The following is a 288358-nucleotide window of genomic DNA, read 5'->3' as shown; positions in this document are numbered from 1 at the left end:
AGAGGTGAGTCACACCCACTGCCAGCTGCCGCACATTAGTTCTGGAGGGGAGAGCGAGGGATGGAGAGCCCTGAGGTGAGGGAAGGAGGGAGGAGATGACCCCCCTTCCCCGCTGATCCCACAGCTCTCCTTCCACTGCGCTGCTCCCCTCCACACATGCCAGGGTGGACGGCGTTCACTCTCTGAAAAAAGCAAGTGGACGTCGTCCACCCGCGTTTACGCAGGACTCGATCCCTGATTAAAAGTGATAAAATATTATTTAATTTACCCATATTCTACTACTTCATTTATATAGTTTAATATCTTTAATACTTACCAATATTTTACAGTAACCTAACCTCTCCCTACTCTCACACAGAACTCTCCTCTGGTGGTATCTAACTATAAGACCCCCCTGGTGGTAATCTCCTGTTTTATTGGTGTAATATAAATTAGTATATGATTGTTTTTCACATATAATAAAAAATATATATAATTGAGAAATTATTATGTAAAATAACCTTTTTTTTACATATAAGTTTAAGTTTGTTGCAAAACAATAATTTGTAACATAGGTGAGAATCACAGAAGCTGCTTGTTGTGGTGCAAAAAGTTGAAATGTAAACCATTTTTTTTCTGAGAAAGCTTAGGGAATAGTCTTACAAACAATTATATAGTTTTAGAAATGATTATTTGTTAAATAATGTGTTTTTGTTATCAATACATTTGGTATGGAAATGAACGTTAAAGATAACAAGCAATATACTGTAATTGTTTTATATTTTTAAGCGCCGTTATTGTCAGATTTGATGTTGCTGCCTGTTGCTATTTGCCCATAGCTGAAGTAATCAACTGCAGGCATAATTTTTATTCCACAAGAGTATTAAACAGTCTGGACTTAATTAACTAAAGCATCTTCAGTTCTCTCAGATGATCTTCAGGGCTGTCAAAAAGTACACCTTAAAGAGGAACTCCAGTGAAAATAATGTAATAAAAAAGTGTTTGCCCATTGTGAAATCTTTTAAATCCCTGATTTACATTTTGACATTTATTACATGGTGACATTTTTACTGTTGGCAGGTGATGTAGCTGCTGCATGCTTTTTTGGCAGCTGTAAACAGCTATTTCCCACAATGCAACAAGGTTCACAGACATGAAACTGCCAGGAGTACCACAGTCCTCAGAGTTTCTTGTGGGAGGGGTTTCACCACAATATCAGTCATACAGCGCCCCTGATGGTCTGTTTGTGAAAAGGAAAAGGAATAGATTTCTCGTGTAAAAGGGGGTATTAGCTACTGATTGGGATAAAATTAAATTCTTGGTCGGAGTTTCTCTTTAGGTTCAGAGTTTTCATTGTCTTAACCAATGTGGACTGCCTATATTTTCATTTCCTGTAAGCAGTATTTAAAAATAGTTGTAACTGAACAAAAATTATGAAATCTGGACTTCGGTGCTTTTATTAACTGAGCAAAAAAGAATAATCCCACTCCAGCACAAACACTGAACTCACTATGTGTAAGCAGTCAGTTGCAGAGCTTGTTTTCAAGATTCAAGCACTTAATAGTTATTGTTTAACCCAACGAAATTACTTTTCATGACAGCCCTCTGGTGCATATAGGAGATATAATGATAGTAACAAAGGTAGAAATGGAAGAATTATACAAGTATGTATGTTAAAGACCATGCATCCTGAAAAATAAATGTAGGGCCCGGGGTTCCTCGAGATTAAAAAAAATGTTTGCAGGGGTTCCTTGAGATCCAAAAGTTATTTACAGGGTTCCTCCAAGGTAAAAAGGTTGAGAAAGGCTGCTCTATAATGATCATTATAGGTATGTGATTGTGTTTTTTTGGTGGTCTAAAGTCCAGAATAACTGGTCTTTTTTGTATTTAACCTCACTGGCGGTAAGTCCGACCTGAGCACGGGCTGTAATTTCCATGTGCGCAGTGGTAAGCCCGTGCTCAGGTCGGGCTGTCAAAAATCCGCCCCGTGCTCTGCTGAACTGGCTTCTCTCCCCGAATCTTTTTTCCATTTTTTCGGCCGCCGAGATCCCCAAGTCTCCGCTATTCTTCCAGGGACCCGGCGGGCAGTAAGTGCGCGGCGGTGGCAGGGACGTCGTGACGTCACGCAGCAGGTGCGGGGCTAATTTTTAAAGTGGACCTGAAGATGTTCAGGTCCAAAACACGTGTAAAGGAAAAGAGTGAAATCGCCCTGTGTATCTGTATATATATATATATATATATATATATATATATATATATATATATATATATATATATATATACACATGTACATACATGCATGTATACACATGCATATCCATGCATGTATGTACATGCATATCCATGCGCTCCTCCTCCAGCGTTAAGTACAAGCCTGCATATGATGAAGAGGCAACGGGCGGGGGAATCACACACCTCTTCCGCGTTCCATTGTGCGCTCCACTGACGTCACTTCCTGCAAGGCCGTCCACTTACAATGCAGTGGGCGGCGTTGCCGGAAGTGATGCAGTGGAGCACGCGATGGAACGCGGAAGAGGTGAGTGATTCCCCCGCCCGTTGCCTCTTCATCATTTGCAGGCTTGTACTTAACGCTGGAGGAGGAGCGCAGATCGGGGGACCCAGGCGAGGGAGGGGGGTGCCGACCCCCCTCCCCGCCGCTAGGCCCAATACCCCTTTTCTGCCCGCTACCCCTCCAGCCGGCGGGCGGCCCCCAGCGTCTATTTACAGGCGGGTGCCGCCCCCCCAGATCTGCCACCTGAGGCAAATGTCTCACCCCGCCTCATGAGCGGGCCGGCCCTGCCTACATGTGTGTGTATATATATATATATATATATATATACATATATATATATATATATATATATATACACACACACATGTAGGTACATGTATGTACATGCTCAGACATGCATGCATGTATATGCATGTATGTACATGCATGAACGTACATGTACATACATATATACATGTCCATACATACATGTACATAAATATACATACATACATACAGTGGTGTGAAAAACTATTTGTCTCCTTCCTGATTTCTTATTCTTTTGCATGTTTGTCACACTTAAATGTTTCTGCTCATCAAAAACCGTTAACTATTAGTCAAAGATAACATAATTGAACACAAAATGCAGTTTTAAATGATGTTTTTGTATATGTTTTTGTATTATTTAGTGAGAAAAAAACCTCAAAACCTACATGGCCCTGTGTGAAAAAGAAATTGCCCCCTGAACCTAATAACTGGTTGGGCCACCCTTAGCAGCAATAACTGCAATCAAGCATCTGCGATAACTTGCAACGAGTCTTTTACAGCGCTCTGGAGGAATTTTGGCACACTCATCTTTGCAGAATTGTTGTAATTCAGCTTTATTTGAGGGTTTTCTAGCATGAACCGCCTTTTTAAGGTCATGCCACAACATCTCAATAAGATTCAGGTCAGGACTTTGACTAGGCCTCTCCAAAGTCTTCATTTTGTTTTTCTTCAGCCATTCAGAGGTGAATTTGCTGGTGTGTTTTGGGTCATTGTCCTGCTGCAGCACCCAAGATTGCTTCAGCTTGAGTTGACGAACAGATGGCCGGACATTCTCCTTCAGGATTTTTTGGCAGACAGTAGAATTCATGGTTCCATCTATCACAGCATGCCTTCCAGGTCCTGAAGTAGCAAAACAACCCCAGACCATCACACTACCACCACCATATTTTACTGTTGGTATGATGTTCTTCTGCTGAAATGCTGTGTTACTTCTACGCCAGATGTAACGGGACACGCACCTTCCAAAAAGTTCAACTTTTGTCTCGTCGGTCCACAAGGTATTTTCCCAAAAGTCTTGGCAATCATTGAGATGTTTTTTTAGCAAAATTGAGACAAGCCTTAATGTTCTTTTTGCTTAAAAGTGGTTTGCGCCTTGAATATCTTCCATGCAGGCCGTTTTTGCCCAGTCTCTTTCTTATGGTGGAGTCGTGAACACTGACCTTAATTGAGGCAAGTGAGGCCTGCAGTTCTTTAGATGTTGTCCTGGGGTCTTTTGTGGCCTCTCAGATGAGTTTTCTCTGCGCTCTTGGGGTAATTTTGGTCGGCCGGCCGGCCGGCCACTCCTGGGAAGGATCATCACTGTTCCATGTTTTTGCCATTTGTGGATAATGGCTCTCACTGTGGTTTGCTGGAGTCCCAAAGCTTTAGAAATGGCTTTATAACCTTTACCAGACTGATAGATCTCAATTACAGTACTTTTGTTCTCATTTGTTCCTGAATTTCTTTGGATCTTGGCATGATGTCTAGCTTTTGAGGTGTTTTTGGTCTACTTCTCCGTGTCAGATAGCTCCTATTTAAGTGATTTCTTGATTGAAACAGGTGTGGCAGTAATCAGGCCTGGGGGTGACTACAGAAATTGAACTCAGGTGTAATAAACCACCTTTAAGTTATTTTTAACAAGGGGGGGCAATCACTTTTTCACACAGGGCCATGTAGATTTGGAGTTTTTTTTTCTCACTAAATAATAAAAACCATCATTTAAAACTGCATTTTGTGTTCAATTAGGTTATCTTTAACTAATAGTTAACGGTTTTTGATGAACAGAAACATTTAAGTGTGACAAACATGCAAAAGAATAAGAAATCAGGAAGGGGGCAAATAGTTTTTCACACCACTGTATATACATACATGTACATACATGCATGTTCATACATGTATGTACGTACATGTATGTACGTTCATGTATGTATGTACATGTATGGCAGTGCACGTATGTGCGTGTATGTATGTATGTTTGTACGTGTATGTATGTATGTATGTACATGTATGTACATGTTTGTATGTACATGTATATATAGAGAGAGTTTAGCCTCATTTGTCTCTAATCACAAGTTGTAATTTGATCTCTCCCCTGTGTCACCTGGAAATTATGAGTCAAAAGCGGTACATTTGTTTTCTAGAATTTTCGGCCTCCAATTCTTAAGTCATAACGCACCAAAATATGACAGAATGGTCATGCCATGGCGGCAGAGATTGCAGAAAAGCTTATTTGAAAGCACAGGATGGTAAATATAGTCATTTGGTTCCCAACTGCTTCTGAGCTAAGTGCTTCTGCCATAATGTTACCAATTTTTGCCCTGATTTTGACTACTTTCTGCCTGCCGCCGGCACCGACCTCTGCCCTGATTTTGACTACTCACTTATTTGTACAGTTTAAACAATTTTAAGTGTCTTCATAAATTTAAGTAACTCACAAATTTTGTGTTCTAGTCTTTTATTTATATGCAGAATGTCTACCAGGCTTTTATTCTGTCATATTTTGGAGCGTTATGACTTAAGAATTGGAGGCCGAAAATTCTAGAAAAAAATGTACCGCTTTTGACTCAGACAGAAATGCACCGCCAGGGAGGTTAATAACAGGTTGTTAATGTTTCACCATGCAGTCAGGTTCCTAAGAGCTTTTTAATTGTATGATATAAGCCCAATGACAGTCGTATCATCCTTACCACAGAATATGTTGAGTTACTTATGGATAGGGTGGCAGTCCTGGGTGAACAGGCACGCCACTGCTCAGGGTAATGGTGGAGGTGGAGGATGTGCGTTTTCCTAACCTGACAGCTTTAGGCTCCCTGCACACTGCAAATCAGTTTTGCGATTCCGATTCCGTTTCCGATTCCAATTTGCAATTCCGATTTTCCCTGAATACAATAAACAGAAAAACGGAGGAAAAAACACAGCATGCAGTAACGATTAAAAATCGAAATCGGAATCGGATGTAAAAAACGATTAATTAGCAGAATCGGAATCGAAATCGCATGCAGTGTGCAGGGAGCCTGAGGGTGATTTGTAAGAAAGTCCAATAACCAGCTACAAATGGAAAAATGATTTGAGTAGCTGATCTACAATCTACAGCTGATCTACAATACTAATGCACAAATGTAGGTAGGCACAGGCACACTGCAGCCAGATGACAGTTAAATTGCATAGTTAGTAAGCAGCAACTGTTAATTCAAAAGCCAATCTGCCAGGAATCCTTTAAACTAACCGAAAGCTGTAAACATGCACGGACTTGGAAGCACCTGTGGGTGTTGGCTTGGTGTGGGTGGCGCAATTGTGAGCTGCGGCTTAGTGTGTGACGTTGCTTAGTGAGCCGGTTGTGGTGTGTGTTTGTGGCTTCGCTCATGCATATGTAAGTGCGCACTGAGGCACCTGTGGGTTGTGGCTTAGAGTGGGCAGTGCAGTTGTGGGCAGTGGCTTAGTGTACCAGCGGCTTAGTGTGGACTGCAAAGTTGAGGGCAGTGGCTTAGTGTGGGGGTTGGGTTATCCATTTGACAATCAGGGGTTTCCTGGTTTTACACTATCTGGTCCAGATCCCATACACTGGCAAATCCCTACAGACTGTCATCACTATAGGCTGCAACCTTCTAAGAAATACTCAGTCTGTCACCTTTCTATCTGAACAGCAGGATGGTGAAATCCAGGCAACAGCACCGAGCCTGAGATAGGCTCCCTCAGTTCATCACAGCTAATTTTTTGTGTGCTTTTTTACAATTTTTGTATAAAAGAGCTTTTATGACATTGAGTGTGCTAACTGTATATGGAATTAGGTGATCCATCCACAAGTAGGACCGGCACCACTCAAGTAGTATTTATAAGCTCTTTTTATTCAAGCAAACATGGCTAAGCAATGACAGACGCTGTTTCGGGCAAAGCCCTTTCTCAAATTGCAACAGCCTCAATTTGAGAAAGGGCTTTGCCCGAAACAGCGTCTGTCATTGCTTAGCCATGGTTGCTTGAATAAAAAGAGCTTATAAATACTACTTGAGTGGTGCCGGTCCTACTTGTGGATGGATTACTGAGGGTCTCTAATGGCACTGAGACCTTGACCAAGGCACACTCCAACGTCTTCTATTCTGTGGTGCTTCTCCTGCAATTTCGTTTACTATGAAATTAGTTGATAACATTTTTCCTAACAAAAGAAATGTCAAGAACATCCGTTCATTCATTAGTATGTCCTTGCAGCAGCCTTGCCTACTAAATAGCAAAGCGCTGGCTGGGAATCCCTGAACTCCCAAAAAGCCATCGCAGGCTGCACAGCAACTTTACTGACATCTAGTGAATATAGCCCAAGGTGAGATAAATCAGCAGTTACGACAGAAAAGACAGACAAGGAGAAACAAATCATGAAATAAAAAAGAGAGAGATAGTTTATGAGGTTTTATGAATATATGCTTGTTATGGGCTGCCATAAGCCTCCTCCATAGGAGGGGGTCATTGCTAGATGGCCCCTGACACATTCTATACAAAGCCTTACATGCTTAGCCTGCTATTTACCTTACTTTTCAATGTGTTGTGTGAGCAGTTCCTTACAAAAAACATAGTAGATTTTATATTTTTTACAGTCTGATAACAAAAGATTGATACTCAGATGAGCTCTTTAGCTTTGAAGCTAGTTGCACACATGGTCTGATGCGATCTTCTAGTGGTAAGATGCCCCTACCGCACCACATTGCACAGCACCATTGTAAGCAGATTGGTCCCTGTGGAGAACTGCGTCGATAGGGAAATCCATACAGGAAGTACACATCATTTCTCACAATATGGGCATGCGAGCTGCACGGCTACCCAGGCCCGGATTTACATCACAGGAGCCTATAGGCACAGATGTCCTTGCACCTGTCAGCACAGCCCCCAACTGTCCCTCTTTCAGAGGGGCAGTCCCTCTTTGGAAGCCCTGTCCCACTTTCCTCCTCATTTGTCCCTCTTTCAGGACTTTGTCCCTCTTTCTATGTATATATATGTATTTCTCTACTAAAATATGTGTCCTTTAAATTGATATATTACTAATTTTAAAATGTAAATATGAAGGAAAATGAACCAGGATAGAAAGGACCAGTGTGGTTTGAATTATAAAAAACCATATGTTTCTTATGAAATATTTATGGTATGCATGACTAGGGGCGCGACTAGGGCATGATGGGGACGTGGTCGCGGGTGCGGTAGGGGCGTGGCTTAAGTGTCCCTCTTTCTCATCTCAAAAAGTTGAGAGGTATGCTGTCGGGTTTGGCAGATATCAACTGCTTACTTTTTCACTGGAGTGGTCATCAGCTAATTCTGCATTGCATCAGGCACCTAATAGGCACACTGTCCACATAAGCACTATACTGTTGTTACATTAGGAGCAAGCTACCACTAATGCTGTGCCTGGTCAGCCAAATTCTAATAATGATCAATTCCCTTAATTCTAGCGATAGCACAAAGGCTTTGCTTGTTCACAACAATTATGATTATGCAAAAAAAATATATATAGATGTATACAGTATATAACAGATATTTGCTGAATAGTCTAAATATGGTATGCTGACATGGTCTCGAGGACCAAGGCAGCTGACCAAGTCTTAATGAAATGAGTGATTTGTCCAATGTTATTCTACTTTCTAAAAGCTGAGCAGTCAGCCAAATGGTCACTGACTTATTTTAGTATAGGACAGACAAACACTAACACGCATGGAAAAAAGAATGGCGTTTGATGGGTGACAGTAAATAATCCTGCTGAACACAGTAGCTGCGCTGTTCAGAAGCATGAGAAGCGAGGAGTGTGTGAGTCATGAGGCAACCATTAGATACTAACTCCTGTGTACCTCTCACAAGCACAGCTACTCAAGTGATCATATGCATGAATAGTATATTGTAAAATGACTTGGTATCATAATGCTATTGTAGGAATGAAATAAAGCATAGCTATAGGTGTTTTGAGCTGTATTCGCTATTTATGTACAGTGGCAAAGCAATTAGGGATGGTCGGAAATGTCGATTTCTGATTCTGCAGAAATTCCAATTTCCGCCAATGCCGATTACCGTTTTCACGGATTTCCGATCGGTTTCCAATTTCCGAGTTCAGATTTCCGAGTAGTGTTTTTTTGGTCATTTTTTGCATTCTCTGATTAGCCAAATATTTGTTGTTTCTGCATTCTCTGATTGGTCCATTGATTTTGAGTTCTGTGATTGGACTAAAATTACCGAATTGCAGCAATGCAGTATTTCTGCAGAAATCTGATTTCCCAGTTCCATTTTCCGATTTTCGAGTTCCGATCTAAAATTCAGATTTCAGATCAGAAATTCTGAGATTTCAATTACGCAAAATCCGAATGAGCAATAGGGGATGCAGAGGTTGTGACCCCACTGGGGTCCATGGTGCCCTCCCTCAACAGGAGTGCTAGCTCTTTATTGGTACTGTGCTGGTAATGATCACTTCTATAGATGCTGATGATTATTGTTCCCCAGCACCTACTTGACCTTCTAATACTGTGGTGGGCCTTGGCAGGTTTTGGTACACTATATTAATAGCTATGTATTTGGGGGCCTAATGTAAAACGTGCACGGGCCCAAAGTTTCTTAGCTCCGCCATCCAAGTTTATTGGGTGCTCTATATAGTCAGATTTTTTTCTCTTTTCCATTAACTCAGATCATTGAATCTACCACAGTAAATGATATGCAAATATTACAAAGGTGTATATGTATCATAACAAAATGCAACATGACAAAAATGACTCCATGTTTTAATGATACCCCCAACATAAACATAATATACTATTAACCCTCTATATCCTAGAATCCACCTCAATATAAATGTTTTAATGACTTAAAATTCCTCTCATTTTACCCCAATCCTACATAAAATAAATAAATAAAAATAAAACTCCTAAAGCTCAAAAACTTAATGAAGAATTCCAGCACCACCTTACACAGCACTGGAGTGTCCATGATCCTGAGCGAAATCCATCTAGCGTCAAAATTAACAGGACCAAAATGACATTGACTGTTGCATCATATCAACACCTGGTGTTTCAGAGAGGTGAGATGGCATCTGTCTTATCAAGGCCGCAGGGCTGGTCTAGTTACAATGATCCTCCTCCATGATCCAGTGCATGTTATTATGTAATAGCATGCCTCCAGGTCACTGAGAGGAAGTGACCAGCAGGGATGTGGATGGGAATGCACTTAGTAACGGCGGAGCAAGCCAGCAGGGAAAGGTGAGTCACTCCACTGATGAAATCTCTGCTGGGACCCCAGGGACAAAAATAAAGTTGGGGAGATCTGGGGGGGGGGGGGGGGCAGTGCTTGGGAGCCCTGGGCATGGGGCTTTTTATTTGACAAAATATATTCGAACACCACCATCAGTGTGTGATTGGGGTTACATTTAAAGGAAGTGCAGTATATCTAAAATGAAATAAATTTATCTTAGGGTTCCACTTTAAATGCTGGTGGTCTCATATATGTATATCCTGTAGACTAGAGGACTTGATTCTAATTTTGCCTCAATGTTAGCTGTATGATGTATGTGTTACAATACATGACTTGTGGAGAAAGAATGTCTTCTATATCATACTGCTCATTAATTAGGCCAGCAGAATAGACAGGCTTACAGTGGGAGGAATTTAGGGAGAGACTTTTGACATCTGTGTGATAAATGATTGTCATTTCTGGCTGGTTATTATTCCACATCATTCTAATAATCTAGTCTGCACAGCGAAGGTGACATTGAACTTACCTGGCTGTGCTACAGATGTGGTAGAAACTAATTGGTATAAAGGGTTAAAGGCATTGGGTTTGGTTATTTTCAGCTCAAATAATTTTGGTCTTCAGGATTTTATTACTAATAAATTATAATTGAATTCTGAAAATTGCAAGAGAAAGTTCAATCATGGGCATCATTTCAGTAATGGCGGCGTAAATATCAGAAGACTTAGTGTTAGAATGTTTGGTAAGGAATAACATATACAGTGGCTGGATTAACAAGGAGGTTAATGAAACTGTCGGCGATTCACTGATGGTAGTCTTTTTTCCCCCTCCTTTCAGAAAACAGTGTATTTTCCGGGGATATTTTTATTTCAAAGGACACTATGTCATTCAAATAATTTAAAGTTAACCTTAAGTGACAGGAGACTTGATGAGATATGTATGTACAGTGGCAAGCATACAGATATACTAGGTTATGTTCCCTTTCTTCTTTCTCTGTCTGAAAAAGTTAGTATTCAGCTTTGCAACTGCCAGTTTCTCTTCAGTCTGGGCCCAGTTGGATTACATGGTATATATATCAAAACAGCGCTACAATGTTAGTGTACCAAAACTAAAAAGTCACAAAACTTCAAATAGAAACTTCCAATAAAAAGTTCAAAATAGAAAGTTCAGATAAAAAGTCTCTGTGTATGCGCTTCTCTATGGGATATAGCAAACCCTTCTGCAAGATTTCTGTGTAGGTAGCGCTCCGCATAGATAGATGAATACAGGACGGTTTGTCCCCTTTAGGACCGCACTCACCCGTTCAAATGGACCACTGCTAGATTGGTCAATCGCATATTGCAGATATTCCTCGTTGGCATCCGTCCGTGGAGTCCTTGTTGCACTGCACGTTATCCGTGTAGGATGATGCCTCCAATGTGGGTAGATGACTCCAATGTCTTCAGTACTCCTCATAGAGGGTAGATACCTCCAATGTACCTCATAGAGGAAATGAATAGACCATAGCGTAACTCCGTAAAAAGTGTAACAATTTATTCCTTAAAAAAATTACTCACAAACATCGGCTTGGTACAGGCATTTAGAGTTAATAACGGGCTCTCCCCCGTGCCTCCCGGGTAAGGCCTACAGAGGTTTTCCGTCCCACTCGATTTTCGCCGTCCGTTCCGCGTTAGAGTATAGTTCCGGGTTGTCCCGTGGCTCCACCCGACGCGTTTCGTCACACGCGTGTATTCATCTATCTATGTGGAGCGCTACCTACACAGAAATCTTCCAGTTGGATTATAGGGTCCCTCACTGATAGGAATTACAGACATAAAACACTTTCCTGGCAGAGAATTTTGAGAGCAGGGGATAGATTACAAAGGTCAACAGTTCATATATTTTAGCTTTCTAAAACACAGGACAGACTTGAGCTGAGACAAAACAATAAATCTACTTTTTCACGTTTTTAATCATAACATGAAACTTTGGGACATCTAAAAGTCATTTTGAGAGTAACAGGACAGATACAATTGTTTATTTCATCAGTTTATTTTCACTTAAGATTCACTTTAAAGTCAGTACCAAGATATTTTGGCACAGGATCCTGAGTTCTCCCGGAAGCATCAGGCTGGTTTCGCTGGAAACCAGCAGTAGCGGTGCGATCGATGATTGCATCGCACCGGAACACTAAAAATAGCCTTCGGGGATTTCCCCGGTAATATGCAGTAATACCTCTTCTGGCTGACAGCCAAACAAGAAATGAGGCTCTTCAGCGCTCACTTCCTGTGGCCAAAAAAATAAATGTACGGAAGTGCAATGAAAAAATATGCACACCGCACCACTGTGGCGAAAACCATTTAAAAAAAATCTGTATCGCCATAGACTTATTTGACTTGTGGTCTTCCGCACACATCGGTGCCCAAGCTGGCTGCCAATGCGCAGATGCTCTAGCGTCGTGAATGTCACTTCCAGTGCATCGCATTGCATCGGCATAGTATAAAACACCCCACAGACTTTTCTATTTGAGCATTGCCGTGCAGTAGCGCAACGCAATGAAAATGCCCCAGTGTGAAAGGGGCCTCGAGAATTACATTGGTAATAGTTTGGGTGTAAATCAGAGGTGATTCTCCATAGTAGAGATTTGACAATGGACTTCATTAGATTAGATTCGATTAAAATACATTATATTACTTTTTAAGTTGAGGGTTTACCACCAACCACTATTCAGGCTCCCTCAGATCTACGTAAAAATCTTCTTGAAGACTGATCAAAACAAAACCACCACCATATTACTGGATAATACACTCAATACCTTTCTGCACCTCCTTGCACTCAATTGACAAAAGTAATAATATTTCCTAATTGAGTTGCAAGAGATATCGCAATCAAAAATCATAGTAGAAGGGCAGTAAATGCCACAATTCTCTTAAGCTTAGAATTAATGGTGCATGTAACCAGGCCAGTTACCATTTGAATTCGGAATTTACGATGTCTCTTCATCACCAGAGTCTGCTTTATGTCATGTTGAGGATTCTATTGATCTTATCCATTTAGATAGGATGCTTGGGAAAGCCTCCTTAGTAACAGTTAAGGCATCTAATTACATTTATGTTTGCTAAAGAATGTTTCTCCTCTGTATGTCAGTGTATATAAGCTGTGTTTTTCAGTTCTGGTCAGGAACCAGTCCGACGAAGGCTTTTTTTTAAGTCGAAAGCTCACTGTTTATCCATCTCTAAGTTAGCCAATAAATGGTATCATCCTGATTCAAAACTTCTTGATAGTAGAAGGGCAACACACTTCGTCTAGGAATGGGACAGTGCAAGATGCAGGGTCACTAGACCCAGACAGTCCTATAGTAGAAAGAGTTATCTGAATCATACCCCTTAAAATGCTAGCTTTCCTGAAATTCCAAAGGAAGGCAGCTGACATGTTATGAACCTCTCTGGTCCTTAGTCACAGCTGTGACAACTGATGGCTCTCTTTCTGTAATATAAAGAACTAATCAGTTAATTAGCCCCTGTTTTTTTATTCAAGCTATTTCATTCTACTCAGTATTTTTAACAAACTGAAACGAATTAGTTAAAATTGTCGCATAGTGTATGCCCATCTTTAGAAGCTATGCAACCGGGGTCTTTTCTGTGGGATAAGATGCCATGGGACCTTAAAGAGAAACCGTAACCAAGAATTGAACTTTATCCCAATCAGTAGCTGATACCCCCTTTTCCATGAGAAATATTTTCCTTTTCTTAAACGGATCATCAGGGGGCTCTGTATGGCAAATATTATGGTGAAACCCCTCCCACAGTGTGATGTCAGGACCATGGTCCTGACAGTTTCCGGTTTGTGAACCTCATTGCATTGTGGGAAATAGCTGTTTACAGCTGTTTCCAAAGGCCTTAAAAGCAAGAAGCAGCTACTTACGCTGACATCACCTGCCAGCAGTAAAAATGTCACCATGTGATAAATGTCAGAATGTAAATCAGAGAGAGGAAAGATTTTACAATGGGCAAACACTGACTAAAATATTTATACTTTAATATTGTAAAAATGAAGAACTTTTTATTAAATTATTTTCACCGGAGTTCCTCTTTAATTACTCATGGTTTGTGCGCTTATTTATGAGCAGTGACCTACATGGGCATGCTTACCATCTCAGTGACTTATATTTTATGTCTCCTTGGAAGAGTGGGGACTCCTCATCAAGTGCATGTTTTTCCCCAGTTTTATGGAATGGGTTTTGTGGATTGGTTGAAACTCCAGTTTTGATGCTTTTTATTAGTTAGTGGGGTATATACTGACTAAGCCATGCCTCCAGAATTGTATACCCTGTAAGTTAGGGATTCGGGAGCAGTTTTCTGAAACTTACAGGACAAAATACTTTTAAAAAAATTAATTTATTTCTCAAATTTTGACATGCATAATATTAACCAGGGCACACTTTTTATTAAGCCCCTGATGATGAAGCCCCTGATGAGTCACTGTTGTGAGGAAACTATGAGGAAGTGAATCCAGCGTGGACTGGCAGGGTGAGCTTGCGCCTGGAAGTCTATGAGGCAAGGAGACCATCCAGTTGGTCACGCGGCCACCGTATGGGGTAGAGCCCATTGAAACTCTGAGCATTTTTTATACTACAAAAGCATGTGAGGATTGCTTAGGTAAACTGCCCAAATGTGTTGTGTGACGGATCTGGCTGGGGGTCAAAACCTAAGGGTGAGAAAGATGACTAATGAAACAGATTTCTTTATGAACAACTCTGGAAGAAAACAGTTAAATAGGAACTGTATCTAACAGTTTAACTTCATTCCAATCAGTAGCTGATCCCCCTTTCCCATGAGAAATCTTTACCTTTTCTCGAACCACAAGTGTGCTGGCTGGCCATGCTGTCACTTCCCCCTTACTTCCCTCGCTCATCAGGCAGCTACAATTGCCCCTTAGTAGCCAGACTTACCCTCATTATTAAGTAGCATGAGGTGCCCTCAAGTATTAGGTAGCTAAAGGTGCCCCGACTGAAGGGAGATCTGGTCAGTGGAATGCTGAGACTCTGATGAGTAACCTCCCATTTACTCTCCACTCGGAATTCAGCATAAGTAAGGCACTAGGGGAGGGGAGTGAGCCGCTTTTCCATCACCAGGCGCCTGTATGCATGTGCCTACAAAGCCTTATTGTAAATCCGACCCTGTGTCGAATAGATCATGGGGGGGGGGCTGTATTGTGGTGAAATTCCTCCCACAGTGTGATGTCAGGATATGGGACAGCATAACCTTTTAGCCTGCCATATAGTGGTGGTGGTGGTGGTGGTGGTGGGGGGGGGGGGGGGGATGGGGCATAGATAATGGCAGTGGTATTGTGTGTGTGTTCTTTTTTTCTTGTCTGTCACCAATAAAGATGATTGTGGATCAGACAATATAAACAAAATGCATGGTGAATATCAATCATTTCTTGATCTCTCTTCTATTTTTTAACTTCTCACTTCACTTTGAAATGTACGGTATTTATTTATTTATTTATTTATTTATTTATTTATTTTCTCGCTAAAGTTCATCTTTAAGTTGAACAAAAACAATTTCTTTCAGGCTAGGCCAAACCATTCTATTTTCTTTAAAAACACCCTCGAAAGCATGAGTGTGTGTTTATGTGTGTGTCTAGTTTTGTCTGTGACTAATTCAGATTGTAGAAGTTGAAGACAGGGTTTGAAGCATATCAACATTTGTCTGGCTAAACAGTTCTAAAGGACAAAATAAAAACAACATAGGGAAAAAAAATTGAAGTCATTCACATTCTGCTCCGGTGGGCAGATACAACATTGCTAGCTTGAATTTACTTTCTAACCTTGCTGATTTCAACTTAGATGTGTTTGTTAGTAGGGAAATGATGTCCAGTTCTTCACTTTGTGCTGTTTTATTAATCTTGTGCTTTATGCAGATGGTAACCAAAAAACCCAAGCAATTGATTTTGTGTGCATTTTTATGTTTTCTACCTACATAGAGCACACGTTCAAGATAACAGCAAAAAGTCCAGTCACAAGTGCAGGATGTCATTTCTTTTTCAACACGTATTAGGTTTTGTTTATCCTCACACCATGTCAGGTTGAGTTAAATCATCTAGGCACTGTTTATGACATACTATAGCTCTATATGTTCTGGCATTGCTGCTACTCTTTTCTTTCTTTTTTTAGGACTGATGTCTGAAAAAAATGCAGTGTTTCCTCAGAAAGCCCTAGATTAAATCGCAATTGAAGGATTTATATACACTTTAGTTTTAGATAATGTTATAAGGTGTTAGAGCCTCTGAATTTTATTGCAGCACTGTGTGCCTATTTGGGAACATTTTTATTCCTTCTACTTCAGAAAGGAAGTGGGGGCATCTGACCTAGAGAGACTGCAAGGAATAATAATACAAAAAAATGTTGCAAAGAAGGAGACCTATAATATTTTTTTTATACTTTTATAATACTTTTTATTGCTCTGTCTCATTTCCTCATCCAGGCCTATCATTTTTATGTTAAATACACAAAGCTCTTGGGAGGTTTCTACCACATTAAAAACTAAAAACATTCCTGTAATTGCGCTTTAAAGAGACTCTGTAACAACATTTTCAGCCTTATTTATTCTATCCTATAAGTTCCTATACCTGTTCTAATGTGGTCTGTCTTACTGCAGCCTTTCCTAGTTGCACAGTGGCTGTATTATCACTGTTATATAATCTAATCTTCTTTCCTCTGACGGCTTTGACGGGCTCAGGCACTCAGGCGGGAATGTGCTGCTCTGCTTGTGATAGGATAGACGCTATACACACCCTCTCCATGCCCCCCTGCAGGCTCTGTGTGAGTCACAGACTTAGCTCCTCTAAGCCTATCACAAGCTGGTTAGCAGTTATGTCTTTTGTTTGTAAACACTGCCTAAAACTGGCAATTACAAGCCAGGATTGCAGCAGGGAGTGGCAAAAACAACAAGAGGGGCACAGGAGAACACAATGAATAGAATGGTATGCTTTTTATTGTAAGATTCTCTTTAAATTGTGATTATCTTAGAATTGTGGATAGCTGACTTGCTACACTGGATTCTTTGTTTTGTTACTTGTCTTAAGGGAAGCTTGTGTGGACTAAGGTTGTGTTTTTATGTTTTTTAGATTCCATTGTGAGAAGATATGTCATGACACTTTCATGTACTTGGTCATTATTTTTTCTATTTTTATAATTGCTACTGAAAATACACATTGTTTGAGTATAGTTTTCTAGTTTAGTTATACTTTTCACTACGTGAGACCTTGGAAATATCATACCGAATTTCTGGGTCTGAAGAGTCGTCAGTAATGAATATACATCATCGGGGGAAAGTTGGTTGAAGGTCCAGGGGAAGAAATATTCTATCAGCCTCACTTTGTTTCCAGGTTGGCTTATAACATGACACTATCCCCTTTTTCTCTTTTAAGACCTAAAATATCTAAATAAGTAAGTTGATGCTGAAAACAATTGTCTTTAAATAATAAGTTAAGATTCTGGATATTTTATGATTTGATCAACTAAGCGATTTGTCTGTGAATGGTTGGTAGCGGTCATCTGATAATGTCTGTCTCCTGTTTCCTGTTTCAGTCTAGACAGAAAGGACAACTAAAGGCCTGTACACACGCTGGACAGATATTGCCTGCCTGGGATTGGGACCCAATCGCTTGGGCGACACTGCTGTAGAGATGCGTCATTAGCCTGCAAGCTATGACCTTTTCTGTTGCAATCTGGGGGTCGAAGGGCTTACAGAGCAGTGCAAAAGTGGGCAAGGAGAACAAAGCTATTGGCAGTCACTTGGCTAGATTGATCTGCCAGGTGGATCCAGATGCGTAGCTTTGGGGGGGAAGGGCAAGGGGTACAGATGCCTCCAGGCGCTGGGAATAGAGGGCGCTCAGCCACTGCCGCTATCTGCCGTGGAAAATCTTACATTACACTACAGATACTGTGAATGGACGTACAGCCCGGAGTCAGCTTAGCTACTCAGCTACAAGCTTCTTCCTCTCCCAACCCCTCCCCTCTGTTGTGCTTCCTAATGATTGGGTGAGGGGTGGAAGAAGGAAGGAAGACGAGCAGCAGCAGCAGCATTTGAAGCAAGAACGAGCCAGTGTAGGGACAGGACAAGTATGAATGAGACTGGAACTGGTGCTCTGATTTAATATCACAAAGGGCTGTCAGTGCCCCCCTCCTCTCCTCTGTGCAGCCACAAGCCTGCTGTGCGTAACAGGATCAGCAGACCTATTCCGGGACAAAAGTATTCACAGACAAAGACAACTTTTTCCCAAAGTTATCCCAAAGCCTTGACCTTGCGTCCTCTGACAGGCATTATCAGGGCAATAAATTGATTATCTCCCAGCTGTTTAATTATGCTTGATCTGCAGTGTAAAGATTGTGTTCCTGCTATGTATGTATATATATATATATATATATATATATCCTGCTGCCTGCATGCTTAAAGAGAATCTGTATTGTTAAAATCGCACAAAAGTACACATACCAGTGCGTTAGGGGACATCTCATATTACCCTCTGTCACAATTTCGCTACTCCCTGACGCATTAAAAGTGGTTAAAACAGTTTTTAAAAGTTTGTTTATAAACAAACAAAATGGCCACCAAAACAGGAAGTAGGTTGATGTACAGTATGTCCACACATAGAAAATACATCCATACACAAGCAGCCTGTATACAGCCTTCCTTTTTAATCTCAAGAGATCATTTGTGTGTTTCTTTCCCCCTGCAGCTATCTTCCACTGAAGTGTCAGGCTGTTTCTTCCTGCAGAGTGCAGACAGCTCTCCCCATATGTAATTCCTCAGTATGTGAACGCCCAGCCAGCTCAGAGGACGATTTATCCAGCTTGTAAAAGATAATAGAGCAGAGAGAAGTAAATAACACACAGGCAGTGTGCAGAGAGGGGCCTGGAGGGGGGAGATGCATCACAGAACCACAACACTGAAGAACTTGGCAGCCTTTCAGACACAGGCCGACAAGTCTGACAGGGGAAAGATACATTGATTTATTACAGAGACTGTGATAGTGGAAAGTGCTGCAGTAAGCCAGAACACATTAGAATAGCTTTTGGAACTTGTAGGATGATAAAAAACAGGATGCAATTTTTGTTACGGAGTCTCTTTAAAGTGTACCTGAGTTGGGGCCCCTTTAATAATGTATATATACCTGGGGCTTCCTCCAGCCCCTCCGGCCTGATTGCTCCCTCATCATCCTCAGTCGTCTTCTCCTTTGCCCACAACTGGCCCTGAAAAATCCTCCAGTTGGCACATCCACAGTCCGGCCAGGCGCTCTCCCCTGTCTTGCTCCCGTTGCCAGGAGTATACTGCGCAGGTACAGAACGATCCAGGAGATGGGAGCATGCACGCAGCCAAGACCGCGCATGTGCAGTTGGCCCCAGACCAGAGGACTTTCCGGAGCCAATTGCGGAAGAACGAGGAGTCGGTAAAGGAGGGTGTGTAAGCATTCAGGCCGGAGGGGGCTGGAGGAAGCCCCAGGTATGTATGTTTTGTCTATATGCGCCTATCTCAGGTTCCCTTTAAGGTAAATACTCCCCCCACAGAGGAAGATGGATCCAGCGATGTCAACACAAGCATTCAGCAATCCATCTTCCAGCCGGTGGGTATGCACAATGTTACAAGACAAGTGCAACCTGGAAGTCAAGCAATCACGGTACTTTGCCCGGAGTTGTTGAGGGTCTTAAATATCTGATCTGCCGTGAAGGTCATTATATATACAATGTATGACCAATACTGATATACAGTAGTAAACTCTGTCGTCAGGTCCCGACCATGCACCTGTATGACCAATCCTGGTCTAGTAATCTTAGTCCCTGGGTCCCGAAAAGTGTTTGTATAAATATACAATGTATGCCCAATTCTGATATAGTAAACTACTTGTCCCTGTCCCTTGAAGTTCAGTATAAAGGGATTGTACCATATATGGAAGCCTGCTGTTTTACAGATGGGCTATGTACAAATTTGGCTCCACCCATGACCATGCCCACACTCTGCATTACCACTCCTTCTTTGCGCAACACACGGCCACCTGTTGGGGGGGGGCGCTAAGCCGGTATTTGTCGCGGAGCGCTGAAAACCCTAGCTACACCTCTGGGTGGATCACTGACCAGGACGCAGGTGGGAATCGGGGGCTGCTATACACACTCTGGATTATCAGCAGAGGCAATTGTTATGAGCCTCCTAAACTCAGCTTAATCTAGCATGTATACGGACCTTAAAGGAGTCGTCAGCCAAATCATGCTGCCCAATGATATACTTAACCGCCCCGGGTAAGTATATCATTGATTGACAGTGACGCTCATGCAGGTGCAGTAGAGGACAACCTCGAGGTCAGCCTCTGCACTGGCCCGGACACCGGGCCCCGCAGCCGTGAGCAGACATGTCGGCTGCAAGGGGTTAGAGGAAGGGGCTTCCTCTAACCCCTTGCAGCCGACATGTCTGCTCACAGCTGCTGGCCCGGGGTCCGGGGCGGTGCAGAGGCTGACCTCGAGGTTGTCCTCTACTGCACCTGCATGAGCGTCACTGTCAATCAAGTCCACGTTGTCCGCAGTGTACTGTGCAGGTGCAGAATTACTGTGCCTGCACAGTACACTGCAGACAACGTGGACTTTATTGACAGTGGTGCTCATGCAGGTGCAGTAGAAGAGACCTCGAGGTCGGCCTCTGCACCGGCAGGGACCCCAGGCCGGCGGCTGTGAGCGAAGATGTGGCAAGGGACATGTCGGTTGCAAGCGTCTGGAGGAAGCTCTGGGGAAGCATGATTTGGCTGACAATTGCTTAAAGATGTTACCTTGACCAGCTACGGTATTTGGAAACTTACAAATCAGTCACCTGATCAAAATGAGCATACACGTCCACATGATTTCTTGTCAAGGAGAAATTATGTAAAATAAAATGATCAGGTACAGTAATGATGAACTTTCTAAAAAAACTAAAAATGAAATGTGATTTTTTGATTTGGTTATTGTACTGAATACAGCACAAATGAGAGTACTAAATGCAGCACAAACGATTGCTCTCTGTGCTTCAGAAAAACCTTCACATGTGGCTATTAACTTAACAATTAAGAAAGATCAGAACAAAATTATTCCAAACACGATTTTAGTTTACACAATGGCTAGCAGCAGCTCATGGAGTCCTTTCTCAGCATTGCTGTTATTATGAATTCTTTACGTTCACCTCTCATACATCTTCTGGAATGTTTCCAATTCTTCCATAGCTGTTCAGTGACACATTTTGCTTAGTAGATCACGCTGCCTCTGTTAGCATGGCCAAATGAAGCAAATAGTCAGATTCTTTATATGTCAATGCATATTATTCATATTTAGGTTTTTATACAGAGTAATATGTGTCAGATGTTAAATATTTCATTTTTTTCGCTGGTATATACAAGTACAATTTAATGTGAAAGTAAAGAGCTACATATTTGCACTGTTCATTATATTTAGACTCAGTGAACTTCTCTTCATTATATATTTAAACATTTGCTACTGACACTGCAAAAAAATTCTCACATATACTTGCAGTTTCTTGTAATCTGCCTTTAAGCCAATGCGAAAACAACAGAAACATTGACTATGCTGTGTCTGTAATTTCTTTTTTCCTTTATTTTTGGAAGGAACTTTCGGGTTGACTGCCTGTATTCTGAGCTATGTGCAGAACTCATTTAGACTTAAATTGTACTTGAATTCATTAGTGAAGGCTTACTAACTGTTTGGCTGTTGGCTGATTTATCAAATCAGCCTGCTATCAGCCCAATGGGAAATATCTTCTAAAGGAATCAAAGAAGGTCCTAACAATGTGGCCCCACACCATCACCATGCCCCACAGCCTCTGCATTAGTGTTTTAGGGTTGGATTATCCACAAGACAACCCAACTCTGGCAGCAGCCTTGTGCCATGTTGAAACATCTGTCAATAAGAGGCCTCATGTTGCTAGAGTGCAGAACAGGCGAGTTATCTCACCACAGACTCCACAGATACTCACCATTCTACATGCATAATACTAGAGGATACATGTAGCTATTTAATGCTGTTAGGCAAGTCTGGCTACTTAATACTGGGGGCTACCTCTGATTTCCTAATACAGGTAGGCACATCCAGTTACCTAATACTGGGGGCACCTCTGACTACTTAACCTCTGGCTAACTAGTACTGAAGAGGCACATCTGGCTACTGAATACTGGGGGGAAACCTCTGGCTATGTAATACTAGGGGGAAAATCTTGCTATATAATACTTAAGGGCACATCTAGCTACATAATACTGAGAGGGCATATCTGGTTACCTAATATATGGGAGCACCTCTGGCTACCTAAGATCATTTGGGGGGCATCTCTAGCTACCTTATACTATTTGTGGGGCACATCTGAATACTGGGGGAAGGGGCACTTCTGACTACCTAATACTGAGGGGGGGGGGGGGGGGTACCTCTGGCTACCGATTACTAGTAGTGCTCATCTGGCTGGTATCTAGGGGTACATGACTACTTAATTGTTGTATCTGGAGGCACATGGCTACTTAATTATTGTATCTAGGGACATTCTGAGCAGTGGAGCTATTCTTTATAATAAAAGTTTAGTGATATGTGGCATTATGAGATAAACATATGTACATGTAGCACCAGCACTACTAAGAAATTTGTTTTTATTACATTAAGTAATACAAAAATAAAGTTGCTATGTATGCAAATGAGCTTGTCAAACAGCTTGTGGAATTCAGAAGGTTCAAAGGGTCATCACTTTAGCTCAGCAAAGCAGATTTGTCAGGGCTGCTATTTCGAATCATGTCTTTAAATGAAGCCCTTTAAACTGAACATAAAAATATGAGATTCGGTTCTAGGCTATATTTTTCTGTAGTAAAACACATACCATTAATTTTCTCATAAGTTTATCTTCACATCACATTTGCTTTAAAACCCATCCTATATCTCTCTATATATAACAGAATTTTACAATGGTTTTTAGTTATTGATTCTTAATATTTGACCATCTTTGTGTTTAGTTTCAGTGTCATGGTAGTGATCACTTTCAATTGCATAATGGTCCACTGTCACAATTCAGTCCTGTAATCCTATATAAGCAAACATTTTATTTTCTTCATAGTCTCGATTAAAGAGGGAAGGAGATCATTCACTCAAAAATCACTCATTTGGGAGACTTTCATATTCTAAGTAAACTATTAGGAGATTAAATCGGATGAGAATAATCCTCCAACCCAAAAGCTCCTGCAGAAGAACAAAAGAGACATGTTGTCTTTAAAAATGTTTTTCAAACTTCACGACTATAAGTTGCCAATATGTCCAGTGAATAGGGTTGCTCATTCGAAATTGAAATTTCTAATCGAAAATGGGTTTACCACAGCAGCAATCAGTGATTGGAAATATTTTGCGGAATTACCATATTACCCAGGCCCGGATTTACATCACAGGAGCCTATAGGCACAGATGTCCTGGCACCTGAGACTTTGCCCTCCATGAACTTACAAACCCCCGCTGAACTGCACCGCAAGTGTGCTGGCTATCCCAGCTGCCACTTCTCCCTTACTTTCCTTGCCCCTTAGTATTAGGTAGCCAGAGGTACCCTCAGTATTAAGTAGCTAGCGGTGCCCCCGACTGAAGGGAGATCTCGTCAGTGGAATGCCGATAGCTGGGTGAGTAACCTCTCATTTACACTTTGCTTGAGACTCTGCATAGGGAAGGAGGGAGGGAGGCGCTTGGGGAGGGGGGTGAGCCACCTTTTCATCAACAGGCGCCTGTAGGCACACGCCTACACTGCCTTATGGTAAATCCAGCCCTGATATTACCTCAACTTGGACATTTTAGCCCAGTCACAATGATTAACGGGACCCTGAGCAGTGCTCTGAAAAAGAACTGATTTGGACATACCTGGGGCTCCCTCCAGCTCCCCGTAGTAATCCGGCGTCTTCGGCTAAAGTCATGCATGCGCGCCATCACGCCGGTCTCCATAAGAGTTCTGCGCAAGTGTGGTTCAGTCTTTAGAGAACCGTGTATGCGCAGGACTTTTACACAGACAGGCATGATGACGCGCCTAAGTCGCCGGATTACCGGAGCCACCAGCAGGACCGTGGAAAGAAAGAAGAGGATGACAGGGGACCTTGCAGCCTACGGGGGCTGGAGGAAGCCCCAGGTAAGTCCAAATGTATTTTTCAGGGCACTGCTCAGTTTCCCTTTAAAAGCATTGGACTAATCACAGGCTGCAGCATTTTTCCATGAAAATCGGAATACCATGAAAATTTTAGACCAATCACAAGACTCGGTAAATCTCTGTAGTATGTGAGTCTTGTGATTGGACTTAAATTTACGTGGTATTTCAGTTTCCACAGTAGACTACTGCATTCTCTTATTAGTCCATTACTACCAAATATTTCCAAATTTCAAGTGTTGTGATTGGTAGAGATGGCCTGAACCGTTCGCCGAGCGAACATCTCTGGGCCTTCTACTACTTCCGGGTAGCTATGACCCAGAGTAGTATGCCTGCGCTGCCCGGCAGAGCGCATCCTTGATTGCGCTCCTGTTGCCGGGCACTCTCTGTGCATGAGCGTGACGTCGTTCATGACATGCGCAAGTGCCCGGCAACAGGAGCGCGATCTAGGACGTGCTCTGCCGGGCAGCGCAGACATACTACTCCGGGTCATAGCTACCCGGAAGTAGTAGAAGTCCCAGTGATGCAGAGATGTTCGCCGGCGAACGGTTCGGGAACCGTTCGCGACATCTCTGGTGATTGGCCCAAAATTTGAAATTTTATGCCAATCACAGGACTCAGAAATACTCAGTCGTGTTGGACCAATCAGAGAATGCCGAGGTTTATACTGGAAGATGGAAAAATTCTGCAGGTTGGGATTGGTCCAATGCTTCCATCTTGGAAGTATTTGGCAAATCAGAGAATTTGGTAGTGTATCAAAATGTCCGCATAATAGTTTGTTAAATATAACAGATTCCGCAAAACAACCTTTCTTTTTTTAATGACTTAATTTTATTTAAACATTTTTAAAAAAAAAAACCCTTTCTTTGGAAATCTGTAATCGATATCAGAAATTCGCATTTCCGCGGACATCGGTAACCTGCATCTTCAGTAATAGGAAGTACTAGTTTACAGAAGAAACATGGAACTGTGTGACTACAAGAATCTGAGACCATATGGCAGCATAGTAAAAGGAGGGAATATATAAGGGCTGGTTCACATGCATATGTTGTGCTAACATACATGTTCAGCCCAATGTAAACATATCTCCAATACAATGGCAGGCTTACTATTGATTAGAAAAATATGCAGAGATGCATGATTGTAACATAAAGCACAGAATCACCATAGGCTTATCTGAAAGGGCAAAAGCATTCCCATTGCATGTCCGTTGTGTTACAGTGCAATTGTGCCAGGCGCGGAGTGAATCTTCCCAACTGAAATCAGCATTCGAAAAAAGTTGCATTTTGTGTCTAAGTTTTCTTAACTTTTTCTCCTCACCGGAGCTGCTGATGTAGCAGCAACTGTCGGTAATGGGATGTAATACTTCTCTTTGAACAGAGTTGCAGTGGAATGTCAAGCTAACACTGAGCAATGTACTTTACCTTCATAATAAATACCTGAAATGTTCAGACTCAGACGTTAGCAAGCCTTTCAGGAGATGAGCATGTTAAGGACAATCAATCAGGCAGATGCTTGTGTCAATCTGGATGTAGTTGGGATGAACTTTAAATGTGATTTTGGTGACAGAGCCACTATGAAGAAACCATTACACTGTGTTCTATATTACTAATGAAAGACTCCTCTACCCATCTGTCAGCTCATACCTGGGAAAGGGAATGTGTTTCTGCATTTCACAACTTTGTGGGGATAAATTATCCTAGCAGAATGTTTGTTTTAAAATCTGACTATAGTTTTACATATGAACAAGAAGCAAAAAGGTTATTTATTTGAATGCATCACCAGTTTGTGAAAGTATAGTGTTTGGATAAAGTTAGTGTTTTCCTGAAGTTAGGTTCTATATTTTGAAACCATATAAAACACAAAGGCCCATATGCAATTATCTTTTCCTACTGAGTTTTCTCCTAGGAGATAATTTTTCAACTTCTTTTTAAAATAGCATTTCAACACTTTTCAATTGAAAAAGTACTAATAAGTAGATGAAAAAGTACAATCAAAATTATTTTAAGTATTTTCTCCCTTGCTAGTGTCTGTATACTCGTGCGCGCCACCCTGCTCCAGCTAGCGTACTGGGCGCGGAGCAGGGTGATCTGGCTGCCCGCGCATCCTATGGCGCAAGACTCACGGCCACTACCTGGCACACGCTGCGGCAGGGACAGGAGGGCCTGGGCGGGGCTTGGTGGCAATTGACAGTTGAAGAGGCAGAGCTCAGGTAAACAGCTCTGCCTCTTCTTGGCAGCATTTTATGCGACCAAAAGGGTCATGATAAGAATGAAAGTCAATTCTGGGGAAAGGAACACTTGCGGGAATGCGGCAGAACACATTAAAAACCAATGTGAAACACATCTGAAGCATAAAATGAAGAAAAAAAATCACTTCAGATTCTCTTTAACCCTCCTGGCGGTTTGCAAAAAAATCGCCAGGGGGCAGCAAATCTTTTTTTTTAAATTTTTTTTTTTTTTCATGTAGCGAGACAAAGTCTCGCTACATGATAGCCGCTGCTCAGCGGCATCCCCCCAGCCCCTCCGATCGCCGCCGGCGATCGGAGATCCGGAGATCCCGTTGAAAGAACGGGATCTCCTGGAGGGCTTCCCCCGTCGCCATGGCGACGGGCGGGATGACGTCACCGACGTCATCGACGTCGTGACGTCAGAGGGGACTCCGATCTGCCCCATAGCGCTGCCTGGCACTGATTGGCCAGGCAGCGCACGGGGTCTGGGGGGGGGGGGGCGGCCGCGGCGAGAGGAATTGCGGCGGATCGGCGGGTAGCGGCGGCGATCGGGCACTGCACGCAGCTAGCAAAGTGCTAGCTGCGTGCAGCAAAAAAAAAATTATGCAAATCGGCCCAGCGGGGCCTGAGCGGTGCCTTCCGGCGGCATAGCCCGAACTCAGTTCGGGCTTACCGCCAGGAAGGTTAAAAGGCATTGTATTGACAAATGTGAAAATATCACCTACGAAAAAAATCAGGAGAAAAAGTTAATTGCATATGGCCCCAATAATTTTTCATCTTCTATTTAGAATAACTTTTCTGCTCTTTGCAATTAAAAAAAAGTACCAAAAAGTAGGTGGAAAAGTAATATCAAAAATATTTTAACAATTTTCTTGCTTGCTGGTAATTTAAAAGGCATTTTATTGGCAAAAGTGAAAATATCACTTAGGAGAAAACGTAGGAGAAAAAAGATAATTGCATATAGGCCACAAGGCCCATATGCAATTCACATTTTCTCCTAGTTTTTCTCCTAGGAGATATTTTTTCATTTTCTTTTTAAAATAACTTTTCAGCATTTTGCATTTGAAAAAGTACCAAAAAGTAGGTGAAAAAGTACTATCAAAATTATTTTGAGTATTTTATTGCTTGCTGGTGGTTTAAAAGGTACCAGTCCATATTATATTAAGTTGTGAAAAGATCACCTTGGAGAAAACTCAGGAGAATAAGTGAATTGCATATGGGCCAAAGAGATTTAACTAGAGTGGTACCACACTGAGAATGTTGGGGTTTTGTAATAAAAACTCCAGAAATAGGTACATGTTTATGGTCATCCTGTGTAATACAGAGAGCAGGCAAGTGTATATCGACCACTTATCTTAACCTCCCTAGTGTTATGATTATTTCCTGATTTGGGGTCTAAAAGCCATACAATTTTCACATGTTTTTAGAACCTAAAAACAAGAAGAAGGAAAAAAAACATACCACAGTGAGATCTGCAGCAACTCCTGCATATAACTCACCCAGGCACTGGATTACTGCTCTGAGCTGCGGATTTCCATCCCAAGCCTGACTCGGGATTACCGCTAAAGAGGTTAAGTAACATGCACAAGTTGAATTACTGTTATTTATGACCTGATCACTCAGATAACAGTGTTAGGCTGAGTTATGTACAGATGCAGAAGCAGCCTGGAGGCAGGCTATAAATCAGGAGCATGACAATAACTGCCGCAACCCTTGCCGTCCTAAAGGAAGGCTGATGAGGGCGCTCCTGTACATAATGTAGAGCAGCAATGGAGTGCCATCCATTACCTCCTTCTGGTGGCGGGACAGGTCCTCTTCATTCCTCTTCAGTGTACAAGTGCTGTACAGCCAATCACCATGCGTGTCCAGTCAGGGACTGGAGCTGCATGATGATTGGCTGCACAGTACTGCACTGGAGAGGAGTGAAGAGGACCTGTCCTGCTGCTGGAAGGAGGTAATGTAAAGCACTCCACTGACGCTGCCGATACTGAGGGTTGGGGTACTATATCGGGGAATGTGCTATAAAGAAGCACTAATTTGGAGGTCAGACTGATAAGGGGCACAATAATAAAAAGCATTAGAATAGGTTTGCAGTATTACAGGTGGCACCATAATAAGGTGTAGCGTAATAAAGAGAATAGTTGTGGCGTCTATAGCAAGAGAACACTATTGTGCGCTAGTATAATAGGAAACACTGTAAGGAAGAAAAATGGAATGAGGGCTGCTACAATGGACAACCACGCCCACTTAAAAGACCATGCGTCCTGCGAAGTAATTTCCCACTCCCCCATTAATGCAGAGGTCCTTGAGCTCCAAAAATTATTTGAAGAGTTCCCCCAGGGTAGAATGGCTGTGCTGGACTATCACTTATTCTTCGTCTTCAAAGGCTGCCAAGGCAGAGTTTCATGCAGCGTGTGTATGTAGCCTAGCGTGCCCTTCCCCCCTTGTGAGTCAATCTTCATGTATGTTCTGCTGTATTGTATGCTACACAGGAGCAATTCTTGATGCTGGTTGACAAAATGCAAATAATAAATATTCACATATTTAGCACCTGCATTTTTCTTTGCATTAAAATGTATGGTTTTAAGATATGAAGAGAATAAACATATTTAACTCTGTGCATTCAATCCAAGTTGTTTAAAGAGTAACTGTTAGCCCCAAAAATGAAATTTAAATCTCTATTGCAATGTTTTATTTACATTTTAAGGGAGCCAAAAAGGCAATGCAGAAGTTAAAAATCAATCTAATTTTTTTACTATGTAGCCTTTTCCCCAGGGCGCAAAGCCGCATAACAGATACTGCTGAGCATGCAGAGCATGCCCATGTCTGCCCGACCCCCCCCTCTCCCCCCCAGGACCAGGTGCCGATATATTATCACCCCAAACAGCTGACCGCTCTGACATGGAGAGAGAGCGGGAGCACTTCCAGCGCCGCCACCACAGAGCAGCCGCCGCCAAGTCACATGTGAGAGAATCACGAGCAGGAGAGAGATGCACGGCGGCGGCTGCTCTGCGGTGGCGGCGCTGGAAGTGCTCCCGCTCTCTCTCCGTGTCAGAGCGGTCAGCTGTTTGGGGTGAGAATATATCGGCACCTGGTCCTGGGGGGGGAGAGGGGGGTCAGGCAGACATGGCCATGCTCTGCATGCTCAGCAGTATCTGTTATGCGGCTTTGCGTCCTGGGGAAAAGGCTACATAGTAAAAAAATTAGATTGATTTTTAACTTCTGCATTGCCTTTTTGGCTCCCTTAAAAAGTAAATAAAACATTGCAATAGAGATTTAAATTTCATTTTTGGGGCTAACAGTTACTCTTTAAAGGAAATTGTCACTTTTGTTAGAAAAACTAACCTCGATTCATTCCCTTCAGCACTTTTATATTGGTTAACTGAAATGTTATTTAACCTTAGACTGCCAGCAATTTTGTTTTTTAACAGCTACATGCCAGTGCCAGCTGTGTTTGAATTTTGTTGATTAATTGTCTTGCCCCAAACTACATTAAAGCGGTTTAAAACTCTGACAAAATTTTCAACAAAAATGTGTTTTCCTACTTTTTATAACCCATACAATTATCATATTTGCTTTTGTGGACAAGTACTATTATTCATTTAGGCATTATAACTTTCCAAAGTTCAGTTAATTTATTTTTAAAGCTGCTAGTGCATTTTATTTATAACTGTTGTAATTCTGTTGTGAATGCAGCAACCAGTGATTTCTGACCTGTTTCATCCCAGGACTCATCAGCTGAAGTCCTGCACAGCCAGAGAATGTTTACATAAATGTATCAAGTAAAGAATGTGTACACAAGATAAGCTTAACAGCAGTTCCGATGCGGGTTCTCCCTGCAGAAGAAAGAGTCAGCCCTGTGATGTAGCCCTTTGAATGCTGTTTTACTAAAAAGAAAACATTGTGTTAGTATATTATATGCTGTAAATAATCTTTTAGAGCAAAAAAGAAATGCTAAGTTATATTCCGCTTTAACCAAGGTTCACAGTAGGGATTGTCTATGAGGTGCAAAAAAAATGAGATGATTGAAACTTATGCTAATCATTATGATGCAGAATTTTGCTATTTATTATGAAAATCTAAACTGTAAATGTACTAATCAAATCTTGCGGTGAAAGCATTGAATGTATTTGCAGTAACAATTGCATAATTCTGCATCAATTGCAATATTTGCATATTTTAAGTCTAGCAGAATATTGCCACTGAGCCAAACCTTTGTACTACATGTCTTTAAACACCTTGGCAATGAAATATGGGGAAATAAAAACACCTACAGGCATCCGTTGTAGAAGGAATTTTGGACTAAAACGTAGTCCGTGGCGTATAGAAGCAGAAACGCCTACAGACATCAGCAGTGTAAGGGTTACGTTTTATTGCTTTGTTGTTATGTGCTTATAAAAGTAAGTAACTGTACTGTGTTTATAACAGAAACTTTGAGGTAGGATTGTTAAAGTGTGATGCCCATCAATGGAACAGCAACATTTTAGAAAATGATTAACAAAGGGTTCATGACATAAGTAACTAATAACTTCTGCTGCAAGGTGTGAGTACTAGATAATCTTATGAAAACAGAATGGTCCAATCAGAACAGCTGCCAAGGTTGCAAAGAACAATGCTGTTAAAGAAGCACCCAGGGAGGGGGCTAAATAAATGAGGTGGCTTAGCTCAATAAGGACAATCTCATAGCTTACTCTCATGCATTGAAGCGCTCCATGCATACTGGCTCTACATACTCTGGCACTTTTATTGGCCTCAGGAAGCGGGCTTAGACCCGTAAAATGCGTTGCCTGTGCAAAAATAAAATTCTCTTATTGAGGTAAGCCACCTCATTTATTGTTTTTACTTTTGTTTTTAACTCAGTTATATAAACCCCTGGGCACTTCTTTCCCCACATTGTGCTTAGTCACCCCCCCCCCACACACACACACACACACCTGCTGTGGGAGGGGTTCAAAAATGGCCCACAACTGAAGCCATTATTGTCTTTTAACCACTTTACCTCCCTTGCTACGCTTATCTACTCCCCACAAAACTTTACTTGAAGCTCAGGGGAGTAGATAGGCGTACTTGTGGTAAACAGTGTGCTGTATGCCCAATAAGCTATCTGATTATGTATATAGGGTATCATTTTAACCGTGACAAGTGAGAGAATAGATTTTGTGTGGTTTGACAACTGAGGGCTAAGTCATGTGATTTTTTTTTACCGGAAAACTGAATGAAAAGCAATAAAACTGTTATTTTCATGTACTCTATACCCCTAAATAAATACTTGTAAAAAAACAAAACAAAAGTGACAGCATTGAAAAGAGAATACATAGTTACCCTAGGGACTTAGCTTTTAAAATATGTATGCCATGAGAGTGTATTACTGTTAATGATGAAGATAAGGGCTCTTAATTACTGATAGAGTACAATGAGAAAACAAAAAACACAAACCAGAAACTAATATATTATCGCCATACATTGTACTAGGAACATTATTTAAATGTTGAGATAACCAGGACAAATTAGCAAATACAATGTGTGGGTTTTACCTATGGTAACATTGTTTATTTGAAAACTATAGTGCATGGAAATGGAGAAATAGTGTATTTTTTCTTTTTTTTTTTTTTTCATTTTTCCCTTTAAAATGCACAGATAATAGCATAATTACTAAAAGCAAATATCACCCTCACAAAGCATAATTTGTGGCAAAAAAAACAAGATATAGATCATTTACATCTGATGAGTAGCAATAAAGTTATTGGTGAATGAATGGGAGGAGCGCTGAAATGTGAAAATTGCTCTGGTTTTTAAGCAAAAAACCCTGTGGTGCTGAAGTGGTTAAAGTAGAAGCGACCGCCACTAGTCCCAGTCTGGGACACCCCAAGATGGGTTCATTATCTCCACCTGCTAGCCCTTTTATCATCATACTGTTTTCAGTGTTACTGACATACTACACCATTTGGGCTCCAGATTTTTGTTTTTTCTCTTCTTTCCAGGGTGTCCTGACACCCCATCCACTGCATGAAGCTTGCAAAGAAATGCAATTTAAGTTTGCTGTCAGATCTGGAAATTCCTAGCTGGCTGCAGATTGAAGTGGAGAGATCATTTAATAGCATTAAAAAATGAATTGTGCAGTACCAGTATTTGTGTATTAAAAATGTGTCATAATGAAAGTGGAATTTCCCTTTCAATTTACTGTATTTGGCTATATTAAAAAAATCTGTTTCTACTCTTAATACTGTTTTTAGGCATAGGCAAATAAGCAGATATCTGTGGCGCCACCTGGTGCAGGAGGTGCCACAGACACTTTCCTTTATGAAATGAAAATACACCGGTGCAAGTTACCTGATGGAAGATGATGGATAGTAAATATCTATGATGTATGTATAGTGCAAAAAGCTCACAGTAGTATTTTGTTAACATGTGAAATTGTACCCTCTGATTAACGTGTTAATACCTACCTGTACATATGTAACCTCTGATTAGCACAGCAGTCACCTGAGCATGCAGTAAATGTGTGACTTTAGCCCCTAACTGTCTTCTAGGTGTTTTGTGTTATTTTTTTGTTTTCACCTTTGGATTTCCTGTGTTATGTGTTTTCTAAAGCAAGGTTTGTTGTAGCATTCCTTATAACCCCATGTTGTAGCATTCCTTATAACCCCATGTTGTAGCATTCCTTATAATTCCCACAATCATACAGTTTTACTTATCATTGTTTGCTGAACAAAAACTGATTAATCATTTTCATATTTCAGTGCAGACCAGAAAAATATTGGATAGTTTGAGGAAGTTCTAAACAAGAACAAAAAAGTAATATTTCTAACCTTAATATTAGTATGTTGTCATGGTAACTTGAAGGAGAGTGGTGATAGTGGGCATCCAAAATAAGGCTTCAAAGAAGGCTACAAACAGCCAAGAATAAACTTGTCAAAACTACCCCAAGGGGTGGGGGGATAAATGCCAACTGGGGTAATCTTGTTTAGACATATACAGTAATTGGCAACATTAAAGTACACCTAAACAATATTAAAAACTGTGGATTTTAACACTTGGGGCTTCGTCCATTTATCAGACCGCAGTATTGCACTTTTAAATACAGTGCAATACTATGGGAGAAACTACCCCAAAACGACCCCGAGGGGTGGGGGAATCAATGCCATCTTCGGTAATCTTATTTAGACAGATACAGTAATTGCCAACATTAAAGTACACCTAAACAATATTAAAAACTGTGGATTTTAACACTTGGGGTTTCGTCCATTTATCAGACCGCAGTATTGCACTTTTCAATACAGTGCAATACTATGGGCCATTGATCTGCCACCTTTCCTGATCGCAAATGATTGACATCTTCCATCCGGTATGATTGACCAGTTGATTTTTGGCCAACACTGATTGAATCATCGATCAGACCAGCACGCTGGGGCATCAAGTTCTAGCAGATTCAGTCAGAGTATACAAATCTGCTGGGAACCATATGGAAAAATCGATATGTGTGTAGCCACATTTAGGCTAGGCTCACACTCAGGACAGATGCACAACTGTTGTGTTACAGAGTGTGTGCCCCGTCACAGCATCTGGTGAATGTATTCACACTACTCACCATTGTGCATCTGGCTCTCGTCCGGCCTGCCACTGTTGCCGTCATAACTGCTGGGCTTGGGGGAAAGCACTAGAGATGTCGCGAACCTCCGATTTTCGGTTCGCGAACTTCCGCAGAAGGTTCGGTTCGCGGAAAAATTCGCGAACCGCAATAGACTTCAATGGGGAGGCGAACTTTGAAAAATAGAAAAAATTATGCTGGCCACAAAAGTGATGGAAAAGATGTTTCAAGGGGTCTAACACCTGGAGGGGGGCATGGCGGAGTGGGATACATGCCAAAAGTCCCGGTGAAAAATCTCTGGATGTGACGCAAAGCAGCGTTTTAAGGGCAGAAATCACATTGAATGCTAAATTGCAGGCCTAACGTGCTTTCAAACATCTTGCATGTGTATACATCAAACAGGGAGTATAATTAGAGTACTGCTTCACACTGACACACCAAACTCACTGTGTAACGCACCACAAACAGCTGTTTGTGTAGTGACGGCCATGCTGGTCTACTGCGCAACATGGCGTGATTGCTCTTCCTCACTCAGTGATGTCAGGTAATGTGTGACTTCCTTCTCAACTTTCCATGGCATTGTTAAAAAGCTTACGTTTTGTTTTTAATTTACATTTTCTACTTGCTGTGTACTTGTTCAGTACCGCTACAATGAGAATCCTGTGGAGGCGGGCAAGTCTGCCATTGTAACCCCGGGTAATGGCCGGGGAATGAGAGGTTTGAATCCGGTGTGGAGCCTGAGCAACGGCTACCACTACACATCCAAGGAGGGCAGCGGGCAGGCATGCACGCCCGCCCGCCCCGAGGTAGTGACCAAAAATAACAATACAGGAGGAGGACTTTCGAGGCCCTGCTGTGTATTTGAAATGAATGTACTTTAAATCCTTTAACGAGAACCAGTTATGGCGGGCAAAGATGACACCACATTCCTTTCACGAGAATCATATGGAGGCGGGCAAGTCTGTCATTTGTGACCCCGGGTAATGGCCGGGGAATGAGGGATGGAATCCAGTGTGGAGCCTGAGAAACGGCTACCACTACACATCCAAGGAGGGCAGCAGGTAGGCATGCACGCCCGCCCCGAGGTAGTGACCAAAAATAACAATACAGGAGGCGGACTTTCGAGGCCCTGCTGTGTATTTGAAATGAATGTACTTTAAATCCTTTAACGAGAACCAGTTATGGCGGGCAAAGATGACACCACATTCCTTTCACGAGAATCATATGGAGGCGGGCAAGTCTGTCATTTGTGACCCCGGGTAATGGCCGGGGAATGAGGGATGGAATCCGGTGTGGAGCCTGAGAAACGGCTACCACTACACATCCAAGGAGGGCAGCAGGTAGGCATGCACGCCCGCCCGCCCCGAGGTAGTGACCAAAAATAACAATACAGGAGGCGGACTTTCGAGGCCCTGCTGTGTATTTGAAATGAATTAACTTTAAATCCTTTAACGGGAATCCGTTATGGAGGGCAAGTCTGCCATTGTCACCGCGGGGAATGAAGGTTGGATTGCGGCCCGAAGTGGGAGCCTGCTGAGACCCATGCTGTAGCTGCCCTGACCGTGCTTTGCAGACCAGGCATCTGTGGTCAGATGGACCCTTGAGCCAGCGGAAGACAAACCAAGTCGAAAGCATTTGCCAAGAATGTTTTACGGAGGGCAAGTTTTTTTGCCCTTTTTTTAAATTTTTTTAAAATGATAGATGGTTGTATTTTTAAATTGTTTGAAAGTTTAGATGGTTGTATTTTTAAATTGTTTGAAAGCTTAGATGGTTGTATTTTTAAATTGTTTTGGAAGTTTAGATGGTTGTATTTTTAAATTGTTTAAAAGTGTATCCATTCTTCCTCCCCCCAGCCACGAACAATACCATGGGAACGTGGAGCAGCAGAAGCCCCCTGTGACGGCTGCCACGGTTGTTCTCCGCTGCTTGTCTTTTGAGGGGTGCTTCTTTTCCTCAGGTGTTCTTGACATAGCTGTTTGTGCCTTCTCTCCAGGTGCCTTCGTAAGGCACTTGTCCCTACGTGAGAGTCCACGGCTCAATTTTTGCTGGCAGAGACAACAGATGGCTTTGCTCCGATCTGAGACACACACGTGAAAAAATTTCCAAACCGCTGAGCCCCCCTGGGGTGATGGCGCTACGGTGGCATCAGCAGCAGCTGACGTTGAAGGGCATGTGTGCTCCCTGGCCATAGCTGGCGGTACATGGCACCGGACACTGCCCCCAGCTGTTTCTGAGGAGGAGCTCCCTCTGCTTCTATCATGGAGTCGTCTCCTCCTACTCCTCTCTGACTCCTCCTCTGAACTGTCCCCCTGGTCATCTCCTCTACCGGGAACATATGTGGTATCCGTATAATCGTCATCATAATCCTCCTGGCCAGCTGCGCTTTCCTCAGACACCTCCTCAAGTGCACCAACTTCAGGTGGTCCACCATCATCCCCATCCACACACGTTACGTCCATACTATCGCCACCTAACTCAGACGTATGAGGTGGTGTACCTGCGCCTTCTTGTTGTTGTTGCAGTAGTGGCTGGGAATCAGTGATTTCACCACCACCACCAAATAACTCCTGCGAAGTGTCAAATGCAGCGGATGTGGTGCTTGTTGTAGCGCTGGTGGCTGCGAGAGATGAGGTGTTCTGTGTTAAATACTCAATCACCTCCTCACGATTTTGGGAAGTGATGGCACGTGCCTTTTTCTGAGCACTGTATTTTGGGGCAGGTCCGCATGAAATCACAGCAACACCACCTCGCACAGCCACAGACCTGCCGGTGCCTGGTGGCCTTCCTCTGGGTCTGCCTCTACCTCTTCCTCTACCTGGTTTGTCCATTTTGTCTATCTCGGGGGTATGCTAGCTATATGCAGTGAGGTGGGTTCTCACTCAACACAACAGGTAGTTAGATGCAGTGAGGTGGCCAGGTGGGTTCACACTCAACACAACAGGTAGTTAGATGCAGTGAGCTGGGTTCACTCAACAGTAAAGGTACTTAAGATGCAGTGAGGTGGGTTCTCACTCAACACAAAAGGTAGTTAGATGCAGTGAGGTGGCCAGGTGGGTTCACACTCAACACAACAGGTAGTTAGATGCAGTGAGCTGGGTTCACTCAACAGTAAAGGTATTAAAGATGCAGTGAGGTGGGTTCTCACTCAACACAACAGGTAGTTAGATGCAGTGAGGTGGCCAGGTGGATTCACACTCAACACAACAGGTAGTTAGATGCAGTGAGCTGGGTTCACTCGACAGTAAAGGTACTTAAGATGCAGTGAGGTGGGTTCTCACTCAACACAACAGGTAGTTAGATGCAGTGAGGTGGCCAGGTGGGTTCACACTCAACACAACAGGTAGTTAGATGCAGTGAGCTGGGTTCACTCAACAGTAAAGGTACTTAAGATGCAGTGAGGTGGGTTCTCACTCAACACAACAGGTAGTTAGATGCAGTGAGGTGGCCAGGTGGGTTCACACTCAACACAACAGGTAGTTAGATGCAGTGAGCTGGGTTCACTCAACAGTAAAGGTACTTAAGATGCAGTGAGGTGGGTTCTCACTGAACACAACAGGTAGTTAGATGCAGTGAGGTGGCCAGGTGGGTTCACACTCAACACAACAGGTAGTTAGATGCAGTGAGCTGGGTTCACTCGACAGTAAAGGTACTTAAGATGCAGTGAGGTGGGTTCTCACTCAACACAACAGGTAGTTAGATGCAGTGAGGTGGCCAGGTGGGTTCACACTCAACACAACAGGTAGTTAGATGCAGTGAGCTGGGTTCACTCAACACAACGCTAGGTATATGCAGTGATGATGTGGGTTAAGTAAACACAACAGGTACTGGGTAGTTAGATGCAGTGAGCTGGGTTCACTGAACAGTATACAGTAAAGGTACTTAAGATGCAGTGAGGTGGGTTCTCACTCAACACAACAGGTAGTTAGACTTAGATGCAATGAGCTGGGTTCACTCAACACAACGCTAGGTATATGCAGTGATGAGGTGGGTTAAGTAAACACAACAGGTACTGGGTAGTTAGATGCAGTGAGCTGGGTTCACTCAACACAAAGCACATATGCAGTGATGAGGTGGGTTAAGTAAACACAACAGGTACTGGGGTATATGCAGTACTGGGTAGTACAATGTGCAGCTCCCTGTCACACACACAGGCAGTCAGTCACTGAATGTGCTGGGCTGCTGGCAGTGGCACACACACTATCAATTAGCAAGGCTGTGCATGCAACAAAAGTGTCAGAAAAAAAAAAATGTACAGGTTGAGCTCTGAAAAGAGCTGTTGCTGGGTGCTTTAAAAGCAATAATAATCAGTCAGGAACAAGCAAAGCAGCCTAGAACCTAACTAATCTGTCCCTAAGAGAAAAAGTCTGCAGCAGCTGTCCCTTTCCTCTCTCTAGCAGGCACACGAGTGACTGTAATGGCCGCCGGACCCTGCCTTATATAAGGGGGGGTGGGGCTCCAGGGCTTACTGTAGCCTGAATGGCTACAATGTGCCTGCTGACTGTGATGCAGAGGGTCAAAGTTGACCCTCATAGTGCATTATGGGGCGAATCGAACTTCCGGAAAAGTTCGCCTGTCGCAGGCGAACGCGAACCCCCAATGTTCGCCTGGAACCGTTCGCCGGCGAACCGTTCGGTACACCTCTAAGAAGCACCAGTGAGCTCAGAGCCCCAGCAAAAACATAGGGCTATCAGTGGCTAGATCAAGGGGAATCCTCTCTCGCACCAGTGAGGATTCTCATTGGTATACCAATCAGTAAACCAATGAAAATCCTCCCTGGTACTAGCTAGAATTCCAATTGGTCTTTTGCAGTACAATGATAGCCCTATAGTTCTGCTGGGACTCTGATACTGGCGCTTGTCCATGAGTCCAGCAGTAGTCACCATGTATGGAGGACCCAAATGGTGACCAAAGGCACAGGAGACAGGTGAGCAGTTCCGGAACAGAAGGAAAAAACAGCCTAGTGGGAATAGACACTATTCATTCCCATGGGCTTGCACTAATTCTGTGAGCAACTGCAGCGTATGCAGGCTCTGGAAAAAATGAGTCGGTTGGGAACATGCATTCCGCTTCTTGTAATTGGCAAATGTAAACGGATCCTATGTTTAACGTTTAACATAGAATCTGTTTACACATCCACTTCCACCCCGCTAGATCGGAATGTTTTTTAGCCCATCGTGAATAAATTCTTACAGTAGGTAGTAAAAACCTGCAAGATCCCTCATGGGGAATTTTCAATACCTCCTGTATTCTTCACAAAAGTGCCACCTGGAAAGAATCTCTACAAATATGTCGTCGGCCATCCTGCATATTCATTCGCACACTATTTTGACAGTTAGACTGAGCAAGTACCGTTCAGTAAGTACTTTTGAAAATGAAGAAAGCCCTAAGAATCCCCCATAAGGAGATGGAATCTTTCATATCTGTTACAGCAACACAGGTAAAAATTAAATATATGGTGCATTTTATTCTGAAACAAATGTATTTTCTATAAATGAGCATACCCATGTGGTCTTTTAATTATTTTATGAAGAAAAAAAAAAGAGGATAGAGTGTGTGCTCCTTCCACTTCTCCTCAGTTCCTTATAATAAGAATAGAAATGACGTGTAGTAATGAGTTTCAAAGTCCTATAAAATATAACTTCGAACATTTTAGATAAATTTTGCCATTCAAGCCATATTAGGCAAAATTGGATTCTGACACACAAAAGAAATCGGCTTTTAAAATTGTCTATTTTTCTTTATCAAATTCTAAGCTCCTATGTTAACCACTTGAGGACCACAGTCTTTCTACCCCTTAAGGACCGGCCACTTTTTTTCCATTCAGACCACTGCAGCTTTCACGGTTTATTGCTCGCTCATACAACCTACCACCTAAATGAATTTTGGCTCCTTTTCTTGTCACTAATAAAGCTTTCTTTTGGTGCTATTTGATTGCTCCTGCGATTTTTACTTTTTATTATATTCATCAAAAAAGACATGAATTTTGGCAAAAAAAATGATTTTTTTAACTTTCTGTGCTGACAATTTTCAAATAAAGTAAAATTTCTGTATACATGCAGCGCGAAAAATGTGGACAAACATGTTTTTGATAAAAAAAAAACCATTCAGTGTATATTTATTGGTTTGGGTAAAAGTTATAGCGTTTACAAACTATGGTGCAAAAAGTGAATTTTGCCATTTTCAAGCATCTATGACTTTTCTGACCCCCTGTCATGTTTCATGAGGGGCTAGAATTCCAGGATAGTATAAATACCCCCCAAATGACCCCATTTTGGAAAGAAGACATCCCAAAGTATTCACTGAGAGGCATAGTGAGTTCATAGAAGATATTATTTTTTGTCACAAGTAAGCGGAAAATGACACTTTGTGACAAAAAAAAAGAAAAAAAAAAAGAATCCATTTCTTCTAACTTGCGACAAAAAAAAATGAAATCTGCCACGGACTCACTCTGTAAATGGACAATTGTGTGTAAAAAAATCAAAAGATTGTCATTTACAGAGGTATTTCTCCCACCCAGCATGGGTATGTGTAAAAATACACCCCAAAACACATTGTACTACTTCTCCCGAGTATGGCAATACCACATGTGTGGCACTTTTTTGCACCCTAACTGCGCTAAAGGGCCCAAAGTCCAATGAGTACCTTTAGGATTTCACAGGTCATTTTGCGGAATTTGATTTCCAGACTACTCCTCACGGTTTAGGGCCCCTAAAATGCCAGTTCAGTATAGGAACCCCACAAATGACCCCATTTTAGAAAGAAGACACCCCAAGGTATTCCGTTAGGAGTATGGTGAGTTCATAGAAGATTTTATTTTTTGTCAAAAGTTAGTGGAAAATGACACTTTGTGAAAAAAACAATAAAAATCAATTTTCCGCTAACTTTTGACAAAAAATAAAATCTTCTATGAACTCACCATACTCCTAACGGAATACCTTTGGGTGTCTTCTTTCTAGAATGGGGTCATTTGTGGGGTTACTATACTGCCCTGGCATTTTAGGGGCCCTAAACCGTGAGGAGTAGTCTTGAAACCAAATGTCGCAAAATGACCTGTGAAATCCTAAAGGTACTCATTGGACTTTGGGCCCCTTAGCGTACTTAGGGTGTAAAAAAGTGCCACACATGTGGTACCGCCGTACTCAGGAGAAGTAGTATAATGTGTTTTGGGGTGTATTTTTACACATACCCATGCTAAGTGGGAGAAATATCTCTGTAAATGACAATTGTTTGATTTGTTTTACACACAATTGACCATTTACATAGAAATTTCTCCCACCCAGCATGGGTATGTGTAAAAATACACCCCAAAACACATTATACTACTTTTCCTGAGTACGGCGGTACCACATGTGTGACACTTTTTTGCAGCCTAGGTGCGCTAAGGGGCCCAACGTCCTATTCACGGGTCATTTTGAGGCATTTGTTTTCTAGACTACTCCTCGCGGTTTAGGGCCCCTAAAATGCCAGGGCAGTATAGGAACCCCACAAGTGACCCCATTTTAGAAAGAAGACACCCAAAGGTATTCCGTTAGGTGTATGGCGAGTTCATAGAAGATTTTATTTTTTGTCACAAGTTAGTGAAAAATGACACTTTGTGAAAAAAACCCAATAAAAATCAATTTCCACTAACTTTTGACAAAAAATAAAATTTGATAGGGGTCTAATCTGATAGGTAGCAGTGACAGGGGGTGATTGATGGGTAATTAGTGGGTGTTTAGGGTAGAGAACAGATGTGAACACTGCACTTGGGAGGTGATCGGACGTCGGATCTGCGGGCGATCTATTGGTGTGGGTGGGTGATCAGATTGCCCGCAAGGGGCAGGTTAGGGGCTGATTGATGGGTGGCAGTGACAGCGGGTGATTGATGGGTGGCAGTGACAGGGGGTGATTGATGGGTGATTGACAGGTGATTGACAGGTGATCAGTGGGTTATTACAGGGAAGGACAGATGTAAATAATGCCCTGGCGAATTGATAAGGGGGGGTCTGAGGGCAATCTGAGCGTGTAGGCGGGTGATTGGGTGCCCGCAAGGGGCAGATTAGGGTCTGATCTGATGGGTAACAGTGACAGGTGGTGATAGGGGGTGATTGATGGGTAATTAGTGGGTGTTTAGAGGAGAGAATAGATGGAAACACTGCGCTTGGGTGGTGATCTGATGTCGGATCTGCGGGCGATCTATTGGTGTGGGTGGGTGATCAGTTTGCCCGCAAGGGGCAGGTTAGGGGCTGATTGATGGGTGGCAGTGACAGGGGTGATTGATGGGTGGCAGTGACAGGGGGTGATTGACAGGTGATTGACAGGTGATCAGTGGGTTATTACAGGGAAGGACAGATGTAAATAATGCCCTGGCGAATTGATAAGGGGGGGTCTGAGGGCAATCTGAGCGCGTAGGCGGGTGATTGGGTGCCCGCAAGGGGCAGATTAGGGTCTGATCTGATGGGTAACAGTGACAGGTGGTGATAGGGGGTGATTGATGGGTAATTAGTGGGTGTTTAGAGGAGAGAATAGATGGAAACACTGCGCTTGGGTGGTGATCTGATGTCGGATCTGCGGGCGATCTATTGGTGTGGGTGGGTGATCAGTTTGCCCGCAAGGGCGGGTTAGGGGCTGATTGTTGGGTGGCAGTGACAGGGGGTGATTGATGGGTGATTGGCAGGTGATTGACAGGTGATCAGTGGGTTATTACAGGGAAGGACAGATGTAATTAATGCACTGGTGAATTGATAAGGGGGGGGGGGTCTGAGGGCAATCTGAGCGTGTGGGCGGGTGATTGGGTGCCCGCAAGGGGCAGCTTAGGGTCTGATCTGATAGGTAACAGTGACAGGTGGTGATAGGGGGTGATTGATGGGTGATTGATGGGTAATTAGTGGGTGTTTAGAGAAGATAACAGATGTAAACAATACATTTGGGAGGTAATCTGACGGCGGGTTTGCGGGCGATCTAATGGTGTGGGTGGGTGATCAGATTGCCCGCAAGGGGCAGGTTAGGGGCTGATTGATGGGTGGCAGTGACAGGGGGTGACAGGGGGTGATTGATGGGTGATAGGTGATTGGCAGGTGATTGACAGGTGATCAGTGGGTTATTACAGGGAAGGACAGATGTAATTAATGCACTGGCGAATTGATAAGGGGGGGTCAGAGGGCAATCTGAGCGTGTTGGCGGGTGATTGGGTGCCCGCAAGGGGCAGATTAGGGTCTGATCTGATAGGTAAAAGTGACAGGTGGTGATAGGGGGTGATTGATGGGTGATTGATGGGTAATTAGTGGGTGTTTAGAGGAGAGAATAGATGTAAACAATGGATTTGGGAGGTGATCTGATGTCGGATCTGCGGGCGATCTATTGGTGTGGGTGGGTGATCAGATTGCCCGCAAGGGGCAGGTTAGGGGCTGATTGTTGGGTGGCAGTGACAGGGGGTGATTGATGGGTGATTGATGGGTGATTGACGGGTGATTGACGGGTGATTGACAGGTTATCAGGGAAGATAGATGCATACAGTACACAGGGGGGGGGGGGGGGGGGTCTGGGGAGAATCTGAGGGGTGGGGGGGTGATCAGGAGGGGGCAGGGGGCAGGGGGGGGGGATAAAAAAAAAATAGCGTTGACAGATAGTGACAGGGAGTGATTGATGGGTTATTAGGGGGGTGATTGGGTGCAAACAGGGGTCTGGGGAGTGGGCAGGGGGGGGGTCTGAGGGGTGCTGTGGGCGATCAGTGGGCGGGGGGGGCAGATCAGTGTGTTTGGGTGCAGACTAGGGTGGCTGCAGCCTGCCCTGGTGGTCCCTCGGACACTGGGATCACCAGGGCAGGAGGCAGCCTGTATAATACACTTTGTATACATTACAAAGTGTATTATACACTTTGTAGCGGCGATCGCGGGGTTAACATCCCGCCGGCGCTTCCGTATGGCCGGCGGGATGTTACGGCGGGTGGGCGGAGCCAGTTGCCGGGGGAAGCGCGCGTCATCAATGACGCGATCGCTCCCCCGGCATGCCTAAAGGACGCGCCGCCTGAAGGCGTATTGCGGTCCTTTAGGCGTCCACTTTGCCGCCGCCCATGGGCTGTGGGCGGTCGGCAAGTGGTTAATACATACATTGCATGGAGGTGAGGGGCATGTTACCACTAAAAGACATTCTTGTTAGAGGATCAAGGCAAGCTTACATTTTGGGTGGATTTTTTTTATTATTTTTATTTTAGCTCATAAGCAAACCCAGCTTCAGTCTACAAGAAATTTCTTTCCCGAGATAACCACTTTTTTCAGAATAAGTAAGGGAACTAATGTATCCTATACCACCTTCACCTCAGGGGAGGTGGATATCTGGGAATCTCCTTATTATTTAGATTGCTTTCAGATTTCAAGTTAAAGCGGAATGAAACCCAGCATTTATTTTTTACTCTAAAAGATTATTTACAGCATATTATATACTACCACCATTTTTTTTTACTAGAACAGCATTCAAAGGGTTAAACACAGGACTTACAAGCTCCCTGCCGGGAAATCTGGATGCATCCGACCTGGAGATAATGTTATCTTGTGTTTACATTCCTCACTTTGTACAATTAAGTAAACACTTCTCTGACACTGCAGACTCTACCAAATACAATCATACACTCAGAAAGCATTTCTGATTATGTTACAAAATGAATAAACCAGTTATGAATAAAATGCAAAGTCAGCACTCAGAGCAAAAAAAGTGTACTTTGGTAACTTGTAATTTCTAAATGAATAATAATACTTATGCACAAAAGCAAATATGATAACCATATGGCATATAAAAAGTAGAAAAAACATGTTTTTATTGAATATTATGTCAGGGTTTTATACCACTTTAAGTCACGCCCTGGGGCCTACTGTCACATGTGTCAGGATACTTACTCACATTTGACAAGGACAAATTGCAAAAGGCAGAGAGCGCAAGGGACACTTTATTTTCTTCCTTTTGCAGATTGTCTGCCAATGTTATGCACTATGTGAGCTGGTATTGCTCAGGGTGTGGAGTCCCATGCTCACTGTATTCTGAATTCCCTGGGGAATATCAGCCTGTGTGAGGAACAAGTGGCTAAAAGTACATTTGTTTTGAAATCTCAAATCAAACTTTAATCCAGAAAAAGCAAAGTAAAATATACAGCACTGCTTTCTGTGGGTCCTAATTCCTTTAGGACCCACTTGGCTATCACAGCTTCCCACCAAAGTGGTACTAGTAGTACATCACCATCGGCACTGCATGCACTTTTTGACTGTTCTCAGGATTGAGAACGGTGAAAACATGATAGCCAAGCGGTGATAGCCAAGTGGGTCCTAAAGGAATTAGGACCCACAGAAAGCAGTGCTGTATATTTTACTTTGCCTTTCTGGATTAAAGTTTGACTTGAGATTTCAAAACATTGAGGAAGTCTCTGGTTTCCTTCTTATGTTCCCCTGCTTGGAGTGTCCAGTATAATGCAGATAGAGGACTCCTGAGAAGCAGGGTGAACCTGAATGGAATTACAGTGCAGCTTGTGGAATTGTGGATCTGTGGAGACTATTGGGATAGAGTCTGTTTGTCTGCAGCTAAGGAATTCCAGTGATTTTGAGAGGCGTCTGTGCTCGCTGTATACTAACAATTTGTTAAATGTGTTCAGTCATTTTACCAGATGACTAAGGAAAAATAGATACAAAAAAAAAATTCCTAAAAAAACGTTACATTTCATTTTCACGTTTGTTACTGCATTCTCTCTTCACTGATGTTATAGCGGCAATGGATTCTATTCACTAATGTCCAGTAAAATGTACATGTACACACAGCACATGTACATTTTTACCGAGCATGATGCTAACTATGTAAGCAACATAAACACTGTATAGTGCACATTAACCACTTCACCACTGAGGGGTTTTACCCCTAGAGCACCAGAGCAATTTTCACCTTTGCGCAAAAGTGGGGCTTGCACTCTTTTGCAGGTAGACATTAGTCTGTTTTTAAGTAGCGCTGCTCATTTCCTTGCTATGTACTAATGTAATTCGTTTTTGGTCAGCTGCTCCCACTTAACAGCCATGCTTTTGGTGTATATGCAGAGCTTCTGTTTGGGTTCAAGGTGCGTTTGTAGCTCCTGGGGGGGCTCAGCGCATCTCTGATAGAGGCCATTCGGAGGCGGCCTGATGTCGCGCTGATCCACCTTTTACGCAATTTTCAATTTTTGATTTTATTTGATTAGCCGCACCCAGGCTATGCATATACATAGGTTAGGATTTAGTTAGTGTTAGGCCCCTCCCATGGAGGATTGACTTCTTCGCAGTGGGAGGGACGAGTACTTAATAGGTTGCATGCAAGCTGTTAATGGAAACCAACATCCTCCTCTAGTGGTAGACAGGTCATGTGTATGCTCGGTGTGTATTCGACCCCACAAGTGGGGCTTGCACTCTTTTGCAGGTAGGCACTAGTCTGTTTTTAAGTAGCGCTGCTCATTTCCTTGCTATGTACTAATGTAATTTTCACCTTTGGTCGCGCCTTCCATTCATTCATCTATAACTTTATCATTACTTATCACAATGAACTGAACTATATCTTGTTTTTTTTTGCCACCAATTAGGCTTTCTTTAGGTGGGACATTATGCCAAGAATTATTTTATTCTAAATGTGTTTTAAAGGGAAAATAGGAAAATGCGTAGAAAGTAATTTCTTCTCTGGCCAGTTTGTCATTGCCGATGTGCACAAGACAGCTCCTAAGGGTACATAGACACATCTAATTTTGATTGGCCATGTAGTATGAGAGTTTACCTACACAACCTGTTCATAGTTTTCAAAAACTGGTGGTCCTCATACAACATGTAGGTGGTAAAATTGGTCAGTGATTGGCCAACAAAAATTGTATGTGTGTACCAGGCTTAACAACTGACCTCTGTAGGACCTCTGGAGACACTGTTTGTATTTATCAAGTAATAACAAATCTAAAAAGCATTTGATACTGATGGAAACGGCATCTCAGAAGCAACTTGCACATATTTATGCTGCTAGTTTCCATTAGGTTTGTGTGAATGTACCGTGCCATATACTGTACGCATTTAAGACTGATAGCAAAAGTATTCTAATAATTGTTCTGAAAAATATCAGGAGCATCTTAGAAGCATCTCTCACATATGCGTGACAATCAATGCTTTTTCCTGCTTCTATCATCCTTCAGCACAAGCACCCTTCTGCACTTAGCCACTAAGGCTTTGCAGACTGATAATGAAAATCATAGAAGAAGAGCAGAAAGGCATGTGTACATGGACCATACAGAGTGTTTCTAGTTCCAGCTGCTTTCATTGTTACCTGAACACCAGGCAGGGAGTTTTTCCTATTATATTTAAGTTTGTAGTACTGTATTAGTGCAGGTGAGCATTCATTTGTGCAGTTATGTCCAGATGTCTTATTCAGCTGCTCTCCAGCATTCCCAGAAAAGATCAACTACACTAAAGTGCTGCTAAAAGTTTAACCAATCCTTCCATCTAATACATTAGTAAATAACTCTCCTTCAGTGACAAATTGAAATATATCAATTGACAAATATTGACAAATATCAGTGACAAATTGAAATTTCAGATTCAGTGTTGCAGATATTGATAATGAAAAGAGCATAGAAGTTGAAGAAAGAGCAAAAAAGGTATATGTACCGGGCACGCTCAAGCTGGCTGCTGCTTGCTTAACCCCCTTGGCGGTATGAAAAATACCGCCAGGGGGCAGCGCAGCATTTTTTTTTTTTTTTATTTTTTTTAAAATCATGTAGCGAGCCCAGGGCTCGCTACATGATAGCCGCTGCTCAGTGGCATCCCCCCAGCCCCGCCGATCAGGAAATCCCGTTCAAAGAACGGGATTTCCTGGAGGGCTTCCCCCGTCGCCATGGCGACGGGGCGGGATGACGTCAGCGACGTCGGGACGTCATTGGGAGACCCGATCCACCCCTTGTCGCTGCCTGGCACTGATTGGCCAGGCAGCGCAGGGGTCTGGGGGGGGGGGCCGCGCGCCGCACCGGATAGCGGCGATTGGGCGCGCGGCGGCTGCGATCGGGGTGCTGGCGCAGCTAGCAAAGTGCTAGCTGCGTCCAGCAAAAAAAAAATTATGAAAATCGGCCCAGCAGGGCCTGAGCGGCACCCTCCGGCGGCTTACCCCGTGTCACACACGGGGTTACCGCTAAGGAGGTTAAAGAGGAGCTGTCAGCCACACTATCTCAGAAAAAAAACACATATACAAGTGATAAATACTTGCTCTACTTAGTTAACATATGTATTGTACTATTCACGTTTTTATTTTAGTGATTTTTTTACAGTAAAAAAAGAGAAAAAAACCTTCTTAGCATTTCCGATTTTAAGTGTGGCTATTTTGAAGCCAATCCTGATGTCATTTCCTCCCTTACTCTTCTCTGCCTAATTTGCCCGCCCTTCACTATAGAAAGTGCATTGTCTCAGCATGAGAAATATTGGTCAATCAGAGAAGAGGCGTGGGAGGGGAAAACAGGAAATAAAGAGGTTTCAGCTAATCAGGCTGCATTAGTTAAGTCTGAAGGGAATTAGAGAAGCAAAAAAGGACAACCCAGCATGCCCTGCAAACTTCCTTTTTGTGTACCAAATTTGTGTGTACCAAATAAGAGCCAAATAAACTGGGGAATGATTATTTATCATCAAGAAAAGTAATAGTGATTTTATCTTTTGGATTGCCTGGTTAGCATACTTATTACTTGTTTACCAAATAAAAATAAAGAATTGATTTTTTATTTTATTTTTTACACTGCTAAGAGCTGCTAAGCACACCTCTTCAGTCAAGCTTATAATGTGTCATAGCCAGATGTTAAGGTTCACTGTCACATCTGCTAGCCCCTTCATGCCCTCACCTAGTTTCTCCACCCCATTACCTTCTAGACCAGGCATGGGCAAACTTGGCCCTGCAGCTGTTAAGGAACGACAAGTCCCACAATGCATTGCAGGAGTCTGACAGCCAGAAATCATGACTCATGAAGGCAAATGCATTGTGGGACTTGTAGTTCCGTAACAGCTGAAGGGCTGAGTTTGCCCATGCCTGTTCTAGACCGTAGGCTTGCAAGGGCATGGTCCTACATCTAGTGTTTCCGGTTTCTGTTGTATTTTATGAAATAAGTACACTGTATACTAGTGAAGGTGATGTTTCAAACTACACATGACCTCTTTTTGTAATGTGTACTTGCGTTCATTTATGCTCTGAATTGTACAGTGTGTAGAACTACTTATATATCTATGCTCCCCCCTATTGTCTGTTGTATATTCTATACAGCACTATGTTAGATGCTGGGGTTATATGAATAAAACATGATAATAAAATAACTGCACAATTGCAAATGCATACAGAGCCTCTTATATTATAGTCATATAAAGGTTGGCTCACAAAACGTTTCTTATGGTGAATTATCTCACCTGAGGCCTGATCCAATTTACCAATTCTCCTAGGAGATAATAATACATCTTTTGTTTAAAATAACTTTTCAGTACTGTGCAATTGAAAAAAATACCAAAAAGTAGGTGAAAAAGTACTGTCAAAATTATTCTGAGTATTTTCTTGCTTGCTGGTGGCTTACAAGCCATATTATTTATAATGTTAAAATATCACCTAAGTGAAAACGTAAGAGAACAAGTGAACTGGATAAGGCCCCTGGGCCCTTATTCAATTCAGTTTTTCTCCTGAGATTTCTCCTAGGAAATACTTTTTCGTCTTCTATTTAAATCAACTTTTCAGCACTCTGCAATTGAAGAAATAATAACAAGTAGGTTAAAAAATATGTTCGAAATTATTGAGTATTTTCTTACTTGCTGCCAGCTTAAAGTGTACCCGACAGGCGACATGATGAAATAAATATGTATGTACTGTGCAAAACATATTAATAACCAGGCTTTTTTTAGGGTTTGTTTTTTTTTATGTATACTTTGCTGCCCGAAAGAGTCACAGTAATTTTCAGGCATGCAAGTGACAGCCCCTGTCTTGTCTGTATCTTTTCAGGAATATAGTAAACATCACTGATAAGCAAATTAAAAACTTGTGAGGGCAGGGGAGAGATAGAAAAGGTCAATGGTTCATGTATTTTAACTCTGGGACATTTAATAGGCTGCCATTGAGCAAATAAATTAAAACATTCAATCTACTTAGTAAATGTTGGAAGTATAAAATAAACACAAGGAATTTCTTAAAAAATGTCATTTTTAGGAGTAGGAGGATAAATACAACTGTTTATCTCATTCAATGTATTTTCACCTGGGGGTTTACTTTAATAGGCATTTTATTGATAAGGTGTAAAAATATTACCTATGAGAAAACTTAGGAGAAAAAGTGAATTAATTAAGGGCCCTTATCTGTTTGCACCCACACCTTTTTTGTACAACTCAATATACAAGGTATAAGTCAAGAATAAACAGTATTGAATTTATGCCACTCAGGAAGGATACTGATCTTTTATAGTTAAAGTAACAAATTATTCATAGGATAAGTTTTGTGAATAAATCCTTATAGAATCATAGAATTCATACACTATTCTATCACTGGCCAGCTCTGCACTGGACTCTAACTGAACAGAACAAGTACATTACAAAAACTAAAATAGACATTTCCATATTTAATTAAAGCATACACATTTTTTATGATCAGTTGTCTGACTACATTTAGTAGACTTTAATCCTCATGGCAAAAGATTCCCGTTCAAGCTGCAACAAGACAGGACCAGAAGGTACATACTGTAACTGCCGTATTAATGCATTGTATGCAGATGATAGGTATCTCAACACGTGTCATACAGTGGCGTAACTAAAGAGCTTGGGGCCCCCGGTGTGAGTTTCACAGGGGTCTCCAAGCACTATATTGGTATGGGGCCCCAAACCTACCAAGGACAGCTGCAGTGTCACAGAGGTGTATTTAGAGTAAAGAAGCAGTTTGTTAAAGATTACCACTATGCAATGCACATATAGGCCTCGATTCATAAAGCATTCCCGCATTCGGAAATGCTGAAAACGGCTCACTTTACCGACACACAGCAAAATCTGTATTCATAAAGGCTTTTTCCGCATGAAAAGCCGACATTCGCGAGCAAAGTGATGAATCACCGCCTTGCGCGGTGATTATCATAGCAAAAGTAACAAGTAGTCAATTCATAAAGATTAGAGGTAGCGGTATGCGGACGGGTATTACCGCTACCTCTGATGTGGTGAGAAGCGTGCGGAATACATTGCAGTGAATGGGACAGACCTCCCAAGCAGCTGCAGAGAGAACACCGCACGGAGGGATTCCGCCTGCTTCTCCTGTTTCCGCATGTCTCCCGACAGCCTTACGCCTGCCTACAGCGGAATATCTCCGCACGCCTGTCACAACTAGCAAAATTTTTATGAATTACCACCCTGAAGGCGGAAATACCGACAGCGGTGTTTCCCCGCTCAACGTTACCTTCCCGACAGCACTTTTATGAATCGAGGCCATAGAGTTGTTCACTACCAGCATAGCACCAATAAAAAGCTATTAGGTTGGATGAAGGTGGGTCCCAAGTTGGCCCCTCTGGTCCAGGGGCCTTAGTGTGGTCGCTACCTCTGCATCCGCTATTGCTATGCCACTGATGTCCTATCTGGTGCGGTTACCTGTATTGTAAGATCCTCCAACACCAAAGCACATGTAGATTATTCCTAATAATGACTCAACACGACCTGAAATTTTGGATATTTTGCACAAAATGCAATGAGGGGTAACTGGGTAGTTCCTTTTAATAGCAATGTTTTATTAAATAAACCAACATTTTATAAGCAGTGATGCCTGAAAAATTCAAAATATATTGAGTTACCTCAGTTCCAAAAATTACAAAGGAAAAAAATATGTAATTTCAGTTCTTATTAGCATATTCAATATATACTGAATGAAAATCATAAACTTCTTAAATGGTCAGGACCCCTGGCCAAAACTAATATTTCAGCATTCAGCAAGGCTGAAGATTCAGCACAAAGGCAAAAGGTTGAATTATCCACAGGTTAAGGCATGTCTTACCATTTTTACCATTAGGCCCACTAGCGCTATGAAGAAGGCCCACCAACAGAGGGCTGCATTCCCTTCCTCTCTCCTTCTCCCTCCCACCATTCTTCTAAAAAGATGTGCAATGCACTTATAAGAAGTGACTTACCCAATCATTCCAGCAATGATTGCCATGGCAACAACATCATGTGACACACCGTCATTACATAACAGCGTGTCACATGACGCTGCCTTTGCCATGTCGATCGTCGGTGGAAAGAGTGGTTGGGTGTGTTACAAGCAAATTGCCTCTGGAAGTCTGGAAGGAGAGAGAGGGTGAGAGAGTAGCAGCAAGCCACATTCTTGAGGAATGTAGGCCGATCATAAAAACGTTTGCCCACCCCTGCTCTAAACAGGAGTAAAATTACATTTTAAACAGCATAGTGTACGGATGCACATAGCACAATTTGCATTTTGTACGCAACGATCACTTTGCTTCTATAATGCATGTTATGCTTTTTGTGCAACATATGTTATAGAAATAATGAGCATATTGTATACAAACACAAGCTGTTCTATGTATGCAATGCACGCTACGCTACATGTGTAAACAGGGCTAGGATTGCCATGTGCTGTCTGTGCACTCTTTAGTGAATGTAGCGCATTATCAAAGAAAACCCTTTTTTCTTTTAAAGTAAACCTGAGAAACTTAAAGGAATACTATTGATCTATGCATTTATTTTTAAATGCTGTATGTTGTAGCACACATTAGGGCAAGTACTAGGAGCAATTTGATTCCTCACACAGCTGTTCCTCTCAGCTGTAAAATCCTCCATCAGTTTTAGATACAAAATGTATCTAATACTGACGGCTCCCAGAGGGCTAGACCATGTCTCTGCACAGGGGAGTTGCTATCAACTCCTCAGTTTATAGTTTAATTATAACCTTGCTGAAAGAATCTTATTGATACGGTGGTAAGGGGTTAAAGATTCTAGCAATGTGTGTTTATTATCTTTGCTTCTCTTGACTGATATCGATACTAATAATGCTAATTGTAAACAGTGGCCTGCCCCTCTCAGCAGCTTGTAAAGTGGATGCAGCCTGGAGTGAATCATCACAAGCAGGCAGCCAGGCAACCAGTCTGAGTGTAAACACAGACTAGTGTTATAGCTCGTTATATTCCAGCAATATTCCAGCTCATTTAGTTACCTGTTACCACCTCAGTTCAGCCTATTTCTCCTCATGCCTCCTGCATGCTGTGAGTGACACAGTGAAATATATTTGTGAGCTGTGTGAGAAATGAATTTTTAAGCAGGGATAGAGGGAGAGAGACCTGGGTGAATAAATAAAGTGCCCCTAGCACTAGTGGCAATGTGTACACTAATATAGAGTATTAAAAAAAAAAGTTGTTTCAATCGATAGTATTCCTTTAACTGATATATAGGGATGGTCGAAATACCAATTTCCGATTCCGCGGTAAATCCGCATTCCGTCATGTACCAATTACCGATTCCGCTTTCCGCTACCAAGTTCCGCATTCCAATGCGGAATTTCCGCCGGAAATCGCGGAAATTCCGCCCGACTTTAACATTGATTTTCTCAAAAACTATAAGGTCTTTTTGAAAACTTGTTTTTGCATCTTGTTCAGAAGATTCAGTTTAATAAACCCTGAACTTTTGGTGTTTCTAGGACTTACGGGGGCTTTGCTATTAACCGCTAAAGTCGGCGGATTTTTACTGTAATGTAAAATGCAGAAAATAGGCAGATGCAGATTTTCTGCATTTTACATAACAGTAAAAATCCGCCGACTTTAGCGGTTAATAGCAAAGCCCCCTTAAGTCCTAGAAACACCAAATTTTCAGGGTTTATTAAACTGAATCTTCTGAACAAGATGCAAAAAAAGTTTTCAAAAAGACCTTAGAGTTTTTGAGAAAATCGATGTTAAAGTCGGGCGGAATTTCCGCGATTTCCGGCGGAAATTTTTGCGATTTCCGGCGGAAATCCACCTACAGCACTTGCATTACCGATTTCCGCATTCCGATGCAGAAATGCAATTTCCGATCGGAATTTCGGAAATTGTATTTCTGCGGAATCCGAATGAGCATCCCTACTGATATACTAAAGATTTGCACTTACCGTATAGGTCTAATCCGAAACAGCACTTTCCTTAAAGTCAATGGGAACCTTTAAAATACTTACCTAGAGAGAGGGAAGGCTCTGTGTCCCCTCTTCTCTCCAAGGGCTCTGCATTCCCTTTTCTCTCCAAGGGCTTATTCCAGCGCAGGATCCCCCGTAGCAGTATTAGACTAAATTAGTCAAAAACTGCTCTCTCCACCGCCGAAGGGAGGCTTCAGAAGAGCGTCCTCTTTTGTGCACTTGTACGTGCACAGTATGGAGCCTCCTGTCTTTGGAAGTCCCCCCTGGGGGATTTAAATGGGGGTACCAGGGCTGCACAGAGGGCACCGGAAGAGGAAAGGCTCATTAGGACCCAGAGCCTTCCCTCTCCTTAAAGGGACACTTAAAGGGAACCAGAAATGAACGTTTCACACAAAATAAACATATCAGTCGATAGCTTGTAAAGAATAAATGCTCTACCTGATTATTTTGCCGCTCTGGTGTGCCTTTTTTAGTGTTTTTTATCCATTATTGCTCCAGGAAAAATCAAATATGGCCGCCGGCTCATATCCCTTCTGCTTCCGGGTTATGAGTTGTTCTGGATGTGCTGTCTATATGAGACTAGGCTGCTATTTAGGTTATATGAGAAAGGCTGCTGCAGCCTTTCATCTCTGTGCTTTCATTTTGGTATGATGTGCAGCTGCCTGTAGGAAGTGTCTCTCATAGGAATAAAACTGCAGTCATCATCAGTATCTATGCAGAGAGCACACAGAGCACACAGGGATCATATTGCAGCCTCACTCCTCTGTTCAGAGCTTCTCTCTCAGCAGGAGCAGCCCCTCCCATGTCATCACAGCTCTCAGTATGCAAAGCAGGAAATCTGAGCCAGGAGGTGGCAGGCTTGGGCTTGAAAAGACTCCACAGAAGAGTGACTCAGCTATAATGATTCCAGGTCAAACCTAGACTGAGCCAGTCGGGGATTCTTATCACAGCTGCTAATAGACTAATTAAGCAGATAAGAATGAAACTAAAAGCAGGGTAGGTGTTTACTGTCATGTTCCCACTGATCATTTTAATAAAATACATGAGGGTGCTTCGTCTCTGGTTCTCTTTAAGCCTGAAAAAGAAATGAGTTTTACTCACCTGGGGCTCCTACCAGCAGCCCCCTGCAGCAGTCCTGTGCCCTCTCGCAGCCACTCACTAATCCTCTGGTCCCCCGCTGCCAGCTAGTTTCGTTTTTGCCAACAGGCCCGAAGGGACTGGCCACGCGTAGCTTTCTCCGCATTCCCGACTGTAATTAGCGGTATTGCGGGCCGCAACGCGTACAAAAATTACCTACGCATAGATATCGGGCCTGTCGGCAAAAACAAAACTAGCTGGCAGTGGGGGACCAGAGGATTAGTGAGTGGCTGCGAGAGGGCACAGGACTGCTGCAGGGGGCTGGTAGAAGCCCCAGGTGAGGAAAACTCATTTTTTTCTGGCTTAGGTGTCCCTTTAAGTAAGTATCTGGTTTCTTCTTCTTCTTTTTTTTAACTCACATTAGCTTTAAATCTTATTCTTATTTTGGTTAAAAATGCAATGTTTAAGAATTGAATTGTCTTTAGCTTAGTTTATTCAGCTCTCATACAGAATAAAGATCACCTGCTGAACTTCTGCTCACTGTCTGTCATCAGACCATTTGCCTGAGCCATACCGAAGTTTTTTTTATCTCTATGCCTAGTTTTGGTTTATCTGACACCTTAAGAAACTTTTTTTTATGTTAACTATGACAATCTGTGACTGCTATGTTTAATTAAATATTTATTTTTCTCAGGAAAGAATTGTTGAGAAGACCTAATCAGAAAACCGCCAACAACTGTGTTGGCTCCGGCGATCAGCAAAGCGCTGCTGTAAAAGTAATCCTATGGGAATACTCACACTGCAGCGATCATTGCGTGCTTGCGATTTTCACTGATAGTTAAGGAGCTGCATGCAGCAATTAAACTGCGATTGTGTATGGCCGTAATTGTAAAAATGTACGTGAAATGTTGCGTAATCATTATAAGCTGATTATGGTCAGCACTAGTCACACTTGAGTCTGCAAAAAATGGCAGTGTTTTTCCACTGACAAATCTGCATTCTGGGCCAATAGCCAGCTGAGAGCAGCTGACTGTCAGCAATAGGAAATTACATACCATGTGCAAAAAAAGCAGCCCAGGGGTTCTTTTTGCGCTGTGATTGCACATTGGGAAGCATTATGTGCAATTTTGCATTGCGGAAAATGCATGCGATTTTAAGCAAGTGTGGCCCCTGCCTCAAGCAACTTTTTCTTGTATGACCAGGCAAGGTTATTCATATTATGTTCGCATTGCATCGCATACAGTGAAGCACACAGTCAATGAAAAGTATGCTTCACCTGTATGTTTTGTTAATGCGCACGTTTAGTGGTAACATATTGCATGCAGAGCATTATTATGCCGCCCCCCATTATACTTCGATGCTCCTGCCACACTGTGGCTGGATGGTGTAATGGTTAAGGGCTCTGCCTCTGACGCAGGAGACCAGGGTTTGAATTTCGGCTCTGCCTGTTCAGTAAGCCAGCACCTATTCAGTAGGAGACCTTAGGCAAGTCTCCCTAACACTACTACTGCCTATAGAGCGCGTCCTAGTGGCCGCAGCTCTGGCGCTTTGAGTCCGCCAGGAGAAAAACGCGATATAAATGTTTTTTGTCTTGTCTTGTCTTGTCTTGGTGCATTGCAGTGCAGTAAGCCACTTTACAAAGCGGCTGTTACAACACACCTCAACGCATCACTGTAAATGTGGCCTTGGGGAACATTAATTGTGCATCAGTGGCAATGATAGTTCTCCAAACTTCATTTCTTTGCCCAGCTTTCAAAAAAAATTACAATGGGTGACTTAGCCCACTTGAATCCACCTACTAATGAAATATTGGTTTTGGCTTTAGTGACCATTTAAGTTCCAAAGCTAAACAGAGAGGTATTGTTTTTAAGACCACTGTCATATGTATCAGACATAGTACTTCTGTATTTTACGTATAGACAAAGTGCATGGAAACAGGCACATAGTGAAAAACGTTGATAAAAATAACATTGATTAATGGACGAAAAATGAATACAAAATGGCTGTCAAATTGTTACACACATATGTCAGCCTGATTGTTATTGGTGACAACTGGCGATGGCTTGCTTTTAGCTCCTTCAGTTCCACCTTTCGATGTGTCAAGGAAGAGAAGTCTTGGAGTCAATAAAGTCATGAGTATTCTTTTGTACTCCTTGCGAAAATTTTGATTGAGAAGACCATAGATGACAGCATTGAGACAACTGTTAAAGTAGGCCATAAAGTAGCTTAATACAAAGAGCCATTTTGGAATCTTTGGTGCCACCTGGAAAGGGTTAATGGCAACTGCCAGGCCGATAAAGTTTAAAGGACCCCAGCAAACCGCAAAAAGGACAAACACAACAAACATGGTCAAAAAGTTCCTTAGATCTGTTGGTGTGAGCTTCTGTTTGGAGTCTTGTCTTACTCTGTGCTTGACTTGAATCACCAAAACCCATATCCTCAAATAGCAGTATGTCACCACTGCCAAAGGAACAATAAAATGCACCACAACCACTGTTATTGTATACGAAGTGCTGACTGTTTGGGCAAAAGTACATGAGAAAATCCGGGGGTCGTACTGTAGAGATCCAACAAAAAAGTTTGGCATAATTGCAATAACAGTTAGCACCCAAGTCAAACAGAGGTAACAGAATGTGCTTTTCTGGTTATAAAGCTTATCGTATCGCAAGCTATGGCAGATGTAACAGTATCTGTTGATGGCTATGGCTGTAATGTTGAAGACAGAACCAATAACACTTAGTCCCATTAGAAAGCCACTAATTTGGCAATGAATATTCCCAAGCGTCCATCCATTGTGAAATATGGCTATGAGGATAACTGGATATGGGTACACAGCCACCACAAGATCCGCAACTGATAAACTGACCACGAAGATATTGCCTGAAAAGAAAATAGTAAACAGAGAGAGTTAAGAGGGAATACATTTTCAAACAGATGAAAAATGAAGACAATGTATATTGTGTCAGTCCACTAAGAAGTTATATTTCAACTAGAAGTTGTATGACTGTCATCCTATATGTTTTAAGTATTCCACTGACAGGACCTTCCTCTGTATTACCTTTCCACTACCATCTACTGTATATACTATGCTGTCTCACATCTTTGGCTGCAAACATAAGACTCAGACAAGACACAGAACATTTGCATTGCACTTTTCTCCTGGCAGACTCAAAGTTCAAGAGCTGCAGCCACTAGGATGCACTCTATAGGCAGTAGCAGTGTTAGGCAGTCTTGCCCAAGGTCTCCTACTGAATAGGTGCTGGCTTACTGAGCAGGAAGAGCCAAGATTCAAACCCTGGTCTCCTGTGTCCGAGCCCTTAACCTAACCAATACACTATCCAGCCACTTAGAGGATGAGAGCTCCCACTGCAGAAATATAAAATAAAAGAGCACAAAGTAGGACTTCTTGTAACAGCCCTTCCCGATCACCATGACTGCGATTAACTATACTATATATAGCCAATTCCAAACACCTGAATGCTCCCCTTTTCCACTGTTCAGCACCGAACAAGCGGGCAGGGTCAGGAGGAGTTCACTGGCTGCACTCCACATGACTCTGATACTGCCTCCTATTAGTTGGAAGGAGGAAGCATAGGAGTCACTTGAATCGCAACTTCACTCGCAAGCCAGTGAACTCCTCCTGAACCTGTCCACTTGTTTGGTACTGAACAACGACAAATGGGAGTATTCCGGTGCTAAATTCAAACACCATCATTAATTAATTACTAAACCACCAAGTCGTGCAGCAAGTTCCTGTCTAATGCAACCTTATGACGCTTACTCAAAATGAAATATCAATTTTGGATGTATTGTCCCTTTAATTCAACATTGCATAGCTCTTAGATCTTGAATGAGAATAGTGACACGTAGATCCCATTACCCTTTCTAATATTTACATTGGCTCATCTAACTGCTTCTGCATCTAACTGCTTCTGCAATCTACACCAGTAGGCTGTGCAGATAAGGAGAGATGGAGAACTCAATTTTATTGAACTGTTAAATCAATTATGAGAAAACATGCTACTTACGTTCTATTTTTGAAGTTATCATCTGCTGAAGTTAATGCACTGTCCATAAAATCACACATTTACAGGTATAGACTACACAATTATCTCTCTAAAAAGTCAATTCCATCTTCAGCAGCAGTTTTCCAGCAGCATAACCAGGGCCGCATTTAGAGCAAGGCCAACCTAGGCCATGGCCTAGGGCACCACAGGAGCAAGGGCACCAAAGCAGCAGGCTAAACTGGTGCAAGCTTGCAAATGCTGCAATGCAGGGAGATCAGGCGAGTGCCTGACTGCAGTACTCTGCTGCCAGCGGCCTGTGCAGCGGCCACCTTTCTTTCTGTGCACGTTTGTATTGTGGCCAGCGGCTTTGGACTTGGGCAGCATTGGAGACTGAAAGGAAAAGGAAGAGGAAGCTTCTGCGCTGGAAACAAGCAGAGAAATGAATGACATTGATTGCTGCTGTGAAGGCAAGCTGACTACCTATACGGAAGGGGGTGGGAAAAGGAGGGATTAAGGGAGTCAACTGGCTACCTATACTGGAGGAAAGGGGGGGAGGGTCATCTAGTTACCTATAACAAAGGGGGGAGGCTGGTGACAGTTGCCTTGGGCTGTAAAGACTAGAGTACAAATCCGGCTCTGTGCAAAACCCTGGACTCCTGAAGTAGATCTAGACTGGGCCTGTACAAAGTTTGTTCTTGTTAATATTTTAAAATGAAATGAAGGAAAAACTAAAAAGAATACACAATCTAGTCTGTATGTGCGCATGACATACTTAGCAGAAGATAATTTTGGATATAACACTAGGTTGCCTAGATTCATATAGACACCCTCACGCAAATTTAGGCTACAGAAATAGAACCTCAGAAGTTTATCAGCATAATATGAGACTACCTGCAGGGAAAACTGCACACATAGTATTTTAGCAGTTCCACTGATCAGAACATCTGTGTCTTTGTGAGGCCAGGAGTGCTTGGATACCCCTTTTTAAAATCCGAATTGCTTCGGATCCGGAAACCCAGATATCCGGATCCAGATCGGATACCCGAATCTGAACTTTTTGGTATCCAAACCCAATATCCTGCATATCCGGTCAGATTCGGATATAGGGATAGAAAACCAGAAGTGACCTGAAAATGCTTCCAAAAATTTCTTCAAATGTCAAAAACCCCTTTCAGAGGTCTCTCTCTCTCTCTCTCTCTCTCTCTCTCTCTCTCTCTCTCTCTCTCTCTCTCTCTCTCTCTCTCTCTCTCTCTCTCTCTCTCTCTCTCTCTCTCTCTCTCTTCTCTCTTTTCTCTCTCTCTCTCTCTCTCTCTCTCTCTCTGATTTTTGCCATTCAAAGTGGTTTTGGCTTCTGCTCGGACATCTGAAGAAACTATCCGCTCGGATTTCGGATTTCAGATGGGAAATCCGAGTTTGCTCGGATAGTCTATTCGGATTTTAAAAAATATCCGACTTGCTATTCAAAATTCGGATAGTGGAAAAAGTTTGGATTATCTGGGTAGCTCGGATATCCGAAATCTTGCTGAGCACCACTGTGTGAGGCCAATTAGAAATGCGAGCCATGTTAGTTGAGACACAGAGCTTTCCTATTAGTAACTGAAGCCTTTACATTTAGATTAATATGAAGGCTTGAAAAGTCAAATAGAATGGATTTCCTTCTGACACTGTAATTCTTCCTGACATTGTTAGCAACAATGGTAACTTTTGCAAGGTATAGTCTAGGAACAGAAAATTGATTTTTCTCAAGCAGTTCTTACTAGAGTAAGGCCCCTTTTACTCTTAATCAGTTGCACTCAGTTATAACTGAAAGAAAACAGATTTTCAAAGTAATGTCCATGTTTTCCTATGGCACAGTTCCCACTATACATGTTTTAACTGACATCTTTTTCACAATGCACTGCTATGGAGAAGACGCATACCAACGCATACTAACGCACACTTACGCACGCATACCAATGCATTAAGTGTAAAAGGGCCCTCAGGGCTCGTTTCCACTTAGTGCCCTTCTGTCCACTTCTGTCCCCTTTTTTTAGCACATCAATGTTACAGATTGATACATGTTGCTGAAAAGGGCACAGATGGAAACGAGGCCTTGTTTAAACTTAATCAGTTGGTATGTGTTTTTCTTTTTTCATAGCAGTGCAGGTTTCCATGAGTTTCACCCCCTCTCTGCCGGATCTAGTCAGTTCCCCAGCACCACACTGTGCCATGTAATAGCGTATTATGCCTCTGATAGACCGGTCACCTCCTAGCACTAATGACCCCACTGGCCTCCCACCACTTAGTGTGGAGAGATCACCAATGCACCCCCCCCCCCCCCCCCTGCAAAGCAAATAGAAAAGTAAGTAGTGAGAGGGACATGGGTGATCTCTATAATGAATTCACCCTTGCTTTGCCTCCTTTAGCTATATTTTAATAGCAGGATTTTTAGGATCATTTGACACAAAAGGTAATTTAACACACAGGACATTTTGAACTTCCTGTGATCTTAAAGTGTACCAAAGCTGAACGATAAAAAAAAGATTTATACACACCTGGGGCTTCCTCCAGCCCCATCCGCTCGGATCGCACCCACGCTGCCGTCCTCTGCTGTCTGCAGCTCCGGGAACCCGGTCCCATCACTGCCGTCACTCTGCTTCAGTCTATGCACGAGAAGTGTGCCCTCTACGTATCTCTCTCCAGCAGCTGGGAGCGATCCAAGCAGATGGGGCTGGAGAAAGTCCCAGGTATGTATGTATAAATCTTTTTTTATCGTACGGCCCTTTAAGCTTTAAAAATGAACCATTTTTCTTCTATCTGGATGTTAAAGACTCATATACAGTATATTTTAGGAATAAAATAATAAGTTTCTCAGATAACCTCAGCCTCAGCTGAATTATAATTAAAGATTTTAATGACTTTTTCAAATTATCAGAGAACCTTAAATTACATTTTTACATCAGTTTTAAATGAAACTTTTTGTGGGATAATTTAAGCTGTACTCATCAGAAACAGAGAAGGAATAACTTGAAATGGGGCCCTAGACAAGATGCCAAATTTGGGCCCTGCTTCTGGTCATCTGACTTCTTTGGTAAGGTAAGATGAGGAAGGTTAGTCAGAAAAGGCGCCAGCCAGGCCCCTGGGCACCCATCAGGCCCCAGAAACCTGCCTTGGTTGCCTTGTGGGTAATCTGATCAGAAATCACCACTATATGACTCAAGGGCCATATTCACTAAATATCCGTAAAGTTGCCATGTGTAAGAAGTAAACAGCAATTTTACCAATAGTTAGTGAACATGACTTACTGTGCAAATTACAGCAAGAGCTGTTCTTCTTTTTACAACGTAACAATCGGACTATCAATTGAGGAGAGTCATCAACAATGAGACAGCAGAGACAGAAGAGCAAAATGTGTGGAGGCGTGAGTTATAAAGCCGCATCTACATGCGTAGATGAGGCTGCGATCCGGTGGCTCGATTAGCCACCGGATCGCCTCTTCCGCGTGCCCGCCGCATGCCCGCCGCGTGCGCCGCATACGATTCCCCGCTTGTCCCCGCCGGTGCCGCTTATCTTCCGCTCGATTCCCTGCCATTGTCCCCTCGCGGGGAGCGAGCAGGGAATCGGCGGAAGCAAGATCCGTCCTGTTGGATCTTATCAATTGAGCCGCATCAGCGGCTCGATTGATAAGGAGCCTCGCGGCCGCATCTACGTGTGTAGATGCGGCTTAAGAGTTATAAGATTCCACTTACGAGATCTTACCTGTGACAAGTATTTCCCACTCTGGCACAAGATTGCACTTTTTGACCATTATTGAGTATTTCAATAAAGACTAAAGGAAAATTCCAGTCATTATAGGAGGAGCAAGACAAGTGGTAGCCTCCCTGGCATTCCATTTCCCCAGGATCTCTGTACAAAAAGTAGTTCAATTAATTTCAAATAATTTGAAAGCATTTTTTGTAAACTTTTTTTTTATATATATATTGAATTCAATACAGGTTATTGTATTGAATTCACATAAAAAAAAAAAAAGTTTGCCGTCAGATGTTGATGATGCTACATGGCCCTCAATCGCCGGGGGAATATGTAATTGCAGAGGGAGAAGCAAATCCGCTGAGGGGCATGGAAGACACTGGGAATCTATCAGAGGTGCGCGGTGTGGGGTCAGTACACCAATGGTGAGCATAGGTTACCCCAGTATAGGTTAGCCAACGTATTAGTGCAACAGTATAGGTAGCCAGGTATAGGTGCCAGGGCTGTGGAGTCAGAGCAGTTTTGGGTATCTGGAGTTGGAATTTCAGGCGAAGTCGGTGGTTTCATAAACTGAGGAGTCAGAGTCTGATGATTTTTGTACCGACTTAACTGCCCTGATAGATAGCCAATATAAATGTCCCTAGCATATTTGGCCAGCTATAGGTGTAACAGTATAGGTTAGGCAGGTATAAGTGTCCCAAGTATGGTTAGCAGCTATAAATGCTACAGTACGAGTTAGCCAGGTATAATTTTCCCCAGTATTAGTCAGCTGTAGCTATAGGGACTCTCTTACCCCCTCCTGTTGTACTCCTAATTACCCCCACTCTTCATCCATCCGTCCCTCCTGATCCCCAGTGTAACACTCTGGATCTGATCATTATGGGTCTAATTATGTCATCAGCCGCGTCCCCGGTACTGTATACAGTAGCCCGGAGCTGCACGCAGAGAAGAATACTCGATCATCGCTGCAAAAACATCCCCTGCTCTATTCACAGCGCTGCCAGTGACACTGCCGGCAATGGGGGGTGGGGGTAATCGGTGGAGGGAGGGGGATTTACAATCTTACGCTGGGGATCAGGATGGAGGGAGGGATGCACAGTGGAGGGAGGGGGGATCAGCAGCTACAAATCTCCTTGGCCGCATTGATGAGCCTGGATCATTCATACCACTTTCAGCAATTTTTAGCTGGACGAACCAGGCTCGTCCTTACTGCTAGTGTATAGATAGTATTCGTCTCAGCAATCTTGGATCAGTGACATAAGCTGCCTGTACATCAAAAATGTTATCTTAAAGGAAAAATCCATTTTCATTTAAAAAAAGAAAAAGATCAGTGCTTACCCATGGATACTTACCTATTGATTCTATCGAGCAGGGACATCACACTCAAATATGAAGTGGGCCAAAATTAAACACTGGGACCAAAGCCATGGGTGACCAAGTCTCATTGATGTGCATGAGAAGAAAAGGCTATAATCTCAAATCTGATCATATGAAGAAACTTCTCTTGCACAAACTAGGTAAAAACTTGATGCTGACCCTTGAGAAAAAGATGTCAGAGCACACAGTGCACTATAGCTTGCTGCAAATGGGTCTGTGTTGCCACATACCAGTCAAAACATCTAAGCTAATATCTGTTCAGTGTCAAAAAGGACCTACAATAAGTATGTGAATGTCAGAACGGGACCACGGAGCAAGAGCACAGAGAACAAGGTGGTCTAAGCTTAAGAATTACATTTTCCTTTAGATCATGTGGATGGTCAGGCAAGTGTGTTTCATTTACCTGAGAAAGAGATGGCAGCTGGAAACACTTTGGGAAGAATTCAGGCCAATAGAGAGAATCTGAAGTTTCTTCCAGCAATGTTTTCTTGAAGACCCATGGGTGGCGTGCAGAAGAATAGTTAGGAGACAAAGCATTGGAGATGGTAACAGGGTCCACTTAAAACACCACTACAGAGCTACTCTGCCGCTGCCTGTACTAATGGACTAAAATATAGGGCACTAGGGAAGGGAGGTAGGGGGGGATAAAGGGAGGGAGGAAAAAAATAAGTCAGGCCCTCTTCCCACATCCTTTCCTTAAAGTGGACCCAAATTAAAAATACAAGATTTCAGAAATAAAATCTATTTTCTAAATTATAATAATAAATAGCAGCTTTTTTTCAGCTGCATGATGACAAATATAAAATATTTTACATTTATTGGAGGAACCCCTCCCTTCCTTTCATATTGCCGGGACAGAATCCGTCAAACTGGTGAAGTAGATGGTGTCCAGCAAAGGAGGAATTGCTAATGGCTGCCACCTGTATAACCCTAGTTATGGAAAGAGAAAGGTGAAAAGCATGCACTGAAATTCGCATAGGCTTGAAGGAGTGTTTATTTATCTTTGTATGTGTCAGAGTGGTGGAACTAAATATTTTGAATAAAAAAAATGTTTGGTTTGGGTCCGCTTTAACCACAACCAGAAGTTACAACCTTGGTCGGTTCTGCCCAGCCTGGGTGTCACCTCTACTTGCCCTGCACTCTCTGCATGCACCTTGTGATGCCATTGACAGGGCTGGTATATCACCAAAAATATAGACCACATAGTGTGTCCTATGTAGCAGGGCTGTTTCTGGCACTTTTTGGACACCAGGCCAAGCACTTGTTGCCTTCCACCACCCCAAACTTGTGAACAGCAGATTGTAGTCTACATTACTTAGTTTTGCAGGCACTAATATGTATGTACAGATCTTTAAATGTCTGAATATTGCTTTGGAGACTAGAACTCCGGAAAAGTGGCAACAATCAATGTAATCCAAATATAAACCAATCACAGCTTAATTATCAAACTAACAGCACCTGCCATATCATTGTTATGCTATTCAGGCCTTCTTTATTATGCTAATTAGTTATGCCCATTTGGGAATTAAAATGACCATGTATCCCATCCTTACTGGAACTACCAGGTGCCTTTAAGAATTACTCTCCATTTGTCTCTCCAAGAACAGCTCTGTGATGCCCCAGTCCTGCAGGTGTCACTCCAAGCATCTGCCTGGTTAGCCTGTGCCTAGAAACATCACTGTTATGCAGACGATGCTATCCACAGCATCTAACAGCCCATATACCCTGTATAGATAGTGCATTTTAACCCCAGGCTATTTATTCATCAGGCACCTTGCATCCCTTGGGATATGGTCATTATGTAACCAAACATCTGCACTGCGCAGACTTTGCAGTGTCACACATTTTCTTGATTATGTGTCTGATGAAGCAGCCTTGACTTGTGAAATATGCATCTGGCAATATTCAACATGCTGCCATAAACTGATGGTGTTAAGAGGTCTGCATGATTTATAATGTTCCTGATGAAATAAAATCTTAGATTTCTAAATTATAATATATCATATGGTGTTTATAAATATTGCTTTGTTTTTGTTTGATTTTTCTATATAATAAGTGCTATACAGGTGAAACTCGAAAAATTAAAATATTGTGCAAAAGTTCTTTTATTTCAGTAATTCTAATTAAAAGCTGAAATTAATATATGATATAGACTCATTACATGCAAAACAATATATTTCAAGTGTTTATTTGCTATAATTTTAATATTAATGGCTTACAGCTTATGAGAACCTCAAAATATCACTTTAGACCATTAGAATATTGTGAAAACGTTCAATATTCTAGGCTCAAAGTGTCAGCCCCAATCAGCTAATTAATCAAAACACCTGCCAAAGATTCTTATTTCATATATTGGTTTCACCTTTTAAGCTGAATTAGGGCTAGAACACACCAAAATCGCAATCGCTAGCGCTTAGCGATTTGCGCTAGTGATTTTGTGAAGTGATTTTTAGAGCGATTTTTGAATGAAAGAGCGTCTGCTCATTTATTCAAGCTGAAGCGCTCCAAAAATGTTACATACGTTTGCAATTTAAAAAAAAAATAACGTTGCTGTGGGAACACCTTTATAGGGTTACAGTAGTCAAGCGCTTTTCAAAGTGCTGGCGATCTGAAAAGTGCTCAAGGTGTGAACTAGCACTTACTGAGATAAATTAACTTTTGATCGATATTTTTGAGCTTCACTTGTATACTGATTTTAAATAGATGGTATCGATGTAACAAAAAAGGACATGGGGATCCGAGGGGAGTTGTGGCCACTAAGGAGCCTGCTTAGTAACCTATTTGGTTGTGTGCATGTGCTATGTGTGTACTCCACTTATTATAATCTGCTTCCCTGCCATGAACCATTTTTAAAGGTTTAGGGCCTGTTCACACTATATGCGTTCCTAGCCGTTTTCAGGGAACGCATACTGGTACCAAAAACGCATAGAAACGGCTCCTAATGCTTTTGAATGGGCTAGTTCACATGTATGCGTATGAGACGCATACGTTTCTCATCCGCATTGCTGCACGCAGTTCTGTGCGATACGCATAGAAACGGACGCAATGAAAGTCTATGGACGCGTATCAAAAACGCGTACTATTGTGTTTTTAGCGTCCGTTTTCCTCTGCGGTTCCCATAATTCTTTTTTTTTCCCCTGGGTCACGTGTTTGTGCAAAACGCAATAGAAAACGCATTCAAACGCAAGAAAAGCGCATGCGTTTTTCAACTTGCGTTTCTTTGAATTTATACGCGTTCTACAAACGCAGCAAGTATGAACAGGCCCTAAGGGCCTGTTCATTTATACGCGTTCTACAAACGCAGCAAGTATGAACAGGCCCTAAGGGCCTGTTCATTTATACGCGTTCTACAAACGCAGCAAGTATGAACAGGCCCTAAGGGCCTGTTCATTTGAACACGTATAAATTCAAAGAAACGCAAGTTGAAAAACGAATGCACTTTTCTTGCGTTTGAATGCGTTTTCTATTGCGTTTTGCACAAACACGTGACCCAGGGGAAAAAAAAGAATTATGGGAACCGCAGAGGAAAACGGACGCTAAAAACGCAATAGTACGCGTTTTTAATACGCGTCCATAGACTTTCATTGCATCCGTTTCTATGCGTATCGCACAGAACTGCGTGCAGCAATGCGGATGAGAAACGTATGCGTCTCATACGCATACATGTGAACTAGCCCATTCAAAAGCATTAGGAGCCGTTTCTATGCTTTTTTGGTACCAGTATGCGTTCCCTGAAAACGGCTAGGAACGCATATAGTGTGAACAGGCCCTTATAGTAAAAGTGAAGTTCTTTATCTTATCATATTTGTGTTCCTTCAAATCCCTTAATCTGGGAGTTAGCATTATCTCTTATTTTCCCATTGGGCTCCCAGGAGGTACTTACACAATATTAGGCACATGGATTTAATGTTTTGGCTGATCAGTTTATGGAGATGATCTGAATTGCTGGAGCATGGCCAGGCAGAATCCAGCTCCTTCTTAAAGGGAACCAAAACTGAGAGGGATATGGATGTTTCCTTTTAAACAATACCAGTTGCCTGGCAGTCCTGCTGATCTCTTTGGCCACAGTAGTGGCTGAATCACAGACCTGAAACAAGCATGCAGCTAATCCAGTCTGACTTTAGTCAGAGCATTTGCTCTCTATGCTTGTTCGGGGCTGTGGCTGAAAGCATTAGAGACACAGGATCAGCAGGAGAGCCAGGCAACTGGTATTATTTTAATAGGAAAAATCTATATCCTTCTCAGTTTAGGTTCCCTTTAAGGTCTGAATCTGACCAAGGATTCACTTTAATTTGTCTGAAAAAAACACTGGGAAGAAGCAGTTGGCAGATAGAAGACGTCCAGCTCCTGAAGAGGCCGGTGGGGGGCCCAGGGGGCATTGGGAGGGGGCGCTGTAATGGAGGGGGGAGCCGCAGCCGCGGGGAGAGCAGCCCGACCTCTCCCTCCCTTCCTCTCCCCGGGCGCCCTCCTTGCTTCCCCCCTCGGTGGGCAGAGTGAGCGCACAGGGCAGTGCTGTACTAAACTACTCACTATTCAACTGGTTCCAGCTAAACAGGAAGCAGCGTGTGTATCAGTGTGTATGCAGAGAAGGGAAGATCAGCGGCAAGTGCAGCGACTGGAACCAGGGAGGTGAGTAGCTGTGTATGGCGCTGCCCTGCACGCTCACTCTGCCCACCGAGGGGGGAAGCAAGGAGGGCGCCCAGGGAGAGGAAGGGAGGGAGAGGTCGGGCTGCCCTCCCCGCGGCTGCAGCTCCCCCCTCCATCATGGGGGTGGGGGTCACCTACCTATCTTGGGAGGCACCTACCTAATCTAACTTATACTGGGGGGGCAGCTACCTAACCTATCCTGGGGGGCACCTACCTAATCTAACCTTTACTGGGGGGGGGAGCTACCTAATCTAAACAATACTGGGGGGCAGCTACCTAATCTAACCTATACTGGGGGACACCTTTCTATCTAACCTATACTGGGGACACCTACCTAATCTAACCTATACTGGGGGGCAGCTAACTAATCTAACCTATACTGGGGGCAGCTACCTAATCTAACCTATACTGGGGGGCAGCTACCAACCTAACCTATACTGGGGGGCAGCTACCTAATCTAACCTATACTGGGGGGCACCTACCTAATCTAACCTATACTGGGGGACACCTTCCTATCTAACCTATACTGGGGGCACCTACCTAATCTAACCTATACTGGGGGGCAGCTACCTAATCTAACCTATACTTTGGGGGGGCAGCTACCTAATCTGACCTATACTGGGGGGCAGCTACCTATTTAACCTATACTGGGGGCACTTACTTATCTAACCTGTATTGGGGGCACCTACCTACCTAGCTACATAGCAAGGAAATGAACAGCGCTACTTAAAAACAGGCAAGTGCCTACCTGCAAAAGAGTGCAAGCCCCACTTGTGGGATATAATACAGACCGAGCATACACATGACCTGTCTACCACTGAAGGAGGATGTTAGTTTCCATTAACAGCTTGCATGCAACCTATTAAGTACTCGTCCCTCCCACTGCGAAGAAGTCGATCCTCCATGGGAGGGGCCTAACACTAACTAAATCCTAACCTATGTATATGCATAGCCTGGGTGCGGCTAATCAAATAAAATCGAAAATTGAAAATTGCGCAAAAGGTGGATCAGCGCAACACCAGGCCGCCTCCGAATGGCCTCCAATCAGAGGTGCGCTGAGGACCCCCAGAAACTACAAACGCACCTTGAACCCAAACAGAAGCTCTGCATATACACCAAAAGCATGGCTGTTACCTACCTAGCTAGCCTGTACAGGTGGCAACTATACTGGCTACCTATATTAAAGGCACCTACCTAACTAACCTATACTGGGGCACCTACCTATCTAACCTATGCTGGGGGCAACTATTCTGGCTACCTATATTAGAGGCACCCACCTAGCCAACCTATACTTGGGGCACCTACCTATCTAACTTATACCGGGGGTGTCTGCCTATCTAACCTATACTGGGGTCAACTATACTGGCTACCTATGCTGGAGGCACCTACCTGGCTAACCTATACCGGGGGCAACTATACTGGCTTACCTATGGCTGGCTACCTATACTGGGGGGAACTATACTGCCAATCTCATTGCATTTGTGGGGAAATGTGCTGCCAATAAGATTGCATTTGGGGGGAAATCTGCTGCCAATAAGTTTGCATTTGTGGGGATATCTGCTGCCAATAAGATTGCATTTGTGGGGAAATGTGCTTCCAATCTCATAGTATTTGTGGGGAAATCTGCTGCCAATCTCATTCCATTTGTGGGGAAATATGCTGCCAATCTCATTGCATTTGTAGAGAAATATGCTGCCAATCTGATTCCATTTGTGGGGAAATCTGTTGCCAATCTCTTTGCATTTTGTGGGGAAATCTTCTGCGAATCTGATTGCATTTTGTGGTTGGCCGGCCATCCACCATGTGTTTTTTTTTTATCGGTTGTCTATAGCGGCAGTGTGTGCTGATCTCTGCTACCTCCGGTATGTTCACTATAATTTTTTGCTTTCTGCCTGTAGGGATAGTAAACTAGCTGCAGTGTGTGCTGATCTCTGCTACCCACATTATGTACAGTATAAGCTGTTACTGTGTACCTGTACTGATCGTAAACTAGCTGCAGTGTGTGCTGAACTTTGCTACCTCAATTATGTACAGTATAAGCTGTTACTCTGTGCCTTTACTGATTGTAAACTAGCTGCAGTGTGTGCTGATTTGTTACCTCCAGTATGTACAGTATAAGCTGTTACTCTGTGCCTGTACTGATAGTAAACTAGCTGCAGTGTGTGCTGATCTGTTATCTCCAGTATGTACAGTATAATGTGTTGCTCTGTGCCTGTACTGAATGTAAACCAGCTGTATTGTATGTACAGTATTGGCTGTAAAGCCTGGTACACACATACAATTTTGAATAGCCAATTTTACTACTACCAGGTATTATGAGAGCTCAGCTCTGTTCATAGTATTCCAAGTCTCTTGGCCCTCATACTACATGCAGTGGTAAAATTGGTCAGTGATTGACCAATCAAAATTGAATGTGTGTATGCATCTGTATTCTATGCTTATACTGATAGTAATCTATCTAAAGGCTAGGGCGCTCCATCCAAAATGTTGCTGGGCAGGCCCATTATTATTGGGTTACACCGCTGTTAAGTTCATGTAACTTGGTCCCACCCATGGCCAGGCCCACTCCCTGCATGGCCACACCCATTTTTGCCACGGCACATTGCGCGCGCCGCAAGTTCTTCCCACCCAGTGCCCATTGGTGCCATGGATCTTTTAGGATCCTAGCAACGCCCCTGTTTACTATAAAGGGATTCTACTGTAATTCCTTCAGACTGGCATCTTACTACTAATTGCCCTATTTCCTCTCGGTGATGCGTATGTTTGCAAATTGAATGTGGCACACATGCTGCTGCAAAGCTGAATTGATATAGCCATGCCATGCACAGCTATCGAATATGTGTGTGCGTCGGGTGTTGCGGGGGAGGGGGTTGTTCCCGGGTGGGGAGGCCCACATCCTGATTCCGCATCGGGGCCCAGAGGTTTGTAGCTACGCCACTGTCCTGCGCTGTATATATATATTTAAGCAATGCAGTTACAATGAGGCCAGGGCCCATATGCAATTCACTATTTTTCCTGAGTTTTCACCTAGGTGATATTTATTCTTACCTTGTCATTAAATGCCATTTACACCACCAGCAAGTAAGAAAATACTCAGAATAATTTGATAGTACTTTTTCACCAACTTTTGGATACTTTTTCAATTGTAAAATGCTGAAAAGATATTTTAAAGAGAATAATTATCTCCTGGGAGATAGGAACACACTAGGCAGAATCACATATACGTTTTCCATAGCACATAGTGGAAAACGCAAATGCTGATATGCGATTCTTTCTGCCTAGTGTGTTCCTACCCTCAGGAGAAAAAGGTAATTGTATATGGGCCCAGGTTTTTTCAAGGTACTTAGCTAAAGAAGAACTTCAGGAGAAATGCATGAAAGTATATGCTGTGCCCATATGGGTGTAGAGTGACACAGCAATATGGATTTATCTTTGTTTATCTGTTGTCTCTCTCAGTCTACAGCTTGGATTGCTGAAAAAATCATTAACCAGCTGAGCGGTCTGGACGAGCTCAGCTCGTCCAACACCGCCAGCGGCTGCCGCTCAGGCCCTGCTGGGCCGATTTTAATGAAATAAAAAGCAGCACACGCAGCCGGCACTTTGCCAGCCGCGTGTGCTGCCTGATCGCCGCCGCTCTGCGGCGATTCGCCGCGAGCAGCGGCGAAAGAGGGCCCCCCTAGCCGCCTGAGCCCTGCGCAGCCGGAACAAAAAGTTCCGGCCAGCGCTAAGGGCTGGATCGGAGGCGGCTGACGTCAGGACGTCGGCTGACGTCGATGACGTCACTCCGCTCGTCGCTATGGCGACGATATAAGCAAAACAAGGAAGGCCGCTCATTGCGGCCTTCCTTGTTTATTATGGGCGCCGGAGGCGATCGGAAGAACGCCTCCGGAGCGCCCTCTAGTGGGCTTTCATGCAGCCAACTTTCAGTTGGCTGCATGAAATAGTTTTTTTTTTATTTAAAAAAAACCCTCCCGCAGCCACCCTGGCGATTTAATCAGAACGCCAGGGTGGTTAAGGGCCTCTTTCCACTGTCTCACATGCGATTGTAATGCAAATTTGTAGAAATGCTTGCGATTTTATGTGCATTTTGAAAGCAAATGTTTGCATCTGATCTCCATAGAAACACGACATCACTGTGACCACACAGTGAACAGAAAGAAGCATGTTTGATGCTAACATGGATGCCGTTTTTCACATCAACAATTTGCATGCGGTACCATTGATTACATGCAAATTGCATGTCGAATAATACGTAGTGCAAAATCCTGCAGCAAGTGGTTTGTTTCTTTATTTTTGTTTTGGAACGGATTACAAACAATGTGAATTTGCACTCAGTGGAAATGGGCCCTAAGACCGATAGTCCTGTATTGCTAAGTATTCTGTAGCTAGTAACTTAAAGGAATACTATCGATTGAAACAACTTTATTTTTTAATACTCTATATTAGTGTACACATTACCACTAGTGGTAGGGGAACTTTATTTATTCACCCAGGTCTCTCTCCCTCTATCCCTGCTTAAAAATTCATTTCTCACACAGCTCACAAATATATTTCACTGTGTCACTCACAGCATGCAGGAGACATGAGGAGAAATAGGCTGATCTGAGGGGGTAACAGGTAACTAAATGAGCTGTAATATTGCTGGAATATAACTAGCTATAACACTAGTCTGTGTTTACACTCACACTGGTTGCCTGGCTGCATGCTTGTGATGATTCACTCCAGGCTACATCCACTTTACAAGCTGCTGAGAGGGGCAGACCACTGTTTACAATTAGCATTATTAGTATCTTTATCAGTCAAGAGAAGCAAAGATAATAAACACACATTGCTAGAATCTTTAACCCCTTACCACCATATCAATAAGATTCTTTCAGCAAGGTGATAATTAAACTATAAACTGGGGAGTTAATAGCAACTCCCCTGTGCAGAGACATGGCCTTGCCCTCTGGAAGCTTCAGTATTAGGGCCCTTTTACACTTAATCAGTTGCTCTCAGTTATAACTGAAAGAAAACTAATTTTCAAAGTAAAGCCCATATTTTCCTATGGCTTCCTTTACACTTAACACGTTTTAACTGAAATCTTCCTTCCAATGCACTGCTATAGAAGAAACGCGTACTAACGCACACTAACGCGTACTAACGCACACTAATGCACACCAACTGATTAACTGTTTAACTTAGATACATTTTGTATCTAAAACTGATGGATGATTTTACAGCTGAGAGGAACAGCTGTGTGAGGAATCAAATTGCTCCTAGTACTTGCCCTAATGTGTGCTACAACGTACAGCATTTAAAAATAAATGCATACATCGATAGTATTCCTTTAATTCTGATACTTCTGTTTGTCATGCAATGGCCAACAAAAAATTATCATCAGTCATTTGGATTCAGTGTAACATTGGTTTGACATTCTCATCCACTTGATCAGCTTTCAGGAAATTGATTAAATAATATATCACATAGTTGATTGCTTGCAGATCCCTTTGTGTGCATGGCCACAATGACCCAATCTTGCATGAAAAGCTTTCTTTTTACTCAGAATTTTTCTAGCAGACTGAGTTTTGCCTAGATATCAGCTCCATTGCCCTGTACCACTACACAACCAATCATATTTCAGAAGAAGTCTAGTTGAATATTAATGAAAACTCTGCCACTGCTGCCAACCTTGTGCCACTTAATTCATTACCATCTCCAAATGAAATATTTGTTTCATTTGTTTGTGTAGATGCTGCACTCATTTTGCACTCAACTTGTTGTTCTGCCTACTGAGGACCACATTTTAGAACCTGTTTCCACTACATGCAGATTGGATGCAGAATGGATGCAGAAAAATTGACACCAATGAATGCCTATGGGCCTGTTTCCACTAAACGCAATTTTTCTGATGCAGATTTTCCCATAGGCATTCATTGGAGTCAGTTTTTCTGCATCCATTCTGCATCTAATCTGCATGTAGTGGAAACAGACCCTTAGGCCTCGTTTACATCTGCTGCTCTGAAAAACGTGTGAAAGCGCGTGGTAAAAAACTCATGCGCTTGTGCGCGCTTTAGTGCGCGTTTCTGTGCGTTGCGCTGCGCTTCTTTAAAGCACGTTTTGCTTGTTCTACCAGCAGCAGTTGTCAATAAAACTTTGTTTTTGTATGTAAATGTATTTTTTTCTCCAATTAGGGGTAAAAAACGCATGCGCTTCTATGCGTTTGTACGCGCTTCTATGCGCTAAAAAAGCGCACCCATTCACTTGCATTGATGTGCGCTTTCCAGCTCAACGCACAGAAATGCATGCATCCCTACGTTTCTGTAACGCTGCTCAGCGCAGCGCATAGATGTGAACCAGCTACATTTAGTTACATGGGAAAGTAAATACCTTGCTGATCGCACAGGGCAGTGCGCTGTAAAAAACGGCCCTGATGTGAACGAGGCCTTATAGTTACCTGTTCTGGACATGCTTCTTCTCTTTCCCCACCCGCAGCGATACACTCCCGACATCCTTTTCTGACTTTTGATCACATATTACTATGTGTGATCAGGGTTCAGATGATAGTGTCAGCGGTGCAACTTCACCCGGAGGTGAAAGAGGGGTAATGGGATGCGTTTGGCACACTTCCCCAGCGGCAGGAAAAATTTGACCCTGCAGCCAAATACAGAAAATATTACAGACATAGGTCTGTGATTTTGATGTTAAAACCAGAATAACTAATATAAAATTGAGTATCTTGAATAATTTGTCCCATTCTTATATAAGTGTTTGTGGTGCCTCTTTAATTTTTCTCAGGAAAGATTCTGTGTAAAATGCAGCTGAACATAGGAAACCACTATACTGTAGAGATTATTACTGGTTTTACCTCAGTGCAATATTCCACTAACCTTCAGCATGTAAAGAATATAGATTTCATCTCAGCTCTCATTCTGAGTCAGTGTTGAAGACACCTTTCTTATAAAACTAAGTGAATGGACAAGTGAAAATGATAAAAAGCTAATAACAGAACAGATAGCTGGCAGAATGGATAAACAATATTCATATTAGTACACATTTATACAGTATCCATGTTATTAAAAGAAAATTCACAAATCCAGGTCTTTTGCCAGTTACAACCACATTTGACAAAAAATGTTTTGACTGAGGCTCTGAACTGACAAATTAAAGCAGGTCTTAATACTGGATAATAGAACTTGATAACCGAAAGAGAGACAAAGCTCTGGAAACCGTTAGGTACTCTTAAAAGACTGCTATCATGACTTACGAACACCTGACTTACAAACGAACTGCCGATGCAAACGGCCCAAATATGGAAACGTAAATAAATAAAAAAGAACTTGTAGTGTCTGAGAAAATCAATTTTAAAGAATTAAAAGAAACAGTTTTTTTTTAACTCAATAAAATGACATTTTGCTGCTTTATTTTACTATATATAGCAAGTTCCGAGTTCTGCATTCACATTTTATACATAAAGCAAACTTGTGATGCAGTGTGAAAGTTTGTGTGGATTACGTGAAATCATCAGTAGCATCAGTAGCATGTCAACTCTTCCTCAATACTGTGGGGGAGATTTATCAACACATTACCGAAAAATTTTTCTTCTTAACCTGTTGTAACCAGCAGGGAGAACAGTTCTGCATGATAATAAGAACCTTCTTAAATCCTAGGTAATAGTGGCAAGGCGATTTAGCATGAATTTCTAGAGCTGCACTACAATTAAGAGAAGTGCAAATCCATCCTTAAACTGGCGAAGATTAGGAAGTGCTTGAAAGCAGTTCTACAGATGTATAACTTCTGGCTAGACATGATTGCAGAGTGCAGGCTAGACATGATTTGTAATGTGCTCCTCCCACCTGCTGAATTCCTCCTCAGAGCCTGCTGCTATCAATACAGCAGGTGTGTTGGTTACCTCAGCAACAGCAATTCCCCTCACACACTGCACTACCTGAGAGACCTTCCTAACTCCTCCTATTATACAACAGTTTTAGAAGGAATCTGCACTATCTAATGATTTCTTAAGATGCCTGAGACAGTTCTGCACGGATTTCTAAAAACCTAACAATATTTTGTCTCAGACACTCTTGATGAATCTGGCCCTGTGAATTTACACTGTTCATCCGCGATCTGAGAGGTAGTTTTAAGCACTAAAATCTCACTCAACTTTCTAAGGTAAAAAAAAAATGGAACACACCTTAGTGCAAATAATATTTGCACATGTCTTTACCACACTTTGTTTTCACTACCATAAATAATTTATTCTCAAGATCTGGTTTTATGCATAACACAAAATTAGCCCAAAACATATACTGTAGACCAAAATAATAATCAAAAATTGAACAATGAATAAATCAGGCATGTGGGAGCAATCCAGAGAAATTACAGCAGAAGGAACTTGCTCTGTCCAGTCTAAACTAATAGAGAATAAAAAGCAAATGGAAACCATACAAGAACATAAGTAAACAAAATATAAGGGTTAGTATGAGGGCACATAGAACTACAATGTATTCCCGAGGTAACTAATAGGCATAAGGAAATGGACCTTATGTCCAAAAGTTAGAAACAACATGTAGATCAAGAAAGACTCAGTACTGCAAACCACCAAACATGGCATGGCTGCCATAAAATCCAGTGTTTATCTAGATATTAGTATTAGGCAGCTAGATGTGTCTCCCAAATAATATTAGTTAGTCAGATGTGTTTTCAATAGGAATCCTCCAATCATCCAGATTTTCCCCTTAATAGTACTAGGTACCGTATTTTTCGCCGTATAAGACGCACTTTTTCTCCCCAAAAAATAGGGGGAAAAAGTCCCTGCGTCTTATAGGGCAAAGGCAGGGAATTCCCGACTTAGAAACGCCCGCCGATAGGGACCGCGACCCGCCGCCACGTCGGGAATTCCCTGCCTGTGTGGCTGCACCCGATGTATGCCTCTGCCCGCTCCCCATGCCTGTAATGAGGCCGGCGTGTGTAATATGTTTCCTCCCGCTGTGTGCCCGATCTCTGCGTGCCCCCGCTAGTGTATAATATGCCCGCTCCCCCGCCTGCCTTATCTCCCTCCCCCATGTGGTTGCTGGCCCCCCCGTGTGTTAATCTGCAGCGGCTTACCTCTCCGCCATGCCCGCGAGGATTGGAGACCTTCTTCACAGCCGCGCATCTCGCTCTAGTGATCGGCATGTGGTGATTGCGTCATTGTCACATGCCGATCACTAGAGCGAGATGCGCGGCTGTGAAGAAGGTCTCCAATCCTCGCAGGCATGGCGGAGAGGTAAGCCGCTGCAGATTAACACACGGGGGGGCCAGCAACCACATGGGGGAGGGAGATAAGGCAAGCGGGGGAGCAGGCATATTATACACTAGCGGGGGCACGCAGAGATCGGGCACACAGCGGGAGGAAACATATTACACACGCCGGCCTCATTACAGGCATGGGGAGCGGGCAGAGGCATATATCGGGTGCAGCCACAATTTACACACACACACACGGGGGACACAGGCACATGGGGCAGGCATGAGGGACACAGGGGACACATGGGGGACAAAGGCACATGGGGCAGGCATGAGGGACACATGAGGCATGCATAGGTGACACATGGGGACACAGGCACATGGGGCAGGCATGAGGGACACAGAGGACACATGGAGGACACAAGCACATGGGGCAGGCATGAGGGACACACAGAGGACACATGGGACATGCATGGTTGCCGCAGAGGACACATGGGACAGGTATGGGGGACACAGAGAACACATAGGGCAAGCATATAGGGCAGGCATGGGTGACACAGGGAACATGGAGCATGTATATGAGGGACACACAGATGACACATGGGGTATGCATGGGTGACACAGAGAACACATGGGGCATGCATGGGTGACACATGGGGCAGGTATGGGGGACACAGAGGACACATAGGGCAGGCATGGGGGACACATGGGGCATGTATGAGGGACACAGAGGACACATGGGGCAGGTATTGGGGACACAGAGGACACATGGGGAGACAATGGGACACAGGAGGACAACATTTGAGGGTTAACATGTACAAGACTCTCCTGGAATATGGACGCACCAGGTTTAGTATATATAATTTTTTTCTCTGGTTTTTGCCCTCTAAACCTGGGTGCGTCTTATATGCCGGAGCGTCTTATACGGCGCGAAATACGGGTAGTTAGAGGTAGCCCCCCCAGCCAGTATAAGCCAGGTGTAAACCCCCATGCAAAGTCCCCTCAGATGCAGAGTAGTGCAAAAGGATGAAACAGAGAACTCCCATTTCCACGCTCCACCAAAGAGATACCTCCTCCATGCATCTTTGTCTCCATGACTACAGTGCCCTCGTTACATAATTTGCTTCCAGGTTATGTGAAAAAATTACACTGGAATCATAGAAATGATGACTGAGGAGGAAGGTCGATTGTCGGAAGAGCCTGGAGAGGTGAGTTACCTATCTCCTCCACTTGCTCAACTGCATGGTTGAAGAGGGGAGTCACATCAGACACCGCTTGTTTCCCCCATTCCTTTAGTTTGTAAGCTCACAAGGACAGAGATCTCTCACCCTTCTGGTCTCAGAATGTATTATTCATTTCATAGCTTGCACTCTGTTATACATTTTATTCATCACGTTACATCTGTCATTGTAATCACCAGTTCCGTATTTTGTACCAGCGTCCATATTTGAGGTATACCATTGTCTGTATCATTATGTACCCCTTGTTTGTTTTCCTACTTTGTACAGTGCCACAATATATATATATATATATATGTTGGTGCTTTATAAATCAATATTAATAATAATCAGGCTACCTATACTGGGGAATGCTACCTTTACTAGTGGGCTACCTTTTCTGGGTAAGCTATTTTTGACTACCTATACTGGGAACCCTTCTGTCTACCTTGACTGACGGGATTACCGAATACTGGGGTGGTACCTCTCGCAATCTATACTGGAGGTCATTTCTGTATTTCTATACTGGGGACCAGTGGTGTACCTACCATAAGGCTGCAGGTGCTCACAGCCCCAGGTGCAGCCATGGCTAGGGGTGCCGCTGTGGTGCTCAGTCACTGCGTTCTTCAACCTGGGACCTTTTTTCATAGTTTGGGCAACATTCAGGAATATAGCAGCAGGCAGTGCATGTAACTGTACTACTTCCTGCAGCAGGTGTAGCTCTACTTCCCCTTCTTGTCCCAAGGGCAATGTGTTTCCTTGCTCTCTACACACAGCCTGCAGTGAGTGAATGTGCAGAGCAGCAGGGTGAGTGGAGAGAATGATTGCTGTGCTGCAGCTGGGACATTAGCAGGGAGAGGTGGCAGGAGGTGTTTAGTGCTTCAGAACTTACCTGTCATTAGTAGCCATGAGCACTGGCTGCTGTAACACCAGAGTGCAGTAGACTATTGATTATTTATCCTGCTCAGAGTAATTAATCAATAATGCCGGGCAGTCTGCTGTTGCAGAAGCCAGTGATACATGTGCTGACAGCCGACTTCTGTAGTGAGCAGAGAAGCAAGCTCCAGGCAAATTAGATTAGCTTGATTGCAGGTAATCTTATATCGTTTTTCAGCTCCTCCTGCCACCCTGTTGTCTTCCCCCATGACTCTTTCCTCTTTTTCAATATCAGTGGCTCCTTTTAACAGCATGCTCCTGCCAAACGCACTGGTGAGGTCTGCAGTCCTTCCTGATGAGAGTCCTTCCTGCCATTTCTCCTCTCCCACCAGGCTCTCTGTCTTGTGCCTCTACCTCTTTACTTCCCCCCCCCCCCTCCTCATATGCATCCCCCTCTTTCGTATGTCTCCATTTTCTGACTGTCCTCAGAGAAGCACACATTCTAATCGTACCATAGTCATAGTCAAATGTCCTACCATATTATTGTTGTGCATTTATATAGCACTGACATCTTCTGCAGTTCTGTATAGAGTACAGAGTTTCATAACGGTTAGCTCCGTCCACATTCTGACGACTCCTTTTCCCCAAAAATCCCCCCAAATTTGCAGCAGCACGCTCGTCGCCCCAACCCGTCAACCCTTCCATCAAAAAAATTGGGGGGGTTGTCTGTAAATAATCAGATAATCAGCACCTAATACTGCCCCTCTGGCTACCTAAACTAGGGGAAGGGGGGTGGTCTGTACTGCAGGCTACCTTATACTGGGGGCCTCTCTAACTGCCCATACTGGGAGCTACCTGTAACTGATGGGTACCTCAGACTACAGATTAGGGGGGCTACCAAATTCTGGGTAACACCCATGGCTACCTAAAACTGGTGTATATGGGTTCAGACCTTACTGAGCACCCCCTTAAATGACAAGAAAATACGTATACTGAGCGTAGTGACTCAGCTCACTCTTCTATTTTTACTGAACAACATATCTTGAGTCACAATTCTGAAGCATTGTTTGGGCTTCAACTATAAGTAATTCATTACATCATTGTAGCAAAAGACTATTATCATACAGTCTAAAGCGCGTACTGTATGTTCAAATTGGAATCACCGTAAAAGGTATGAAAATTCTAAACCTAAAGCAAACCTGAACTGAAAAATAACAGTCAAAATAAACATACAGGTACATACGTCATACTCATCATTTTCATTCTCCGCTCCTGTGTTCAGTTTGTCCACTGTGATCAATGGAATTCTCCGTCCTGCATTTTAAAAATGGCGATGAACCCTTAACAGCTTCCGAGTCAGCACTCCGTTAGCCAGTGATATTGCTTGAGCCATAGGGAAACATCGATGTTTCCTTGTACATCAGTTGTCCTTTCAGTTATAACTGACAGCAACAGTTATAGGGATAAAGGGCCCTTAGGGCCTGTTCACACTATATGCGTTCCTAGCCGTTTTCAGGGAACGCGTACTGGAACAAAAAACGCATAGAAACGGCTCCTAATGCTTTTGAATGGGCTAGTTCACATGTATGCGTATGAGACGCATACGTTTCTCATCCGCATTGCTGCACGCAGTTCTGTGCGATACGCATAGAAACGGACGCAATGAAAGTCTATGGACGCGTATCAAAAACGCGTACTATTGCGTTTTTAGCGTCCGTTTTCCTCTGCGGTTCCCATAATTCTTTTTTTTCCCCTAGGTCACGTGTTTGTGCAAAACGCAATAGAAAACGCATTCAAACGCAAGAAAAACGCATGCGTTTTTCAACTTGCGTTTCTTTGAATTTATACGCGTTCTACAAACGCAGCAAGTATGAACAGGCCCTAAGGGTGCTTTTACACTAAATCAGTTGCTGTAAGTTGAAACTGATGTACAATTCAGTGTTCATGTTTCCCTGTGGCCTCTTTTATACTATACGCTTAAAAACTGAAGCTTTATCACAATGCACTACTATGGAGGGAAAAAAAATGCATTAAAATGCATAGCATTCAAACGCATAGTGTAAAAGGACCCTAATGCTACGTACACACATGCGACAACGATCGTTCGTTAAGAACGATGAACGAACTTTTAATTGATGAAAGAACGACCTAAGTAAAGGTAGTTTTAAAATGTGTGTAACGATCTGATCGTTAGAACGAACGTTACATCACAGAAAGCAACTATTGCGCCTGCGCATAAAAATGAGAAGTTTCATGGAGAAATAGTGAAATGCGCATGTCAAGCCTAGTACGAACGATCGTTTCCAACGATGTACTACTTTTGCAAACGATCGTCGTTGGGAAAAATCCGCCGAGACAGAACTTTCTTTTGTAGCGATTTGGCTCGTTCGTCGTTTGCCTTAATAGTCGGTGGTTCGTTTTTTGTAACGATCGTCGTTGGTAAAGATCGGGGAACGATCGTTACAAACGACTATAGTCGCATGTGTGTACGCACCTTAAGGCTTTCCGCTTCTGGAGAGACAAGTCTGACTAGATCTAGTCAGAATTGGAAGGAATTGTTGTTAGAAGAAAATGGTGAGCTTCTGTGAGGAACTGACAGAGAGGCAAGTATGTAATATTTATTTGCTGGTACATCATGTATTTATTATAAATAATTTTACTCGGTACAGGTTAACTTCAAGCAAATTTAACTTCAAACAAAAGATGATTTTTACACTGATAACATGACTTTAGGACAAAAGCCAGTAATATAACTATGTGGGCAATAGATAGTAGGGAAACAAGTTTCATTGTATGTTATGCCACATGGTATTCTCTACTAAAGTGCAATCTAAATATAGCAAATATATACCAATATATAGCAAAAATATAACCATATGCATATCCACCTACAATATGTGTGTTCATTCTGTAAAACTATGTCACATTTAGCATTTTGATAGAAGACATTTTCCTGACAGTTGATGTTCCCTATAAAGCATTTATTTAGTTAATACATAATCAAAGAAGTCTGGAATTTTACATCAGGAAACAATTATGATAAGTACATCACATAGAAGACTAAAACAACATGTCAGGATAGGTGTTGCTTCAAAGCCAATTTCAAGACTAAACTTCCAAAATCAGAATGGGTCATGAAATACTGTTGATGGAGCCAGTTAAATTATTAGAACTAAAACACTGTACTCAGAACTCAGACAGTAAGTTTTCCATTAAGCCTGATCCTGATTATTCCATAAATGGTAGCAACATTTGGGATCAGTTATACACATTGTTGAATGTTGTACTTGTCTTCTTTATTTTCATGTTAATGTCACTTTTTGATATAGAGTTTGACTAATGTTTTACATGATATGTAGTTTAATGGTACTTTAGTTAAGGAAAAAAAAACAAATTGAAGGTTGCCAGGGATCTGGACATTGTTCTCTTGTACCCAAAGCAAAGAAAATTCTTTGCCTTGGTTCTTATTCAATTCACTTTTTCTCCTGAGTTTTCTTCTATGCAATATTTTTACACCTACTAATAAAAGACCTTTAATGCCTCATGGTGCCCATACACGGTAAAAGATTCGCTTTTCTTGTTTATTCAACCAAAACGATCAAATCGAATGAAAGTCAAAATGAAACTTTTTTCGATCAAGAGAAACAAACTATTATCCCGTTTTTTCAATGAAAATTTTAATCGGACACGTTGGAAAATCTTTGTATTTGATATACCGGAATAATCAAACAAAATTATCTAATTGGAAAAAAATGAAAAAAATTGTACCATGTATGGGCACCATCAAGCAAGCAAAAAATACTTTTTAATGAATTTAATTTTGACAGTACTTTTTCACTTATTTTTGGGTAATTTTTTATTGCAGAGTGCTAAGAAGTTATTTTAAAAATAGGATGAGAAATGATCTCCTATGAGAAAACATAGGAGAAAAACTGAATTGAATAAGGGACTTTCGGCCTGATGCACTAAACTCCAGTGAGGTAGCCATGCGCAGGGAGTGCACTGCAATTTTACCTTGCGCATTACCGGTTAATGCATTACCATAGCAATGCACGCAATAACGCAGTAACGATGTGTCGCTGGTGACTTAATGGGCGGTACTCTCCCTGTACTAGTAACAGTAAAATTGCTTCCCTGTGCATGGCAACTTTACCCGAGTTTAGTGCTTCAGGCCCCTTGTCTGTTGGAACAGAAAGTTTTCTCTAATACATTGGTTATCCTGTGTCCTTCAATGTGGCCATGGCCAGTAAATTGTAGTAGTCACTTCGTTATATATATATATATATATATATATATATATATATATATATATATATATATATATATATATATATATATATATATATATATATATATCAGGCTTCTATAATCCGGCAGTGTTTATTCAGTCCCCTGTAACATAGCAGTGGTTAGTCACTGCTCTTCTCTCATTTAGCATCCTGTAATGTGATATTGTTATTAAAGCGGGCAAAAACTCTGACATAATATTCAATAAAACATGTTTTTCTACTTTCTGTTACTCATACAGTTATCATATTTGCTTTTGTACACAAGTATTATTTCCCATTTTTCAAATTACAAGTTCCCAAAGTACAGTTCATCCGCTTTGAAAACTGCCATTGCATTTTATTGCACAGCTGCTGTATTTATATATTTTAATAAACCCAGTATGCGTTCTCTGTTGTTTTTGCCTTCTGCTATTTGTGCAATCTGATACACTGCAGATCAATGTTTACAAATAGTAGCCGTATAGCAGCTAAGCTAACATAAATAAGATAATGTTATCACTTGAGTTCTTATCTAACTTCTCTAACTCTTGCAACAAGCTTCCCCCGAAGAAGCTGTGTTTAACTGTTTGAATGCTGTTCTGCTACCAATTTTTCCTGTCAGTAAGTTTAAGGCTGTAAATAATCTTTTAGAGCAAAGAACAAATGCAGCGTTTCATTCTACTTTAAAAAGACTGTAATGAAAAAAAGTTCCCCTGGGGGTACTCACTCCAGTAGGGGGAAGCCTCTGGATCCTATCGAGGCTTCCCCCATCTTCCTGTGCCCCACAGTGGTCTTGCTGCAGCCCACTGAATGCACAGCCGACAATCTGTCAAGCTGTGCAATACTTACCTTTCCTTGTTCCAGCGGGGGCACTGTTGCGGCCTTCCACTCAGAAATAGGCGGAAATAGCCAATCTCAGTTGGGTCCACTCTATTGCGCAGGCGCAAGTCTCCTGTGCCTGCACAGTAGAGCGGACTCGACTGGGGTCGGCTATTTCCAAGCAGAGAGCCGCTACTGCGCCTGCACTGGAGCCAGGAAAGTAAATATTTACATGCCCGCTGTTAAGTGGGCTGCACGAAGACCACCGTGGGACACAGGAGGACAGGGGAAGCCTCTATAGGATCCGGAGGCTTCCCCCTCCTGAGGTGAGTACCCCTAAGGGGAATTTTTTAACTTTACAGATCCTCTTTAAGCATCCTGTAACAAGACAGTGGACATTTATTCTCCTGTAATGTAGAACTTTATGATACAAACAGATGTTGGCCCCTTGGCGCATCCAGATTTGCCTTTACTGAAAGACTGAATTTCATTGACTGCGTTGATTTGAGTTTTATTGGCAATTCATGGCAAACACCACCTTACTGTAAAAAGCACATGGCGTGTGCTTCTGCAGTCCTCATCTGTGATTCGTAGAGTTTAAAACTCCCTGGAATGTTTAAAGCAGCTGTATTAATTTAGAAGAATAAGACTTTCTGCTATATTTGTGTCTGCTTATATAAGTCAGTTTTCCTTTGGTATCAAGGGGAATGCAGCAGAGGCTATTGTGTTTCTCATTTGTGCCATCATTTACTGAACATCAAAAGCGTTTAGGTTTTTAAAGTGTTCTATTTTATCCCTTTGTATTAAAGCTAGACATGAGCAAAATTTCCCCAAAGGCAAAATTCATATTATTTGTAAAACCTGAGACCAGAAGATCAGATGTTGTAGGTTAAATACTCCCAGTATTGCTCACACTCCTTCCCTGCCTGCTCCAGCGCCACATCATAGCAGGTTTTATTTACTAAAGCCGTGTGATCTTTGGCCATAAGAACAGGTGATTACTTACATTCACAAAAAATAAGTTCCTGAGAGTCTTCATGTGTGGCAGTGCAATTACACATTACCAATTCACTAAGCAATATCCAGCCATCTCTATGGCTTGATATGATATGCCATGTGGGAAACTGCAGCATGTGGCATGTAAGGGGACTAATCACTTGTATGTTTGTGTAAAAGAAGCTTATCCTAGTGGTGCTATGGCCATAAAAAAAGTTTGGTCAGTATAGAATTCTGCCCAATACCCTACAATTGTAGTCAGATCAGCATGGTAAGCCCCGCCCCTCAACTTCCCCAGACAAGTGGGGCCTATGAATCAAAACTGATAAGGCACTGGGCCCTGATGGCATCCATCCGCTGGTGCTAAGAGAATTAAGTTCAGTTACTGATAAACCCCTTTTTCTTATATTTTCAAGTGGGATAGTTCCAATGGACTGGCATACAGTCTACATTTCCTTTTATTTAAGAAAGGCAAAGAATCAGATCCGGGAAATGATATATCTGTACACTTAACATCAGTGGTATGCAACTATTTGTGGGTTTCCTAATAGATGCTTTACAAGATTTTATAGCAGAGAATAATCTAATTTCTCAGCATCAAAAGCAATTTACTAAGGACAGGTCTTGTTTGACTAACATGATCAGCTTTTATGAGGTGGTGGATGCTAGTGTGGATATTGGGAATGCTGTAGATGATACACTTGGACGTTGCACTGGCTTTCAATACTGTTCTTCACAACAGTTTGGTGCAAAGGTTGAGTATGCAAGGATTGGGAAATAATCGGTGTACATGGATAAGGAACTGGCTAATGGACAGAAAGCAAAGAGGTGCAAAAAGTGGATCAAAAATGGACACCTGTTAGCAATGGGGTCCCACAGGGGTTGGTACTGGGTCCAGTACTCTTCAATTTATTTATGAATGACCTTGCAAATGTAGAAAGCAGTGTTGCTATTTTTACAGATAACACAAGGTTGAGCAGAATTTTCAACACACAGGGAGATAGTGACATATTGTTTCAGAAGGATCTGGATAGGATGGCTATTTAGGCAAGTTAATGGCAGATAAAATTAAATGTTGAAATATATAAAGTCATACATCTTCATCGTACCAATGGTCTACCAACATACAAAATAAACAGGATACAAATGGGGATATCAAAGTTGGAGAGACACTTAGGAGTACTGGTTGACAACAAGTTAAATAATCATATTTAATGCCAAGCACTGCAGCTAAAGCAAATAAAACGATGTGATGCATTAAAAGCGAAATAAAAACTCAGGATGCTAGCATAATACTGCCCCTGTTTAGCTCTATTGTAAGGCTGCATCTGGAACACAGAATATAGTTCCAGGCACTACTTTACAGATAGAACATTGCAGAGGCAAGCCACAAAATTGATCACAGGGATGGAAGATCTCACTTCCAGGAAATGTTAGATAAACTGGATGTATTTAGTCTGAAGAAAAGATGCCTTAGAGGAGATCTAGTTAACATGCATCAATACATCAAATAGCAATTTAAAAGCTTGGCAGATGAGTTTTTGTCTCTAGATTTGTGCAGAGGACAAGGTTACATATCCTATGTATGGAGGAAAAAAGTTTTTGCCGCCTATTCAGGAAGGGATTCTATATCTGAGTTCTTTGCATTGAAAAACATTCAGTGATGATCAAGGGATTTTATTTGATTGCCATCTGGAGGTGGGAGGTATTTTTTTCCCTTTTAGGGCTAAACCTTGTTAGACTTGTTTTGCCTTCTTCTGGATCAACAGGGATATGTGAGGGTACAGGCTAGTGTTGTGGCATATTTTCTGGTTGAACTCGATGGATGAATGTCTTTTTTTAACCCAACTAACTATGTTGCTGTGTAACCCTTCTCCTATTTCAAACAAGTAATGCAATGTGCAGCAGCATACCTCCGGTCTGCGTGGCTTCCAATGCAGGTCATATGACATGCATTCAAGGGCCATAGGAACGGATGCTGCCTCACGCATAGGCCATGTGAAGAGGAAAAGGGGCTACGTAGCCCTGAAGTAGGTAAAGCATTGCGGCACTAACCTGTAAACTCTGGGATGTGGAATGGGGATAGGAATGGGAAAGAGGCACAGGCCCATTAACCTCTCCGTGGTCGTGAGCGCTATTGGTATGCCTTTGGACTTATTAGTATATTACACCATTTTACATCACTCGTTTATTTCGGAATATTTATTCAAGAGGGTAAATAAGACTGCAGTTGCTTTTATTAAATGGTAAGGATCTAACAACCAGCACAGAAATGTAATGAAAAGCGAAACAGGTAATTTCAGCCCACCCTGGGGGCCGCTATAGACATATTGTTATTATATCTATGGGTGCGCAGCAATGTAATTCAGGTGCCAAAGATCGCCTGACCCCAAATTACTTCTACTTCCAATTTGGTATGACTCGGAGGGGGAATAGTCGTTAACGCCACCTGGAAATAGGAGGTTTCTTCCTTTCACTCAACTAATACTGTAGGTAGATAGATATGATATATAGATAGATAGATAGATAGATAGATAGATAGATAGATAGATAGAACATTTGCCATACATGCACAATGATGTTCATATACAGTATAGAGATGGCCCGAACGGTTTGCCGGCGAACGGTTCCCGGCTAACTTCCGGGATTCGCGATCGCGGAGAGCCGCAAACTTTACCGGAAGTTCGATTCACCCCCATAGTGCATCATGAGGGTCAACTCTGTTTTTCCAGATGCTCTGGGGAAATAGATTAAACATCATGCGTAGAAGCATCACCTACAGAGCCAGGCGGGAGGGTGGCATAGACATGGTCAACCCAATTGTTTTCTTTACTCTGATTTTTATTAAACACAATCTTGGTAATATGTTTGCAGAGAACCCACCTGACTGGGTAGGCATCTTTCGAACCTGGTTTGGGACTTACCTCAAGAGTTGGGAAAGTGGTGGTTCAGTGAAGAGACTGGCATCACATCGTGACTATATTCCGACCTATGTTGTTATGTGCTTGAGAAAATTAAGGCAGTGGGGATTGACTGTGGAGGATATCAAATCGGTCGAGAGGCGTGTCCTTACGATCCGGGTGGTAGACTCATACTTTCATGAGCCACTGTACCTGAGAGATTGCCCAAGCGTAAAATTGGAGGAGGGTTTGCGACTTCTTAATTCACCGCGGATTCCAAATAAATTGTGGGATATTGCTTGGCTCTCTTTTCATGGCAAGCTTTACGTTAGAAGTAATGTTAAGTGCTTGAAGGTGGAAGCACGTGGATGTCCTCGTGAGGAGTGTGGTGGTGTTGAGGAATCCATGGACCACTTTCTACTTCATTGTCCTTTTAACGTTGAAGTGTATAAACAGGTGGGAGGAAGCCTAGGTATTCCCTTTCTGGAGCGTCTAAGTTACGCAGAGTGGGCGTATGGAGCATTCAGACACCACCAGGGTTTTGATTTATGCACCTTATACTTAGTCAGCTTAGTTGTTAGGCAGCACACATGGTTGGCACGGTGTCAGGTACCACTTAGGCATAAAACCATTCCTGTTCAGGTGGTGGTAGGCAATATTCTGGGTGAGGTATCTAGGATCCGGGACTTGGAGAGGCGTAGTTTGGGCAGAGGTGCCTGGGTCCTTGCGTGGCAGAACATCAGGCCTCCTTAGCCTATCTCCGTCTCTTATGGGTGAGCTTTCTGTTTCTTATCACCCTTTTCAGTTTTTTGGGGTTTTTTTTCATACCTTTTTTGATGATTGGCCGCAGACATAATTAGTGGAGTTATCCCTCCAACTAACTTATGGGTGTCCTTGTTTGTCCTGTGTTGATTTTGATATTTTTGTCTTTGTTTACCCCTCCTGCATAAATGGCAGAATGAGTGGTTGTTGTTTCTGGTGATTGTCACTTGTTGGGTGTAGGGTGATGGATTCATGTTTCCTGTTGTCCTGTCTGGTTTTGAATGTAGATTGAATGAGTATTCTTCTGCTCAGGGAGTTTGTGATGTGGATATTTCATCAGCTTGTGTAAATAGTATTGTTGCTAATGCATTATGTATAAGATATACAATGTATATATCGATTAAGTATGTTTTGCTTTTGTGATCCTTGATCACGAATATCATTATTATTTATTGTATTGTATATTTTGTATATATTTTTTCAATAAAAATCAACTTTGACCCTCTACATCACAGTCAGCAGGCACATTGTAGCCAATCAGGCTACACTCCCTCCTGGAGGCCCTCCCCCCTTATAAAAGGCAGGCAGCATCAGGCTTTTCACTTACTCGTGTGCCTGCAGTAATTAGAGAAGTGAAAGCTGCTGCAGACTCTCATAGGGAAAGGTGGACGCATTCTGGAAGCATTGTCACTGAGAAGAGAAGTCGCCTAAGTCACAAAAGTGTTCAGTACCTCACCTTTGTCAAAATTAATGAGGCATGGATCCCGGAGGGTTACTGCCTGCCCGAAGACTAAGTCAGTCCCCACACACAGCATCTCTACCTGCACGCCGTGTGACTGCCTGCCCCAAGACTAAGTCACTCCCCACACAGCACCTCTGCCCGCAGGCCGCTTGACTGCCTTCTCCACCACCACCAACAGGGTCCAGGACTCCAGGTGAATTCCTGAATTTTTCAAAGCCGCTGCTAGCAGCGGCTGCTATAATAATTTTTCTGGTTCGTGTACATGATTGCCTAAATTTTCTGGCTGCACCGCAGCTGCAACAACAAAACAAAAGGCATGTACATGTGCCAATTCCCCTTCGTGATCATTACCTTGCCGCGGTGAAGGGGCTTGCGTATCACAATGAAGCAATGACCGACGGCTATATGAGTGTCTCGGGGGGACACCCAAGATAAGGTCATTGCTTCATTGTGGACAGACCAAAAATTGATAAAATTGATCAGCTGGACAGTCACTGTTGTTCTATCATTGAGCTTCCACAGCCCGGCGACCATATGGGCTGGAAAACCGCCACGACCTGCACTCTGGCCATGGTGCGCACCAGTCCAGCACAGCCGTCACTACACAAACAGCTGTTTGCGGTGCATTACACAGTGAGTTTGGTGTGTCAGTGTGAAGCAGTACACCAATTAAACTCCCTGAATGATGTATACACATGCAAGATGTTTTAAAGCACTTTAGGCCTGCAATTTAGCATTCAATGTGATTTCTGCCCTTAAAACGCTTTGCGTCAAATCCAGATTTTCCCCGGGACTTTTGGCATCTATCCCACTCCGCCATGCCACCTCCAGGTGTTAGGCTCCTTGAAACATCTTTTCCATCACTTTTGTGGCCAGCATAAATGTTTCTAGTTTTCAAAGTTCGCCTCCCCATTGAAGTCTATTGCGGTTCACGAAAGTTCGCGCAAATCGAACGTGTGGCGAAGGTTCACGAACCCGGTTCGCAAACCTAAAATCGGAGGTTTGGGCCATCTCTAATACAGTACTGCATAGCAAAGCACTACATAATTTGTGCAATTTGCTATTGTCTTTCCAGCTGACATTGCTATATAAATAGCTTGGAGTTCCCCACTGAGTTTAATTAATCCTTATCCAAATCATCTGATTAGTTGATGAGAAGTGTATGAAAATAACCACGTTTGACTTTATAATAGCCACTTTCAATCAGAAAGTCGCAGGTCACAAGTTATAAGCTTTGCACAGCAGTTATTTTCATACCGTGATATTATCTAATTATCTATATAACAGGGTTGCTCCGATTTCAACTTTGGTAAGTTATAAAGAGCGTGTTTGGAGTTAAAGGATATATTTCTTGTGGTATTGCTCATGTTAGGATTTGTCTGTTTTTCATCTTTATTCTTTCGTTTTTTCTTCGTTTTCTTCTCCTGTGGCTGCTCAGGGTAATGATGCCATTCTGCATTAATGCGGCCGTCCGTCTGTCACAAATAACTGAATCTGTCACCGTTCTCAGCGGCTTTATTTCAGTTCTGTACGTAGCTTTACTTTGGGGTGATGAAAACACAGAACATGTTCTCCAGCAAAGAAGGTGTTAGACAAACATGATCTGACTTTCAATATATGATTACACTGCATTAACTTTTTGAACTTCTGGCAGTTTTAAACATAACTGATTGCAGCATGTCTCAGCGTGCTGCTAACTGGCACAGAACTGCACATCAAACACACCCACAGAAATGTATATGCAGCTTAGTAAGAAAACAAATCCCCGGATAGTCTAATTTTGCAATAAACAACGGAGATCACATCAAAGTCACTGCAAATTGTTGCCCTCCCCCCCCCCCATGTACTACTATGCTCGCTTACACAAACTTGCTCACCCTGCCATCCAAACCATGCCTCTCACGGCTCGTTTCCATGTAACGCACAGCTGTGCAGTTCTGTGTTGCGGGTCATTACCGCGGGCGGAGCTTGCGATCCCATTTATTATACTGAATGGGATCACGGGCGCAATCACCCCGAAATGCAAGCAACCATGCGCTGTGATTCAAAAGTGAATCGCAGAGCATGAATGGAAACTGCAGACAGTGCAGTCTATGCACTGTCTGCTGTCCTTGTGATTGTGTTTCCATAAGCGCGGCTGAAAGCACGCTATATGGAAACGAGCCCATACATGCTAAAATAACCTCCTCCATTTACTCGAAAAAAAGAGTTTGAGTTTTAGGTCACTACACTACATGCCCCTCCTGTGTTCTGATTTGGGTAGGTTAGAATCTCACCCAGACATTCCCTCTTAGTGGAAAATAAGAAACTAGAATTTTTCACAGGGGTGTCTTTAGTGTTAGGGTTAGATGTCGGCAGGGGGGACGTTGGTGTAAGGTATTGTGGGGGGCTTAGGGTTAGGTCTCAAAAGGAGGGTCTTAAGGTTAGGCATCACCAGTGGGGTCCTAGGGTTAGGCAACAATGGGGGGATCGGTTAGGGTTAGGCATCAAGAGGAAGGGCTCGTGTGAGAGTATGATTAGGTTAGGTTATAGTGAAAAAAATATTGGTAAAAATAACAATATTTTACTATCGGAATTAACTAGTAGAATATTGGTAATCTGGTAATAGAGTCTTTCTCTGGTGCCCAAATTACTGTGGCACCCCTTTTAAATGTACGCGTTTCCAGAAGTTATTCTTATTCTGCAAAGCTAGTGGGAGGGCTGCAGCATATTAAACTAATTTATGCCTGAAGAGAGGCCACAAATTAAATGTTTAAGAAGGGTTACAAAAAAATAGAAAAGAATACAGCTTATAGCAATAAGGCTAAGGAGAGACCTGCAGTTGCTCAAATTAAAATTGCCTCCTGGTATGGAAGGTTAATTTGCCCCATGTAGAATAGAAAATGATCAGGTTCTGGGGGTAGGGTATAGCTTCAGTCATTAGTGGTCCAGCTTCCTAATTCAGACGTTCAAACCAATTCTGGAACTCCACATAACTGTTCTCTGTCAAAAAAAAAACAATGCAATAGCATGAGCTTATTACTTTTGTGCTTTATTCATCTTTTTTAAAAGATTTCTGTAAAAGCAAAGCTATAGTCTGGGGGAGGGGTGGGTCTGCTCCTCTCCGTGTCCTGCACTTTCCGTGTCCTCACGCCACCCCCTTCCTTAAACTTTACATCCTTTGAAACATATGTTATCCGCCTCTACCAGCCCCTTCCAGCAGTCATCGCAGTCCTTTACCGCCCCCCATCCACCTCCATTAAACAATTCCTGGACAACCTGGCCTCTTGGCTCCCACACATCCTCTCCTGACCTCCCCACAATCATACTTGGGGACTTCAACATCCCCATGGACAGTCCTTACTCCCCTGAAGCCTCTCAACTGCTCTCCCTCACTACTTCCCTTGGCCTCTCCCAACACACCAATTCCCCCACCCACCGCACTGGCCACACTCTCGACCTGATTCTCTCAAAATCCGCCACCCTCCCCAACCTGGACATCACACCCTTCCCCCTCTCCGACCATCACCTTCTCACTTTCTCCATCTCCCCATCATGCTCCCCCAACCCTCCACCACCCTTAGGTCGTTGGCAGAGAGATTTGCACAACCTAGACCCAACTGCACTAGCCAACCCCCTCCACTCCCTCACATCCACCCTCCCAAACGTTACCTGCCCAAACCAAGCCGTGGCCAAATACAACCAGGCCCTTTCAGCAGCCCTAGACATTGCTGCACCCCCCACATTCCGCCCCAGCCGTCCCATCAACCCCCAGCCCTGGCACAATGCACACACTCGCAACCTCCAAAAACAGACACGCACCTATGAACGCAAATGGAGGAAATCCCGCAGCAACTCCGACTTCTTGGCATACAAGGCCAACCTGCAGCTGTTCTATACCGCATTAACTGATGCTAAACAAAAATACTTTGCTGCCTTGATCGGATCCCAAGCCTCCAACCCTCGGCGCCTCTTCACCACCTTCAACTCCCTCCTTAACCCCACCGCTCCTCCCCCCACCTCCGCCCTCTCAGCCACTGATCTGTCCACCCACTTCACCGACAAAATAGCCAGCATCCGACGGGAAATCTCATGCCTCCACTCCACCACCTCTTCCTCCCCCACCAATACCTACTCCCCACCCCACCCACCACTCACTGCCTTTTCTCCTACCACAGAGGACCAAGTCAGCCGTCTCCTAGCCACTTCTCCTGCCACCTCCAGCCCCCTAGACCCTGTGCCATCCAAATGCCTCCATCCTCACTTCCCTGTTCTGGCTCCTGTCCTCACCACTCTGTTTAACCTCTCCCTCTCCACGGGTACCTTCCCCTCTGACTTCAAACAGGCCACTGTATTTCCCCTACTTAAAAAACCCTCACTAGACCCCTCACTTCCATCCAGCTACCGTCCCATCTCCTTACTCCCTTTTGCATCTAAACTCCTGGAGCGTTTAGTCCACCAACGCATGACTCATTACCTTGACTCCAACTCCCTGTTTGGCCCCCCTACAATCAGGATTTCGGCCAGGCCACTCCACCGAGACTGCCCTCACCAAGGTCGTCAATGACCTCACGCTTGCCAAGGCCGAAGGAAAATACACTATCCTTCTCCTCCTACACCTCTCATCAGCATTCGACACTGTTGATCACTCCCTGCTACTCCAGTCCCTGCAATCTGTGGGTATCCAAGACCGTGCCCTAGCATGGTTTTCCTCCTACCTCTCAAATCGCTCCTTCAAGACCTCCTTCAATAGTTCCTCCTCAACCTCCTTCCCACTTTCAGTTGGGGTCCCCCAAGGCTCTGTTCTTGGTCCCCTGCTGTTCTCCATTTACACCGCCTCCATCTGAAAACTCATCTCCTCTCTGGGTTTAACTATCACCTATATGCAGATGACACCCAGATTTACCTCCATACCACTGACCTCTCCACCACCACCATGAAGAAGGTGTCCTCTGGTCTCTCAGCTATTTCATCGTGGATGTCTGCCAGGTTCCTAAAATTAAACCTGGATAAGACTGAACTCCTAATCTTCCCGCCCCGTGCTGCTTCACCCCCCACTGACCTCTATGTCACTGTCAATGGCACAATCATTCATCCAACCACACAAGCCCGCTGCCTGGGTGTCACTCTAGACTCGGCCCTCTCCTTCACCTCCCACATCCAAACCGTAGCTAGAGCCTGCTATTTCCACTTACGCAACATCTCCAAGATCCGGCCTTTCCTGGCCCCAGACACTACCAAACTCCTTGTCCATGCCCTCATCATCTCCCGCCTGGACTACTGCAACTCCCTCTTGTCAGGCCTTCCTCAAAACCGCATCGCCCCCCTAAAATCCATCATGAACGCAGCAGCCAGACTCATCTACTCCTCCCACCGCTCTGTCTCCACAACTCCCCTACGCAAATCCCTTCATTGGCTTCCAATTCACTTCAGAATCAGCTTCAAGATCCTATGTTTGGCATACAAATCCATACACAAGTCCTGCCCAACCTACATCTCTGACCTGGTCAGCAGATATACACCCGGCCGCCCACTTTGCTCCTCCAACGACCTCCTCTTAACCACCCCACGCATCTCGCACTCCCATGCCAGACTGCAGGACTTCACTAGAGCTGCCCCTATCCTGTGGAACTCTCTCCCACTGCCCATCAGGCTCGCTCCCACCTTCAAAAAAGCACTCAAAACTCACTTCTTCAAGGAGGCCTACATCAACTCAACACTACCCTAATCCTTTCTGCCAATAACTTCTTGATGCACCCCCTCCTTTTGTGTCACCAGCCCCTCCCTCTAGATTGTAAGCCTTTGGCAGGGCCCTCTTCCCTTGTGTATTATACTTGACTGTGTGCACTTTACCCAGAATTTGGAACTGGTAATTTTTTACCACTATCATTCCAGTTTATGATCTGGCATTGTACTATTATCTGCATTGTGTTGTGTATCTTATTGCTATTACCTGTATTGTTGTATCTATGGTCTGTTACCTGTATTGTTCTGTCAACCCTGTTATCATTGTCTGTAATCCTACTTATTGTACAGCGCTGCGTAATATGTTGGCGCTATATAAATCTAATAAATAAAAATAATAATAATGGTCGATTAAAGAAAGCGATCAAGCAGGGCAGTTCTAGCAATTCCAGTTGTTACGTTTTAGGTGTTTGAATTTAAAAGGGCGCTAAACTCAGAACTTCCTCACTTCTGTTAAAGGTAAGCCATTGCATAATAACCTTGATGGGGTTCTTCATTATAATTTATGGAGATCCTGAAAAAAACTCTCTGCACTTACATTTAACAATGCTTGGATGCAGTCATATGTCTCAGGCCTCTTTTAGGCCCCTTGCACACTACATGCGATTCCGATTTATTTATGCGATGAAAAACGTAGCAGCATGCAGTACTCTTTTTCAATCAGTAGCAAAAATTGTATCGTATAAAAAATTGGAATTACATGTAGTATGCAAGAGGCCTTACACTGTGGCATTGCAGTAAGCTATTTAACCACAAGAGACCACTAAGTCAATGATGCACTCTGCCACAGGCTTATATGAGGATCAGGGCCGGCCCGCTCATGAGGCGGGGTGAAACTTTTGCCTCAGGCGGCAAAGTTCTAGGGGCGGCATCCGCCCGTCCGTGGGTGTGGGGGGGAGGGCGGCTGCCGAGCCGGAGGGGTAGCTGGCAGGACGGGGGTATTGGGCCTAGCGGTGGGGAGGGGGGGTCGGACCCTCCCCTCCCTCGCCTGGGTCCCCCAATCTGCGCTCCCCTCCAGCTTTAAATGAAGCATAGGCCGCCGACAGTAAGAGGCAACGGGTGGGGATCACTCACCTCTTCCTCGTTCCAGCGTGCGCTCCACTGACGTCACTTCCTGCAACGCCGCCCACTGTATTGTACGTGGCCGACGTTGCAGGAAGTGACGTCAGTGGAGCGCACGTTGGAACGAGGAAGGTGAGTGATCCCCCGCCCGTGCCTCTTACTGTCTGTCGGCTGCTTACGCTACATTTAAAGCTGGAGGGGAGCGCAGATCGGGGGACCCAGGCGAGGGAGGAGGGGGTCCGACCCCACTCCCCACCGCTAGGCCCAATACCCCCGTCCTGCCAGCTACCCCTCCAGCTCAGCGCCCCCCCCCCCCCCCCCCTTCAAAATTTGCCTCAGGCGGCAAAAAGTCTAGGGCCGGCCCTGGCTCAAGGGCTTCCACAGTTATAACAGTTAGATGTGTGAAGATAATACCTTGATCCAGTCAGGGAGATAGTTTGTGCCCTTGTAGCTTCTCTCCGAGGCAAGACTTTTTGGCGCCTGCTGTGCCCCACATAGCGCCGAAGCTTGGTGCGCCTGTAGCAGTAATGCTATAGTCCGCTTCCTGTGCACAGGTCAGTTGCCAGACCCCAAATTAATTCTCCCTCCAAGTTGAAAGGATTCAGAGGGGGAATAGTACTGTAATTAACGGTGCCCGCAATCTGTGCGGCGGCAGGGTGAGTTGTCATTTGGCTCACCCTGCACCAAAAAGCCCTGCGCCAACATGCCATAAACACCTTTTTTACTCTGTGCATTGAGGAGCAGTGAGGTTGAATAGATCAACACAATTTTTCAAACTAGATAATTATGGAACTTATGGAACTTGGCATGTGCCATGGCTTACCAATGCTGTTATTATTATCTGTTTACTCCTTTTGGTAACAATACATTTTTACAATCCCAATGAGTGCAAATTTGCTGGAGGGTTTTCCAAGAGATTCACAGATTTTTATGGATTGGAGTCAGGAAATCTATATCTGCCCAAAGATCACTCCCTGATTTATGAACCGAGAATAAAGAAAGCATGCCATTTTATAAGAGGCATTAAACTGAAGTCGTTGAATGTGTCCTGTTTTAACACAAAGTCCAGTTTCCTATTTGAAGTCATAATAATCATTCAAGGCTGAGCCGGATTATCCACCAGGCAACAGAGGCAGTTGCTTTGATCTAGTGAAAGGTCAGGGGCCCCCGGCAGCCCCAATAAAGATTTATTGCCCCTATTGATGTAGCTCTTTATGGTCCGTTAAAAACAAAGTCTTCAGGAATGCTGTCTGTAACAGATAATAAGACACATACAGACAGTGTTTCCTCCTAGATCCTACCGCCCTCCTTAGTTTAGCTGTCAGACACAGGCTGGGGTCTGGAATGACTAATGTTATTTGTGTGATCTCTTTCCAGTGTTCTCCACTAGCACTGTGTGCTATGGGATGGCAAATGGCATATGCAATTCTGCCTAGTGTGTTCCTACCCTTAGTTTTATCACCGGAGTTATACCTGAGCGTAGCCACAGCCATGCTTAGACGTGAAACTTGTTAGTTTGACACGCTGTGTGGCATTACCTGGCAGCAAAAAAATTGCAATTTGCAGAGTATGAGCAGAGAGGAGCAAAGTATCTATTACAGGGGGAAGGGGGGCAATCTCCCCCCAGACGCCTTTCATTCAGTGATTTAAGGCTGGTCCAGTGTCTGGTGTATTCAGGTTTGTTGTTGTAAGGCAATGTGAAACACTAGGCTAGCTGATAAAAGTGCAATTAGAGGGCAGTCAAGCTGGTAAATATACACAGCATGGTGCAGAGTTTGCCTGGAGGGTCTGTAGGCAAAAATCTGTCTGGTCTCTCTCCATAGTTATAATGACTGCATGTGCTGATAAGGTGTTAAACAAGTTGAAAAGTTTTTCAGTCCCTAGACTCACTCCATGAGGGCTGCTTTCTGACTTGTGTGAGAGACTGGCAGGGGCAGGAGTCCTATTACAGGTAAGTAGCCTCTGTGTGATGTGGGACTGCAATACAGCTCTGCTCCATCTCAGGCTATTCTCAGTCTCTCTCCACTCCTCCTCTCTCTGGACTAGTGCAAGCCAAAATCGCAATAGCAATCGCTAGCAATTTGCAAGTGCGTTTGTGTGAATCGATTTTCAGAGCGATTTTTGAATGAATTGCTCCAAAAAATGCTACATGCAGCATGATTGCGATTTTGAAAAATCACAACGCTGCTGTGGGAACACCCTCATAGGGTAACATTAGCCAAGCGCTTTTCAAATCGCTCTTGGTGTGAACCAGCCCTCCCTCATTCACCTTTGTTTCCCTCTTCCTCTAGTGCTGGGTGTTTGTGTCTTCTTGTGTCATACAGGAAAGCTAAATAAAAGTACAATCCTGGTGAGGCAAATGCCTTCTTCCCCCTCTTTCAGCTTTTCTCTCACTGTTTCTCCCCTTCTCTGCATAAGGGCTCAGACACACTATAAGCGCTTTTCTGAGCGATTTTACCGTGATTTTAATGTAAGTCAATTTGAGCATTTTTTTAAAAAGCTCTCAGAAAACTCTGATGGCTAAAAGCGCTTTGAAAATCTCTTATAGTATGTCTGAGCCCTTAGTATTAGTACACTGAAGGTGAGTTGGGCGTCGGGAGCGCCAAATGACGGCTCTTCCTGCTGCCACTAAACTCCCCGGCGACTAGTGTTGGGCGAACACCTGGATGTTCGGGCCGAACAGGCCGAACATGGGCCAGATGTTCGGCATGTTCGGCCCGAACCCCGAACTCAATGGAAGTCAATGGGACCCCCGAACATGCCCATTTTGGGGGCCCTATGGGGTCGCAGGCATAAGGGGGGAGCATGCCCCGATCGCGGGGGGGGGGGGGGGGTCGGAAATTCCCCCCACCCCCTCCGCTAGCGCTCCCCCCTCTGCCCGCTTCCCCATAAAAAAAGTTTAATGCAAGTTAAATAGTACCGGTGGCTGGCAGTGGAGTGAGGAGGAGGAGTCCGAGTAGGAGAGTGACGCGTTGAGGCCGGGCAGCGGGCGGTTCAGCGGTAGTACCCTTGTGGTACTTCCGCCCTTTCCCTGACCTCACGTCCTCTGCATACGAGGGTACGCGTCACGCGTACCCTCGTATGCGTCATCACATAGAGGACGTGAGGTCAGAGAAAGGGCGGAAGTACCACAAGGGTACTACCGCTGAACCGCCCGCTGCCCGGCCTTAACGCGTCACTCTCCTACTCGGAATAGTCCTCCTCACTCCACTGCCAGCCACCGGTACTATTTAACTTGCATTAAACTTTTTTTATGGGGAAGCGGGCAGAGGGGGGAGCGCTAGCGGAGGGGGTGGGGGGAATTTCCGCCCCCCCCCCCCCCGCGATCGGGGCATGCTCCCCCCTTATGCCTGCGACCCCATAGGGGGGCCGTATTCGGCTGGCCATTGAGCAGTTCGGGCGAACCCGAACAGTTTGGCCGAACACCTTTAGGTGTTCGGCCGAACTCGAACATCACCCGAACAGGGTGATGTTCTGCAGAACCCGAACAGTGGCGAACACTGTTCGCCCAACACTACCGGCGACGTTAAATACTATTCCCCCTTCAAATCGTTGCAACTCTGAGGGAGGTGTAATTTGGGGTACGGCGATCACCGGAGCCAGAATTTCCTTTACACGCCCCACGCAGCATATTATTGCTGCTATGGGGCTCCTGGTTTTGGTAACCGGTGCTGAGCGCTGTGTACCAAAACCATCTGCTTTGCCTTCTCTCTCCTCTCTCCAATCTTGTTATTAGAAACCATAATCTAAAGCGGGCCATACATGCAGCAATTGTTACAGGCAGATTATTTCACTATGATCGAATCATAATGGCTTTTCCACCTGTCAGTACTGAGTATGGATGTGGCCTATAGGGTTTCATACTATAGTGAAGTGGGTTGTGTGCAGGCAGAGATGCACTGCCACTGACCACCAACATGGCATGGATGTTGGGGGGGAGTGTGGATTGAAGTGAAAACGGTGATGGAAGGAGGGGTACTGAAACTTCAGAACTTAGCATTAGCAAGGCAAGGATCATAGCACCAGGAGGGAGGTCAGTAAAGATGTGTGGCCTGACAGAGGGAGATGGGGGTCTAGTAAAGGGGGATGGGATATCCAAGATGGAAGAGGGGCATATTTGAGGGGTTGGTAGAGAGGGTGGCAAAGGGGAGGACATAAGTGTGGGGGGGGGGAGTTGGGAAGGAATGAGCCTTGGGGAATTAAAGTGGCCATACATCTGTTGACATCCGACTACCTATACTGGGGGGTCATCTGGCTACCTATAGTATAGTAGGGGGACATCCAACTACCTATCCTGCAGGGACATCCGGTCACCTATACTGAGGGGGGGGGGGGGGGGGCAGAGGGCCTCCTTTCAACAGGATGGCTGAGGAGGGGGCCCCAATTGTATTGCTCTGCTTGGGGCCTTGTGTGGTCCTAATCCGGCTCTGATTCAAGGTACCCAAACAATAAATGACAAAATTCCTCCTGACAATTTTTTTCGTTACAAATCCCTTCTCTATCCTTTCATACTTGCTATAGTTCTTTTTTACATAACCATGCAGGAACTCATAACATAGAAGAGCTATAATTGGATCCGACCATATTTATTTTCCACTGCTTTACTAGGGTTCAATAAAAAGTCCATTATTTAAACATCAGTTTAGATATCCAATGTGACAGAATGATAAAATGATATGTCCTCTAATAATGCCAGTTTTGCTATTAACATTTTCTCAGCATGACTTCTAAGATATATTTATACCCATGGCTATTTAGTAAACTATGTTGCTTTGTGTGTTGGCTATGATCATGTGCTTTCATCTGTTTTCTTGCTGTTTACACTTTTTTATTAGTTTATTTTTGTGTGTGTTCAGCAGACCTCAGAGATGTGAAGCACTGCACTGCAGTCATGAATACTCTGAAAAAGGGAAAAGTAACAATTTCACCACAACCACTGTAATCATTAAGGCAGGGAGCACACTTGTCTTAGCATTAGGATATGTGTTTTGGGGACTTTGGCACTCTGCTATGGCGCTGTGGTTGTTTCCGTGTGTGAATTTCCGCATTCCTCTGTGATTTTTTTTTTAAGGTTGCAGCAAAATACATTTTGCCAATCATGGGTTTTTTTTAATAAATTTTCATTTTTTGGTAAATGTGAATGCTGCCATGATCTTTAGAAATCTGTCCAAACTTCATTTGAAGATATGAAGACTTATTCCTTTCCTCCTACGCACCTGATTCTGCCACTTGTTGTTTTTAACTACTTCCCAATCAGAGACGTAACTTTCTTCAACACACAAAATTCTGCAGGCTGGGCCCCCCACCGTAGTTGAGGTAGAAGTCATGCACTCACTTTCATGCAGCCATCACCTTCAGCAGACGAGCCACACCACAGTTGTCATTTCAGTATCAGTTTAATGCAGGTCAGGGGCTGACTGATCGCACTTGAACCAATCTGTTCTGAAGTGTCTTTATGAAGTGCCATTGCCATAAGCCCAGCCTGTCTATCACAGCACCCACCAGCTTGATACTTTACAGCTCCACATGTGCCTGCTTTGTGACCTCTGCTATGTTTGATATGGACAGTGCCTGGCATACGTCTGTCTAAATGGATACTTTATTTGTATTAACGCTTTCAGGAGCACATGAGAGTGTGGCTTTTTTAGCTTCTGAAGTTTAGCTCATGCAGCCGTCAATAGACTACCAGTGGTGTAACAAAAGAGCTTTGGGCCCCAGTGCGAGTTTAACATGGTGCCCCAACCACTGTATTGATATGGAGCCCCAAAACCTACCAAGGACACATGCAGTGTCCCAGAGGTGTAATCAGATTAAGGAAACAGTTTGTCAAAGCAAACCTGAAGTGAAAATAAACTTATAATAATGAATTGTATGTGTAGTAAAGCTAAGAAATAAAACATCAGTAGCAAAAGAAGCGTCTCATATTCCTTCAAAAAAACTGTTATCTATGCAAAAGAGCTTCTCTTAGCTCTTCGACCTACTGGGTCAAAGACAGTCCTTTTTCTGAAGCACTTAAACAGCCAAGAAACTGTGAGAGACAGCTTGAGATAAGGTTTTACTGCAAGAGAGTTCAAATGGTCATTATTCCTGCTTTGTTTTATAGTATAAAAGACAGAGTGTGTTTTTAAAACTGCAACTGTGACAGAATGATGCAATGTTATTAAAAAAAAAAGCTATATAAAAAATATGAGACTGCCTGTGGCTACAAAGCCTAAAAACACATTACATAAGCAGTCACAGCCCAATAAAACATCCAGGGTATTATAAATATATATTTGTGACTACCGTAGTTTTTTTTAACAGGAAGTCCCACTTTTGTTATGAAACGGCCATACACAAGTATTTTTTAGAGTTTACCATTATTAAAATTATATTTTAATTTCAAACTTCATCACCAGCACTGAATGTTGGTTGGCTAGAGCAGTAAGCTCAAATTGCAGCCCCCTGCTGCTGTGGCAACTGTATCCCCATTCCATTACGGATTGTCCGCAAACTCCTACCTTGCTGCACAGTAATTAGCTGCACACAGCAGGAGCCAATGTTACTCATTTTGAACTAGTTACTTAAATAGCAGGTGTTCCACAGTGTTTCCAAGAACTTGAAAAAAGTAAGAAAACTGAAACAAGGTTTGTCATTAATTACTGCAATATGTAGAAATGGACTGAATGAATTGTAACTTTCTGAACAAAAAACAGTAGAAACCTTTAAAGGAAATTAGTAAAAGCTTGATGCTTGGCTAATCTTATATTCATTCACAGCAGCTGATTAGGCTTAGAAACAAGATAGCGTCCATGCCAGGATCTGACAGGTACAGGCGGGCGTGTTGAAGGTAAACCTTTTGACTGGGAAAGCGTGGAATTGCAGCTTGCAGAAAACAAGATTGCCAGCTCGTTAACGCTCCACTAAACAAAAATGTACACATGTGATTTATTCATCTAGAACATAGTGAATGGAGCGATAAGGATAGGGTATGTGTGAACTCAAGCAAGCCACACATTCATCATATGTGCATGGAAACTGAATGTGACGCAGCCAGTTTCTCAATAAGGGCTGCGGAATTATCTTACAGCAGAAAAGAGCTCACTGAACAATCCCTCCAACATCCCAGACGCCACTGTTACAGGAAAGAAAGGAAAAAAAAGAGTGGTATATTGGTATGAGCTTTTCTTCTGCTAGCAGGTTATGTAGCCTTAACAGAGAAAATGGAACACACTCATTTCCTGTATCCTTGGAAGGCAGAGAGATAATGCAGGATACAGATTGTAATCAGGAAAAGATGATCTAAAATAGCTGCAAGGAGAACTGAGATTTTTTAAATGCAGTTTTTACTGTTTACTGGCAGGTGGGTCTGTTGAGTAAATGCTATATGTATAACAAATACCCACTGTCATTTCAAATTCAGAATAGGAAAATTACATGATATTTAAAGCACCTATACAAATCTGAGTTATCACCATGAGATAAACTTGGGTAAATATAGCACTAATCTTACTTGAACTTGCCTATGTCAACTGTTACTTTTTCTGCATTCAACAAGTTAACTCTGAAGTCTCAAAAAAAAGTCTTATTATTTAACAAACATGTTTAATATGTTAGCCCTAACTAAACCGCCGCATTCCTGACGCTGTACACTATCTAAATCCCCCCAAACCTTCCGGGGGGCAATCCGGGCAGCGCTTCTGTGAGAGGCAGAGCTATGAGCTCTAGGAGTTTAATGGGGATTACAATTTTTACCATATACAAGTCAAAAAAGTCACGTCATTAATCCCGTTATTAATTCATTACTGTGTACACCATTTGGTTCACAGTTTCATGATGAATGATCTGTGTTCTGAGGTGACAGTAGCTGCTGTGTTTTGATGTGTCTTATAGCTTATGGTCGCTTGTCACATAAAAATTAGGTAGGTACAAACACAATCCATCATTCAAAAGAAAGTTTTGGGAAAGTTTCAGCAAAACTACATGAGTCGATAGCTTACAAAATGCCAACCTTTAAATAGCACTGGTTGTAAGTAGAGATGGCTCGAACCTCCGATTTTAGGTTTATGAACCTTGAACGCGAACTTCCAAAAAAGTTTGCATTCCCACTAACTTCGCGAACCGCCATAGACTTCATTGGGTAGGTGAACTTTCAAAACTTCAAACATTAATTCTGGCCAGAAAAGTGGTGGAAAAGATGTTTCAAGGGGTCTACCACCTGGAGGGGGGCATGGCTGAGTGGGATACATGCCAAAAGTCCAAGGGAAAAATCTGGATTTGATGCACAGCAGCGTTTTAAGGGCAGAAATCACATCACAATGCTAAATTGGAGGCATAAAGTGCTTTAAAACATCTTGCGTGTGTATACATCAATCAGGTAGTGTAATTAGTGTACTGCTTCACACTAAGACCAAACTCACTGTGTAACACACCACAAACAGCTGTTTGTGTAGTGACAGCCGTGCTGGACTGGTGCGCACCATGGCGATAGCGGTTTTCCTGCCCATATGGTCGCCGGGCTGAGGTAGCTCAATGACAGAACAGTGACTGTCCAGCTGATCGACTTTGGTCAGTCCACAATGAAGCAATGGCCTTATTATCTTGGGTGTGCCCCCAACACACTCATATAGCCGGCCATTGCTTCATTGCGATATGAAAGCCCCTTCACCGCGGCAAGGTAAAGGCAGCCGCAGTGCAGCCAGAAAAATTAGGCAGGCATGTACACGCACCAGAAGAAATTAGTATTGTTTATGTCAGTGGCCGTTGCTAGCAGCGGCCTTAAAAATCCAGGAATCCACCTGGAGTCCTGAACCCTGTTGGTGGTGGCGGAGAAGGCAGTCAAGCGGCCTGCAGGCAGAGATGCTGTGTGGAGACTGACTTAGTTTTGGGGCAGGCAGTCACATGGCGTGCAGGCAGAGATGCTGTGTGTGGGGACTGACTTAGTCTTTGGGCAGGCCTGACCGTGCTTTGCAGACCACGTGGTTAGATGGACCCTTGACCCATCGCTGTGTGCCAGAGATGACACCACTTGCATTTCAACATCATGGTACAGTTTGGGTATTGCATTTTTTGAGAAATAATTGCGGCCTGGTATCTTCCACTGTGGTTGTGTGGCTTCGCTTTTGTGTGCTGCTTTTCCTCAGGTGGTCATCCCATTGCAGTTTGTGTTTGTGCTTATGTCATCATGTGCCTTCATAAGGATGTTGTCCCTACGCGGGTCTTGGTCTTTCCACGGCTCCATTTTCGGTGGCAGAACGTACAGATAACATTGCTCTCATCTGAGGCAGACACACAAAAACATTTCCACACCGTTGAACCCTGGGATGATGGCGCTTTGGTGGTGGCATCTGACTGAGTGTTAAGTGGGGTGCCAGAATCAGAGCAGGAGGAGAAAGATATGTCACTGTTCCATGCGGAAGCTGAGGAAGATGAGGTGTTCTGTGTTAAATAGTCAACTACGTCCTGACAAACTTGGGGGTTGATGGCACGTGCCTTCTGAACACTGTACTTTGGTCGAGGGCCAGACGACATCACAACAGCACGACCTCGTCTTTGGCTCTGCCTCTGCCTGTTTTGACCATATTGGGAGGGATGAAGTGAAAGGTATGCACTGACTTGACTAATACAATGTGCAGTCACACAGGTACCATGAACAGGTATGCAGTGACTGGTATGAAAAAATGCGTGCTGTCACGCAGGTTCAGTGAACAGGTATGCAGTAACTGCTATCAATATAATGAGCAGCTGTCACACACACAGGTGCAGTGAACAGGTATGCACGGACTGGTATATAAAATAGCATGCAGTCACACAGGTGCAGTGAACAGGTATGCAGTGACTGGTATTACAAATGTGCAGCTGTCACACACACAGGTACACTGAACAGGTATGCAGTGACTGGTATATAACACATGCGTGCTGTCACGCAGGTGCAGTGAACATGAACAGGTATGCATGGACTGGTATTACAAATGTGCAGCTGTCACACACACAGACAGGTAGACTGAACAGGTATGCAGTGACTGGTAAATAACACTGCATGCTGTCACGCAGGTGCAGTGAACATAAACAAGTATGCAGGAACTGGTATTACAAATGTGCAGCTGTCACACACAGGTGCAGTGAAAAGGTAGGCACTGAATGTGCTGGGCCTCGCACAGTATAGCAATTAGCAAGGGACAGCTGCAACTGACAGGGCTGTATATGCAAGTGTCAGTGGGCCACACACAAAAAAAAAACACATCACAAGAACATTAGCTCTCAAAAGAGCTGTTTTGGGGTGCTTTTTAGCAATAAATATCAGCAAGGTGCAAGCTAACAAGCCTAACAACATCCTAACTAAGCTTTCCCTAATCTCTGCAACAATGCTCTCCCTCCTCTCCTTAATTCAGCAGCAGACTGAGCAGGGAAATGGCCGACGCAGCTGCCTTTTATAAAGGGGGGAAGGGCTCCAGGAAGGAGTGTAGCCTGATTGGCTACCATGTGTCTGCTGACTGTGATGTAGAGGGTCAAAGTTTAGCCCAATGATGTAGTATAGGGGTCGGGTCGAACTCACATAAAGTTTGCGTTCGATCACGAATGCGAACCACCGATGTTTGCACGAATAAGTTTGCATGCGAACAGTTCGGGCCATCTCTAGTTGTAAGCTTTCCACAATGGTGACATTTATGGCATTTTTCTGATGTCCTGACTCTTCTGGAGCTATGCAAACAAAGAATGGTGCTGTAACCATTAATGCAAAAAATGGGCTGTAGAAAAAACATAGGCACACCTTGAGAATAATGGATTGCTGTGCATGGAGTCTGTTATCAAATGACATGTATGTGACCTCATTTTAATCATAATGAGTTGTAGAATACATTTTGATGCTTCCTATAACTTGGACCCCTGTCACATAAACATTATTTAGGGACAAACTCAATCCATCATTGAAAAAAATGTAATTTTCAAAATGATGATCAAACTTGCGAAAGTTTCAGCAAAACTACATGAGTTGGTATCTTAAAAAATACCCACTTTTGAATAGGCCTGGTTGTTAGCATTCAATAAGGGTGAAATATATGGCCTTTTTCTGATGTCCTGACTCTTCTGGGGATATGCAAACAAATAATGGCGCTGTACAAGTAGTGCAAAAAAATGGCCTGCAAAAAAGTAATAGGCGCAACTTGAGAATGATGAATTGCCGTGCATCAAATTTATTATCAAATGATGTACAGTATATGTAACCTCATTTTAATCATAATGAGTTGTTGAATACAGTTTGGCATGTATTATAGCTTGGACGCCTGTCACATAAGGAAGGAAGGGACAAACTCAATTCATCATGAAAAAATGTGTGGCATTTTCTGCTGTCTAGACTCTTCTGGGGCTATGCACACCAAGTCTAGTGCTAAAACACTTTGTGGAAAAAATTGACATACAAAGCCACATACACACTTCAGAGTTAGCAGCCTGCTAGATGCCCAACTAGCTAAAAATAAGATATACATGGTATTATTTTAACTGTGGTACTGTAACGATCAGTGTCAGCACGCAGAGAGAATCTGATTATTGGTGATCTGCAGCATCACCAAGAATACAGATATATACCTGATTATTGATGATCTGCAGAATCACCGATAATACAGATATATTGCTAACCTCTGGACACCTGGATAGTGTGAGTGTTTGGTGTAACGGTAGTACTTTGAGTATAGCACAGGAAATTAGAGACAGTATGGCAATACTGCTCTAGAGATAAGGAAACCTTCCAGTAGCCTGAGACTCCCCAAGGGGCGGAGTCAGGCTGGAAGAAGGAAGGTTCAGAGAGTGAGTGACAATGAAGACCAATGTCACTGAGTGATCTGGAGACTATCTCTTAATAGTAGAGATAGCTCTCGTGGTCGGGCAAGCCAGGTCGGCAACACACGGTCAGATAAGGTACATAGACAGAAGGCTGATTCGGTATCCAAGGCAAGCAGGGTTTGGAAACCGGAGTATCAGATGTGCGAGGTACCGAATCAGAGATCAGAGGAGTAGTAAGGAAAGCAATAAGTCATAACAGATATCAAGCAATGCCTAGTCTGGGTGTGAGGTCCTTGGTCTCTACACCCTGGAACTAGTCTGATGTATAACAAAATGATAGCACAAGTTCCCTAGTCTGGGTGTGAGGTCCATGGTCTCTACACCCTGGAACTAGTCTGATGTATAACAGATTGATAACACAGGTTCCCTAGTCTGGGTGTGAGGTCCGTGGTCTCTACACCCTGGAACTGGTCTAAGCATAAACAGATTGATAACACAGGTTCCCTAGTCTGGGTGTGAGGTCCGTGGTCTCTACACCCTGAAACTGGTCTAAGCATAAACAGAATACAATACAAGTAATCTGGCTCAGTGTGAATTCCCAGGTCCACCTGGTTCAAACACACTGCAGGATCTGACTAAGGTCTGAGTGCTTCCACGTAGTGTTCGCAACGGCAGACCACTTGTGACTGGCCAGCAGCAACTATATATAGTGTAGCGCTCTTTGGCGCCACCTCTAAGTGATGGACCAATAGAAACTTGCTCTGGCGTCAGCTGAACAGCCTGGTCAGCTGGTCCCCTCTTGGCTGTCATAAAAATTCTGCCTCTCAGCGCACGCATGCGTATTCCTAAACCTGTGTGAACTAACAGACTCAGCCACACCAGAGGCACGCTGCGGCGTGCAAACCGCCGCGCTGGACGCGGAACCAGCCGCCTCGCTGTCAGTACATGCGGTGGCTTTTTCGTGTTCTGCCATGTTACCAGATGCATGCCTCCGTGTGCAAACCGCCGCGTTGGACGCGGAATCAGCCGCCTTGCTGTCAGAACGCGCGGCGGCTTTTCCGCGTTCTCACAGATACCTTGCAGAATATATTTAGGGTGTCTTAGGGTTGAGGCCTATGTCTTGTGAAATCTTTTTAGTGACAAACTGAATCAAAAAGCAATAAACATTTTATTTTTGTATAGTCTGTACCAAAATAAAAAAAACGTGTAAAATTTAAAATAGTATACAAAAATTGTTACCTTAGGAACTCCATGAGGGAATATACTTTTATTTTGCTTGCAATTATTGCTTGGGTAGAAGAGAAAACAAAATACAACATAGAAAAAAGAAAACACCTTTATTTCTAAATAATTTATTATCCCCATACATTTCACTAGGAACATAATTTAAATGTTGGGACAACCAGGACAAAACGGCAAATAAAATGTGTAGCATTGTTTATTTTGAAATGATAGTGGATGGAAATGGAGATTTTTTTCTCTTTTTGCCCTTTAAATGCATATAGAATAACATAATTGCTAAAAACAAATATCACCCCCCAAAAACCATTGCGGCAAAAAACCCAAGATATTATTTAGGTGTGATAAGTAGTGATAAAATTATTGGCAAATTAATGGGAGGAGAGCTGAAATGTGAAAATGTCTCAGATGCAAGGTGACAACAACCCTGAAGGCTGAAGTGGTTAAATAGAGAATAGAAATATTAGACTACAAAGAGTTTTTAAATTATATTACTGCTACACATACGATGAATCATCACATCACATTTTTAGTTCAAGCTTGCTTTAACGTGAAACTATGGATAAGATGTCCTCTCCACTCTAAAAGAAAAGCCACATCATAAAACCTTTTGAGGCAAACAATTGTGGTTAGTAGACTGTGTTACACTTTTCTGTGAAATGTATCATTTACATACCAAACTTAGGAGAAAGCGTGGATTGGATCAGGCCTAATATGCACAAAAAAGCAGGAGCATGAACCAAAGCTTTAAAGAGAACCCAAGGCGGTTCCTTGGGGGGCAGATGGGATACAGAGGCATGTTCTGTGTCCCCACACCACCGCTCTCTGCCCACCCACCGCTGCGCTATAGCCCCCTGAAAATAGTGACAATATTTGTCGCTATCTCGGGGGGTAAAAGAGGAGAGGGATTCTCTGTTCAAAATGTGTGCCAGGGGCATTCCTGCAAGGTTTCCAGAGCTGCCATTGGGCAGCTCTCTCTCCCAGGCCGTGCCCCCTGTCGCTCCCCCGCCTCCCTGTGCGCTTGGAGAGAGAATCAATCTCTCCTTGCGACGCTATAACCCAGACGTCACGTAAGTGAAAGTGGGCTAGTGCAGCCCACAGGAGCGGCGCAGAGCAGTGGTTTTGGCGCTACCTCATCCTCTCAGCCCCCCGGTTCAGGTTGCCTAGGTTTTTTTAATTTCATGAGCTCACCTCGGGCACTCTTTAAAGGCTGTAGGCGCCTGACACTGTATTTTGTAAAAATTGTGACAGCGTAGCAATGATTTCTGTGTAGACATGCTAGCTCAGCTCCCTGTCAATCAGCATGTCCTATCCTGGAGAGAGGCAGAGAACACGCCTTAGGAGTTATATTGATAGTAAACATTAGTGTTGTTGTTTGAATTTGGGTGAAAGGCAAATTCATCACGAGTATTGGTCATACTGTTTGGATCAATCCTAACTGAATAACAGCAATGTTCATGGTAAAACATTTGGCTGGCTATCCCATGGTAGTATCCAATCATTGACTGGGAACCAGCAGGTGAGTCTAGAAAGCATATTTTTGATGGCAGGTGTCCTATTTGATGTCTTGAATATTTTCTGTATACTCCACCCAGGGCCTATTCACACCTATTAGCTTTATTTATTTTTTAAAGCACTTCTTGGAAAGGATCTATATAAAGATGCTGGTTAGCTTCCCTCGTTGTTTATACACTATTTTGGCAGTTGGGCTGAGCAACTTCTGTTTAAGTTCTGTTGTAAATAAAGAGAACCCTGAGAATCCCCCATTAAGAGATGGACTAGTCTATAACCTGTAAGATCTGTCAGATTCTCACTGCCTACTGTAAGTGAAAATAACAGAGCGAAACAAGTAATTTATACTGCATTTTACTGTGGAAGAAATCTACATATTATATGTATGTATTTAAATTTTACATTTACATTTTACATTTAACAGACATGTATGTTTGTGATTATTTCAGCTGGCAGTTTGATGAGTTATAGGCAGTACGTCTGCCCTGTCAAACAGTGGGTGGCAAACAGTCAAGGTTTTTTTTGGCCTGATTGCTTTACCTCAGGCACCGCAACATAACCTGCAGGAACTGTCAGCCTCATGGATGAGAGACAGCTGAAACTGGAAACTTGATTTGGTTGGTAACAATGGAATATATTTATGAGGCTAAGCTAATGTGTGGGTTTGTTTGAAGTTTATGGGCATACATTCAAACAGGGACTGATCTAAGGTGGGGGCAAGCGGGTATCTTGCCCCAGGCGTAGTTTGTTGAATTCTTAAAAAGGCGGCAAAATTTGGATGGAGAATGGCAGTTTAGGCGCCAAAACCTGACCTTGCCCCAGGCGCAACTTAGTCTAGATCCGTTCCTGCATTCAAAAAGGGCACCATGCTAATTTAGGCACTGGAGAAAACCACCAGTGGAACATTGGAAAGATTACAGATACTCCACTACTTAATGTCAATACTAAAAAATCAGTAATTTTACTGATATTTTATTAACACCTAATCCTGGTCTTACATGAGCACTCACTTCACCAATGCCTAATCCTAACCAACCCAGCACCCTATGTCTAACCCTTACCCATCCACGACACAAAATTCCTAAATCTAATTGGCCGCCCCACGGATGTCTAACCCCAAACCAACCTCCACCACCCCCCACCCCCAGCTGTAATCCCTGCCAATGTTGTGCTGATATGCTGCTAAATATCCACCGCGGTAGTTTGGACTCCATTATAGGTGCTCTGTTATGCTTGGTGGTATATTCTCCACAGTCAGCATGTGGTGTATATCCTGACGTGAAGGAGGTACACACGCTAGCACAAGGAACCAGGATATCCCCAGTAGAGTTGGGCCGAACGGTTCGCCGGCGAACGTGGTTCGCGCGAACGTAGGTGGTTCGCGTGCGGGTACCGCACGCGAACGTTTTGCGGAAGAAGTTCGGTTCGCCCCATAATGCACCTGAGGGTCAACTTTGACCCTCTACATCACAGTCAGCAGGCCCAGTGTAGCCAATTAGGCTACACTAGCCCCTGGAGCCCCACCCCCCCCTTATATAAGGCAGGCAGCGGCGGCCATTACGGCCACTCGTGTGCCTGCATTAGTGAGAGTAGGGCGAGCTGCTGCAGTCTCTCATATAGGGAAAGATTAGTTAGGCTTAACTTCTTCCTGGCTGCATACCTGTTCTGTTCAGTGAGCCCTCAGCCCACTGCATACCTGTACTGTGATCCTGCCACTGCATACCTGTTCAGTGATCCTGCCACTGCATACCTGTTCTGTTCAGTGAGCCCTCAGCCCACTGCATACCTGTACTGTGATCCTGCCACTCCATACCTGTTCAGTGATCCTGCCACTGCATACCTGTTCTGTTCAGTGAGCCCTCAGCCCACTGCATACCTGTACTGTGATCCTGCCACTGCATACCTGTTCAGTGATCCTGCCACTGCATACCTGTTCAGTGATCCTGCCACTGCATACCTGTTCAGTGATCCTGCCACTGCATACCTGTTCAGTGATCCTGCCACTGCATACCTGTTCAGTGATCCTGCCACTGCATACCTGTTCTGTGAACCCGCCACTGTATACCTGTTCTGTTCAGTAGACCCGCCACTGTATACCTGTTCTGTGAACCCGCCACTGTATACCTGCTCTGTTCAGTGGACCCACCACTGTATACCTGTTCTGTTCAGTGGACCCGCCACTGTATACCTGTTTAGTGAACACGCCACTGCATACCTGTTGTGTTCAGTGAACCGGCCGTCACTACACAAACAGCTGTTTGCGGTGCGTTACACGGTGAGTTTGGTGTGTCAGTGTGAAGCAGTACCTTAATTACACTACCTGATTGATGTATACACATGCAAGATGTTTTAAAGCACTTTAGGCCTGTCATTTAGCATTCAATGTGATTTCTGCCCTTAAAACGCTGCTTTGCGTCAAATCCAGATTTTTCCCGGGGACTTTTGGCGTGTATCCCACTCCGCCATGCCCCCCTCCAGGTGTTAGACCCCTTGAAACATCTTTTCCATCACTTTTGTGGCCAGCATAATTATTTTTTTTTTTCAAAGTTCGCATCCCCATTGAAGTCTATTGCGGTTCGCGAACTTTAACGCGAACCGAACCTTCCGCGGAAGTTCGCGAACCGAAAATCGGAGGTTCGGCCCAACTCTAATCCCCAGTTTAGTGGAGGAGAGGACTGACTCCAACAGGAGATGTGGCACACAGAGCAGGCGTAGATCCGAACAGCCACAAACAATCCTCCCACTATAGTGGCTCAGCGCAAGGTAGCGCTGAACGCATAAACCAGAACTCAGAAGATCGGGACAGGTAACAGAATGAACGCTTGCTTAACTAGTCACTGCTTAAGTGACAGCAAGCGTCCATAACAAGACAGACTGGAATGAGGCAGCCAATGCGATTTCAGTGGTGGCGTGCCTCACAAGGACAGGACAGAATAGTCGGGAAATAGAGTCAAAGAAGGCAGACGTAATACACACAAATATACAGTAGGTATGCTTTCCTAGCATATTACGGTTACAGCTATCAATGAACTACAAACGACTAACTGACATATGTATATATCGGCGATAAACCGATATATGACATAAGCAAGGAACACTAACTAAGAACTGGAGCAGGACTAGGAAGGATTCGCTATTTCTACGCAGAAGTGATCGCAATCCACGCAAGGCAACAGGAACAGGACTGACTAGCTCAGCACAGGTGATCACGATACTCGTAACCTACCAAAACGTGCTGGAAGCTGACTGACTGAGCACAGGATATAAACAGTTCGTGTACGTATATATCAGCGACACTGATGTATTAACGTAACACGAATACAAGGAAAATAACAAACGTGCTAGTATGCATATATATCGGCGATGAACCAATATATAATGCAAGACCAGCAAAGTAACATTAGAACTATACAGTAAACTTTGAGATAGGGTAATGGAGGGGTGTGACCTGATTGAGTACAAACAAATCAAATTCCAAAGGTAGAAAATTATTTATTAATTATATCACAAAAAAGATTAAAACATAACATGTATCACAACTCCCACCTAATGGCCACCCATCCCTATTTCCACCTCCTCCCCCCAGAACCCCTCGACCCTCACAGTGCCAGCTGGGTCAATTGTATCATGTGCACATGAACAGGTTAGAATAACTGCGCAGTTTCCCACTAGACTGAGTGAAAGATAAAGGGTTAACTTGACCAAACTTGTGACCAGTTGGGTCCACAAATCAAGCCGCAGGGTACCACTGCGGATTCCACTTGATATACTGTCTTGGGCCAAAAAAGTCAATGTTCCAACAACAAAGGGTGCAGTATCAGAGATGAGCCATGAGTGTGTGCCAGACCAGCAAGGCCAGCAAACCAGTGTCTCTGTGTGTCAAATTCACCACAGCAACTTGGCATAACAGCATCCAGAAGAATGAGCCGTGATGTGTGACAACAATGTGTAGATTCACAGCCAGAGTTTAAGCATGGTTAACAGGCACATTATCTTCCAACATGATAAGCCCATTGCATGCAGTTCGGCCAGGCAAGCACTTGGAAAAGACACATGTATAGCGACAGCCTGTTTGTATCAGTAAAGCATGTTTAGCATCAAGTTCAAATGAGCAGCATGCATGTGTCAAGAGTGTAGACAAACTGCGATGACTCAGCAGAAAGTAGTGTCAGTGCCCAAAGGCTCTTACTGTATCCAGCATCAAGTTCATATGAGCAGCATGCATGTGTCAAGAGTGAGGACAAACTGCGATAGCTCAGCAGGAAGCAGTGTCAGTGCCCAAAGGCTCTTACTGTATCCAGAGTGCCATAGTTGCTGATGGCTTGTGGTGGAGGAGTTCGCTCGTCTATGGACCCAGAGGTGAGGTGGCACTGCTACAGAGAAGAGGGCCGGGGATCCATGGGAGCAGCGAGGAGGAAGAGGGAGGGCACGCCAATGGCGGAGGACGGCGTCCTCAATCGATTTCGCCGGCTCTTCCGGCTTCTTCAGGAGGCGTGTCCCTCCATTCGTGACTCCGCGGCTAAGTGCAAGCCGCCGACCAATCCGGCCCAAGGTGCGATGCCCCCCGCCCCCACCACAGGGCCAGGGCGAGCGGGAGGGCGGGCAGACACGACGGGCGCGCCCAATAGCGCACACGACGCGTCCGCCGAGCCCGCCCACCTGCACGCAGGCCCCGAGGAGGGGGCGGGAGACACCACAGAGCAGCCGGATCCGACGGGGGCAGCACAGCAGCAGCGGAAGTCCAACACCTATTAACCTGTGAATGGAGCATATGCCCCTAAGAGATACAAGCCACCTATTTTACATAGTGGAAGCTATTGATAATGCAACACTAATCATATTATTTCGTACTATAGTAGATAGTAGATATATCCTCGCTATATAACGCCCAAAAATTAAACCATCTTATATGGCAACAAGTGCACCAGAAGGCACACCTGCACCTGGATGGAAACCATGTTTATGGCAATGTCTAGATACATCATCAAGAAACATATGATGTCGCGAGGTTGGCAAGTAGGACACCGCAGTGGGGAGCCTCCAGCCCCCACCAAACGGAAATGCAACGCAGACACAGAGGGAAAGTAGCGCACCCAACCATCACTGGAGTGGAAGGAAAGGGACATAGCTAGTATTTTCATTTAGACCTGGCGATCTGGTCGCTTCCAGATCAAAAATCCAGCGTGCCTCACTCTGTAGCAATAAACGAACATTAGAACTAGAAACACGATCTGGGGCCAAAGCAGCAGCAGCAAGACAGGCTTATGCTGAAGCTATGATAGCCCGTGGAGCCCTGCAGGAAGCAGATCTTTATACTGAGGTCATCCAATGGGAGCAGACATGCAGATTCCCACACAGGTGAATGGTAATTATTCAATCCTGAGCTGGCCAGAGCTACAGAGCCACTGCAGATGGAATCAGCAACTAGTTTGAGTGCAAACCAAACTATGCAAGCAAATGCATGTAATGACATAAAAAACTGCTTGTCTTCAATAAAACTGCAGCCAGCAGTACATGCTGCAGATGTGATCATAACATGCTCATGTTGACAGGCGCAATCAAATAGTGAGTGTGTACAAACTGCGGTTGCAATTAGCAGGCGCACAATTTTCCACTTTTGCTGCTAAACTACCACCTCTGGTGCCCAAATGACCTGATTTGATTTATGACTGGGTAATCTAATAACTACAGAAAATTTTCAGGATTATAAATCCAACAGGCTCTGTAATACTGACAACACATTTTACATTCCCTTTCCGGACGAGTGAGGATATAAGTCTCCCCAATAATAGCAAATACAGTTCTAAAGTCTCCAAGAATTCTTTCCTCCTTTTAAAGAGAACCCGAGGCGGGGTTCTTACATTGCAATCCCCATACAGAGGCTGGGTCTGCCTATAGAGCCCAGCCTCTGTTGCTATATAGATTCCTCCAAAGCCCCCCCCCCCCTGTGCGCTGTGAGATCCCATAAAACACAGCCGCGCTGGCGACATGCAGCGTGTCGCAGCGCGCTGTGTTTACCTCAATAATGCCAGTCTCGCCGCTCCCCCGCCTCCTGAATCGCTCCGGTCCCCGCCCACGTCCCTTCCCTCGCCGCTGATTGGAGGGAAGGGACGCGGACGGGGACCGGAGCGATTCAGGAGACGGGGGAGAGCGAAGACTGACATTAGTGAGGTAAACATAGCCGCATAGCGCGGCTGTGTTTTATTGGGTCTCGCAGCGTGCAGGGGGGGCTTTGGGGGAAGCTATATAGCAACAGAGGTTGGACTCTATAGGCAGACCCAGGCTCTGTATGGAGAGTGCGATGTAAGAACCCCGCCTCGGGTTCTCTTTAAGTCTGTCCAAAGTGAAATGAGAGCTGAAGCTGAGTTATAATAAAAGATACTTCAGACAAACTTACTCTTGAAACCTACATCAGAATTCTCAAAATATGTTTCAATATTCTAAAAGGAATGAAAGAGGAAACTGCAAAACTGCATAGATTTATAATGTACAGTATACTGGATGTCTCTGCTATCCTGAGTCAATAGATTCCCAACATCTCAGAGACTTGTGATCTCAATTATCAGGCACAGCAGTGGTGAAGATGTAGGGAAGGGAAGGAAAATGCCACCAATCAAGTAGCAACCTTTAAGCACACAGCTCTATTCTAAAAGCCTCATAGTGGCTTATTAATAAGATACTGTGGTAAATTACTCCATTGTTAGGTTTCCATTTCGCACCTGCTTACATTACATATGCTGGCAGTAATTGGGTTAATTGTCTATTTCCAAAGAGAGAAATTGGTGACGTTTTTTATCTCTCATTTAAGGTCATCATCTTTGTTATTAGCTATATTTTGGCAGCTTGGATTAGAAGAATTGCAGTCACGGCTCTGCTGACCCACTTCTGTATGCTTTAGGCCAATGGCTATTGAATCCTTTTTCATTCATGTACAATGCGCAGCCAGATGGTTCCTTTAGAAGACATACATTGAGCATGAACAGGCTCTATAGCCTGCCTCTCTTCTTACCTCCTCCCTATCATGTTTCTGAAGATCTGTGTAATGTTATTTTAGGTAGTGACATCTCTCGTATAACAGACACTTCTCTACCCTCTTTCCCTCTAAAAATCAGTTTATATCCCACCTCTTCTCACCATTGCTGCCTGAGGCCTTTATATAACACATTGGGAATACTGGTGCCATATTAATCCTTGTTGAAATTGCCCTCGGCACTGTGATACATTGTAACATTAATTGGAAGACTAAGTGCATTTCAGTTAAAAGTGTCTTTTCTAATAAATGTAAGACTATGGTCCAGATAAGAAAGGGAAGCTTGAACTTCTGCTGTTGCTAAGGCTATATGTCTACATGTCTGTACAGACAGAGCAGTATACATCAATATCCATGACTAATCTACCAGCTCAGCATTTTATGTGAAATAGCACTGTCGAGGATATCACCAATTTAAAGGGACTCCAAGCAGTGCAGAAACTATGGAAATATGGATATCATTTTAAAGCTTTTTTTTCTCCTCTTTCTGACGACACATAAATTGCCGCCCTACGCCTTTTAGTTTTCTCTATTTTAGCGATCGAATTTGCAGCCGCTGCCATTTCAATCGCGAAAATAGCAAAAACTAAAAGGCGTAGGGTGACGGTTTATATATCATTGGAAAGAGGAGAAAGAGAGCTTTAAAATGATATGCATCTTTCCATAGTTTCTGCACTGCTCGGAGTCCTTTTAAAAAGCCCTGATGGAGTTTATTAGCTTAAAATACACAACTGCACCATATCTTAATACATTTGCGGACAGTCTAATAGCATAGAGTTTATTCTCAATATGAGAACATGTTATTGCTGCTTTGGCACATTGCAAAATACAGTATACTGTACATCTCTAATGCTGGCTATCTCTCCTTGCAAAAACATACCGTTGGGTTAAAGTGAACCTGAAGTCTTGCACAAGACTGAAGGAAAACATACTGTATTTTTTGGACTATAAGACTCACTTTTTCTCCCCCAAATGTGGGGGAGTCCAAATGCAGGGAGTTCCTGCCTTGTGAACACCTGCAGTTTTGGGGACTCCCTGTACTCTACCTATGCAGGGGAGGACACAGGGGGATACAGGGAGTACACAGGGGGACACAAAAGGGCATAGAGGAGGACACAAGGAGGAGAAAGGCAGACACATGGGGGACACAGGAGGGCACAAGGGGTACAGAGGAGGACACAGGGAGGCACATGAGGTACACAGGTACAAGAGAGGGCTTGAGGTACAAAGGAGGCATAATCCACAAGACGCCCCTTCACCATGAATGCACCAGGTTTACTATATATATTTTCCCCTGGTTTTTGTCCTCTAAACCTAGGTGTGTCTTATGGTCAGGATCGTCTTATTGTCCAAAAAATACGGTATGTACAGTATTTAGAGAGTTTCGCCTGTCTTATTTCCCCTCATTTGTGTGTAATCACAAGTTTTAATTTGATCTCTCCCCTGCATCAACTGACTGCCATGGCAGATAAGGCAGATACGTTTATTTGAAAGCACAGGATGTTAACAATATGTCTGCTTCCATGAAGGCAGGAAATAGAAACAGTGCAGATTTCTTTTAGGATTTGTATCAGCTGTAACAAAGAAATGTTTTTCTTTAACCACTTCCAGACTTTGATGATTGAAATCTATGCCCTGTTTTGATCCCCTTACCACTGCCAAGGCGTAGATTGTAATTATCCCGCTGCACGCTCCTACCACTACCACTCTTTCCCCACCGCAGTTCACTCGCCCTGCCGTCTATATGATGGCAGAGCTGTATGAGTCAGTCAGGAGCCGATTTCATTGGGTCCTGATCCTGTCATCACTCTAAGCCAATCCCATTGGCTTATATTGATGGACAACGTCAGGAGCCAATGACCTGCTCATACAGCTCTGCATTCATAGCAAAGGCAGAGAGAGGGGCATGTGGTGATGGAGGAGTGGTGTGACCAGCGGGAGTGGCAGGTATGTGCAGCGATTCATCAGGAGGGGATGTTCTTTGGTACCAGAAGTCTCTGATCCTTAAAGGGGCAGAGGCAGAGACTGCTGGTACGGAATTGGTAAATGGATATTAACCACTTGAGGACCACAGTCTTTCTACCCCTTAAGGACCAGAGCCTTTTTCTCCATTCAGACCACTGCAGCTTTCACGGTTTATTGCTCAGTCATACAACCTACCACCTAAATGAATTTTACCTCCTTTTCTTGTCACCAATACAGCTTTCTTTCGGTGCTATTTGATTGCTGCTGCGAGTTTTATTTTTTTTTATATTCATCAAAAAAGACATGAATTTTGTCAAGAAAATGACTTTTTTAACTTTCTGTGCTGACATTTTTCAAATAAAGTAAAAATTTCCTATACGTTTGAGCGCAAAAGTTATTCTGCTACATGTCTTTGATAAAAAAAAAAAAACATTCAGTGTATATTTATTGGATTGGGTAAAAGTTATAGCGTTTACAAACTATGGTGCCAAAAGTGAATTTTCCCATTTTGGAGCATCTCTGACTTTTCTGAGCACCTGTCATGTTTCATGAGGGGCTAAAATTTCAGGATAGTATAAATACCCCCCAAATGACCCCATTTTGGAAAGAAGACATCCCAAAGTATTCACTGAGAGGCATGGTGAGTTCATAGAAGATTTTATTTTTTGTCACAAGTTACCGGAAAATGACACTTTGTGACAAAAAAAAATGGAAAAAAGTGTCCATCTCTTCTAACTTGCGACAAAAAAATGAAATCTGCCACGGACTCACTATGCTCCTCTCTGAATACCTTGAAGGGTCTACTTTCCAAAATGGGGTCATTTGTGGGGTGTGTTTACTGTCCTTGCATTTTGGGGGGTGCTAAATTGTAAGCACCCTTGTAAAGCCTAAAGGTGCTCATTGGACTTTGGGCCCCTTAGCGCAGTAAGGCTGCAAAAAAGTGCCACACATGTGGTATTTCCGAACTCAGGAGAAGTAGTATAATGTGTTTTGGGGTGTATTTTTACACATACCCATGCTGGGTGGGAGAAATATCTCTGTAAAATGACAATTTTTTGATTTTTTTACACACAATTGTCCATTTACAGAAATATTTCTCCCACTCAGCATGGGTATGTGTAAAAATACACCCTAAAACACATTATACTACTTCTCCTGAGTACGGCGATACCACATGTGTGGCACTTTTTTGGACCCTAAGTGCGCTAAGGGGCCCAAAGTCCAATGAGTACCTTTAGGATTTCACAGGTCATTTTGCGACATTTGGTTTCAAGACTACTCCTCACGGTTTAGGGCCCCTAAAATGCCAGGGCAGTATAGGAACCCCACAAATGACCCCATTTTAGAAAGAAGACACCCCAAGGTATTCCGTTAGGAGTATGGTGAGTTCATAGAAGATTTTATTTTTTTTGTCACAAGTAAGCGGAAATTGATTTTAATTGTTTTTTTTCACAAAGTGGCATTTTCTGCTAACTTGTGACAAAAAATAAAATCTTCTATGAACTCACCATACTACTAACGGAATACCTTTGGGTGTCTTCTTTTTAAAATGGGGTCATTTGTGGGGTTCCTATACTGACCTGGCATTTTAGGGGCCCTAAACCGTGAGGAGTAGTCTTGAAACCAAATGTCGCAAAATGACCTGTGAAATCCTAAAGGTACTCATTGGACTTTGGGCCCCTTAGCGCACTTAGGGTCCAAAAAAGTGCCACACATGTGGTATCGCTGTACTCAGGAGAAGTACACAAGTAAGCGGAAATTGATTTTAATTGTTTTTTTTCACAAAGTGGCATTTTCCGCTAACTTGTGACAAAAAATAAAATCTTCTATGAACTCTTCATACATCTAACAGAATACCTTGGGGTGTCTTTTTTCTAAAAAGGGGTCACTTGTGGGGTTCCTATACTGCCCTGGCATTTTACGGGCCCAAAACCGTGAGTAGTCTGGAAACCAAATGTCTCAAAATGACTGTTCAGGGGTATAAGCATCTGCAAATTTTGATGACAGGTGGTCTATGAGGGGGCGAATTTTGTGGAACCGGTCATAAGCAGGGTGGCCTTTTAGATGACAGGTTGTATTGGGCCTGATCTGATGGATAGGAGTGCTAGGGGGGTGACAGGAGGTGATTGATGGGTGTCTCAGGGGGTGGTTAGAGGGGAAAATAGATGCAATCAATGCACTGGGGAGGTTATCGGAAGGGGGTCTGAGGGTTTGGCCGAGTGATCAGGAGCCCACACGGGGCAAATTAGGGCCTGATCTGATGGGAAGGTGTGCTAGGGGGTGACAGGTGGTGACAGGAGGTGATTGATGGGTGTCTCAAGGTGTGATTAGTGGGGGGAATAGATGCAAGCAATGCATTGGCGAGGTGATCAGGGCTGGGGTCTGAGGGTGTGGGCGAGTGATTGGGTGCCCTAGGGGCACATAGGGGTCTAATCTGATGGGTAGCAGTGACAGGTGGTGACAGGGGGCGATTAATGGGTAATTAGTAGGTGTTTAGAGGAGAGAACAGATGCAATGCACTTGGGAGGTGATCTGACGTCGGATCTGCGGGCGATCTATTGGTGTGGGTGAGTGATCAGATTGCCCGCAAGGGGCAGGTTAGGGGCTGATTGATGGGTGGCAGTGACAGGGGGTGATTGATGGGTGATAGGTGATTGGCAGGTGATTGGCAAGTGATTGACAGGTGATCAGTGGGTTATTACAGGGAAGAATTGATGTAATTAATGCACTGGCGAATTGATAAGGGGGGGTCTGAGGGCAATCTGAGCGCGTGGGCGGGTGATTGGGTGCCCGCAAGGGACAGGTTAGGGTCTGATCTGATAGGTAACAGTGACAGGTGGTGATAGGGGGTGATTGATGAATGATTGATGGGTAATTAGTGGGTGTTTAGAGAAGAGAACAGATGTAAACAATACACTTGGGTGGTGATTTGACGGCGGGTTTGCGGGCGATCTAATGGTGTGGGTGGGTAATCAGATTGCCCGCAAAGGCAGGTTAGGGGCTGATTGATGGGTGGCAGTGACAGGGGGTGATTGATGGGTGATAGGTGATTGGCAGGTGATCAGTGGGTTATTACAGGGAAGAACAGATGTAATTAATGCACTGGCGAATTGATAAGGGGGGGTCTGAGGGCAATCTGAGCGTGTGGGCGGGTGATTGGGTGCCCGCAAGGGGCAGATTAGGGTCTGATCTGATAAGTAACAGTGACAGGTGGTGATAGGTGGTGATAGGGGGTGATTGATGGGTGATTGATGGGTAATTAGTGGGTGTTTAGAGAAGAGAACAGATGTAAACAATACACTTGGGAGGTGATTTGACGGCGGGTTTGCGGGCGATCTAATGCTGTGGGTGGGTGATCAGATTGCCCGCAAGGGGCAGGGTAGGGGCTGATTGATGGGTGGCAGTGACAGGGGGTGATTGATGGGTGATTGATGGGTGATTGATGGGTGATTGACAGGTTATTGACAGGTGATCAGGGGGGATAGATGCATACAGTACACAGGGAGGGGGGTCTGGGGGGGGGTCTGGGGAGAATCTCAGGGGTGGGGGGTGATCAGGAGTCCCCAGGGGGCAGTTTAGGGATTTTTTTAAAAAAATAGCGTTGACAGATAGTGACAGGGAGTGATTGATGGGTTATTAGGGGGGTGATTGGGTGATAACAGTGGTCTGGGGGTGGGCAGGGGGGGTCTGAGGGGTGCTGTGGGCGATTAGGGGGCGGGGGGGCAGATCAGTGTGTTTAGGTGCAGACTAGGGTGGCTGCAGCCTGCCCTGGTGGTCCCTCGGACACTGGGACCACCAGGGCAGGAGGCAGCCTGTATAATACACTTTGTATACATTACAAAGTGTATTATACACTTTGTAGCGGCGATCGCGGGGTTAACAACCCGCCGGCGCTTCCGAACGGCCGGCGGGTTGTCGTCACGGGTGGGCGGAGCCAGTTGCCGGGGGAAGCGCGAGTCATCAATGACGCGATCGCTCCCCCGGCATGCCGAAAGGACGCAACGCCCTTGGGCGTATTGCGGTCCTTTCGGCGTCCACTTTGGCCGAGTGATCAGGAGCCCACACGGGGCAAATTAGGGCCTGATCTGATGGGAAGGTGTGCTAGGGGGTGACAGGTGGTGACAGGAGGTGATTGATGGGTGTCTCAAGGTGTGATTAGTGGGGGGAATAGATGCAAGCAATGCATTGGCGAGGTGATCAGGGCTGGGGTCTGAGGGTGTGGGCGAGTGATTGGGTGCCCTAGGGGCACATAGGGGTCTAATCTGATGGGTAGTAGTGACAGGTGGTGACAGGGGGCGATTGATGGGTAATTAGTAGGTGTTTAGAGGAGAGAACAGATGCAATGCACTTGGGAGGTGATCTGACGTCGGATCTGCGGGCGATCTATTGGTGTGGGTGAGTGATCAGATTGCCCGCAAGGGGCAGGTTAGGGGCTGATTGATGGGTGGCAGTGACAGGGGGTGATTGATGGGTGATAGGTGATTGGCAGGTGATTGGCAAGTGATTGACAGGTGATCAGTGGGTTATTACAGGGAAGAATTGATGTAATTAATGCACTGGCGAATTGATAAGGGGGGTCTGAGGGCAATCTGAGCGTGTGGGCGGGTGATTGGGTGCCCGCAAGGGACAGGTTAGGGTCTGATCTGATAGGTAACAGTGACAGGTGGTGATAGGGGGTGATTGATGAATGATTGATGGGTAATTAGTGGGTGTTTAGAGAAGAGAACAGATGTAAACAATACACTTGGGTGGTGATTTGACGGCGGGTTTGCGGGCGATCTAATGGTGTGGGTGGGTAATCAGATTGCCCGCAAAGGCAGGTTAGGGGCTGATTGATGGGTGGCAGTGACAGGGGGTGATTGATGGGTGATAGGTGATTGGCAGGTGATCAGTGGGTTATTACAGGGAAGAACAGATGTAATTAATGCACTGGCGAATTGATAAGGGGGGGTCTGAGGGCAATCTGAGCGTGTGGGCGGGTGATTGGGTGCCCGCAAGGGGCAGATTAGGGTCTGATCTGATAAGTAACAGTGACAGGTGGTGATAGGTGGTGATAGGGGGTGATTGATGGGTGATTGATGGGTAATTAGTGGGTGTTTAGAGAAGAGAACAGATGTAAACAATACACTTGGGAGGTGATTTGACGGCGGGTTTGCGGGCGATCTAATGCTGTGGGTGGGTGATCAGATTGCCCGCAAGGGGCAGGGTAGGGGCTGATTGATGGGTGGCAGTGACAGGGGGTGATTGATGGGTGATTGATGGGTGATTGATGGGTGATTGATGGGTGATTGACAGGTTATTGACAGGTGATCAGGGGGGATAGATGCATACAGTACACAGGGAGGGGGGTCTGGGGGGGGTCTGGGGAGAATCTGAGGGGTGGGGGGGTGATCAGGAGTCCCCAGGGGGCAGTTTAGGGATTTTTTTTAAAAAAATAGCGTTGACAGATAGTGACAGGGAGTGATTGATGGGTTATTAGGGGGGTGATTGGGTGATAACAGTGGTCTGGGGGTGGGCAGGGGGGGTCTGAGGGGTGCTGTGGGCGATTAGGGGGCGGGGGGGCAGATCAGTGTGTTTAGGTGCAGACTAGGGTGGCTGCAGCCTGCCCTGGTGGTCCCTCGGACACTGGGACCACCAGGGCAGGAGGCAGCCTGTATAATACACTTTGTATACATTACAAAGTGTATTATACACTTTGTAGCGGCGATCGCGGGGTTAACAACCCGCCGGCGCTTCCGAACGGCCGGCGGGTTGTCGTCACGGGTGGGCGGAGCCAGTTGCCGGGGGAAGCGCGAGTCATCAATGACGCGATCGCTCCCCTGGCATGCCGAAAGGACGCAACGCCCTTGGGCGTATTGCGGTCCTTTCGGCGTCCACTTTGCCGCCGCCCATCGGCTGTGGGCGATCGGCAAGTGGTTAAGCTGATGCGTATCTTTTAGAGCAGAAAGGAAGTACTGTGTTCAGGTCCGCTTTAAATGGTTCCTCACAAGACTGACCTTAGACTGTAGTAGACTATGAGCCTTATTCATCAGATTAATGTGAATGAGCGTCCGCTTTCTCTGCCTTACATAGCAGCACTCGCTGCTATGCAAGGAGTGTGCCTTCCTTAGTTACACACATTGCTTCATGCAGTGCTGATGATTTTTGATTTTTTGAAGGCAAAGGGTAGTCACTTCAAATATTGATTTGATTCAGACACAGAACATTTATGTCCCACTTTTCTCCTGGTGGACTCAAGCGCCAGAGCTGCAGCCACTATGACACGCTCTATAGACAGTAGCAGCACTAGGGAGTCTTGCTTACAGAAGAGGTAGAGATGAGATTCAAACTCAGGTTGCCTGTGTCAGAGGCAGAGCCCTTAACCAGTACATTATCCAGCCACTAATAATAATCCAATAATCCTATAATTTCTATAGCGCTTATCTCCTGTTAGACTCAAAGCACTCAATAACTGCAGCCACCCTGCAGTGTTAGGAAGTCTTGCCCAAGGACTTCTTACCAAATAGGTACTGACCCTAGCCAGGATGTGAACCCTGGTCTCCCATGGCAAAGGCAGAGCCATTAACCAGTACACTATCCAGCCACACCTGGATTCAGATATTTTTTTCTGTTAGCTCACTTTGTATTGTAATTTGATCAGAATAAACAATTATAATGTAGATAAAGTGCTGCGGAAGAGGGGACCTGGTGTAGTATTTGCTGTAGTGCCCATGACTCGAGTCTTATGCCACTGCTCTCCACCCTCTCATTCATTACAGACTCAGAAAGTGCAGTTCTACATCTCTGATTTTCAGAACCTGTGTATGTATGTATATATATATATATATATGTATATATATATAGTAAGTCCCACTTGCTGCTTTGCATTAGGCAGACTTAGGCAGACTTAGTTGGCACAGCTCTTGAGGAGTGAGGACCATTTAATCGGTATTTCTCTTCATGTATGATAACAATAAATTGATTAGTAACTTCCTATGCCTGCCTTGGATCTCATTGAATATTCCCAAATAACAAATTTTGAAAGTGTGGTTAAGTCATGTCTAAGGTTCCGGTAAATTATTCCTGGATCTAGGTATAATTGGGCAGTCCCAACACATATGGATGCATCCATATATCCCCATCTTATACCTATAGCTGTATTCTGACCCGGTGCTCACATTCTGTGCAGTCTAACGGATATGTAATATTTATTAGATATCCATTAGACTTAAAGGAAACCTGACACAAAAATAACTTTGGGTTTTATACTTACCTGGGGCTTCCCTCAGCCCTCTTGAGGTGGCTTGGTCCCTTGCCATCTTCCTGGGCCACTTCCAGTCCCCCGCTGGATGGCGCGGTAAACTGGCCAAGCAGTGCATCACCGTGCGCTCACCCAGTGTATTGCGCCATCCAGAGAAGTGGCCCAGAGAGATGGTGTGGGACCGGGTGGCCTCACTGGAGCTGGAGGAAGCCCCAGCTAAATATAAAAACTAAGACTTGTTTCATCTCAGGTACACTTAAAGTATGAATTAAATTAAACCTGATCAACCTGTCTGTGGGTGGGACTACAAGTACAGGAAAGTCTTTCAACATTGTAGTCTTCATTACTCAGATCTATAATGTCTGTTTATCATCTTGCATGGAATCTTTTAATTTTTAAATCACTTTTTTAAAATTGAAAATGTACCTTGCTTAATGAAGATTCACAATCAAAAATGATCAAGTATGGCTACTAAGCACCTAGTAGATGACAAGTAGCACCAGACGAGAAGTTTTACAAATAAAAGCATTGCAATGATGTTTGCGAAAATATGACATTTAGCAAAACAAACATTTTCCCAAAAATATATTCAACAAGTTACTTCAATGTATATTTACAAACATTTTTTTTCTTTCTAAAAACTTGATGTATTTTTTTAGCTGAGTATACTGTATTTAAAAAAACTGAGCTTTGTAAAAGTTTGGATAGAGTGGAAATAAACATAATTATTCAATACTACTCATCCACTGGTAGAACAAAATCTATATAAAATGTTTAAATTTAAATTTTAAACTTCTGCCTTGTTATGGTTGCAGAGTAGTTTCCATGAATCTTAAAGCCTGTTGAAAGTGCTGCTTTTTTTCTTTTGTATAATATTTATTTAACTGTCCTACTTTTGAACATCAAGAAAACACTGTGCGTTTTATATGAAACAAGTATTGTAAAGATACTCATTCTCGTATCGCATGGTAACCTATGGCTGTCATCTTAACAATGCTGGGTTGATAATAAAAGAAGTTTATTGAGCAACAAGAACATTCTTCATATATATATATATATATTTGAAGCTCTCTGCCGAGAAAAGGAATATTGGATCTATTGCAGTTTGTCATCTTATAGTATCTGTACTGCATTTAATCTGGCATGTTCTATTGTGTGAAATACTATTGTATCTTATCGAAGTGTGAAATTGTACTATATAAAGATTATACAAAGGAAAGGGCGTAAAGTTTTGAATTGGAGTGATAGAAATTACCGGCTAACTTAAAAGATTCTAAGAGTAAGCTTTTAGTCTAAAAACCCATCTTCAGACTTTTACGATAGGAGTATAAGGAAGGTTTTAATTCAAAACTTTTTTGCCTTAACTGATGGCTAACAAAGCACAATACTCGACTACTACAAAGGACGAGACAAAACCTACAACATTAGAGATTCTACAATCATTCTGCAATGTACTGAAAAGAAGAACTTGATACATCCTCTGAACACACAAAGAGTTCACAGATTTCAGAAATAAATGTAAAGGATAAAATAGAACATTTATGTTGCAATGTTGGAAAGTAGAAAAGGGAAAAAAATAACAGTTATAAATTACAAAAACACACACACACACATATTAAATAATTATTGTTTATACAGTATGCAAAGTTTAATGACACAAATAACCAGGGGTGTAGCTAGACATGGTGGGGCCCCCATGCAGCTCTTTGCCCCTTATGCCTCTGTCCCTTCCCTTTAAAACGTTGTCCCGACCCCCATACTTTTAAGCTCTGTTTCCCCTTATGCTTCTGCCCCTCCTTTTAAAGTGACCCCAAGCTGAGAAGGCTATAAAGGCTGCCACATGTACTTCCTTGTAAATAATACCAGTTGCCTGGTAGTCTTGTTGATCTTCTGGCATCAGTAGTATCTGAGTCCCAACCCTAAAAACAAGTATGTGGCTACTTGAGTCAGTGCAGCTGATCTGCATGCTTGTTTAGAGTCTATGTCTAAAAGTATTAGAGACAGAGGATCAGGGAGACAGCCAGGTAACATCCATTGTTTAACAACTTGATGACCCAGCCTTTACCCCCCCCCCTTAAGGACCAGCGCTATTTTTTGTGATCTGTGCTGGGTGGGCTCTGCAGCCCCCAGCACAGATCAGCTGGCACGCAGGGCGATCAGATCGCCCCCCTTTTTTTCCCCCTATGGGGATGATGTGCAGGGGGGGTCTGATCGCTTCGGTGGGCTGGCATGTTGCGGGGGAGGGCAACTCAAAGCCCCCCTCCGCGGCAAAATCCCCCCTCCCTCTCCTACCTGGCCCCAGGCTGTCCCCTGTCACATGGCGGCGATCCCCGGCCGCTGATTGGCCGGGGATCGCCGATCTGCCTTACGGTGCTGCTGCGCAGCAGCGCCGTACAATGTAAACAAAGGAGACAAATGTCTCCTACGTTTACATTTAGTCTGCGAGCCACAATCAGCGGCTCGCAGGCTATTCACGGAGACCCGCTCCGTGATCTAACAGGAAACAGCCGCTCGCGCAAGCGGCCTTTCCTGATTAATTAGGGAGGCACCTGGCGACGCAAATCTGCGTCGCTGGTCCTCCAGCTACCACTTTGCCGCCGCACGGTATGAGTGTGCGGTCGGCAAGTGGTTAAAGGGCAATAAATATGGAAGCCTCAATAACCTTGGGTTCCCTTTAAAGTTCTGTTCCCCCTTATGCCTCTGCCCCACCTTTACATTTTTGTTCTCCCTTATGCCTCTGCCCTGAAAGAGGGACTGGCAAGTCGCCGAAAATGAAACTGGCTGCCTGCGGGGACCGGAGGATTGGTTTGTCCTGGCATGGGCACAGGACGTCTGCCGGGGGCTGGTGGAAGCCCCAGTTAAGGTTCGCTTTAATTAATGTGAGTGCTGATATGCTGAGTTTGGCTAAATAATATCTAAACCCTGGACACTGATTATCTACAAATGCTGTTTGCACTGGTATCCAGTATTCAGGTATATAATAGCCAAACCCAAGCCCTGGGAGCCAATTATCCACCCCAACCACCTCCTGTGCCAGTATCTGGAGTTTGGCTATGGAATAAGTAAACCCCGGGTGCCACTTATCCAGCCCCACCTGCTTCACCAGTATCCATATAATAGCTGATCCTTGGCACCTAATTTACTCAGATGGTGCTGACAAATTACATTGTGGTGTATGCCACCGCCTTATTTAACATATGGGCTGTGCACACAAATTAACTGTTTTGAGGCCCAGCAGACATATGATACCACAAAACTGCAACTTTTTCTATAAAATCACAGCTATACCTGCATCTATTTCCAGACAACTATAAACCCCTACAAAAAAGCTCCAATTATCCTAATTATTGACAGTCACTATAAAATGGTGCAATACCATATACCAGTCTGCTATAGCATATCAGCATACCCACCTCCCCAAACATAGAAACGATGAAATACCATATCCTAAGATAAACTTCTGGGCAGGGTGGTAAGAGTAGACTTCCCAATAAATCTTATGAGGTAGTTGGCTACTTGGCTTCAAGCCTTAAAAATATTAAGGCCCTATTATTGACGCACATACTTGAAAAAATCACTCATATGGGGATTACCCAAAAGATTTTTTCTCATACCAACCCGTACAGTAAAGCTACCCATATAGGCAGGAAAACACACATCCAATGATCATTGTAGTCGATATACACCCCTATAATTATGTATGAGGTAGTCAGGTATCATTATATCAAAATAATAGCCCAAAAACAATTAAAGGGGAACTGAAGAGAGAGGTATATGGAGGCAGTCATGTTTATTTCCTTTTAATCAATACCAGTTGCCTGGCAGCCCTGCTGGTCTATTTCTCTGCAGTAGTATCTGATTAAAACCAGAAACAAGCATGCAGCTAGTCTTGTCAGATCAGACTTATAAGTCTGAACCACTGAAACACCTGATCTGCTGCATGCTTGTTCAGGGGCTAAGGCTAATAGTATTAGAGGCAGAGGATCAGCAGGGCTGCCAGGCAACTGGTATTGTCTAAAAGGAAATAAACATGACAGCCTCCATTTACCTCTCTCTTCAGTTCCCCTTTAAGGGCACCCAGACAACAAACACTCATAGAGGATGTATTACAAAATACATTATGACCAATATCCTATGCAAGTGTCCCTACATCATCAACTTAATGGTTGTGTGTCCCTGTTTTTTTTGTACTGCGCATGTGCGCGGCAGGTGCGGGCACACGCTCTGGGGGTAGGCGTGTGCGCCGGTGGCGTGGTATCACTACCTAAACGGGCTTAGGTAGACTAGTGATCAATAAACATGACATGATAGACTGCTAATAGCTTCTAATAGCATATATACTGTATATATATATATATATATATTATGTGACAAAGTCGATACCCAGGAGGTAATCGATTTGTCCCAGGTTGTGTTGGATGGGAGGTACATTCCACCTGGGATCAGACGCTACATCCAGTAGCAGCTCCGGAATAAAAAGGTTTTGGCTGTCTGTCACATGGACAGAGGTTAAAAACCTTACTTGGGTCCGGAGCTGACCAGATGCAGAGTGGGCGGGCGCATCTGGTCGCCAGATCCTGGGTGGATCGATTGCTCTGTGTATGTGGGCTTCTGCTGGAGAAGGCTCACACAGGGTTAACAGAGCAGCTTTGAAAGGCTGGAGTAGGAGGAGAGAGAGTGGGTGTGACCAGCAAGGTCTGGAAGTCTGCTGAGAAAGACTTCATGTTTGATTCCAGGAAGCTGGTTTTTGCTCTGGAGAGAAAGTGCAGGCTGCACATGGAGTTTGGTGTGTTCCTGATATTGAAAGCTGAATGTAAGCTGCTGGCCTGGACTGGCCTTTTTGTTTTCATTTGAACTGTACTTTACAAACTGCCATAAGACTGCTGTTTAAGAAGCCTGCTGTCCAATAAACTATTGTTTGTTTTGGAAAATACACCTGTCTGTGCTGCTATCTCCCGCTGAGTACTCACCATTTGCAGCTGATCCCTCACAATTGGTGCTCGGATGCGGGCAACTTAGCATGCCTACAGCGACAGTGTGTTTGGCGTAAGATTTAAAAGTTTGAACAGCAGCATGGATGAAATGGTGAAGCAGCTGGTGTTAGCGAATGCGGCCTTGCAACAGGCTAATGCTGAGCAGCGGAAAACAAACACAGCCCTGCAACAACATACAGAGGCAGTACAGCAGCAAGCGGTGGCCCTGTGTGAGAGTCTGGCTGCAGCTGCGGAGGCCGATCGTCAGACTGCTGAGGCTGACAGGAAAGCAGTGAGTGAGTTGGTGCAACAACTTGTGGCTCGGAACCAAGAGGGACAGCTGCTGGTACCTGGCAGTGGAGGCACCATCCGCGCAAGCCACTTCTTGCAGAAGCTGACTCCCCATGATGATGTCGAGGCGTTCCTCCATACCTTTGAGAGGACAGCGGAGAGGGAAGCCTGGCCTAAAACGCAATGGGCAGGATTGGTAGCTCCGTTCCTGACTGGGGATGCTCAAAAGGCCTACTTCGACCTTGCCCTAGAGGATGCTAAAGACTACGACAAGCTGAAGGAGGAGATCCTGCGTAGACTTGGTGTCACCCCGGCGGTGCGAGCCCAGCGAGTTCACCAGTGGTCCTATTCAGCCGGATGCTCTCCAAGGTCCCAGATGCACGATCTAATCCACTTGGTAAAGAAGTGGTTGGAACCTGAGAAGTTAACAGCTCCGGAGGTCGTCGAAAGAGTTACCATTGACCGTTTCTTGCGCTCCCTACCGCCGGCTTTGCGAAGGTGGGTGAGTCATGCAGATCCACAGTCAGCTGATGAACTCATTGCGCTGCTGGAACGTTATCTGGCTGCAGAGGACTCTTTGGCTTGGGCCACAGGACAGCGCTCAGCTACCCGGAGACTGGCAGCACCCCAGGGAACTGGTAAGACAAAAGCTGACTTTGTGGGGGGTGTGGTCAGTGAGCCAAGCTCTGCAGGCCGAGGTCGACCAGGCACAATGGTAAGAAGTCGATCCCCGGTACAATGTTGGCAATGTAAAGAGTGGGGACATATTGCTGCTAACTGTCCTCAGGCAGTTGAACCCATGGAGTGCGATTACACTCGTCGCAGGTCCTTGTTTGCGCGACCTGTGTATATCGCAAGCTGTGACTCTCATTTGGCGGTGGTAAAAATTGCTGGAAAAACTGTCCAGGCTCTCTTAGACTCTGGTAGCTTGGTGACCCTGGTGCATTCCAGTTTAGTGGACCCGGCCTGGCTGGGGAATCGTCGGGTCACAGTACAATGTGTTCATGGGGACTCTAAACAATACCCCACCGCCCTTCTCACCATTGAAACAAACTGTGTACCTGCCACTCAGGAAATAGTGGTGAGCCCGAACTTGGCACATAGTGTCATCCTGGGGAGGGACTTTCCACTGTTCTGGAACTTGTGGGAAGGGGATAACTGTGGAGGCTCAAGAGAGCTGGAATCTAAAAATAATACAGAAATTGATGGTAATGAAATGTTTTCTCCCTTGGAGGTGTTTGCTGGGGACTCTGAGTTATCCCCAGAGACCTCTGAGGGCTCGGTCCTACCAGAGCTGGAGGTTTCTCGGGATAACTTTGGGACGGCCCAGCTAAGGGATCCTACGCTGGCAAAAGCGTGGGAAAATGTCAAGGTGTTGAACGGTGAACCCCAAGTGGTCGGGGCTGAGAAAGCATTTCCTCATTTGGCGGTACAATCAGACTTGCTGTACCAGGTTTGTAAAATTCAGGGTGAGGTTGTGGAACAACTCGTAGTGCCTAAGTCGTATCGCACAATGGTCCTAGACCTAGCGCACAAACATGCCCTGGGGGGACATTTGGGTACCGAAAAAACTAGGGACCGAGTCCTACAGCGATTCTTTTGGCCTGGGGTACATGGAGATGTAAAAGCTTACTGTGAATCCTGTCCCGAATGCCAAAGATGTGCTCCAGCTCCCCATTTTCGAAGTCCGCTCGTCCCCTTGCCCATTATCGAAGTTCCCTTCGAAAGGATAGCCATGGACCTAGTTGGGCCATTGGTTCGATCCGCACGCGGTCACCAATACATTCTGGTGGTAGTGGACTATGCCACTCGTTACCCAGAAGCGGTTCCCCTGAGAAATACGTCGTCTAAAGTGATTGCACGTGAGTTGTTCACCAGAGTAGGTTTGCCAAAGGAAATTTTGACAGACCAGGGTACCCCATTTATGTCAAAATTGATGAAAGAAGTGTGTAAACTGATGAAGATCGATCAGATTCGTACTTCAGTGTACCACCCTCAAACGGACGGGCTTGTGGAAAGATTCAACAAAACCTTAAAAAATATGTTAAAGAAAGTAGTGGACAAGGACGGCAAAGATTGGGATTGCCTTTTGCCCTACTTAATGTTTGCAATTCGGGAGGTCCCTCAGTCTTCCACAGGTTTTTCGCCGTTTGAGTTGTTGTATGGGCGATGCCCACGGGGAATCTTGGATATAGCCAAAGAAACCTGGGAGCAAGAGGCCACCCCCTACAGAAGTATTGTTGAACATGTGTCTGGTATGCAAGATAGGATTGCAGCGGTGATGCCTTTAGTCAGAGAGCATTTGCAACATGCCCAGGAGGCACAGTCTCGTGTTTATAATAAATCAGCAAAGGTTCGAGCTTTCAGTCCTGGGGATCGGGTCCTGGTGTTGGTTCCCACGGTTGAAAGCAAGTTTTTGGCTAAGTGGCAAGGTCCATATGAGATTATTGAAAAGGTCGGGGAGGTGAATTACCGGGTTTACCAGCCTGGCCGGAGGAAGCCAGAACAGATATATCATGTGAATTTACTGAAACCCTGGAAAGAGAGGGTGGCCCTTGCAGCTTCCCAGGTTACTCAAGAATCCACCAAGGGTGGAATAGAGCTGGTACAGGTGGCTGAGACGCTGTCTGTTTCACAGAAACGGGAGGTCCGAGAGTTCCTCTTACGGAATCGAGAGGTGTTCTCGGAACTTCCAGGTTGTACTCAAGTCATCAGGCATGATGTTGTGACTGAGCCCCATGTACAGGTCCGCCTTAAACCTTATAGAATACCTGAAGCTCGCAGACAGGCCATAGCAGGGGAAGTAGAAAGAATGCTGGAACTGGGGGTTATTGAGGAGTCCAACAGCGAATGGAATAGCCCCATAGTGCTAGTTCCGAAGCCTGACGGTTCCATTCGTTTCTGTAATGACTTCAGAAAGTTGAATGAGGTATCAAAATTTGATGCCTACCCTATGCCAAGGGTAGATGAATTAGTCGAAAGGCTGGGCCCCGCAAGATATGTCACCACCTTAGATCTGACCCGGGGATATTGGCAGGTGCCCTTAACTGAATCAGCCAAGGAGAAGACAGCCTTCTCGACTCCCCAAGGGCTGTTTCAGTATGTCAGGATGCCGTTTGGGTTGCAAGGGGCCCCAGCCACCTTTCAAAGGATGATGGACAAGATCCTCAGGCCGCATCAGCGGTATGCTGCGGCTTATTTGGACGACGTGGTCGTCTTCAGTACAGATTGGGAAAGCCACCTTCCGAAAGTCCAGGCGGTCCTGGATGCCATTAGAAAGGCGGGACTGACAGCGAACCCCAAGAAGTGTGCAGTAGGGTTGGAGGAGGCTCGTTACCTGGGGTACACAATTGGGAGAGGTCGGATTAAGCCCCAAGTGCAGAAAGTGGAGGCCATAAGGGACTGGCCTAGGCCTACCACGAAAAAGCAGGTCAGGACCTTCTTAGGTTTGGTGGGCTATTATAGGAGGTTCATTCCAAATTTTGCCACTTTGGCCACTCCCATTACAAACCTCACAAAAGGGAAAAGTTCCTCCATGGGTCCATGGGGACAGGAGGCTGAAGAAGCCTTTCAAGGTCTTAAGGAGGCATTGTGCAGGGGTCCAGTCTTGGTCACGCCTGATTTTAAAAAAGAGTTTCTGGTACAGACAGATGCTTCAGCTGTGGGGTTAGGAGCAGTCCTATCCCAAATCGTCAATGGAGAGGAGCACCCAGTTGTGTATCTGAGTCGAAGGCTGACCGCAGCCGAAGAAAGATATAGTATCGTGGAGCGGGAGTGTCTGGCCATCAAGTGGGCACTCGAGGCTCTACGGTACTATCTCTTGGGCCGTCGCTTTCGCCTCATTACCGACCATGCTCCTCTCACATGGATGTCTCAAAACAAGGAGAAAAATGCAAGGGTGACGCGCTGGTTTCTGGCATTACAGCCCTTTAATTTTTCTGTGGAGCACAGAGCTGGAAGACTGCATGGCAATGCAGATGCTCTATCAAGGGCATTCTGTCTTGCCGCAGACTGTGTCCGATCCCACGGGATCGAACAGAGGGGGGGAGTATGTGACAAAGTCGATACCCAGGAGGTAATCGATTTGTCCCAGGTTGTGTTGGATGGGAGGTACATTCCACCTGGGATCAGACGCTACATCCAGTAGCAGCTCCGGAATAAAAAGGTTTTGGCTGTCTGTCACATGGACAGAGGTTAAAAACCTTACTTGGGTCCGGAGCTGACCAGATGCAGAGTGGGCGGGCGCATCTGGTCGCCAGATCCTGGGTGGATCGATTGCTCTGTGTATGTGGGCTTCTGCTGGAGAAGGCTCACACAGGGTTAACAGAGCAGCTTTGAAAGGCTGGAGTAGGAGGAGAGAGAGTGGGTGTGACCAGCAAGGTCTGGAAGTCTGCTGAGAAAGACTTCATGTTTGATTCCAGGAAGCTGGTTTTTGCTCTGGAGAGAAAGTGCAGGCTGCACATGGAGTTTGGTGTGTTCCTGATATTGAAAGCTGAATGTAAGCTGCTGGCCTGGACTGGCCTTTTTGTTTTCATTTGAACTGTACTTTACAAACTGCCATAAGACTGCTGTTTAAGAAGCCTGCTGTCCAATAAACTATTGTTTGTTTTGGAAAATACACCTGTCTGTGCTGCTATCTCCCGCTGAGTACTCACCATTTGCAGCTGATCCCTCACAATATATATATATATATATATATATATATATATATATATATATATATACTGCCTCTCAGCAAGCCCACGCACAGTGGCATAGCTATGGAGCTATGGGCCCCGGTGCGAGTTTTACATGGGGCCCCTAAGCACTCTATACCTAACACCTGATACGGAGCAACAAAACCTGCCAACATCATCCACAGTATTAGAGGTGCAAGTGGGGGATGAGAAACAGTTTGTTAATGATTACTACTATTCAAAGCATCTATAGAAGTGATTATTACCACCACAGGCCCAATAAACAGCTAATACTTTGGTTGAGGAAGGGCCCCATGGGGCCCCTCTGGCCCAAGGGCCCCAATGAGGTTGCTACCTCCGCAACCCTTATTGCTACGCCACTGCCCACGCAAGTCTGCCCAGATGATTGGGGTCAAACTTATTCCAAAACAAACAGTCACAACTGCGCAACAGAGCAGCTTACTCAGGGCTTTGCCATCATCATATGTTTCATCAGCAAATCAGCCACTAGTATGGCTATACTTATCAGTTTACAAGCCGAGCGACACATTCAGCGCTGTTTTGCTCCACAGACCCATAGGATTAGCACATTCTGGGCCAGGCACCGCCGTACATCGCCATGGCGATAAGGTGGCATAGCAGTCCACCCATCAAGAAAGTCACGTGATATGCGTTAATGCATTTTGCTCCGCCCCCGGAGCTTCATCAGAGCGTCATCACCTCATCAAATACAAACGTCATCAAATATAAACCCCTGCCTCTCACTTTCCCAAACTACCTGTAATTTAACAGGTATCAAACCCACAAAGGAAATATTACCTTATGCAACCTTATATAGCTGGATACAGTTAAGTTGGTTGCTAGCACTGGCAGTTGATGGTCACATAGCTTTAAAAGTCACCTAAAATGTGTCATATTAACAGTAAGCTGACCTACATAAATGCTGTAATTTGCCAAAATTGCTTAGCATGGAAAAAGTGAACAGCAATTTAATAAAAATGATCATCTTGGTAAAAACTTCTTGCAAATTTCCTTTATATATATATACACAGTAGAGCCTTGATGGTTATCCAGCACTGTTGGGGATTGGCTGATGTCGGATAAGTATGCTTTCTGGTTGCTTGAGGCCAGGGCCAGATTTACCATAAGGCACTGTAGGCACATGCCTACAGATGCCTGATGATGGAAAGGCGGCTCACTCCCTGAGTGCCTCCTCCCTCCTTTCCTATGCAGAATCACCAGCAGAGCAAAAATTAGAGTTTACTCACCTGCCTCTCTGCATTCCACTGACCAGATCTCCTTTCAGCTTGGGGCATCTTTATCGAACTAACACTTGGGGGCATGTCTAGCTACTTAGTATTAGGTTGACAGAAGTACCCTAAATATTAAGAGGCATTTGAGGCTAATTACAATGGGCAGAGGTGACAACGGGCCAGCTAGCATAAGTATATTGCGGTTTTGGAGGGGGTTTGTGGTTTCATGGATGGATTTTTTCAGTTTTGCATCTATCACTATTTACAAGTTTAAAATAAAAAAAATATAGAAATATTTAATCTTTACATTGATATTTAAAACGTTTAGACTCTTAGGTAAATATTTACATTTTTTTTTCGTTATTGCAATTTTTTTTCTTTATATATGTTAAACATTTTATTTGGGTATTTTTGGGAGGGTGGGATGTAAACAGTAGTTTTCTAATGTAAATGTGTGTTGACTTTTATTTTATTTTTTTAGTAACATTGCATAGAAAACATGTTTTTTCTTGGGAAGAAATACTACCCAAAGAAAGTCTAGTTTGTTTAAAAAAAAACGATATTTAAATCATTAGATGTCATGAGTAAGTAGGGATAAAGTTATGGCTGATTAAATAGGGACCTAGCTAAAATGTCAAAACTGCTCAGGTCCATAAGGGGAAACAAGGCCTGGATGCAAAGTGGTTAAATCCTCTACCTGCACATGCTACCTTTTGCAGCCTGTGGTTTCTGAAAAGCTGTACCTGATAATATTGCAAAGCCCGCAGTGGGCTCCAAAAGCCTGTGACAGGTTAACAAGAGGACTGAGCATGTGCATGCACCCTGAATCTGCACATGCTCAGTACAGAATGATGTTCTCGAGCCCCGCAGTGTGCTTTGGAGTGTGCTGTGGTGATCTTAGATAGAAAATACAGGTGGTTCCCTACTCACAAACAGGCTCTGTTCTGGTAGATTGTAAGCTGAATTTCTTTGTAAGTTGAGTCCTGTGTTACACATGGTGAAACTTAGATAAATGATTTACTCTCAGTCACTCTGGACTTGGACAAATAGTATAAACTATGTTTTTTTGTTGTTTTCCATGTGGTTTTAAAGTGTTCTAAACTACTTGTACAGTAGCAGTTTATACAATACTGTAAAACAGTTAACATTAAAAATATGTAACAAAAAAGCAGTACTGTATATTTCATACATAAAAACAACTTTCTTCGTATCTCTGAAACTTTGTAATTTGAGTCATTTGTAAGTAGGGGACTATCTGTACTAGTTTTTGAGGATGGAAAAAAGACGTAAACATGGGATCCGCAAGAGCGGTAATGTAGGCAAAGCATTATCTTTGAACACTCTTTACGGTGATGTCTTTTTTTTATAGATTGATATTCGCTCCAGGTTCGCTTTCACGCAATTCTCTAGAAAGAAGAATGAATCCCATGCATGAAAGAAAGATCTTTGTTAGGAAGAAAAGATTTGAAAACCAATGGAATGAAAATACAATCTATTTGAAGACAATGAAAACAAAACAAAAAAATATTTAATAACAATAATGAAATATATGAATATTTGTATGAATGTAAGTTCAGTCATGTACAGCTAAGCTCCAGTAGTCATACGCATGAGGAAACAAAACTGCAGTTCACAGATCCTGGCATTGCTGTGCAGTTAACTCTTTCCCCAGTGTCATGTTGTATCTTCAGACCGTTTCTGCATTTAGTATTCACTTTTTACTTGTTACAGCACAGTTATAATGCAGGTTGTGAACAATCACAGCAGCCTTCATCTGAGTCACATCAGGACACAGCAGTGGCTGGCAATCAGTTAATGTGTGATCACATGGTCATGCACATACACAGTTCTGGGCACTTGTACAGTAAATATGAAAAATAGGACTTGTTTCCTGATTTCAGTGAATCATCACAGTGCTAGTATATTAAGCATAATGAAATGTAGAAGAGAGAAAGGATGTTTTCTGCAATCTCCAAGGCCACATTTACAATGACCTTTGAGTGAAAGCAAAAACGAATGGATCGGGAAAGCGGCGCCGCACATTACCCACGTATTGCGACGGTCACAGTGAAGCATACAGTCAATGAAAAGTATGCTTCACTTTTCCTTTTAGACTACTTTCACACCAAGACGTTGTGTTTTAGGGTACGTTAAGGTCGCATAAAGTGCCCCTTACGCAACGCGTGGTTGTGTTGAAGTTGGACATCAGATTGAGCCGCGTTATGCGGCTCTCAAAGCAGCTGCTCCAGGATAGTGATGGGAAGTCCGGATCTTTTTAAGGATTCGGATCATTCGAATCGGATCATTGAAAAGATCCAGGTCTTTGAACCGAATCATTTGAATCATTTTACTAGGGAAGCAGACTGGGTGAAATGACTAGCAGGACAGGACTTTCCCTGCACTGTACATTCTGTATGTTCCTGTTTCTTCCAGACTGACATCCACTGTGAACCGAATCTTTCATTGTGATGATCCGGATGATTCGACTCACAAAAAAGATCCGGATCAAATGAACGATTCGTTCATGATCCGGACAACACTACGAGTCCCACCACGAGTCACCACAGTGCAGTGAATATTAATTAGCCATGTGGCTAGTCACTGAGCATGTGCAAGCAGTCTAACGCAGCTAAAGCCCAGTATAACGCACAGCACGCTGCACTTTCCCAGAACGTATGTAACGCAACGTGGACACTGTGAACAGCACATTGATTTTACAGTGCTGTGAGTTAGGCTGCGCTACTGGCTGCTGTAACGTGGGACTTTAACGTCCCACTGTGAAACCAGCCTAAACATGTGTTTACCAGTAACGCATTGTGTGCAGTGCGTTACCCTACCACAACCTATTGTACTGCAATGCACCCATCACACTGCCTTGCGTAGGTGATGCATTACAGTGCAGTAAGCCGCATTGCAAAGCGGGTGTTTAGCACACCGCAACGCACCACTGTGAACATGGCCCTAGTCTCTCCTACAGCAGCTGTGTATACTAGATTTGAAAAATTGTCTATAGGTTGTAGAATCAGTGTTTTTTTGGAGATAGCATGGGTATCTTTATGTGCACTATGATGTGAAAATGACTTTGAATGCCGAAGTTTGACTCATAAAGATGATGCAGTGCTAAAATGCTAAACCAGCTTTAGTCCTTAAGGGGTTAAAACATGGCACCCAACTGCTACAGTAATGTTCAGTAAATATATCAATGTAAAAAAGCAGTTACGTAAAATAATGCACTGCGAAGCTGCATGGGGCTGTTAATCTCCAGGAAGAAAATGTATCTGTTCTGGAAAGAAAGCATCTTTTGTGTGAAATGGATTTTAGGTGTGTATACATAAAAGATTCTCAGCTAATAAAAACTGGCACGTTCGCACACTGGTAATGCTGCGATTCATTTACTTCACGGGCACTTAAAAACAAGTATCTGCAATCTCAAAAGGTGTTCATTGTTTGTTGTGGTTTTTTTCTACTTCAATAAAGCCATTTACAAGTATTCTATACATCTTGAAGGAATTGTAGCAGCCCCCCTTGCTCAGTAAAAAGAAAAAAAAGCAACCCCCTAGGTTCAGCTTTATACACTATGTTTATTTTGGCAAGCATTAGTTTAGTTTTTTTTTGCTTTTTTATATGCATATACAAATGCAACCTTACTAAATGATGCCTAAAAGAAAAAATCTTGATGAGAGCACAATGGCCAGCTGCAATCACTAGAGTCATCCAGATGTGAAGGAGTAACAAGGGCTCCTGCATTAATAAGCTTATTTCTCCTGCAGGCATACTGGAATTTATAAACAATCTGCCCGCCAAACGTAAAATCACCACAAACGTTGTTAAAGAATTCAATCAAAGATGGCGCCAAAATTATTAAAAACAGTGTAATGCGGCCACCAGCAATAGCTGGCAGCCAAATTATGTATTTCCCCAGTGTCCATGGCGGCCTGGCGGGGGAATAGTAATTACACCGCCAGGACTTTTGCAGGAGCAGGGTGAGCCATTTTTTAACCCGCGCCCAAATTTCCTGGTGCCGTTTTTGCATGCATGCATCTCTGGCAATAAAGTGAGACTACAACATACACTTCAGAGGGTCATTAGATCGGCAAAGAAGATTATCTCCCCTCACTCGACCTCCTCCGCAACTCCAGACTGCGCTCCAGAGCACTGAGGATTGTCGGCGACCCCTCGCACCCTGGGCATTGCTTTTTCGCTTGGCTCCCTTTAGGCTGTCGATCTCAGGCTATCTCAGCCAAAACTACGAGGCATAGAAACTCCTTTTTTCTGTATCTGTTGTGATGTGACATTGTGACTGATGCTGGATTACATTTCTGGACGACTTGATTAATAGATAAATCGCTGGATGCTACAAATGATGCTAGAGTTACTTAAGAGGACATCAATACACTTTATTTGAAAAGTTGTTATGTGTTCTATTTCATGAACGTATGTTTTCATGGTGCCTTTTTTTTTCATTGTGGAAAAGAATAATTATTATTAAAGTGGGTTCAAGTGGGGTACAAGCCCCCCTTCCTCCTTCCCCTGCACGTACATACCTTTGGGGCATTTAGCACGTCCTGCGCCTGCACAATGAGGCCGCACTTGTTCCCGTACGGGAGCGTGGCCACAAACTTCGGGGGCCCTACAACTGGAACAACAAGGTGGAGGGAACTGGGAGACGCTTCTTCATCAATTGACTTTGAAGAACCTACCGAAGATTGAAAAATAAAGTTGCTGCTGAGCTTAACAGCATTGCAAATCCACGCTGTAAATTTGAAACGTGTTTTCCAACCCAAAAATGTATTTCAGTTTGCAAGGAAATTGTGTGTTTTTCCATTTTTTACCTACAAGTGTCCCTGCCTGTCCTCCAGGGCAATTGTGGCGATAATAACGTATTTAGAGACTTTGTCATTAATGTGGGAATGTGACTTTAATGGCCACTGATGATGAATACAAATACAGTAATTTCAGTCGAATGATTCTAATAATTCAATTGGATTCTTTTTTTTAACAAAACCAGACTTCATGCAAAGTCCGAGATCAAATTTTATTATGTTGGAATTCTGCTGCTAATTTCTATATACAATATGCAAAGTTAATATAAGGCTTAGCAATATAATTTTTTGTTCCAAGGACTGCAAATTCATGTCATTTACAATGCTTTCAAGAGATAAATGGTTGTCATTTTCCCATCAATAAAGGAGTTTTAATAAAAAAAAAGTAAAAGAAAAGTTGAGATACAGCTGTTTACAGTACTGACAGTTATAAACTGTTAAATATAAAAAAGAATAGAACAGAAGAATGCCTTAACTTTGAGAATTAATTGTCTGAGAATTGTTTTGCCTGGACCAGTTATGGATTTATTTGGTGAAGTGATGTAGCTACTCAACACATTAAAAAAAATCTAATTCTAATCACTGTTGTTTGGCAATGGTGGGATTGGCTCATTAACCTCCTTGGCGGTAACCCCGTGTGTGACACGGGGTAAGCCGCCGGAGGGTGCCGCTCAGGCCCTGCTGGGCCGATTTTAATAATTTTTTTTTTGCTGGACGCAGCTAGCACTTTGCTAGCTGCGCCAGCACTCTGATCGCCGCCGGCCCCTTTGCGATCGCCGCTATCTGCTGCGGCGCGGGCCCCCCCCCCCTCCAGACCCCAGCGCTGCCTGGCCAATCAGTGCCAGGCAGCGCCGAGGGGTGGCCCGGGACTCCCAATGACGTCCCGACGTCAGTGACGTCGGTGACGTCATCCCGCCCCGTCGCCATGGCGACGGGGGAAGCCCTCCAGGAAATCCCGTTCTATGAACGGGATTTCCTGATCGAAGCGGGCGGGGGGGTGCCGCTCAGCAGCGGCTATCATGTAGCGAGCCCTCGGCTCGCTACATGATTAAAAAAAATTTTTTTTAAAAAAAACCTGCTGCGCTCCCTCCTGGCGGTATTTTTCATACCGCCAAGGAGGTTAAAGCCTTGCGGCAGCATTCTGTACTAGTTGCAGGCAGTACGGGTCTTTATTTGGAAGGTTTGCATGGAGGTCATTACAATGGTCCAACCATGATGTGATAAAAACATGAATTAGGGTTGGAAGATCATCTCAAGGTATGAGGTGCCTAATTTTTGCAATACTCCATAGGTGAAAACAAAGGAACATTTCCCAAAAGCGGAAATTTGATTTTTGGACTTAAATTCCCCATCAACCAGTACACTCAAGCTCCACCTAGAGTTAGAGCTGATAAGGTCTGAGTTCCCTAACCTCAGTGGTTCTGACGGAGTCTGGAGCTGCTTTGCTGCTAGGCACTGACCTCCGATATTAAGCATTTCGTTTAAGCCAGTTGTCATTCATCCACTCCTAAAGCTCAGTTAAACATTTGGTTATTTTTTGAATGAGCGTTGTCACATCCTGTTCAAATGATAAATTTAGCTGGGTGTAGAGATGGCCCGAATGGTTCAACCGGTGGGTAGTTCGTGCGGATATCAGCTACCTGTGCCCACGGTGGTTAGCGGACACCTAGCGCGTTCGACCCGCCTCCTATACCTAGTCATTGGGCTAAACTTTGACCTTCTACATCACAGTCAGCAGACACATGGCAGCCAATCAGGCTGCACTCCCTCATGGACCCTCGCCCCCCTATAAAAATACAGCAGCATCGGCCATGTTCTCACTCTGCTGATGCTGCTGTAGTGAGAGCAGGGAGAGACATTTGGAGCTAGGAAAGCGTTAGTTAGGCTGTTGTTAGCTTGCTCCTCGCTGAATTTTGTTGCTGAAAGCACCCCAAAACAGCTCTTTTGAGAGCTAATATTTTTCTGATGTGGTTTTTTTTGTGTGTGTGTGACCACAGACAGGCATAGATACAGCCCTGTAGCAGCTGGGCCTAGTTGCTGTACTGTGCCAGACCCAGCACACTCTGTATTACCATTGCATATCTACCATTGCTATCTCTGGACAGACCAAATTCGAGCAGCTGGACAGTCGCTGTTGTTCTGTCATTGAGTTACCACAGCCCGACCATATGGGCTGGAAAACGTCCATCGCCTGCACTCTCACCATCGTGCGCACCAGCACGGCCATCACTACACAAACAGGTGTTTGCGGTGCGTTAAACAGTGAGTTTGGTCTGTCAGTGTGAATCAGTACACTACTTATCACTACCTGATCCATGTACACACGCAAAGATGTTTTCAAGCACTTTATGCCTCCAATTTAGGAATGCAATGTGATTTCTGCCCTTTAGGGATTATAACCCTGCTCTGCGTCAAATATGTAATTTCCAAGGGACTTTTGGCATGTATCCCACTCCGCCATGCCCTCCTCCAGGTGTTAGACTCCTTAAAACATCTTTTCCATTTTTGTGGCCAGAAACAGTGTTTGTAGTTTTTAAAGTTCGCCTGCCCATTGAAGTTTATTGCGGTTCACCAAGTTTACAGATTCGGGGACTTTTGCAGAAGTTCGCGTCCGCGAACCCAAAATCTGAGGTTTGCGCCATCTCTAGCTGTGTGTCATCAGCCATTTTCTAAGTGGCAGCATGTCCAGCCGGCGCATTCCTTGCGTCCGTATGTCCTCATCCCCATCATTGCCTATTCTACCTGACCCAACTGCATGTCACATGAATACATACATTCTGGTGGGTCACAGAGATAGGGACCAGCAAGGGTGAAGATTGGAAGGCATATGAAGCAAGCCGGCTGGACATGTGAGCTCGCACTGCTGCTGTGTGCACTCTGCAGGAGCCCCAGGGAAGAACTATTAGCTTTGAAGGGAAATCTGGTGCCAGCCGTGCTGTGACACAATATTTGCTCCATTACACATACAGACATCTACCCCCACCCCCACCACCCCTTCATTTTGAGAAAAAAGTGTCATATGGAGTGAAAAATACATTTTCCAGGAAATATATTGGATATATTACACAAGTGCTCTGCAGTAGAGCTTACAAGATATAATTGAAGCACATACATTATCGTGCAAATCTAGCCCAGATTTATTTTAAAAAAAAACTAAATTCTGTAAATATCAAGTCTTGTGAAATCTGCTGCATACTTCAAACTGTTAATGTTACTCTGCAGTGAAAAGTCCACCCTCTATCACAGTATTAGCTCTCTATTGGTTCTGTGCTGGTAATAATCACTTCTATACATGCTTTGAATAGTAGTAATCCTTAACACACTCCCCATTCCCTTCTAGCATCCCTGATACTGTGGTTTTCCTTGGCAGGTTTTGGAATGCCATATCAATTGTTATGTATAGAGTGCTCAGGGGGCCCCATGTAAAACTTGCACCGGGGCCCATAGCTCCTTAGCTACACCACTAAGCACTTCCTACTACCAGCCAGAAGGAGGAAGCATGGAGTCATGTAGAATGTGCCATGAAGCGGAAGAAGTGATGTTCCCCTGACTCTGTCTGCTTGTTTGGGACTGAAGTGTGGTGTGAAGCAGTATTTGGGTGTTTCAAACCCATTATTCAAACACTAGGCCGGTTTCACATTAGCAGCCTGCATTTTAGTAACACTAAAAACAGGCTTTGTATACACCTATGTTGATGCACAGTAATGTAATTTTTGTCAGCAAACCAAACTATAAGTGAGGCTTTTTCGAGCTCACTTCCTCTGGCCGAACTACGATTGGCAAGGAAGTGTATTGAAAGAATACACTTCTGCGCATGCGCACACCAACGCGAATGCGAAACAGTTTAAAATATCTGCTGCGCCGTTGATCTACATGACTTCCGGTCAACACACGCCACAGCAGATGTTGACCCATAATGTGCTGATGCGTTCGCATTAGATGCAACATTTCCGACGCATGCCATCGCACCACATCAGGTATGAAATGTCCCATAGACTTTCATTGCTTTAGCGTTACCCTGTGGTGAAAATGGGTAACGCTACACAATGAAAATTCTCTAGTGTGAAAGGGGCCTGACACTACCTCCTACAGCTGCACCACTTTTCTCAACTTGAGCTTGAGCTGTAGCAAATCCCCTGTTTATTTACAATGAAGGAATGTGTGCAGCCTGAAGTTACAGATTTCACAAAATCATTGAAAATCCACCACGTTGCTGCATTTTCTAGTAGTCTGATCTGTACTGGCCATATACTGCAGATACATTAATCAATTAACCTCTTCACCTCAAAGGGGTTTTCCTCTCAAAAAACCAGAGCAATTTTCACCCGTCAGCGCTCCTTCCATTCATTCACCTATAACTTTATTACTACTTATTACAGCGAAACAATCTATATCTTGTTTTTTTTTTTTGCCACTGTATAGGCTTTCTTTGGGGGGTACTTTTTGCTAAGAATTATTTTCTTCTAACTCAGTTTTAATAAGAATAATAAGAAAAAAATTGAAAAAAAACATTATTTCTCAGTTTTCAGCCATTATATTTTCAAAATAAAACATGCTACCGTGATTAAAACCCACACATTTTATTTTCCTGTTTGTATCGGTTATTGCAACGTTTGAAATTTTTCCCTAGTACAATGTATGGCGCCAATATTTCATTTGGAAATAAAGGTGCATTTTTTAAGTTTTGCGTCTATCCCCAATTACAGGCCCATAATTTATAAAGTAATTGTAGTATACAGTTTTTGTATACATATTAAAAAAGTTCAGTCCCTAAGGTAACTATTTATGTATTTTTTTTTTATTTGTAATTTTTTTTTAATTAAAAAAAATAAATAAATAAAAAAATGGTAACTTGAGGGGAGTGTGGGAGGTCAGGGGTTAATAATAATAATAAAAAAAGGTAACTAGGGATAATAAACTGAAAAAAAAAAGGGGGATGTAAAATTACAATTTGGCCACAAGATGTCCTCAGTAGTGACTTCAGCTCCGTACTGTTTGTACGGAAACGGAAGCACTGCGCATACGGAATGAATGAATGGCCGAGCCGTCTGTATAGACGGCTGCAGCCATTCACACGAGGAATTAGATCAATGACTGGGATTTGTTTTCCCATTCATTGATCTAGCGGCGGGCGATCGACGGTAATGAGCGGCGGTACTGAGCGCGGGGGGACGAGCGGGGGGGGCGCGACGGGAGGGACGTAGTAGCTACGTCCCTGCACAGAGTTATGGCATTTTGCAGGGACGTAGTTACTCGTCCCGGGGGAGGGGAACTGGTTAAAATCCACCACGTTGCTGCATTTTCTAGTAGTCTGATCTGTACTGGCCATATAGTAATCAATGAAAAAACCCACTTTGCTACATTTTCTAGTAGTCTGATCTGTACTGGCCATATACTGCAGATACATTAATCAATGAAAATCCACCGCTTTGCTACATTTCTAGTAGTTGGATCTGCACTGGCCACATACTGCTGCTACATTAATTGAAAAACGTACCTCATTGTCTCCTACAGGAAATCTTTTCCACAGTGAAAAGATTATCATTCAAACTAAAACCTTACTTTTTGTGATTTCTTAATGAATCCCTCCCAAACGCATTCAGTGGGCTAATTTTCATTTCCCTAACACAAAGGGGCAGTAGAGCAACAAATTATAATTTAATGTGTGCTGTAGAAATGAGTTATTTGCCACTAAGTACAAAAATATGTAAATAGTTCCCATTTTGACATTTCTGCGACCATAATTATTATTTGACAAGCCTTCAATCAGCTGCTCCCACAACCAGCCATTTGTCTCTAATTTGCATATTTTAAGGCTAATCATTTATTTTATAATTACGAAGAAGGTATTAATAGGAAATCAAACGTAATAAGAGATTAACAGCCAAATTAAACATAGTTCGTACATATAGTAAACTAAGTGGGATTCAGTGCTTAACCACTTCACCACTGAGGGGTTTTACCCCTTGAGCACCAGAGCAATTTTCACCTTTCAGCGCTCCTTCCATTCATTCGTCTATAACTTTATTATTACTTATCGCAATGAAATGAACTATATCTTGTTTTTTCGGCCACCAATTAGGCTTTCTTTAGGTGGGACATTATGCCAAGAATTATTTTTTTCTAAATGTGTTTTAATGGGAAAATAGGAAAAATGTGGGGAAAAAAATAATTATTTTTCAGTTTTCGGCCATTATAGTTTTTAACCTCCTTGGCGGTAACCCCGTGTGTGACACGGGGTAAGCCGCCGGAGGGTGCCGCTCAGGCCCTGCTGGGCCGATTTACATTTTTTTTTTTTTGCTGGACGCAGCTAGCACTTTGCTAGCTGCGCCAGCACCCCGATCGCCGCCGACGCGCGCCCGATCGCCGCTATCCGGTGCGGCGCGCGCCCCCCCCCCAGACCCCTGCGCTGCCTGGCCAATCAGTGCCAGGCAGCGCCAAGGGGTGGATCGGGTCTCCCAATGACGTCCTGACGTCGCTGACGTCGGTGACGTCATTCCGCCCCATCGCCATGGCGACGGGGGAAGCCCTCCAGGAAATGCCGTTCTTTGAACGGGATTTCCTGATCGCCTATCGCCGGAGGCGATCGGCGGGGCTGGGGGGATGCCGCTGAGCAGCGGCTATCATGTAGCGAGCCCTCGGCTCGCTACATGATTTAAAAAAAAATTAAAAAAAAAACTGCTGCGCTGCCCCCTGGCGGTATTTTTCATACCGCCAAGGGGGTTAAATAATGCATGCTACTGTAATTAAAACCCATGAAATTTATTTGCCCTTTTGTCCCGGTTATAAAACCATTTAAATTATGTCCCTATCACAATGTTTGGCGCCAATATTTTATTTGGAAATAAAGGTGCATTTTTTTCAGTTTTGCGTCCATCCCTAATTACAAGCCCATAGTTTATAAAGTAACAATGTTATACCCTCTTGACATAAATATTTAAAAAGTTCAGTCCCTAAGGTAACTATTTATGTATTTCTTTTAATTGTAAATTTTTGAATTTTTTTTTTTATTACAAAAAAAAAAAATGGGGAGTGTGGGAGGTAATGAGTTAATTTTTTGTGTAAAACTCATTTATTTGTATGTGAAAAATGTGTAGGGTGTAGTTTACTATTTGGCCACAAGATAGCCACAGTAACTTTTTGTTTTAATGCGACCTCCAAGCGTCCTTCCGGAAGCTTGGAGGAAGTATAAGGAGGCTGGACACGTGAGTTTTTTCTCACAATGATCGCGCTGCCCATAGGAGAGCAGCGGATCATTGTGGGGCTTAGATCAACGAACGGGAATGGATTTTCCCGTTCATTGATCTCCGGGCGAGCGGGCGGCGGCGTGTTTACTAGCGGCGGGCGGCGTGTTTACGAGCGGGAGCGCGGACAGCGTCGGGAACGCGGAAAGTACGCATTTCTCCGTCCCTGGGGGTTAAAGGATGGAAAAAGGGACTGAGAAATCCGTACGGGCGGGGGTAAAGTGGTTAAGTGTGAGCTGTGCTTGCATTATATTAACTTCGTTCATAATAAATACTGCAAAATTATACATAATTGACCCATCAAAGGCAGGGAAATCCCAAAGAAATAAGGTTCCAAAAGCCTTTCAATTCAAGATGAATTGCTTATTATTCAAATTAATATTATTATTATTATTATTATTATTATTATTTAAAAACTCTGCAAAGGCTTGTTGAACAATTCAACTTCAACAAAAATGTTAGTTCTAAAAAGTATTATTTACCATTTCAGCCCACAGGTATTTTTCACCTTATGAACGAGAGGAATTTTCACATTTCAGCGCTCCTCCCTTTCATTCCCCAATATCTTTATCACTACTTATCACAACAAAATAATCTATATCTTGTTTTTTGTCCACCAATTAGGCTTTCTTTAGGTTCATTATGCTAAGAATTATTTTATTCTAAGTGCATTTTAACAGGAAAAATAAGAACAAAATGGTGAACAAAAATCATTATTTCTCAGGTTTCAGCCATTATAGTTTTAAAATAATACATACTACAGTAATTAAAATCCACACATTTTATTTGCCCATTTGTCATGGTTATTGCAACATTAAAATGATATACCTAGTACAATGTATGGTGACAATATATTATTTGGAAATAAAGGTGCATTTTTACAGTTTTACATCCATCACTAGCCCATAATTTAACAATAATATACCCTTGTAACGATCGGTGTCAGCACACAGAGAGAATCTGATTATTGGTGATCTGCAGTATCACCAAGAATACAGATATATACCTGATTATTGATGATCTGCAGAATCACCAATAATACAGATATAGCTAACCTCTGGACACCTATGTAATGTGAGTGTTTGGTGCAACAGTAATGACTTTGAGTGGGACCACCCGAGGAGCAGGTGGTCTTTGGCCGTATGGGAGTTACCTCCCTCAGATAAGTGCAGAGACCTTTCAGCAGCCTGAGACGTCCAAAGGGGTGGAGCCTCAGGCTGAATAGCAAAAAGGCCCTGAGGCTAAGTGACACCTAGAAGGTGGGCATCACAAGCAGGTCTGGAGACTAATCTCTCAATGGAGAGGGATAGCTCTCAAGGTCGGGCAGGCCAGGTCGGCAACACACGAGCAGATAAGGTACAGAGACAGAAGGCTGATTCGGTAACCAGAGACAGGCAGGTTTGGCAACAGGGTATCAGATATGCGTAGGTACCGAATCAGAAAGCAGAGGGATAGTCAAGAATGCAGAAGGTCATAACAGATATCAAACAATGCCTAGTCTTGGGTGTGAGGTCCGTGGTCTCAACACCCTGGAACTAGTCTGAAGTATAATATGATGGTAACACAGTATTCCTAGTCTTGGGTGTGAGGGCCGTGGTCTCAACACCCTGGAACTAGTCTGAAGTATAACACAATGATGACACAGAATCCCTAGTCTTGGGTGTGAGGTCCGTGGTCTCAACACCCTGGAACTAGTCTGAAGTATAACACAATGATAACACAGAATCCCTAGTCTTGGGTGTGAGGTCTGTGGTCTCGACACCCTGGAACTAGTCTGAAGTATAACACAATGATAACACAGAATCCCTAGTCTTGGGTGTGAGGTCTGTGGTCTCGACACCCTGGAACTAGTCTGAAATATAACACAGTGATAATACAGAAGTAATCTGGCTCAGTGTGAATTCCCAGGTCCTCCTGGTTCAAACACACTGTGGGATTTGACTATGGTCTGAGTGCTTTCACGTAAGTGTTCGCAACGGCAGACCACTTGAGACTGACCAGCAATAGGTATATATAGAGCGGCGCTCTCCGGCGCCACCCACCGCTGATCAACCAATGGCCACTAGTTCTGGGATCAGCTGACCAACCTGGTCAGCCAATCCCTCCTCGTTTGGCATAAAGATTCTGCATCTCAGCGCGCGCGCGTATTCCTCAGTCTGTGTGCACTAACAAGCCCAGCCACCTCAGACGCACGCTGCTGCATGCAAACCGCCGCGCTGGACGCGGAATCAGCCGCCTCGCCGCCAGTCTGCGTGGCGGCTTCTCCGCAATCTCTTAGAACCCTCTTAGCATACATATTAAAAATGTTCTCTAATGCCTGTAGGTGTAATTTTACTATTTGGCCACAAGATGTCCTCGTGCAGTACTTCCTATAAGCGTACAATAAGTATGCTACATAGGAAGCAATGTGTTACATTGTAACTAAGGAAGTGATGCAGCCTGCATCACTGTGGCCTAGAGGGTAGATGAATGAATAGGAACAATGTTCCCATTCATTAATCTAACGATCGGCAGCAGAAACGAGCGAGCGGGAGGCAGGGCGGCAGCACCAATTGAGAATGATCACTGTTTTTAAACAAAAACAGTGATCATTCTCCATGGACATGTATGGATTAGCTCAGGGAACTTCTGTCCCCTGCCACCAATCGCCCCTGTTGCCGGCAACATCATGATCGTGGGCTCAGCCCCCCAAACAGCAGGGACGTGACTATCGCATCCCTGCGGCTGTAGAAGCTGCCACTGCGGACGTGAGGGTCACGTCCCAGTGGCAGAAATAGTTAAAGGAAACCTTAAATGACATGTGACATAGTGAGATAGACATGTGTATATACAGTGCCAAGCATTCAAAAAACTATGCTGTGCTACTTTTTTTCTGTTTGTACCTGAAAGAGTTAATATTCAACTATGAAACTGACAGTTTTGATGCAGTCGGGACCCAGTCAGACTAAAGGGTCCCTCAAGGCATTACAGCCATACAGCTCTTTCCTGGCAGAAAATAGCTTCTGAGTGCAGGTGATAGATAAGAAAGGTCAATAGTTGATCTATTTTAACTCTCCAGGACACAAAAACGCTGTGTCATTCAGCAGAGACAAAAATAAATCTACTTTTTTCTAAGTTTGTAAACAACATAAAACTGTGGGAGTAGGAGGATAGATACAATTGTTTATCTCATATTTTTTTTTATTTGTGGTTCACTTTAAAATAAGTGTGTGCCTTTTCTTAGTCATTAGTTTGTCTATGGCCCTATTTTGTAGATTGTAACTAACTCCTTGATAAAATGCACCCCTTATTTACTATATGTAACTTTATATCCTAATAACCATTAGGGTTACCATTTGAACACTAGAAACCACAAGGAGTTGAAGTAAGATGTGACCGATATATCCAAAAGAGGGTGTCTGCACATCTTACGATTGTGGGAACAACACACTGGGTCACATATAGAACAGCTTTGTGCACATAGAACATCTTCAGCTCTTGTTGGTGGGTTTCTACAACATTTCAGTTGGATTAAGGTCAGGACTTTGACATGGCCATTCCAGAACATTCACTTTAATATTCTTTGGTAGAATGGCTTGTTTGTTTTGGATCGTTGTCATGCTTTATGCGCCAGATTCTGATTTTACCTTCAAATACAATATTTTGGTTCATTTGACCTCAAATAACAACACATAAAAAACAGCAGGTAAAAGGATATATAAAAATACAGCATATGCTGCCAAAAATTCATGGCTGCTGTATCCTCTCCCTCCTTCCTCTCCTCTCCCTTTCTCTCTATGCAGAGTTGCGAGCATAGCATAAATGAGGTTACACACCGATTCTCAGCTTCCACTGACGATCTCCCTTCAGCCACGTGTCCAGCATCCAATCTCCAAGACTACATTGTCATGTGACAATACTATACTACGTTGTCATGTGACCCACCACCAGTATATGCCAGTGGGTCTCATGCAGAGTGATACACTGTGGCCATAGAGAGGATGCTGATTGCACAGCTGAAGGGAGACTGCAGAATAGTAGCCTACAATCACTGATGAAGTACCAATATGATCTATTAAGTATCTGTGGTGTTTCAGCACATGGGGAATCCTTCATAGTGTTAGGTATAAGGTAGAGATGGCTTGAACCTCCGATTTTAGGTTTGCGAACCTCGAACGCGAACTTCTGCAAAAAGTTCAGGTTTGCGCGAACTTCACAAACCGCAATAGACTTCAATGGGGAGGCGAACTTTGAAAATTACAAACTTTTATGCTGGCCACAAAAGTGATGGAAAAGATGTTTCAAGGGGTCTAACACCTGGAGGGGGGCATGGCGTAGTGGGATACACGCCAAAAGTCCCGGTGATTTTATGCACAGCAGGGTTTAAGGGCAGAAATCACATTTTATTGCTAAATTGGAGGCCTAAAGTGCTTTAAAACATCTTGCATGTGTATACATCAATCAGGTAGTGTAATTAGTGTACTGCTTCACACTGACAGACTAAACTCACTGTGTAACACACCGCAAACAGCTGTTTGCGTAGTGACGGCCGTGCTGGACTGGTGCGTACCATGGCGAGAGTGCAGGCGATGGCGGTTTTCAAATCCATATAGTCGAGCTGAGGTAACTGAATGACAGAACAACAGTGACAGAGTGTGCAGCTGTCCACAATGAAGCAACGACCTTATTATCTATCTTCTTGGGTCAGGTGTGCCCCCCAACCCCAACACACTAATTTAGCCGGTCATTGCTTCATTGTGATACACAAGCCCCTTCACCGCGGCAAGGTAACGATCACGAAGGGGAAATGACACATGTACATGCCTTTTGTTTTGTTATTGCAGCTGAAGTGCAGCCAGAAAAAATAGGTAAGCATGTACACGCACCAGAAAAATTATTATAGCGGTCGCTGCTAGCAGCGGACTTAAAAATTCAGGAATCCACCTGGAGTCCTGAACCCTGTTGGTGGTGGCGGAGAAGGCAATCAAGCGGCCTGCAGGCAGAGATGCTGTGTGGGGACCGACTTAGTCTTGGGGCAGGCAGTCACACGGCGTGTAGACAGAGATGCTGTGTGTGGTGACTGACTTAGTCTTCGGGCAGGCCTGACCGTGCTTTGCAGACCAGGCATCCGTGGTCAGATGGACCCTTGACCCAACGCTGTGTGCCAGAGATGACACCACTTGCCTTTCAACATCACGGTACAGTTTGGGTATGGCCTTTTTTGAGAAATAATTGCGTGGTGGTATCTTACACTGCAGTGTGTGGCTTTGCTTTTGTGTGCTGATTTTCCTCAGGTGGTCATCCCATTGCAGTTTTTGCTTTGTAATCATGTGCCTTCGTAAGGTAGTTGTCCCTACGTGGGTCTTGGTCTTTCCATGGCTCAATTTTCGGTGGCAGAGAGTACAGATGGCATTGCTCTCATCTGAGGCAGACACAGAAAAAAATTCCCACACCGCTGAGCCCTGGGATGATGGCACTTTGGTGATGGCTGCCGACGGAGTGTTAAGTGGGGTGCCAGAATCAGAGCAGGAGGAGGAAGATATGTCATGCTTCCATGCGGAAGCTGAGGAAGATGAGGTGTTCTGTGTTAAATAGTCAACTACGTCCTGACAATATTGGGGGTTGATGGCACGTGCCTTCTTCTGAAAACTATACTTTGGTCGAGGGCCGCGCAAAATCATGACAGCGTGACCTCGAACAGACCTGCCAGGTGGCCTGCCTCTGCCTCTTGTTTGTCCATATTGAGGGGGATGAAGTGAAAGGTATGCACTGACTTGACTAATACAATGTGCAGTTACACAGGTGTAGTGAACAGGTTGCAGTGACTGCTGGTACAACAATGTGCGGTTACACAGGTGCAGTTAACAGGTATGCATGGACTGGTATATAAAACAGTGTGCGGTCTCACAGGTGCAGTGAACAGGTATGCAGTGACTGGTATTACAAATGTGCAGCTGTTACACACACAGGTTCCATGAACAGGTATGCAGTGACTAGTATTACAAATGTGCAGCTGTTACACACACAGGTACCTTGAATAGGTATGCAGTGATTGGTATATAATAAAACACTGCTTGCGGGCACGTAGGTGCACTGAACAGGTAGGCAGTGACTGGTATCAATACAATGTGCAGCTGTCACACACACAGGTACCATGAACAGGTGCAGTGACTGGTATATTACACTGCGTGCTTCTGTCACGCAGGTGCAGTAAACATGAACAGGTATGCAGTGATTGGTATTTCAATTGTGCAACTGCCTGTCACACACGTACAGTGAAAAGGTAGGCACTGAATGTGCTGGGCCTGGCAGTGGCACAGTAGGAATTAGCAAGGGGCCAAGGGCCAGCTGCGACTGACTGACAGGGCTGTATAAGCAAGTGTCAGTGGGACACACACAAAAAAAAATAGATCACAAGAACAACATTAGCTCTCAAAAGAGCTGTTGAGGGGTGCTTTTTAGCAATAAGTATCAGCAAGGAGCAAGCTAACAAGCCTAACAAGAGCCTAACTAAGCTTTCCCTATGTCTACAGCAGATTCCTCTCCCCTCTCTAATTACTGCAGCCACACGAATGAGGGATATGGCCGACACTGCCTGCCTTTTATAGGGGGGGGGTCTCCAGGAGGGAGTGTAGCCTGATTGGCTACCATGTGTCTGCTGACTGTGATGTAGTGGGTCAAAGTTGAGCCTAATGATGTACTATAGTGGGCAGGTCGAACTCACATATAGTTCGCGGTTCACTGCAATCGCGAACCACCGAAGTTTGCGTGAATCAGTTCGCGGTCGAACCGTTCGGGCCATCTCTTGTAGAGGGGGGCAAATGAAAAAAAAATGTAGATAAAAAATGCATGTAGAATGTAATAAAAAAAAACACAGATACATTGGTAATCTTACTCAAAACACTCAATAATTTAAATTTGCAAATTAAAAGTATTTTCTGCCCCCTATTGCCTAGAGATATGTAGTGTCTTTGATTGCAGCCATTCAGTTATTGTAACGTGAGTGACATATGGTAGAATGCACTTGAAACAAAAAGAAAAACCGAGAGCCCAATATAGTGCAGTAAGTCTAACAATTGTTGGCGAAATAATTAACAGATGTGGATATACTCACAAACACGGGTTACCACATAGGCAACCACTTGAAATGCAGGTGGGGAGTATTAGAACCTGACCCCACTCAGGTTTAAGAAGTCGCTCTCTGTAGATAGAAAGAAGGGGACAGTCCCCTCCACCCAAGGTGGACTATATACTGTGCAAATTTGGACAGAGGCGCCAGGCAGGTTAAAATGATCTAAAAACAACTAAAAAGGTGGAGTACAGGTGGACTTACCTCCTGAAATGATGGACAATCGAGATTGTTCAAATCGCAAATAACAATTTATTTTGGCACTCCGCAACGCGTTTCGCAGGTATAACCCGCTTCATCAGGCAAGGAGTGCAAGCTCAAAAAGGTCCAATAGTGGCAATGCGCCTCTTACAGATGCGCATTGCCACTATTGGACCTTTTTGAGCTTGCACTCCTTGCCTGATGAAGCGGGTTATACCTGCGAAACGCGTTGCGGAGTGCCAAAATAAATTGTTATTTGTGATTTGAACAATCTCGATTGTCCATCATTTCAGGAGGTAAGTCCACCTGTACTCCTCCTTTTTAGTTGTTTTTAGATCATATGGTAGAATGCAGTACATTAATCAGGACACCCACTTTTAGGGCTCTTTTCCACTATGAAATGGATTCCGATCGTGATCGCAATCGCGTTTCAATTTCCACCATGTGATTGCGATTGAGCTACTATACTCATTATAGTCCAGCTCAATCGCATACAAAACGCGGCAGGACGACGATTGCGCTTTGACCAAAATCGCATCGCAATCGGATCGCACTAATGGAAATTGCTGCTGCAGTTTCCATTAGTTTGATGTACCTTGCGATTTGCGATCAGAAGCAAATCGCAAATCGCAGGCTAGAGGAAAAAGGCCCTTACAGTAATTTTCCTGGTTTTACCATTAAAAAACACTTCCTAAAATCTATATATGTCTGTATATTTGTATATAACTCCACCCTCCCAATGGTGCTTAGCCTAGGCTGATTGCAGAATTGCAGAATCCCTTCGAGCATTCTGGGAAAGCAGGAAGAACTTAAAAACTGTCAGTAAATAAACAATCCGCAATGATCACATGACAGGACTAAAGATGTCACTACCCGTGACAAATTTCAGAATGTATATCTGAGTGAGGTAAGGCAAAGACTGACTAAATAATTTATAACGAAGTATAGTAAAAAATACAAAGTAGGTAATTTTATTGAATATATTATTTTCACTACTATTTCTCTTTAAAGTGGGCCTGAACTCTTGCACAAGACAGAAGGAAAACATCTCACCATGGCCCATATGCAATTCACTTTTTCACCTGGCTTTTCTCCTAGGAGATCATTTTTCATTTTCGATTTAAAATAACTTTTCATCATTTTTCAACTTAAAAAGTACGAAAAAGTAGGTGAAAAGATACTATCAAAATTATTTTGAGTATGTTCTTGCTTTCTGGTAGCCTAAAAGGCATTTTATTGACAAGTTTAACCACTTCCCAACTGAGGGGTTTTACCCCTTCAGCATCCGAGCAATGTTCTCCTTTCAGCGCTCCTTACATTCATTCCCCTATAACTTTATCATTACTTATCACAATGAAATGAACTATATCTTGCTTTTTTCGCCACCAATTAGGCTTTCTTTAGGTGGGACATTATGCCAAGAATTATTTTATTCTAAATGTGTTTTAATGGGAAAATAGGTAAACATTTGGGAAAAAAACATTATTTTTCAGTTTTCCGCCATTATAGTTTTTAAATAATGCATGCTACTGTCATTAAAACCCATGAAATGTATTTGCCTTTTTGTCCCGGTTATAAAACCATTTAAATTATGTCCCTATCACAATGTTTGGCGCCAATATTTTATTTGGAAATAAAGGTGCATTTTTTCAGTTTTGCGTCCATCCCTAATTACAAGCCCATAGTTTATAAAGTAACAGTGTTGTACCCTCCTGACATAAATATTTAAAAAGTTCAGTCCCTAAGGTAACTATTTATGTATTTTTTTTAATTGTAAATTTTTTATTTTTTTTTAATTACAAAAAAAAAAAAAAAGGGGAGTGTGGGAGGTAATGAGTTAATTTTTTTCTGTATAAGTAATGTATGTGTATGTGAAAAATAGTGTAGGGTGTAGTTTTACTATTTGGCCACAAGATGGCAACAGTAATGCGACCTCCAAGCGTCCTTCCGGACGCTCGGAGGAAGTATAAAGAGGCTGGGATTTTTTTTTTCTTTTACAATGATCGCGCTGCTCAGCGGAAAGCAGCCGATCATTGCTGGGGGCAGAGATCAACGAACGGGAATGTATTTTCCCATTCATTGATCTCCGGGCGAGCGGGCAGCGGCGTGATTACCAGCGGGAGTGCGAGCGGGAGCGCGGACAGCGGAGGTAGCGGCGGGGGGTGCGTATATCTACGCTCCGGGCGGGGAAGTGAAGTCCAAAGGAGCGTAGATATACTGTACGCGGGCGGGGAACTAGTTAAAAATATCACCTAGGAGAAAACTCAGGGGAAAAAGTGAATTGCATATGGCTCCATGTATTTATCTCCATGTAATCATCTGCACGTATTTAGAGAGTTCAGCCTGTCTACTTCCCCCTCATCTGTGACTAATCACCGCTGAAATTTGATCTCTCATCTTTGTCTGCCTTGGCAGAGCAGCTAATTTGTAAACACAGGATGTTAACCAATCGTCTGCTTCTATGAAAGCAGGAAGCAGACACAGTGCTGATTTATTGCAAGATTTGTATCAGCTGTAACTATGAATTGTTTTTTCTTTAAAGGTTATTATGCTGTTGTGTATCTTTTAGAGCAGAGAAAGTTCTGAGTCCAGGTCCACTTTAAAAGATTTTGTTCAATACGTATGGAGCTACTGACCTGAAACATATTTGCAGGTCAGGAGTTCCACATTCTTCAGCTGCATACTTGCGCCAAATAAGTAACTCACTGTATATGAACACTATAGGCATGGAAAAACCAAATACTAATTAAGTTAGCCAGCTTGGACCCTGATACTCTGGTGTTTAAATACAACAAATGTGTGTCCTCCACCTTTGAGACCATTGTTCCTCTGTGCACCAAATATCTTACTCCACACCATCATGCACAGTGGTTTGATAACGCTATAAAAGAGCTTAAAAGACAAGGCCGAAAACTTGAGGACAAATCTCAGTCCCCAGAAGACAAACATGCCTTAATCCTCCACTTGAAGAACTACCAAAAAGGTAATCACAGGAAAAATAATTATCCTTTCTATCACAAGAGATTGCAAATGCAGTTAACAAACCAGCCCAACTGTTCCGCACAGTGGAAAAACTCTGCAACCCGGCATGTCAAAAACTTAATATCGAGTCTTCAAAGGACCTCTGTGACCAATTGGCCCATTTCTTCACAGACAAAGTCTCCGCTATAAGGTCCGCCATCCAACTTACAACATCTGAGCCTAATATAGCGCCGAAGACCATTAGCAGAGACAACGTAACATCTTGGTCAAACTTCATAGAAATTGATGAAGAAGTCACATCAAGCATCCTCCTTCACCTCCGCCTAACTACCTGTGACCTGGATCCTGGCCCAACACATTTCATCTTAAACTGCCCCGACCTGTTCGTACCGGTATTCCTCAAAATTGTTAACTGTTCCTTACAATCAGGGATATTTCCTGCTTTACTGAAGGAAGCAATCATCAGGCCTCTCCTCAAAAAAAAACCTCCCTGGACCCAGATGCAATGACCAGCTACAGACCTGTCTCTAACCTCCCCTTTCTGGGCAAGCTAATTGAAAAAGCTGTTTACCTCCAGCTAGAAGCCAAAATCCTACAAAACAACAGTTATGACCCATTCCAGTCTGGCTTCAGGAAACACCACAGCACTGAAACTGCCCTCATCCAAATATGCAACCACCTGCTCATGGCAAGAGACAGAAGAGAGTGCTCGATCCTCATACTGCTAGACCTTTCTGCAGCCTTTGATACAGTTGACCATGACATCTTGACAAACAGGCTACAGGAATACTGCGGCATTGATGGCATAGTTCTTCAGTGGTTCCAATCCTTCTTGAGTGGTAGAACCCACAAAGTGTCTATGGGGCCCTTCCTGTCCACCCCTGTATCACTAAAGTATGGGGTGCCCCAGGGCTCAATCCTCTCTCCCCTGCTTTTCACGATTTACATGTTACCGCTTGGAAAACTAATCCAAAAACATGGCCTGACATACCACTGCTATGCAGACGACACCCAACTATATCTTTCCTTCAAGCCTGGTGTGACAGACCCAACTCTAACTATAAACGCCTGCTTACGTGAACTACAGCAATGGATGAATAACAACTGGCTGAAACTAAATGCAGACAAAACTGAAGTCCTTCTGATTGGAGGGCAGAGCATGATAACAAAACAACTTAACTTGCAGTCTTCATCACTGGGAATAGGAGGCACGGATCTACGCAGCTCTGATCATGTGCGCAGCCTGGGAGTTCTAATTGATGGGAATTTAAACTTCTGAACTAAAATCTCTGCTGTGGTGAAATCATCCTATTTTCACCTGAAGAACATTGCAAAAATCAAGCACCTCATCCCCCCAGTAGATCTACCAACCTTAGTCCATGCCTTCATCCCATCCCGACTGGACTACTGCAATGCTCTCTACACTGGCCTTCCAAAAAAGGTCTTGTACCGCCTACAGCTGATACAGAATACTGCTGCCAGACTGCTAACCAACCAACCCCGTCACTGCCACATAACGCCAGTCCTGCACTCCCTTCACTGGCTACCTATAGAATGGAGGGTCCTATTCAAGATCGGCCTACTGACATTTAAATCCCTGAATAATCTGGGCCCTGGATACATGAAAGATATGTTGCAGCTGCGTAGCAAACCCCACATTCTCAGATCCACAGGTTCTAATAATCTAGTCATACCCAGAGTCCACTTGGAAACTTTTGGTCCCAGAGCCTTCTGTCATGCTGCCCTACGTTTTGGAACTCCCTACCTCAACAGATCAGGACAGCTCCATCCCTGGCCGTGTTTAAATCCAGACTGAAAACCCACCTGTTCAGTTTGGCATTTGCAGAATTATAACTTTTGTTGTGTGAATACATTATCCTACTACCAATTACTGAATCTGAGAGAGCCTAAGCGCTTTGAGTCCTACGGGAGAAAAGCGCTATAGAAATGTTATTGTATTGTATTGTATTATATCAGCATGGATATTTCAATCACGATAGGTATGTATACAAATACTGGAATTTACTGCCCTCAGCCCTGCTGGTTTGCAGTGATTTCACACCAGAAATCTAATGATGCCAGAGGCCTGCAAATTACACCCTAGGCTTATTTTCATTAGTCAAAATAGATCAGATCACTGCTTATTACATTAAAGCAACAGGAAGCCTTTCCCTTCAATGTTTAATTACTAAAGCATATTCCCAACAGTGTTTATTTAATGAAATTTTCTTTTTCCGCAAGTAATGCTTTAGAATTCAGAACATCTATTAAATACACATGTACAATTTGATTATCTTGTGGCACTCCAGAAATTGAAAGCAGTCAAACAAAAGGAAAGCTCGACTGTTTAAAAATATACATTGTTAGCAGAATGAATATTGGTTCACAACAATCAAAGCCCAAAATTAACTTTCAAAAATGTATTAAAAAATCACACTTACGTGACAAATGAAAGAGAGTCAGATTATAGAAAGCTTTATTAGTTTTTAGAATGCAGCACACATAATGGCTTCAATTCACTAAGCTTATCTCCTGTCTTTAACCACTTTGTCCTCCTTGACGTATAAAAACGTCAAGGAGGACAGGCGCGCTCCCGCGCACTCCCGGCCGCGGAGTCGGTAGCCACGGAATCAATGTATCGGGCTAGGGAGCCCGATCATTGATTCCTCTCCCCCGCTGAAAAAGCGACAGCTTCTCTCGGAAGCTTCGCTCTTTCTGAAGCTGTGTCCCTCTAAGCGTACATTGTACGCTTAGAGTGACGTCATGTAAAAAAAATCGAGATTGCCATCTTGTGGCCAAAAAGTAAAACTACAAGTAAATGCCCAAAAACATTACAATACACCAATATTTCCCCAAATAAAACACTTTTATATCCCACCCTCCCAAAAATGCCCACATAAAATGTTTAATTAAAAAAAAAAAAAACACATTACTATAAAAAAAAAACACATAAATATTTACCTAAGGGTCTAAACTTTTAAAATATCTATGTAAAGATGAAATATTTCTCTCTATTTTTTTTTTTTTTTATAAGCTTGTAAATAGTGATGTATGCAAAACGGAAAAAATGCTCTTTTATTTCCAAATAAAATATTGTCGCGATACATTGTGATAGGGACATAATTTAAATGGTGAAATAACCGTGACAAATGGGCAATAACAATACGTGGGTTTTAATTATGGAGGCATGTATTATTTTAAAACTATAATGGCCGAAAACTGACAAATAATGAATTTTTTCATTTTTTTTCTTATTCTTCCTGTTAAAATGCATTTACAGTAAAGTGGCTCTTAGCAAAATGTACCCCCCAAAGAAAGCCTAATTGGTGGCGGAAAAAACAAGATATAGATCAGTTCATTGTGATAAGTAGTGATAAAGTTATAGGCTAATGAATGGGAGGTGAACATTGCTTGGATGCATAAGCTGAAAATGACTGAGATGTTAAGTGGTTAATAACTCTTCTAGAGTTGTTACCATGGTGATAAGGCATGTAGTATTCAGGAAACATTTTACCTCAGGCAAACCTAAAGTTAACTCTTCTGTCTTTAAGTTAACTCTTTAATCCTTAAAATAACTCCAGAGTTAAAGACAGGCTGTTCATTAACTGCTTGTGAAAATAACTACAGAGGAGGTAACTTAAAGAGAACCTGTACTGAGTAAAAATATTTAAAATAAACACATGATGTAACTTCAAATGAACATTACATAGTTACCTTGCCATCAGTTCCTCTCAGAAGCTCACCATTTTCTTCTGACAATAATCCCTTCCAGTTCTGACAACATTTTGTCAGATCTGAAATATATCAGTTGCTGTCAGTAAAATATCAGTTGCTGTCAGTTATAGCTGAGAGGAAAACGGATGTACCAGGTAATGTTCATGTTTCCCTATGGCTCAAGTGGGCGATGTTACAGTTTAATTGTGTGCTGACCAGAAAGCTGTTATGGGGTAATGGCTATTTTCAAAATGGAGGACGGAAAATTCCCTTGATCACAGTGAACAAACAGGACGTGGGACAGGAGAAAGACACTGAGACTACATGGAAGTTAAGTATGACTTGTGTATGCTTATTTTGACTTTTATTTTCAGTACAGGTTTTCTTTAACTACAGAGGAGGTAAATTAACTACAGAAGAGGTAACGTAAGGAATGAAGAGATAAGATAACTCTCTTACTGTGTGGAGGTAAGTGTTCTCTTGCCTTATTATCTCCAGCATGATTTTAGTGAATTGAGGCCATAATGGCTTCAATTCACTAAGATTATGCTGGAGATAATAAGGCAAGTGTAAACTTGCCACCGCACAGTGAGAGAGTTATCTCTTCTCTTCATTCCTTAAGTTACCTCCTCTGTAGTTAAGTTACCTCCTCTGTAGTTAAGTTACCTCCTCTCCTCCTCTGTAGTTATTTACGCAGTTAATTAACAGCCTGTCTTTAACTCTAGAATTCTGGAGTTATTTTAAGGATTGAAGAGTTAACTTAAAGACAGAAGAGTTAACTTTAGGTTTGCCTGAGGTAAAATGTTTCCAGAATACTACATCCCTCATCACTATGGTGATGACTGTAGAAACGTTATTAAAGACACGAGATAAGCTTAGTGAATTGAGGCCAATGTGTGTGTTTATTCCACTGCTAGCCCTATAACCAATAATGCTTATGTGTTGGAAAGGAAGACTCACACACACTGGTTAGAGAAGTGTTGTATGGAAAGACTCACGCACTGGTCAGTGAGGCATACAGAAAGACTCAAAGACTCACGCACTGGTTAGAGAGGTGTTGTACAGAAAGACTGACGCACTGGTTAGAGGCGTGTATCAAAAAAGGGCGCCTGGAAAAAAGGGTGCGGGGTAGAGCCGAAATTGTAAGTTTTAATGCAAAACAATATTTTTCGTTTAAGAGGTTGTAAACGAAAATTTAGTGCTAAATAGGTTAAATAAACGGAAATGAAATGGCAAAATACCGTCTATAAAGGGGTCTCAAACTCAATTTACCTGGGGGCCGCAGGAGGCAAAGTCAGGATGAGGCTGGGCCGCATAAGGGAGTTCGCTTCAGTGCTCCCATTACAAGTAATCCGCCGTGTTCCCGCCGCAAAACGAGGGCTGCAGAGCCCCCAAATCGCCCGGGGGCAATCCGCAGGCATTTCCTGGAAGGGGCAGAGCTTCCAGCTTCAGCTCTGCCCCTCCTGTCGTCAATCGCGGCGGATCGCCGCCTCTGCCCACCCCTCTCACTCTTCCTTCACAGAGAGGGGCGGCGATCCGTGCGGCGATTGACGTCAGGAGGGGCAGAGCTACAGCTGGAAGCCCTGCCCCTCAGCACAGTCGTGGATGTTTGCCCGGGGATGCGGCGGATTACTTGGGAGTACTGAAGCAAAAGGCAAAATAGGCAAATAATAGTTCGCTTCCGTGTCTCTTTTGCCGGCGCGGGCCACAAAATATTGTATCGAGGGCCGCAAATGGCCCGCGGGCCGCGAGTTTGAGACCCCTGGTCTATAACAACAAACGAATTCTGAAAAGAAACGTCAAATAGCGTCCATAACAAAAACGATATTTACACTTGTATTAAGCATGGCAATGCAATGGTAGGTTTTACAGATATTTTACTGTAATTATACCTAACTGTAGGCTCACACAGATCTCTCCCTATCCCTATCCCTAACCCCTAGACCCCCTCTTTGTTTAAATATACATAATGTAATAAATTGTATATATTACATATATTGTGCTGTAACTATACTTAACCTTACTCTCACACAGAGCCCTCCCTGTACCTATCCATAACCCCTAGTCCCCCCTGGTGGTGCCTAACCCTAAGACCCCCCTGGTGGTGCCTAACCCTAAGACCCCCTGGTTGCGTATATTATACTGTAACTATACCTAACCCTCCCTGTACCTATCCCTAACCCCTAGACCCCCTGGTAATGCCTAAACCTAACCATCCCCACCGCACAAACAAACTAAACACATATAAACAATAATATATTTAATCCTTAAAACACTTCTCTACAAATAACATGAATAAAATAATTTATATATTGTAATAGAATAAATAGCCTTAAAATAGCCTTAAAATCACGTATACATTAATATTATAAATAGAGAAAAGTATATATAAATATATACAATACAATAGATAGTCTTACAATCATGTACGTATTAGAAATCTTAAAATAACAGTAATATTAAAAGCGATATTTTAGTAACTATAATCAACACATTATAAGTGTAAAAACAAAGTTAATACCAAAAGCGATGTATTTCTAATACCATAAGGTAGAAAACAGTATTTAAGCATTATACAAATGAAAACAAATTTTTAAATGATCAAAGAAGTGTAAACGAAAATTTAGTTGTTATACTTTTGTAAGCGAAATTTTAAAACAAAAAAAATAAGTAAAAACTGATATAAGTGAAATTTAAAAACGAAAAAATAAGTATAACACAAACTCAAAACGAACTTGTAAACGATATTTGTTATAAACCTTATTTTGTAAACCAAAACTTTTGTTAACGTGATCCCTGTAACCGCTATTTCTCGGGCGCCCTTTATTCCCGTCTGGCGTCAAATAGCCGATATTTTGCATTGCAGTCTATGGCGGCGCCCTTTTTGTCCACTATCCCTGTGCGCCCTTTTCTACTAGCTCCACCATAAATGAACGTACATAGATAGCATAGAATCACCAAACATATATGAAATAGTCTGGGATAATCCTCAGACTGGTAAAAAGAGAAAGAAGTAACATAATAGTGAGAAATAACAAGTAATAAAAGAAAAAAATCAAGACTTGTTAAGCCCAATAAACAGCCCCGTTTCTATGGGCGTTCGACACATGCCATCGCCCGGGGCGCTATAGTTTGCGGCAGGAGGGGGGCGCCGGGGCCGGGGGAACGGACATAATAGTTACAACTCACCTTCTCCAGCCGTTCCCCCGCAGCTTCAATGTCTTTCCTCTCCCAGCGTCCGTCACCTGGTAACAGCGCCCCCTGTGATGACGTATCGCGTGTCATCACAGGGAGCGCTGTTACTGAGACAGATGCCAGGAAAGGAAGGACATTGAAGCAGCGCGGGTTCGGCGGAAGCAGGTGAGTTGTAACTATTATGTCCTCTCCGCCAGCCTGCCACACAACTGCGGGCACCTACCTAACTGACCTAAACTGCGGGCACCTACCTAACTGACCTAAACTACGAGCACCTACCTAACTGACCTAAACTGCGGGCACCTACCTAACTGACCTAAACTGCGGGCACCTACCTAACTGACCTAAACTGCGGGAACCTACCTAACTGACCTAAACTGCGGGCACCTACCTAACTGACCTAAACTGCGGGCACCTACCTAGCTGACCTAAACTGCGGGCACCTACCTAACTGACCTAAACTGCTGGAACCTACCTAACTGACCTAAACTGCTGGAACCTACCTAACTGACCTAAACTGCGGGAACCTACCTAACTGACCTAAACTGCGGGAACCTTCCTAACTAACCTAAACTGCGGGAACCTACCTAACTGACCTAAACTGCAGGAACCTACCTAACTAACCTAAGCTGCGGGCACCTGCCTAACTAACCTATATTGCGGGATCCTGCCTATCTAACCCATACTGTGGGAACCTACCTAACTAACCTATACTGGGGGAACCTACCTAACTAACCTATACTGTAGGAACCTACCTAACTAACCTATACTGCGGACACCTACCTAACTAACCTATACTGCAGGAACCTACCTAACTAACCTATACTGCAGGAACCTACCTATCTAACCTATACTGCAGGAAACCTACCTAACTAACCTATACTGCGGGAACCTACCTATCTAACCTAAACTGCAGGAACCTACCTATCTAACCCATACTGGGGGAACCTACCTATCTAACCCATACTGGGGGAACCTACCTATCTAACCTATACTGCGGGAACCTACCTATCTAACCTATACTGCGGGCACCTACCTATCTTACCCATACTGGGGGCAGCTATATGGGCTACCCTATACTGAAGGCACCTACGTAGCTAACCTATACTGCGGGCACCTATTCCTGGCTCCATGGGGGGGGGGGGCGATTTTTACACCCTCGCCCTGGGTGAAATTTAGCCTAGAAACTGCCCTGCCAATAAAGCTACATGTCTGAAATCATATAATTTCAAAACTATTTTATTGGTCAGCCAAAAAAGAAATATACATACAATATATAAGGTATAAGGAGGTCATATGACCTCTCCAAACAGGTACATATGCATATGCTATACAAAATATGTAGAAACAATCTGTGGGAAAAAATGATTTTTAAACTCAATAACAAGACATTTTGTACATTATTACTGCTGCAGTAGTAAATACTACTCACAATATTTATTTAAAAATCGCCTTCCCAGCCATTACTGTGGTCTTGTTAGTTTATGCTTTATATTACTTATATTAGTTATTGAGTAAAATGTATCTTGTAAGTAAAGCAGTGTTGCCAACCGTCCGTAAAAGGACAGGCAGTCCGTACTTATTACACTAAAAATCCCCTGTACGTAGTGTCCGTCCTTTTTACACAGACATCCATCAAAACAGGCGCTTGTCGCCGCAATTCTTACTGCGCATGTTCGCATCGCGGCATCTCTCCTTATCTCTCCTCTACTGCCCATTCCCAACTTAAGGTGAAAAAAGTGCAGAGCTTAAAGGGACTCCGAGCTCAAACTAGAATAAAAATTTGAACTTACCCGGGGCTTTCTGCAGCCCAGCCCAGTACTGTCACGCCGGCCGCCATGATGATGCGAGGCGGCCGGCGTAGTGATGTCAGACGTGACTTATGCGGAAAAGGAGCCCGACACTCGGGCCGAGTGTCGCCGGGAGCCGCGGGCCAGCCAATTCTGGAAGAGGCACTGGAAAAAGACCCGGATGTACGTCGTGGGACCTCCCGACCAGCACTGGGCTGCAGAAAGCCCCGGGTAAGTTCAAATTTTTATTCTAGTTTGAGCTCTGAGTCCCTTTAAATCATCTCTCCTGCTGTGTCTGTATCTCCTTTACCTCTCCCCAGCTGGCAACCTGTTCATGTTTTTACCAGTCACAGTGCTCCCCCTTCTATAATGACTGTGAGCACACTGCTGGAGGGACTTGAGTATCATAATTTTGTTCATGTGTGTTTTCAGAGGATGATCTCTAGTGTCATCTTGTGGTCTGTTCAGGTGCCCCCATGTTGCCTGAACTGCAGTTCAAAGCATTTGCAGTGATGTTCTGCACCCTTGACCAGCTGCTGCAATAATGCATGCTGGGAGATGTGGTCCATAAATGTGACTACAGGATCTTCTCAAAAAATTAGCATATTGTGATAAAGTTCATTATTTTCTGTAATGTACTGATAAACATTAGACTTTCATATATTTTAGATTCATTACACACAACTGAAGTAGTTCCAAGCCTTTTATTGTTTTAATATTGATGATTTTGGCATACAGCTCATGAAAACCCACAATTCCTATCTCAAAAAATTTGCATATTTCATCGACCAATAAAATAAAAGTGTTTTTAAAACAAAAAAAGTCAAGCTTCAAATAATTATGTTCAGTTATGCGCTCAATACTTGGTCGGGAATCCTTTTGCAGAAATGACTGCTTCAATGCGGCGTGGCATGGAGCAATCAGCCTGTGGCACTGCTCAGGTGTTATGGAGGCCCAGGATGCTTCGATAGCGGCCTTAAGCTCATCCAGAGTGTTGGGTCTTGCATCTCTCAACTTCCTCTTCACAATATCCCACAGATTCTCTATGGGGTTCAGGTCAGGAGAGTTGGCAGGCCAATTAAGCACAGTAATACCATGGTCAGTAAACCATTTACCAGTGGTTTTGGCACTGTGAGCAGGTGCCAGGTCATGCTGAAAAAGGAAATCTTCACCTCCATAAAGCTTTTCAGCAGATGGAAGCATGAACCCACTTTTGAACCAGAAACAGTGGCAGAGGCGCCTGACCTGGGCTACAGAGAAGCAGCACTGGACTGTTGCTCAGTGGTCCAAAGTACTTTTTTTTGGATGAAATCAACTTTTACATGTCATTCAGAAATCAAGGTGCCAGAGTCTGGAGGAAGGCTGGGGAGAGGGAAATGCCAAAATACCTGAAGTCCAGTGTCAAGTACCCACAGTCAGTGATGGTCTGGGATGCCATGTCAGCTGCTGGTGTTGGTCCACTGTGTTTTATCAAGGGCAGGGTCAATGCAGCTAGCCATCAGGAGATTTTGGAGCACTTCATGCTTCCATCTGCTGAAAAGCTTTATGGAGATGAAGATTTCATTTTTCAGCACTACCTGGCACCTGCTCACAGTGCCAAAACCACTAGTAAATGGTTTACTGACCATGGTATTACTGTGCTCATTTGGCCTGCCAACTCTTCTGACCTGAACCCCATAAAGAATCTGTGGGATATTGTGAAGAGAAAGTTGAGAGATGCAAGACCCAACACTCTGGATGAGTTTAAGGACGCTATCGAAGCATCCTGGGCCTCCATAACACCTGAGCAGTGCCACATGCTGATTGCCTCCATGCCACGCCACATTGAAGCAGTCATTTCTGCAAAAGGATTCCCGATCAAGTATTGAGCGCATAACTGAACATAATTATTTGAAGCTTGACTTTTTTTGTTTTAAAAACACTTTTCTTTTATTGGTCAGATGAAATATGCTAAATTTTTGAGATAGGAATTTTGGGTTTTCATGAGCTGTATGCCAAAATCATCAATATTAAAACAATAAAAGGCTTGGAACTACTTCAGTTGTGTGTAATGAATCTAAAATATATGAAAGTCTAATGTTTATCAGTACATTACAGAAAATAATGAACTTTATCACAATATGCTAATTTTTTGAGAAGATCCTGTATATGTCATGGCTGGGTTTGTGCCCACATTAATGGACTACACCTCGCAGCATGAATTGCGGCGGCTGGTGACACACAATATCATTGCAGCTGCTTTGAACTGCAGTCATGTGGAACATAAAGTCCATATAAGATATAATTAAGGAGGAAATTAAATATGGCTCTATATTCTGTAAAATGCTGTAGAAGAGGTCAGCGCTATATAATACATAATAATAATAATATGGTAGGACATTAGTATATTACAATGGTAGGATTAGAGTGTGAGCTCCTCTGAGGACAGCCAGTGACAGGACTATGTACTCTGTAATGTGCTGCAGAAGATGTCAGTGCTATATAAATACATAATAATAATATGGTAGGACATTAGACTATGTCTATGGTAGGATTAGATTGTGAGCTCCTCTGAGGACAGTCAGTGACATGACTATGCACTCTGTAATGCGCTGCAGAAGATGTCGGTGCTATATAAATACATAATAATAATATGGTAAGACATTAGACTATGGCTATGGTACTGATTAGATTGTGAACTCCTCTGAGGATAGTCAGTGACCTGACTATGTACTGTAAAGTGCCGTTGAAGATGTCAGTGCTATATAAATACTAAAAACTGCCCACAGCTTACCCCCATCCACAATTCTACGTAAATGTGCGCTTCCGATTCCGCCCCCTGTCTGTCCAAAATGTTGTGTGTCCTGCTTTTTTGAGCCTTTTGTCTGTCAAAAATCAGAAATTAGGTTCGCAACCCTGAAGTAAAGTTTAGGATTTATACTAATTCTTAATAGAACAATCTTCTTTTAACTAAAAGAATGTCCGACTCTGCTCACATGCCTAGTAAACTTGTATATAGCAAAGTATACCTGAAAGGTTCTTCCAGTGTACTCTGCTAGTATAGAAGGAATGGAGTGTTCTCCTGTGTGAGTCAGTCTACAGTGAATGCACTTGATCCCCAAGTTTGTATCACAACATGAACTGTTAAATGTGCCCAATAGCACCTTCAATTCCCCACCTGCTTGCTGCAAGTAGAAAACATTCATACTCTGTATTTTATATGTACTTGGAGTTTACATATAACAATGAACATGTTGAATAGATAACATGCAATTAACTTCTTTAAAATAGCATTGTGATGGTGAGATAAAGATGACATAAAGAACTCTGTAATAAGGAAGCTTATAAACAAAGTCATATCCTTTGTAGCCTTTTTCTCTTCAGTGATTTACTGCACAATTTATTTGATTGTTAGGTATAAACGGCTTTCCAGGAATTACTTTAAAGAAAAATGTGCTTTGATGTAATAAAATTGTGTAAGTGTTGAAGTGATGATTACGAATTCAACATCTTTTACCTCATTAAGGTAAAAACATGCGAGCAATCTATGAATACTCTAAATGATGAAAAATGCGCTGTGCTGAGTCGTTATATGCCACGGTTTTCCTCTTCCCTAATGAGCTAAGTCGTTAATCGGGATGTTCGCTGCTTTTAGCCCGCAAACTGACGTTCTATGAATATTCACGCCATGACTACCCAAGTAATACATGAAATAACTCCCACTGCAGGTTTACTGGCTTCAGCAAAGCAGACTAAATTGGTCATTTAAGCCCACCACTGTGTGCCCTGTTTGGCTAAGTTCTGTCAGGCGTGTCAACGGTGTTTTCTGTTTTTCATTTGCAACTTTTTTCCTCAGTAGAATTTTTCAGAAATCTATATACTGTAGTTTTCTTTTTGACGGCTTTGTGAAATTACACTAAATTATCCTGTGGATCTGGCAGCTGATCCGAGATAAACTTTTACTCATTCCATAATTGTGTTCCTTTCATATAGTTTATAGGGAATTCCTCAAGCCAAATACTTTTTTGTTTTTGTTTTAATAATCTAATTCCCTATAAACTAAACAAGCCTCGCCCACAGCTTTTTAGAGTGCCCTGGCATTTTCAGACAGTAGCAAGGCCCTATGGGAGCTTAGTCTGGGTAGGAGCCAGAGATTTCAGAGGCAGAGGGGAGGAGGGGGAATTAGGTTTTCACAGGGCTGAGGGCTGGAGATGCAGATTAGCTTGCCTGTGTGTAATGTTTACAAACAGCTTGCCTGTGCGTAATGTTTACAAACAGAACATTGTATCACAGGAATAAATAATCAGATCTGAGTGCGTGGTAGGTAGCTCTCTTCACCACTATACCACCTCCAACACTACATGCTGAAGCCAGCCTAGCATGTACCATTATGATATATCCCTCTCAGTTTAGGTTCTCTTTAAGCAAGCTCATTTTTCTCTTGGATATATCATAATGGTACATGCTAGGCTGGCTTCAGCATGTAGCATTGTAGTGTGTTGTGTTGGTGGTATAATGGTTAGGATAGCAGCCTACAGAGCGGTAGGCCTGAGTTCTATTCCTAGCCTATGTGAGTTGGCTTTTGACATGCTACAAATCCTTAAGCAAGCTCATTTTTCTCTTGGATATATTATAATGGTACATGCTAAGCTGGCTTCAGCATGTAGTGTTGGTGGTGGTATAGTGGTGAAGAGAGCTACCTACCACGCACTCAGATCTGGGTTAAATTCCCAGCCAAGGTATGTAAGCTGGCTTTTGAAATACTACAATTTCCTGGAAGATGAGACCCTGCTCCTTCCGGGAGGAGGGAGGAAGAAAAGGACTAAGGGAACAGTTAATAGGGTTTATGGGCTACCATATAGGATAAACAAGGTTGCTTTTGAGATTATTTTAATTTTTCCGGCGGAATCCGGAATTCCGCGGAATTTCGTAAAAATCCGATGGAATTTTCATAGCGACGGAATTTAACGCTGACGGAATCCGCAAATTCCGGCGGAACGGAATTTGCTCTTTCCGATCATCCCTAATCCAGGGTGTTTAGAACTAAAACTGTAATGGAACAGGGATGGAACAGGCACAGAGCACTAAACATTCAGACTGTGTATTGAAATCATGACTTTTACTGCAGTCTTGGATGCCAGCTGACCAAGGGACAGCTGGACATAGAAGAGGAATTTCTGCATATAGGAGAAGAGGCTGCAAATGGAATACAGCAGTTGCAAATAGAGACGTTTGTGTTGTCGGCGAACTGCAAACATTTGTTGTGTTTGACCCGCCCCTATACACCATCATAAAGTCAAACTTTGACTTCTTACCTCACAGTCAGCAGACACGTGGCATCCAATCAGCTAGCACCCCCTCCTGGTCCACCACCCTCTTATTAAAAAGCAGTTGCGGTGACTATAATGGATTAATTCTCTCCTGGCTGCCGTTAGTGAGGTCAGGGTCAGACTTGCTGCAGATAGGTAGGGAAAGCATTAGCTAGGCCTGTGTTCTTGTTCCTCACTGACTACTTGCTTAAAGCTCCCCAAATAGCCCTTTTGAGGGCTAGTACATTGATCTCCTGTTTTTTATTTTGTGTGTGACACTCCACAGCCCACTGACACCCATAGCTATGCACACTACCGCTATTGTGGCCACATTAAGTTGCAGGCACATTATCACTCCAGTGCTTTTTTTCACTGTATTCCAATAGAACTATTGCATTTCTGTGTGTGTGACAATCCACAGCCCACTGACACCCATAGCTGTGCACACTACTGCTATTGTGGCCACATTAACTTGCAGGCTGTAAGATCTCGCCACTCATGGTGGCAGCACGGCGAGACCCATGCTGAGGCGCAAGCCTCTGGGTCTTGGCGAAGCTCTGATGTCAGTGGAGCGCGTGATGCTCAGTTCCCATTGGCTAAGCGGTGGACATGTCCTCAATACGTGCTCCGCCACTGAAAACAGTGACAGCTTGTATGCACGGCGTGTCAGCTGACTTGCTGACACGCCACAGGATGATTGGTTATTTTTGGATTCCTTTTAGTTGATTGGTTAGTCCTAGTATAAAAGTTAGGCGAACGCTCTCTATCATCACCCGTGATAGCCTCTGCTGGGCTTGTTGCTGAGACTGCGCTCACAACTGCTGTTCTTGTGCCGGCTTTGTCTGTATCAATCTTGACCAAGCTTATGTTCAGATTGATCTCCTGTTGTCGACTCATGTTTATTCCTGCCCACGCTCTCTGTTGGATTACCTGTTTTGCCTTGTTCCTAGATCTTCCTGATTGCTGCTGGATCGACCTCTGCTCGTTTAATGGACTATTCTTATGAACTCTGCCTGGACTGACTTGGGTTGTACTGACCACATCTTCTGGAAAGTATCGGCCTGTCATTCCCTGGATATCATCTGGACTGCCTCAAAACACCGGGCCTCAGGTGACTATATCTGAGTTCAGTGTGCTTATATTACTCATACTGCTTTGTTTGGTGAATACTATATGTCAGCCTGTATGCTACATCTGCCTGCAGGGTATTGTAGAATTGTATTAGGTAGGAGATTGTGCAGGTGTTACGGGCTGGATTATAGGTCAGTCATATGGACATACAGCCTGATCTATAGTCACTGACCAGGCAAGCCTGACACAGGCACAGTACCACTCCACTGCATTATTTGTAGGATCGTACTGTAATTTCTGGCCTTTAGGGATTAAAACTGAACTCAACTCCTTAAATTTTGGTGGGACTTTTGACATTGATCCCCCTCTGGCATGCCACAGTCCAGGTGCTAGACCCCTTGAAACAACTTTTCAATCACTTTTGTGGCCAGAAACAGTATTTATAGGTCTTAAAATTCACCTGCCCATTGAAGTCTATGGCGGTTCGCCGGGTTCACATGTTCGCAAACATTTGCGAAAGTTCGCATTTGCTGTTCACGAACTGAAAACTTAATGTTCGAGACATCTCTAGTTGCAAATAAGGAGCAGTACATGGAAATAGGGAGCTGCTGCCCAAGGGACCTGTATAGAACTGAAAGAGGCATGAATAGGGGGAATTGGAGGTGGGTACGTTACATGGAGTGAGCTGCTAGAAAGTTGGCCTAGGAGCAGAAAAAATATAAATCTCTCCTTAACTGCGGTATGCACAAAATAAGGTCATTTTAAAAACTAAACTTTAAACATTGTTATAACTGTATAATTGTTAAGTGTCAGGCTGCTTTAAAGGACACCCTGTAATGAATAGCGGAGATGCCGCCGTGCGGTCTGGCGGCGTGGCGGCTGTCTCCGCGTTCAGACCGGCGGTTTCCGCACAGCAGCATGTGTCTGGTTTGCCTGGGCCTTCTAGTGCACACAGATGGAGAGCTACGCGCGCCAGAAGACAGGACCTTTATGCCAGCAGGAGAGGTATCAGCTGATCAGGACGATCAGCTGATCCCAGTGGGACTCCTGATTGGCTGAGTGGCTGGGGCGGCGCTGCGGAGCGCTGTAGTATATATAGCTCTTGCTTGTCAGTTGCTGGTTGTCTGCCGTTGCGAATACTTACGTGTGAGCGCTCAGACCTCAGTCAGATCCTACAGTGTGTTAGAACCAGGTGGACCTGGGAATTCACACTTAGCCAGATTCCGCACTTGTTATTTACTGTGTTATACTTTAGACCAGTTCCAGGGTGTTGAGACCAAGGACCTCACACCCAAGCTTAGGATTACTGTGTCATTGCTGTGTTATACTCTAGACCAGTTCCAGGGTGTTGAGACCAAGGACCTCACACCCAAGCTTAGGAATACTGTGTCATTGCTGTGTTATACTTTAGACCAGTTCCAGGGTGTTGAGACCAAGGACCTCACACCCAAGCATAGGATACTGTGTTATTCTTCAGACTAGTTCCCGGGTGTCGAGACCAAGGACCTCACACCTCAGACTAGGATTGTGCTTGATATCTGTTATGACCTTTTGCTCTGTCGACCTCTCTCTTGCTTTCTGATTCGGTACCTCTGCCTATCTGCCTACCAGTTGTCAACCTTGCCTGTACCCGGTTACCGAATCAGCCTTTTGTCTTTGTACCTTATCTGCTCGTGTGTTGCCGACCTGGCTTGCCCGACCCTTCTGGTTGTCACTCATCCCTCGAGTGTTCAGTCTGTCTGTACTACCCGTGACATTATTCCACCAAGTGTCAGTTAGCTGCAAAGACATCCTGCTCCTCAGAGAGTCCTTCCTGCAGTGCAGCCAGTGGCCTCTATCCCATAGGAGTCCCCTGGCTGACGTACAGTCTGATTCCTAGTTTACCAGGGAATCACTGGCTGCAAGATTATCTCTATCCCCTTCTCTTAAAGAGATAGTCCCTGCACAGCCAAGGTCCACCTGCTCCTCAGGTAGTCTCTGGCCGAAGTTATCTGTGTCTCCCACCCCACGGGAGATAGCCTACAGTTGCACCAAACACTTACACTTTATTAGGTCTCCAGAGGTTAGTCATACTTGTATTATTGGTGATTCTGCGGATCATCCATAATCAGGTATACATCTGTATTGTTGATGATTCTGCAGATCATCAATAATCACATTCTCTCTGTGTGCTGACACTAATCGTTACACACCCGAGGTGAAAATAAACTAATGAGATAAACAATTGTATCTGTCCTGCTCCTTCTAAAAATGACTTTTTTTTTGTAGTCCCACTGTTTTATTTTATATTTAAATCTACTTTTTAAGTTTTTACTGTTTCATGGCCTTGACTCAATGACACATTCATTGAAGTATGACAGCGTTAAAATCTATGAACTATTGATACTTTTTAACTCTTTCCTGCTCTCAGAAGCTATTTACTGTCAGGAAAGTGTTTTATGACTGCAGTTGAACTTGAATACCTGATTTTAACTCTTTCAGGCAGAGAAAGAAAGAAAGGTGCACAGCATAGTTATTTGTGTGCTTGGCACTGTACATACATATGTCTATCTCAGCATGTCAAATATCACCTCGGATGTCCTTTAAATCAATCCTGAAGTGAAAATAAGATAAATAATTGTTTCCAAAATGCTAATTGTAACTTTTATGGAGTCTCAAAGTCTTATTTTAAATGTAATAGTTAAAAATCTGAGTTTCAAATATTGACTTTCTTAGGTAAATGTTTATGCAGCTCCCTGCACTCCAATGTATTCCTCAGACATGAAGGAGTTTTATGACCTGTAATTAGCTATCAGTGAGTTACACTAAAGTTCAACTGCAGTCAGATTGCAAAGAAACTCATAAAGCCCTGGATTCCTAACTCTTACAGTGGGAAAAAGAAAATGGAACACAGAAAAAAAAGGAACAGAGGCTAGTTATAAGTAGGATTGGGAATGTACATACACGTGTTTATACCATCATATTCTATGTTAAGTCACATACCCTTTAAAGGGATACTGTAGGGGGGTCGGGGGAAAATGAGTTGAAGTTACCCGGGGCTTCTAATGGTCCCCTGCAGACACCCTGTGCCCGCGCATCCACTCACCGATGCTCCGGTCCCGCCTCCGGTTCACTTCTGGAATTTCAGACTTTAAAGTCTGAAAACCACTGTGCCTGCGTTGCCGTGTCCTCGCTTCCCCTAATGTCACCAGGAGCGCACGGCGCAGGCACAGACCATACTGGGCTTGCGCAGTACGCTTCTGATGCCATCAGCGGGAGGGAGGACACGGCAATGCAGGCGCAGCGGTTTTCAGACTTTAAAGTCTGAAATTCCAGAAGTGAATTAGAGGCGGGGCCGGAGCATTGGGGAGTGGCTGCGCGGGCACAGGATGTATGCGGGGGACCATTAGAAGCCCCGGGTAACTTCAACTCATTTTCCCCTGACCCCCCTACAGTGTCCCTTTAAGTACCGGACTTTAGTTATGATTTACTGCTTATTTATTGCTATAGATGGTCAATGAGATGCTAATAATTTGGGGATATTGCAAATTTTATGCTAAATACTGCTGTATTTGATTGGTTCATTTCCAAGCATCACATATTTGCATACATTTTGCAACAACTCAGAATTATAAGCTTCTCATTGATCATCCCTATTTAGCACACAAGAGTTGCTCCTGTGTATTAGCGTCATTTGGTGGGTGTAGTGTTTGAAATGATGGTACCGCACTTCACCATCCCAGTTTAACCCAGTCTAAGTGGGTGATCAATAATGATATGTGGTGGATTGAAACTAACTGCCAATGTGGATGCACACTCATACTCATGCATGTGCAACAATTCAGTGCGCACTAGATCAGTGGCTGACCCAAAGGCAACTACACTGTTTATGTAATCCTCTTCTACACAAGTCCTTTAAGTCTTGAAAAACTGGTCATGGCTTATATACTTTTTGTTTAGGGGATAATAGGAAATTTCAAATAATAAAGCATGTAAGCAGAAAAATGCATTCTATTTTTTCCGTAGTTAAAGTAGACCTGAACTCTTGCACAGGACAGAAGAAAAACAGAGAAATGCACTCTGTATGCATTTAGAGAGTTTCACCTGTCGAAATTCTCCCTTATCTATGACTAATCACAAGTGTAATTTGCTCTCTGAGCTCTGACAGCTGGTTGCCTCGGCAGAGCAGCTAATTTGTAAACAAAGGATGTTAACCATATGTCTACTTCCATGAAAGGAGGAAGTAGACACTGCAGATTTATTGCAGGATTTGTATCAGCTGCAAAAAAGAAATGTTCTTTCTTTAAGGGGTATTATGCTGTTGCTTCTTATCTTTTACAGCAGAGAGGAAGTTTTGAGTTCATTTCAGAAGTTTTGAAAGATTTTGTGGCCAAACTGATGAAGTACTAAGGTGCTGCCTCTTCATGATACTTTGAGGTTTGCATATGTGGTACCTAGGCTGCTGCAGTATGATGGAGATGGAGATCTCTCTGCTCCATCTCTCCATCACTGTCTGACAGGGCAAGTACTAAATAGACCCTGGTTTCTCTAAAGTGAACCTGTCACAGCATGTGCTGCCAATAATAAGTAAACTTTCTCCCCCCCCACCCCCTCTGAACATGTGCACACACATACATATATGAATGAACACACATGGCAATTCATTTGTTTTTTTAACATTATGAAAGGATATACATCTCTGGAAATTTTTTATCATTAAATCAGCCTCTCTTTGAGTAGGACAGCCATTCCATTCCAATGTCTGTTAGATTCTTACACAAGCACAGCTCATTCTGCTTTCTTTATGTGCTGCTGATAAGGTGATCACCATATCAAATCAAATTTTATTTAATGAGGAAAAGTATAAAACACACTGCTCTAATCAATTCTCCTCTTGCAATGTGACTAGCTGGATGGCAAAACTCTGCAGGTATGTCTAAGGTAATTGGAAAATATATATTATTAAAAATACCCACTGTCCATGCCAAAAACAGGTGTAAAAAAGGCTTTGAGGGCTGAAAAGAAAGACTGAATCCTGACTTTACTGCCACAAAAACACAGAGAGCATCAGAATGCTTTTATCCTTAAATCCTTTTATGTATCCTTTTATCCTTAAAGGATACATAAATAAATTCTTAAAGTGGACCCAAATTAAAAATACAAGATTTCAGAAATAAAATGTATTTTCTAAATTATAATCATAATTAGCAGCCTTTTTTCAGCTGTATGATGACAAATATAAAATATTTTACATTTGTTGGTGGAACCCCTCCCTTCCTTTCATATTGCCGGCAAATAATCCGGCAAAATGCTAGAGTAGGTAGTGTCTGGCAATGGAGGAATTGCTAATGGGTGCCACCTGTATAACCCTAGTTATGAAAAGAGAAGGGTGAATAGCATGCACTGAAATGCTGATGATAGGATGCTGATGAAATGCTGATGCTGATGATAGGCTTGATGGAGTGTTTATTTATCTTTGTATGTGTCAGAGTGGTGCAGCTAAATATTTTGAATTAAAAAAAAATTTGGTTTGGGTCCGCTTTAAAGGATACATAAACTAAAAACGTACAGAAAGACTTTACTCATTGGGGCATCTTCCAGCCCTAGAAGTCTATCTGTCCTGCGCTGCAGTTCTGCCATGCTCAAAGCTGCTGGTGTCCCCTCCATAAGATCGCAACCCACGACTAGGTCATGGTCTTCTGCGCATATGCGGACAGGCACCTCTCTTGATCATGCTCAGTGATGATCTGAGGGTACTTAAAGTGAACCTCCGGACTAAAAATCTACTCAGCAGAACTGAAAAGGCTTGGTGTTTCTTTAACAGTTTCACAGCATCAGAACTTTGTTTTTCTTACCAAAGCATAATTTTTAGCTGCATTTTTAGCTAAGCTCTACCCATCAAAGAAAAAAAGCCCGGGCTTTTTTTCCCTGATGCTGTGCAGAGCATGATGGGATTTCTTATGTTGTTATTCATGTTGCCTAGCAACTGGGAGAGGTGCTCAGGACACAGGACAGATGGAACTGTGTCTCATGCTCCCTTTCACCTTCTTTCAACCAAAAAGATGGCTGCCATCATGAAATCAAACATTTGCCTGTTCTTTTAAAACAGTGTGGGTAAGAGATTATATTACCTATCTATTTTAATTAACATAACTAATGTAACTTAATGACAGTATATTTGTTTAGGCTGGAGTTCCTCTTTAAGCAGGGTTGAAATCAGGCAGATGTGTCTTTGTAAACAGCAAAGGAATTAAGCCGCATTAAAGGTTATCCTAGAAAAAATATTTGCTTTCTTCTGTAAAGACTATGCTTCCCAACCCCCTTAACTAGAGGATTGGTATTTCCAGCAGGACCATGCTTCATGCCACACAGCCAGGAGAATCAAGGTCTGGATGGGGGATCACCAAATCAAGAGTCTGTCTTGGCCAACCCAATCTCCAGACTTGAATCCTATTGAAAATCTGTAGAATGACATAATTAAGGATATATGGTCAAAAAAATGTTAGCAAAGCTGAGCTGTTTGATTTTTATTTCCAAAAAGAGTGATATGAAGTTACCCAACAGCAAAGTGAAAAATTGGTGGAGAGCAGGGGCGTAGCAATAGGGGTTGCAGAGGTAGCGACCGCATCGGGGCCCTTGGGCCAGAGGGGCCCCATGGGGCCCTTCCTAAACCAAAGTATAAGCTGTTTATTGGTCCTGTGCTGGTAATGATCACTTCTATAGATGCTTTGAATGGTAGTAATCATTAACAAACTGTACATGACCTTGGCAGGTTTTGTTGCGCCGTATCAATTGTTACGTATAGAGTGCTAGGGGGGCCCAATGTAACACTCGCACCGGGGTCCCGAGCTCCATAGCTACGCCACTGGTGGAGAGCGTGCCAAAATGCATGAAAGCTGTGATTGCAAATCCGCCACATTCTGCCAAATAGTAATCTTTAAATAATGTCTTGTTTTTTAAATGATTCGAAGTACTGCAAACATTGTATAATTTCCCTTATTATCATGTGTTGTCATTTTCTTTGAAATCATGCTCTTGTATTCATGTATTGTCATTTTGCTGTATGTCACCCCTAAATATTGTCTGTAACCTAAATTAATGTCCAGCACTGCGTAATATGTTGGCGCTTTATAAATACAATAAATAAATCAAGAAAGAAAGAACAATATTATTATTTGGAATTTAAAAGATATATTGTCAGGAGTTCTTAAAAACTAAGGCAAACCTGTTCAGTTCAATACTCACACCTAAAAAAGTGATCATGCTCCAGTGGTCTCTTATTTCTCTTTTCTTTAGCCGGAAGTCAGGAGGATGGAGAGAAGCTTGTAGTACAGCATCAACAGGTGGCGAAATAAGTGAGCTAAAACTCTCTACTGTGACTTGTGGCCACTAACAGGCATGTTCAGTTTAGCCTCAGTCAGAACTCAGTTTCACTTATTATTAGCGACTATTTCCATTGACAAACCATTTTCTAATTGATAACAAAAATCAATTGGAACATCGATTGGACCGATCAGTGTATTGCCACCTTAAAAGACACATGGAAGAGCAAGGAAGGAATCAAAGACAGAATAATAAAATAGTTAGAGGAGTGAGTGGACTAATTTACTAGAGATTTACTAAGGTGGCCATTCATTATTCAATGTTCACTGGATCGACAATCGGATAGATCCCTCTCTGATCGAATCTGATCAGAAAGTGATCTATTACCTGCCCACAAACTACACACTGATTTCTAATAGATTTCAGCATCCTCATCCTATTAATTATGTTTAAGCCAACAAGCAAGAAAATATTTAGAGTAAGTTAGATATCAGATTTTTAACAAACTTTTACATTGTTTTTAATTGCTAGATGCAGAAAAGTTAATTTGCAAATCCATTGTCTACATGTATAAAATTCATAAAAAAGGTAACTGAATAAGGGCCACTGTATGTTACAGAAAAAAATGACGATGAATGTAATAATAATTATTCTAGCTTATGTATGTAATAATATTTGTCTAGTTTACTGATTGTCTAGTTTACGGATTATGTAAATATATATATGTATACTGGTTGGCAATAAAATATACGTACAACCTTTGAAATGTTTTACTGTGCATGGCATCATGTTTAAGGAGATGTCTGTTAGCTACAATATACTGAATTATTAATTGACTGTCTGTTAACGTAAACATTGCCTTATACAGTTATACCATCTGTAAATGAGGTACCTTCTGTTCATAGTCTATATACAGGATCTACAGCATGTTGACGGCACATCATTCTGGAGTCCCAATCTGATGTGACAGATCATAATTTTTTCATCAAGTTGCTAGATTTCATTGCCAGCCTTTATTATTATTATCATTATTATCATTTTATAGTGCTATATAGTGCTATAATTTTCTATGTCTCTTTACAAAGTGGGATATAAGTGCAAAGTAAGACATGAATGTATAATACAGAGCTGGTATTTAACGTTAATTGTACAATAAACATTGGTGAGGAAACCTTGCTCTTGTGGGCTTACAATATAAAAACTAGAGAGGAATCGGGATAAGGATGTAATTAAGCTGTACTTGCAGAAGCAATGACTTCCTGTGTTAATCCCGCATGAGGCAAAGGTTGACAAGACTCTTACAGGGCTATCCTAGCAAGCAAGTTTTGAAAGCAGGGATGTCAAACTCAAATACAAGGTGAGCCGAAACTGAACACTGGGACCAAGTCGTGGGCCAAATTCAATGTCTAGTGGCCACCTCTCTCCCTTATAAAGTTCCCTGGTGTATAGTGGACCCCTCTCTCCCCTATACAGTTCCCTGGTTTCTAGTGATCATCCTCCTTCTCCTAAACAGTTCCTTGCTATCTAGTGACCCCCTCCCTTATACAGATGCCTGGTGTCTAGGGCTTCACCTCCAGTATAGCTTCCCTGGCAACTATTACATCATGCGCATGTGCAGATCGCTTCCGCCAGCAGTCGGATGCGCGCCTGTGCAATAATTCTTGAATTCGGCGACCCAGAAGAGAGAGATATGAAAGGAGAGGGATGAGGAGAATGGAGGCAGGGTGGCCATCAGGATAGCTCCCCATATATCTGTCATTATCCGCGACCTGGAACTGTATGTATGAACAAAACCGCTGCAAGCTTGACTCTGCCTCACAACATTATACCGTTATACATTAACCTCCCTGGCGGTAAGCCCGTGCTGAGCACGGGCTATGCCGCCGGGAGGCACCGCTCAGGCCCCGCTGGGACGATTTGCATAATTTTTTTTTTGCTGCATGCAGCTAGCACTTTGCTAGCTGCGTGCAGTGCCCGATCGCCGCCGCTACCCGCCGATCCGCCGCTATACGCGTCGCCGCAGCCGCCCCCCCCCCCCCCCCCCAGACTCCGTGCGCTGCCTGGCCAATCAGTGCCAGGCAGCGCCGTGGGGTGGATCGGAGTCCCCTTTGACGTCATGACGTCGATGACGTCGGTGACGTCATCCCGCCCCGTCGTCATGGCGACGGGGGAAGCCCTCCAGGAGATCCCGTTCTTTGGGGGGACCTCGTCTCGCTACATGAAAAAAAAATTTTTTTTTTAAAAACGTATTTGCTGCCCCCTGGCGGATTTTGCCAAACCGCCAGGAGGGTTAAATGGCTGCAAATGTAAGGTCATTGCATAATAATCTCCATGAAATGGGTGATATCCGTATAAAACCCACCCCAGGAAGAGTTTCCGCATAGATCGATGCAAATGGCATGACAATGGAGATAAGGGGCGGGGTCGAGGAGGATACTTAGGACGGGACAGGAATAGGCATGGACACACCCTGATGAAACGTCCAATGAGGATGTGAAACGCGTCGGTGGGCGGAGCCAACGCGGATGCGTGTGACGCAGCAATCCCTCTCACACGTGACCAAGGGGATCCCGGGCTGGCGTCTACTACCTTGTTGGAATATAGCGCTGTGAGAAGGTCCTTGCTGACCCCAGCGCAGATCGAACAGGACTGATTGGCCATCTAACTAGGACCCGGGATATACCAAGGATAAATAGCAGACGACTAGAGGGGTGAGATCAACCAGTGCTGCCAGGCCATACGTGACGGCAGAGGAATTGTGCACATTGAATGGAACTTGATCTTGCCTGACCTATAGTGCATTGGAAACCATTGCTTTGACACAAGGGGCCCCCCAAGATCTGCATTAGCTTTGGCACAAGTGTGAAAGGAGGGAGTATGCGCGGACGAATGTGATGGTGGCGTAGCTTATTCCTGGCCAGGAGAAGCTATACCTAGAAACTAGCACCATTTTGATTTAGACGACAGGAGATCACTGACAATGTTAAAAAGGGCTGTTTCAGTGCAACCGCTGGTGCAAAAGCCAGACTGAATAGAATCCAACAGGAAGTTAGTAGAGAGGTAGTCAGCCAATTTTGTATAAACATCATTAACCCATTCGCGTTCCGTCGTTTTCACGTGAGAAATGTTCACCTCCTATTCATTAGCCTATAACTTTATCACTACTTATCACAATGCACTGATCTATATCTTGTTTTTTTCCACCACCAATTAGGCTTTCTTTGGGGGGTACATTTTGCTAAGAGCCACTTTACTGTAAATGCATTTTAACAGGAAGAATAAGAAAAAAATGGAAAAATTCATTATTTCTCAGTTTTCAGCCATTATAGTTTTAAAATAATACATGCCTCCATAATTAAAACTCACGTATTGTATTTGCCCATATGTCCCGGTTGTTACACCGTTAAAATGATGTCCCTATCACAATGTATGGCGACAATATTTTATTTGGAAATAAAGGTGCATTTTTTCCATTTTGCATCTATCACTATTTACAAGTCTAAAATAAAAAAAATATAGAAATATTTCATCTTTACATTGATATTTAAAAAGTTTAGACCCTTAGGTAAATATTTACATTTTTTTTATTGTAATGTTTTTTTTTTTTTATAGTAAACATTTTATTTGGGTAGTTTTGGGAGGGTGGGAGGTAAACAATAGATTTATAATGTAAATGTGTGATAATTTTTTTTAATTTTTTTTTTCAGGTGTAGTATTACTTTTTGGCCACAAGATGGCGGCCATGAGTTTGTTTACATGACGTCACTCTAAGCGTAGCACGCGCTTAGAGTGACGCATCGGGAAGGAGACAGCCAGAAAAAGCACAGCTTCCGAGAGAAGCTGTCGCTTTTTCAGCGGGGGAGAGGAATCAGTGATCGGGCACCATAGCCCGATACATTGATTCCTTGGCTACCGAATCCGCGGCCAGGAGTGTGCGTGCACACACACGATCGGCCGCGGTAGCGCGCATGGTTCCTGGACGTAGAAACTACGTCCAGGAACCAAAATAGGTTAAAGTACTCGGGAGGTAATGGGGACGAGTGGTAAATGGTGTGGGATCTAGAAAAGTGTTTCTAAGTACTGTTGTTATAACATCCCTTTTCAGTCAAAGGAAAATGTCAGTAAAAAGGGATAATTGAAAAGAGACACTGGTGCAGGGAAGAAGAAGGGGGGTATCTGGAGAGTGAGGTTAGAGAAGAGGGATCCAGAGCACAGGAGGAGAAGTGAAGTTTGAACATTTAAGAAGAGAATCTTTGTTCCAAAAGAGGACTGAAGCCTGCCCACCCTCATTACTATCACAGTTATTGACTATTCCTGCTTTTGTTCAATAAACACAATACTGGTTGAACACATTTGGTTGTGAGATTTGCATATTCTAAAATAATCTTTTTGATTAAATATTCAATAGAAAGAGTATATTTACCCTAAAAAATGAAGGCACTACTCATCAATTCCTGGCAGATTTGATCACTTTGACCGAAACTGCTAAAAACTGATGCCCCAACATGTTGGTCTGAACGACAATTCGATCTGAAAACGGATTGACCAGTCAGAAGTTCACAAAATGCAAATAAAAGCACATCAGCTGTGAATGAAGGTAAGCACATTCTACCATGTCAAATAAGAAAGGTTTGTTTATGGTAAGAATTGTTCAGCTGTGAAGTGTCCTATTACAGGAGGAGGTAATGGCAATAAATGAATTTAGTAAAGGAACTGACATGTTTCTTATTGCTAATGAGTAAAACCGTTTTAATTACTAAAGGAAAATGTGTAAAATTTAACCGTAAGGGGTCATCCAACCATAAGGGGTCATCCAACCATAAGGGGTCAATGTCTTTTCCTTTAGAAGCTTGCTTCTTTTGTCTATACTTTACTCTGTACAGTGCCACACAGATGATGGAATTCATGCCAGATTCACAATATCCTGGGCAATTTTTCACTGTAGATCCCGGGTCTGCTGTTAAGATAAGGGTAATGATGACCTACAAAAAGGGGTTCTGCATCAACAGTTAATAAACATACATAACACATGGTGACATTAGATCACTTGGTGACAACTCTGTTGAATTTTTTACCTCATCATAATGATCCACTTCATACATTGTTAAAGAGAAACCCTAACCAAGAATTGAACTTCATCCCAATCAATAGCTGATACCCCCTTTTCCATGATAAATCTTTTCCTTTTCTCAATAGGATCATCAGGGGGCTCTGTATGGCTGATTTTGTGGTGAAGCCCCTCCCACAGTGTGATGTCAGTACCTCACAGCACTGAGGTCCTGACATCACACTGTGGGAGCCTTGTTGCATTGTGGGAAATAACAGCTGTTTCCAACTGCCAAAAAAGCAGGATCTTGTTCCTGCCAGCAGTAAAAATGTCACCATGTGATAAATGTCAGAATGTATATCAGGGAGAGGAAAGGTTTTACAATGAGCATCTATAAATAATTATTGTACAATATTAAGCACTTTTTATTACATTATTTTCACTGGAGTTCCTCTTTAACACAAAGCCCAAGATGTCATTATGATTGGACAGTCTGGGAAATTTCCTCTGCTGGTCATCTACAAAAGAGGTGCTAGTTACTATTATGGTTATCTCTTTTTGTTAATTGCTTTCATTGTTCTTAGTTTCAATCCATCATTTTTATTTTCAACACTGTTATATTTTGAAATGTGTTGGTTTGTACTATGCATGTTGTAACCATGTACTATATACTCATTGTATTGCCACCTAATAAAATGTTTTTTGGGGAAAAAAAGAGGTGCTAGTTCCTTGACCATCATTGGGTGACAATGGGTTACCACTGCAGTTTACAGTACAACTGGCAAACAAATGCATTTAAAGCGGTTTAACACCCAGCATTACAACTTTGCTTTAAAAGAGTGCTTACAGCTTAGAAATTATTATGCCAGATTTTTTTTAAGCAGAAATTCACTGAATGGGTTAAACATGACATGTTAGTGTTGGATTTAACTAGGAATCCGCATCCCTTCTTATCTTTAGTTACAAATGTATCTTTGTTTGGAATGCAACTAGACCTCTGAAAAGCCTGCCAGGGAAGCCCTCTTTGTTCTCTCAGAGCAGTGTTTGTTTGTTACATTGTAAATAGATACATTTGTAACTAAACCCAAGCACGGAGGAGGATTTCTAGCTAAATGCAGCACTAAAATGTCATGTTTAATCCATTCAGTGAATTTCTGCTAAAAAAAAAATCTGGCATAATCGTTTCTAAGCTGTAAGCAATCTTTTAAAGCAAAGTTGAAATGCTGGGTGTTAGACCACTTTAAGAATGTAAAAACTTTAAAGTAGAAATTTAAAAATATTTTAAGTATTAATATTTATGTTTACAAGTACTTACTAATTTGTCTGCCCTATATGTTTGTTAATCTAACTTAAGTAAATTACCTAAGTAAATTAAAATCTCAATGTTTGCTTTAGGATGCTTATTTTTGTAGTAGATGACTGCAATCCTGCAAGGGACACAGATTATAACCCCTGCCCCAGACGTTGCACGAGCTCCACAACCTAATTCACAGACAAAACAGTCCTCTAGCAAATGAAATCACATTGTTTTAGAGATTTGTCTTTGTAACTCAAAATAAGCAGAATGGACAGATGCCAGGACTAAAGTTTAACTGATACAAATATAGCATTTCAGCTTTAGAAGATAAGAGTTTTCAGCTAAGGCGCTGCCTTCAGACAAACAGTGCCGCAGATAAAGCATTCACACTTAATCTAATCTGAACTTTTGGAAATGTTCCTTGTTTCATGTGGCAGTCTGTGCAGATATTGACATTCCACTGCACTCTGCTTTTGACTGCATTTCATTAAATTAATATCTGAATTGTGGCCTCATTTCCACACATCACTTTAAGCTTGCCAGGTGTGGAAAGAGCAGCTTCCTGTTTTGGAAATAAAATGAACTCACTTTACAGTAGAGATTTAAAATAAGTACTGTATTTTTTAGAATATAAGAAGCATGTTTTCTACCCATAAACTGTGGGGAGGGGGGGGAGTGGGCGCGCGTTATATTCAGAATATATGGTACCACATCCTGCTGCCGAAATATACTTACCATATCCTGCTGTCGCGCTCCTCTTCCCAGTTTTGCTCCGGTCCTGCTGATGCGCACGTGCGCCTCTTCTCCTCCTCCAGCTTCCAAGATCCTGTACACTGCGGCCTCCTGCCGCTAAACAGCTCCGGTCCTCCATACTTTCTGGTCCCCTCCTAATTTCTGATTAGTGCTTCCATGCGTGACCCCAGCCGCTGAACTAATACCGTATGTGTAAAAATCTTAGTGAATTTGGTAACATCTAAAATACAGCACAGCTTTTAGCGCACACGTCTTAGTGGTCTGAAGCCAGTGATGTTATATGACATGATCACCTTATCAGTTGCCAGGTACATTCATCTAACAGTAGGCACATGTGTGCCAAGTAAAAATGTAAGTCACAGCCGGCAAGATGCACTAACACAGAGAGAGATAGCCAAAGAACACCACTAGCAGAGATGGCTCTCAGGAGCTGCAAGATCAAGTAAATATACCAGCACACTCTTCAATTGTTTAATGGGGTGTAAATTGGGAAAACTCTAATTTCTCTCCTCTGTAACCATCCCGACAAAGTGGTGTATATTGTACAACCCTTAACTCACCAGCTCCCAGTTCTGTTAGGACAAAATGGGTTGAAACTTAGTCCAGTATGTAGGTACTCCACATGGTTTCATGGGTACCTGAACCAATGCAGAAATTGGCTGCATTCTAGTATGTTTTCATAGTCAATTAAAATTATATTTTACAGCATTTATACATGTTTACAGCACTTTTTATTAACACAGTGGAATTACACTTAAAAGATATGTTGTTAATATTAAAGTAACATGAGTTTTTAAAATTTAGAATCAGTTGTTAAACTTCTAACATCAAGAAGATTAAGTTAAGCTCTAAACCAGTGGTCCTCAAACTAAGGCCTGCAGGACAAATGCAGCCCTCCAAGGCTTTTTCACTGGCCCCCAAACACAAGATGCGGCCCACTGCACCTTTAATTATCAGCGGCCCACATATAGAATAGCGGTGCTGGCATCAACCATCCACATACTGTAGAAGTCAGCGAGCAGTCATTCACTGGTTTCCAATCCAATTCTGCATCATGTGCCGCTGCTGTCCAACTAGACGGCAGGCTGTCACCTGGGTGTGCTTCACTGTCTGGTGCACAAAGACGTTCTTCAGGCGCTGCATGACTGAATGGCTGCTGCTGGGAGTTCTCTTCTGGTCAAGATTGCAGGAATCAATACCTAGATTCAATGTAATGTTTTTCAGCATCATTTTATGTATGTTCCGGCCCCCCAGTAGTCTGAAGTATGTTTACCCGGCCCTTGATTGAAAAAGTTTAGGAACCCCTGCTTTAAACCCATTGACAGTCTTAGCAAAGTGCTTCATTCCCTGGGAAATGTTTTATGGTATTCCCCAGCATTAAATGTTTGACAATCACATTAAGTCCTAAATGAGAAAGCCTGAAGATTCATTAGGTTGCCTAATCATGAGTAAAATCGGTAATTACTACATTTTGCTGCAAATGATAAACCAAAGCTGGAGCAATCTGCTCCAATGACTGATTGCAATGACAATGTTTAGCCATATTCTACTATGTTCTATAGACACTAGCATCTGACCTGACTTAATTTCCTTGCTTTGGATCCATAATATGTCACTAGAGCTATAATTAAAAGACTAAATATATACTGAAATGGCAGGTGCATCTCTTTTTTTATAGAGCTGTGTGGAAAAAAAAGACAATTTATCAGAACATATAAAGACTATGATGAAGCGCTACATGGAACAAAAGGTTTTACTATAAAAAGATGAGATCATCCTTCTGTTTTAAAAAGGCAAATCACACTAAGCATTACCTTTTAGTAGGAGGGCTTTTTGGTCTCTAAGTCCCTTATACTTTCCTAGTGGTTTTGGGTCACCCGAGCTGCTTGGGTTTCTAAAGATTAAAAGATTACCCTTAAAAAAAAACAAATTGTTAGTTACATGGGAAGAGTAATTGGAACCTTTGCATGTGTGCAGAATTGAATATACCGTAGATTCTTAAATTGAATATTTTAAAATTCATGGGTTCCTATGGCTTTTCCACTGCGTTCAGCAGCAGGTCAGTAGTGGTGGTCCTGTCTAGGAGAACTCATGGAGAAAGATGTGATTTGTTTGATCAGTTGATAGATTTGCAGCTCTGATTTGCTGTGATCACATCCTGCTTTAGCACTTGATCATGACTAGCAAATCAAAGACTTGCATATTTATCACCTGACCAAACTGATCTCATGCTTCTTCATAAGCTCTCCTAGACATGACCATCACTGCAGGCCAGAGACACCAGAGCAAAAACAGCAGTATACCTAAATGCTGCATGGCATTGACTTCCTACCTGTCTGCACCCATTAACTCAGGCAGGACAGAGTGAGGGCAACATCAGTAAGTAGGTCAATAGGTAATATGGGGGATGTTCACAAAAAGATGGTTAAAATGTTTTACCAGTACTTACACTGTTAAAGAGTACCTCCAGTATAAAAGACAAAACCTGGCATGTCAAGCTCTGTCCTAATAATGCAGGATTGGGTGGTCTCAGAATTAATTACCTACTTGATCGACTGTAATGAGTTCACAGGTGATACCCTGCTCCTCGGTAATGCAGCCATGGCCATGTTTCCGAAGTCTGCTGATGTTCTTCAGAAGCCTCCGCCTGTGCTACCTGGCTCAGCTTGGCAGCCACCACTTAGAGTGTGACGGCCGAGTTGGGGGAGGGTTGTGTCATCGCAGTTGGTGGTGGCTAGATCCTCTGCAGAACTTTGTCAAAAACCTGCCATGGCCACATTTCCAAGAGAGGTGAAGCGCACACCTGAATATATGAATTACAGACGATCAGGTACATAATTAACCCTGAGACACACACTCCTGCAATTTGCATAAACTGCCAACTCGCATTACGTAATGCAGGGCTGTGCTAATTATGCAACACATGCAGTGTAAACAGTGTAAGTATAAGGCAATTTTACTATCTTTTAGTGAATATCCACCACAGAATGAAATCTATCAATTACTTCTCCCTGGCTTGAGAGCTGTAGCCTGTGATTGGGGCCAAGTATATTGGATAAAAAGACACAAGGGAATCTTCATGGACATCATGAACTTCTTCTTTAACATTGTTCAAAATGTGTGTGTTTCAATCACATATGAGTTTTTACTTTTTTTTGCATACGTAACATACTCTGTGGGAACCCAAGTCTTATACTCCTTTGACCTCTACATTTAAATTAAAAATACCAAATGCTAATCTTCTCTGTCCTTAGAGAAGTGACCCTAACAACTGATTTGAACATTTTATTTTCATTGTATTAATATCCTATATCATGCCCAGCAAATAGAATTAAGTTTCTAAAACTGCTTCAAAATCATAAAGAGTATATTTATATTAGTCAAGGCTGAGGCCCAAAATAACTAATAATAATTGGATTAAGCTATAGGCTTTCATATCTTAATATTCTTAAAACAAAGTTATTCTTATTCTGAATGTTCAGCTCAGTTCTTTAGTAAAAATGTCTTTTTAGTGGATGATTCTGAGTTATATGCTGTATATACCTACTGGAAATCAATATAATTTGTGCATTACTCTAAAAGCTATACAGATTAAAGATAGAATTCAATAGAAAGGCATAAAAGTGCCTGGTAAGTTTTCATACCACCAGTCTGGAAAAATAAGGTTCTTCTGATCTTAAAAACATCTGAAGGTGGCCATACACTGGTCGATTTGCCATCAGATTGACCAACAGATAGATCCCTCTCTGATCGAATCTGATCAGAGAGGGATCGTATGGCTGCCTTTACTGCAAACAGATGGTGAATCGATTTCAGCATGAAACCGATTACCATCTGTGAAGCTGCCGCTGCCGACGTCCCCCCTGCATACGTTACCTGATCCGGACGGCGCGAGTACCCCGGTCCCCTCTGTCTTCTTCTCCGCGCTCGGCTCCAGGGCTCCAGTTTCACTTCCTGTCCGGGGAAGTTTAAACAGTAGAGGGTGCTCTACTGTTTAAACTTCCTGCTGGGACAGGAAAAAGTGAAGCCTGCCGGACTCGAGCCCAGCGGAGAGGGAGCAGCGGTGACAGTGGGGACACGCTCCGGTGGAACAGGTAATGTATTGCTGCTGTATTGCGTCGGTCATTGGACATTCGAACACCGCTATCGACGCACTTCCGACCCGCCGGCGATCAAGCAAAATCTTCCACATGGACAGGAACGACGGGAATCGACGGGAACAATTGATTTCGGTCGATCGAATCTGCTGTATATCGGCGGGAAAATCGTTAGGTGTATGGGTCCCTTTAAAAAGAAACTTGGGCCCATATGCAACTTTTTCTCCTGAGTTTTCTCCTAGGTGATATTCTCAAACTTGTCAATAAAATGTCTTTTAAGCCACCAGCAAGCAAGAAAATACTCAAAATAATTTGGATAGTACGTCTCCATCAACTTTTTGGTACTTTTTCAAGTGCAGAGTGCAGAAAAGTTATTTTAAACAGAAAAATGTAGAAAAGGCAGAAAAAAGAAAAAGTGAATTGAATATGGGCCTGGTGCTCTAATGTTCTTGGTTGTCTCCAATCACCTTTCTTCTTCACTCTCATCCTTATATGTGTAGTGTTCATGATAAACACTACATCATGAACATCAGTAACATATAGTTAGCATTAGTAACTTATATTTAGCACACTCAGTGTTTATTTTCTCTGGAAAAATCTGTTCACCCCTTGCCAGCCTCTAAATTCTTCAAAATAGACTTGTCTAATTGCTAGAATAGTGTGCATGAAAGTGAGCAGGCTGGCTAGGCTCTTTGTATAGATCATTTCCAGGCAATGTTTTTGAAACAATAAAAGTGATCCCGAGGTGAGTGATATAAAGGGCTTGATTCACAAAGCGGTGCTAACCTACTTAGCATGTCTAAAGTCTTTAGACGTGCTAACCAGGGTGCTAAGTAGGTTAGCACTGGATTTCTCAATCAGATTGCGCGCAAAGTTTTACGCGTAAAGTTTGAGAAGACAGGGGTGACCCGGAAGTTATAACATAGCCAAGATGGCAGCCGCGATTTTTAAATTGAAATTGAAAAAAAACTATTTGGTGTAGAATGGCGATTCAGGCATCAGATGAAAAAGAAGAGCACAAGCTACAGAAAGGTATGCATCTTTAAGTACTTTGCAGTACTGGTTGGAGTCTTAAAGGCATGCCCATGAGAGGTGTTTGGAGTCCCTTTAAGCAATAGCAATTTCCTGGCTATCCTGCTGATCCCCTGCCTCCAATGCTTTTAGCCATAGACCCTGAAAAGATCCGCAGATCCGGTGTCTTTGACAATTCTGTCAGATCTGACCAGATTAGCTGCATGCTTGTTTATGGTGGTATTCAGACACCCCTGCACCAAAATAGATCTGCCGGGCTGCTAGGTAACTGGTATTGTTTAAAAGTAAATAAATAAACAGCCTCCATATCTTTCTCACCTCAGTTTCCTTTTAAAAGAAACTGAGAATCCCCCATGAGGAGATGGACTAATCCAAAACCTGTTGGTAAGATGATTAGAGCTGTCAGATCATAATACCTGTTGCAATGCCTATTGGTTAATCTGAAAAGGTGTGTAATTGCACAGACTTTATAATAAGCAATGTGATCAGAATACTTTTATAATTGACTTGATAAAAACGGAGGGCGGACCTCCGTGAAATGCGTTGTCTATGTTTTAAAATACATTTTATACTTTCCCCAATCCCATTACGTTTTTTTATTTCCACCCTGCCATATTTCCATCTACGGCTTGCTACAACCAAAACCGTTGTGACTTCCAGGCACCGCTCGCTTACTGTATTCGTCAGTGATGAGCCGGCGCCTTGGTTTCCATGACGGCACGCAGATGCCACACGTGATTTCCAGCGGGATCCCGGAAGAGCTCGGTCCCCGGCTCACCTAAGAGGGATGTGAGCATTTTGTGGCTGGGAACTGCTTGACAGCCACACTACAACCAGGTGAGACCTGCCCTGGCAGGGTTTTTGTTTTGCCAATACAAGAATCTCAGAGCGCCCTTTCTTCTTTTTCTTTTTTTCTCTCATCCCAAGTGGACTTTACAGAGTGCAGCCTGAGTAATACGAGAGGGTGGCCAGATCGCACCTAGGGGACTTATCCACACCCCAATACTTGTTTGAATACCTGTTGTAAGTGACAGTTAAAGTGAACCGAGCACCTTTTTTATCACTCAGGACATTTCTATAGCACATAAAAAATGCATGCCGACAATTTGTTTCATTATTAAAATAAACTTTCATTTTACCTTGTATTTTACATTCAAAGTAGTTTTATTAGCCTGTTTCAGCAGGTCTGCCCGACTGTCCCCATCCGCAGAGCTTTCAGGAACCTAATTGTTTTATTGAGCTAATTACGGTACCAAGAGGTAAACAATGCCTTTTCATCAACAAAGGGGGTGAGTAATTAGGACTGTTTCTTCAAAGACATTGTGTGTGTCAATGAGTCAAGATAGCATCTCTGACTTCTGTAAATAAGGAATGTGAGAAGGGGAGGGGAAACATGGCAGCTTCTATGCCAGGAGAGATTCCAGTGAAAGAGAATGTGCTCAGTTCCCTTTAAACAGGAAGTTAAAACAATACAGTCCATTTTATGCGGGAGTGGGACAAGTGTGTGCATGTCTACATACGTTTTTACATTTTCAAATTTTTCACCATAGCGCCCCTTTATTAATATCTGAAAACATGCAATGTTTTTTTTTAATCCATTATAGGTAACATTTTTACAATTTCATTTTGACCCATGCGGTGGATAGAAAACGTATTGGGTCACTTCACAATGTGACACAGCAAAACGTCAGAAATAAAAATAGCCATAGATTTAGCAGTGTAGAATTTGATGATGAACTGCTAGAGATCATCGGGCCCCATAGCAAAACTTTCATGGGGCCCACAGTTGGAGGCACTCTTAAGCAATGCCACCTGCCCCTACCCTAAGGATATGAGTTAATGGGAAATTTACATTATCATGCAATCAAAACTGCTCATAGTTCATGTGCACTGAGACAAAGTTAGAGGGTTTAGAAACACACACAAAAATCAATGGTGAATACATTAAGTACCCACTTGGGCCCCCTCACCTCCAGGGCTCCATAGCAGCTGCTATGGCTATTGCTACGCCCCTGATGAACTGAATAGGTAGGTCCCTCATCCTCTGCTATGTTTAATGGGACGTCAGCCCAAGAATTAACCAGTGTTGACCTTTAGTTTATCCTTCGTTTCCTTGAAGATGAAACTTAAAATATATAATCAATTAAATACACTGAATATGGTAATGGAAAGAGCTGTTTAAATATAGTTAAAATTCTCTTCACTTACCCTTTCCAACTAATACAAAAATGTCACGGCCTAGCCAGACGCAGTTTATTTTCTGTGTAAATATATTAAAGGATTAGAGCAGGAAATGAAAAGGTGGGTTAGGTTCATAAAATGACACATTGTACTGTGTAAGCAGAATAAAATATGCCGAAGTCATAAGTGATGTTCGTTAATGTGTTTTAGTGGGTAATGTATGCATGGTGCATGGAGTATGTATAACCAGAGTGAGGTGTAAGAGAGCCTGTTCAACACAGATAATCTAATTAACTAAGGTATCGCCAGAGATCTCAAAGCACCTTTAGGGCCCTTTTCCACTAACAGCATTTTTGTGATCCGATTCCGATCACTTGCAGATCGCAAAACGTTATGTAAGGATGGAATCTGCGGTGGACATTTACCGCCACTAGTGCAATCATGTTTGGGATGCAATTATTTTCCAATTGCAATTGCCGTCCTGCTGCTTTTTGCTGTGCAGGAAAATCACATAGCAGACGAACAGCTGTGCGACAATTCAAATTACATTCCCATCTGTTCCACCCCCCCCCCCCCCCCCACGCACACATTTGAAATCAGAAACGCACTGCAACTGTACACCCGACCGATCGGGGCAGGATCTAAAAATGGAAAGTAGAAAGAAACGCAATCACATTGCAGCGCAATAGCGATTGCATTTCTTGGGCAGTGAATTCATCGGCTGTTAGCTCCTCTCCTGCACTGCCCAGGCACATGTTAGCGCTCGGTACCAGTGCCAGACATGTGCACCCATGGAGTCAGATCTGAGCGCGGGCGCAGACATGCCCAGACTCACGTTCTCTGACACCTTGTAACACCACCAATTTACAACCACTGCAATTTGGCAGCATTTAAATTGCACTCGAATTGCACCGGCGGGCGGCAGATGGGAGACTGAACTGCTCAGCAAGCGTGCAGTTCAGTCATCCATCTGAAAGAGGCCTAAGTGATCAAACAAACCTGGACACAATTTTTTTATCACCTGTTGTTATATAAGAAAAGACAGCAGCTCTTCTTCTTGGGTTATTTTGGAATCAGGGCTGGTTAACTGCAAACAGAGGCCACATACGCCACAGGCACAACATATGCACATTAAGGAGGGAGGCTTTTGCCATAAAAAAGCGGCATTATGAATGCAATTGGAAAGCTGCGCATGAAAGAATATAACATATCCCACACATAAAACTGGTTAAATACAATAAGAGTAAAATTGGCTTTGTGTTGAATGCAGGGCAGGGTTTTGAAAGGCTTTTATAAACTCACTATAGAGGGCGTGGGATGGGTTACATTTTATATTGCATTAATTGATTACACGCTTAATTGATTTTCACCTCAACTTTAAATAGTGATTATGAGATGTTTTAAATTTTAACGTGTTCTTGATAGTCTAGTGGGAGGCAGAGGTGACATAGGACTAATAAAATAAAGCACTGGACATGTTTTAAAACAAATTTGTTGAGTATATCAGTGAAGGCTCCGTTCACAGTGGGGCGTTACGGTGCATTGCATTGGACAAGATAATCTCTTTGCTAACGCACTACTATTGTGATGATATGTTCACATTGGTGCATTAGCAGTACGGTCTAGTGGAATCTGCCAGCTTAATGTGGTGCACAGGGACGTGCTCACGAGTAATTATGAGCTAGCTAAGGAGGAAGTGCGCGGTAGTGAGTCTTGAACCACACGTCCCATTGGACGCGTGTGAGACTGTGATACGCATAGAAGTGGCGGACATCTGGGTAATTAACCCCCTGTCTCCCATGCACACACCTGAGGCAATTAAGCCTCATTAGAATCACAAATTCGAGTAGCTAGCTTCTCGTAATTACGCGTGAGCACATCCCTGGTGGCGCATGCAGTGTAGCACTGCATAAACTGAACATTGACAGGTGCAGTGAAGCATACTTTGTATGTACTGTATACTTCACCATAGTAGTCGCACCGCACATATAACACACTCTTCATTGCGTTTGCGATCCTGCTTTTGCTAGATATGCAATGCAAAGCCCCACTGTGAACCAGGCCTAATTCACAAAGGAAAAAAAAGAAAAAAAAGTAGTTCTTTATAGCCTGGTGTAGTCTCTACCTATTTTTCTCTTGGTAGTCTGAGGGTACATGGCAAAGGAACATTTTGTTTTATCTAATAATAAAGTCATTGGAAATGCTGTTGGTTTAATATTACAATGAAAGGAGGAAAAGGAGGAGTTGTTATATTATATCCATGTCATTTCTATGCCTGCAGTGTGACTAATAATTATTCTGAACTCTTGCTAGTGCAAACATTTTGGCTGATGAAAGAACTCATGTTACGAGTTATATAGTGACTTAAAGTGTAAATCGCAGGCATAAGATCAAAAATCAATTCTTTATTTTTATCTGGTAGTAATAAGTAATAAGGATGCTAACCAGGCAATGCAAAAGTTAAAAATCAATCTTACTTTTCTTCTCCATAAAATATCATTCCCCAGTTTTGTTGACTTTTATTTGGTACATCTGCTGCACAAAGGAAGTTGCAGGGCATGTTGGGTTTTCTTTTTTTCTTCTTTACTTTCAGTTCAGACATAACTAATACAGCCTGATTGGCTGAAGCTTCTTTCCTTCCCGTTTTCTGTTCCTCTCTGATTGGCCAATATTTCTCATGCAATGCACAATGCACTTTCTACTACACAGCTGTGTGGGAGTGTCTGAAGATACACAGACAGAGTAAGGGAGGAAATGATGTCAGGATTTGCTTCAAGATAGACACAGTCAAAAAACTATTTTTTTTAACTATTGAAAAATTACTAAAACCAAAATGTGGACAGTGCAATACATATGCTATGTAAGTAGAGCAAGTATTTATTTAATTATATATGTGGGTCTTTTTCTGAGATAGTATGGCTGACAGCTCCTCTTTAAAAGGGAAGCTTAAGTGACATGTGACATGATGAGATAGACATGTGTATGTACAGTGCCAAGCACACAAATAAATATGTGGTGTTGCTTTTATTTTTTTGTCTGCCTGAAAGAGTTAACATTCAGCTACGCAACTGGCAGTTTTTCTCCAGTTGGGACCCAGTTGGACATATTCCTCCCTCACTGATAAGGAATTACAGCTGTCTTGACAGAAAACTGAGCTTCTGAGAGTAGTGTATGGCTAAAAAGATCAATAGTTCATATATTTTAGCACTCAAAGATAAGGGACAGACTGTTTTATTGAGCTGAGGCGAAACAATAAATCAGCTTTTTTTTTAACCACTTTGTCCTCCTTGACGTATAAAAACGTCAAGGAGGACAGGCGCGCTCCTGCGCGCTCCCGCGCCCGATCGCGCGCGTGCACGCGCACCCCCGGCCGTGGATTCGGTAGCCCAGGAATCAATGTATTGTGCTATGGTGCCCGATCACTGATTCCTCTCCCCCGCTGAAAAAGCGACAGCTTCTCTCGGAAGCTACGCTTTTTCTGAAGCTATGTCCCTCTAAGCGTACATTGTACGCTTAGAGTGACGTCATGTAAACAAAATTAAGATTGCCATCTTGTGGCCAAAAAGTAAAACTACAAGTAAAAGTAAAAAAACATTACAATACACAAATATTTCCCCAAATAAAACACTATTTATAGCCCACCCTCCCAAAAATGCCCACATAAATAAAAAAAAAAACATTACTATAAAAAAAAACACATAAATATTTACCTAAGGGTCTAAACTTTTTAAATATCTATGTAAAGATGAAATATTTCTCTCTCTTTTTTTTTTTATAAGCTTGTAAATAGTGATGGATGCAAAACGGAAAAAATGCTCTTTTATTTCCAAATAAAATATTGTCGCGATACATTGTGATAGGGACATAATTTAAACGGTGAAATAACCGTGACAAATGGGCAAATACAATACGTGGGGTTTAATTATGGAGGCATGTATTATTTTAAACTATAATGGCCGAAAACTGACAAATAATGAATTTTTTTCTTTTTTTTCTTATTCTTACTGTTAAAATGCATTTACAGTAAGGTAGCTCTTAGCAAAATGTACCCCCCAAAGAAAGCCTAATTGGTGGCGGAAAAAACAAGATATAGATCAGTTCATTGTGATAAGTAGTGATAAAGTTATAGGCTAATGAATGGGAGGTGAACATTGCTCGGATGCATAAAGTGAAAACGACTGAGAGCTTAAAGGGACTCCGAGCTCACAATAAAAAAGAAAGTTGAACTCACCTGGGGCTTTCTCCAGCCCAGTGCTGGTCGGGAGGTCCCACGACGGCGTCCTGGCTCCTCTCCAACACCCCGATCCGGAATGGCTGACAGGCCGCAGCCCGGGCGACACTCTCCCGAGTGTCGGGCTGCTCCTTCCGCGTATGACACGGATGCCGTCACACGCCGGCCGCCTCGCGTCATCACGGCGGCCGGCGTGAAAGTACTGCGCATGCGCGCTTTAATCGCGCATGCGCAGTACTTTCACGCCGGCCGCCGTGATGACGCGAGGCGGCCGGCGTGTGACGGCATCCGCGTCATACGCGGAAGGAGCAGCCCGACACTCGGGAGAGTGTCGCCCGGGCTGCGGCCTGTCAGCCATTCCGGATCGGGGTGTTGGAGAGGAGCCAGGACGCCGTCGTGGGACCTCCCGACCAGCACTGGGCTGGAGAAAGCCCCAGGTGAGTTCAACTTTCTTTTTTATTGTGAGCTCGGAGTCCCTTTAAGTGGTTAAGTTTTTAAATATAACATAAAACTGGGGTATCTCAAAGTCATTTTTAGAAGTAGGAGGGTAGATCAGTTTATTTTCACTTAAAGTTTCACTTTAAGACCAGTCCTAGAGTTATGCCCTCAAGGAACTCATGATCATGAAATACCAAATGATCAGCTGTGTTACATTTGCAATGTGCATGTTGTTATGTCCCATAGTTAAGTTGATAAAACAGCACCAAAGCAAAGATAATTTTGGGAGATAAATACCTCTAATGGTAAAATAGAAAGCAAATGCTATTTCAGTACGGATTTTTTTTTTGGGGTGAATTACAAAACATGTACTATGATAACTAATGAATGATACAGGGAGACAGTGCTTGAAATAATTAAAGCTTTGTGAATTGAACTCGCTGTGTTTTAACCCAGTGAATTACCAATAAACTGATCCACTGATCTGCATAATTCACCAATAACCACAAATCATATTTACCAACACACAGGATATTGCTCTACATCTGCTTAAAGGTAAAAACGAACCTCCTCTTATCTAGACTAACAGCCTGCAGTGTGTGTGGCTTATAACTTTTGCCTGATTCCTGTGCTGAATCATTCCTTTATAGACTGATTTAATTGGGCTATAAATCTGCTTGATGCTAATGTGTAATTCTCCCTCTGTTCTTCGAAGAGCATCTGCCAGGCAAATGGAGATGAAACAGTGCAACGGCTAGGCTCTCTCAGACAATATTCATTAGAGAAGCTCTTCAGGTGGACATAAAATAATATACAAGATAAACACCTTCGAGTGGTGTAAAGTTTGCTATATGCTAAGTTTTCAATAAATTAGAAGTTCTATTCAATAAAACCATAAAATCAACCTATAAACTATCACAAACCTTTACTTTTCTGACTGTACTCCCAAACTGTACTTGTATGACCTGAAAACCCTCCCACCCTCTCTCCACAGCATAACTCACCTACACCGGGTTCCCTTCACTGTCTTTTCCGTCCTGTCGGCTCTACCATAATTTCACTGCTATGGTGCTGACCTGGAAGTAACCTGTAAGTATCTCCAGGTCAGTGCCATAGCAGTGAAAATGCCGGCATATACAAGAGGACACGGTGGCGGAATGGGAGAGCTGACAGAGCGGAAAAGACAGCGAAGGGAACCCGGAGTAGGTGAATTATGCTGTGAGGGTTTTTTCTACAGGTCATTCAATTATGGCGGTACAAGTGGGCGTAATCGGGGATGTTCCTAGGGTGAATAACTGCCACTTCCTCCCTGCTCATATTTGACATTCTAGTCAGTCGAAGATTTCAACTGACTAGCGCAGGTACCCCGGGGGCACTGGACTGAGAGAATGGTGCTGTGACATATGTCACTGTTTACAAAATTGCTAAGAGCAATCAAACTCCCTCTCAGTTCAGGGATACTTTAACTTCCCACTTCATGGGAAAAATGTAATTCTTTTATTGATTAAATGGCTACTGGGCATGTGCAGTCCTGGATGCTTGCACCCCCAATAGCGCTCCCATGGCCAGGAGCATTTTGCGCATGCACAGCTTACTGAGGCTGTAACTGCACTTGAGCAGAATGCTGCCAGCTACAGGAGTGTGATCAGGGGTGCGTGCAGGTGGGACCATGCATATGCAGTAGTGCAAAACTGGGCTGGATCGTGGACTCCATTGCAATAGAATGGAGTGGAACGGCAGGACAGTGAGGGAGTCATGTCCTACAAGGTGCTGAAGGAAGTCCCAAGTATAAATACTTAAACTTAAAGAAATACTATCGATACCCAAGTGTTCTAAAATGACAGTGTGCAAATAATGTCTAAGTAGCTGTGTAAACATTTTCCTACTTTTCATGTTAAGTATTAGAGGCAAAAACTGTAATTTATTGAGGGTAGGATTTAGCTATATTGGGACAAATCAATTGCAGAAGGGGTGTCTGCTTCAATGAACAGCCAGAGTTGCATATCAGACTACAGAAAGTAAATATCAAACATATCGAACTCTGAAAGCAAAAACAGTATGAAAAAGCTGTGACAATTAGTTACATTTCCTCTGCTCTCTTCAGACACTTCAGTCAGAAACACAGGACACAGCAGCTGCAGCTGTTGGGAGCTCTCTTCTCTGTCACACACAGAGCTACACATAGAGTTAACTGATCAAGTGTGAGGGGAATTTCCCCTCTCCTCATGGCTCAGTCAGCCGTCAGTTTTGGCGTCAGTAAACTTTGAAAATATTTTGCTAACAGTAAACAAAGGAGTTGCTACTAAAATGTATACACCAGTACTTAGCAGCACTTCCTAAACGCGTACGTACAAAAAGGGCGCCCGGACAAAAAGGGCGCGGGGTTTAAACTCTAAATAATAATTAATCATTAATAGGGTTTATAAAAATAGTGTGCTATATTTCGTTTACAAATAAGGTTTAACAAAATTATAAATCATTAAATAATGTTTATGAAGTCGGAAATTGTGAAAACGTTAATCTTCCCTGTTTCTAAAGTTAAACTTATAATTACGTTTATGAAAAAAACAATAATATATGTTTAATTGTTATAATTCTATATTATTTTGAATAACCTTCATTTACGGTTTGTTCTTATAATAAAATCTGAAAATATTCTTTATAACGATGATATAAATATAAGTACGTTCGTGATAAGTGTTTTAAACATTAGTAATTATTACTAAAATTTTACTAAAACTATACCTAAGCCTACTCTTACACAGAACCCTCCCTGTACCTATCCCTAACCCCTAGACCTCCCTGTTGGTGCCTAAACCTAAGACCCCCCTGTTGGTGCCTAAACCTAAGACCCCCCTGTTGGTGCCTAAACCTAAGACCCCCCTGTTGGTGCCTAAACCTAAGACCCCCCTGTTGGTGCCTAAACCTAAGACCCCCCTGTTGGTGCCTAAACCTAAGACCCCCCCTGTTGGTGCCTAAACCTAAGACCCCCCTGTTGGTGCCTAAACCTAAGACCCCCCTGTTGGTGCCTAAACCTAAGACTCCCCTGTTGGTGCCTAAACCTAAGACCCCCCTGTTGGTGCCTAAACCTAAGACCCCCCCTGTTGGTGCCTAAGTAACCCTCCCTGTACCTACCCCTAACCCCTAGACCCCCCTGTTGGTGCCTAAACCTAAGACCCCCCTGGTGGTGCCTAAACCTAAGACCCCCCTTTATTATGTGGATAATAATGTTTTACTAATTGTGGATGCAAAAAATATTTTGCAATTTACGTTACGTACTGATCGCTTTATTTTGTGAATAACAATGTTTTACAAACAGTAAGGGATAAAACTTTAAATAACGTTTTAATTAGTTAAATAAGATAAATATGTTTAGTATTTTTATAAACGTTATTCGGCACGGGTGCATTTTATAAACGTAAATCACCACAAGCACACTTATAAATCATTAAAAATCTCCTGGAGCCGTTTGTAAACGTTATTTATGTCCTGCGCCCTTTTTTCCTGCTCAGCGCCCATTGAACGCTATTTATTATGAGAGTGAATGGCGGCGCCCTTTTTGTCCACTAGCGGCATGCGCCCTTTTTTCCCGCTTCCCTTCCTAAACAATTCCTGTGTCAATTGAAAAAAATACTGTATGTGAATCGATAGTATTCCTTTAATTCATCTCAGGTTTCCTTTAACCCCCTTGGCGGTATGAAAAATACCGCCAGGGGGAAGCGCAACAGTTTTTTTTAAAAAAAAAATTTTTTTTATCATGTAGCGAGCCGAGGGCTCGCTACATGATAGCCGCTGCTCAGCGGCATCCCCCCGCCCGCTTCGATCGCCTTCGGCGATCACCGATCAGGAAATCCCGTTCAAAGAACGGGATTTCCTGGAGGGCTTCCCCCGTCGCCATGGCGACGGGGCGGGATGACGTCACCGACGTCAGCGACGTCGGGACGTCATTGGGAGACCCGATCCACCCCTCGGCGCTGCCTGGCACTGATTGGCCAGGCAGCGCTCGGGGTCTGGGGGGGGGGGGGCGCGCGCCGCACCGGATAGCGGCGATCGGGCGCGCGGCGGCGGCGATCGGGGTGCTGGCGCAGCTAGCAAAGTGCTAGCTGCGTCCAGCAAAAAAAAAAATAAGTAAATCGGCCCAGCAGGGCCTGAGCGGCACCCTCCGGCGGCTTACCCCGTGTCAAACACGGGGTTACCGCCAAGGAGGTTAAGTCTGAGGGATTTTTCAACCTTCACCTCCCCTATTAAATAAAATGTCATATTTTTAGTACCAGTTTCAGTGGAATCTTGAGTTGACAATGAACAACTGAGATCAGACATCATAGGACTTCAGGTTGGAAAGTTGAGGTTTTCTTAAGCAGATTGAGACCATATAAATCATTAAAAAAGCAAGAGTTTATAAGTATACTAGTTGTATTCAGGTGCTGGACATCTAAAGCATGCCATGAAAATAATTCACTTAACCTTCATGCCGTCCTAACCTTCCACTCTGCTGGTTTATTTCTATTGCTACTAGAAACTTTAAAGCAACTTCCTTCCTGCTCTATGGTGGAGAAAAAACTCTCACTATGCTGGTAAGGAGAAACGTCAGGAGCCGTCAGGTATTTTAAGTATTTTATTGCAAAAACTTTAAATATGCAGCACAAAAAATTTGTACATTCATGCAAATCTATATTTGTATTATATGTATTTGTATAAATGTATAAAAATCGGCTGAGGTTGAATGAGCGCTTTAAAACGAATGTAGCTGATCATTTTTGAAGGACAATGCATTTTTAAGTTGTGAAAAGTTAGCACAATGCTGTGAAACTTCATGCATTTCTCTTTTATTATTTGCGGTAAAAACCTCACCTTAAAAAAAGAACATGCTCATTTAATTCTTATTGTCTAGTGGAAACTGAACCCAGGATCACTGGTATAATAGAGAAGGCTGCCAAGAATGACATCATCACTAAGCAGCCTAATGCTTGTCTTCAGCTCTGTTTCGAAAGGCTGGTTCACACGGGTGACCTCCAGGCGTACCGTGGGGTCTCAGTCAAATGCTCTTCTGCAAGTGTGCAGAAAAGCATTTGACAGCTTTTGGCAGCTTTCTGTGGCGATCAGCGTTTTTCACTCCTGCTGGAGGATACAGAAACGCGATGGCAAGAGACCCTGGAAGCTGCATGTTGCTTTCAGGGTTGGCTGAAATGATAGAAAAAATTGAGATCGGTAAGCAGCGTTTGCGAAAACGATGGTAAAAGTATGGAACAAGCATTACCATTTACTTGAATGGACAGCGCTTAAAGTGGAATGAAACCCAGCATTTCTTCTTTGCTCTAATAGATTATTTACAGCATATTATTTACTACCAGCATTTTTTTTTACTAGAACAGCAGTCAAAGGGTTACACACAGGACTTGAAAGTTAAGTGCAGAGAAATCTGGACGCATCCGAAGTTGTAGATAATGTTATCTTGCGATTAATTGTATCAAGTGAGAAATGTAAATAAACACTTCTCCTACACTGCCGTGTCCCCTGAACAAAGTCAGACATATTAGAAAGCATTTCTGCTTGTTAGAACATGAATAAAGTAGTTATAAATAAAATGCAAAGTCAGCTTTCAGAGCAAAAAAAAGTGTACTTTGGGAACGTATAATTTCTAAATGAATACTAATACTTATGCACAAAAGCAAATATGATAACCGGATGGCATATAAAAAGTAGGAAAACATGTTTTTATTGAATATTATGTCAGGGTTTTATACCGCTTTAAAGAGGGTCTGAAGTGAAAATAAATCCTGCTTTTTACCTGCTATTTAGCTTAAAGCCATTTAAAACTGACAAAATTTTCAACAAAAATGTGTTTTCCTACTTTTTATAACCCATACAATTATCATATTTGCTTTTTTGCACAAGTATTATTATTCATTTAGACGTTATAACTTCCCAAAGTTCAGTTAATTTATTTTTAAAGCTGCTGGTGCATTTTATTCATAACTGTTGTAATTCTGTAGTGAATGCAGCAACCAGTGATTTCTGACCTGTTTCACCCCAGGACTCATCAGCTGAAGTCCTGCACAGCCAAAGAATGTTTACATAAATGTATCAAGTAAAGAATGTGTACACAAGATAAGCTTAACAGTAGTTTGGATGCGGGTTCTCCCTACAGAAGAAAGAGTCAGCCCTGTGATGTAACCCTTTGAATGATGTTTTACTAACAAAACATTGTGTTAGTATATTATATGCTGTAAATAATCTTTTAGAGCAAAGAAGAAATTCTGGGTTATATTCCGCTTTAAGCAGTATGAGGAGAGGTGAAATACTGCATTCCCGCGGCAAAACGAGGGCTTTATACCCCCCAAATCCTCGGCGCAAAATGTGGGGAGCGCTTCCTGTAAGAGGCAGAGCTTTGTGCTGTAGCCCTGCCTCTACTGGAGTCAATCTCCACTGATCGCCGCGTCTCCCCGCCTCTCTCAATCTTCTTTCACAGAGAGGGACTGGGAGAGGCGGAGTTCCGCATGGAGATTAACTTCAGTAGAGGCAGAGCTCTGCCTCCCCAGTCAGCAAAATCTATAAATTTGAAAAGATTTGGGGGGTATAAAGCCAGGCGCGTAACAATAGGGGATGCAGCCCATGCGCCCGCGGGGGGGCCCGGCCCCCCCCCCTGGGGCCCGCTCGTGGCTGTTTTGGGGGGCTGGAGGGGTCGCACCATGAGGGGAAAGCTATGGCCACAGTCGGCGGGGAGGGGGGAAGGTCCCCCCCCTCCCTCACCTCGGGCTTTCCCCTCTGTGCTTCCCCTCCAGCTTCAATAGTGAAATAAGTGTAGCGGAGCGGAGCGGCGGGCAGCGGCAGGCAAAGATACCTTCCGTGCGTTCCAGCGCGGGCACTTCTCGCTCTAGTGACTGACCCGACTTCCTGTTTTATTCAGGAATTGGGGTCAGTCACTAGAGCGAGAAGCGTCCGGACGCACGGAAGGTATGTTTGCCTGCCGCTGCCCGCCGCTCCGCTCCGCTGCACTTATTTCACTATTGAAGCTGGAGGGGAAGCACAGAGGGGAAAGCCCGAGGTGAGGGAGAGGGGGGACCTTCCCCACTCCCCGCCGACTGTGGCCATAGCTTTCCCCTCATGGTGCGACCCCTCCAGCCCCACAAAACAGCCACGAGCGGGCCCCAGGGGGAGGTGGACCCCGGGGGGGGAGGGGGGCCCGCTTACAGTTTCTGCAGGGGGGCCCGGGGGCTCCTAGTTACGCCCCTGTATAAAGCCCTCATTTTGCCTCGGGAATGTGGTGTTTCACCTCTGCTGATACTGCTTAAGCTAAATAGCAGGTAAAAAGCATGATTTATATTCGCTTTAACTGACGAGCGTCGTGGCCGGCGGAAAATAACCTGTGTAAACCATCCCCAATTCTGTGGTTTCCACTTAAATTTCTATTTGTGCTTTTAAAAGATAAACTGAAATATATATGACATATAATTAGTAGATCCAAGTTGATACCCAAAGCTCCTAATGCTTTTAAAACAGTTTGTTCCATTTTACTGGCTATTTCCAAAACAAATTCTTATCATAAGACTATCTACAGTACTTATGCACACTCAGCCTCGGGCATAAAACAATACAATAAGATCCTTTTAAAAGGATTAACTTCCTAAATTTAAACATTTATCATTTTACTACTAATGTCTCCAGTAATGTGAGTTCTTCAGCAGCAGCAGTTGGAATAGCGTATACAAAGGGTCACAGCCTGGAAGCAACTGAACTCTCAAATGTAAGAACAAAAAGTAAGAACACAACATTGTTTCACAACTAACTTTTTCTAGTCTTTTAATAATGAGGCGTTCAAGTTTCTGTGCGAAGAAAAAAATTGGGAAACAACTCGTGATGCTTATTCAGCATTAAAGTCATTTCATGAGGGAAAAATGAAGGTCAGTAGGTTCTTCTACAGGCCATTTTAAAGAGCTTGTAATGCTTTTAAACTACAGATAATTGCATGCATGGTGTGGTGCGACTGTCCTGTGCGGAGCCGGATCATCCACAAGGCAAATCTAGGCAGTTGCCTAGGGCCTGGGGAGGGTCTAGGGGCCTGCTGGATGCTAGTCGCCCCCCCCCCCCCCCTCAGTCTTATAAAATAAAGCCAGGTGATCATCAGCAGTGGGCAAAAACTGTTATCTTGTATAGGGCTCCATTTCTTCTTAACCCACTTCATACAGTGGCTTGCAAAAGTATTCGGCCCCCTTGAGGTTTTCCACATTTTGTCACATTACTGCCACAAACATGAATAAATTTTATTGGAATTCCATGTGAAAGACCAATACAAAGTGGTGTACACGTGAGAAGTGGAACGAAAATCATACATGATTCCAAACATTTTTTACAACTCAATAACTGCAAAGTGGGGTGTGCGTAAGTATTCAGCCCCCTGAGTCAATACTTTGTAGAACCACCTTTTGCTGCAATTACAGCTGCCAGTCTTTTAGGGTATGTCTCTACCAGCTTTGTACATCTAGAGACTGAAATCCTTGCCCATTCTTCTTTGCAAAACAGCTCCAGCTCCATCAGATTAGATGGACAGCGTTTGTGAACAGCAGTTTTCAGATCTTGCCACAGATTCTCGATTGTATTTAGATCTGGACTTTTACTGGGCCATTCTAACACATAGATATGTTTTCTTGTAAACCATTACATTGTTGCCCTGGCTTTATTTTTAGGGTCGTTGTCCTGCTGGAAGGTGAACCTTCACCCCAGTCTCAAGTCTTTTGCAGACTCCAAGAGGTTTTCTTCGAAGATTGCCCTGTGTTTGGCTCCATCCATCTTCCCATCAACTCTGACCAGCTTCCCTGCCCCTGCTGAAGAGAAGCACCCCCAGAGCATGATGCTGCCACCACCATATTTGACAGTGGGGATGGTGTGTTTAGAGTGATGTGCAGTGTCAGTTTTACGCCACACATAGCGTTTTGAATTTTGGCCAAAAAGTTCCATTTTGGTCTCATCTGACCAGAGCACCTTCTTCTACATGTTTACTGTGTCCCCCACATGGCTTGTGGCAAACTGCAAATGGGACTTCTTGTGCTTTTCTGTTAACAATAGCGTTCTTCTTGCCACTCTTCCATAAAGGTCAACTTTGTGCAGTGCATGACTAATAATGTCCTATGGACAGATTCCCCCACCTGAGCTGTAGATCTCTGCAGCTCGTCCAGAGTAACCATGGGCCTCTTGGCTGCATTTCTGATCAGCACTCTCCTTGTTCGGCCTATGAGTTTAGGTGGAAGACCTTGTCATGGTAGGTTTACAGTTGTGCCATACTGCTTCCATTTCTGAATGATCGCTTGAACAGTGCTCCGTGGGATGTTCAAGGCTTTGGAAATCTTTTTGTAGCCTAAGCCTGCTTTAAATTTCTCAATAACTTTATCCCTGACCTGTCTGGTGTCTTCTTTAGACTTCATGGTGTTTTTGCTCCCAATAATCTCTTGGACAACCTCTGAGGCCGTCACAGAGCAGCTGTATTTGTACTGAGATTAGATTACACACAGGTGCACTCTATTTAGTCATTACCACTCATCAGGCAATGTCTATGGGCAACTGACTGCACTCAGACCAAAGGGGGCTGAATAATTATGCACACTCCACTTTGCAGTTATTTATTTGTAAAAAATGTTTGGAATCATGTATGATTTTCGTTCCACTTCTCAGGTGTACACCACTTTGTATTGGTCTTTCATGTGGAACTCCAATAAAATCGATTCATGTTTGTGGCAGTAATGTGACAAAATGTGGAAAACTTCAATGGCGCTGAATACTTTTGCAAGCCACTGTATATAAAAAACCTGCAGTAGAGTGCACTTACAGGGGAATTTGTTTAGCTCCCCCAGCCCCCAGTGAAGCTTTTCCTGCTTGGCAGGAAGTAAGCTGCTGGATTTTGTATTGGCACATGTGCATTGACTCCAATGCAATCGCGTGTTAAGTGGTGCAGCTCGTACTGCAGTACGCTGGGCAATGCACTGCAGAGTCTGCATTGTCTCTGTGTTGTCTGAAGCACTTCCAGCCCATTGCATCGCACCACGGGTACTGTGGCCAGTCTCATAGAAACTAATGGCCACCACGATATGGGAGTGGCGCGATAGTGTGCCTGAAAGAAATCTATCCAAATTTTCTCCCTTTTCGATCAATTATATGGTTATAATCATTTTATCTGTATTATTAGATATATCTAACTTTTGAAGGAATAACTGTTTCCTGATTTCTTTAAAGGGATCCTGAGCAGAGACTTAAAATGCAAATTTGAACTTACCTGGGGCCCCTTCCTCTAGCCCCCCCGTAGCCCGCGAGGTCCCTCTGCTTCCTCTGTGTCCCCTCTGTGGTCCAGCTGTCGGCTCCGTTAGCTCAGCAACTTCAGCCGAAGTTGTGCACAACTTTGTAAGTACGGCCCAGTTCGGTCCACCTGTGCCTATTGCCATAAGTGACCTGCGCATGCCTGGTTCTCAAAAGACTGAACCACGCAAACGCAGGAAGCTTACGGCGACACACACATGATCGAGCCGGTTGCACAGACGGGCCACACATGCGCAATTGTGCGGCCGAAGTCGCTGGGCTAACAGAGCCACCAGCAGGACCACGAAGGGGACACAGAGGACAGTGAGGGACCGCAGGGATTTGGGGTGGGGGCGGAGGTGGTGGAAGCCCCAGGTAAGTTCAGATTTGCTTTTAAAGTCTCTGCTAGGTGTCCCTTTAAAGTGGAATTTAAAAAAATGATATCTCATATGGTATACATATCATTTTGTAATTTAATCTTCTTGAAAATGATCTCTCTATATATAGCAGTTTTTAGCCTGCTGTGTATATTAAAGGACCTGGGCATGCAAATACCAGTATTTCCAGGTATGAAATGTGTACTTTTTAGTGCTCTGCCCAGCCATGTCCCAGTAACTCATCTCTTGTATCTGAGTTTATAATTAGCTTTGCTGGCAGGAATGCTGAGCTGTGCATTTGGTTGCCTCTACAGATACCACCACGGTATCAAATCATCACTTGAGGTCAATACATCTAAACAGAGGGGACAGCTTTTTTATCAACAAGAATGGAATACCCATTTAATGGTTTTGTTCTCGAAAGCCCTTACAATGCTCCACGCTTCTATCCTTATTCAAAAGTTAACCTGAAACTGTTTTTGTTTGAAGCTGCTAATGGGTTAAAATAACTGAATTTGTTGAATAACTTTGAACTGAAAAAGCACCAAAACGTAGTTGAAAACGTACTGTTTAAAAAAACTGTTAAAATAAAGTACTTTCTTCCTTGCTGGGTGCTTAAAAGGAATTTTATTAATAAGGTATGAAAACAATCACCCAGGAAAAAACTTAGGAGAAAACATGATTTGAATAAAGGCCCAGGAGAGTCATGGAGCAGGTGAGTATGTGTGTTTCTATTCATAGAAGAGTTTTGAAAATGCCCGGAGTGATCCTTAAATTATTGCAAGGTATAATATCGGGGAAATCATAAATAATGAAAGGTATAAAATAATTGTGCCTCTGCCCAAGAAAAGCATTAATGGGATATGCCAAGATGTCATGTGCAACCCTCAGTAATTGTCATGTAGACTGGAGGATGCCAGTAGATACACTCACATTGATGTCTATAGACGTTATTTGCAAGCATATGTCAAATGATTGACAAGGTGAAAACCTTTAACCTTAATGAGGCAAGATCTAGATGTAACCAGAACCACGTGACAGACAAGGATACATTAACATACAGTTCTATCTTTGGCTTCCCAATAAGCATATCAGTAATGAGTGTGAATAATATCAATATAACCATAATTCAGATGTATAGACTGCAGACTGGCAGGACACAGAACATGTTAAGGGAAAATGTGAAGGTAGCCATGGTCGAGTCATTCATCCCAATATACATATTTCGGATGTGCTGTGCTTTACCTTAGCACATGGAATACGATATACTCTGTGCATCATTAGCTTTGTCCACACCCAGGCCCATTCTTGGGACGGGCGAGGCAGGTTACCACCCAGGGCGCATAGCTGGAGGGGAAGCAGCAGGCGCAGAGGAAGGAGAAGAGAATGCAGAAGGTGAAGCGGAGCAAATGCACCATCCTGGCTGAAATGATCCACACACGATTGTCCCCTCTTCCTCTTTGGTGTTCTGTTTCCACAGCTGCAGGATGCCAGTCATCATGTGACCCCCTCAACAATGGTTTATGTGATGACTGATGTCTCGCAGCCATAAGAGTCCAGTAGCTGACGAGATAGACTGAAGAATCACATGTGCCTCATCCCGATCAGGAAGGCAAGATTTCTTTGCTGTGCTCTGTATGGGGTCTCCGGTTGGACTAGATTGGGGGGGGGGGGGGGGTGAGGGGGGCTTTGGCTGCCTTTTTTTGTGTGTGGCAGGGTGGAAAGGGAGGGAGCTCTGGCTGCCTATATTGTGTTTGGGGGTAGTGAGAAAGGGGGGGAGCTCTGGCTGCATATATTGTGTGTGGGTGGTGGGAATGGAGGGGCACTTTGGGTGCCTATATTGTGGGTGGGGAGGGGGACGATTCTGGCTGCCTATATTGTGTGTGTGGATGGTGGGGTGGGAAGAGAGCTGTAGCTGCCTATATTGTGGGTGATGAGGAAGGAGGATCTGGCTGACTATATTGTGTGTGGGTGGTGGGGTGAAAAGGGAGCTCTAGCTGCCTATATTGTGGGTGATGAGGAAGGGGGGCTCTGGCTGCCTATATTGTGTGTGTGGATGGTGGGGTGGGAAGAGAGCTGTAGCTGCCTTTATTGTGGGTGATGAGGAAGGGGGATCTGGCTGACTATATTGTGTGTGGGTGGTGGGGTGAAAAGGGAGCTCTAGCTGCCTATATTGTGGGTGATGAGGAAGGGGGATCTGGCTGCCTATATTGTGTGTGGATGGTGGGGTGGGAAGCGAGCTGTAGCTGCCTATATTGTGGGTGATGAGGAAGGGGGGCTCTGGCTGCCTATATTGTGTGTGTGGATGGTGGGGTGGGAAGAGAGCTGTAGCTGCCTATATTGTGGGTGATAAGGAAGGAGGATCTGGCTGACTATATTGTGTGTGGGTGGTGGGGTGAAAAGGGAGCTCTAGCTGCCTATATTGTGGGTGATGAGGAAGGGGGGCTCTGGCTGCCTATATTGTGTGTGTGGATGGTGGGGTGGGAAGAGAGCTGTAGCTGCCTATATTGTGGGTGATAAGGAAGGAGGATCTGGCTGACTATATTGTGTGTGGGTGGTGGGGTGAAAAGGGAGCTCTAGCTGCCTATATTGCAGGGGTGTACCTGGGTAATACAGCGTCTATGGCAAACACTGAAATTGTGTCTCCCTGGTCAGAGCCCCCTTCCCCTCTAAAAACAACATCCTTTCTCTTGTACGTGTGTTATGTTGCCTAGGTTTTTTGGCTCGGAATATTGCTGAAGTTACTTTTTGGGGGAAATATCTCTTTTTATTCCCTCTCTATCCTCTTTTCTAACACTAAGCCAAGTGAGCCCTATATATATTTGAGTTAAGTAGACATGTTCCCCAGATAACAGAATTGAGCTAATCTGAAGTCTGAGTGACAGGTAAGTACAGGCGCAGGCATGGGGGTGCAGCAAAGGGGCAGGTATAGCACCCATGATGCTATGGCGCCTATGGCACGAACCATGCCTGCACCCCTCTAGATACACCTCTATTGTGGGTGATGAGGAAGGAGGGCTCTGGCTGACTATATTGTGTGTGAAAAATGGGGGAGGAGCTCTAGCTCCCTATATTGTGGGTGATGAGGAAGGGAGGCTCTGGCTGACTCTACTGTGCGTGGGTGGTGGGGTGGGAACGGAGCTCTAGCTGCCTATATTGAAAGTGAGGAGGGGGGCTCTGGCTGACTATATTGTGTGTGGGAGGTGGGGCTCTGTCTGCCTGTATTTTCGACACTTGCCCTGGGAACAATTTCACCTACAAATTGCCTTGTCCACGTCTGTACATATGAAAGTTTTAATTAAACAGGTACTTTAGCCCAGGATTGAACTTCCCAATCAGTAGCAGATACCCCCTTTCCCATGAGAAACCTTTACATTTTTTTTGAATAGCTCATAAGTTTGTGTGGCTGGTATTCAGGTGAAACCCCTTCCACAGTGCGCTGACATGCCATGGCCATGACAGTTTACTGTCTGTGAACCTCGTTGGATTATGGGACATAACGATTGTTGCTAAATACCAAGAAAGAAGTATCTCCCTCTGTGTAAATATATATCCATTTATATCAGGTGAGTTTATACATGTGTTTTCATGTCTGCCAGAAGTAAAGATGATGCATCAAACAATAAATTACAGGGCGAGCTTTGAGCTTTTCCTCATCTATCTTCTATTTTGTAGCTCCTCACTTTGCAATTTCTGTTAATTTCCACCTATTAATATCTTTTGGTAAACTTGCTCTTGTGAATGTCTGTAAGCAGGTTTAAGCACTTGCCAAACGCCCACAGCGGTTATGCGGCGATCGCGTCATTTGTGAAGCGATCAGCCGCCGGCGACAGGCTCCGCCCCCCTCGCGCAGTAACCCGCCGACCGCAAGTAAAGTGTATAATACGGTTTGTAATGTATACAAAGCGAATTATAAAAGCTGCTTCCTGTCCTGTTGGTCCCACCTATCACTGCTAGCCATCAGATCAGACCCCTATCTGCCCCTTGGGGTGTCTTCTTTCTAAAATGGGGTCACTTGTGGGGTTCCTATACCGCCCTGGCATTTTAGGGGCCCTAAACCGTAAGGAGTAGTCTTGAAACCAAATGTCTCAAAATGACCTGTGAATAGGACGTTGGGCCCATTAGCTAGTGTTGGGCGAACACCTAGATGTTCGGGTTCGCGAACGTTCGCCGAACATCGCCGCGATGTTCGGGTGTTCGCGCCGAACTCCGAACATAATGGAAGTCAATGGGGACCCGAACTTTCGTGCTTTTTAAAGCTTCCTTACATGCTACATACCCCAAATTTGCAGGGTATGTGCACCTTGGGAGTGGGTACAAGAGGAAAAAAAATATTTGAAAAAGAGCTTATAGTTTTTGAGAAAATTGATTGTAAAGTTTCAAAGGAAAAACTGTTTTTTAAATGTGGAAAATGTCATGTTTCTTTGCACAGGTAACATGCTTTTTGTCGCCATGCAGTCATACATGTAATACAGAGAAAAGGTTCCAGGAAAAGGGACCGGTAACGCTAACCCAGCACCAGCAGCAGCACACGTGATGGAACAGGAGGAGGCGCAGGAGGAGAAGGCCAAGCTTTTTGAGACACAACAACCCAGGCCTTGCATGAGGACAAGAAGCGTGCGGATAGCATGCTTTGTACCGCCATGCAGTCATAAATGTAATAAAGATAAGAGGTTCCATAAACAGGGACCGGAAAAGCTAACCCAGCAGCAGCACACGTGATGTAACAGGAGGAGGCGCAGAAGGAGAAGGCCACGCTTTGAGACACAACAACCCAGGCCTTGCATGAGGACAAAAAGCGTGCGGATATAGCAATGCTTTTTGCCGCCATGCAGTCATAAATGTAATAAAGATGAGAGGTTCAATAAACAGGGACCGGCAACGCTAACCCATCACAGATGGTCATTGTTCATGTTACTTGGTTGGGGTCCGGGAGTGTTGCATAGTCGTTTCCAATCCAGGATTGATTCATTTTAATTTGAGTCAGACGGTCTGCATTTTCTGTGGAGAGGCGGATACGCCGATCTGTGACGATGCCTCCGGCAGCACTGAAACAGCGTTCCGACATAACGCTGGCTGCCGGGCAAGCCAGCACCTCTATTGCGTACATTGCCAGTTCGTGCCAGGTGTCTAGCTTCGATACCCAATAGTTGAAGGGTGCAGATGGATTGTTCAACACAGCTACGCCATCTGACATGTAGTCCTTGACCATCTTCTCCAGGCGATCGGTGTTGGAGGTGGATATGTTCTGTGGGCTGCTGCTGCATGGGTGTCATAAAATTTTCCCACTCCAAGGACACTGCCGATACCATTCCCTTTTGGGCACTAGCTGCGGCTTGTGTTGTTTGCTGCCCTCCTGGTCGTCCTGGGTTTGCGGAAGTCAGTCTGTCGGCGTACAACTGGCTAGAGGAGGGGGAGGATGTCAATCTCCTCTCTAAAGTCTCCACAAGGGCCTGCTGGTATTCTTCCATTTTGATCTGTCTGACTCTTTCTTCAAGCAGTTTTGGAACATTGTGTTTGTACCGTGGATCCAGAAGTGTATAAACCCAGTAATTGGTGTTGTCCAGAATGCGCACAATGCGTGGGTCGCGTTCAATGCAGTCTAGCATGAATTGAGCCATGTGTGCCAGAGTCCTGCCAGAATCCTCATCATCCAGCGTTGTGATAGTTGTTGTGATGCATCATAGTCGTCACCTTCTTCCTGGTCTGCTTCTGCTGACCATTCGTGCTGAATTGTGGAAGTCCAACGTGCACCGCTCTGGCCCTCGTCAGTGGTGGCAGGAAATTCCTGCTCCAACTCCAGCTGTTCCTCCTCCTCTTCTTCGTCATAGCTGCTGGGGCCAGCGTTTCCTGATGCGGATGGCCTGATGTTGGTACCATCACGCTGATCGTTTTCTCCTTCAGATTCCCCCAGTTGCATCATGACAGCTGTTTCCTTGATTTTCAACATTGACCTCTTCAGTAAACACAGCAGTGGTATGGTAATGCTGACTGAAGAGTTGTCACTGCTCACAAGCAACGTGGACTGCTCAAAATTTTGGAGGACTTGGCAGAGGTCCAACATGTTGGCCCAATCGGATCCACAGTAGAGTTGGGCCGAACGGTTCGCCTGCGAACGGTTCCATGCGAACTTCAATGGTTCGCGTCCCGCAGGCGAACCTTTGCGGAAGTTCGGTTCGCCCCATAATGCACATGGAGGGTCAACTTTGACCCTTTACATCACAGTCAGCAGGCCCAGTGTAGCCAATTAGGCTACACTAGCCCCTGGAGCCCCACCCCCCTTATATAAGGCAGGCAGCGGCGGCCATTACGGTCACTCGTGTGCTGCCTGCGTTAGTGAGAGTAGGGCGAGCTGCTGCAGACTGTCTCTCAGGGAAAGATTAGTTAGGCTTAACTTGTTCCTCTCTGGCTGCATACCTGTTCTGTGAACCCACCAGTGCATACCTGTGTTGTGAACCCACCACTGCATACCTGTGCTGTGAACTCACCACTGCATACCTGTGCTGTGAACCCACCACTGCATACCTGTGCTGTGAACCCACCACTGCATACCTGTTCAGTGAACCCACCACTGCATACCTGTTCAGTGAACCTGCCACTGCATACCTGTTCAGTGAACCTGCCACTGCATACCTGTTCTGTTCAGTGGACCCGCCACTGTATACCTGTTCATTGAACCCACCACTGCATACCTGTGCTGTGAACCCACCACTGCATACCTGTGCTGTGAACCCACCACTGCATACCTGTTCAGTGAACCCACCACTGCATACCTGTTCAGTGAACCTGCCACTGCATACCTGTTCTGTTCAGTGGACCCGCCACTGTATACCTGTTCATTGAACCCACCACTGCATACCTGTGCTGTGAACCCACCACTGCATACCTGTTCTGTGAACCCACCACTGCATACCTGTGCTGTGAACCCACCACTGCATACCTGTTCAGTGAACCTGCCACTGCATACCTGTTCTGTTCAGTGGACCCGCCACTGTATACCTGTTCATTGAACCCACCACTGCATACCTGTGCTGTGAACCCACCACTGCATACCTGTTCTGTGAACCCACCACTGCATACCTGTGCTGTGAACCCACCACTGCATACCTGTTCAGTGAACCTGCCACTGCATACCTGTTCTGTTCAGTGGAACCGCCACTGTATACCTGTTCATTGAACCCACCACTGCATACCTGTGCTGTGAACCCACCACTGCATACCTGCTCTGTGAACCCACCACTGCATACCTGTTCAGTGAACCCGCCACTGCATACCTGTTCTGTTCAGTGGACCCGCCACTGTATACCTGTTCATTGAACCCACCACTGCATACCTGTGCTGTGAACCCACCACTGCATACCTGTTCTGTGAACCCACCACTGCATACCTGTTCAGTGAACCCGCCACTGCATACCTGTTCAGTGAACATGCCACTGCATACCTGTTCTGTTCAGTGGACCCGCCACTGTATACCTGTTCATTGAACCCACCACTGCATACCTGTGCTGTGAACCCACCACTGCATACCTGTTCTGTGAACCCACCACTGCATACCTGTGCTGTGAACCCACCACTGCATACCTGTTCAGTGAACCCGCCACTGCATACCTGTTCTGTTCAGTGGACCCGCCACTGTATACCTGTTCAGTGAACCCGCCACTGCATACCTGTTCTGTTCAGTGGACCCGCCACTGTATACCTGTTCATTGAACCCACCACTGCATACCTGTGCTGTGAACCCACCACTGCATACCTGTGCTGTGAACCCACCACTGCATACCTGTTCTGTGAACCCACCACTGCATACCTGTGCTGTGAACCCACCACTGCATACCTGTTCAGTGAACCTGCCACTGCATACCTGTTCTGTTCAGTGGACCCGCCACTGTATACCTGTTCATTGAACCCACCACTGCATACCTGTGCTGTGAACCCACCACTGCATACCTGTGCTGTGAACTCACCACTGCATACCTGTGCTGTGAACCCACCACTGCATACCTGTGCTGTGAACCCACCACTGCATACCTGTTCAGTGAACCCACCACTGCATACCTGTTCAGTGAACCTGCCACTGCATACCTGTTCAGTGAACCTGCCACTGCATACCTGTTCTGTTCAGTGGACCCGCCACTGTATACCTGTTCATTGAACCCACCACTGCATACCTGTGCTGTGAACCCACCACTGCATACCTGTGCTGTGAACCCACCACTGCATACCTGTTCAGTGAACCCACCACTGCATACCTGTTCAGTGAACCTGCCACTGCATACCTGTTCTGTTCAGTGGACCCGCCACTGTATACCTGTTCATTGAACCCACCACTGCATACCTGTGCTGTGAACCCACCACTGCATACCTGTTCTGTGAACCCACCACTGCATACCTGTGCTGTGAACCCACCACTGCATACCTGTTCAGTGAACCTGCCACTGCATACCTGTTCTGTTCAGTGGACCCGCCACTGTATACCTGTTCATTGAACCCACCACTGCATACCTGTGCTGTGAACCCACCACTGCATACCTGTTCTGTGAACCCACCACTGCATACCTGTGCTGTGAACCCACCACTGCATACCTGTTCAGTGAACCTGCCACTGCATACCTGTTCTGTTCAGTGGAACCGCCACTGTATACCTGTTCATTGAACCCACCACTGCATACCTGTGCTGTGAACCCACCACTGCATACCTGCTCTGTGAACCCACCACTGCATACCTGTTCAGTGAACCCGCCACTGCATACCTGTTCTGTTCAGTGGACCCGCCACTGTATACCTGTTCATTGAACCCACCACTGCATACCTGTGCTGTGAACCCACCACTGCATACCTGTTCTGTGAACCCACCACTGCATACCTGTTCAGTGAACCCGCCACTGCATACCTGTTCAGTGAACATGCCACTGCATACCTGTTCTGTTCAGTGGACCCGCCACTGTATACCTGTTCATTGAACCCACCACTGCATACCTGTGCTGTGAACCCACCACTGCATACCTGTTCTGTGAACCCACCACTGCATACCTGTGCTGTGAACCCACCACTGCATACCTGTTCAGTGAACCCGCCACTGCATACCTGTTCTGTTCAGTGGACCCGCCACTGTATACCTGTTCAGTGAACCCGCCACTGCATACCTGTTCTGTTCAGTGGACCCGCCACTGTATACCTGTTCATTGAACCCACCACTGCATACCTGTGCTGTGAACCCACCACTGCATACCTGTGCTGTGAACCCACCACTGCATACCTGTTCTGTGAACCCACCACTGCATACCTGTGCTGTGAACCCACCACTGCATACCTGTTCAGTGAACCTGCCACTGCATACCTGTTCTGTTCAGTGGACCCGCCACTGTATACCTGTTCATTGAACCCACCACTGCATACCTGTGCTGTGAACCCACCACTGCATACCTGTTCTGTGAACCCACCACTGCATACCTGTTCAGTGAACCCGCCACTGCATACCTGTTCTGTTCAGTGGACCCGCCACTGTATACCTGTTCATTGAACCCACCACTGCATACCTGTGCTGTGAACCCACCACTGCATACCTGTTCTGTGAACCCACCACTGCATACCTGTTCAGTGAACCCGCCACTGCATACCTGTTCTGTTCAGTGGACCCGCCACTGTATACCTGTTCAGTGAACCCACCACTGCATACCTGTGCTGTGAACCCACCACTGCATACCTGTTCTGTGAACCCACCACTGCATACCTGTTCAGTGAACCCACCACTGCATACCTGTTGTGTTCAGTGGACCTGCCACTGCATACCTGTTCTGTTCAGTGGACCCGCCACTGTATACCTGTTCAGTGAACCCGCCACTGCATACCTGTTCTGTTCAGTGGACCCGCCACTGTATACCTGTTCAGTGAACCCGCCACTGCATACCTGTTCTGTTCAGTGGACCCGCCCCTGTATACCTGTTCAGTGAACCCGCCACTGTATACCTGTTCTGTTTAGTGAACCCGCCACTGCATACCTGTTCTGTTCAGTGGACCCGCCACTGTATACCTGTTCAGTGAACCCGCCACTGCATACCTGTTCTGTTCAGTGGACCCGCCACTGTATACCTGTTCAGTGAACCCGCCACTGCATACCTGTTGTGTTCAGTGAACCTGCCACTGCATACCTGTTCTGTGAACCCGCCACTGTATACCTGTTCTGTTTAGTGAACCCGCCACTGTATACCTGTTCTGTTCAGTGAACCCGCCACTGCATACCTGTTCTGTTCAGTGGACCCGCCACTGTATACCTGTTCAGTGAACCCGCCACTGCATACCTGTTGTGTTCAGTGAACCTGCCACTGCATACCTGTTCTGTGAACCCGCCACTGTATACCTGTTCTGTTTAGTGAACCCGCCACTGCATACCTGTTCTGTTCAGTGGACCCGCCACTGTATACCTGTTCAGTGAACCCGCCACTGCATACCTGTTCTGTTCAGTGGACCCGCCACTGTATACCTGTTCTGTGAACCCGCCACTGTATACCTGTTCTGTTTAGTGAACCCGCCACTGCATACCTGTTCTGTTCAGTGGACCCGCCACTGTATACCTGTTCAGTGAACCCGCCACTGCATACCTGTTGTGTTCAGTGAACCTGCCACTGCATACCTGTTGTGTTCAGTGAACCTGCCACTGCATACCTGTTCTGTGAACCCGCCACTGTATACCTGTTCTGTTCAGTGAACCCACCGCATCAGTGCGCATACCTGTGCAGTTAAGTGAACCCACCTACCTACGTGAGTGCACGCAGTGTGATATACCACTCCGTGCATACCCGATATGGACAAAACAGGTAGAGGAAGAGGTAGTGCCAGAGCCAGAGGAAGGCCACCCGGCAGGTCTGCGCGAGGTCGTGTAAATGTAATTTCGTGTGGACCTGGCCCACAGTACAGTGCTCGGAAGAAGGCACGTCCCATCACCTCCCAAGATTGTCAGGACGTGGTTGAGTATTTAGCGACACAGAACACCTCATCTTGCTCAGCCACCAGCGCTACTACTAGCACCACTTCCGCTGCATTTGACACTTCGCAAGAATTATTTAGTGGTGAAATCACTGATGCACAGCCATTGTTGTTACAGCCAGATGAATTTTCACCAGCTCATATGTCTGAGTTACGCGGCAACACTATGGATGTAACGTGTCAGGAGGATGAAGGACCTACTGATGGTGCAAGTTTGGATTTGTCTGAGGCAAGCGAAGCTGGGCAGGATGACTACGATGATGACGGTAATAGGGATCCTCTGTATGTTCCCAATAGAGGAGATGAAGAGGGGGACAGTTCAGAGGGGGAGTCAGAGAGTAGTAGGAGGAGAGAAGTTGCTGAAAGAAGCTGGGGCAGCTCTTCGTCAGAAACAGCTGGTGGCAGAGTCCGGCACCATGTATCGCCACCTATGTACAGCCAGCCAACTTGCCCTTCAGCATCAGCTGCTGAGGTCCCCATAGTGCCCACATCCCAGGGTGGCTCAGCGGTGTGGAAATTTTTTAGTGTGTGTGCCTCAGATCGGACCAAAGCCATCTGTTCACTCTGCCAACAAAAATTGAGCCGTGGAAAGGCCAACACTCACGTAGGGACAAGTGCCTTACGAAGGCACCTGGAGAAAAGGCACAAACAGCAATGGGATGGCCACCTGAGCAAAAGCAGCAGCAGCACACAAAAGCAAAGCCACCCTCCTTCTCCTCTTCCTCCTCCATCAGGTGCATTATCTGCTTCTGCCGCTTTCTCCCTTCCACCTTCACAGGCACCCTCCTCCACTCCGCCTCTGCCCTTGAGCGGTTCCTGCTCCTCTGCCCACAGCAGCAGTCAGGTGTCCGTGAAGGGAATGTTTGAGCGGAAGAAGCCAATTTCGGCCAGTCACCCCCTTGCCTGGCGTCTGACAGCTGGCGTGGCGGAACTGTTAGCTCGGCAGCTGTTACCATACCGGCTGGTGGACTCTGAGGCCTTCCGTAAATTTGTGGCCATCGGAACACCGCAGTGGAAGATGCCAAGCCGCACTTATTTTTCGAGAAAGGCCATACCCCAACTGCACCGTGAAGTTGAGAGGCAAGTGGTGTCATCTCTTGCGAAGAGCGTTGGGTCAAGGGTACACCTGACCACGGATGCCTGGTCTGCCAAGCACGGGCAGGGCCGCTACATTACCTACACAGCCCATTGGGTGAACCTGGTGGTGAACGATGGCAAGCAGGGCGCAGCAGACCAAATTGTGACACCTCCACGGCTTGCAGGCAGGCCTCCTGCCACCTCCTCTCCTCCTGCTACATGCTCTTCGCTGTCCTCCTCCTCCTTGGCTGAGTGGCAGTTCTCCTCTCCAGCTACACAGCCCCAGCTCCGCAGGGCCTATGCTGCATGCCAGGTAAGACGGTGTCACGCCATCTTAGACATGTCTTGTCTCAAAGCGGAGAGTCACACTGGAGCAGCTCTCCTGGCTGCTCTTAAGAAACAGGTGGATGAGTGGCTGACCCCGCACCACCTGGAGATAGGCAACGTGGTGTGCGACAATGGCAGCAATCTGCTTGCCGCTTTGCATATGGGGAAGCTGACACACATACCCTGCATGGCACATGTCATGAATCTAGTGGTTCAAAGATTTGTGGCAAAGTACCCTGGCTTAGCGAATGTCCTGAAGCAGGCCAGGAAGTTCTGTGGGCATTTGAGGCGGTCTTACACAGCCATGGCATGCTTTGCGGAAATTCAGCGCAAAAACAACATGCCGGTGAGACGCCTCATTTGCGATAGCCCGACTCGCTGGAACTCGACCCTGCTCATGTTCTCCCACCTGCTAGAACAGAAGAAAGCCGTGACCCACTACCTCTACAACTACAGTAGAATGAAACAGTCTGGGAAGATGGGGATGTTCTGGCCCGACAACTGGACACTGATGAAAAATGCATGCAGGCTCATGCGGACGTTTGAGGAGGTGACCAACCTGGTGAGCCGCAGTGAGGGCACCATCAGCGACTTAATTCCCTACGCTTACTTCTTAGAGCGTGCTGTGCGTAGAGTGGCGGATGAAGCTGTGAATGAGCGTGACCAGGAACCGTTACGGCAGGAACAGGCATGGGACCAATTTTCATCAGACCCAGCTGTTTCCTCAACACCTGCGGCAGCACAGAGGGGGGAGGAGGAAGAAGAGAAGTCGTGTGCAGAAGACGAGTCAGACTCAGAGGATGATGAGCAAGGTGTTTCTTTGGGGGAGGAGGAGGAGGAGGAGGGGACAGCGGCAGGAGAACAACCTCAGCAGGCATCGCAAGGGGCTTGTGCTGCTCAACCTTCCCGTGGTATTGTTCGCGGCTGGGGGGAGGAGGTTGACTTACCTGACGTCACTGAGGAAGAGCAAGAGGAGATGGAGGGTACTGGATCCGACTTTGTGCAGATGTCGTCTTTTATGCTGTCCTGCCTGTTGAGGGACCCCCGTATAAAAAACCTCAAGGGGAATGACCTGTACTGGGTGGCCACACTACTAGACCCTCGGTACAGGCACAAAGTGGCGGACCTGTTACCAACTCACCGGAAGGTGGAAAGGATGCAGCACATGCAGAACCAGCTGTCAACTATGCTTTACAATGCCTTTAAGGGTGATGTGACGGCACAACGCCAGCAAGGTACCACTGCCACTAATCCTCCTCCCGTGTCCACGCAGTCAAAGACAGGACGCTCCAGCGATCTCATGGTGATGTCGGACATGCGGACGTTCTTTAGTCCAACGCCTCGCCGTAGCCCTTCCGGATCCACCCTCCACCAACGCCTGGAACGGCAGGTAGCCGACTACCTGGCCTTAAGTGTGGATGCAGACACTGCTGTGAACAGCGATGAGGAACCCTTGAACTACTGGGTGCGCAGGCTTGACCTGTGGCCAGAGCTGTCCCAATTTGCCATCCAACTTCTCTCCTGCCCTGCCGCAAGCGTCCTGTCAGAAAGGACCTTCAGCGCAGCTGGAGGTATTGTCACAGAGAAGAGAAGTCGCCTAAGTCACAAAAGTGTTAAGTACCTCACCTTTATCAAAATGAATGAGGCATGGATCCCGGAGGGCTGCTGCCCGCCCCAAGACTAAGTCAGTCCCCGCACACACAGCATCTCTGCCTGCACGCCGTGTGACTGGCTGCCTGCCCCGCCCCAAGAAGACTAAGTCGCTCCCAGTCCCTCCACACAGCATGTCTGCCTGCAGGCCGCTTGACTACCTTCTCCGCCACCACCAACAGGGTCCGGGACTCCAGGCGGATTGCTGAATTTTTTAGGCCGCTGCTAGCAGCGGCCGCTGTAATAATTTTTCTGGTGCGTGTACATGACTGCCTAATTTTTCTGGCTGCACTGCGGGCAGCTGCAACAACAAAAGAAAAGGCATGTACATGCGCCCATTCCCCCATCATTTCGTGATCATTACCTTGCCGTGGTGAAGGGGCTTGCGTATCACAATGAAGCAATGACCGGCGCCTAGATGAGTGTCTCGGGGGGCACACCCACGATAATAAGGTCGTTGCCTCATTGTGGTCAGACCAAATTTGATCAGCTGGACAGTCACTGTTCTGTCATTCAGCTACATCAGCCAGGCGACCATATGGGCTGTAAAGCCACCAAAACCTGCACTCTCGCCATGGTGCGCACCAGTCCAGCACGGCCGTCACTACACAAACAACTGTTTGCGGTGCGTTACACGGTGAGTTTGGTGTGTCAGTGTGAAGCAGTACCTTAATTACACTACCTGATTGATGTATACACATGCAAGATGTTTGAAAGCACTTTAGGCCTGTCATTTAGCATTCAATGTGATTTCTGCCCTTAAAACGCTGCTTTGCGTCAAATCCAGATTTTTCCCCGGGACTTTTGGCATGTATCCCACTCCGCCATGCCCCCCTCCAGGTGTTAGACCCCTTGAAACATCTTTTCCATCACTTTTGTGGCCAGCATAATTATTTTTTTTTTCAAAGTTCGCATCCCCATTGAAGTCTATTGCGGTTCGCGAACTTTAACGCGAACCGAACCTTCCGCGGAAGTTCGCGAACCAGGTTCGCGAACCTAAAATCGGAGGTTCGGCCCAACTCTAATCCACAGAAGCTTGGCAGCTGTCCGGATGCGCCTCGGTACTGCGCTGTCATGTACTGGACCACTGCACTGTTCTGCTCGCAAAAGCGTGCAAGCATGTGCAGCGTAGAATTCCAGCGCGTAGGGACATCACACAGCAAGCGATGGTGGGGGAGATTGAAGCGCTCCTGCATCTTGGCGAGTGCCCCCGAAGCAGTACTGGAATTTCTGCAATGTTTGGTCACTCGTCGCACCTTCAACAGAAGATCGGCCACGCCTGGGTATGTCCTCAGGAACCGCTGAACTACTAGGTTCATCACGTGCGCCAGGCAAGGGATGTGTGTCAGCTTAGCCAACCTTAAAGCGCGAATGAGATTACTCCCATTATCACACACAACCATGCCCGGTTTCAGGTCCAGCGGTGCCAGCCACAAATCCGTCTGTTCCTTTATTCCCCTCCAAATTTCCTCCCCTGTGTGCTGCTTATCCCCAAGGCAGATCAGCTTCAGCAACGCTTGCTGACGCATGCCAACAGCTGTGCTGCACTGCTTCCACGATCCTACTGCTGCTGGGTTAGCGTTTCCGGATGAGGTACAGCTTTGAGATGTGTTGGAGGAGAAGGAGTCAGAGAGGTAGGTGCTGCTGTTGTTATCCAGTGGGAGGGATGGCGGTGCAGCTGTTTGCGGCGTGGGCAACACCCGCGCCGTAGCAGGTGAGGAATCGCTGCCAGGCTCCACAAGGTTCACCCAGTGCGCGGTAAGGGAGATGTATCGACCCTGGCCGAACGCACTCGTCCAGGTGTCAGTGGTGAGGTGAACCTTGCAGGCAACGGCATTCTTCAAGCTTCGGGTTATTTTGCTGACCACGTGCTCATGCAACTCAGGCACTGCAGAGCACGCAAAGTGGTAGCGGCTGGGAACCACGTAACGTGGGATGGCCACTGACATCATGCCCTTGAAGCTGTTTGTCTCCACCACTTGATATGGCAGCATTTCGCAGGCCAGAAGCTTGGCTATGCTGGCTGTTACTGCCACGGCCCGGGGGTCATTTGCTGGCAATTTCCTCTTGCGATCAAACATCTCCGAGACAGACAACTGAATCGTAGGCCTGCACACTGAAGGGCTGTTGGTTGTTGTGTTTGATGAACACTGGGAGACCTCAAGAGCACTACTCCGGAAAGTGACAGTGTCAGCGTCTGATGTTTGTGAATGTTGTGAACCACGCAATGGCTGGGCTACTGCTGCTGCTGAGGCGGGTCTGGTGGTGAGTCTGGTGACCCCAAGGGAGGCAGTGTTGCTGGTACCCTGTCCTGCCGCGTTTGCCCACAGAGTGGGATGTTTGGATAGCATGTGGCGGCTCATGCTGGTGGTGGAGAGGTTGTTAATACTTTTCCCCCTGCTCAGGCGGGTCTTGCACACCTTGCAAATCGCCATAGTACCATCCTCAGTGCAGTCTTCAAAGAAAGCCCAGACTTTGGAGCACCTGCCTTGCTGGCGATTTCTGTTTGCGCCTCTTTTGCCTCTCACTTGAACTTCCACGCTTGTGGTGCCTGAAATTGCGCGCCGCCTACCTTGTGGCACAAGGCGAACTCGTGCAGCAGTGGGTTCTTCAACAGACTCATCTGTGCTGCTGCTACGACGGCGATGTTCTCGTTCACAAACAAAATCTGGGTCTCTGTCCACATTGTCCATACCCTCCTCTTCCATCTCCTGAAACTCATCATATGTCATTGTGGGGGGCCGCCGCCGTGGAGTAGAGCTCCCCAGAACAACCTCTGCGCAGCTCACTCCAACGTCGTCTTCCAGATCTTGTCGGCCGACCTCCTGCAATTGCAACCCCTCCTGCCCAACTTGCTCTGGGATTTGGGTTTCCGAGTCCTCCTCGGACTCGCCTTGTATTTCAGTGCGCGGTGCATTTCCCACAGTTAATGGTTGTGAATCCGGGCACAACATTTCTGGCTGTTCCTCCATTGACCTTTGAAAGGTGGAAGTTTGTTGGGCTGGGAATAGCTCCTGCGAATACCCCATTGTGTCCTGAGGTAATTCATCGGACTGGTTATCTGGCAGTTGTGTGCGTGGTGTCGCTGCCGGTTGTGTCAGCTTTGTGCCCACTGGCTCCTTGTAACTGGCTGAGGACTCGGACCTCGTGCGTGATGTGCTGGTGCTGCTTAACCCACTGCTGGACGCTTGAGAGGTCATCCAAGTAATTATCTGGTCCTGTTCTTTTGGATTTGTGAGGGTTGTTGTCCTGGACAACATGGGCGGTATTGAGTGGGTTTTCTTGGGTGCTCCCCTGTGGCCTGTACGTGAACCGTCAGGGGAAACACCTCTTCCCTTGCCCCTCCCTCTTTCACCGGATTTCTTCCTCATTTCACTTATCCTTAAAGTACACGCTGACTGGCAGCAGTACAGTGGCAGTACAGAAATGCTATACAGTGGCGGGTGAGCGGTGTACCACTATTCCCAGCAGCGACACAGAGCACAATGCTATACAGTGGCGGGTGAGCGGTGTACTACTGTTCCCAGCAGACACAGAGTGGCAGTAAACAGAATGCTATATAGTGTGGCTGAGCGAGGTACACAGAGTGGCAGTAAACAGAATGCTATATAGTGTGGCTGAGCGAGCGGTGTACTACTATTCCCAGCAGACACAGAACAGTAAACAGAATGCTATATAGTGTGGCTGAGCGGTATACCACTATTCCCAGCAGCGACACAGAGCACAATGCTATACAGTGGCGGGTGAGCGGTGTACCACTATTCCCAGCAGCGACACAGAGCACAATGCTATACAGTGGCGGGTGAGCGGTGTACTACTGTTCCCAGCAGACACAGAGTGGCAGTAAACAGAATGCTATATATTGTGGCTGAGCGAGGTACACAGAGTGGCAGTAAACAGAATGCTATATAGTGTGGCTGAGCGAGCGGTGTACTACTATTCCCAGCAGACACAGAACAGTAAACAGAATGCTATATAGTGTGGCTGAGCGAGCGGTGTACTACTATTCCCAGAAGACACAGAGTGGCAGTAAACAGAATGCTATATAGTGTGGCTGAGCGGTGTACCACTATTCCCAGCAGCGACACAGAGCACAATGCTATACAGTGGCGGGTGAGCGGTGTACCACTATTCCCAGCAGCGACACAGAGCACAATGCTATACAGTGGCGGGTGAGCGGTGTACTACTGTTCCCAGCAGACACAGAGTGGCAGTAAACAGAATGCTATATATTGTGGCTGAGCGAGGTACACAGAGTGGCAGTAAACAGAATGCTATATAGTGTGGCTGAGCGAGCGGTGTACTACTATTCCCAGCAGACACAGAACAGTAAACAGAATGCTATATAGTGTGGCTGAGCGGTGTACCACTATTCCCAGCAGCGACACAGAGCACAATGCTATACAGTGGCGGGTGAGCGGTGTACCACTATTCCCAGCAGCGACACAGAGCACAATGCTATACAGTGGCGGGTGAGCGGTGTACTACTGTTCCCAGCAGACACAGAGTGGCAGTAAACAGAATGCTATATATTGTGGCTGAGCGAGGTACACAGAGTGGCAGTAAACAGAATGCTATATAGTGTGGCTGAGCGAGCGGTGTACTGCTATTCCCAGCAGACAAAGAACAGTAAACAGAATGCTATATAGTGTGGATGAGCGGTGTACCACTATTCCCAGCAGCGACACAGAGCACAATGCTATACAGTGGCGGGTGAGCAGTGTACCACTATTCCCAGCAGCGACACAGAGCACAATGCTATACAGTGGCGGGTGAGCGGTGTACTACTGTTCCCAGCAGACACAGAGTGGCAGTAAACAGAATGCTATATAGTGTGGCTGAGCGAGGTACACAGAGTGGCAGTAAACAGAATGCTATATAGTGTGGCTGAGCGAGCGGTGTACTACTATTCCCAGCAGACACAGAGTGGCAGTAAACAGAATGCTATATAGTGTGGCTGAGCGAGGTACACAGAGTGGCAGTAAACAGAATGCTATATAGTGTGGCTGAGCGAGCGGTGTACTACTATTCCCAGCAGACACAGAACAGTAAACAGAATGCTATATAGTGTGGCTGAGCGAGGTACACAGAGTGGCAGTAAACAGAATGCTATATAGTGTGGCTGAGCGAGCGGTGTACTACTATTCCCAGCAGCGACACAATGACTGGGGGGACCCTGGCTAGCGTGGCTGGAGCGCGAACTACCCTGCCTGCCTACCCAAAGCTAAACCCACAGACAAATGGCGGAGATATGACGTGGTTCAGGTATTTATTTACCCGAACCACGTGACAGTTCGGCCAATCAGAGCGAGTTCGGGTCCGAACCACGTGACCCGTTCGGCCAATCACAGCGCTAGCCGAACATTCGGGGAACGTTCGGCCATGCGCTCTTAGTTCGGCCATGTGGCCGAACGGTTTGGCCGAACACCATCAGGTGTTCGGACGAACTCGAACATCACCCGAACAGGGTGATGTTCTGCAGAACCCGAACAGTGGCGAACACTGTTCGCCCAACACTACCATTAGCGCACCTAGGCTGCAAAAAAGTGTCACACATGTGGTATCGCCGTACTCAGGAGAAGTAGTATAATGTGTTTTGGGGTGTATTTCTACACATACCCATGCTGGGTGGGAGAAATCTCTCTGTAAATGGACAATTGTGTGAAAAAAAATAAAAAAAATTGTCCATTTACAGAGAAATTTCTCCCACCCAGCATGGGTATATGTAAAAATACACCACAAAACACATTATACTACTTCTCCTGAGTACGGTGGTACCACATGTGTGGCACTTTTTTGCATCCTAACTGCGCTAAGGGGCCCAAAGTCCAATGAGTACCTTTAGCATTTCACAGGTCATTTTGAGACATTTGGTTTCAAGACTACTACTCATGGTTTAGGGCCCCTAAATGCCAGGGCAGTATAGGAACCCAACAAGTGACCCCATTTTAGAAAGAAAACACCCAAGGTATTCCGTTAGGAGTATGGTGAGTTCATAGAAGATTTTATTTTTTTGTCACAAGTTAGCAGAAATTGATTTTTATTGTATTTTTTCACAAAGTGTCATTTTCCGCTTACTTGTGACAAAAAATAAAATCTTCTATGAACTCACCATACTCCTAACGGAATACCTTGGGGTGTCTTCTTTCTAAAATGGGGTCTTTTGTGGGGTTCCTATACTGTCCTGGCATTTTAGGGGCGCTAAACCGTGAGGAGTAGTCTTGAAACCAAATGTCTCAAAATGACCTCCTACAGGTACTCATTGGACTTTGGGCCCCTTAGTGCAGTTAGGGTGCAAAAAAGTGCCACACATGTGGTATCGCTGTACTCGGGAGAAGTAGTTTAATGTGTTTTGGGGTGTATTTTTACACATACCCATGCTGGGTGGGAGAAATCTCTCTGTAAATGGACAATTGTGTGTAAAAAAAATCAAAACATTGTCATTTACAGAGATATTTCTCCCACCTAGCATGGGTATGTGTAAAAATACACCCCAAAACACATTATACTACTTCTCCTGAGTACGGCAATACCACATGTGTGGCACTTTTTTTCAGCCTAACTGCGTTAAGGGGACCAAAGTCCAATGAGCATCTTTAGACTTTACAGGGGTGCTTACAATTTTGCACCCCCCAAAATGCCAGGACAGTAAACACACCCCACAAATGACCCAATTTGGAAAGTAGACGACACTTCAAGGTATTCAGAGAGGGGCATGGTGAGTCCGTGGCAGATTTCATTTTTTTTTGTCACAAGTTAGCAGAAATGGAAACTTTTTTTTTTGTCACAAAGTGTAATTTTCCGCTAACTTGTAAAAAAAAAAAAATCTTCTATGAACTCACCATGCCTTTCAGTGAATACTTTGGGATGTCTTCTTTCCAAAATGGGGTCATTTGGGTGGTATTTATACTATTCTGGAATTTTAGCACCTCATGAAACCTGACAGGTGCTCAGAAAAGTCAGATGCTTCAAAATGGGAAAATTCACTTTTGGCACCATAGTTTGTAAACGCTATAACTTTTACCCAAACCAATAAATATACACTGAATTGGTTTTTTTTTATCAAAGAAATGTAGCACAATAAATTTGGACAAAAATGTATACAGAAATTTTACTTTATTTGAAAAATGTCAGCACAGAAAGTAAAAAAAATCATTTTTTTGACAAAATTCATGTCTTTTTTGATGAATATAATAAAAACTAAAGCTCGCAGCAGCAATCAAATAGCACCAAAAGAAAGCTGTATTAGTGACAAGAAAAGGAGGTAAAATGCACTAGGACGAGCGGTGAGCGGACAGGCGGAAGCCAGCAGAGAGGTGAGAGCACAGCTTCTGTTGCACTAATCTCTGCATTTACACACTAAGCTGGGGTAGTGCAGGAAGGGGGAGTGCAACTAAATGCAACTGGATTGGCGTGTTATTTGAATCTCAGTGACTCCCTGCATTATGCATCCAAGCTATACAGCCCATGGTTTATATTCTTTAGTGGGTGGTGTGTTTTTTTTCAGGGGGGAAGGTGGCACAGTACTTCTTACCTGGAGTGACAAAAAGACTAGAAACACTCCTGCACAAAGGGGCAGAAGGGGAGCAAAGAAAGACAGAAGAAGAGCGGAGGAGGTCACAGGGGGACAGAAGTGGAGCAAAGGAGGTCACAGGGGGACAGAAGGGGAGTGGAGGAGGTCACAGGAGGAGAGAAGGGGAGCAAAGGAGGACACAGGGGGACAGAAGGGAACACACAGGGGAGCAAAAGTGGACACAGGGAGACAGAAGGGAACACAGGAGGACACATGGAGGACACAGGAGGATACAATAATTGGGGGACAACATCTACAAGATGCTCCTGGACCATGTACACTCCAAGTTTAGTATATATTTCTTTCTCTGGGTTTTGCCCTCTAAACCTAGGTGCGTCCTATATTCCAGAGCGTCTTATATGCCAAAAAATATGGTATATTTATGGACTCAAACAGAAGGAGCTACCAGCTGAAAAGTTGCAAAAAGAACCTTGAACTTTACTGGCAATGCAGGCAGATGAGCTTCTCTACACTACTTGTTAGCATTGTACATTCAACCTCTTCTTTCTACAAAACGAATAGGTCTGCAAGTACCTGCCAATGAGTTTCTAAAGATTTTGGATATCTTCCTAAGCCAACAAATCACTCTACACAGTTCTCACAAACGTGATCTGTGCCCACTGGTAATGCTTTGGCCGTCACGTGTCTGTCTTAACATTATTATAAATCTATCCATTTGGAAAATAAAAGTTCTGCTAAAATAACATGCTTTCCTTCATAAAATTACAAACCAGCTCATAAATTGGAATAGATCCATGTACCAAAATACATATTCAAACTTGTTTTTCCATTTACAATTTTTATTAGTTTCCTTTTACTCAAGTAACTGGAAACAAATGATAGCACTGCACACAACAAAATCATGGTGGCAGTGCTTGCCAGAAATGCAAATAGCACTCAGATGGATATAGCCATCTGTGCCAGCAGCAGACAAACTAAACAAGGATGATAAATCAGAGGACAGGGAAAGAGATAGAGTAAGAAAGGAAGATAGGAGGGCAAAAGTACATAAAATAATCCTACTGTAAGGAAACGCGGAAATGCCGCCGTCTCTCAAGGTGAGGCGGCTGTTTCCGCGTCCAGCATGGCGTCACAACGCGGAAAAAACGCTGCATGCCGCATAGGCAGTGCGGCGGAATCCGCATTGGGAACGGCGGAATCCGCATCAGAGGCGGCCCCCGCACTAGATACATTGCATGACAGTACTGGTGTGGCTGGGACTGATAGTCCACCAAGATTCAGACTTACACGCGCGCGAGCAGAGAGGCAGAGTTTAAATAGCAGTTAGAAGGGTGTCGGCTGACCAGCTGGGTCAGCTGACAAATTCCACTGCTCTCATTGGACCAGCAATTAGGGAGGTCCTGGAAAGGTCCTAGAGTATATATACTGCTGGTTGTTCACTTGCTCTTTGTCTGGCGTGCGATCACATACGTGGGAGCACCCAGATCCGTAGTCAGATCCTGAAGTGTGCCGGGACCAGCTGGAGCTGTAATCCTACACTTAGCTAGATATTTGATAGCTAAAGTACTAGTTTGATTGTGATTATATGTTATGACTTTTGCCTGCCTCGACTATCCTCCTGAACTCGATATTTCTGATACTCTGTTGCCGAACCTCGGCTCGTTCCTAGACTTTGTTTCTGCCTCCTGATTTTGTACCCCGATATATCTGATACCCCGCTGCCGAACCCTGCCTGTACTTTGACTCCGCCTTTGCCTACTGTATTTGTACTTTATCTGTCCGTGTGTGTACGACCTGGCTTGTCTGACCTCGAGAACCGACCTCACGATTGGAGGCGGTTCCCAGTCCTGTTAGTGACACTTCTTCCTGAGTGTCACTCTCTGACTTTCCTTCCTACTGTCAGTCTGACTCCTCCCGTCTTGGAGAGCTCAGGTCTACGGAAGGAATCCGTGCAGTTCTCCTTGCTGCACTGAGGCCTAGGCCTCCTAGTGTTACTGTTACACCAAAACACTACACTCTACTCAGGCGAACAGAGGTTAGTTTGTATATCGGATTATCGGTGAGACTGCAGATCACTTATAATCTGGTATATATCTGTATTTCCGGCGATACTGCAGATCACCGGTAATCAGATACTCTCTGCGCCCACCGATCGTTACAGAACGCCAGACCCAAAAAATGCAAATGGACGCACATACTGACCATCTGGGCGCACTTGCCACTTCGGTGGAAAACATCAACCAAGTGCTGGGTAGCCACAAGACTATGATTGATGTCCTGTCAGGCTCTGTGCAAACCCTCCAGACGTCAGTTGATTCAGTGCGATCCTCTCCTAGTACTGACATACGTATGCCTGTACCTGATAAATTTTCCGGCCACAAGTCTGACTTCCGGAATTTCAGGAGTAGAGTGTTATCGTATTTCGAGTTGAGACCCCGATCCTCGGGGACTGAGACCCAACGGGTCACCTTTATTAAAACTTTGCTGTCTGGTGACTCCCAGTCATGGGCATACAACCTGCCTTATACCGATACTGCTCTGACCTCGGTAGAGGAATTTTTTAAGGCCATGGCCATAATCTACGACGACCCTGACCTTGCTGCATCCTCTGAGCGGAAGCTCAAACTTTTACGGCAAGGCAGGGGTCCAGTCGAGGATTACGCGGCCGAATTTCGTAGGTGGTCAGTTACGGCCAGGTTTGGCACTTATGCCCTGTTAGATTACTTCCTGTCTGGGTTGTCGGATGAGGTCTCCGACCTAATGTTAAGCCAACCCGAACCCAAAACAGTCGACGAGGCCATCTCATCGGCCATTCGAATCGACCGTAGGCTACGCCATCAGAGACAGACTAGGGGCAGTCATCGGCTTAGGCCGACCTCTTACACAGTGCCTCCCGCTGCACCCCTAGTAACTCCGTCTCCTTCTGTCTCATCATCTCCGGTCTTGCCTCCACCTGAGCCGATGCAGATCGGTCGGTCTAAGTTGACCCAAGTGGAGAGAAGACGGAGATTGTCGGAACAACTATGTTTATACTGTGGTGAAGGGGGGCATAGGGTACGAGACTGTCTCATTAAGCCTAATAAGGATAAGCCGGGAAACGCTACCGCCTAGGAGTGATAAGGGGTGACACCCTAGGCGCCCAGCTCGCACCCCTGAAAGAAAGACGATTGCTCCTCCCCTGTACGATTACATGGGGGGACAAATCTGAAGCCACAGAGGCCTTTATTGATTCAGGCTCCGCGGCTAACTTCATGAGTTCCGAATTTGCAGAGAAGTTGGACATTCCTCTCACCCCAGTAAAACCTCCTATCCAGGTTACTGCCGTGGACGACTCCCCGTTACAAAGGGACCGTCCGCTCTCCCAGACACCAGAGGTGGAAGTCGTTACTGGGGTACTGCATAGGGAGAGTTTACGTTTTTTTGTGTTACATATGACCACCTCCACCATTGTCCTAGGTATGCCTTGGCTGCAGCTTCATTCGCCACAGATCAATTGGGCGACAGGACAATTAACCAGTTGGTCAGACTTCTGTTCCCAACAGTGCCTAGGAAAAGTGGTATTAGGTCAGACCAAGGTACATGTGGAGGGTGTTCCCGAGCAATACTCCGAGTTCTCGGATGTATTCTGTCCCAGGGCTGCTGATAGGTTACCTCCTCATCGCCCTTTCGATTGCCCCATCGATCTCTGTGCCGGTTGTATGCCCCCTAGGGGTCACCTGTATAATTTGTCTGGACCAGAGAAGGTGGCTATGCAGGAGTACATCCGTGACAATCTGGCCAAGGGGTTCATTCGCCCCTCCCGCTCGCCTGCAGGGGCCGGTTTCTTTTTTGTTAAGAAAAAAGACGGAGGCCTTCGACCTTGCATCGATTATCGGGGCCTAAATAAAATCACGGTGAAGAATCGTTATCCGTTGCCATTAATAGACGATTTATTCACGCAGGTCACAGACGCTAAGATCTTTTCAAAATTGGATCTGAGGGGTGCATACAACCTGATCCGCATTAGAGAGGGCGATGAATGGAAGACGGCCTTCAACACACCCGATGGGCATTACGAGTACTTAGTGATGCCCTTCGGGTTGTGCAATGCGCCAGCCGTCTTCCAGGAATTGATTAACGAGGTATTCAGGGAGGTGTTGGGTAGGTTTGTGCTTGTATACCTTGACGATATACTAATTTACTCCAACAACCTCTCCGAGCACAGGGTCCATGTCAGATTTGTGCTAAACAAGTTGAGACAAAATCTGCTGTACGCCAAGTTGGAAAAATGTATTTTTGAAGTTACATCTGTCGCCTTTCTGGGGTACATAATCTCCACCTCGGGCCTGTCTATGGACCCTGCCAAGGTATCCGCTGTTCTGGAGTGGCCTCAGCCGGTGGGGTTAAAGTCGTTGCAACGTTTTCTGGGTTTTGCAAACTATTATAGGAGGTTCATAAAGGGGTACTCCACCGTTATTGCACCTCTCACCAGTCTCACTAGGAAAGGGGCGGATACTACTCACTGGTCGCCTGAGGCCCTACAGGCATTTTCGACCTTGAAGGAGCTGTTCTGCACAGCACCCATACTAAGACACGTAGACACTTCCTTCCCTTTTATTGTTGAGGTAGACGCCTCAGAAGTCGGGGTGGGGGCTGTGCTGTCTCAACGTTCAGGCTTACAGGGTAGATTGCACCCATGTGCCTATTTTTCTCGGAGATTCTCTCCAGCAGGGAGAAACTACGATATAGGCAACAGGGAACTCTTAGCCATTAAACTAGCCTTTGAAGAATGGCGTCATTGGTTAGAAGGAGCGGAGCATACTATCACGGTTTTTACCGACCACAAGAATCTGGAATACATCGAGGGGGCTAAGAGGTTAAGCCCTCGTCAGGCTCGATGGTCCCTGTTTTTTTCAAGGTTCACATTCGTGATTACGTACACCCCGGGCAGTAAGAATACTAAGGCAGATGCGCTATCCAGGTGCTTTGAGCCAGAAACAGCACAGGCCTCCGTCCCTGAGACGATTGTTCCGCGAAAATTGGTGCTGGCTGCAATTGATACTTGGGAAGACTGGAAGGAGACGTTGAGCCCCTTCCAGCAGGACATCCCAGAAGGGAAGCCTGAAGGGGTCATGTTTATTCCCTTGCCCTTTCGTCTTCAGATCCTTGAAATGTTCCACGCACATAAAAATGCTGGACATCCTGGAGTTGCCAGAACACAGGATCTTGTAGCCAGGTGTGCCTGGTGGCTTTCCCTGTCTGTTGATTGCAGGGAATTTGTTAGGGAATGCGCAGTATGTGCTAAGAGTAAACCCTCCCGGCTGGCACCTGTCGGTACCTTACAGCCTTTGCCCGCCCCGAGTGAGCCATGGACCCACTTGTCCATGGATTTCGTGGGTGAGCTCCCCAGGTCTGAAGGCATGTCGGTCATTTGGGTGGTAGTCGACCGCTTCAGCAAGATGGCCCATTTCGTGCCCTTGAAAGGACTCCCCTCGGCTCAGGAATTGGCCGACCTGTTCATCATCCACATTTTCCGGCTGCATGGCATTCCGGAAAACATAGTGTCGGATAGGGGAGTCCAATTCATTTCTAGATTCTGGAGGGCATTTTGCCACCAAATGGGCATGAAGCTGTCTTTCTCGTCCGGCTACCACCCACAGACTAATGGCCAGACTGAAAGGATAAATCAGTCTCTAGAACAATTTTTGAGATGTTATGTTGCGGAGGCACAAGACGACTGGGTCAGATTTTTGCCCTTCGCAGAATTTGCTCAAAATAACTTGAGAAATTCCTCCTCCGGATTTTCGCCTTTTCAGGTGGTAACGGGGAGATCGCCCAAGTTTTCCCCCTTGCCAGTTGCCTCCTCTCCGTTTCCAACCCTGGAAGCCTGGCACAGGGCATTTAAAGTCATCTGGGGGAAGGTGAAGAGTAATCTGGAAAGGGCATTCCAGAGTCAAAAGGGTCAGGCTGACAAAAGACGCTCATTGGAGTGGAAGTTCCAGCCAGGAGACTTGGTCTGGGTGTCCACACGTCACTTAACCCTGAGACAGCCCTCAGATAAACTGGGCCCCAGGTTTGTGGGTCCATTTTCAGTGGCCAAGAAGATCAACAACGTTACGTATTCCGTTGATCTTCCCGCCAGCATGCGTGGGGTAAAGTCCTTCCACGTATCCCTGCTTAAACCAGCAGTCCATGTGGGTCCCACTCCTCCTCCTCCTGTGGTGGTGGACGACCAACCTGAGTACGAGGTAGAAAAGATATTGGATTCACGCATGGTACAGAATTCGGTACAGTACCTCCTACATTGGAAAGGGTACGGCATTGAGGAGAGACAGTGGGTACCGGGTTAACGCATGCATGCAGACGAGTTAAGGAGGGAGTTTCATGCCTTACATCCCGAGAAACCTGGTAGGAGTTGTCCGGAGTCCACTCCTCGGGGGGGGGGGGGGGGGGGGTACTGTAAGGAAACGCGGAAATGCCGCCGTCTCTCAAGGTGAAGCGGCTGTTTCCGCGTCCAGCATGGCGTCACAACGCGGAAAAAACGCTGCATGCCGCATAGGCAGTGCGGCGGAATCCGCATTGGGAACGGCGGAATCCGCATCAGAGGCGGCCCCCGCACTAGATACATTGCATGACAGTACTGGTGTGGCTGGGACTGATAGTCCACCAAGATTCAGACTTACACGCGCGCGAGCAGAGAGGCAGAGTTTAAATAGCAGTTAGAAGGGTGTCGGCTGACCAGCTGGGTCAGCTGACAAATTCCACTGCTCTCATTGGACCAGCAATTAGGGAGGTCCTGGAAAGGTCCTAGAGTATATATACTGCTGGTTGTTCACTTGCTCTTTGTCTGGCGTGCGATCACATACGTGGGAGCACCCAGATCCGTAGTCAGATCCTGAAGTGTGCCGGGACCAGCTGGAGCTGTAATCCTACACTTAGCTAGATATTTGATAGCTAAAGTACTAGTTTGATTGTGATTATATGTTATGACTTTTGCCTGCCTCGACTATCCTCCTGAACTCTGACCTTGTACCTCGATATTTCTGATACTCTGTTGCCGAACCTCGGCTCGTTCCTAGACTTTGTTTCTGCCTCCTGATTTTGTACCCCGATATATCTGATACCCCGCTGCCGAACCCTGCCTGTACTTTGACTCCGCCTTTGCCTACTGTATTTGTACTTTATCTGTCCGTGTGTGTACGACCTGGCTTGTCTGACCTCGAGAACCGACCTCACGATTGGAGGCGGTTCCCAGTCCTGTTAGTGACACTTCTTCCTGAGTGTCACTCTCGGACTTTCCTTCCTACTGTCAGTCTGACTCCTCCCGTCTTGGAGAGCTCAGGTCTACGGAAGGAATCCGTGCAGTTCTCCTTGCTGCACTGAGGCCTAGGCCTCCTAGTGTTACTGTTACACCAAAACACTACACTCTACTCAGGCGAACAGAGGTTAGTTTGTATATCGGATTATCGGTGAGACTGCAGATCACTTATAATCTGGTATATATCTGTATTTCCGGCGATACTGCAGATCACCGGTAATCAGATACTCTCTGCGCCCACCGATCGTTACACCTACCTGGATGCTCCAGAACAGTATAAAAAAGATTCAACCACATCATAATACGGTATCATCAGAATAAGAATCATTTTTATTCACCAAACATGACTGGGTCCCAGGAATTGGGTTTGGCACTTAAATAGCTCAGCGTGAAGAAGTACTATAGATAGGTAATGCCACAAAGCACGATTCACAACAAACAGAAGTGTCAGCAAGACAACAAGAGTGTAAGAGTGTAAGAAAGTGAGGGGGAGTGGGCTCTGGAGGTGCGAGGGCATGGAGGGAGTTCAACGGGTTGAAAGCAGAGGGAAAAAAGGAGTTCATGTGTCTTGAAGTTCTGGTGGAGAAACCTACAGCCTGATGGTAGTCACCTGAAGAATTGGTTGCCAGGGTGAGGGGTTGTTGGCAATCCTTAATGCTCTGGAGCACTAACTGGAGTTGTGAAGGTCAAATGAGGGGTGGGGTCTCCCAATGATCTTCTCCGTTGATCTGAGCACCCTCTGTATTTTGTATCTGTCCCTGGTGGAGAAGCCATCATACCAGACCAGGATGGAGGAACAGAGGACAGATTCAATGGTGGCAGTGTAGAAACTCATCTGCTGCTCTTCTGCTCCTCCAGTTCCCAGCAATCATATATAATGTGGTCATCAAACAATGGTTAACTAATCACTGGCATTTCAGGCCAAGACACAAATCGCAGGATCCTTTTTGGATCCTTTGGAACTGACAGTTATAGATGGCCTGAACTGTTTGTCCAGCAAATAGTTCGGGGCGAACAAGGGGTGTTTGAGTTTGCCCCCTCAGCCGAACAAATGGGGTGTTCGATTTGCCCCCTATACATTATAATGGAGCCAAACATTGACTCCTCACCCTAGAGTCAGCCAATCAGCTATCCCTCCTATCTGGACCACCCCATCCACCTATCAGAAAGCCAGCACAGAAGCCATTTTGCAGTATGTGTTTGGCTTCTGTGCTAGGCAGGTCAAGGACAGTGTGCTGCTGACAGGGTAAGCGTTAGATAGGCTTGTGTTCTGTGTCCTCAGTGCAGATTCTTGTCCTGAACAACTAAGTCCTTCTTAGGGCTGGTACATTGTTTTTATTGCTATTGTATTGCTGCTCTCTGTCCAGTGCACAAGTTAGCTGTTGGAGACAGGTCTGTTGGTCCTAGTAGTGCATTGACCTAACCCAATAATCTTTCATCACCACTACTGGCATCTAGTATCCACTACTGGCACCTGTATAAGGCTTCAGTGCAGAATCAGTGTTTTTGGTCACTTAACTATTAATGTCACTTAACTATTAATGAACTACCTCAGCCTGACCATAGAGTCTGGAAAACCGAGATTGCATGCACTCTCACGAATGTGCGCACAAGCACGGCGGCCACTACACACCACTACACAAAGACTGCCGCCGAGAGGACTAACATTTATTTCCTGGAGGTGTCAACTAGCAAAAACAATGATTTGCTCACCTGACGTTATCACTAAAGCTGTTTGAGGTTGTTTGTGGAGCATATAACGCAGCGTTTTGTCTGTCAGTGTGAATCGGGCCTAACACTTACACTACCTTATCGCCGTGTACGCACGCCGGATGTTTTAAAGCACTTAATTCCACAAATGTAGTAATTTACTGTGATTTCTGCCCTTTAGAGATTAAAACACGACTCTGCGTCAACTACGTAATTTTTGGTGGGACTTTTGCCATGCATCCCCTGCAGGCATGCCATGGTCCAGGTGTTAGGCCCTTTGACAACTTTTCCATCACTTTGTGGCCAGAAACAGTCCCTATAGGTTTTAAAATCCATTGGAGTCCATTGAAGTCTATGGCGGTTCGCCAGATTTGCCTGATTGCAAACTTTTGCGGAAATTCACGTTCGAAGTTTGCGAACCGAAAGTTTGATCCATAACTCCTGACACTGCTGTCCTATTTGGGAGTTTCCTACCAATGAAAGAACAGTCCTAAATGGACTAGATTGGTGGAAAACACACAAATATGTGTTTGACTCAAAAATATTACAGTTCCTCCACCACAATAGAGAGGAATTTAATTCATGTATTTTGTCCTACAATTTATAAGAATTTATTTTGAATTTGATATATGTATTATTTTGTAATGACTCATATTTAGATTGCAAGCTTGCAAGGGCAGGGGTCTCTCACCCTTTTGTGTCTTTGAATTTGCGATACATTTTGTTCATCAATCATGTTACATTAGTCACAGTAATTACAATGTTTACCAATTCTTTACTATATACCAATGTCGATACTTTGTTTATGTAATTTTCTGCATTATTATGTACCCCGTGTTTGTTTCTTACTGTGTACCCTGCCAGCAAGATCTTGGTGCTTTATAAATCACTCATATCAACATTTTACCTGCGTAGGTCTAGGTCTGGGACAATTTAGCCATAAAGACTGAGGTTGAAAAGATGTTATCCATTATATAATTTACAGTTAAGAATAAAGCAAACAGTAATGGGTTAAGAGGTCACCCCTTGCGAGTCGAATAAGATCCTTTGGGTGCCACAATCAGCCGGCATCTAATAGATGCCTGTGTTAAATTTCGGCTATCGGGCACCCAACTATTGGTAGTTAATATTAGGCATTAGGTGGAGAGAAGGTAGGGTTAGGCACCTATGGGGTGGGGAGGGGGGTTAAAGTTAGGCATTAGGTAGGGGAGGGGGTTAAGGTTAGGCACTAACATCACAGGGTTATGGGTTAGCTTAAGAGTAGTATATAGTAAAATATTGGTAGCTTCAATTACCAATATTTTACTATTTGGGGCTTCTCCTGGTGCCAACCTGATGCAGAGACACCACAATATGTACTCTTTTGAGTAGCCTTAGTAATAAAAAAAGACACACAAAAACAGTTATTCAGATGTGTAAATTATGGTCTTAAGGTGCCCACTATTGTATTATCATGTAATAGACTACCTAAAATATCCATTCAAAGTATATTCCCTCAGTTTAACCTTCTACATAGATTTGGTCAGATTGGACAAAACTTTGTATCATTAGTGGGCACCATTAGGGAGATTTAAGGAGATGTACACTATTTACTAATAGCTCATGTATAATATCCCCCAAATCCTATGGTTTCAAACGTTTTAAATATAGAAACCAATTTCATGTAGACCTGCACATGCTGTTAGTCCGACCTGCCGCGGGGGCTGGATTTCTCTCCCCCCTCCCTGCAAAGTTGCGAACGGCGATAAGAGTAGGTTAACAATCACCTAATCGCCACTTCCAGCGTCAGGTCTGTCACGTGGGTGTCACATGATATTCCATCAGGGCGTGCCAGCATATTATAACACTGGAAGTGACGATTAGGTGAGTGTTAACACACTCTTATCACCACGTGCAACTCTGCAGGAAGGAAGAGACAGAGATTTTAACCACTTCAGTACCAGCGGTCTCTGGCCGCTTATGGACGGGGCCTACCGCTGATCGTGCCGCTCACCCATCGCTGAAGCTCACTTGCTTTTCTGTCACTGTATATATAGCCTTTTTTATTGTCTCCCAAACCTGTGAGATTGGCTTACAGTGATCATGGGCTCAGGAGCCAATAAAACCATCTCCTGATCGTCTCACAGTGCTCTGCAGCGGTGAGAGTGCAGCACGATCGGCGGTAGCAGCAGGAGTATACGGTGGACTTATTGAAATCTACATCCTGGCATGGAGAACAGCTCCCAAAAAGGGAGTAGGATTCAATTAGCCCAGTCCAGAAGCGGTTAAAAAAAACATGCAGCCTGGGCCCCTTAAACTTTGCCCAGGCCTGATCTAGAGTAGATCTAGACATGATCTAGATGAATAGATGTAGATTACGATAGTCAATAAAATGAACTATGTTTGCTAAGTGTCGGATGTTGTCTTCTGTATACTGGCCAGGAATAATGCCTACCTAGTACAGATTTATAATCAAGGCAGGGTAGAATGAGGCTTTGTCTATGCACATTTTCTAACAATATAGTACAAAAATGTAAACCTTCCAATGGGTCCTTACCATCTTTGAGTAATACTATTATTTGAAACTGCAGCATTAAGACGGTATAGGATTGTGTTTTAAGAACTTGTTGAATAGAATGAGTAACTTAAAGTCAAGTTATGTGCGAATTTCTTGTAGTAAACCATTGTGAATTTGTTTAGAAGAGGTAGTAAAGCCTTTAAAATTCCAAAAATGTCCCCATCTTACACTAGACTCCATTCAGAGAAATGGGACTCTAACTACTCTTTGATGATCTGAAAAGTTTGTAGCTGTTGTGCAAATGATATACTGTAGCTTCCCACAATACTTCCATAATTCTCTTGATATATCTCAACATCTTTTTTTTTAGATTGCATTCTAAGATGTAAGGTTTTTCAGCGACTCTTGGGGAGAATTGTGTGTGCTTTGTTAGCATATGACATGATGAGATAGATATGTGTATGTACAGTGCAAAAAAATATTAATAACCAAGGTGTGTTTCTTTTTTATAATTTACTGTCTGAAAGAGTTAATCTTCATGCATGCAAGTGACAGTTTCTCTCTTGTCGAATCCTTGTCAGATTATAGTGTAACCCTTACTAATAAGGAATTACAGCCATTATACTTTTCACGGCAGAGTACATCTTTTGAGAGCAGGGGATAGATCAAAAAAGGTCCATAGTTCATGTATTTTAACTCTGGGACACTTAATAAATGGCCATTGAGCAGAAACAATAAAACATTAAACCTATATGTAAATGTTCAATATAAAAAAAAACCAATTAGATATCTAAAAAAGTCATTTTTAGGCATAGAAGGATAGATACAATTGTTTATCTGATCAGTTTATTTTCACCTCGGATCCACTTTAAGTATTAATATTTATTTCTGTTTTTTCACATTACAAGTTTTATTAGAAAAGAGTTAAGGCAGCATACAAATTTATGAACATGCATGATTATCAGGTTGTCACATAGATAGAAACATCTTTAATATTTCTTCACATAAACCTTTGTGGGTTATATTTGAGGGCAGATTTGAGTAATTAAAGTTTATTGACGGCCTCCTTTGATTTCTGCAGATTGTTTCTTACAATAGCTACCTGATACAATTAATCTTATAAAGGATTCACAAAGTTCCCAAACAGTGGAGTATTGTTTCCCTGAGCATTCTTTATTAGGTGAGTTAGCCTGAGGTTATTGCACACCAGTGGCGTAGGGATGTAGAGGTTGAGACCGCACAAGGGCCCTTGGACTAGAGGGGCCCACTAGGGGGCCCACCTTCATCCATCTTATTAGCTTTTCATTGGTGCAGTGATGGTAATGAACACCTTTCTATGTGCATTGAATAGTGGTAATCCTTAAAAAACTGTTTCCTTACTCTGAATACACCTCTCTGGCACTGCAACTGTCTTTTAAATATGGAAACCATGTTTCATCCAGACTAGCGCTGAGCAAATTACAGCCTGCGTCTTTTAAAAAGCAGTTTAACTATCCAGGGATTTTTGCACCCCCCTGCAGTCACCCTGTGCCTGCGCCAACCTCCTCAAGTCAACCTCCAGTCAGCAGCGGCGTCCCCCTCAAAGCTGTTCGGCCACACGCCTCCTCATCGCACCGCCGGGCACAACAGAATTCTGTGCATACAAAGTATGATAAAAAGTTGCTGCACATGCACACAATGCTCCTGCTAACTGGAGCGTGAACAGGATGCGCAGCTCAGGACCACGCATGCGCAGTAGCATGCGACTGGCCACGACCGCCCAGCTTTGAGAGGGTCGCTGCTGCTGACTGGAGGGTCACGGAAGGATTGGCTGCAAGAAGCCCCAGGAGAGTTAAACTGCTTTTTTTAGACTTAAAGAGGAACTCCAGTGAAAATAATGTAATAAAAAAAGTGCTTAATTTTTACAATAATTATGTATAAATGATTTAGTCAGTGTTTGCTCATTGTAAAATCTTTCCTCTTCCTGCTTTACATTCAGACATTTATCACATGGTGACATTTTTACTGCTGGCAGGTGATGTCACAGGAAGGAGATGCTGCTTGCTTTTTTGTCAGTTGAAAACAGCTGTTATTTCCCACAATGCAACAAGGCTCCCACAGTATGATGTCAGGACCTCAGAGCTGTGAGGCGCTGACATCACTTGTGGGAGGGTTTTCACCACAAAATCAGCCATACAGAGCCGCCAGTCCGTGGATTATTCCAGGTGTGAAAAATACATAACAAACTCCCTCTCTGCACCGCTAACTACTCATGCAGCAAGAGTGGGAGTTTATAAGCCTTCCACAAAGACAGTACAGATTCCAGGCATGCAAAATAAGAACAATTTAGTTTTGGAAATTCACAGCTGACTGTAAATTAAAAGGGGAAGATACATTTAAATTGCATTAAATTACAAAAAGTCTTGTGGAGCACTGATATATATGTTTCCAGCATTTTTTCCTGTTAAACAATACCAGTTGCCTGGCTTTCCTGCTGAGCTATTTGGCTGCAGTAGTGTCTGAATAACACCAGAAACAAGCATTCAGCTATTCTGATCAGATCTGACAATAATGTCAAAAACACCTAGATCTGCTGCATGCGTGTTCAGGGTCTATGGCAGGGTTGGATTGACCATAAGGCACTGTAGGCACGTGCCTACAGGCGCTTGATGATGGTAAGGCGGCTCACTCCACTCAGGGCCGGACCATCAACCAGGCACCTCAAGCACCTGATTGGGGCCCCATTCGGTGTCTAAAGGGCCCCCCTCTGAGCCGTACAGAATGTATTCCCAAGCAGGCTGTGGCTGCCGCGCTGTGTGTGGATGAGCTGCCCCATCATCACCAGCATGATGTGCAGTACACAATTATCCTCCTGCCCGGCCGTGCCCTCTCTGCTCTGCCGCACTGCCACTACGGAAGAAACACTGAGGCTGGCTGGCTGAGCGTTGCCGTTGCCATGGCAAACAGATGCTCTCCAGTCCAGTCCTCAGCAAGAGCGAATCAGCGTGCGCTGGCGCCCCCCCCCCCTGTTCTAAGCTCATCATCACGTCAGCTACTGCTGACATCATTGGCACTCGCCCTCGCTCAGAAGTGTGAGAGTGCACATCGCAGGCAGGTCAGTGCATGTGAGTTGTGGAGACAGGCAGCAGCCATTCATCAATCCAACATGGATGTGATATGATTATATATACTCTATATACAGTGGTGTGAAAAACTATTTGCCCCCTTCCTGATTTCTTATTCTTTTGCATGTTTGTCACACTTAAATGTTTCTGCTCATCAAAAACCGTTAACTATTAGTCAAAGATAACATAATTGAACACAAAATGCAGTTTTAAATGATGGTTTTTATTATTTAGTGAGAAAAAAAAACTCCAAATCTACATGGCCCTGTGTGAAAAAGTGATTGCCCCCCTTGTTAAAAAATAACTTAACTGTGGTTTATCACATCTGCTTTCAATTTCTGTAGTCACCGCCAGGCCTGATTACTGCCACACCTGTTTCAATCAAGAAATCACTTGAATAGGAGCCATCTGACACAGAGAAGTAGACCAAAAGTACCTCAAAAGCTAGACATCATGCCAAGATCCAAAGAAATTCAGGAACAAATGAGAACAAAGTACTGTAATTGAGATCTATCAGTCTGGTAAAGGTTATAAAGCCATTTCTAAAGCTTTGGGAATCCAGCAAACCACAGTGTGAGCCATTATCCACAAATGGCAAAAACATGGAACAGTGATGAACCTTCCCAGGAGAGGCCGGCCGACCAAAATTACCCCAAGAGCGCAGAGAAAGCTGATCGAAGAGGCCACAAAAGACCCCAGGACAACATCTAAAGAGCTGCAGGCCTCACTTGCCTCAATTAAGGTCATTGTTCATGACTCCACCATAAGAAAGAGACTAGGCAAAAATGGTCTGCATGGCAGATATCCAAGGCGCAAACCACTTTTAAGCAAAAAGAACATTAAGGCTCGTCTCAATTTTGCTAAAAAAAACAACAATGATTGGCAAGACTTTTGGGAAAATACCTTGTGGACCGACGAGACAAAAGTTGAACTTTTTGGAAGGTGCGTGTCCCGTTACATCTGGCGTAGAAGTAACACAGCATTTCAGCAAAAGAACATCATACCAACAGTAAAATATGGTGGTGGTAGTGTGATGGTCTGGGGTTGTTTTGCGGCTTCAGGACCTGGAAGGCTTGCCGTGATAGTTGGAACCATGAATTCTACTGTCTACCAAAAAATCCTGATGGAGAATGTCCGGCCATCTGTTTGTCAACTCAAGCTGAAGCGATCTTGGGAGCTGCAGCAGGACAATGACCCAAAACACACCAGCAAATCCACCTCTGAATGGCTGAAGAAAAACAAAATGAAGACTTTGGAGTGGCCTAGTCAAAGTCCTGACCTGAATCCTATTGAGATGTTGTGGCATGACCTTAAAAAGGCGGTTCATGCTAGAAAACCCTCAAATAAAGCTGAATTACAACAATTCTGCAAAGATGAGTGGGACAAAATTCTTCCAGAGCGATGTAAACGACTCGTTGCAAGTTATCGCAAACGCTTGATTGCAGTTATTGCTGCTAAGGGTGACCCAACCAGTTATTAGTTTCAGGGGGCAATTTCTTTTTCACACAGGGCCATGTAGGTTTTGAGTTATTTTTCTCACTAAATAATAAAAACCATCATTTAAAACTGCATTTTGTGTTCAATTATGTTATCTTTGACTAATAGTTAACGGTTTTTGATGAGCAGAAACATTTAAGTGTGACAAAACATGCAAAAGAATAAGAAATCAGGATGGGGGCAAATTGTTTTTCACACCACTGTATATGCATATACTGTATATATGTGTATATAATATATATATGTATATATGTGTATGATATATATATATATATATACTGTGTGTATATATATATATATATATATATATATATATGTGTGTGTGTATATAATATATATATATACTGTATATATGTGTATATTATATATATGTGCATAATATATATATATATATATATATATATATATATATATATATATACTGTATATATCCTACCTAATAAAAGGCAGGTGTCGCTGCGTCCCATGTCCGTCCGTCAGTGCTTTTTGTGCACTGCGCATGTGCAGGGACGCAGAGACACTGCCGAGATCCGGAGGACGGGGCCAGAAGGGGCTGGCGTGCGTTGCACATGATGGGTGCGCGGCGTGCGCGGTGGGCGCGCACGTGCGTGCGGCGCATTAGGGACAGACCTAGCCCGTTTTTAAATGGGCTTAGGTCCACTAGTGTGTATATAATATATGTATATACGTGTATATATATATATATGGTTCGGTTGAGAGAGGGGGTCCAAATCTGCCCTTTGCTTAGGGCCCCATGTGGCCTTAATCCGGCTCTGACTCCACTCCACCAAATGCCTCCCTTCTTCCCTATCCAGAGTCCCAAGCTGAGTGTAAAGGAAAGGTTACTCTGCATTCCACTGACCAGATCTTCCTTCAATCAGGAACACCTCTAGTTGCCTAATACTTGGGGGCACCTATAGCTAGCTCTGGCTACCTAAAACTAAAGTAACACCTATAGCTATCTATGATGAGCAGGGAAAGTAAGGGAGAAGCGGCAGCTGGGCCAGCCAGCACACTTGTGGTGCAGCTTGGCGGGGGTTTGTAGGTTCATGGAGGGCGAAGTCTACGTTGGCAGGACATCTGTAACAATAGGCTCCTGTGATGTAAATCCGGGCCTGGTCTGTAGGTAAAAGTATTAGAGGAAGAGAATTAGCAAACTACCCAGGCAACTGGTATTTCTTAAAAGGAAAAAAATATGGCAGCCTTCATATCTCTCCCACTTCAGTTGTCCTTTAAGGCAGTGTTCCCCAACCCTGTCCTCAAGGCCCAGCAACAGTGCATGTTTTGTATTAATCCACACAGGTGTTTAACCTCCCTGGCGGTCTATTAAAACCACCAGGGGGCAGCGCAGCACTTACATTTTTTTTAAATCATGTAGCTAGCCTAGCGCTAGCTACATGATAGCCGCCGTGCAGCAGCATCCCCCCACCCCTTCCAATCGCCTCCAGCGTTTAGAGCAAACAGGAAATCCCGTTCAGAACGGGATTTCCTGTTTGGCTTCCCCCATCGCCATGGCGACGATAGGGATGACATCATCCACGTCATGAAGTCGGAGGGAGTCCCAATCCACGTCATAGCGCAGCCTGGCGGTGAATGGCCAGGCTGCGCAAGGGGTCTGGGGGGGCCTCTAACGTGGCAGGTAGGAGTGAATCGGCATGGAGCGGCAGCGATCGGAACAAACACGCAGCTAGCAAAGTGCTAGCTGCGTGTAACAAAATAAGAAGTGAGCAAATCGGCCCACCAGGGCCTGAGCTATCCACCGCGGCGGCTTTGCCCGAGCTCAGCTGAGGAGGTTAATCAGCTCTGCTGCAACACTAATTACTCCACCTGTGATTGTGTGTGGTTTCCTGCAAAACATGTACTGTTAGTGGGCCTTGAGGACAGGGTTGGAGAACTCTGCTTTAAGATATCTTTTCCTCAAGCAGCCGAAGTTGGTGAATATACTGCCGGGTGTTACCTAGCGCTTGACACAGCTGGAGGACATTTAATATCATTGTTGATTTATAAAGCGCCAACATATTCCATGGCACTGTACAAACTAAGAAACAAACATGGAGTGCATAATAGTACAGACAATGGTATACACCAATATACAAAATTGGTAGCAAAATACAGAATAGATACAAAATACAGAATTGGTTATGACAATGACTAAAGTGATACAATGAACTAAAAAAAAAAAAAGTCTAACAAATTTCAGGACACAAAAGGGTGAGAGAGCTCTGCCCTTATGAGCATACAATCTAAAAGAATAGAGGGGGCGGCAAGGGGTGGGGTAGTATACAATAAACATACACAGAGGCAGTGTGTTTTTAGGATATCTAGTAGGAGTGCAACTTGGTCGTAGGTCAAGTGAGAATGAGCTAAGGTAGAGCATATGCTTGTCGGAAAAAGTGAGTATTGAGGAGTATGTTTAAGGCTATCAAAAGATAGAGAGTGATAGTTGTGTTGTGGAAGGGCATTCCAGAGGAGAGGTGAACCACATGTGAAATCTTGTATACGTGAATACGAGGAGGTGATTCTAGAGGAGTACAAAAGAAGGTCATGTGCAGATTTGAGATTGCAATTGGATTGGTATCTGGAAACTAGTGGGGAGATGTAAAGGGGGGAGAGATTGTAGAGAGCTTTGTAGGTTAAGGTTAAGAGTTTGAGCTGGATCCTCTGGTTAATTGGTAAAACAAAAATGTATAGATAAAAAGTTGGAACTCTTCCTTTACAGTCCTTGATTCTGCTATTGCCCGACACATCACAGAATCGGATCACGTAATCTGTAGAGCCATCAGTTCCACATCAAATATTCCTAAGAAGGGCTGCTCTGACTCTCTATGACATGGAAAATAGTCATTTAACAGTGTCCAGTTGTTCATCTGAGAGGTTCAGTGACCTTGAGCTCCATCACTGCTGCACACGGGAGCAAATTCCTTCCACCTGACTCAATCAAACTGCAGTTTGTCAGTTCACGTGGGTGACGCCATGAGTTAACCTGAATGGCTCACATGAAGGTAGCACATTACTCTACAAACCTGAGGTATACAAACATGTCACACTGGTCTATATCTGGTCATGCAGCTGATGTTACCCTCACCAGGCTTCTACATCTAGCTCCAAGGTAACCAGCTCACTACCATGGCCGGTGAATAAATATAACTAATTAAAAATAAAGCATTATTCAGATGAAAAGCACAAAGAAAGACAATTCACAGAAAATGTCAGTATAGTATAATGATAAAAAAAAATGTAGGGGCAGATTTAGTTACTCAGATCAAATATGTAAGAAATATACTCGTGACCATTGATAATAAATAAAATATTGACAGTTTATTGAAAAAAGTTTATTGACCAGAGACATGACCAGGAACAACTGTAAATATTTGTCAGTTAAGCGGAAGGATAAAGTAGCTTTTTACAATATTGAGAAGTACAAGACTAGGAGGGTAGCGGTGTGATCTATTTTTTATTAGATTTCTCCTTACATCTGATTGGGATTAAATGCTGCTGTGGGATGCATGGATTGCTACTCCTCGACTGATCTTTGCATGGGGAGTAATCGATCATGTAAAAGATCAAGATGATATTGACCTGTGTATGGCAAGGTTTACCATGGTATTTTCTTATTTCAGGGAGTTTTGAATCAGGAAAATACCTATTATTGACTAACGTAATAGAAATAGTCTTATATTCTGTTTATTAGATGTATTTATACAGTTTTACCACACAGAATTCTAACACTATTCTACTGACTGCCACAGAGATTATTCATGTACTATTCAAAAACATAATAATATATAATATATATATATATATATATATATATATATATATATATATATATATATATATATATATATATATATATATATCAATATGTTCACTGATGAAATGACATCCTGCTAAGTTCGAGAGACGAGATTGTTCTTTTTTTATACAACCACTTTATATAATTTACCAGAGTCTTATAGATGACTTCATGTGAAAAGATTTTCATATCATTCAATCTAAACTAATTTGCAAGCCTATCTGCAGCATGCATGGCCGGTGCAAAGCATTTCAGTATTCCCCAGTCTAAAGTAACAAATTGGATAGAATAGATTGGAGAATTACAGCATTTTCTCTGTAATGATTTCACTGATTTAATCTATAGATTATAAAGAAATACCATGTCCAACTACATCATGTCACGTTGGAATTCAACCGAGAGCCCCAACTTTGCATGATTCTGTACACTATTCCACTTAAAGGGAACCTGAGGTAAGAGGGATATGCAGGCTGACAAGTTTATTTCCTTTTAAATAATACACATTGCCTGGCTGTCTTGCTGATCCTCCGCCTGTAATATTTTAAGCCATAGACCCTGAACAAGCACACAGATCAGCAGTGGCTTAGCAATAAGGGGTGCAGAGGTTGTGACCGCACCGGGGCCCTTGGGCGAGAGGGGCCCTCCCTTCGGCCACGGTATTAGCTCTATATTGGTCCTGTGCTGATAATAATCACTTCTATGAATGTTTTGAATATTAGTAATCATTAACAGACTGTTCCCCATACCCTCTTTGCACCTCTGACACTGTAGTTGTCATTGGCAGGTTTTGGTGCGCCGTATCAATTGTTATGTATAGAGTGCTTGGGGGGGCTCAGTGTAAAACTTGCACTGGGGCCCAGAGGTCCTTAGCTACGCCACTGCAGATCAGATGTCTATGACAAATCTGACAAGATTAGCTGCATACCCCTGACTTTCGGTCTGTGTTTGTCCAAGATTAGCTGCATGCTTTTTTCAGGTGTGTGATTTAGACCCCACTGACCAGAAAGATCAGCAGCATGCTAGGCAACTGGTATTGTTTGAAAGGAAATAAATATGGCAGCTTCCATAGGTCTCACACCTCGGGTTTATTTTAAGCATGTGGATTTGGGAGTACTCAAAACTAGAATGAGAGTACTTTGATCACAAATGCTTTATCTGCTGTATATTGAAAAATACATTATAAACTAGGTTACTGGCAACAAGGAGTTAAACTCCTGCTGGCATGCAATAAAAAAAAATTGCCCATAGCACTAGTGGATAATACACAAAGCCTCTTTAAATCTCATCTTTTTTATCTTACACCGTCCAAAATGTAAGATCGTGTTTGTTGGAACCCACCACACCATGATCAACCCAAAAGGCAGGAATTGCTAATATTTGTGATTAGGAAGGTCAGGGAAGGATACGACTGATTGAAGAATTAGTTCAGGTTAGGTGACATCATAAAGCACAGAAGCTAGGGTTACCCATTAGGTAGGGCTTAGACTTAAAGGAAACCTGGTCTCCAGATTTATACTGACCTGGAGCTGGGGCAGGAGCAGACGCCAGGGGCAGTCGCAGAACGCACCAGCCATGGGAGCACGAAAGGGGCACGTGCTATCGGACCATGCATACACAACAAAGTGAGATTCTGACAGTGTACCGGGCCATCCAGTGGGGGACCAGAGCAGCCCAGGGAGACGGTGGGGGACCTAACAGCCTCAAGGGGGCTAGAGGAAGCCCCAGGTAAGTATAAATCCTGAGTCTTGATTCGTCTCGGGTACACTTTAAGGTGCCCACTAATAATACAATCTTGATTGTAAAATATTACCAAATCTATGTAGTACAAGGATAAACTGAGTGAATATACTTTAAATGGATCATTTAGGTAGTCCCTCATATTACAGAAAAATTGTAAGATTGTACAATCAAGACTGTATCATTAGTGGACACCTTAGGTAAAAATATTGTTTACAGTTATGCATTTGGGGGAAGGGTAAAGGGTAAGTGTACAGTCCTGCTTACCACTGCTCAAGTGGTAGAAAGGAAGATGCTCTGGTTAGAGAAGTCAGAGAAGGAGGGAGAGGACAAGGATAGGGTGAGGCATTGGGTAACATTATGGTTAGGCTAGGTTGTTTGTTTCAGGGACAAGATATGTGACAATGGAATACATATAATTAGGATATACTGGTTACTCTTCTTAAAGTTAATCCGGGGTGAAAGCGATATGGAGGCTGCCATATTTGTTTCCTTTTAAAAAATACCAGTTCCCTGGCAGCTCTGCTGATTTTTTGGGCTGCAGTAGTGTCTGAAGTACACTAGAAACCAGCATGCAGCTAACCTTGTCAGTTCTGACAATATTGTCAGAAACACCTGATCTGCTTCATGCTTGTTCAGGGTCTATGGCTAAAAGCATTAGAGGCAGAGCATCAGCAGGATAGCCAGGCAACTGGTATTGCTTAAAAGGAAATAAATATGGCAGCCTCCATATCACTCTCACCTCAGGTTCACTTAAACTTGATATTTTCCACCCAATTAACTAGTACAAAGATATGTTCACTGTAGATACAATTATGCCCTGGATAATTCTGGTTTTAAGACTGGCAACTCCTGTAGAGACATAATTATCATTTTCCAACCTGATCACATTCATATATTCTCAAATCAGGCAATGATTACCTCATGTCTGTATGAAGCGGTAGGAGAAACGAGAAACTGTCTCACCTCTTCTATCTCCCTTGTTATACCTCTTCTATCTCCCTTGTTATATATGGTGTGTCAGGAGCATCTAGCCACTTTTCTCTGTCCTTTTCCCATCAAAAGAATTTGTGTTCATATGACAGGCAGCAGCAGTGGTGCCTGAGGGCATTTTACATTATACCTCATTGTCTGACCCTAACTCCACGTACCTTCACTGGGAACAGAGATCCTGTGATCATACTGCTTATCTGAAAGTTTATTTATACCTTACTTGCCCCCGAAAAGGATGCATCACTGACTGCCTAGAAGTACACATCATGCTGCAGCATCCTTCCTAATGATTTGAAAATATGAGTAAAGACGAGAGCAGAATTTTTCAGCAAGTTGATAGAAACTTGAAAAGGTATGTTACTGTGACTGTAAACTTACTTGAACCAGGTCTGCTACTTTAGATCTCCTACAGTATGTACTGAACTACAACTACAGCCTACAAAGTGCGAGCATGAGCAGGACGGACACATCTCATCATGTTTGGTACCCACCAGCATTCCGGAGCTTTTTGTTCCTGAGGACTGACAGGATAACCAATACATTGCCCAGGATGTCCACAACGATGGTGAAGATGAGCACAGCTGCCAGAGCGGTGGTCAGCCCGGGAGAAGGTGGGTCCTTTCTGTCTTGCTCTGTGCCAGCTGCTCCAGGGGTCCAACAGTCAAGGCAGGTCCTGTTCACCTCCATCATCCCCGTGCAAAGGAAGGAGGATTACAGGACCAGAATGGATCTCTTCATGGGGTGCTAGACTCTTCATTAAGGAGTGGGCAGGTCTTCTGGATTCACTGAGGAGTTAGAGATGGACCTCTTTTCTTGAGAACACACGCTCTCCTTGGTGCCAACATGCCACCCCCAGAAAGACATCATCTTGATCAAAGCAGTAGGCAGTGATGAGGAGGTGCTGCCCCCACACCCCCCTTTTTCTTTTTAGCCAATGTATTTTGTCAGTCAGGACTTCACACGCCTCTCCATTCACTGAGTCTGGCTGCTGTACAGATGTCTGGGAGGCAGAGCAATCACTGCCATTTATTGTGCATAGGAAATGCCGCGGTGATTGCTATTGGTTATGCTGTGCCTTCGTCCAGACATCTCCATCCCTCTGACAGCTGTGCTCCAAGTCCGGAGTGTGCTGCTCCCATACACAGTGCACCCCCCTGCCTCAGCTCTCTGGGTGTGTGATCCAGCACACACAAACTGACGCCAGCAGCGAAAGCTTCTATTGGTGATGATGACAGGGAGGGGGGAAAAAAAACAATTTAATGACAAGTGTTGTTTCCTGAAGCAGAGCTCACAGACCTTCCAGTCCAGCGCTGGGAAGTCATTTAATGTGCTGCTACCTTTACGATGTAAGAAGCTCATACTAATAATAACAGCTGCTTATCTATCATATATCAAATCCCTAAATGCATTACAACACAGCAACGAGGCATTTTACATCAACCAGCAAAAAGTGGACAGGCATCTGTTTATTCAGAAGTACAGCACCCCCAGGCATACTGGGAACCAGCAGAAGGGACCCGCTTGCTGCTGATAATTTGCTCTTTTAAGCAACTTTTATTTTGTGTTTTCTAGCTGAACTGTCATACACTAGTGATCTGACTTCACATTGCTGATATACAGCAATCATTGTAAATTAAACTTGATCTAAAGGCAAATGGGAAAAGCACAGTTGAATCTAAGATAATGTTTAGGCTGTAGACACACCGAGCGCTTTCTGAGAGATTTTCGGACCCTCAGCCCTTTCTGACGCTTTGTTCACACCTGCGTTTTCAATTTTGCAAGAGTGATTTTTCTGTGATTTCACGCGGAAAAATCACTGAACACTGCGACGATTTTGCCGCGATCGCATTTAGCGCTTCTATAGCACTGAAACACGACCACCTGAAAATCGCCTGAAAATGGGGCAGGCTACGCGTTTGCCTTTTTGGGTCATTTGCGGCGATTCTTGCAAATCGCTCAAGTAAGAACAGGCCCATAGACTTTAAATACACTAGCGCTTTGAAAAAGGACTAGCGTTTGAGCGTTTTTCCGAAATCGCGGCAAAACGCTCTAGTGTGAATTAAAAAAAAAAACACTCCCATTGACTTACATTAAGATCGCTTTAAATCGTGGTAAAATTGCCCAGATCTCAATATTTAGAAAAATCGCGATTGCAGCAATTTTACCGCAATATTAATGAATGTCAATGGGAGCATTTTTTTTTAAACGCTCAGAAAGCGCTAGGGGTCATGAAAGCTCTCAAATAGCGCACACAGTGTGTCTACAGCATTAAAGTGATACTTAAAGGACCCACATGTCAGCGCTCCAGAGCTGCAGGCTTCAACCGCCAGATAGACATGTACTGATTGGGATACTCACCCACATGCCCGAACTCCAGTGCTGCAGGCTTCGAGCATCACATAGATGCATTACTGGTTGGGATACTCACCCACATGCCCGAACTCCAGTGCTGCAGGCTTCGAGCATCACATAGATGCATTACTGGTTGGGATACTCACCCACATGCCCGAACTCCAGTGCTGCAGGCTTCGAGCATCACATAGATGCATTACTGGTTGGGATACTCACCCACATGCCCGAACTCCAGTGCTGCAGGCTTCGAGCATCACATAGATGCATTACTGGTTGGGATACTCACCCACATGCCCGAACTCCAGTGCTGCAGGCTTCGAGCATCACATAGATGCATTACTGGTTGGGATACTCACCCACATGCCCGAACTCCAGTGCTGCAGGCTTCGAGCATCACATAGATGCATTACTGGTTGGGATACTCACCCACATGCCCGAACTCCAGTGCTGCAGGCTTCGAGCATCACATAGATGCATTACTGGTTGGGATACTCACCCACATGCCCGAACTCCAGTGCTGCAGGCTTCGAGCATCACATAGATGCATTACTGGTTGGGAAACTCACCCACATGCCAGCTCTCCAGAGCTGCAGGCTTCGAGCATCACATAGATGCATTACTGATTGGGATACTCACCCACATGCCAGCTCTCCAGAGCTGCAAGCTTCGAATGCCACATAGATGTGTACTGATTGGGATACTCAACCACATGCCAGCGCTTCAGAGCTGCAGACTTTGACCGCTACATAGACACATTTTGACTGGGATACTCACCCACATGCCAAAACTCCAGAGCTGCAGGCTTCGACCACTACATAGACGCATACTGATTGGTATACACACCAACATGCCCGAACTCCAGAGCTGCAAGCTTCAGCGGCCACATAGATACATACTCCAGAGTTGCAGGCTTAGATCGCTATTCACTACATAGACATGTACTAATTGGGATACTCAGTCACATGCCAGCACTCCAGTCCAGAGCTGCAGGCTTCAACCATCTCATAGACACGTACTGATTGGTATACTCAGCCACATGCCAGCGCTCCAGAGATGCAGGCTTCTAGCTGCTACATAGACATGTACTGATTGGTATACTCAGCCACATGCCAGCGCTTCAGAGCTGCAGGCTTCTAGCCACTACATAGACACGTACTGATTGGTATACTCGGCCACATGCCAGCACTCCAGAGCTGCAGGCTTCTAGCCGCTACATAGACACGTACTGATTGGTATACTCAGCCACATGCCAGCGCTCCAGAGATGCAGGCTTCTAGCCGCTACATAGACACGTACTGATTGGTATACTCAGCCACATATCAGCGCTCCAGAGCTGCTGGCTTCTAGCCGCTACATAGACACGTACTGATTGGTATACTAAGCCACATGCCAGCGCTCCAGAGCTGCAGGCTTCTAGCCGCTACATAGACACGTACTGATTGGTATACTCAGTCACATGCCAGCGCTCCAGAGATGCAGGCTTTTAGCCGCTACATAGACACATACTGATTGGTATACTCAGCCATATGCCAATGCTCCAGAGATGCAGGCTTCTAGCCGCTACATAGACACATACTGATTGGTATACTCAGCCACATGCCAACGCTCCAGAGATGCAGGCTTCAAGCCGCTACATAGACAGGTACTGATTAGTATACTCAGCCACATGCCAGCGCTCCAGAGATGCAGGCTTCTAGCCGCTACATAGACACATACCGATTGGTATACTCAGCCACATGCCAACGCTCCAGAGATGCAGGCTTCTAGCCGCTACATAGACACATACCGATTGGTAAACTCAGCCACATGCCAGCGCTCCAGAGCTGCAGGCTTCTAGCCGCTACATAGACAAGTACTGATTGGTATACTCAGCCACATGCCAGCGCTCCAGAGATGCAGGCTTCTAGCCACTACATAGACACGTACTGATTGGTATACTCAGCCACATATCAGCGCTCCAGAGCTGCTGGCTTCTAGCCGCTACATAGACACGTACTGATTGGTATACTAAGCCACATGCCAGCGCTCCAGAGCTGCAGGCTTCTAGCCGCTACATAGACACGTACTGATTGGTATACTCAGCCACATGCCAGCGCTCCAGAGCTGCAGGCTTCTAGCCGCTACATAGACACGTACTGATTGGTATACTCAGCCACATACCAGCGCTCCAGAGATGCAGGCTTTTAGCCGCTACATAGACACATACTGATTGGTATACTCAGCCATATGCCAATGCTCCAGAGATGCAGGCTTCTAGCCGCTACATAGACACATACTGATTGGTATACTCAGCCACATGCCAACGCTCCAGAGATGCAGGCTTCAAGCCGCTACATAGACAGGTACTGATTAGTATACTCAGCCACATGCCAGCGCTCCAGAGATGCAGGCTTCTAGCCGCTACATAGACACATACCCATTGGTATACTCAGCCACATGCCAACGCTCCAGAGATGCAGGCTTCTAGCCGCTACATAGACACATACTTATTGGTATACTCAGCCACATGCCAACGCTCCAGAGATGCTGGCTTCTAGCCGCTACATAGACACATACCGATTGGTAAACTCAGCCACATGCCAGCGCTCCAGAGATGCAGGCTTCTAGCCGCTACATAGACACATACTGATTAGTATACTCAGCCACATGCCAATGCTCCAGAGATGCAGGCTTCTAGCCGCTACATAGACAAGTACTGATTGGTATACTCAGCCACATGCCAGAGCTGCAGGCTTCTAGCCACTACATAGACACGTACTGATTGGTATACTCAGCAACATGCCAGCGCTCCAGAGCTGCAGGCTTCTAGCCGCTACACAGACACGTGCTGATTGGTATACTCACCCACATGCCATGCCAGCACTCCAGAGCTGCAGGCTTCTAGCCGCTACATAGACACATACTGATTGGTATACTCAGCCACATGCCAGTGCTTCAGAGATGCAGGCTTATAGCCGCTACATAGACACGTACTGATTGGTATACTCAGCCACATGCCAATGCTCCAGAGATGCAGGCTTCTAGTCGCTACATAGACACATACTGATTGGTATACTCAGCCACATGCCAACGCTCCAGAGATGCAGGCTTCTAGCCGCTACATAGACAGGTACTGATTAGTATACTCAGCCACATGCCAACGCTCCAGAGATGCTGGCTTCTAGCCGCTACATAGACACATACTTATTGGTATACTCAGCCACATGCCAACGCTCCAGAGATGCTGGCTTCTAGCCGCTACATAGACACATACCGATTGGTAAACTCAGCCACATGCCAGCGCTCCAGAGATGCAGGCTTCTAGCCGCTACATAGACACATACTGATTGGTATACTCAGCCACATGCCAATGCTCCAGAGATGCAGGCTTCTAGCCGCTACATAGACAAGTACTGATTGGTATACTCAGCCACATGCCAGAGCTGTAGGCTTCTAGCCACTACATAGACACGTACTGATTGGTATACTCAGCAACATGCCACCACTCCAGAGCTGCAAGCTTCTAGCCGCTACATAGACACGTACTGATTGGTATACTCAGCCACATGCCAGTGCTTCAGAGATGCAGGCTTATAGCCGCTACATAGACACGTACTGATTGGTATACTCAGCCACATGCCATGCCAGCACTCCAGAGCTGCAGGCTTCTAGCCGCTACATAGACACGTACTGATTGGTATACTCAGCCACATGCCAGTGCTTCAGAGATGCAGGCTTATAGCCGCTACATAGACACGTACTGATTTGTATACTCAGCCACATACCAGCGCTCCAGAGCTGCAGGCTTCTAGCCGCTACATAGACACGTACTGATTGGTATACTCAGCCACATGCCAGCGCTCCAGAGCTGCAGGCTTCTAGCCGCTACATAGACACGTACTGATTGGTATACTCAGCCACATGCCAATGCTCCAGAGATGCAGGCTTCTAGCCGCTACATAGACACATACCGATTGGTAAACTCAGCCACATGCCAGCGCTCCAGAGCTGCAGGCTTCTAGCCGCTACATAGACACATACCGATTGGTAAACTCAGCCACATGCCAGCGCTCCAGAGATGCAGGCTTCTGGCCGCTACATAGACACATACTTATTGGTATACTCAGCCACATGCCAACGCTCCAGAGATGCTGGCTTCTAGCCGCTACATAGACACGTACTGATTGGTATACTCAGCCACATGCCAATGCTCCAGAGATGCAGGCTTCTAGCCGCTACATAGACAAGTACTGATTGGTATACTCAGCCACATGCCAGAGCTGCAGGCTTCTAGCCACTACATAGACACGTACTGATTGGTATACTCAGCAACATGCCAGCGCTCCAGAGCTGCAGGCTTCTAGCCGCTACACAGACACGTGCTGATTGGTATACTCAGCCACATGCCATGCCAGCACTCCAGAGCTGCAGGCTTCTAGCCGCTACATAGACACGTACTGATTGGTATACTCAGCCACATGCCAGTGCTTCAGAGATGCAGGCTTATAGCCGCTACATAGACACATACTGATTTGTATACTCAGCCACATACCAGCGCTCCAGAGCTGCAGGCTTCTAGCCGCTACATAGACACGTACTGATTGGTATACTCAGCCACATGCCAGCGCTCCAGAGCTGCAGGCTTCTAGCCGCTACATAGACACGGACTGATTGGTATACTCAGCCACATGCCAGCGCTCCAGAGATGCAGGCTTCTAACCGCTACATAGACACATACTGATTGGTATACTCAGCCACATGCCAACGCTCCAGAGATGCAGGCTTCTAGCCGCTACATAGACACGTACTGATTGGTATACTCAACCACATGCCAATGCTCCAGAGATGCAGGCTTCTAGCCGCTACATAGACACATACCGATTGGTAAACTCAGCCATATGCCAGCGCTCTAGAGCTGCAGGCTTCTAGCCGCTACATAGACACATACCGATTGGTAAACTCAGCCACATGCCAGCGCTCCAGAGATGAAGGCTTCTAGCCGCTACATAGACACATACTGATTGGTATACTCAGCCACATGCCAACGCTCCAGAGATGCAGGCTTCTAGCCGCTACATAGACACGTACTGATTGGTATACTCAGCCACATGCTAGTGCTCCAGAGCTGCAGGCTTCTAGCCGCTACATAGACACGTACTGATTGGTATACTCAACCACATGCCAGCGCTCCAGAGATGCAGGCTTTTAGCCGCTACATAGACACATACTGATTGGTATACTCAGCCACATGCCAGCGTTTCAGAGATGCAGGCTTTTATCCGCTACATAGACACATACTGATTGGTATACTCAGCCACATGCCAACGCTCCAGAGATGCAGGCTTCTAGCCGCTACATAGACAGGTACTGATTAGTATACTCAGCCACATGCCAGCGCTCCAGAGATGCAGGTTCCTAGGCGATACATAGACACGTACTGATTGGTATACTCAGCCACATGCCAGCGCTCCAGAGCTGCAGGCTTCTAGCCGCTACATAGACACATACTGATTGGTATACTCAGCCACATGCCAACGCTCCAGAGATGCAGGCTTCTAGCCGCTACATAGACAGGTACTGATTAGTATACTCAGCCACATGCCAGCACTCCAGAGATGCAGGCTTCTAGCCGCTACATAGACACGTACTGATTGGTATACTCAACCACATGCCAATGCTCCAGAGATGCAGGCTCCTAGCCGATACATAGACACATACTGATTGGTATACTCAGCCACATGCCAGCGCTCCAGAGCTGCAGGCTTCTAGCCGCTACATAGATACATACTGATTGGTATACTCAGCCACATGCCAGCGATCCAGAGCTGCAGGCTTCTAGCCGCTACATAGACACATACTGATTGGTATACTCAGCCACATGCCAACGCTCCAGAGATGCAGGCTTCTAGCCGCTACATAGACAGGTACTGATTGGTATACTCAGCCACATGCTAGCGCTCCAGAGCTGCAGGCTTCTAGCCGCTACATAGACACGTACTGATTGGTATACTCAACCACATGCCAGCGCTCCAGAGATGCAGGCTTTTAGCCGCTACATAGACACATACTGATTGGTATACTCAGCCACATGCCAGCGTTTCAGAGATGCAGGCTTTTAGCCGCTACATAGACACATACTGATTGGTATACTCAGCCACATGCCAACGCTCCAGAGATGCAGGCTTCTAGCCGCTACATAGACAGGTACTGATTAGTATACTCAGCCACATGCCAGCGCTCCAGAGATGCAGGCTCCTAGCCGATACATAGACACGTACTGATTGGTATACTCAGCCACATGCCAGCGCTCCAGAGCTGCAGGCTTCTAGCCGCTACATAGACACATACTTATTGGTATACTCAGCCACATGCCAACGCTCCAGAGATGCAGGCTTCTAGCTGCTACATAGACACATACCGATTGGTAAACTCAGCCACATGCCAGCGCTCCAGAGCTGCAGGCTTCTAGCTGCTACATAGACACATACCGATTGGTAAACTCAGCCACATGCCAGCGCTCCAGAGCTGCAGGCTTCTAGCCGCTACATAGACACATACCGATTGGTAAACTCAGGCACATGCCAGCGCTCCAGAGCTGCAGGCTTCTAGCCGCTACATAGACACATACCGATTGGTAAACTCAGCCACATGCCAGCGCTCCAGAGTTGCAGGCTTCTAGCCGCTACATAGACACATACTGATTGGTATTCTCAGCCACATGCCAACGCTCCAGAGATGCAGGCTTCTAGCCGCTACATAGACACATACCGATTGGTAAACTTAGCCACATGCCAGTGCTTCACAGCTGCAGGCTTCTAGCCACTACATAGACACGCCATTGCTCCTCTCGCCATGTTACTTCAACAGCCAATCAGAAAATGTTTCCTTTATAGCAATTTATTAACTGTAATACAAAGTCAGTTGTCTATGTGGTTACCTGTACTAGATGCAGCTTACAGTATGTGGGCTGCACTACTCACCCTTTAAGACAAATGAGTTCTGAACACTATAATGGAGCCTTATGGAACACCGACAACATTAGCAATGTGGCTAAACATTATAGGGAGGATAATGCTGGTAACATGCAGGGCTTTTGCTTTCAGGGGATTGAGAGGATCACTGCCCATGTTAGATGAGGTGACACCTACTGTATAAGAAATTACGGATGCGGGAGGCATTCTGGATTTTACAGCTAGGTAACAGGAATCCCCAGGAGGCTAAAATGTGATGTGAGATTTACATTGTATGTGCCCTCCTTTGCCCTCCCTTGTGACCTCCTGCCCCCTTGTGTCCTCCTTTGTCCCTCTTTATGAACTCCTGCCCCTTGTTTTCTACTTACCCCCCCCTTGTGACCTTCTCTGTCCCCAATCATGGCTGTCAGCTGTTTCCACATCCCTCCCCCTACCACCTGCAAGACACCAACTAACCATCCCCTTGCCTGAAGGCCCGGCTGGGCCACTATGCTCTGCAGCCAATTTGAGCTGATGCGTCGGTGTTCAGCGCCGGGACCACACCACCGAGGGGAGGGTTGGGACAAGGCAGAAGAGAATCCTTAAACACGATTGGAGCCGATGGCCAATCACTGCTCTCCCCGAGCAGCAGTGACCTATCAGGCATGATGCATCAGCTATGATTGGCTGCAGAGCATAGTGGCACAGCCGGGCTATGAGGCACGCATGTGAATTCGGATAGGGAAATGCAGGCTATTGAAATGATTAGACTGCCATCTCATTCATATGCATAGAAAAAAATCAGATGGCAAGCTGATTTAAAATGCGTCACACATCCGAATCCCGCTAGATGGCGTCTCACATCACAGCAGTGCTAGCATGGCATTACAAAAGACACATGCAGAGCACAGTGGAAATGGGCCCATATGCACAGACATTGATTATAATCAGAGAAGTTATAAGTATGGACACTTTCCCTAAACCTCTTTAGCTGGAACCCCGAGTGAGGTTCGGGCCAGAAATCTGCAGTTCAGAGTTGTAACCCTGAGTCTGACTCAGGGTAGCTGCCAGGAGGTACGTGCAGAGGCTGCATGCAGCGGGAATTTGTAACTCACTTCTCCCGGGATCCAAACACTGGCAGCCATTCTTCTTCTGATCTTCGGAGGCTCTCGATCCCTCTGGAGAGATCGCCGTTTGTCACATGACGATAGACGGCGATCGCTCTAGAGGGGTAGATGTCGCATGGTGGACGGAGGAAGAATTGCAGAGCTGGATCCAGGGCAGGTGAGTTATATGCAGGGCAGTATGATTCTATCTAGCAATATGATTTTTTCTTACTTTAATCTTGTAAAACCATTTAGACCCTAAATTCTGGAAGTAATCATACCGCTAAGGAGGTTAATTTTAAACCTGTGTGTGTCAGTTTGTATGAATATTATCAGCCCCAATATTCAAGGTTACATAAACTTTTGACAAGGTGATTTAAGTTATTATGATGGTTAAAAATTGGCACACAAAATTATTTCACAATTATCTAAGCACATCCCCTAAATAAAAGGAAAGCTTTCTACGCGATTACTTCGAATAATGACCTATATTAAAAAAATTCTGCAAACGTATCAGCAAAACTGTAAGATAACTATGTTTTAAAATGATACAATGTGCATTTAATGATGGCTGCTATACATAACATGCAGGTCTACAAACCATATTTTTTACTGTAATTCTCTTTGAAGGATGATACCCTACACAGGTGATAGTGGATTGCAGCTGCTTATGGCGTGTTTTTATAGACTATTTTAGGTGCTCACGTGTCCTTTAAGCAAGAATTACACAGGCAGTTTTAATGGTTTGTTATCAAGGGATTTAACTCCTTGTTGCTATTTGCATACTTTGAAATACACAATTTCTAAATGAACCAGTTGCATACAGGGAGCAGCACTCAAGTTCTGTTTGCTCTGTTTACAGCCCCTGCATGTTACACTGCCATTCAGTCAGCCTGCCAGTCCAGTCTACCAGCCATTTAATGGATTTAGTCGCCCAAACAACTAGTTTGTCAGTCCAGGCAACCTGACAGTGCATCAGGACCTGAACTCTTGCGCAGGAGAGAAGGAAAACAGAGAGAAATGCCCCTGTATGTATTTAGAGAGTTTAGCCTGTCTAATTCCGCCTCATTGGTGTCTAATCACAAGTTGTAATTTGATTTCTCCCGTGTCACATGACTGCCACGGCAGAGATGGCAGATAAGCTCATTTTGAAAACACAGGATGTTAACAATATGTCTGCTTCCATGAATCAGGAAGTAGAAACAGTGTGTTTTAGGATTTGTATCAGCTGTAACAAAGATATGTTTTTGTTTAAAAGTTGTTATTATTCTGTTGTGTATCTTTTAGAGCAAAGGGGACGTTCTGAGTTCAGTTCAGCTTTAATACTGCTTGTCAGTCCTGTTGGGTCTGCCAGTCCTGTCGGTAGGTTCTGTTGGTTTTGATGAGTCTTGTCCATTCTATTGGTCTTGCCAATCCCATCAGTCAGATGGTTCTGTCAGCTTATCAGTCCTGTCTGCTCTGTCGGTCTCACCGAACCTAGCAGTCGGTCGATTCTGTCGGTTCAGTAAGTCCTATTTGCGGTGTTGGTCCTGTTGGCCCCACCAGCCCTGTCAGTCAGTTGGCTCTATCAGTTCTGCCAGTCCTTTCTGTTCTGTCAGGCTGTGTTCTCACTTTGTCCGTTTTACCGCACCGCAAAAACAGACAGCTATTTTATGCATGGGAGCAGTTAACACTTGTCAATATGCAATCTGTTTTGGTAAGCAGACCTCACTTCTGTGCCGTCTACAATAATGTCAGACAAGCAGATGAGTTTCCCATATAGCCATATGCTTAAAATGCATCTGCTCCAGGGTCCAGCCAGACCACAGCTGACCAGCAGAGCGGACACTACACTATCTACTTCTGCTGGCCGTACGTGGTCCGGTGCCAGATGGGAAACAAGCATAAGTCTTGTTATTTCAACCAGTCCTGTCTTTCTGCCCTGAGAACCTGTCCTCCCAACACTGAAGCACAAACAAACAACGAAGAAGGCACTCAAATGGCGTATATAAATGTTAGTTTATCTAAATCGTTGCAGAACAGGTATTCTGAAATGATTTAGATAAACGAAAGTTTATATACGCCATTTGAGTGCCTCCTTCATTGTTTGTTTGTGTGAATACTCGATGTGGAGGGATGACCCACAAAAGGAAAGCGCACTGGCGAACCAGGTGTGTGGAGCCTGGGTAGAGTGACCACTCCAGGATACATTGTGCTCCCAACACTGAAGGGTTTGCCCTCCTGTTCTTTCCAGTGTAGTAGTGCCAGAGGTCGTGACCTGATGGCCACCAGGCAACAAATTAGTCAATCGCCTGCTAGGGATGGCAGGACATCAGCCATTGTGGGGTGGTGGTATAATGTGACAAAGTTGGCAGGAGCTCTCAAACAGCTTCTTGCAACAGGTAAAGCAATATCTTACTGCAAGATGCTGCAGGGAATCGCCATATTATTTCCTGCAAACCTCCAGCCCTTATGCTTGGGAGCTGGTATTTTCTTGCTGTTTTTTTTTTGTGTGATTGTTGTTGTTTTATTTTTGATTTTACTTGTTTTATTTTTTTTCTTTCCAGTTTACATGTAATTTCAAGTAGTTTTCCATAATGCAAAATGGTGGTGTCACCATAGGTTCAGTACCTTGGAGAGCTCTTGCTGTAAGGTTACTGGGATTATACTGGGGTTTTACCATGGCTGCATCCATAAAATTTCCAATAAATTGTGTGTACATTAGGAGCACTAACATGCACATATCCAGTTCAGATGTTAAATAATCAGCTTGAATGTGTAATATCACAAGAGAATAGTTTTATGTATCAGATCCTTTCTCTTTAATGGATAATCAAATGTGTCTGCAGTTGAGCACATAAATATTTATGATACTATAAATATAATATGGGATAAGTTACAGAATAAATACCAGAAGACAGATCTTAAAGTGTACCTGTGATTAAAAAATATAAGAAAAAATACCTCAATGGATAATCCAGAGGCTTCCCCAATAATCCTCTCTCCACTGATCCAGCACTGGGACCCTACAAAGATATTCAACAAGAACTTGTCGATTATGTTCACTTGGCTGTGCTCCCTTTTAGGGGCAAGCCCAGGATTTTCAAGGGGGGATTCCTGAAAGGTCTCCCTCAGCCATGCACAATACAGTATAATAATATGGTAGGACATCATGCTGGGCACACGTAATGCAATTTCCCATCCGACTGACCGGATCTGACGATTATTGTTCCCGATTGACAATGGAATTTATCAGGAGCAGTTTGGATACAGATAATAATGAGGACAGCCGACACTGGTAATGAAGGGGAAAGTGAAGCATTTACCCAGCAGGAGCACAGGGCCGTGCTCTTACCTGGTTCTATTCTCTGTCACATTCCTCCGAGCTGCTTCATGCTCTGTACACACGCTGCTGCTCCAAGCTGTGTACACACGCCACTGCTCCATGCCCTGTACACACGCTGCTACTACATCCAAAGTCAATTGTAGCAGGGAAAGAAAGGGGGCAGTGCGGCACAGTGTAGGCAGCAGCATGGTGCTATGAGCTGCAGGATGCCTGCAGGTATTCTGGTGTGTCAACTTGTGCCTGTCCCCAGACACGGCCATGGTCTGAGGGGGAATTCTGGGCAGCTGTAGTCCCCCCTGAACTTGCCTATGCCATCCATGTACGAGAACAGCCGCACTGCGCACACTCAATTATTTCCTATGCCTGCGCATCAGCATGGAGACACTCATGCACAGCTTATTCCTCCATGCATGAATGGCTCCGTGCTACTGCACAAGCATTGGCCATCACCTGCAGGAGCAGGCGGGCTACAGGAGGATTGGAGAAGCCTCTTGATCATCCAGAGACTTTCCTCTACTGAGGTAAGTATCTAACTTTATCTTTTTTTCCCTTGCAGGTTTGCTTTAAAGCTGGATTAAACTCAAAACATTCCGTAAAATGTGTTTCCCTGCTTTTTATTGCCCATACAGTCATCATATTTGCTTTTGTGCGCAAGTATTATCATCCGTTTACAAATTACAAGTTCCCAAAGTACAGTGTATCTGCTCTGAAAGCTGCCATTAAAGTCTATTGTATAGCTGCTGTATTTATATATTATAATGTATACAGTTAGAATTGTCTTTTGTGTACACTTTCTGCTTGTGTGCAGCTGAATCATTGCTATCAATGTTTATTAATAGTGGCTGATAAGGAAACATAAACAAGATAATGTAGTCACTATCTCAACTTCAGATTCAGAGCTAAACTTCCCACTGAAGAAGAAAGTCCTGTGTTTAACTGTTTGAGGCCCCCTGCACACTGCAAATCCGATTTGCGATTCCGATTTTCCCTGAATGCTATCAAAAGAAAAACACAGAAAATACGCAGCATTCAGTAACGATTAAAAATCGGAATCGCATGTACAATCGCATCAAAATTGCAAATCGGAATCGCATGTAGTGTGCAAGAGGCCTGAAAGCTGTTCAGCTATCAGGTTTTTGTTTCTGGTAGTAGGTTTTATGTTGTAAATAATCTTTTAGAGAAAAGATAAAATTCTGAGTTTCAGACCACTTTAAGAAAACATTGCACTTAGTGTGAGCGATGTGCCAGTCCAGGTGAATGAAAGGCATTTCAGATGGTGTGCCGTTATTTGCAAAGTATTACATCATTTCATGTTTAGTGTATCAACTACAACTAATAGTAAAAAGTTTCTTCATCAGCAGAACTGGCAGAATTACCCCAGCTAATGGGAAAGGTAGGCACTCAGCAACAATAAAACATGTTGTTTTTTTAGCATTTTGTTTCTGAAGCATTGACCCGAAAGATACCTTCAACAAGTGTCCCATGTGCTCACAGTTTAGAAAGAAACCAGGTGTCAGTAAGAAAGCTTAGCAAGTAACAGAGTGACATTTGAAGATGACAGCTGTATCATCACAAAAGGGACTCACACACTTGCCAAAAGACAAAACGCAGCATCACCTAAGGAAAAAAAGCATTTGAACTTTCTTCACAGTGGGGATTCCTGGCACACTAACCCAAAAATCAGCATGCCAGTGGCATAAACATTGATTCATTCAGTCATATAGTGAAATGTTATAGATGCATCAAAACAAGATGACAAGAAAACATTTTCCAAAAAATAGCAATGTTAACAAACATTCCTGACCATTATTAGCTTAGATCTCTACGGTCCAATCAAAGATTAGACTTTGATAAACCAAAAATAGTATCTGAAAGAAGAACTTAATCCAACAGGTGGAGTAACAAGTGAGGTAAAATATTCACAAAAGAGTGTACATCTTATGGGGAAATTCGCTTTGATATAAGAGTGCTTTGGATTACAACAAGCATGTTTCCGGGATGAATTATGCTAGTAAATCAAGGTTCCACTGTATATTACTTCTGCAGAACTCCCAATGTACACAGCTATCACAGTGTTCGGATCTTCAACCACTTGGCATATTTGTGCCTCACATTAACACTGCCTGCTGTTCCTTCTGGTGCCTTTACTATTGAGTCCTATGGGCCTGATGCAACTGTCAGACTCGCCAGCATTAAACGCTGGTGAGTCCGATAATCAGGCGACGATAATATTGCCTGATCCAATTGCATTTAGCCCTAGGCAGGGTGTAAAAAATTTGCTTGGGCGATATTATTGCAGACTCCAAGAGGTTTTCTTTCAAGATTGCCCTGTATTTGGCTCCATCCATCTTCCCATCAACTCTGACCAGCTTCCCTCTCCCTGCTGAAGAGAAGCACCCCCAGAGCATGATGCTGCCACCACCATATTTGACAGTGGGGACGGTGTGTTCAGAGTGATGTGCAGTGTTAGTTTTCCGCCACACATAGCGTTTTGTATTTTGGCCAAAAGGTTCCATTTTGGTCTCATCTGACCAGAGCACCTTCTTCCACATGTTTGCTGTGTCCCCACTAGTGTTGGGCGAACACCTAGATGTTCGGGTTCGCGAACGTTCGCCGAACATCGCCGCGATGTTCGGGTGTTCGCGCCGAACTCCGAACATAATGGAAGTCAATGGGGACCCGAACTTTCGTGCTTTGTAAAGCTTCCTTACATGCTACATACCCCAAATTTGCAGGGTATGTGCACCTTGGGAGTGGGTACAGGAGGAAAAAAAATATTTGAAAAAGAGCTTATAGTTTTTGAGAAAATTGATTGTAAAGTTTCAAAGGAAAAACTGTCTTTTAAATGTGGAAAATATCATGTTTCTTTGCACAGGTAACATGCTTTTTGTCGCCATGCAGTCATAAATGTAATACAGAGAAGAGGTTCCAGGAAAAGGGACCGGTAACGCTAACCCAGCACCAGCAGCAGCACACAAGATGGAACAGGAGGAGGAGGCGCAGGAGGAGAAGGCCACGCTTTGAGACACAACAACCCAGGCCTTGCATGAGGACAAGAAGCGTGCGGATAGCATGCTTTTTACCGCCATGCAGTCATAAATGTAATAAAGATGAGAGGTTCCATAAACAGGGACCGGCAACGCTAACCCAGCAGCAGCAGCAGCACACGTGATGGAACGCAAAGTGGCAGTAAACACAATGCTATATAGTGTGGCTGAGCGAGCGGTGTAGTACTGTTCCCAGCAGACACAGAGTGGCAGTAAACAGAATGCTATATAGTGTGGCTGAGCGAGGTACACAGAGTGGCAGTAAACACAATGCTATATAGTGTGGCTGAGTGAGCGGTGTACTACTATTCCCAGCAGACACAAAGTGGCAGTAAACACAATGCTATATAGTGTTGCTGAGCGAGCGGTGTACTACTGTTCCCAGCAGACACAGAGTGGCAGTAAACACAATGCTATATAGTGTGGCTGAGCGAGGTACACAGAGTGGCAGTAAACACAATGCTATATAGTTCGGCTGAGCGAGCGGTGTACTACTATTCCCAGCAGACACAAAGTGGCAGTAAACACAATGCTATATAGTGTGGCTGAGCGAGCGGTGTAGTACTGTTCCCAGCAGACACAGAGTGGCAGTAAACAGAATGCTATATAGTGTGGCTGAGCGAGGTACACAGAGTGGCAGTAAACACAATGCTATATAGTGTGGCTGAGCGAGCGGTGTACTACTATTCCCACCAGACACAAAGTGGCAGTAAACACAATGCTATATAGTGTGGCTGAGCGAGGTACACAGAGTGGCAGTAAACAGAATGCTATATAGTGTGGCTGAGCAAGCGGTGTACTACTGTTCCCAGCAGACACAGAGTGGCAGTAAACAAAATGCTATATAGTGTGGCTGAGCGAGGTACACAGAGTGGCAGTAAACACAATGCTATATAGTGTGGCTGAGCGAGCGGTGTACTACTATTCCCAGCAGACACAGAGTGGCAGTAAACAGAATGCTATATAGTGTGGCTGAGCGAGGTACACAGAGTGGCAGTAAACAGAATGCTATATAGTGTGGCTGAGCGAGCGGTGTACTACTATTCCCAGCAGACACAGAGTGGCAGTAAACAGAATGCTATATAGTGTGGCTGAGCGAGGTACACAGAGTGGCAGTAAACACAATGCTATATAGTGTGGCTGAGCGAGCGGTGTACTACTATTCCCAGCAGCGACACAATGACTGGGGGGACCCTGGCTAGCGTGGCTGGAGCGCGAACTACCCTGCCTGCCTACCCAAAGCTAAACCCACAGACAAATGGCGGAGATATGACGTGGTTCGGGTATTTATTTACCCGAACCACGTGACAGTTCGGCCAATCAGAGCGCGTTCGGGTCCGAACCACGTGACCCGTTCGGCCAATCACAGCGCTAGCCGAACGTTCGGGGAACGTTCGGCCATGCGCTCTTAGTTCGGCCATGGGGCCGAACGGTTTGGCCGAACACCATCAGGTGTTCGGCCGAACTCGAACATCACCCGAACAGGGTGATGTTCTGCAGAACCCGAACAGTGGTGAACACTGTTCGCCCGATACTAGTCCCCACATCGCTTGTGGCAAACTGCAAATGGGACTTCTTATGCTTCTCTGTTAACAATGGCTTTCTTCTTGCCACTCTTCCATAAAGGCCAGCTTTGTGCAGTGCACGACTAATAGTTGTCCTATGGACAGATTCCCCCACCTGAGCTGTTGATCTCTGCAGCTCGTCCAGAGTCACCATGAGCCTCTTGACTGCATTTCTGATCAGTGTCTCCTTGTTCGGCCTGTGAGGTTAGGTGGACGGCCTTGTCTTGGTAGGTTTACAGTTGTGCCATACTCCTTCCATTTCTGAATGATCGCTTGAACAGTGCTCCGTGGGGTGTTCAAAGCTTTGGAAATCTTTTTGTAGCCTAAGCCTGCTTTAAATTTCTCAATAACTTTATCCCTGCCCTGTCTGGTGTGTTCTTTGGACTTCATGGTGTTGTTGCTCCCAATATTCTCTTAGACAACCTCTGAGGCCATCACAGAGCAGCTGTATTTGTACTGACATTAGATTACACACAGGTGCACTCTATTTAGTTATTAGCACTCATCTGGCAATGTCTATGGGCAACTGACTGCACTCAAACCAAAGGGGGCTGAATAATTACGCACACCCTACTTTGCAGTTATTAGTAAAAAAATGTTTGCAATCATGTATGATTTTCGTTCCACTTCTCACATGTACACCACTTTGTATTGGTCTTTCACATGGAATTCCAATAAAATTGATTCATGTTTGTGGCAGTAATATGCCAAAATGTGGAAAACTACAAGGGGGCCAAATACTTTTGCAAACCACTGTATTTATTTTCTTTTGAAATAGGTAGCCTGGCTATCCTGCTGAGCCTCTACCTCTAATACTCTAAGCATTAGTTCACAATGGTGGCTGAACCATGATCACATTTGCGTCTGCAGTCGCGATTCAGCAGGCAAAATCTCGCATTTTACTGTGATTTGCGCTTGTGATTCCTGTTCAATAGAACGAGAAGCACAGCACAATTGTCACCAAAGCACTGCATTCATGGAGGAATAGGATTGAATTTATGTGATGATTGATGTGTCCTTCTCTCATTGGTTGGTCATAATCATGTGATCATGTCTAATTTTTGTTTTGTAGTTTGATTCAGTGCTGGATTACCGACCAGGCAACCAAATCAATTGATTGGGGCTGCAGGAGGGCAAGGGGGCCCATAAAGATTTATTGCCTCTGTTCATATGGTCCTTAAAGAGACTCTGAAGTCTCTAAAAAAAAGTTTTTTAATTTCATAAATATGTTTAATACTTTATCCCTAACTAAACCGCCGCATCCCCGCTGCAGTACGCTATCTAAATCCCCCCAAACTCCCCGGGGCACACTACGGGGAGCACTTCCGTGTGAGGCATATGAGCTGCAGCCCTACCTCACACGCGTCTGTCAGCGGCGGATCTCTGCCTCTCCCCCGCCCCTCTCAGTCTTCCTTCGCTGAGAGGGGCAGGGGAGAGGCGGAGATCCGCCGCTGACAGACGCGTGTGAGGCAGGGCTGCAGCCCATAGCCCTGCCTCACACGGAAGCGCATAGGGCAGCAAAATCCATGACCAAGAAAGTCATGGATTTTGTGGGGGAGAGGTAGGGGGTAGTTTGGGGGGATTTAGATAGGTTTAGTTAGGGATAAAGTATTAAACATATTTATTAAATAAAAAAACTTTTTTTAGAGACTTCAGAGTCTCTTTAAGTGACTCTTTCAGTCTGTAAAAACCAAGATTTCTGCAGCAATGCTATACTATAGAGATAAGAAATTATGCACACAGGCACACACTGTGTTATGCCCCTCCCTTTAGGTCAGAGCTGGCAGAGAGCTGGGGGCTGGAATATGTCTGTGATCTCTCCATACAGAAGTAGCTTGCTAGCAAGGGAAGAAGATTAAAGTGCAACACCAAATACCCCTGTAGTTACCATTTCTTCCATAATAGTGTGAGTGATATTTACAGCTGGTTTACAGTTGGTTCCTGTCATTGCTGAACTTATTAGCCTTAAAGTGAACCTCTGGACTAAAAATCTACTCAGCAGAACTGAAAAGGCTTGGTGTTTCTTTAACAGTTTCATAGCATCAGAACTTTCTTACTTTTTCTTACCAAAGCATACTTTTAGCTGCATTTTTAGCTAAGCTCCACCCATCAAAGAAAACTGCCCAGGCTTTTTTTCTCTGATGCTGTGCAAAGCATGATGGGATTTCCTATGTTGTTATTCATGTTGCCTAGCAACTGAGAGGGGTGATCAGCACACAGGACAGTTGGAACTGTGTCTCATGCTACCTGTCACCTCCTTTCAACCAAAAAGATGGCTGCCCTCATGAAATCAAACATTTTCCTGTTCTTTTAAACAGGGTGGGTAAGAGATTATATTACCTATCTATTTTAATTAACATAACTAATGTAACTTAATGACAGTATGTTTGTTTAGGCTGAAGTTCCTCTTTAATTTTACCACCCACATAAGGGGCCCATGAATATTCTTTGCAGTAATGAACACAGCAGGCACACAGTGCAGGTTAGAAGCATCTCACTGTTGTCAGACACCAGTAAATGAGATATTTTTGGAACAAAACGCGGTGTTTGAATACCGTGAAAGTAATAACATCATGGTGACAGAGCCATTCTCAAGAATGAACTCAACCATGTAATTAGGTAAATATGTCATGTTTTAAGAAGTCAAAGTTGTACTTGTCATAGCTTTTCCACTGTGGGACATTTAGGGTTTCTTTAGAAAATCCATATGTGTTTTTGACTCACCATAATTTAAAAAACCACTCAAGCAAGAAAAAAAAGTAAGCAATTAAAATCTGACAGAAGTGACAGGTTTTTGACTAGTCCACCTCCTCATGGGGGATTTTCAGGGTTTTCTTTTGTTTTCAAAAGCATTTCCTGAATGGCAGTTGCTGAGTCTTACTGTCAAAACAGTGTGCAAGTAAGTAGGGAGGCTGGCTCGTATCTTACTATTTTGGCAGTAAAGGTGATTATACATTTATCGACTCGGTGGCCGATCGACCATCCAATACGATAATTATCATCGAATTGGAGAAAATCGATGCCGGCAATAGCATACCCGATTGACAATGTGACCAATTTTTGGCAGATATTGGTCACATGTATTGATTGGACAAGCTGCAAGATGTTGGGACAGCATCGGGCAGGCGAGGCAACGGATGTGGTGTCACAAGGCTTATTCCTGATCGATTTCAGCATGAAATCTGTCGGAGATTGGCCTGCAGTGTATGGACAGCCGACAGATCTCTCTAATCAGCTTCGATCAGAGAGAGATTTGTCTCTTGGTCAAATCTGCCCATCATTGCTAGATGTATGGCTGGCTTTAGACTCAGCAACTGCCATTCAGTAAAATGCTTTTGAAAACAAAGAAAACCCTGAGAATCCCCCATGAGGAGATGGACTAGTCCAAAACCTGCTGATTCTGTCAGATTTTAACTGCTTACTTTTTTTCGCTGGAGTGGTCTTTTAACTGTATACCCTCTAACTCCACTCATATAAGTCCTACCCACAGAACCACATCCAGCCAATACCTGGCACTAATAAGGGCAAGGGCCAAAGCAGCCTAAATTATCTGTTTCCAAGTTGTACTGTCTGCCTCTATAAAATACATAGGTGAGATAGAAACCAGTGATTCTAGATCTATGCCTGGCTTTCAGGGTCATAAAGGAACACTTTACATATTTCACCCACTATCCTACAGCTTCTTCCTGCACATGTAAAGTTGAAATTTGCAGAAAGCTTCTGTTTTTTTCAGCGTCTGCGCATGTGTGTACATAGGGGAATTTGCATTTGTATGTGATTTCGCGTTTGGAAAGCAGCATGTGAATTTGCATACTTCTAGTGGGAACGGGCCCTAAAGGTTTTATTAGCCATGGACGTGGCTACAGAATTTTTTGTTCAATTTAGAGCTTTGTTTTACTTATTTTCTGGTATCTGAGCTGGAAGCCTCAGGCAGCCACAATGGGCGACCGTACGAGCAGCAGTGATGAGTTTTATCCACTTAGTTATGAGATCATGCAGTACTTATAAATCAAACATTCAGTAAAGAGAGGTGCTTTGTTGCACTTCTAAATGTATGTGATGTGATAAAAAAAAAACTGTATCGTAGGAGAAAAAATATCCTTAAAGAGGAACTGTAACATAAAAATATCCCCTGGGGGGTACTCACCTCGGGTGGGGGAAGCCTCCGGATCCTAATGAGGCTTCCCACGCCGTCCTCCATCCGTCAGGGGTCTCGCTGCAGCCCTCCGTGGAGTCCGGGCAGCGGTGACGTCATTATTTACCTTCCTGGCTCCTGCGCAGGCGCTCTGACGGCTGTCGGCTCCGAACTACACGGAAATACCCGATCGCCGTCGGGTCCGCTCTACTGCGCAGGCGCAAGTTTCCTGCGCCTGCGCAGTAGAGCGGACCCGAATGAGATCGGGTATTTCCGTGTAGTTCGGAATGGAAAGCCGCCACAGCGCCCCCGCTGGAGCCAGCAAAGGTAAATATTGAAATGACAGTCGGCACAGTCGCCGGCTGTTCGGAGGGCTGCGGAGAGACCCCCGTGGGACAGAGGACGGCGTGGGAAGCCTCATTAGGATCCGGAGGCTTCCCCCACCCGAGGTGAGTACCCCCCAGGGGATGTTTTGAATGTTACAGAGTCTCTTTAAACAACCGCTAAAGGAGGAAGTTCATGTGGCAGTACTGAAACATTCTGAAATAGAGAAGTGCATGCGCAGGAGCCATTACAGAGGGCTCAGCTGTTCACTGGACATGTGGCAAGTGGCCACACAGACTTCCAGGGGCTGGAAGAAGGCCCAGGTAAGTAAACGTTAAAGAGAATCTGTATTGTTAAAATCGCACAAAAGTAAACATACCAGTGCATTAGGGGACATCTCCTATTACCCTCTGTCACAATTTGGCCGCTCCCCGCCGCATTAAAAGTGGTTAAAAACAGTTTTAAAAAGTTTGTTTATAAACGTACAAAATGGCCACCAAAACAGGAAGTAGGTTTATGTACAGCATGTCCACACATAGAAAATACATCCATACACAAGCAGGCTGTATACAGCATTCCTTTTGAATCTCAAGAGATTATTTGTGTGTTTCTTTCCCCCCTGAGGGGGGAGTGCAAAGCAGAACCACAACACTGAAGAACTTGGCAGCCTTCCAGACACAGGCTGACAAGTCTGACAAGGGAAAGATACATTGATTTATTACAGAGACTGTGATAGTACAAAGTGCTGCAGTAAGCCAGAACACCTTAGAATAGCTTTTAGAACTTGTAGGATGATAAAAAACAGGATGCAATTTTTGTTACGGAGTCTCTTTAATGTGTGTGCCTCATGTCCTATATCCTGTAACCACTTCCATACCAGAAGTCTCTGGCCCCTTAAAGAACAAATATCAAGGAAACAGTTTTTCTGTAAACCCCGCATACCTATAGAGCTTTTAGCCAGCAACACTGGAGTGCGTTTCAGAGGTCTCTCAGCACAGCCTGTGTGAATAAAATGCTTTGTTTACCCATCTGTTTGTAACAATTTTGTGTTAGCATTGGGGGGAGAGGGGGAGGCAGAGCTGTACTATGTAGCTAGGTTACACTTCTCCCTGGCTGTAAACTGTTTACTTTACACTGCTGAGGCAGAGAGAGAGACGGGATCAGGCACACAGCTGAAGCTGATGATTATTTACACACTATTTGAAGGTATATTTCTGCTTTCTATCATCCTGAACTCATCTTACTTACAGTATTTGAGCCAGTAGGGACTGTTTCTATATGCTAGATGAGCTGGACAAAGCTCTCCATAGTAATGTCCACAGTGAGAACTCTACTCTATCATTTTTTATTCACACAAATGAAAAGATGAAGAAAAAAGCTTTTGTATTTCTATTTTCTAGTTATTACTGGAAATATATGTGGCTTTTAGAATTTTAGCTAACTTTGACAGTTGTCATTTAAGGACCAGAGACTTTCTGGTAAAAAAAATGGGGCTCACCTGCGTCACGCCACAAGGACTCGTCTCTCTCACCATTCTCTCCAGTTACTGCAGTCTCTTGCTCAGCTGTCGATATGACAGCAGAGTTCCATAAGACGGTCAGGAGCCGATTTCATTAGCTACTGACCCTGTGATCACCCGGATCACAGCCAATCACAGTGATCACAGGGTCAGGAGACAATGAAATCGTCTCCTGACTGGCTTGCAGAGCTCAGCTATCGTACTGACAGCAGAGCTTAGGGCTGCAGCGGATGGAGAGCGGCTCGATCGGCGCTAGAGGCAGGAGTGTGCGGCGAGGTAATTGAAATTTACGCCCTGGCAGGGATAATAGCTTAGCAAATAGCCTAGTTTAGTCCCATAATTTATATAAAGCACGTGTGATGTGTTATGTGTTTCCTATTCCACAGCTGCATGCGTCATTTCCATATCTAATTCTTATTTTCTCATTTATTTTTTAATTAAAATTTTTCAAATAAGAAAATGTTTTTAAAAGAGACATTTCATTTAAAAACATTAATTGCATACGTATGTGGCAAACACTTATCTATTCTGGAGCAATATTCCACATATGAATCAATAATTTGGCTGCAGGGTTCTGTCTCTGATCAGTTCACACGTTGGAAAACTATGGAAGAGAAATGGATGGACTGACATGCGTGGGCAGGTCTTCTGTACAGGTATGAAGCGTGCAGCAATACAGCAAGGTTATAGAGGACAAATCAAATCACTATAGGACGCTTTCATCTATCAGTGTCAGACTTGTCTTCTCTGCCTTTCTGCCTCCAATCTGTTGTAATCTTCTGGTTAAGTTTGCATTCAACTTTTTGTTATTGAGCAATATATGCAGTTCTTATTACTGACAAAACTATTCACAAAGGTGAAAATCCTGTGACTGCCATAAAAGTATTATTATTATTTCTGTGGATGGCCATGATCTCTAATTTTATTAGGGTTCCTTATATCCAGTGATTGCCACTTTTGCGGACAATTATCAGAAATAAAGTGATGGTCATCAGATTTATAAAAGGCGTATCAGCTGGATTTACATCATTGGAGCCTATAGGCACAGAAGATGTCCTGGCACCCTAGACTTCACCCTCCATGAACCTACAAACACCCACCAAACTGCAGTGCAAGGATGCTGGCTAAACCAGCTGTCACTTCTCCCTTACTTCCCTTGCCCATCATAGGTAGCTACAGGTACCCCTTAGTATCAGTTAGCCAGAGCTATCCTCAGTATTAAGTAGTTAGAGGTCCCCCCAAGTATTAGAAAGCTAGAGGTGCTCCCGAATGAAGGGAGCTCTCGTTAGTGGAATGCCGAGACCCAGGTGATTAACCTCTCATTTACACTCCGCTTGGGACTCTGCACAGGTAAGGAGGGAATGAGGCACTTGGAAAGGGGAGTGAGCCGCCTTTCCATCATCAGGCGCCTGTAGGCAAGTGCCTACAGTGCCTTATGGTAAATCTGTCCCTGTCAGCTGATCATCACTTATAGATCATCAAATAACAAGACGTTATTTACTTCAATGAGGTAGAAACTGTAGATCTGTTCCACCTGTTTCTCTTCTTTTTCCAGCAGATTGCCACTTTAAAAAGTCGTGATCCATGACCAAACAGAAGTCAGAAAAGGCTTCTTTATTTCACATCTGTCTCTATTCATATTAATTAAACTTCAGTTATCAACTTTAGGGTAATAGCAATAAGTATATTTATTATTTATATAGCACTGGCATATTCCACAGCGCTGTTACAAAGTAAATATAATCTCTTGTCACTAACTGTCCCTTAGAAGGGCTCATAACCGAATACTTGTTATAGACATACGTCCATCATAGGGAGAAGTTAATTATCTTATCTGTATGCTTTTGGAATGTGGGAGGAAATCCATGCAGACAAGGGGCTTGATTCACTAAGACAAATAGCACGCCTTATCAGAGATAACACACCTTCTCAAAGTTAACATGCCTTATCAGAGATAACACGCCTTATCAAAGTTAACAGTGATGAGAGCTCCACTCAGCCTGCCCTGAGCCCCTGCAGGTTCGTAGTGCTCGCTATGCTACTCTGATAAGGCGTGTTAACTTTTATAAGGCATGCTATTTGTCTTAGTGAATCAAGCCCATGGAGAGAACATCCAGTATAAACTCTGTGCAGATAGTCCTCTGGCTGTGATTTGAACTGGGGACCCAGGGCCCAATAGGCTGCTTGTCAAGTGACATACAGCCTATTGGGCCAATCAGAGTGCAGGGATCAGGTCCTTTAATGTGACTGGACCTGCTGGGACTCTGGGCGGGAACAGTGGAGCCAACATTAATTACTAGCGTTCGCTAGTAATTAATGTTGGCTCCACAAGTAATAAGGATGCTAACCAGGCAATCCAAAAGTTAAAAATCACTTTTACTTTTCTTCTCCATAAAAGAACATTCCCCAGTTTCCCTGGCTCGTGCGCTGAGTGCCCGCCCCTCGATTACGCATGCTACGCTGCTAATAGCTCACGTAGGGTGCAGGGACACTGATTAAAGGCCCTCTGATTCACTAGCGCGCATAACAGAAGCTATCTTGCGCTGTTACGTTGCGCTAAGCTTAGTGAATGAAGCCCAATATTTGTTTAAAAAAGGCCTGTTTGTGCACTTATTGGTACATTTTTGCTGAAATGCTCGTGGAATCCCGTGCATACTTGCCACACCAGCATGCGCGCCACATGCACCCATTTTAACCCCTCAATGGATAGGCTTGAAATGGTTAATGGGGTGAGCTTATTTTTAGAAGTGGAGCACAATGAAGTGTTTATCTGCATTCACACCTGCAGTGCTATGAAGAATGGGTTATCACAGCTGATAACTACAGTAAGTATGCATAGTATTTTGTCTTTGTAATGTCAAGGAAGGTTAGGAGTAGAAGAGTTTGTATAGGGCTGTAGCTAGGTTTAGGGTGATGTTAAGGTTATTAATAAATCTTTGAGGAACGTAGTAGGTTAGGTCAAGGTTTCTAAAAGACTGGTAGGCCAGTTAATGTGTCGGAATACTTATACTGAAGTGTGCCTATATGTATTAAAAAAGGAAGGAACCAGGGGCGTAGCAATAGGGGTTGCAGAGGTTGCGACCGCATCGGGGCCCTTGGGCCAGAGGGGCCCAAAAGGGCCTTCCCTCAACTGCAGTATTAGCTCTCTATTGGTCCTGTGCTCATAATAATCACTTCTATAGATACTTTGAATAGTGGTAATCATTAACTAGCTGTTCTCCATCCCCTTCTTGCACCTCTGACACTGTAGTTACCATTGGCAGGTTTTGGTGCGCCGTATCAATTGTTATTTATAGAATGCTTGGGGGGGCCCCATTGTAAAACTTGCATCGGGGCCCACAGCTCCTTAGCTACGCCACTGGAAGGAACCTTTTCAAGTATACAAGTGTTAAGGTAACGATGAAGGGCAGATTCGATCAAGAGACAAATCTCTCTCTAATGAAATCTGCTTAGAGCAGGGGTGTCAAACTCAAATACAAAGTGGGCCGAAATTGTACTCTGGGACCTAGTCGTGGGCCGAAATTGTACACTAGGGCCTAGTGGTGGGCCAACCGCAATGTCTACTGGCCAGTGGCCACCTTCCTCCCTTATAAAGTTCTCTGGTGTCTAGTGGTCCTCCCTCCCCTATACAGTTATCTGATGTTTAGTGCTTTCCCCTTACCTCCCCCATATGGCTTCCCTGGTGATCTAGGACTTTACCTCCAATATAGCTTCCCGCGTAGTCTAGAGTGGGCCAAACATAATGCAAAGTGGGGAAACCACTTGAGGGCCAAATTTAATGGTTCTGAGGGCCAAATTTGCACATATCTGTTGGCTGTAGGCCGATTCTCGATCAGTTTAATGCTGAATTTGATCAGGAATCGGCCTTGTGATGCAGCATCCACCGCCTCACCAGCCCGTCGCTGCCATTGCTAATGTCAAATATGCCCCCTCCCCCCAGTGCCCGGTGCACTATACTTTACCTGTCCGTGTCGATCGGCCGCCAAGTCGTTAGATGTATGGGTAACTTTATTGATCAGGGTCACATTCTAAGGAGCTTTACTGAATAGAACTATAAAATTGATTATTTTTTTACAATATTACTTGATAAATTATTTAGTTAGTGTTTGCATACTGTAAAATCTTTCCTGACTGCCCTATTTATTTCCTTTTAATAACCTGGCTGTCCTGTTAATCCTCTGTCTCTAATACTTTTAACCATTGACCCTGAACAAGCATGCAGGTTACATGCTCTGAATGGATTAGCCACATGCTTGTTTCAGGTGTGTGAATCAGACAGGCCAGGCAACTGCATTGTTTAAAAGGAGATAAATATGGCAGCCACCGCATCTCACCTCAGGTTCATTTTAAATTGATCATAGGTGTTGACATCTTTACTGCTGGCAAGGTGCATCACTGTGCAATGTTTGTTTGTTGGTTGAGAAAGGAGCAGGAACAACACCTGGGGCCATATGCAAGTCGAGGTTATAAGAAACTCAAAAGTGCGAGGTTCTTATCACCTCACGTCACTCAGGATTTACTGGCAAATGTGATTGCTGGTGGTTTTACCTGAGCAATGTCCGAGCCTAAAGAGTATAACTCTAGTTAATACACTTGAGTGATGCTCCTGTGACCTGTACGATCCTTAATGTTTTATCTGATCAGTGTAACTACATTGTTAAAGCGGACCTGAACTCAGATCTTCCTCTCTGCTCTAAAAGATATGCAACAGTATAATATCCTTTAACCACTTGAGGGCCACAGGTTTATAACCCCTAGTGATTGTTTTACAATTCAGCACTTCACAACTTTAACAGTTTATTGTTCGGCCATACAACTTAGCACCCAAATGAATTTTACTCCCTTTTCTTAGCACAAATAGGGCTTTCTTTTGGTGTTCTCTGATTGCTGCTTCGGTTTTTTTTTTATTATTATTATTATTGATTAAAAAAAGAGCGTATTTTTTTTAAACAAAAATCTAGAGTACGTTACATACACTACATGATACATACATAGACATGTGTCTATAGCAGGGATTAACCACTTCAGGATTCTGCGTACGCTTAACTACGCCCCTGAATCCTGAAGTGGATTGCATGGAAACGGCGGCTCGTATGAGCGGCCGTTCCATGTCAGTTCACGGAGCGTGTCTCCGTGAACACCCTGCGAGCCGCCGATCGTGGCTCGCAGGGTAAATGTAAACACACGGGGAAGATCTTCCCCGGTGTTTACATGTATATGGCGCTGCTGCGCAGCAGCGCCGTGGCAGAGATCGGCGATCCCCGGCCTCTGATTGGCTGGGGACCGCCGGCACCTGATAGGCTGAAGCCTATCCTATCCGGCGCAGGACGGAATTCCGTCCTGCGCCGTTCACAGGGGGAGGGAGAGGGAGGGAAGGGGAAGGAGGCCAGGAAGCGCTGCGGAGGGGGGCTTTGAAGAGAGCCCCCCCCGCAAGCGCAAGCAGCCGGCGGCAATCAGACCCCCCCAGCAGGACATCCCCCTAGTGGGGAAAAAGGGGGGAAGTCTGATCGCCCTGGCTGCCAGCTGATCGGTGCTGCGGGCTGGAGAGCCCACGCAGCACCGATCAGCAAAATACCCCCCGGCACAGAAGTGGTTGAATTGCGAGCCCTTTCATGGGACAGTCAAGTGACAAGGCTGTCCCCTGAACAGCACTGCGGGAGTTTACAGTGCTATACAAATGATTTTACCCCGTATATGAAAAAATCAGCCTGCCAGCTTCGATCGCAGACTGGCAGGCTGATCACTGGTGCCAACTCTATTTACTAATGGGCGCTCGCGCTCCTGTGAACTCCTGTCTAATCTCGCTCCTCGCGAGATCACGCCATATGGCATGATCGAGGAACAAGGAAGCTACTCTGCGGCCGCCATCCTAAATATTTCTTTGTTACAGCTGATACAAATCCTACAATAAATTTGCAGTGTTTCTACTTCCTGCTTTCATGGAGGCAGACATATTGTTAA

General features: G+C 44.2%; 1 protein-coding gene across 1 annotated transcript; it reads right to left on the bottom strand.

The window, feature by feature from the left end:
* Positions 1-55525: 55525 nt before the first annotated feature.
* Positions 55526-259171, bottom strand: LOC137529089 (melatonin receptor type 1C). The gene is made up of 2 exons (XM_068251035.1): positions 258587-259171; positions 55526-58043 (listed from the first exon to the last, which is right to left on the bottom strand). Exons 1-2 carry the CDS (start codon positions 258783-258785, stop codon positions 57178-57180), a joined length of 1065 nt encoding a protein of 354 aa, XP_068107136.1. The 5' UTR covers positions 258786-259171; the 3' UTR covers positions 55526-57177.
* Positions 259172-288358: the final 29187 nt, after the last annotated feature.

This window comes from Hyperolius riggenbachi, chromosome 8 (assembly GCF_040937935.1).
Source record: "Hyperolius riggenbachi isolate aHypRig1 chromosome 8, aHypRig1.pri, whole genome shotgun sequence".
Classification (NCBI taxonomy): domain Eukaryota; kingdom Metazoa; phylum Chordata; class Amphibia; order Anura; family Hyperoliidae; genus Hyperolius; species Hyperolius riggenbachi.
The sequence above is the reverse complement of the archived record's forward strand: the minus strand, read 5'-3'. Positions and strand labels throughout refer to the sequence as shown.

Coding starts and splice junctions, on each gene's coding strand:
- LOC137529089 (XM_068251035.1), bottom strand. CDS start 258,785: ATGATGGAGGTGAACAGGACCTGCCTTGACTGTTGGACCCCTGGAGCA. Junction 58,044..258,586: donor CAAAAAGCTCCGGAATGCTG/GTGGGTACCAAA, acceptor TTTTCTTTTCAG/GCAATATCTTCGTGGTCAGT.